This window comes from Emydura macquarii, unplaced genomic scaffold (assembly GCF_026122565.2).
Source record: "Emydura macquarii macquarii isolate MOO-44397 ecotype Brisbane River unplaced genomic scaffold, CSIRO-AGI_Emac_v2 contig_1483, whole genome shotgun sequence".
NCBI lineage: Eukaryota > Metazoa > Chordata > Testudines > Chelidae > Emydura > Emydura macquarii.
The window spans coordinates 13,613,816-13,826,560 of NW_027131620.1; the positions used below are offsets into that span (position 1 = coordinate 13,613,816).

The following is a 212,745-nucleotide window of genomic DNA, read 5'->3' on the forward strand; positions in this document are numbered from 1 at the left end:
ATTTACACCCCTGAAGTGTATACTACAGACCATGGAGACATGCCCTTAAAGTCAGAAAACAAAATTCTCTAGGCTCTTGGCCAGTGTCCTAGTTCTTGTGGAGGGCCTGCAACTTGTAGCCATCTGTGTGATTTCTGGTCCACCCCTTGCCTATTGCACACACCCCATTTCCTGGCTCAACTTCCTTTTCCTGTTTATATACCAAGGGCAGGGCAGGGAGCTTCTGGATTGTGCCCAGACTGTCTTGACTGTAAACTCTAGACTGATTTTTAAAGGCATGAAACTCACCACCTCATGGAGCAAGTGTAGGGATCAGAACACCAGGGTGAATACCAAATGTTACAGATGAGAATGGGAAAGCTATTGCAGGGAAAACTCCTAAGACAATCTGCACTAGTGACAACAAGCACCACAGGCAGAATGAATTTTGTTTAGAAAGAAAAAATTTCCGTCCATGCTTTAGGAAAAACATGTATGTGCTTTTTCTCTTTGCTAACAGGGATAATGAAGCAAAGAAGTAGATCTAATGTATTAATTGAACACATGCATATATATAAAATGCAAGTGCAACTGGATGCATAATTTGCAGATGTTGTTATAGTATAACAATTGCTTTTATTGCAATTATTCGCTCAACTCTGAGGCTGATCACGCCTGTAACAGCCACCAGGCTGAGTATCAGCGGTCTTTTATACTAATTCACTTTTCTAACCATAAACCTATTTGAACTGCAAAGATAATTCTGTAAAGTCTCATAGGATGCAAAGTCTGTCTAATCTATCTAACTAATTTAAGCAATTATAACACACCCACCATTGCAGTATCCTGAATCCATAAGCAACCCATGGAACCTACCTTGTTAATTAAAGATGGTATTTTCAAAAGCTTTCAGTGCTGGCCTAAATGCTCTCATCGAATTCTGTCTCCACTGAAGTCCCAGGTTTACTATTGACTCCAATGAGAGTAAACTTAGACCTCTGATGACAGCTTATAAAATCCCACCTTAAAAGGGTAATAGCTCTTCTTTTACACATCCCATGATGTTGGAATTTTATTAAAGTACTTCACCAAGAGAAAGTGGATAATTTCAAGGGTAGCTTTCCACTCCAGCACTAAGAGAGTCTGTATTTTGAGAAAGGGAAAGGGGATAGATATTCTATGATATGGATTAAGCTGTACAATTTTGAAATGAAAGCAGTAGGATGGAAGTCACAATTTGTGATGTGGCTTACAAAATCCAGCGTGACTTTGCTAATTTGGACATATACAGAGGAGGAATGAAGAGGGCCTGGTGAAGGCAGCATGGCAGGAGAGGGTAGTAGGAAAGTGACCCCGAGGAAAGCTTAGGAAGCGATGGCTGCATTGCATCAAAAAAAGATGGCAAGCAGATGGATGTTAGTGCCACCTTAGACAGGTGAAGATGGCGGATGTTTGCATTGCACATTGACCAATCCCAGGTGATATCAGCCGGGGGAGGAGGAGGAGGAGTAGGACAAGAAGAGGCATGTGGAGTAGTCTCACATTGAGAGATGTGACTGAGATATTTAAAATTGGGCTGGACAGAGGACTGGAGAAGTCTCTGTAGGGCGCCATCTTTGGCTGATTGGATAGGCCCTTTCCATCTCTTGCTTTTATGATTCTACAGACTTAGCTCTGGCTTGATTCTAGGCTTAATTAGATATTTTAATTTTAAGGGAGTTTGTTAAGGCATAAAAATAGTATCACTGTTGGCTTGAAATCTTATATTGAAATAGCCAACATCCAGAAATATGCAAATACTCATAATCTAAAACATTGAAAAGGGTATAAGCTAAATTTACACCATTTTCCCTTTCTTATTAGATTCATATGACATATGATTTTGACACAGAGCTATTTTTCTCTTCTTCACTGCAGTCTTTGGCAAGAGAATGAAATATTAGAATTGCAAATGCTTTACAACAAAAATAGAGAGAACCAAGAGGTCAGAGCAGCACCGTCACATGGATAGATTTCAATCACATGAAAAACACTGTAAAGAGAACATAAATGAATCCACCTGATGATAAAGGATCTTGGAAATGATGCAAACAGAATCCATTCTTCTTCTTGGTCTCAGGACTGGAATGTAATGCACTCTCTTCTCTTGCTGTACAGACAAGAAGAACAGCACACAAATGTGTGACTAGAATTACTGACTGCATAATAAAGGATATAATACAGCTGCACTGGAAGTCACCAACTACTTATCTCTGTTTCCAGTGGAATCATTGCAAAATCCCATCACCTGACCCCAGCATGCAGTATGAGTCATATTACCTGTTCAAGTTCTAAGAGCTGTTCCAGAATGACACTTATAAACATGCTTCTCTGAAGTGCCATCACCTTAGTATATGAGCACCACACAGGAACTGATGAATTTATCTTTAAAACATAATAGGTAAAGAAGATTAAGTGACTTGCCCAAGGTCACACAGGAAGTCTGTGACAGGGCTCAAGAGAACCCAGATCTCTTTGGTCTCAGTCTATTTCCTTAACCACAGAACCATCCTTTCTTTATGCAACTGTGCCTTACTTGCAGAGGGAAGCTATGGAAATAATTTCCCCCTCTTAATTTTCTGTTCTGTGGCTCTAAATATACATTGTCATTTTTCCTGGTCCTCTGGGGGATATTAACAGGAGTGTTGTGTGTAAGATACTGGAGATGACTGTCCCACTTTACTTGGCACTGGTCAGGCCTCAGCTAGCATAGTATCACATTTTAGGAAAGATGTGGACAAGTTGGAGCGAGGAAGGCAACAAAAATGATAAAAGGTTTAGGAAACTTGATCTATGAGAAAAGGTTAACAAATCTGGGCATGTTTAGTGTTGAGAAAAGAAAACTGAAGGGGGAACTGATAACAGTCTTCAAATATTTTAAGGGCTGTATATAATGAGGACAATGATCAGTTGTGCCCCATGTCTACAGAAGGTAGGACAAGAAGTAAGGGCTTAATCTGCAGCAAGGGAGATTTAGGTTACATATTAGGAAAAGTTTCTAACTATAAGGGTATATAAGATCTGGAATAGGCTCCAAGGGAGGTTGTGGTATCCCCATAACTGGAGGTTTTTAAAAATAGGTTGAACAAACATCTGTCAGGGATGGTCTAAGTTTATTGGTCTTGCCTCAGTGCAGGGGACTGGACTTGATGACTTCTTGAGGTCACTTAGGTCACTTCCTGCCCATTACTATGATATTTATTTCCCACCAGAAAGATCTCAAAGCTGCAGTCTGAGGTAAACAGTATGGCCTGATATATTTAACTAGTGCTAATGAAAAACACAGAAGGTTTATACCACAAACCTCAGAGTATACAGAACTTTTCTGTGGTTTGCATTAGCACTTGCTAAATATGTTCCAAATTCTACCACTCTCACTCACATTGGGCATTACTTTACTCGGATGGTGGTTCCACTGACTTCAGTGGGATTGTTCAACCAGCCAGATCATCCCCACATGGTGGGAAATGGAGAATGAAATCTATGCCCACATCATCCCACTGAAAGGTGAGGGGGGAACCAAATGGGAATAATCTTGGTCAACATGAGAAAGGCCCTAAATCAGGCCTTGCTTTTTATCTCTGTCCACAGATTCAAGGCTTTTGTGTGGCTTCCCCTCCCCTAAAGACCTCATTAACTATGGCAGTTTAGCTACGTTCATGACTGTGCTGAGTCTGTCATAGTTACTGCATTAAAATATATCTACCAAGCCTTACTCAGGCAAAACTCCCATTGTGTCAGGGAGGAGTTAGGATTGCGGGATTGTGCCCTGCAAACTCCATTGTGCTTGAAAGCCCACACAGCCGTGGAACTGAGAGCATGAATCTGCATTCTCCATTTTTGTTTTGTATACTTCAATAAGTCCATGTTTCTGAAGCGGTAAAAAATGGAATTGCACTTGGTACCTTTGTTGTCAAAATGACCACCTGCACACAGGCCCACCGAGAGGAATTCCAGCCCTCAGGGCAGAACAGTCACGCCCCTCTTCCACCCGCAGCCCGGCCCACAGTCCGCCCCAGGCCCTGTCCCCACTCAGCCCACTCGCCGCCACGTCCCCCGGACCCCCAACGCTCAGTCCCCGTCCTCTCTTCCGCACTCTGCCTTTCCCCTGGCGGTGAGCAACAGCCGGGGGAGCTGAGCAGGGAAAGGGGAGGAGGGATGCAGCAAGCAACGGCGGGAGGCGAGCAGGGGAGGAGAGGACAATGCATGCGGTGAGCGACTGCTGGGGGTGCTGAGCAGGGAGGGGGGCGCAGCTGCCGGGAGCCAAGCAGGGAAAGGGGAGTGTGGAAGAGAGGAAGGAGTCCAAGCGGGGAGGTAGGCTAGTGGGCAGGGATGCTTCGGTGAGTGGGCCAAGTGGGGCGGGGCCTGGGGCAGAGCAGGGGTGGACTATGGGCAGGGGTCATGGGCAGATGAGGCGGGAGAGGGAGCAAGCCTCCCCAAGGGGAAGTTTTCACCCTGCTACCCATGGCCCAGGCCCCTTTTAAAGTCACCAGACCCCTGGGCAACTGCCCCCTTTGGCCGCTGCATCCGGTCAGCATGCCTGCCTGCACACAACGGTCTCTTTGCAATACATGTTAGCTACTTATTCTAAACAATCTGTTCCACCCTGTGTTTAACTATGACCCTCCAAGTATGTTTCCCAGACCTAAAGAGGAGCTCTGTGTCAGCTCAAAAGTTTGTCTCTCTCACCAACAGAAGTTGGATCAATAAAAGCTATTATCTCACCTACCTTGTCTCTCTAATATCCTGGATCTCACACTGCTACAACAACACTGCATATAACACAATCTTAGCAGGTACATTTTCTTTCCTGCAATTTACTCACTGGGGTTTGTGAATGAAAGGATGATGGCATTGCATTATCCTCCTGGCTCACCATGGCACTAGATGACCCTGTTGCCTGTCCCATCTTGTCCTCCAACTCGACCTCCTCATCCATGACTTCATCCTCGGGATTGAGTCCACTGTCCACTATCTCTTGGCGGTAAAGATGGGGTCCCTGCCGAGGATGGCATCCAGTTCCTTATAGAAGCGGCAAATCTTCGGCACAGCACCAGAGTGACGGTTTCATCCCTTGCCTTCTGGTATGCCTGCCTCAGCTCCTTTATCTTCACATAGCACTGATGCATGTCCCCGTTTGTCGCCCTTCTCCAACATGCCACGAGAAATCTGAACATAGGTATTGAAGTTCCTATGGCTGGAGTGGAGCGGGGACTGCACTGCCTCCTCTCCCCGTATACTCAGCAGATTCAACAGCCTTGGTGTGCTTCAAGCGGGAGACCATTTGCTGTGTGAAGCTGCCATGGTCAGCTGGGAATATGTGATGTGAGCGCCCCATGCCAAGCAAACAGGAAGTGGAATTTCAAAAATTCCCAGGCCTTTAAGTGGTTGCCTGGTTACTTGGGTGCAGGGCAGCGGAGTTCAAACTGCTGGCCAGAGCAGTCAGGATGGGCAGTGTGGAAGACCTACTGGAGGCCACTTATGGTGACATAACCAAGTGCAGTATCTACACGGAGACTTAGTCAATATAATTTAGCCGCAAAAAGCTCTTCGCCTCTCGTTGAAATAGTTTTGTCAGCAAAGCAAGAGAGTTTTGTTGGTGGAAGGAGCATTTTGGTGTGTACACCTCCACTATTTTGTCAATGAAAGCTGACTTTTGTCGACAAAACTCTGTAGTGTAGACAAGTCTCTTCTCATTCAAAGGGAGCATTTCTCAGATGATCTTATATAAATGTGACCTGCTTAGGTCAAACCATTTGCCTTCTCCCACAGTAAACAGCTGCCATATTTCATTAATATTAAGTGATCACAGAAGAGCAAAAGATGGATGCTTTCAGTTTCACATATGTAATCTTTGATTTAAATATTTCCATTAATGTTTAGATTCAAAATTTAAAAATAATATAAGCCCAAGGTTCAGTCCTTGATTCGGTTACAGGTAATTTATTTATTTCGGTCTAAGAACCTTGAATGCCACAATGAGTGATGAAATTCAGAATTATATTATATGATAAAACTAAAGCAAGCATACACAAAAGAATTAGAGCATAACAACCTAAAGCTATATTTATATTCACATTCCTAAAATGAAATAACACCAACAGGTGATCAGTTCCTACATGAAGAAATGGGTGTAGGGTCTGTTCCTTTAAGCTGTGTATCACTGAGTATAGAGTGCCTCATAATTTGGGAGCTCTCCTATTTATAATAAATTATAATAAAGCTAACTAACATTAAATACACCTTTTCATCACATTTATTCTTTCATTGCTATATTTAATCTTCCATACCCCAAAGCCCAAATATCTTCTATTTCTTTATTGGCTATTAATATCAGACACCATTCTAATTATCATTTGCATCAATGCAAATCCTTCAGTTTCCAATATTCCAAAACATCCAAAAATTCCCCAAACACATGAGCTAAAACCACTTAAAACAAAAGCATGTTTACTACATGACCCAAGGTTATGTCTTGAGTTACTTCTATGAATAACTCTTATTCACCCATGCTAACAACTTAACTTTAGCTAATATGCAGCCTAAATTTTAGGCCTAAAGGCCTGCTCCCTACTTGCATTTCAACACACTTTTAATTAGCATTAAGCAAACATTACCTTCATAGTCTACAATGGGAAGGAATGCTTGAGCTGAGTATATACCTAATCCAGCATCAGGCTAACCTCACTATAGGTCTGATCTCATATTCCTTCAAATCAACAAGAACCTTTCCATTTACTTCCATGGGCAGTGGGTTGGGTCCCATGGATTCAAGCCTACAAGCCAAGAACTCCTGGAAACCTTATTGACTTCAATGCTCTTCCAAGTCTGGGCAGGATAAAACTATTCTCAGGGCTCACAACTTTCTGTACATTGTGATGTGTTTGCTATAGATGCTGTCAAGCTGAATTAGAATAGTCAGAGCTGTGTAATAACTACACTTTTATAAGTGAATAGCCATCTGTTAGGAATATGAATTTTAATAGAATATTCTAAAGATTTATTGTCACTTCACAGAACGCTCTGAAACACTTTTCATTTAGAACTAATTCTTTCTCAATATCATATAGTACTGCATTGCCCTGCCTTCATTCTTTCTTGCTAAGGACATTTGTACAAAACTGAATCTTTATTCTATGGCTGCACTGTAAGTGTTACGGTGGCATAGCTGCAGCATTGCATTTGCTCCACTGTAGAAGAGACACTTGCTACAGCAACAGAAGATGTTTTTCCACTGCTGTAATAAATCCACTCCACCCCCCGGCCCCATTGAGAGGTGGTAGCTAGGTTGGTGGAATAATTCTTCTGTTGACTTAGTGATGTCTATACCAGGGCACAGATTGGCTTAAATACGGGCAGGTCTACACAAGAAGCGCTAGATCAGCACAGCTGCACTGATGCAGCTGTACCGCTGTAGCGCATCTTGTGAAGACGCTGTATGCCGACGGGAAAGTGCTCCCCCGTCGGCATAATTACTCCACCTCCATGAAAGGCAGAAGCTATGTTGGTGGGAGAGTGTCTCCTGCTGATATAGCACCAGTGTGAACAGCGCTTAGGTCACTGTAACTTGCGTCGCTCAGGGGAGTGTCTTTTTCATGCCCCTGAGTGATGTAAGTTAGATCGACTTAAGTGGTAGTGTAGACCTGCCCTAAGTTTCTCAGAGATGTGAATATTTCACACCCCCTGAGCAACATAGTTAGATAGACCTAAGTTGTAGCATAGACCAGGCCTGCTGTGGAGTTTAGGGCTCCTGTTGCTTGTTCCCCACCTCCCCACAGTCACAATTCCAGCCAGGCATAAGATGAGGCATATTACATTTTATAGGGATCTGTTTCTTATGAAGAAGGTGTTCTGAAAATCAGGCTTATAACAGATTCAGCGGCCTTAACTATGGAACAACCACCACTACTGCTCCATAATATTTTACACAGACCTACTGTTACAGTGCCACATCTTCTCAGAGTTGTTCAAAGTCCTTATACAGCCTGTGAGACAGGCAATTACATCATTTTTTCAAGTGGAGAAACTGGATCAAGCATATGTCAAGTGACTTCCCCATACCAAATTCCCCTCTTGAACCTCTTGAGCAGACTGCATAGGTTATCTGAACCCAGCTAGCAACTTTATGAAAGCATTGCTGCACCCTCACTACTCTACAGGCTCTCAGATTTCTCAGTTCTGTTTAAAAGTTATTGAAATAGTTAGTCATACAGACATTTATAAACCAGGTGTCACCAATGAAGTTCTAGCTGAGTCTGTAATGACTCAACTTTTCATAAAATACGCAGCGATAAGCAAGCCTATCGTCTTTAGTGACAAAATGATTCAGTTTCAGGAACAAAAGGCCCAGTCAACTAAGATAAGATTTAAGCAGTTTCATACATGCAGTTTAAGCAGTTTCATGATAGTCTGTTGTTGCAAGTAGCACATATAGGTGACATCTTTTTCATTTCTGTAGTCAGTGACATCTGGAATCCAATTACCACTGTTTTGCTTTGGTGTAACTGCAAGGAGTCACTTCTGATTTATACCCCAGTAAGTGAGAGGTGAGTCAGGCTCTCTACCTCCAGTGTAATGTGAATGTTCAATTATAGCATTAATAGGGAGGGTATCCAAAGCTTGGAAAAGTAGGCATCCATTAACATGACTGTCTGAACAGATGTAAAGATTTAAAAGAATATTGTCAAATGATTGTCATTAAATGTGTATGTAATAATAATGTGCTAAAAATAATGACCAACTCTCCTCTTAATGACATTTTGGAAACTTGAAAATGAAATCAGTATTCCTATTCTTTCCCCCTTGCTTCATTGCATATGCAAAGTGGCTTGTTACTCTGGTGTTTCCTCGGAATGCTGGGGAAGCACACTGTTTTATTGCAGTTTCTTGAGAATTCTGGGCAGTACGTGCTGAAGTATTGTTATAAGGTTACTTGTGAATTCTGTTTGTTTGCTACTGTAGAGTTTTTCCTGAGTACCAATCTCAGCACAGAGGACTATCATTTTGGGGTTGCATGTGATATTGGGAGTCACAAACTATCTCGTTACTGTGGGATTGCTCATGAGTTTTGGGTTGTGATACTGGTCTGTAGGGTTGCTTACATAGACTGGGCTGCTGCTGTTTGTGTGTGTGTGTGTGTGTATTATTATTGTTATTTTGTTTTGGGAGGGAATGCCATCCATGTAGGGGTTTTTTGGATTTAAAAAATATGGTATGATGGTTACAATAAATATTTTAGTTCCAGGTTTACAGAAGAGAGGAACACAAAATGAAAATCTCTTTGCATTGGATAGAAATGCAAATGGATAGAAAACTGTCTTAATCAGGGCTGAAAATCTTGAACTCTCAGTAGCTCACTAGATAAATATTTCCTTGTTCTCCATTTCTGAGAAGCAGACCACCACTCAAGTAGGAGAACTGTAATTTTTAAGTTACTATTCCCTTAATGCTTTAAAAAACTGCAATACAAAATCTTGATTATTTTTAAACACACAAAATTAGTGCTGATCTAACACAATTAAAGCTGAAAACAATCCTCTCGTGTTTAGAATCTGCCTGTAGTGTTGCGCTGCAGAATTAAAACTTAAGATTTCGAAAGGTAAATTTGTGCCAGTAATTCCAATGAACCTTTCTTTATAAGGTTTTCTAACTTGACTGCAAAATCTCCTGAGAGATGAAGTTTAGCACACAAAGTCTCAGGTTAAGTATCTAAAACAAATGTAGTGCTTTTTGAAACTGGTGGTTTTAATACTTTCTTGGAATGTTGCATCTCATGTCAAACTGCAGCAATTGTGTTTTGTTTCTGTCAAAACATTTTTGAAAAAATGTGACCAGAACTATTTTTTTTTAAACAAGGAACCAAATTAATTGAATCCCTTGCTGAACTCTGATAGATTGCAATCTCTATAAGAGAATGGTTTATTAACCTACAGTGCCACCTAGCAAAAACATCCATTTTTTGCTGATGTGCTTTTTAAAAGGGCAGCCTACAATAGTTTGCTACATAAAAAGTGAAAATGAAAATATTGCAAGCGAGTATTTTAAGCATCCAGTGCCAGATTTATTTTTTAAAGGCAACTTTGATCAGATATTACATTGATGAATAGAATAAAGCAGCTCTCAGATTAGCGATTCTGTAATTCTAGCATTCACATTTTGAAAGCACCAAATTCTGCAGACTTATATGCAGCATAACATCATTCAATTCAATTAAATTGTATTGTATGGATATAAGCCAGGGTAGAATTTACCCATTATAGTTATTTCATGTTATAAACCCCAAAACCAAGGAAATTCCTAATTGATTAAACCTAAAATATCAAGGCACAATAGCATTAACATCTTACCTGAGGACAAGCAAAAGGCATCTTTGATTTGCATTGGCACTAAAATACTTAATACACTTGTTTTGTCTTTGCAAGATAGGAGTTTTACTTCTAGGCCCATGTGTGATTTGGGAAGCTCAGCATTCCATGGATCTTCATGTGGTGAACATTCAGATGTAATGATCAAGAGGATGCCACAGTCAAACTTAATAGTGGATGCTGTTATAATTACCCTGTTACACAGGCAATCACCTGGATAATTCACATAAATCCTGTTCCTGTATGGAGAATTTGCAGGAGCACCTTAAGTAACTATAGTTGAAAATTTGACATTTGCAGCATATTTTCTTCTATTGTTTGTTAGCTACAATTCCATAGATCCTTGCCTGGTTTACTTGGCAATATTGCTTAGTACTCTGACTCTAACTACAACAAAGGTCTGGTTTTGCTTATATCAAATCTGTTCTCAGATTACTGGAAAATATTGTAAAGTTCAAACAGGCACATGAAACGAGAGTGAGTGCCATTCACTTTTTGGAAACTGAAAATGTATTTGTGTTATCCTAAGTATTCACTTAGGCCCTGATTCAGAAAACCAAGTATAGGTGTAATTTTAAGCATATACGTAGTCTCATTGAATTCAGCTGGGACTATCCATGTGCTTGAAGATACACGCATGTTTAAATGCTTTGTTTAATCAGGTCTTGGTTGGCAGTCTAGAAAATATCAGCATTCTAATAGTCAATAAAGTGCATTAAAGAAAGCTCACACTATGCCTGGTGTAAAATTTGGATTGTACACTCATCAGAGCAGGGACTGTATCTTGTTTGTGTGTCTAAAGTGCCTAACACACTTTCAGACTCTGTATAAATAACAATTCCACAGTTTCTTAAACCTCAGACTCTTTCTGGAAGCAACCAACACGTATTGTATTAGCAATACCAACATTCAAGTGGGTGATTTTTTTGTATGCAACTGTCAAATCCCAATAATGCAAAAATAATTAGGGAAATTACTACAGGGCACTAAGGTATTCAAGGGAGCAGAGGGACTGGACCCTGTGTCTCCCATCTCCAAGGCAGGTACTCTAACCACCAGGCTACAGAGTCATTCTCACTCTCTCGGCTAATGATTCTTTCAGCATTTATCCAAAGTGGAACAGCTTCAACAAGAGAGACTGACAGAGCCCCAAATCACAGTATCCCATAGCCCAGTGGTTAGAGTACTCTCCTGAGAGGTAGGAGACCCCTATTCAAATCCTCTCTCTCTATCAGGCAGAGGGGGAATTGACCCTGGTCTCCCACATGCAAACCAAATCCTTTAACCACTGGGCAAAAAGTTGTAAGGTGGGTGGCACCATCACAATCTCCTCCAGCCTCTGAGCACATATACTGAATAGGGCCACACACACGAGATAAGTGGGTCAACACCTATCTTCCCCTAATTTGTGAATCACTCTGGGGCTTGGGTGTGAGATAAACATCCAGACGCTCAGAGTGAGGTAGTAGTACACATACCCACAGGCAGAAACGTAAGTGCCTAGGAAACTTTTATCCTGAAAATGTAGGTGGTGCCTAGAGGGTTAGGAGTTTTGTGGATTGCAGTGGATCTTATAATTGGGATTTAGTCACCTAAGTACCTTTGTGCATCTGGGCCTAAATCTCAAGCTGCCTGAGCATCTGCTCCCTTACTCTCAAGAACACAGAGTCAAAGGGGCAGAGTGTGGATAATAGCTGTGTGAGAGAAGACATGGATTTAAGTATCACCTTCGACATGCCTAATGAGGTGCTTATCTACACCTTCCTCTGTTCAGCTCCCTGCCTGATCATCACTTACACACACACAAACATCCTGTGTAGTGCAAGATCAAGCTCCACAGAAGTTGGAAAATAACCTTTTTTTTTTTTTAAACTCTATTTTAAAAACATGACTTCAGGACTCATGAAAGGTACAGGCCTGACAGCCTTTAAGACTAAAGTCCTCTTTTTATCCATAGGCCAAGTATGGTACAGAAAGCATCAGTGAAAGCACATCACACTGCCCTGCCTCAATCCTGCCTTGGAAGCGTAGATGACGCTTATTCTGTCCTAGCCTTCTTTGCTAAAACTGTTAGTAAGCGTAGTTTTTGTTTTATTTCTTTACATGTTCTAATCAGCTGGAAGAATATAATTAATTAAGGCATACCAAAAATTAATGAAAAGACTTATTGGGAAGGATGACTGTTAGCAGAATATAACTTGCTTTTGTAACATTGAGGTTTTACTGTTTCAACCCCAACTACCTGGATATTGCCCATAAGTAATAAGAGTTGCAAAACCACTCCCATTAAAGGAAAACTTCAATGTAACAGAAATGATATTATGAACTCATGACAAATAGATATAAGTTATGTCTTGCTTAGCAAGTTTAAGTTTCAATGTGCTATTTCCAACTTATTAATATGAAAAAATCCAATACAATTTTATTTTTAAAAGATGGTTAATCATTTAATTACAAATAATAGTAAATCATTAAATCAACTGTCTGAAATACAATCAAAAAGCACAATCAACCATCACACAGGCAGCTGTCTCCTATTCATTCCCTGTGCCAACTTCTAATGAGCTATTTCAAAAAGGAACTAACTAAATGAACAATCCTCCCTCCTTTCCTCGCCCCCTTGCCCAATGTCATTTCTCCCTGTGTCATATTATATCCAAACAAGATTATAAGCTTCTTGGGGCAGGATGCATCATCATTCTCTACATGTCATGTACATCTATAATGATATACATATAAAAATGTTAAACAATCATTATAAGCCAGCACCTTGCCTGTACCATGAGATCAATGTTTTGTTCCTTCCCTTAGTCTTCAAAATGAATTTCTACTATTCCTTAATAGTTGTGGAAGGACACAAACAACTGCTTGTCTCATCAAGAGAAAGTGAAAGCAGGAAGTCAAAGCAGAAGGTAAGTTTGCAGCTGCAGCAGCAGTTTTAGCTTTGTGATACCGCTTGGCGCACTTCAACTTTGCCATCAACACAGGGAGAGTTCAGCACTTCCTGAATGCTGTATTTATAGGAATCTAAATTAAGACATGCATATATTTTAATCACTAATCCATTAAGTAAAATAAGATTAAAACCTTCTATGGGCTACTATGAGGACTACGTTGTAGCTCCATGGTGAATTCCAGGACATAAGCAGCGAGAAAAGATAAGAACAAGGCCCCAAACATTGTAAAAATGGGAACTCTTCCAAACCAACCTTTCATCACACACTCTGGGATTCCATCCTGATCTAAGATGTGTACGTGCATATTTTCACACTCCCAGGAAAAATCAGTTTTTGTCATTAGGCATGTAAGACAACAAATTTTTTCCAAGCCATCTAAATAATGCATATCCCTTAGGGCTGAGCCAACAGTCCTTGTGTGAACAGTAACTTGTATGATCCAGTAGCAAATTCACATTCAACATACAATTGTGTTGTTTGACAAAATTTATCTGTTAGAAATAACCAAACAGGTTGTCCCGGGAGTGGATTGGGGAGATGGAACCCTTTATTGCCTGCTCGTTCCACCTCAACGCTACAAGTGAGCAACGAAGGGGTTACTTTACAATTCTTTTCCATAACAGTATGTAAATGTATACATTTTCAGCAACTCCCCAAAGACCCTTATTTCGTTACATTGACACCTATAAAATGAATATTAACAACTACATAATGAATATAATTATACCCACCCGTTTGTTGTTTACAGGATTACATACAGAGGTCAGACACATCACCTTAAAACCTATACATTTTACACTAACATTCTTTGAAGTAAAGGTATGCTGGGGAGAAGGAAGATAATGCTTTCTTCCCACCAAGGCCTTACTCAGGAGTGGTGATAAGTGATTTTATTAGCCTCATTCCCAGCACAGATGGCCAGGAAGGGAGGAAAAGAAGAAAAAGCTAACAGACTCTAAAATTCACACCAATTAACAGAAACTAGGTTTGCTTTTGCCTTGACCCTGTTCCCTGTAGCTTAGGCCTGACCACTTGTAGGAGAGTAAAGAGTTAAAAGCTGGACATTATCTACCTCTGATCAGCAGCAGAAGAGATGGAGCATTGTGGAAGAGTGCCTGAGGAGAAAGCGTCTTTAACGGAAACTATACAATACAGAACCATGACTGGAAAGCAACAACAGAGACCATATAACAGTTCAATATACATCTGAAAGGGTAAAAATAAAGAAATATATGTCAGATGCTGTATTTCATGGAGAAATTCGGGGGCTCAGATCCTGAAAATTGGCAATCTTCCAAATCTCTGCTCCCAAAAGCCTATTTAATGAAAGAGATCTTAGAGACTGTTTCTTGCAGCATAGAAGTGATGTCTGTAACAATAAGTTTTCAGATCAGCTTTAGCAGTTATTTCTTTAATCACTACTGCCTGACTAAAGTTGAAGAGTCACACATCACACTTAAGAGGATGAAATATCAGATTGCATTCATCCAAGAGCGGAATACTGAATTCAGATGATCACAAAAAAAACTGGAGGTCAGTGGGCTGATACGATAGATTGATTTGGCTTCCAAGAGATATGGAGTATGTCTCTGCCCCATTAATAAAGGAAAAAGCTAAATGGAGTAGGGTACAACACAACCTTGAAGGTTTGAAGCCTTTGTATAATCAGAGATCACTTGCTAATCTACACACTTATTTTTTGGACAAGCACATCACCATTTCTCTAGATGTGGAATAAAGGATTCTTTTGATTCAAGGTTCTTCAGTTAGAGTTGCACAAAATCAAGGGGAAATTCAGGGCTCCTTGAATGAATCTCTGGGAGCAAAGATTCCCACTTTTCATGATGTATCTTACAATATTTCCCATAAGGCTGAGTTGATGCATTAAGTTTTTGGATAATTCCAGTATTTTTTGGTTGGTTCTTACCCATCTGAAGCCTTGCTTTTTCACATGGAGCCCTCCAGGCCTTGGCACACAAGTAGAATATCGTTTGCTGTGAAGCAGAATGAATGTTTACATTTTGGTTTCCTGATTTGATGGAAAGACTGGTTACAGAAATCTCTTGTATCAAATTGGCTAGACGTTATTTGGTTGATTTCTCCTTGTATTTCTTTCAGTTTATGTATAATTTCTGCTAGCAATGACATATTGAGGTGAAAAGGTTAAAAAGAAAAAAAAAGCTTTACAATGGTGATTCCTGTTCACATGCACTGGAATTAATATACCACTAGGTTTAGGATCAGAAAGGAATTTTCCACCACAGAATAGCAGTAAGAACCTTGGGAGCGGTGGATTTTTGTTGCCTTTGGATTACTGAAGAGAAATTGTTTGCTCACATCAAGCAGGCATCCAGTCACACAATCGTTTGTTATACAGAGGTACCCTGAGTACTGAAGAAGCTCTATCCTTCTCATCTTCTTCTACATTTGTGTTTGGATTATGCTTTCCTTCTTGCTATTACAGTAGCTGGAGAAACATCTAGATCAAGATTTTTCAAAGGTGACTAATGATTTGGGGTTTCTCTGTTTTCAGATTCCCAACAACGGACACCCCACAGGGACCTGATTTTTCAGGAATCCCACCAGCCTCTGAAAAATCAAACACCATTAATATATCTCATGGTGAAAACTCAAAAATCACTAATTCCTATTGAGAAATCTTGGTTTTAGATGTTTTCATTGCACTCTAAATTGAAAGGTATTTGGGCCTATATTTATACATTCATTAAACCATTTCCTTCACAAAAGATTATACAGATTTGTACTGCTAGGACGTAGGTCATGTTATAATAAAGTAGGTAGTGTATGGGTGTACTCCAATTTGTGCTATTAAATTATGCCTTTTCAACTATTATATTGAATCATAGGGCTGGAAGGGACCTCAAGAGGTCATCTAGTCCAGTCCCCTGCACTCATGACAGGACTAAGTAAAATCTAGACCATCCATGGCAGGTGTTTGTCTAATCTGCTCTTAAAAATCTCCATTGATGGAGATTCCACAGCCTCCTTAGGCAATTTATTCCAGTGATTAACCACCCTGACAGGAAGATTTTCCTAATGTCCAACCTAAACCTCCCTTGCTGCAGCTTAAGCCAATTGCTTCTTGTCCTGTCCTCAGAGGTTAAGAACAATTTTTCTCCCTCCTCCTTGTAACAACCTTTTATATACTTGAAAGCTGTTATCATGTCCCCTCTCAGTCTTCTCTATGCTAAACAAACCCAGTTCTTTCAGTCTTGCCTCATAGGTCATGTTTTCTAGACCTTTAATCATTTTTGTTGCTACTATTGGTACTACTCTTTTTTTCCTCCTGTGCAGTGTAAAGATTAGTCATGATAGGTAGACTTTTTTTCTCCTCAGAATGTACAGAAAATCCACACCTTAATTAAAATCTTTTAAAAATAATTACTATGTGCAAGTGAAGAGGGTTCAGACTGCTTCACTATTAGAGTTGGTTATTTCTTTCTCTCTGTTAGGCAGAAACAGCTATTTAGACACACACATTTTTGTCCATGTCAATTAAAGTTCTTCAGCACTCTAGGGAACATACAATCTACTGCTACCGCTGACAGATTATTGAGATTTTCAGTGTTAATAAATGAGTTCCTAGACTTGGAAAGGGTGTTTCATGTCCTATCCCCTCTTTATCCTGCACTATCAATTTGTGAAAGTGCTTTCCAGCTTTCACTAGAGTGCTTTCCTTACATCTTCTACCAAGCTCTTTGTTGGGCACCATTTCTGGACTAGAGTTTGTGTCTTTTTAATGCTTACCCTTCATTATACTCCATTCTTCTTCCCTGGCCAGAGATATAAGCCCAGTGCTGCCCATGGGAGTTTCAAGGTATACCCCCAATGGCAAATACAAATAGATGCAATAACAGCCATCATCAAATTTATTAATGAAATCTGAATACAGTAAAGAACGCCATATAAACTAAATTGAGCAAACCCTCCGATATATAGGACTTCTCTAGTGCTTAATATTTTTAAATCAGTGTACAAGCCTTTTTATATTTGTACACATCCTTTACCCAAATTTTGAAAAACCACACACACTTACCACAACTGCCACTCAAGTCAAATAATCATGCATATATGTGACTGATTCTGGTCAACTGTGTGTAATTTTTTTTTTTAAAGAATATTGTATTCTATTATTCAATTTAATTGCCTTATTTTGTTTTTTTAAAAGCTGCTTCCAAAATAGTCTACAAAGGATCATACATAGTTGGTACTATAGAAATATCATGAGACCTACAGTTTAGCTTTATATATGGCTGCATTTCAGCTACAGATTCTGAACAAGGAAGTGATCCTCTGTGGTTTTGTTACTGTAATAGTGGTAGCTCTACTGTCTCTGTCCTGGTATAGTGGTCATCTGTCTTTCATAAAACTCAACACTGATATCACACTTTTCATTTTCAGACAGCAGTAGAAACGGCAGCAAGTGAGAGGCAATATTATGAATGTGAAAAAGTAAAAAAAAAAAAAAAAAAATTAAGTTACTTGTCTAAAGTGGCCTACAACAGTGAAACTTTCCATAGAACCATAGAAATGTAGCGCTAGAAGGGACATCAAGAGGTCATCTAGCATATCCCACCCTACACGGAAGCAGGATTAAGTATACTTAGACCATTCCTGACAGGTGTTTTGGCTAACCTGTTCTCCAAAACTTCCAAGGACAGGGATTCCACAGCCTCCCAAGGTAACCTGTTCCAGTGCTTAACTATCCTTATAGAAAGCTTTTCTTAACATCCAACCTAAACCCGCCTTGTTGCAAATTAAACCAATTATTTCTTATTCTATCTCAAGTGGACACTAAGCACCATCCTCTTTATAACAATCTTTTACATATTTGAAGACTTATGTTCCCCCTCAGCCTTCTCTTCTCTCTAGACTAAATATTCCCAGTTCTTTCAACCTTGCCTCATATGTAATGTTTTCTAAACATCTTATTTTTGTTGCTCTCCTCTGGACTCTCTCCAATGTGTCCAGCATTCTTAAAAGTTTAAAACCCAAACTGGACATCATACTCTAGCCGAGGCCTCACCATCAAAGGCTATGTCTACACTGCAGCACTAATTCAAATTACCTTAATTCAAATTACAGAAAGCGATTTATAGAAAGCGCTGCAGACTGTCCACACTACAGTGTTTGTGCTGGTTTCTTGCGTCCACACTGGCCAGCCTTAATTCGAATTAGAAAGCAGTGCAATGCGGGAAGCTATCCCACAGTGCAACTAACCATAGAGGCTGTTGTGACGAGTGTCATCATCCCAGGATGCAGCGCTGCTTCCCCCACCCTCTTCCCCCACCCCCAAACAAACAGGAAAGGATTTTCATGCTGTTTTTTTACTCCCCCGATCGCCATTGCTGCAGGCACATGGAGCCAGCTGAACTATGCTCTCATTTTGACCATGACAAATACATCACAGCTTATCCTGGATTACTTTAGAACTGTATGCTGTTTGCCTTTTATGCTCCCCCCACCAACCCCTGTATATTGCTTGCCTTTGATTTTTCCCTTCATCAAACGAACCCCCGCACCTGTATGCCTTTTATGCTCCCCCTACCACGCCCTGTATATTGCTTGCCTTTGGTTTTGATTCTACAGGTGTCTGTAGAATGTAAGATAAATAACAACAGAGTCAGTTAGTATATTAATACAGTGATACAAATGTTTCCATTTCACTGATGGAAAGCATGATATAATGTATCCACATGTAGCACTGTGAATAAACTCTTAAGAAAGTATCAATTTCCATGATTGGCCACTGAAACAATGTAGCAAAGAATTTCCTCTCATTGCTGGCATTTAAAAGCATTCACCAGGAGGGCGGTGAAATCTTTCAAACCCTTAAAGAGACAAACTGCAAAGGGCTTGTTGTGTGTGGGGTGGGGGGGAAGGTGATCGCAGCTTGGATTTTAAACCCATTCACCACAGGAAATGAAGTCTTCCCGGGGCTGCTTTGGGAGAGGGTACTGAAATGGGGCATCATGGGACACAGTCTGGAGGCCAATTAATTCGAATTAAGTCCCATTGCGTCCACACTCACACTAATGCGAATTAACTGATGCACTTCAGGCGCTAATCCACTTGCAGAGGTGGTTTTATTAATTCGATTTTAAAGGCTCCTTAATTCGAATTAACAATGCGCAAGTGTAGACGCGGGAGTAATTAATTCAAATTAAGGGACTTTAATTCTAATTAAGCCACCAGTGTAGACCAGGCCAAAGAGTACAGCAGAACAGTTACCTCCCATGTCTACATATGAGACATTCCTGTTAATACACCCTAGAATGACATTTGCATTTTTTGCAAAAGCATCACACTATTGACTCATTCAATTTGTGCTCCACTATAACCGCACATATGTTTCTGCAATCTAGGCAGTTATTTCTTCTTTTGTATGGATACATTTGATTTTTCCTTCTGAAGTGTAGTACTTTGAACTTGTCTTTATTGAATTTCATCTTGTTGATTTCAGATCAATTCTCCAATATATCAAGATCATTTTGAATTCTAATTCTGTTCTCTGACATGCTTGCAACCCCTTCCTGCTTGGTATCATCCCACTGATCTAACACTGATGCACACCCTGGATGTTATCAATGGTGGACGTGCTAGTGCAATTATTACCACTGCACTCTTAAAGCTTTCACTATTGTTAGTATCAAGGGAGCTGAAACATTGCTAGACCAACAATAGATGAATTGGTAAAGATTTTCAATGTAAGTGCAACAAGTGAGTCACTGTCAAGACCAGAATTGTAACTCAGGAGTTCTTAGTTCCCACATCCATGTTCAAGTCACTAGACCAAACTTCCACTATTTAAAAACCAAAAAAAAAGTGTATTATTTCTCTTATACAAAAACTTTGGATGTTAACAAAGAGAAATGAATTTCAAACATATACAGAATGTATAGAAGTTAACATGGAAAGCACTTAATTTATAACTATGTGGTATCATCTCCTCATTTTGTGCATGCACCATAGTAGTTATTCAACAGAGCAGATATGACTGTAGACCACTTAGCTGCATACTTTTATGATCATTTCTATTCTGATATTTAGAATGTTAGTACTGGGGAAACAATGGATCAATTTTGTTAGCCCAAGCCATAAGCCCCCCCTGATATCCTTAGTCAATATAGAGCCAAGTTCTTTGTCAGGTAACTCCTGTAAAACTCGCACAGCCTTCTGGGAGTCATTTCCTAGTTTGCAAACAACATACACTGGGAAAGCTGTTTTGCCATTAGTTCTTTGCTTTTCTTCACATATTCTCTTTCCTAAAAATTTCAAACATTCTTCATTTTTTTCTTCTAGTTTACTTAAAGGAATATGGATAGAGTGTACAAGGTAACAAATGTCCACTTCTACCTGTGGACGAACATCTATCAGTATATGAGGGACTTGCTCATCCAATAGTTTTTTGTATTCCTCTACAGATATCCTTTCTTCACTTGGCAGTAGGCATAAAGTTCTACACTTGTCTGTTGCTGATGAACCACAAAATGCTTCATAATCCTGTAGGCTGGTCATAGCTGGATTGTCACCACAAATGGCACAGTCTGGTTTCTTGGGTCTTAACCTGATGTTGCGAAATTTGCCTTCGAGGGCATCGAACATCAGCATGAACTGGCTGAAGGTAGAACCTATACCTGACGCTATCTTCAGCACTTCCAACGCCTGGATGCACCCCATGATACCTGGCACGATGCCCAGGACTCCTCCATCTGCACAGTTGGTCACCGTCTCTGGTGAAGGAGGCTTTGGGAAGAGACAGCGGTAGCAGGGTCCCCCTTGGTAGTTGTACACAACCAGTTGCCCCTCCAGCCGGAGAGCACTGGCTGACACAAGCGGCTTCCCAGCCAGGACGCATGCATCGCTGACCAGATACCTGGTGGGGACGTTGTCTGAGCAGTCGGCCACCACGTCGTACTGCTGGACGAGCTCCAGGGCAGTACCGGGGCTCAGGACCATGTGGTAGGGCACGTATTGCACTGTGGAGTTCAGCTCCCGCAGGGCGGCGGCTGCAGACAGGACCTTGGGCAGCCCTTCCCCAGCCTCCCCGTGCAGCACCTGCCGGTGCAGGTTACTCATCTCCACCAAGTCGTGATCCAGCAGCCCCAAGCGGCCGATGCCGGCGGCCGCCAAATACTGAGCCAGGGGGCAGCCCAGCCCGCCGCAGCCCACCACCAGCACGGCGCAGCCGGAGAGGCGCAGCTGCCCTCGCACCCCCAGCTCGGGAAGCACCAGCTGCCGACTGTAGCGCAGGATCTCCGCCGGGCTGAGAGAGGCCCTGGCCTGCAAGGGCGGCAGCTCCGGCTCCGGCCCCGCCCCCGGCTCCTCAGCGCCCTCGGCCTCTCTCGCCAGGACGCCGGCCAACTGCCCCCGCAGGGCGCGCAGCTCCTGCTCTCTCCGGCCGATCTCGGCCCGCAGCCGGGCCGCCTCGCTCAGAGCCATGGCGGGGGAGAGAGCGTGCAAGTCAGAACAGCCGGCGCGAGGTAGGGGTAGGGGTAGGGGTAGGGGCCGTCTCCATTCCGCTTCCGGCCCCACACCCTAACAGGTCCGGCGAGAGCCAACCCATGCCGCCTACGTCGGTGCCACGCGCCGGGGGAGGTGGTGCTCATTGGCTGCCTTATCCCCCCGAGTGTAGTAACCGCTCCCTTAGTTCCGGGTGGGTTTCTGACCCTGCCATGGCCGCGACCAGCCGCAGCCGGGCCCGGGATAAGTACTCGGTGCTGCTACCCACTTACAACGAGCGCGAGAACCTACCGCTCATCGTCTGGCTGCTGGTGCGGAGCTTCCAAGAGAGGTACCAGGGGGCCCCCGCTTCCTCCGCCCGCCTGTGCCTGGCTCTTCTGGGCCCCGTCCGGGGCTGGGCTGGGCTGGGGAGTGGGCGCTGCCCAGCGTCGGGGTCCCGGCCTCAGGGAGCTCGCCGGGTGTAATGCCAAAACCTGAGACCGGACAGATTTTGTGATTCAGGCTGCACTGATCATGCACACAGGAACTGAGCGTGCTCAGTAACGTTTGCTGCGGCCGCTGCCCTTACTCGGAGTCAGACTCCGTTGCCCGCTCTTTAGAGGGGCTAAAAGGGGGCAAATTGGAGGCAGGGATGGGCAGGCTCTGATCAGGGGACAGCATTTTACTGGCGGGGGGGAGTAGGAGAGGGGCTGAGGAGCAAAGTCAGGGGGAGGGGGGTATGACATCGGGCATCCTCTGCGCCAGAAACAGAGACGAGACAGAAACTATGTGTGTGTGGGGGGGGGGGGGGTCACAGATTTCGACACGGGGCATCTTCTGTGCCAGAAACAGACAGGTCACAAACTCTGCCGGACAGACTTTTTGGCACTACATCCCTGTACAGCTGAACTGCGGAGCCCCGGTTCGCCGCGCGTCGGCTGCCGTTGCAGCTCCCCACAAGCTCTGGCCGTCAGGAGTGTCACTGCTGCAGTGTGAGCGGAACCTCCCTGGACACTGGCACTCCCATCGCTTTAATAACCCCTCCAGCCAGACTTCATCCCGCTTGGGTGTGGTGTGGTAGTGACTCTTCGCGGACCAGGCCCCCATTGTGTTAGGCAACAAAACTACGGTGCCTGTCCCAAGAAGCTTACAATCAAGCGTTAAACTCTTGAACCTGATTTTGTGAGCTCTTTGGTTTTTGCACAGTTATTCTCCCCTGCAGATTTTTTAAAATCTGACCATAAATATGCATATGACTAGTTGGGCCATGTCCGTAAGAATTTATAAAGTACTAGCAACAGCCTAGAGGGATAATAAAGTCATCCATGGTGTGAAAATGTCTAAAATCTTTCTGTTAGCAGAGGAAAGTACAGTAGCTAATCTGCCTCTCCTCTAACAGTGAAGAGTGCTATTTTTCACTGTGATTATTTAGGGAAACAAAATTACTGTAAACAGAGTACTAGTCTGGCATTTGTAATCACTCCTGCACGTCTGTAAGGAAAAAATACTAAACTAAGAGACCAATGACCAATATCCAGAGTCTCAGTCTTGGAACTAGAAATTAATCTAGTAGTAAAATGATGAACAGGCTGGTACTGTTGCAATTTGCTGTGAAGCAACAGTAGATTAAAATGTGAGTGAAACAGGAGTACATTAAAACATGTCTCTAAAAACTGCAACTTTTTGTATTTCTGTTAATGGACCACTCTGCATTTTGTTCTCCTGTTTCAAGCCTTTTAAAACAACACGGCTACTGAAACTGGCTTCTTACATGTTCGTTTCAAAATAATTGTTGTTTCAGTGGAAACCACTTTGAAATTATAGTCATAGATGATGGAAGCCCAGATGGGACACGGGAAGTTGCTGAACAGCTGGAAAAGATATATGGTTCAGATAAAATTGTGAGTGGTATGACTTTTTTTCTTTGTTTTTATTTTTAGTTGGATAGGGAAGTAGCTAGAATGAGGGGACTAGAGTTGGGGCATCTGGGTGCAAGACTGGGCTTTCTTGACATGCCTGGGCAAGCTGTTTAACTTTTGTGCCCCAGTTTACCCTACAAAATGACAGAAGTGTAAGACTGATAGAAATAATAATGATAAAATCCTGATGATAGTAATAATAGCAGCCTCACAGGGAATATTGTGAGGCCCCATGAATTAATGTTTACAAAATGTTTTTAGTACTTTGTGCACATACCTCATTCCAGTCAAAGAGATGATGATGATTGTGCTTGGTCTGTGGATATTTAAAAGGAAAGATGAGGAGTAGATAAAGCTGAATTTCACTTTCTTTGGCTGTAGGTGTGAGCAACTAGGCAAATGTATGTTAGTCTAATCTCCATAATTCATATTAATTAATATATTTGCTTAGAAGAACCCCCTTCTAGCAGGATTGTTAATGCTTTCTCTTATCTGTATTAATATAGAACAACAGCTTGAAATACAATATTATGTCAAGTATATATGGTGAGGTATAAATATCATTTTAATTCATTCAGACTTTGCTTATTTTTAAAGATGCTTTATTTCAGTGATAAAAGCACTGAAAGGTCTGAGAACTAGAAGTTCAGTTTCATTGTTTTCTGAGCAAAAAACAATGTAGTATGTTTTATCTCCCACTTTCCCCCACCTCCTGGGTCCATTAATTGGCAGTTTTAAGTTTCATTTTCTGGGACTGAAGTTTAAGATTGTATTTGTGAGTTAAAATAACCTTTTTGAAGATTGTGTAAGGAGAAGTGTATATATTGCAATATTTTGTTAAATTTTCTATTGCTACTTTGTATAAGACATGTAAGTCTCTACTTGTCTCTAAAGCCCCAGATCCTGCAGTTGGATCCATGTGAGCTGATCCTTGCAACAGTGTAGAACCCCATGTAATTCAGTGGAACTCTATGCAGGCAACAGCATCTGCTTATCCTGATCTAACTTCAAGGAAAATAAGAGAGCATCAGTACAAATGTGGCTCCAAAGACCATATTTGGTTGACCCTTTTCAATGAGCACTCACCAACTCTTGTTAATGTCAGTGGGAATTTTGAGTGCCCAGCATTCTTGAAAATCAGACAAGAATCTAAATATTGACTTGAGTGTCTAACATTAGACTCCTTTTTTTAAAATCTTGGCCTTGGAACATAGGCCTAGGAACCTAGACCTGAGGTGCTGAGCTCCCTGTGACTTCTATGGGAGCTGAGAATGTTCAGTGGTGAATCAAGAGTGTAGGTAATCCAAATAAAATCTTATTGATGAACTTCAGTAATGTAATTGACTATTCAGCTGAATTACATGTGTGTAAAAGTGTATATTCAGTACTGACTATCTTAAGTCACTCCAAGAATCTGCTCAGATACTACCTCTTAATGTTTGTCATCCAACGAAATTGGTAGAGAGAAAATTATGTGTTCAGCTTTGTAAAAGGGTATTTCCAACAGTGGGTACTGGGGGAGGGAAGGCTTGAAAAACTGGAATGACTTCCTTACATAGCAGTTCTTCAGTAAAATTTAAAATAGGTTGGCTTTTAATCTAGTTTATATATCCAGTTAATATGTTTCTGTTAAACCTGTCTTTCTTTAGATGAATTTGATTCTCTGTAATATCTAGATTTTTAAAGAAAAAGGATGGCTCCTTCAATATTGGTTCAGTATCTTGAGCTATGTAATAGTGGGATGCCACTGAAAGTGAGAGAAACTGTAGTCCCAACTAATATAACTTTACTAATATATGGCCTAATTTTTCCCTCAATATCTTGTAGCTTCTAAGGCCCAGAGCAAAAAAGCTGGGATTGGGTAAGTACTCAATAAACTGCTGGTTTAGAGTAAAACTTCCAGCTATCTGTTTTGTTTGGTTTTTAGTTTTAACATTCCATAGGACTCATAGTGGAACCCTCAGACAGAAATATATGTTTTCATCAAGTTATTATAAGCAAATAAATGCGCAGTGATTAAAAAGCCACACACATTATCTGTAGTGAACTTACAACTAGTTCCCCACAACCTCAAACCTGCAAATCATAGACAGTCAACATAGTAGCAAAAAACACGGTTACTATGCTCATCCTTCATCCCATGATCCACCTACTTGTTACACAGTCGGGGTGAAAATTTAGACAAGATGCCACTTGTACATAGGCAGACTCCTGTGCTTACATGGTACCCCACTGACTCAGTGAAGTTATTAGGACTCTGCACAAGTGTAACAGTCTACCCATGTGCAGCAAATTGCAGGATTGGGGCCTTAATTTGTTAAGGTCTTCAGAACAGGGACTTTTTCCTACTATGTGTTTGTACAGTGCTCAATATGGCTGGGTTCAGTTTATTAGGGCGTCTTGATACAGCTGTCATTCAAATCATACCTTTCCCTGAAGGGTCCAGTCCTGCACGATGTTGAGCACCATCCTCCCCTATTAACTTCAGTGTGAGTTGGAAGACTTTTAAGCGTGTTACAACAGTTGCTTATCACATACCAGGATGTAACCCTAATTTTAATGCCAGTCCTGAACCACTGTAATCAATTCAAGATTGCTGTGGATTTAAATGGTGCAAGATTGGACCTTCTGTAGCTCCACTGTTGACTCACTACTACTACGCAAGGAATATGCAGACCATGTCTGTTTTTCATTGTTACTTTTTAAAAAAGCAAAAACAAAGAGTTTGTTGATAAATGTTTACACTTGGAATAAGAAAATTATCACAAAACATACTGGGGGAAGGTTAGTCTATTAGGATTTATGCCTCATGACAGACTTCTTCACCTCCAATAATTGAAATGGAAAAAGCAATGGAACACAGCTTACCTGCTTGACTTATTGAAAATCAGTATTTGCCTCTTACTGAATCACTTGATACCTCCCACAAGCTGATAAAGTATTTCAGGTGTCCTGTTTATTGAATATTGTGCAGTTAATCCACTCATCCCACAGGAAATGTTTAACTATGGTATGCGCCAGCACCTAAAAGGAAAACAAAGTTCTAAGTCTGATACTGAATTGTCTGTATTTAGATTCACCTTTATATATCAGATTGCATTTCTCATTTAGATACTTAGGCTTCTTAGGGCCTCATATCTTTTTATTTTCTACCTAATTTTTATCCTGATCTTGGCTGTGATCCTCTGTTCCATGTTTCATAGAACAAAGTCCTATATTTGTTCAAATTGGTTTGGCTTTGGCTCAAGGTTTTTAATGCACCATGTCTATTCTGTAATAACTTTATTTACTAATTATATACACTGCATGGATCAGTAACATTCCTGGCTTGTAATTTTGCAAACATCATGGGAACGAGACAAGAGATAAGCTGTTCATTAACTAGAAGTTGAATTCCCTGTGTAAATGCTTGATATGAATAACAAGGCCCACATCTGGATGCATGCTTTTTAAAAAATGACATCTAAGTTTTGGAAAATTTCTAGGAGGACAGCAAAGTTAAATTGAGGTAATGAAGAGCATGTGATAGATTTTGATTTCAATTATGCCATTGTAGTTTTACTGGAAATACTGTAGACTTAAAACAGCATAACTGAGATCAGAAGTGGCCTTTTTGAGGAAAAACTTTATAGATAAGAACCGATACATGTAATGTGTTAAATGAAACAAATTTAAATTGAAGGAAAGATCTTTAGATTAGGCATCAGATGGGGCATTTTCATAAATGTTGATTGATGGAACAAAGTAGAAATTAATAAGAAATACCTTAAGGATCAGTGAGTTAGGTGCTTAAGTCTATTTTTGAGTATTTTACATTTTACCTGCATTGGCTATCCATTTACCAAGTCATGTTTTTCTGGTCATTTCTACTGCAGTAGAATTTGTCTTGCAAAGTTTTATGCTTTTGGAATCTAGTACTGAAATTATTGGAGCAACATCAATCTTCTAACATTAAGATGATTTTTTTTATCTTTTTAAAAACCTCAGGAACATTTACTTAATCCACTTTTGTAATATAATTTTGAGACTTTATAGAAAGATTGAATCTGGTTAGAGTCCTGTGTACATGTTAAGAAAGTGAGGCAATTACTTCTATGATGTCTTCATCAGGCACTGCTTATATTCATGGAATGCAGCATGCCACAGGGAATTTCATTATTATTATGGATGCTGACCTCTCGCATCATGTAAGTTTATATCTTGTGTGGTGTCTTTTTTCTTTTCTTTTCTTTTTTTTAAGTGTTTTAATTAACTTTTACTGACTTTCTTTTTCTTCTTTTCCCTCTGCCTGTTTTCAGCCAAAATTTATTCCTGAGTTCATCAGGTGGGTGCCATTTTTCTGTTTGGAGTATAACTTTTAAGCTGTTGAAGTTGCATGTTAACATTTGAATATCTTCCACTACTGTATGGCTACCTCACTGCAGTAAAAAAGCTGTTTCCAGGCTTAGCACCAACTGTCACAAGAAGCATAGTCAGGGCAAGGATTTGGGTGGATCTACTAAAGCCCAAATATTTCTAAAGTACCAATACTGCAGACACTGATCCTTAACTCCAGCAAAACTCCCATTGGCTTCAGTGGAAGTTTTGTTTGGTTAAGGACTAAAAGAATGTGTTCTTAAAGGAAGAAAAAATGTGTGACTACGCACTTATCTTTCTCCTTTAACTGGTTCTACTTTAAAAAGTATCTAAGTAAAAATGGTATCTTCTTACTCCACAGTTCTGCTTCATGTGTGCAGTTAGCATTAGAGATGCTGAGTTGAATGACTGAAGTTTTTTACTGCTTTTGATTCCTGTTTTTCCTGCAGGAGATAGGATAGTGAAGAGACAGAGTTGGATTCTATTCCTGCTAGTGCATCATCAGCAAATGTATAAGTTACACCTTTGCAAACTAGTGAAAGGCAATGGGGTTGCATAGGTGTAATCGAGATAGAATTTTGTTTCCAAGTGATGATGTACAAGAAGGAGAGATCCTAGGTTGATTTTTACAGAGCTTCTAGTTAGAAAAAACATCTTTTACTTGCAAACTGAGGATATTTGATATGGAGTCACTGATAAACAGTAACCATGAAACTCTACAATGCAGTTATTAATCACTTTTCAGAGTAGAACTAGACTTTGTTTTGTGAGATAGCTAGATATTTTTTATTTTGAGGGTAGAGGATATATGTATAGTTAATTGATCAGTCAAAAATTTAAAGATTAAAACTAGATTTTATTTTACAAGAATAGTCCCTGAACAAAAGTTTTGTTTTGCTTTCCAGAGTGAGTCAATGATCTCTCTTAAAAGTTGAAGTACCCAGTTACAAAATAGATACTATCACTAATTATGAAGGATTTTTTCTTAACCTTTAAGGTTGTATAAAAATAATCAAGAACAAGTACCTTCAAAGTTAAGGTTGGCACTCTTGTCTATTTCCTCTTTCTGGTATGTAATGCAGAGGATCTCAAATAATGGATTTTATATAATATTTTGCAGTAGAGCTAGACACAGTGTGAAGGGCAAAGGATAGCATCAGACTTATCTTTTAATTTCCTTGTTGTCAGTCTGTGTTATTATTTTAATGTATATATTTTTAAAATTCTTCATTTACATTGAAGCCTAATTTTTCTTTTGCCTTTTTAAAATAAGTAGGTCTAGATAAGTTATTCATGAAGCAGTCTTTGAAGTTCTATGAAATAGATGGTAAAAAGCATCACAAGATGCTCTGAAATAGTCCTGCTTTATAAGAATGTGACGAGAGTAGTTTTAAAAGGTATATAAATGTATAGTGCTTATAACCAACATAATCATCGTCTTCATGCCAACTTCTATCCCACTTTGAAGGTCTGTAAAATGTAAACTTGCTTTAAACTAATGACTTTTCATGTTTGAAATAAATTGTATTTCTGAAGAAAGCAAAAAGAAGGCAACTTTGACATTGTGTCTGGAACGCGGTATAAAGGAAATGGAGGTGTGTACGGCTGGGATTTGAAAAGAAAAATAATCAGGTTAGTAGTTTTACCTGTATATTTGCAGGTAAGAAAATTGCTGCTCAAATATTTTCAAGAATTTCAAAGAAAAGCACCCTTAATAAATAAATCATCATGCCTTTCATCTCTGGCACTCCCCCTCAGAGTCCAAATTGCAGTTCTGTGGGACCTGGACTAGATCTCAAATGAGTAGGAAGGAATATACAGCTCCACTACAGACTTTATATGTGACCTTGGGCAAGTTACTTAAGCCTCTCTGTTCCCCATTTGTGAAATGAGGATAATAGCACTTCCCCACCACACAAAGATGATATGAGAATAAAGATTGTGTGGCAGTTAGATAAAACAGTGATGAAAGGACGTATAAATACTTTAGACAGACAGTACATCCCATCACAAAATCATATATAATAATAGAGTAGAAACTTGTATGCCTTGAAATTTTCTGGCTAAGGAAACATCAAGAAAGAGCTTAACCAAGTGATCTTTTTGGGGAAATTGGACTATTTAGGTCAGAGTTGGAACAGGTACTGTAGGTAAATCTGCACTGTATGATATTGGGACAGTTTTTGGCCTTGCCATAAATAGGGCACTAGCTTCTATTGCTGCATTTCTTCCAAATTCATAGAAATGTTCCTTTACATTTAAAGCCTGTGCTGGCCTTTCCCACAGACCACTCGCTCCCTTTTTGGTTATTATATTGTCTGTCATTTATTAAGCATTTATCTAGCATAAACTTTCATGTTAGAAATAAATAACAACCTAAATAAGCCATTCCTTAGATCTTGCCAGAAAGTCTAATACAATTCTAACCAGCTAGAGATATTTTTTCTGTAAAGAGAAGACAAAATAAAAATGCTATAAAGTCACATATGAATATGGAGATCAGCCTCTCAACTCTGTGGTGAACTTGTAGTTACTGAGGGCTGAATCAGCAGGGGTAGATTTTTTCTTTCCATATAAAATCTTGCTCTTCTCACATTTGTCCAAGGTCTGTTCACTGAAAACAAGTCTGACTCGCCTGGTCCTCAAATTGGGACCAGAAGCCCTGGTGTCATTTTGAAAAGGAGTTGGCACCAGACCTATTATGTTGAGTGTGTTGGGGTTTTGGGTTTTGTTTTTTTTTAATGGCTGGAATAACTACCCTTTTTATGAGACACAAAGTGGGTGAGGTAATCTCTCTTATTGGACCAACTTCTGTTGGTGAAAGTGACACATTTTTGAGCTTACGCATAACTCATGTAAGCTTCAGCTGATGTTTTTTCCCCTTGGATTTAAGTCAGACCCCACAGGAACTGATTTAATTTTCTATCTCCTTCTTGGACTGGAAACTTAGAGTTTAGAGTGATGTAATATTGTAGCCATGTTAAATCTGAAGAGAAGAGCTGCATTCTTTGAGAGGGACTACTTGCTAGCCACTGGGATAAGGTGAAAACTAAATGGGAACCCCAAACCAAGAGTTAGATATTTCAGAATAAATGGAGATGCTTTCTCATATAATTCAAACAATTCACATCAATTTCTTATTTTATTAATAAGTTTCTGATAACTCATCCTGCCATTTCTGATATTTTATTTATCTTAATTGTCCTGCCAACCCAACCAGATGGACTAGAGCAGTGTTTCTCAACCTTTTAAGTAGCAAGTATCCCCTAACTTCTGCAAATTTTAATAAATATCCCAACACTCAATTTTCCATGGGATTTTATATTTACAGACTAATGTGAGCCATATGTTTGAAGAAGGGCTGAGTATATAAGGCCGTGATATGACAGATGTCAGATCTAGTGTGGGTAGGATTACCACCTTTACTTCAGAGGTGCGCAACTCAAGTATGTACCTGGGCCAGAGGTGATGTTGGCCAAAGCTAGGAAGCTTTGAGCGGCATGCCAATGCTGGGAAATGTAAAGTGCCACGCCAAATTTTTTGCCATAGATTTGAGAGGAGGAAGAGGTGAGAGAGAGAGAGAGACAGGGAAGAAGGGCAAGAGAGAGACAGGAAAAGAGGGTAACTGGTGAAATCTGGAGCTATCATAGTTGTCAATTTCACTGCTCAGCTAGAGCAGTGAAATTGACAAGTTTTCTGGGAACTAGGCTTTGAGCCAGGGAGGGGGGCTGCCGCCTGGCTGCCAACTCGGGAGGTGGGTGACTCCTACCCAATCCCAGCTGAGGCAGAGGAGGCTTCCACGCCGGTTGGGACCCAGGGATGTGGGCTGTTGGCTGCTGCTGCCCATCTTCAAGCCAAGGTGCTAGAGGCTGTCCCTCCACTCGAAGCCAGGGCATGGGTAGCTGCTACCCAGCTGTGAGCCCAGCTCACAAGATGCAGGAGGCTGCCACTGGGCACCCAGCTGGGAGCTGGGACCTGGCAGGAAGTGGGGAGCTACTGCCCGCCTCCCTCAGAAGCTGGGGGCTGCCGCCTGCCTCCCAGCTCGGAGCTGGGACCTGGTGGGAAGCAGGTGGCTGCTGCCCACCTCTCACAAGAGCTGGGAGCTGTGACCAGGCAGAAAGCGGGCGGCTGCCGCGCACCTTCCCCAAAAGCCGGTGACTGCCGCCTGTCTCCCAGCTGGGACTGGGCAGGAAGTGGGTGGCTGCAGCCTGGCTTCCCGGGACTGTGGCGGCTGCCGCCAGCCTTCCCTAGAAGCTGGGGGCTGCCTCTTGCTTCCCAGCTGGGACTTGTGACAGGGTGGGAAGTGGGCTGCTGCTACCCACCTCCCCTTCACTCTGTTTTTCCCCGGGTACCCCCTGCCTGTGTCTCATGTACCCCCAGGGGTATGCGTACCACAGGTTAAGAAGCTATGGACTAGAGCAAAAGCCTGGAAGAAGTGGGAATGTATTGATACCATTCATATATAGGATATATATTATATTGTCTAGTGTCTAAAGTGTGCTTAGAGCTGCAGAGTTATATATGAAGACATGCGCTGTGTTTTGCAGAATTCTAGTTGGTTTCACAGACTGTTTTTAGTCTTATCTCCTTCTGACTCACATATTCTTACTTGCTAACCTGCCTTAGAAATGCCCTATTTCTCACCTCCCATCACTCTGCCTTTTTTCTTCCCTTGTAGACATCATCTTTCTTCCAGAGACCCTGTCCTCATCATGCTCCATGATGTGAGGGAGTTATAGTATCTATGTGCTTGTATGGCCCTCATGAACATACTGTCTAAGTCTGTAACAATCATTTAATGAATTTTTATCCTCGCAACAACTCTGTGTGCCAGGGAAGTATTATCCCCGTTTTACAGTTGTGAGACTTGAGGAATGACATGCCTGCAGTCACACAGGAAATCTTCCTGAGCCAAAAGTTGAACCCAGATCTTCTACATCTAAGTTCAATGTCCTGTCTGCTAGGGCATTGTTCTCCTCCTCTTACAGAGGAACATTAGCCAAGCAGAAAACTAATCTATCTAAAATTATAATGCAAAATATTTTGTATTGCAGTTTGCTTTGCAGTGCAGTATAATGTGTGGTTGTATGTGATGATTCTGCTACAAAGACATAAAAGAATTGTAAATCCGGCTTTTTAAAACAGCGTTGTTTTTTAAAGAACAGTTATCTGTATATTTGTTTCCAGTTGAAAAGCAAAATGTAAATTTACTGATCTAAATGTTTTCACTTCAAATTCCACATTTATTAATCCAGTCTAGTGCAGTGAAAACCTATTTAGCTATATAACTCCCCATGTAAAGCAATAAAAGCCTGCCTTTTTTTCCCCTTGTGTTATAATGGTAAATTCTTTTGTGGAAACCCTGTGTGTACTTTCTAAACTTTATATTTTGTGTGGTTACTGACATGCATATCCTCTTTGACAGTCGTGGTGCCAACTTTGTAACTCAGGTATTGTTGAGACCAGGTGCATCTGACTTAACCGGAAGTTTCAGGTACGTGGTTCATTTGTTCTGGGGCTTTTTTATAACTATGAAGTTATATTAAAATTTTCTCAATTGCTAGCCAATAAGATGTAGTGGGACTATGATGTCTACTAGAGTACAAGAAAGATGGATTTGAGTTTTAAGAGCCATCACTCCTAGTGACTTTCTAGTGACTATTTTTAAACATTAGTAACATGAGTAGGCTATTAGTACAATGCCTGTACATGTTATCATTGTATCTGAAATCCAAAGTTTCGCCACAGGTTTCAATATCATTTCAATTTGCAGGTTATACAGAAAGGAGGTGTTGCAGAAACTAATGGAAAAATGTGTTTCTAAAGGATACGTCTTCCAGATGGAGATGATTGTTCGAGCTAGACAATTAGGATACACTATTGGAGAGGTACAGTAAAAGCATAGAAAATCACATTTTAATTTTATTCTGTAAATGTGGATATGGGCTATTAGAAGCAAAGAAAGTGCCGAGCAAGAACTCCTAGGAAGTGTCATTGCAGCTAGAGGGCTGGGATTCTCAAATGAGCCTAAGGGGGTTATGCATGCAACTCTACTTCTCCAACGTAATTAAATCCCACACGTGCAATCCTACCTGATTTTTTTTGCCACCTTTGACTCATTCTTCAGACCTTCCTCTCCTGTCTCCACTTGTCTCTGTGCAGGATCTTGCATATTTCTTCCAAGAAAAAATTGACAAAATATGATGTGACCTTCCTGTCCCTTTGGCTTGCCTTTCCTTCCTCCCCTGTAACTCTCTCTCCTCCTTTTCTGTCAGGTGCAGAAGTTTCTCTTCTGCTTTCCTCTGCTAACCCCTCCACTTGTCGCAGTGGCCCAACCATCTCAACTCTTGATCTTCCTTGCACTTACTCCTAGCTTCCATTGTCCACTTTACAAAAATATTTGAAAATTTAGTGTTTCTCACATGAATGGGAGGAGTTCTCTGAAAACATCCACAAAGTTACCTCGTTATCCTTCAAAACCTCTTTAAAACTCTCCTTTGCCAAGATGCATACAAAATATTTGCCAACAGTTATGCTGCTGGTGCACTGATATAACTGCCAATCTTACTGACCAACAGTGTCTCATTTTTTTGTATTTCCCCCATCTGTCTGCCTGCCTCCTGTCTTATACTTCAATTGGGGCAGTGACAGTTTTATGTTCTGAGTTTGTATAGGGTCTAGCACTGTTGGTCCATGGCTGAGGCTCCTAGGCACTATGGTAATACAATAATTAATTATAATCAATCCTCTAGCTCTAGGCGCTCATGACACATTTTAAAATGTGTACTTATAAATCATATATATTAGAACCATACAAATATTTGTTGTTTCTGATAAGTTCTTCCTAGAAATGCTTATCTAATTACAGTTCTTTAAGGCCCTGATTTTCAGAAAAATTGGGGGACATAGATGTGCATGCAGATTGGGTAATTGCACACGCCAAAGTCTAATTAGGCACATTTTTGTGTGTGTGTGTGTGTGTGTTGCAGAATCTACACACAAAGATTAGGATTTCTGTTCTGTGCATATTTTAAAATTCAATAGTAGTCAGAGTTTAATATGACATAACTTGGCCTTGAAAAAAAAAGGATAGTTGAGATCTACCAACCCAAAAAAGAACAGTTGTGTAATTGAAGCAGAGTTGGCACATGCCATCTCCTATACTTCTCTCGTTTTATTTTGCTGCTCTTTTATACTATATGTGAAATTCACTTCAGTGCATAGAATGCACACTCTGGTGGTATAAGGGTTACAGCCTTTGCATTATGTAAATCCTCACTATTAGAAATATGACACACCCTTGAACAAGAAGGTGTAGTCCAGCAACAGTTTAGGAGATAATGGTCTCTCTTCGCTATTCATGGAATGCCACGCCACTTTAAGCATCCTGCACTCTCCAGCATGGAGTTACTGATTTACCCTCCTTCTGCCCCCCCAGCCCATATATAAATATAACTGTTGAGGTGCTTGTCAATGTTGTCAAAGGGATCTTAGTGAAAATACATGGGGAGTTTGCTGGATGTCTTAGTTTATGTTCTTCAACTAACTGTTCTTATGGTGAGAGGCAGAACTGTATCTGCCAGACGATTGTGGTGCCCTCTCTTCTGGCATAGACAGCTGTGCCTAGAGATGAGACATACTCTGTTCTGGCACAATAACAAGGGGGTGGTGTGTGTTTTGTTACATATGCCAGTTGATTTCTGATTGAAACTGGCAGTTGAGTGCAGATCCAGATTTTTATTTTATTTGCTTCTGGAGAGATAATTTTGTTGAATGTGGGCCCTACAGTATTCTTATTTAACACAAGCTTTTATGTTAGAATATTAAGAGTTCTTACAGAATTGTAGACCTGGAAGGAACCTCAATAGGTCATCTAGTCCAGTCACCTAAACTGAGGCAGGACTACGTATTATCTAGACCATCTCTGACAGATGTTTGTCTAACCTGTTCTTAAAAACCTCCAGTGATGGAGATTCCACAACTTCCCTAGGTAATTTGTTCCAGTGCTTAACTACCCTTTAGGAAGTTTTTCCTAATGTCTAACCTAAATCTCCCTTGTTGCAATATAAGCCCATTACTTCTTGTCCTGTCTTCAGTGGATAAGGAAAACTATTTATCACCTTTCTCTTTACAACAAACTTTTACATAGTTGAAGACTGTTATCGTGTGTCGTAATAGACATCCACCCTAAGCAGCATGTAGCCTTCTGGTCACAGGGATCAGAAAGGGATTTAAAAAAAAAAAAAAAGACAAATGCACACAAAAGGAAAAAAAATAGAAGACAAAAAAACAGGAGAGACCAGACATAACTATACCAGGCACATCATTTGGGGACATCAGAAGATGGAATTCATCCACAAATCAGTTGCTCGGAGAGGCTTCAACAACAAAAATTAGAAACCACCAATGCAGATTCTACCCTTCTTTGGAGACTACAGGTGTTGTTGCTAAGTCTCTACCAACCTGAGGAACTAATCTATATTCTGGTCACTGTGTGGAAAAGCACAGTAGCTGTGCTAACACAATTAGCACACTACATATTTAAATCTGTAATAGTTTCAATTTTTTAATGATGATATGCTGTGTTCTGAGCCTATACATGGTGCTAAATTTAATATAAAATGCATAATAGTAGATTTAAAGCTGTGTTTTCTTTATATAACTGAATGAAATTAAATTCCTAAATTAATTAGAATAACTTGTTTTTGTGGGGGGGTTTTTTTCAACAGGTTCCTATATCATTTGTGGACCGTGTCTATGGAGAATCTAAACTTGGAGGCAATGAAATAGTGTCCTTCTTAAAAGGACTGTTAACTTTGTTTGCAACTACATAAGAGCTTAGCCTAAATTAATTTTAATTTAAAATGCAACATTCTCATGAGTTAAATGTAATTTTTAAAATAAATACAATAATAGAAGCTTGCTGATTTGCCTACTGGCCAGGAAACCCATTGCATATTTGTGATTAAGTGAACTAACAATAATAAAGCAAATATATTGTATCACAGAATATTTTTTTCAAATTAAATGAAGTAGTGTATTTATGAACGATGTATAATAATGAAAAATCATGCAATATGTTTTTGTACGAATAATGAAGTGTTAATAAATGAGACCACATTTGGGTTCTGTGCTATACCTTTTTGTTGAAAAGTGTCATGAGACCTCTTTCTCTTACGTGTATGAAAATTATAAAGTGTGCAGATTAGCAAGATTCTACTGTATACAGAAAGATGTAGTTTATATAAATTATATTTGTTTGGCAAAATATTTTTTAGATTTTATTCCAGAGTAATACTGAAAATTTCAGTCAGACAGGATTTGACTTAGCCATCTGCCTTGTAATATCTTGTCTGTTTATACATCATATTTCTTAACAAATGATGTCCATATTTATATACTTTTATTTGATGCGCACTCTAAGGCCCTGATCCTGCAATGCACACAAAGGTAGGCAAGCCCAATAAATTCTGCAATGACTAGGGTCCACCTCTGGACATCTCATTTGCAGAATTGAGGCCTAAAACATAAAATGTTTGTAACTACTTTTATATTCGGTTATAGGTCTTTTTACCTTACACTCCAAAAATATTACATGTCACCGTAAAGCTTTAAAATAAGCTAAAAGGTATAATGTGAGTGCATGTTTTTTTCTCTAGATAGTTTTGGTGATGAAGGTCTGCATTCTGTCCTGAAGATCCGTATTGTCAGTTATTTGTGATCCAACTGCAAGACAATGGGGCCTAGATTTCCAGATGGTTATGCAATTGAATGTTCAAAAATGTGTGCACCTGACTTGTGCACACAGTTATTGCAGTTTGCTTGTGAAAATGAGCAGAAAGGTGTCTGTCTGTTCATTTGTTTGTCCAGTTGCATATGCAAGTGTAGTGACTGTGTTTGCAAATTAGGCTCACAGGTACCTGCACCTTTTTTATTTGCAGTGAGATCTGAAAATTTGGAACAAAATCTCTAATACTGGTATATAAGCAACATTTATCTATATAGAAAACTTCTCTTACTTTGTAAATTAACTTTTCTTACTCTTTATGAAGAATGGTATTGAATATCATGAACAAATAGAAAACCTCAAAGGAAAAACTAAAATACTTGCCCCACGGTATCAGTATATGGGTGGGCAGATAGTGATCTCTTTTTTTTAAATGACAATAGAACTTCACCCATGTGAAATTCACCCCTGGGTATCTCTCAATGAGGGTGTGGGGGCTCTCTGCACCATCCCTGTGCTAGAAAGGTGGATTCTCTGTTGAATGTGAACAGGCCACTGTAAAATGGAGTGTTTGGAGGGGCCAATAGTGGCCAGGAACCCTGGATCAAGGTGTAGTGGTCTCCATTTACGTCGGGCGGAAATAGTGGCTGCAGCTATGCACCCTGTCCTCAAGTTGGGAAGTGAATTCCTTCCATTCCCAACCATGATTGAGTACCCTGTACAAAGCCTGTTCCCTCTTTTTTAAAAAAAAAATGTTGAGTGAATGTCACCCACTGTTGGCCAGAAGACCCAAGGCAGATCTGCAAACAGATAACTTTTTATTTAAAAGGGGAGGGAGGAAAAAGCAAATTGCATCATCCTATTTACACTGTATGTTGACAGAACATTAGTTCTTTGAAGTATTATACATAGTAGTAATTTTAAGTAGTACACTTGGACAAAGTAATAAAATCTTAGAAATAGGTGGATTCCTTTCAGTGCCCTGCTACTAAATTTTTGAGAAGTGAGGAGAGACCGCCAGTTCGTGTAAGACAGAGCCCAGCTGCTTAGAAGCAACATGCAAAGGAATGAAAAAATTGGTTGGACCTTTTTTTGTTTCTTCATGACTTATAACAAAGGCCTGAACACTATTAAAAATACATATTTTGAAGTGTTTTTACACTAGCAATATCAATTTTTGTCTAGTATAAAAGTCACTGATATTTGAAGAACTAGTCAAATGATCTGAGAATCAAGAGTGAAAGTGGAGCAACTGCGGGAAAGTCACTTCAAAATACTGGGGTGCTGGTTGTGTATGTTAACACATTTATATAAAACGTCTGTGAATAACAATTTGGAAAGAGAATTTTTGTTTAAAGTTTTGATACCTTTTCTCCTCTAAAAGTGTTACAGCTCACAATGTATATCTTTGAAGCTATCCCATATGTCCTCCAGCAAAACCAGGAACAACCATTGTTGATATTTCTAAGATTAAAAGAAAACAAGCAGGAGGAGGAAAAATTAGGCCTCAAGCTCTTAAATTTTTTTCAGGTCTTCTTTATCCTAGTCTTAAACATCTGCACTTCTGAAGAAGCAGCTCATGTTTGTTCTTGGAGTCTCTCTCTCTGGAAGTGTCTACTGTGAAACCTCGGTTGTCCAAATCCATGTCCTAAAACTGGCCTAAAAGAGCTGTCACCCTTTCCCTTTTTGTTGGACTGTGGAGCACTTTTTCTCCACTCGGGCTTCTTTAGTTTAGTAGAAGCTAGAGTAGCTCTAGTAGCTAGAGTAGCCACCATGATTTTAGCATACCCCCTGTGCATGGGACTGGAAGACTTGCACAACAATGGATCCTCTGATCTTGCCCCCCCCCTTAGCTCCCAAATACTGTACTGTGCAGCGTAGGAAGCCCCCATGAATGTGAGCTCTGCAACCAACCCCAAATTCATCCCTTCATGCAGTGAAATGATAATAGTTGCACTGCTCAGGGAGAGGGACAGAAGTGCCACAGATGTGCATGCTAAAGCCAATGTATCAATAATAAATTGTGCAGTGTTGTCATCAGCTGGTCAGAACTTTAATGGACATGTTTTTTTAAATTAAAGCTAATATTTTTCAACTTTAGTGCCATAAGTAGTCTTCATTAAGGACTCTAATAATGTTTCAAATTTCTCCTGTTTTTGAGGTAGACTGGCCAAGATGATAAAGTAATTTCTTCTATAATGGGAAAAGTGTTTTTCCCCCCTACCTTACATAAGTCATACACTCAAAGGTTTTGTCCTTGAACTTTAAAAAAAAAAAAATTCACTTGTGTGGAAACCAGTAATTGAAAATTTCAGACAAAAAGGAGTTTTGAAAAACTACATACATGTGAGGGGCTTATAAAGTGAACTGTTTAACAGTCTTAGAGTGTTTATTCCTGCAAAGATTATGATTTTCAGCAGGGTTTACTGTTGAAAATCTTGAGATGGGTAAAATTTAGTAAAACCTATTGGAAGGGTTGATATAAATGCCTGTTTTATCATATATTTAATATATTTTAGCTTTTCCAATGAGACTTATTACAGTGTCTATTTATATACTACAAAGTCATGAATATTATGTGAGAGTAGATGTACTGTCCTGCTCTCATTATGGAATCCGTGTGCCATGCAAGGATAGCAGGCCACGCTCAGTCCTGGTGTAAATTCATTGAAGTCAGGGATGTCACAGTAGGGATGAATTTGGCTCCGGGTGCTTAATGGTAAGAGGGAAAGGAAGTGCCTTGTACTTTGTATCAGTGACACTCCCCTCCCCCAAACAGCTGATTGGCTAGCTCCAGTAACAGGAAAGCTGCAGTCAGTTCTCATGGACTGGAAGCTGATAGGTATAATGCAGGGCCTCTAGATCTGTGCAACTGCAGAGTGGAGACGTATTTGAGCATGGGTGGAGAAAATAAATGGATTCTCCTTAGGGCTTTCACAGAGGGCTCAATCCTGCAAATCCACTGAACTACTTAAGCATGTGCTTAAATTCAAGCATGTGAGTAGTTCTAATGAAGTTACAGAAATACTTGTATTTAAAGTTAACATGTGCTTAAGTATGTTGCTGGATTGGGGCTGGGTGCTCAGCACCTTCCTACAATGAGCCCAGTGAGACCCTGGAGTTGAAGTATTTAGCTAAAATAAGTAAAGTTACATATTTGTGGTGGACTAATTAGGGGTTTGAAGGGGAGGGAGTCCACTTCCTGCAACTCAAAATTCCCTAAATTTTGGTGGGAAACTTAGATCAATCACTAGCCCTTATTATACTTCCCCTGTCCTAAAACAAATCACTTCACTCCATTACACAGCTCCATGGTTTGTTTTTTAATCAATGTAACAAAGCTGGTGATTCTTCAACTCTCCAGTACATAAGGAATTCAGTACATAAGTAATTAGAAATTTATTTGTACATGATTCCAAGAAGTAATAGCTTACCAATTATGTTTACATATATAAATAAAGCATATTTAATTATATAAAATCATGGTGACAAAATTATGGCATAACTATCCAGACCAATTTTTTTCTTAGAATATTTGTGACCTATAGTAGCATTTGAAAGGAACACAGAGGCAGGTCAACGTTTGGACCTAAACACTAAGTTGTATTTATTTTGTTGATATGGAAAATCCTGTGAATTACAAGGTCCTGATTTTTATTTTTTTATTTTTTTTTTAATATGCTGGGCACACAATTACACTCACAAATTGGCTAAGGTCATTTGCACATGCAGATTTGCATGCCTGACTGCATGGGAAATTAGGATATAATTGTGTTTTAAAATCAGACCCTAAATCCTTTTTATTTTTAAGAAAATACGGTACAAATTCTACTGCTTCTAGACTCTGCAAAAATAAAATGGTCTTTATTCCCTCTGCTGTCCCTGCAAGTCCTTAAGTTGTGCTGACAATTGCTGATGCCATTTTAACTTTAAAGTTGTTTTTTTAAAGTCTTGTTAACTTTACTCCTATTCAAAACACACAAGATATACATCTGCTTAACAAAAAATAAAATTGTTTATTTCAATTCTTCAAATTCCTATAAAAGTTATATTCTTAGCATTATTGTCTTGCTGTAGCATGCTTCCATAGACACTTCCCTTTTAATGGACAGTGTACAGAGCCCTAATTAATTCCCTTTCTATTTTGGTTTCCTTTGCATAAATCTCAAATGTTGACCTTTGTGCATTTTACTCCTGCACCAATAGTATAACCAATATTAGTAAAAACAGGTGTTTCACAATAGCTTTAATCTTTGTCTAAAATGCACAAACTCTTCAGACCATATCTAATTGCCAATATACAGACATCGACTCATCCAATGAACTATTTAGAAAATCCAATGCAAGGTTTTACCAATTTTTAAATAATAACAAATTAGTCATGCCTGGTCAATAATGTAGTAATTGAGGATCTATTATCAAAGCTCCTGCTAGAAACAGAGTGAAATACTGGTCCAATTGAAGTCAATGGTAAACTCCACCTCCATTTTTTGAATGGCACCTAAGTCCCCTTGTGATTCCAACTTGAAAACTGAAGCATGTTGTTTTAGTTAATTTCAATGTTTCCAAAAATTTGTGTGCTTTTTTTTCCTGATCAAAAAAATTGGCAAGAAAGGTTTCAATGGATCTGATTCTGCATTTTTTGGTGAAAAACAGTTTTGGCCAAAGAAATTTCACCCACCTCTACCTAATAGCTGCTCCCATCATCTTCACCAAAGCCTGACATTGGTCATGGCTCACCTGCATTATCACATTTATTTTTACTTGGACAAAACCATGTATCTTCAATGGGAAGCCAGTGTAAAGAGTGGAGGATAGGTTCCTAAGGATCTAGTTCCTAAGCTGATTTACTTTAGCAAAGTGAGAGAAACTGGGGACATGTTTATATATACCCAGGGCAGGAAGGGACTTAGATAGGCCTGAAAATGTTCTGTGGCCATCTGGCCTAATAACACAATTTCCACTATGGGACTGATGGCATATTCATGAAGGCAAGAACCCAGTTTACCTTACTAGTCAGTGTATTCCATTCCCTGATTGAAAGAGAGAACTCTCCTTTGCAATCCAGCTTCCTCTTCTGTGCAGGGAAGGCATAATCCTGTGCTTGTGGAATGGCTGTTCCTGTCAAAATAATTACATTACAAAATTGATATTATGGCTTCAGTGCAGGATTCGGATGACAAGAGAAAGAGAATCCATTTATGAGGGGAAAAAATGATAAATTATGAAATCACTGAAGTTAGGATTTAAAAGATACTTTTTAAATTCAAGTTTCTCACTAAGTAAATTCAGTGTTTATGAAAGGTGATGGATTGACAACAGGGAAAACGTCAATTGTATCCACAGAAGTATATCTCAGTTAAAGGCTGTACAAGCTTCCCTACTGATATGCCTTACCTCTAGATCAGAGATACCTATTTCTAGGAGGGTACTTAGATTTCTTTGCCCATTTAACCCATGGTTCTTGTCCTGAGACTATTAATTGTGATGTCTATTAGGAAAAGGATGAAGACTGAGGTCACCAAACAGCCTTTAAAAGATTTTACTACTATTTTACGATGAAGTCATCTAGAAATGACTCATTATTCCATTACCAATCCCATGACTCATCCAGTCTCTGAGGTAGAAAGGGTAAAATTATCAAGAGCACCTAAGTGATTTAGGAGCTTATGTCCCATTTTCAAAAGTGATGTAGGCACTTAGGCATCTAAGTCTCCCTGAAAGTCAAATTTTAACCAAAGTTCTATATTGTCAAAATTATTTGAGCTGGCACATGACATACTAATTCTTCATCTACGAATAATTATTTCCCATTGGTTTAAAGGGCATAAAAGTACTGAAGTTTGCCATTTTGGACTTTCAAGTGTACTTTTTATGAGGGCTGAGACCTGGCCTCTCTTTTTGTTGGTCTACATGGAGCTACACCTTAAAACCAGTCAGAGACAGAAACTGGTTCAGAATGCATCAGCTCACTTATTGAGTGAAGCAACGTATTGGAAATATATGACACTTGTGCTCACCGGTCTGCATTGAATACCCCTTGGTCTGTGGGTAGAATTTAAGATGTTGGTTATGATCTATAAAGCCCTGAATGGCCTGGGACCAATCTACCTGTTATGATCCTTCCTAAGGGATCACAAAAGACAATTACCTGTTTAGCTTTTTGGAGATGCCTGAATATGCTTCATAGATGATGAAGGAGGGTAGGTGGCTGGCTGAGTTCCTGTGGAACTGATAATTAATGCTGAAGAGATTTAATGTAATTGTATTTATTGTGTAATTAATTATTTTGGGTACCTAGAGCCTTGGATATGCATCCTTATTATTTTAAGTCTAAATAAATATTAAAATATTGCACCAATGTTGTTAAACTGGTACAACTTTGTATGTGGACACTCTTACATTGGTTTAACTTGCCCCAGCCAATTTTAGACTAAATCAGTACAACAACATACCTTCAGTTAAACCTATGTATCTTTTATGTGTAGGCAAGTCATGACTAAGCATCCTGTTCCCTCTCAATTGCTCAACTTTGTCTCTCATTTTTTGGGATGCCATAATTTCACTAGTTCTCCATGTACCACAGGCTTTCATGATAGAAAAAAAGTCTGTATACCTGATGTAAAAAGCAAACAGGAGATTTTTTTAAAATAAATTTTCCTGCAGTTTTGTACACATCACAAAGAAACAAAAATAGGCATGAATATTTTTTCCCACTTTGCAGGTCACTTTTAACACCATTATTCATCCTGGCATCCAAGCATACAACCAATGTCCTCATTGACTCCTCTTTCCTTCTGCTCTCCTGCCCTGCAAACTGTTTGACCCAGTGTTAGACCATTGAAGCCAATAGTCAAAACTCTCATTGAATTAAACAGGAGCAAGATCAGGCCCCTTATGCTGCTGTTGCTTCCTATACAGTATTGCTAAAATCCATCCTTTCGTCTCTATCTCTACCACCAAAACTTTAGCCCAAGAAAGGTCATCTCTCCCATTTACCCTGCATTATTCTACACAAAATGCAGCTGCTAAGTTCATCCGCTTCTCCTGTTGTTTAGACTATGTGTTCCCTACCTTCACAAATCTCTGCATGAGTTTTCCCATCTAGTGCACGGACGGTGAGCTTCATCTTGCTCTGCTCTGCCCATATTTAACCTGATTTCCTCACACCTAATCCCCTTTCCTAAACTCTTCCCAAGATTTTCTTTATACTGCTCCCTTTGACCCTAATTCTAGTTTGTGAGTCAGCAGCATGAAGGGACTCGGAAAGCAGTTTCCAACTGGGAATTTCATTGCATAGGTGCCTGTTGAGGACAGGAAGGATATGGTCAGGGCACTCTGCACTCCAGCTGTTCTGGGCTAGCAGAGTGGCCTGTGAATGCCTGTGGGAAGCCACCAAAACTTAGAGCAGGCTCAGAGGCTGCTCTGATGCTGGTAGCCAAGCACAGAACTCAGGTAATGCAAAGGTGGCTTTAATCCCTATCACTCCCTCTGCTGGGTTATAACTCCAAAGAATTAGCACAGAATTGAGGCTGTTTCATTTACACACTCACATTTTCATTTCACCTTTTATGTGCATGTTTGTCAAATCTTACCTCCCCTTGAAATTGCTTCATCTCTTGTTCCATAATGTCTAGCTCCTCTAATGTCTACATACCACTCTGTGTGTGCTTTTCTGCAACAAGTGTTCATGCCTTCAGACTGGGGACCAGGGAATTTCTTTTTCTTTTTTATTATATATTCGCTGTAAAAGCTGTCAATTGACAGTGCTACACAAATAATAATACTGATTTCTAAGAGACTTTCTGAGTATTAAAATTCACAGTACTACCTTTCTTTTGTGCTATCATAGTGTCAACCTTTTTACAGTTTGTTTTTTCAAATGGTAAGAATACCACTCAAAATCCCTGGAAAAAGAAATTGTAGTATTTGGACTTAAGCACTGACTTAAACTGACAAATATAAAAACAGAATTTTCTATGCTACACATCATAAACTCCTTCCATATTTCCTCAGTATAGTGGCAAATAGTTAAGCAATCACTTTACTAATATACCCCTCCTTGCCTTCCACAGCTTCTAAGTACGCATAAATACCCTTCAGGACTGCCTTGCTGCCACAAATCTAAATTAATTCTTGGTGACTCCAATTTCACTTATCTGTAACTACTATTCATTTTCCTCAGTTAAGTCTGCAGAGTTTAAAGCATCTCAGTTATTTCTGAGTTTCAGCCCAGAATAACTAGCTGTAATATAGTGTGTAGGGTACTCATTTCCTCTATCAGTGGGCTTCCCTCTTTTAAACTCACCTGTCAGTGTTTTTCCCTCTCTGGATCATCTTAGATTGTCCTGTTTTTAAGCAAAAAGGTTGTGACTAGCAATACTCTATTAAATGTGTTGCAAATGGTAATTCACTACTCATATCGTAATTGAATTTAAAAGAAAAACCAAAATTCTGACCAGATAGAGCCAAGTTTGGAAAATAATAGCATCTGTTATACTTCAATATTAATAAGCAATAGCTAAAAAGAGATTGAGTGGGAAAAAATATCAAATCTAGCAAATTTAAAGGTCATAAGCCTTGTTTGGGGGTGTTTTTGTTTTCATATACAGCCATCACATTGATTTAATTGGATGTGAAGTACATGTTAGTGTATTTCATTATATGGTTCAGTCAATTTAGCAGTCTCTCAGAAAAGAATGTCTTTCGCCATGGTCTCTGTAGGGATGTAAGCATTATAGAATGTTTCTTTTAACTGGTTAGCTTCAGAATATTAACCATTTAACTATGCTTCACAAATGCTTTCCAGCATTTTTTCCTAAATTGCACTCTAAAATGAAAATATCTACCCTGGTAAAGCAACTGAAAGGTATATAAGAACTTAAAATAGCTTTTTGCTTTGCTCAAAATTGCACATATATAGACAGGTTTTCTAGAAGGCATATAATTAAAGAACAATTAGGTATCACCTTTCTAGAAGTTCCTCTTATGGTAAATAGCACTGGCTAATTTGTTTTTTGTTTGTAGGATTCAATCAGTTTTGTGTATTTCAATTAAGTTGTAAATGAAGATTTGTTTTCATGGCTTACTGTTTCTTATGACCACTAACGTGAATTTACTGTGAAAATGAATATTGTAGTTGAATGGTTTGCACAAACAATGACAATCAAAGAATGAATTCTAAAATCTGAGGAACAAGTAGAAGTCTTAAACAAGAGAAAAAATAGAAAATTCTACAAAGTATCAAAATTCTACAAAAAAAACAGGGTTGCAGATTAGAACCATTTTAAAATCTGGGATTTAACTTCTGTGATGTTTAAATAATTTATTACAAGTTTTTCTGGCTCTGAAACTCAGGCCATGGTTTGTAAAACTTATTAAACTTTTGTTTGTATAGTTCTAATGACCTAACTGTTATATACATCATCCTGAATCAGGAAGTTTTGGAACACAGAACTGAATGAATTGAGCTACACTGTATCCATAAAATGTCCCCGTATTTTGATGTAATAAAAGTTCCCATCCCATCTCATTTAAAGATACTTTGTGCACTATTATTGAATTAGACCTCCATCCTGCAAAAGGATCTTAAATATGCTTAGCTTTGTATGCATCATCAGTACCCCAAATGGGGCCTTAGTTAGTGAGATGACACTTGTTTTAATAAATTATGGTTATCAAATATTAACCTAAAAATTGTTAAGGTAAAATTTATTTACTTTTTTGTGTGTAAAAGCTGCTAAGTAATAAACAATATATAATACTAATCTAGTTTCAGAGAACCCTTTGGTTTCTGTATGTTAGATCAAAACCTGCCAAATCTTAATTATTTTTAGAAAGTGGTGTCCAAAAAAAAAGGAGAGAAATACCACAGTCTCTCCCCTCTCATTTGTGATTAAGTTTAAAGCAATGTTTAAAATAGACAATATATTTTAGAGTGAAAAATATTGCAATATATGTAGTTAATGACATATACAATGTCCTTAATTTAATTTTAAATCTTCCTTCCAGTTGTCCCAGTTTGAACCAACTTTATGCTTAGCCTTAAGTCATAGGCTGAGTCAACCCCGGGTTTTTTCCATCAGGGACAATTTTAAGTAGGGAGATTTATTATCCAAATCTAAAGTGTGATCCACTCCTAGAAGTCCAAACTGTGTCAAAGGAAGTTCTATCAAGGCAAATTAATAGTTTGCAAGAAGATGTTGTTGCTATTTTCCAAAGCCAGATAAACTATGGATAACTGTTGCAATACAGTAAAAGAAAAAGAAAAACTAACCACCCAACTGTCCCAAAAGGTTTTAGCTACTTATCCTTCTCCATTCTGTACACTTTAAAGCCAAAGGGTGTTGGTTACTATTGCTCTGTGCACAATGCGTGAACAATGCACCAACTATTGCGCTGTCCATGGTGTGATTGCTACTGCTGTGCATGGTCAGGTCACCATTGCTCAACTGTGATAACTACTGCTCTGTGTACTGTCCTATGCATGCTCTACAACCTGGTCCCTAGTGCTGCTGCTCAGCGCAATCACTACTTCAGAATGATGTGCTTCAGAGCACTATGATGTGCCAGAAATACAAACAGGAGGCCCATCTCCCTATACCCAAAGGCCACCTCTGGCCTCCCTTGCCTCTGTTTTTGTGGAGCCAAGCCCGATGCCTGATGATCCCACTCCTGGACATAGGGAGAGCTCCCTGGTGCAAGGTGAGCACACCATCACTACGGCACGAGGTGGTGTGCTCACTATTATGAGGTCACGTGATGTAGTCACTTCTGTGTCACGTGGACATGTGCTCACGATGCTCGTGCCCCCGCTCCAGACACGGCGCAGAGGCAGAGGTCCCTCTCCGGGCAGGATGTAGTGCCGGTTGGGGGTGGCGGAAGGATAAGCGGGCGGTGCCAAACCCCGCTGAGGCCCCATCCGCAGGGCGCGGCGCCTCCTAGCGGGCCCGGGGTAGATCCCGCCGCCGACTCCCCCCTCTCGCGAGAGCCCCCCCCATCGGCGGGGTTATATAACCTACTCCCCCTTTCCCTCTTCCCTTAAAGGGCCCGCACCCCGGATGGGATGGGGTCCAGGCCAATAAGACCCCATCAGGTATCAAGCCCCCTCCCCCCCGGGGCGCGGCCCCCTCCCCTCCCGCTGGACAATGAGTCCCATATGCTAATGAGAGTCTCGCGTCACTTCCGCTCTTTCTCGGCCGCCATCTTGGCCAGGGCAGGTTCTGGGCAGGAGGGACCCGGCTGTATTGTCTGCAGGGCGCCCAGGGAGCCCCCCCCCCCGGCCCGGAGCCTGACACCCCCCCTCCGGGGACCGAGCGCAGTGGAGCTGCTGCCGCCCCCTCCCCCCGGGACTTGCTCACCATAGGCCACCCCCACACACACTCACCCCCCTCCATCCAGCCCCCTTTGTCTCCCCCGCGCCGCCGCCGGCTCCGCTCCGCCCGCCCAGGGATCCGGGCGGCGCCAAGGAGGCAGCTCCGCGCACCCCCACCCCCAGCCAGAGGTGCCGGGGGAGCGCCCGCCCTCCTCTGCTGAGGAGAGCCCCAGGCAGGTAGGTGAGTGCGTGAGTCCGCGGGTCCGAGCCGGGAGGGGGCAGCCCCCACCCCCCGCGCCGTGCAGCGGTGCAGTTGCCTTCCTCCCGTAAGCACCGGGGCAGAGCCCCGTACAGCCCGCTGCTCAGCCGCCGGGCAGGAGCCCTGTCCCATGCCGTTCCCGCACAGTGCAGCACCCAGCGCGATGCCCGCTGCAGGCAGGGGCTGCGGAGTTTGCGAGCAGCTCCCACCCCTCTCCGCCCGCAGCTGCACACATGTCGAAAAGACTCGCATGCACTCAAGAGGCCAGTTTTCTCTCTGTGCTCCGGCCTGCTCATCCGCCTGAACCGGCTGCCGGGATCGCTACCGGCTTCCCCTCTCCCTGCCCAGGGCCCGCACAGCAGATGCAGCCCCAGCCTCCTCCCTCAGTCCCTCCCCACTCCCGCCGGCGGAGGCTGCACATGGATATGCCTCGAGGGTGGCTTTCATTGCACGGTTTGCACTGGCGGCTGCGATGGATCAGTGAATGGATGGATCCATCACTTCCAGCAGCTCAGAGCCGTCTTTAACATGCCGCCTGCCTGGCGAAGGTTCCAGTGGCAGAGTTGGCGCTGAAGAGAGGCCGGAAAGCAGTGCTGGCTGCGGTACAATGAATGGAGACTGGAGCAGCCTCCCCACTAGCCGGGGTGTCTGTCTGCTGGAAAAGGCGCGAGCGCGATTCATGACTGGTCCCCTGACTGAGCAGAACAGCGGCTGCAGGCTGGAGTAACGTTCACCCAGCCACCTCCGCTTCCTCTCTCCATCCCGGGCCATAGCTACTGTAACCCATTTCTCAGACAAAGGCAGGAGAAATAAAGCCCTAAAATGTTGCTTTCTGCCGCTCGAAGGTTGCACCCTCCTCATCCACCCATTGTGTTTGCAGTCTAAGTGAATTTTGAACAACAACAAAAAAGCTCCAAAATGAGTGTGACTCCTTTTTGTGTGTGTGTTGGGGTTTCATTAAATCTGTATTGCATCTGGTTTATGGCCATGGAAGAAAAATACCGGCCCCCACCCAAAATGCACCGCAGCCTATTCGGTGGAAAGGAGAGTTGAGTGTTCAAGTCAGTAGGGGGCGCATTCTCTACACTGGGTAAGGTTGTTGCAGAGAGGGGGAAGGGCCCCAGATACATAGAGAGGAGCTGCCACACAGCGCCTTCTACAGACCTGGGAAAATGGGCCTATCACTAAGTGCTCAGTTGCTCTTATGAGCCGACAGCAGCATAGTAAAGGATTTCATGAATAGAGCAGTGATTTAGAGAAAAATCTGATTACTTCAATATGTTGTTTGCAAGTACAGTGACTAAATTGTGTTCTTAGCATCAAATACTTAGTGCCATTCCCAATACTACTCACTTACTTTGCACTTTCATTCAGTTCCTAGGGTTTTATCAAATCTGTGCCACTATAATAATCTGAGATCACTTTTGAAGTTGACAGAATACTTGTGTTCAGAGATTACACTGATTAAATGGAAAAATGAAAGAACTAGAGCACGTGGATGACTTCTGTCTCTTTTTCAAGGCTGTACATGGACCTCCATGGAGAATGTAGTAATTGTATGAAAACTTGATTGTGGCTTGTGGTACCATCAGCTTTATTAACTTGCATGGCTTTTTCACACATTCTGAATGCATGGCAGTAGTGATGTAGAAACTTTAATGATATGGTGCATTACTAAAGCATTGAGTGCTTTATCTGTAGACTATGTAGGCTATGCTTTGTTTGGACAACTGGGATTCCTCCATAATTGTAACTCAGGATCTTGGTTTTAATTAAAATATTTGACAGGCTTAAAAGCTTTGGAACCTTTTAGAAAAATATGATAGAATTTTCCTTAGTTTATGCCATGATGTTTCTGTTAACTTTATTTATTCATATTTGAATATTGTTCAAATATAGGGGAGAAGAGGATGTGTTTAGATAAAGGAGAAGCATTGTCACTACTTGTGCAGCATAGTGCATAAATACATTGAGATTGAATTGTCTGACTCCTTGGTAGCAGCAGTGCCATTCAGGTAACTTGGGTCTAGATCGAACCATCTGGAAAAACTGAACTCTCACTTGGGGAGAATGGTAACTGTAGCGACTATGAAGATTACCAAGACTTCATATCACAGTTACCATCCTTCCAGATGAGGAAAGTGGAGCATCCCCTTAAAACAAGTTGCTTTTAAAACAAAACCAAAATACAGATCAATTAATGCCTTGTACTATTTGTAATACGTATTTATAGACATTGGGTAGAGATTTGGTATCAACCAAATCCAACCAATATCTTCCTTACAATATGTAGTGAAGTTGGAGTATTGTACAGAAATGAAAAGAAACATACTCTGTTGCTTCTAAAAAATTGCCACTTGAGGCTGATTCATTGTAACATCATTGTTAAATCTTTGCTGAAGATGCTTTCAGTATACACTAAGATAAACCTTAGTCAGAACTGAAAAGATGTCTTTTTGACACACAGTTGATAACATGTCCCTACATAGAAATACTTAAATATTGAAGCAGAATATTAAGCTTGTTTATACCTGTGACTTTATTAAGCTTTATACAGGTTTTAACTGCTCTTTGCTAAAAGTGATTTGACTTGTCCACAGTAACTTTTATTTATTGTATGCTTGGCTTTTCAGCATTTAACAGTGATAGACATGTTTAACTTGTTCAAAGTGTAGAGTCAGCTTTAAGAAGCTATTGCAATCTTGCCTTCATGTCTAAAACAGTATTTGAAACACTGGATACTAAACACAACTAACTCACATTTATAACTCCAAGTCTTGATGACATGAGAATGGACTGTAGAATAAACAGCTTCACTTTTTTTTTTTTTTTTTTTTTTTGGGGGGGGGGGGGGGGGCATAATGCATAAATTTACCTATAGTGCCCAAATGTGTATTGGGTGAAGCTACTAGTTTGTTTGTTTTTTAAATCAGTGTAAGAGCATTTGTTTTAAATGTTGGGAGATAGTGTTTTGAATATGTGAGAGAAAATACAAGGTGGCTTGTATTTGCTGTAAGAAAAAAGGGCATATAGGTGAAGAACAGAATGTGGTACTCAATATATTTGAGGCTGAGAGCCCTACTTTAGAAGACCACCTGGATTGCTTTTGAAAAGCATGCTTTGCAGCATTAAATTAAGCAGATCATGAGCACACAAACAAAATGGCAAAAGTTACTATATGTGATATCCAGGGCGAGACAAATAATGGAAATTTTTTTTCATTGTATGTAGGATAGAAGGTATCAATAAGATGCAAACTCTGAAATACTATTTTGCAGTAACTTAAAGTGGTGCCTTAAAACAGCATTTTAATTGAGCATGGAAGTAATTCAGTGATCTGATACTATACTAGCCTCTCCAGTTTATTAAACTGACTCCTAAAGTAGAAAGGGAATACCAAATAGATTTCTAAATCAGTGCAAATACGAGCCTTCTCTGTGCAAGGTAAGTTGTGTTTCCAACATATACCAGCGTGAATAACGGATGACTATTCCCCCATTCCCCCATCGTTAGTACCGCAGAGTAACTGCAAACATTGAAACTGACTATTAAAAATGTTATAAAGCAGCACTTCTGACACGCATAGCTGTATCTCAGCAACACATGGATTGTCAGAATTCAGACAATGTGTACACAGCCTAAACCGTAAAATTTATATGACTATTGTTTTTTAATGGGGAAGGTGGCTCTGGCTTGTTTGGTGTAAAGGAAGAAATTGGAATAAATATTGGATGGGAGAAAAGACACAAGAACTAAAGACTCTTTTAACATACTTAGTTTGGAGAGGCTCTAAATGAACAAGCTTTAGTAGTGAGATTAGCAATTTATATGTATTAATAAAATAGACTTGGTCTCTTAATTTTATTTCTTTAAAAAAAAAAAAAACTTCACTTTAGTATATGCACAAAGGTTGAGAGAGAGAACACATTTAACATTAAGGGTGAACAAATCAAGATTAGAATATGATTATTCTCATCAGGATCTGAAGTTTTTAGGACTTATGACTTTAAATCAAGTCCCAAAAAAAGAAATGTACTGAATAGTTATTTAATTGAAATTGTTCACCTAATATGTGGTCTACCCAGAGATGTCCTTTGGCAGTCACTTGCCCCTTAGGATACTTGTGTCCTGTTTTGTTAGCTCAGTCAAATTGGCATTTCTATTGTGTTAAACCCTCTTAATGCTCATTAAGATGCAGGGTAATATGTTTGAAGGCATGTTAGCTGGCCTTTCAGCTTTCAAACATGTTAGCCTACATTTTAACAAGCATTAGGAGGGCCTTTCAATCATACTAAACTAAGGCCTGGTCTATGTATAGATTTTGTATTAGTATAATTATTGGGTGTGTTGGTTTTTTTCAACTGATGTACCAATACAACCCCTAGCGTGGACACAATTATAGTGATATATATGTATTTATATTGGTGTAGCTTTTTATTGTTCAGGGAGAGTTATAAGCTATATAAATATAAGCACATTTATTTAGGTATATGGCTATGTCTACACTACAGGTACACTACAGGTGCCATTGATGTAGGTATGCCACTATGATTCCATCGTTTAGATGCAGGCTACAGTAACCTAAAGGATTTTTATGTTCCTGTAGAAACGCCACCTCCCTGAGTGATGTAGTAGGTAGGTTCATGGAAGCATTTCTCTGCTGACCTCACTGTGTCTACACTTAGGCTTAGGTTGGCATAAGTACGTTGATTGGGGAGTGGATGGCTATACATATGTCAACCTCAGCTTTGTGTGGACCAGAACTATGGCATGGTCAACACTTTTGTTATCTCAGCACAGCTATGTTGGTTAGGGGTATGAGAGAACCATACCTCCTGATCAACATAGTTATGCTTACAAAATCCCCAGCGTAGACACAGGTGTGTCAGTGGAGTGCTTCTATTGATGTAGCTGATGTTTTGGGAGGTGGTGTTCCTACACTAACAAAAAAACTCCTGTCAGTGTATACTGTGTCTGCCCTAAGGGACTATGCCAAAACAGGCTTCACAGTGTAGACTTAGCCTAATTGTCCACAGTAGCTCACAGGTTGTACCACTTTATCTATACTCGTATAGGTGGTACAACTTTTGTGTTTAGACAAGGCCTAATTTGACTGGGCTAACATGATTTAAAAAACACACCTTTTTTGTCAGTCAGGGTAGCCAGATTGAGTTCACTCTGGACTTTCAAGAGAATCTTTGGCTTGACATAAAATATCTGAAGATGTACTCGAGATCAGATTAAGGAAACCAGTTTGTTTTATTTACCTGCCCAAATGCTAGATGTTTTAAGAAAAGAAAGTATACTATTGACATCTTCATTGCGGTTGAGATTGAAAGCCAAATGTGAGGCCCACATTTGGAGTGCATCACTTTAACCTCACATACACTGGTATTTTTTTTTGAATGTGTGTGACATTTTATGGTTTTAAATAAGAGTGGAACAAATGCCATATTCTTCTGCAGTGAGTCACTGTCAGTTACACCATTTATATCCTTAGTTTTAAAAAACTTGGCATTAGAAATGATTTGGAAGAAAACTGATTTTGGCTGTTGGGTTCTAAACTTGTGTAATTGTGTCCCTTTGCACACATCAGACCTATATGGACCTGGTCAGTCATGTATTTTTAAGATAAAATTCCACTAAGGTAATGTTTAAACTTTTTTTTTAAAATTACCCAACCACCTTAGCCATCGAAAGTTTATGCTTTGGGTGGGTGGTTTTGCCTCATTTAGCCAATCATTTAAATGGGTGGGCATGCTTTTAGCCATAGTCTTTTGGTTCTGTCTCAGCTATTCTCCTCTCCTTCAGTCCCCTGACTTCCAGCTGTTCTCTTGCCTTTTCCCAATCTTACCTGTTCTGTTAAGCTGCCTGGTTACTGACATGATTCCAGAGCTAACAGTTCTTTGCTGCTGCTATGGGACCGAATAACATTCTCTGGTATTGATGTGGATCAGTGGCAGCAAGAAAGACAAAAAGCTCCTTAAAACAAGTCTCTTACTATTTAGAGCATAGTTTAAAATACTTTTCTCTAAATAGCTAAAAACTGTGTTGTATGTTTTTTGATTCCCACTGCTCCAACCATGAAGCCTTGTGAATATCAAAGATCCATGAGCCAGCCCAAAGACAGCAGCTGAAGTGGATTAGTGCTGGAATCTAGTCAGGGAGTTGGAGTGCTTGGGGATTGTCTGGGCAAAAAGAGGAAGGAAGGTAGAAATATGTTGAGAGAGAGAGAGAAAAGTCCATATATAAGGTCTTGTCTGACCCCACAGACTAGTAACATTTTTGCTTGGGATACATGGGGGGGTGGGGGGAAGAAACAGCTAAATCAGTTTTCTTATTTAACTAGTTAAAATGTAAAAATAGCCTGTTAGCTAAGATCTAGCCAACTGGCTAGTGTCTTATCAATTTAATATCTAATACATCCACTCTCTGAGGAGTATATCACACATTGGCTGGGGTACTGGCTAGATCAGCAGTTCTCAAACTGGGAGGTAGGCCCCCCTAAGGAGGCACGAAATGGATTGTGGGGGGCACCATGGGCGGAGTTTGGGGAATACGGGGGGGGCAATACCCCAAATTTAAGATGATGGTGCCATCTCCCCCTGCTGGGTGAGGGGTGCTGGGCTGAGATGGGGACGTTGGCGCCTCATACGGGCAGCCCTGGACAGGTGGTGGTGGTGGGGGACCCTTAGGAGGGAAGTGGAGGTGAGGGGAAACTGCTGTGGGTGGCGGGCCCAATACTTCTGGTGGAGTGGGGGACAGAGCCAGTCCAGATCCGCGCTTTGCGCAGCTGCTTCTGTTTCCAGTCCAGTCGGAGTGCTGCTCCCGGCAGCTGCTGCGTGCCTCCCACAGCAGCAGCAGCCCGCCCCCCGCCTCCCCCCGCTCTGCAGGCTCCCAGAGGCAGCGGCTGCATCTGTACTGCTGCCTGAGGATGTGATTCCCCGCGGTCACTGCCATTTTCTCTCGTGGGCCACATTGGGCTCCGGAGCTGCCTAGGAAGCTGCTGCTGCCCCTTGCCCCCCCCAAATTAAGCAGCCAAACTGCCTATGATATGTAGGCCCTGGTTTTGGTTTTTTTTCCTGGAAGTGGGGGAGGTTCAGGGGTAGAGGGAGGCGCAATTGTTGCACAAAAGTCCACGGGGGAGGTTCCATTTAAAAGGTTTGAGAACCGCTGGACTAGATTGTAAAATGTTCCAGAGTGCATGTCAGTATATGCACACTTGTGTGGTGCTTTCTCATTCACCAGCACACCCAAGCAATTTGTATTACTGGTTTGGGCACATCAAATCACCTGTATGAGTCTTACATGTTTTGTTTCTGTATTTTAAATTTAGAAAGACTTCTGTGCCACTTTGTGCAATAATAAATGTCTCTTTGTAAGCTCTTTAGAGTCTTACCAAGTGTCAGAATAGTTCTTGGAATGCTCCAAACAGCAAGTTAGAGCACTTCAGAATTCCACATGATTAAGCTTCAAACAATATATTTCACTCTGGAATTTTTTTATATTTAGTTTCATTCCAGTGGAGAATTATTTTTGAAAGCTTGATGAATAATCATTTAGCCTTTCTTTCCACTCATCGAACTGTCTATCATGGTATAAGAAAATCATGACCTCTTCTGAGAAGTGCAGGCTTTATTACATTCAGCACAAGTCTTTAAGAAATAGCTATGGACAAATAAGAATGGCATACTGAGCATGTGCAGTACAAATTGATTTCACTGCAGCTATTGGGTGTGTGTGTATGTGTATTCATCCTTGAATATTTCAAATGCTTATGTAAAGGAGGAGGCTTAAGGGGCTATTAGGTGTGGTGGCCTACCTTCTGGGCTATTGGTGCCTCTCATTTCAAACTTTCTGTACATTTAATTATATTATGCCATACAGAATGGACAAAATGAAATTAGTTTCCATGGCACATCAGAAAGGTTGATTCCTACTTTGCATATTTAAATGGTCAAATAAATAGATTAGCAATTTATTTATTTTTAAATCCCAAACCTAAATTAATGTGACATTTTAGTTCAGATTTTAAACACGTCAGGAAGTTCAAAGTTATGTTTCCCAAAGAAATGAAAATTTGGTCCATGTTGCACAGTAAATTAAAACATTAACATTATATATGTATATGCAACCCTTTCTTACTGCTTAGTAGCAGTTGGTAAGGAAATAGTTAATTCCTGTTCAGCAGTGCAGTTAGTATACACACCCACTAGGTGGAGCGTCTGGCACCAGTGGAAAATTCCAGAAATCAAGAAAGAATGAAAAGTGTGAGTTAGAAGATCCCTGTCTGATGGGCTGCAGAAGAGACTCAGAGATTTTTAACCTAAAAAGGGGAATGGAGAGGAAGAAATCTCAGCTGCACTGTTGATACTTTTGTCACTCAAACCTTGGCTGTCTCTCATGAGAATTCTTCCTGTATTGATGGGAAGCTGGAGACTTATGCAAAAGCTGCCAACTTGAAGCAAGACTGTAAGCCCAAAGAGATCAGAGACAAATAAGGAACTTCTCAAGCATTTACTGATTATTGCTGTTTCTGTGGTCTTAGGCAGGGAAATGTAATATACATAAGAATTTCCTGCACAGGGATTTTATAGGTGTGCTGTAAAACCATGCTGTGTAGACTAACTCTCCATTCTCCCCTTCCAATGGAATATATACTTGGTTATATAAACAGTTAAAATGGGAAACTGAAGAACTCTTCACATTGGTCAGGGAAGCAGTGCTAACAGTTATTTTGTTTAGAGAGCCAGACAACTTGAATTTTTGTAATTAGCTAATTTAAAAAAATCCAGATTCTGATACAGCATTTCTTAAATAGTATGTTCTGAATTTTAAAAATCTATTTTTGGGGGACAAACTTTCCAGTAATGGAGAAACTGACTTGGGTGGGTGGGAGGGGGGCAGGACTTAACTATACATAATGAATTAAACTGAACAAATAGAGAAATAATTGTTGCTTACTTTGTTCAGTTATAGTGATACTTGGTATTGAAACTGTAGCACATACAACATTTTCAGAAGGCATGTGATTTTCTTTTCAAGTTTACGTCCCTTAAAAGCTGCTAGCTTAGTCTCAGTCCTGCTGTGGACACAGCCTATGAGCACAGAGTATGTCTGCATTGCATTTGGGTTCCATGACTGCTGCATAGGTAGACATACCTTGCTCGCTTTACACTAGCTAGGACAGGTGCCACAGCAGTGAAGCCATGGCAGCAGGGGATTCAGTGAGGACTAGCTGCCCAGGTACAAGTCTGGATATACACTCGGGTGTCTAGCCCAAATTGAAGTCTGTTCTGTCTATTCACAGTTATTGGTATCAGAACTAGCTAGATTAAAGATAGCTCAAGTATGTCTGAATGCGCTGCAATTACGTCTCTGATTGCAATGTAGACATACATGTAGTTAAGACCATCAGACTAATCTTAGGGCTTCACTAGTGTTAACTAAAGGTACAATTCAAGTTACTCTCAACTTGACTCTCATCCACACACACACACCTCTAGTTTTAGTTAAGTTGTGCTTTCCTTGAGCTAGCTAACCCATCAGTGCATATGGGTTGACACTCAAGTGCTGCTGCTGATTGAGCTAGTAAGGCAGTGAGGATGTGGCTACAGCTGGAGTTAGTATAATTCATTAACTGCCAATCCCCTCACTCTGCAACTCGAGTTTGAGTGTGAAGTGGTTCACAATGTGTCCACTCTTTGAGGTAGGTTAGCTTGAGTAAAGTAACTCCAGTTAACTGTAACGGTGAAGGCAAGCCCTTATTCAAGAATAGATCTACCATGACTGAAGTCTTACCCACTGACGAGCTGAGTACAGTGTCTGTTTGTGACAGAGTTGGGTGAAATAGATGTTTTTTTTTGTAGGGGCTTTATATTGAAAACCATTTGTGACAGAGTTGGGTGAAATAGATGTTTTTGTTGTCCATAAAAAAGTTGAGTGTAGTGGGCTTTATATTGAAAACCATTTTCCTTCATAGGCTTATAACTCTTACTGGCGAAGTGAAACGTTAGCTGTGACCTGTTGGGGATGGTGTCCACCAGTAAATGACACTGGCTTCACTGGGGGTTGTGGGTGCTCTGCACCTTTGAAAGTCAGCCAGAGATGTTTTAGTTCCATGTGAGGATTAGTCTGACAGAGGAAAAATGAAGTATTTAATATAAACAAATGGTGGCTGTGTCCAGATTCGAACCTTTTATTCCTATCAGTGCAGGGAACAAGGCTATCCGGAAGCCTCACTTACTTTTTCAGGGAGGTTTCTGTGTCAGCTTTTCTTTCTCTGCCATTTCTCTTCTCTCTGGCTTTTACCATTCTGGTCTTTTCTCTGTGATGTCCCTAACCCTGCTGGCTTTTTCCCCGATTTTAATCTTGGCTCTCTCTCCGTGCTGTCTCCCGAGCTCCTGCTGCTGTCACTGCCTGGTCCTCAGAGCCTCTTGGCTCAACTGCTATGGAACCTTCGGGGGCCAGTGTTCCAGCCCCCTCCTGGTAAACAGGTATCCCCCATCATTCACCGTGTGGTGTGCACAGCAGAATAGGATACACTCTTAAACAGTCCATAGGCACAAGGAGGTTGCATTTCTCTTACTGTGGGAGCCATAATTTAATATTTTCAGAATGTGTTCAAAAATCTCAACCATAATGTTGTATTAACATAGTCTTTTATGCATTCTACTTTCATGGCTGGCTTCTTATGCTACTTAGCATAATTAACTGAGTGGGTCTTTGGAAATGGACCATATTTAAAATGAACATGGACTAGTGAAGCCAAAGAAAAAAGTGGAGTCTCATAGGAAACTAACATTTTTACTGCACTAAGAAGCATGGAGCTGCGGCCAGTTCTGATACATGCTGCCGTGGTGTATTTTTTATATCTTAATCAGTCATTCCTTTTAACTTGTAATATAATGTCAGTAAAATGAGACTCTGCTATCGGAGAAAACTTTATTCTGGATTTTTAAAAGTCAGAAAAATACCAGAGATTTTGTACCATGAGGTAACTAACTAGTTTCAGTCTTTGGGGCTCGATTTGTTTGACCCTGGTACAGGTTGAAGTGCCTTGCTTTGCTCTGTGGTCACATCTTTGTAGTAATTTTCACTGATGTGCTCCAAAGAGGCCTCAGCTAGAAGGGTGGTTTCTAAAAGTGGTCTTCAGCTGGGAGAGAGGAATAAGAGGTGATCTGGGCTTGACAGAGAAGCAAAGAACTGACTATTCATTCTGTCCCATCCCCTGGCAGAAAATAATCCAGTATGGCAGGGAAATACAATGTATTGTTCATAGTGAAAATATTTTACAAATAAAATAACTCAGTTGCCCCAATCCTAGGCAGTAGCCCAGTTTACCAGTATGTAATGTAAAGTTTCTTCAGAATGTAAATTTTGAAGTTTTTAAAACAGTAGTTAAATCTTAAGTCTTCTCTTTAAACTTATGTATATAATACACAATATTGTTGCATCATATCAGCCTATTAAAGCTTTTTTCCCCATAATAAGCTTAGTCCACAAATTTCCAGAAATTTAGTTCAGTATCATATAGTGGTGCCAGCTGTGGATGCTGTCAGAAAGTTTTGAAGTCCATGAGACCATCAGCTGACTCAAACAATTCATAGAGGAAAATCTGATAAACTTTTTCTCTTCTGTTTGAAAAATTCTAATAAATAAATTAATGGCCAACCAAAAGATATTTTGGAAGCTTTGATGGATTTGTTCACTCCTGGTTCCTTACACAGAAATTACCTGCCTTGTTCTGCTTCAAAACCTGCCTAAAATAGAAGTACCTTGATTCTTTTATTAACATGAAGGAGTGAGATAAATTAAAGATGCAGCAAATGGATTATAGAACATAGCCTAATGCATTCCAACACCCAGCATAATCTACTTCCCACAGTACCAGCAGCTACAAACCTGAATGAGACTTCTTATCTGAATCTTGCCCCGCAGGATGTATTTCCTTATGGTTGTGGTTGACAGCCATATTACCTTGCACTGTATGATCTCCTGAAATCTTAGATTGCAGGATGGTTTTGTATTTTGATCGGAACCCTCCAAGGAGAAAACAGGAACAGTAGAAAGCAGTGTTGGTGACTCAGTAGGTGACACTTCACCTGTTCATCAGGAATGAATCGTGGCTGTAGGGGACACTGTCATGCTGAAGGTGCTGTATTTCAGTTGAGATAAAACTGAAGCCATAACTGCTTGTGATATCAAAAGATCCCATGGCATGTGATAGAAGTGTTAGTTCTGGTATCCTAGTGGAATTCACGTTTGGGTAATTAAGTTCTGAATATCAAAATATTCTGCTGTAGTGTTAACTGGAAAAATTTTTGTTTAAAATTAAAACCTGCTAAAATGTGTTGTAACATTACCAATGAAGAAAGGTTGCTGGGTTAAACTCCAGCAGTAGCTCTAATTCAATAGTGATACCTATATGTATGGTTTGTAATGGGCATTAGCATCCATTGTGAAACATAATTTTTAAATGTAAGATTTACCCTTATTACATACTTACCTCTTGTCTTTAACACTTTGTTTTGTACAGCAGGATATGAGCCTTCTCCTATGTCCGGGCTTTGGCCTCACACAGTAGGTGTAATATAATCGCTGAGGTGGGCGTTCTGCAAGGAGAATTATTTTTGGAGGCTTTTGCATGAAACTTGCCCAATGAGTCTGAGACACCCAAGCACCATTAATTTTGGAGGTAAATGCCTCATATGTACTAAATAGAAATGGGAAGAGTTTGAAGTATGGGCAAAAATTGAGGGGATGGGTCTGAATGTCTAGAATTTGGCAATTTTACACTTAAAGGAACACCAGCTTGAAATCTAGATACATTTTTTAAAAAAAAGTAAATTTTCAGGTACTACACCTGTGTTTGAGTCACCCTGACTGTTTTCTTGGTTTTACAGTTAGTTTACTGACTCTTTAAAAATGTTTTCCTTTCTTCTGGTGTATATAAAAACCCACACAGAATGGGAAACTGATACAGGAAAATGGTCAAACTGAGTACGTCAAAGTACTGTCATGCACAAAGTAAAAAAACTGGAAGAAATACATTAATCTCAATTGTATAGTAAATTTAGCTGTCACTTGTAATGTGTAAGTGTAAAATAATCCTGAGAAAAATGTGATTAAGTTGAGTGTCCCTTTAAGTGAATTTATTCCTTATTTTACAAGGTATATACATGTTACTTTTAAATCACAACTTAATTGTTTATAACTTCTTGAAAGCTTGAAAATATTTTAAAACATTTCATTTACAATCGTTTGCACATAAATTAGTTTGAAAAGTGAGCGGAGTAGCTGGGCTATGTATAATGAGTTGAAGGCAGGGGGAAGAAAGAGGGTCACTTACCTTTTAAAAAAAAAAAAAAAAAAAAACAGCAACAAAAAAGATATTTCCAAAAGGATAGAAGGGTAAAAATCAAATTAAAAATCTACCAACTTTTCTAGCACCCTTATATTTCGTCCATTAAATAATTCAGTTTTGTGTAATATTTAGATTAATCAAAGGCAGTGGTTCTCAGTTCACTGGCTGCTTGCGACCCAATCAGCACAGAACTATGACCCATGTAATATTTTCACTGCCATACGGGTAGTATATATATTGTGTGAATGTGGCCCATATAACACAAAGAGAGCTGTATATATGGCCCACAGTGGTAAATAGGTTGAGAACCACTGATCCAAGGTTCTTCATAATATCTATTGTTGAAATAAAATCAAAGTACTGGTGAAATGCTAAAATAATATATACTGAAAATTTTATTCAATAAATAAAGTTTGGATTAGTAAACAACAATAATGAAGTGCTGGTTTACAGCCAGTGGAGAAATTAAATCTGTTTTAAAGATTTGCAGTTTAAGAATTGCACTGAAGCTTGTCCTATATGCTGATTGAATCCTGGTTGTGCTCTTAAATATTTCTTGAGAAATAACTACCTAGTAGTGAAACTACTAAAAGAGGAGGGTGTTGCAGAGTGAAATTTAGCACAATCACTTAAGAGAAAAATACACATAATTTAGTAAACCGATTACTTCTCTCCACCTCTTGGTTTGAGTGAGGTTGAAGTTGTTATAGATGTCAATAACAAACCAGCTTTTATGTAGATCATCAAGACAGACATCCTGCAAATACTGTAGGCTCTAGATAGATAATTTATTGACTATTCCATTTATATTATGCTTGGCTTGTTATGCTAAAGCACCTTTGTGACTGGCATTTTTGCTTAACTCCCACCAACTCTGGATTAGTACGTGTCTGCTGTTGTGGAGATGACAGAAAAACACAACATAATGTGAAATAACAGAATATACGAGTAGTAGGCTTTTTAAAATTCACTATAAAATCTGGAGGTCTTTCTCCTTTAACATAGATCAGTTAGGGCATATAACCTTTTGAATGTTTGCACTGCAGTGGTATAGTTTGCTTTGTACTTAGACATAGCCGAACCCATTTTTAAACTGCATGAGTTGCATCTAGTTTTGGGCCTTAACTTGAGGCATCCAAGGTTGAACTTAGTAATTCACCTGCTAGAATGTCTTCACTAATATTTAGACCACAGCTGGATTTTGGAGTTGAAGAGTCAACTAAAAAAGCAAAATTGAGACTTTTTTCAGAATGTGTAAAGATTTAGAGTAAGGTCCTTTTAGTATAGCAGTAGTGTTGTACATTCTCTCTGGTCTTTTTGCTGTTCTGACCTTTTGAAATGCAGGTGTTAAAATATTTGAAAATATGTTAGCTGTGAAGCTGGAAGACAAGTTTCCAAATAAAAATCCATCTGTTTAGAAAGTTTGGTTATAGTGGTGCCTCTTACTCTCAAAAACAGCTTGATGTCTGCAGTGCATCCCAGTGAAAAATGTCAGATGTGTTTTTCCTTTGTATCTGTATATTGTAACAGTAACTTTCTTAGAGAGACATGTTTTCTTAGGTAAATAAGTTGGGATTTATTCCAACTCTGACTAGTCTTCTTTACATTAATAGGGTGTATAAAATGGATTGTTTGAGTTCAGGTGCATACAGATTACGCTTTGTATTCCCAAAAATCACACTTGGACAAAGTAGAATATTGCGGCATACAGGTGCTATCAAACTTGCCCATCTCTTCTGTGCACACAGATCTGATACTTTCTTGTTCAGTTCATCACACTATTCCAAGTCACTGAAATGCTCAAAATGTCTAAATTTCCATACTTACATGAGTAAAATAGTCCCAGCATAGAGAGGAATGATTAAACAAATACGTTCATGGAAAGAGTCAAATGTGTGTCTGTGTATATTTGTAATGTCACCCAGAAGCATAATTACTGGTTTTCCATGTTGCAGCCTCAATTTCTGGGAGGGAAAATAGCATTTTAGAGAAGTTGTCCTTACAAAAATTAGTGTAATGTTTACCATTGTACACTTTTTAAAAATAATTATCAAAGGGTCAGTATTTTTAAATGGTGAGTATAACAAATGCTGCAGTGTCTCATAAAACATCGATTTAATTGGTGGAAATAAATAGCAATGCATGAAGCAAGAAATTGCTTCCCTCCTGTTTAAAATCACATTTTTAAAGTCTCACATGATTTTTTTTCTATCAAGTATTACAAAAATGACTTGCAATGTTCATAAAATTCCAACTGTGTTCTTGTGAACTGGCAAAGGAATTGAGCTTGTTAAGAATCTGGCCCTCCGGAATGCTCAGTCCAATACTCATCAGTTTAAATTCTCTGCTGTTTCAAAATATAGGGCCCTTTGATAAAGGGAAGGTAACCTGTGAGTTTGATGTTTATTTGCTTTCCTCTTTACAGCTGGGTATGTTGCTGTGTTTATTCTTGGAGGACTGGTGGGCTTCTGTTTTATCAGAAGACACTTTTCAGGGGGGCTCAGGTTTAACCTATCATCCATGGAACAGTGTTCCTTCTGAACTGATAGTAACTAGTAACACAGCTGTGATAGTCTGGAAAGACAGGAAGTAAGAAATCGATTAAATTCCATCTCATTATCTTCCAGGTTTTGGTCTTCACAGTAATTGACTTAGGGCTGAAGATTTAGGCTCAGATATTCAGAGCCACCTATGGGGTCTTGACATAAATTTCCAGTTAAAATTAATGGTAGATAGGCATCCAAATCATCTAGGCAGCTTTGAAAACCTCAGCTACAGTGTCTGAATTAGTGATTGTCCTGGATGTATTTGTGCTTTAATGTTAGAGATTAACTCAAAAGTAGGTAAGTGACCTAGTATTAGTGCTGTTAAGTTGCATTGGTGCGTTTTTCCTTAAATATGATGTCTGGTTTTAAACTTATACAGAACATTTTATTACAGCATTAGATATTTCCAGATAAACAAGCTAAGGAGTTAGAAGGCTTTTTTTTTTTTTTTTTGGAGAGGCATGGGATAGGGTAAGGAAAGGTGCTTGCTGTGACAGCTGACTTAAAAATACTTGTTTCTCTAAGCAATTGTCAGGATTCTGCCCTAACACTTTACTTGTCCCTGACACCTTGCCAACACCCGCCTCTGAAGGCTTTCCCTGCACAACAAATGTACAGCTCTGGGAGCCATCTACCAGGAAAACACAGTACCACTATGAATTAACAAATGTACTCAAGCTACATTTTCATGCATTTGCTTTCCATTCTGTTGCTTCCCTTTTTTCTCTCTCTTTCCTTCCAAATTTTGGTTTCTTATGGCAGAATAGCACTTCCTTGTTACCTTCCTCTTCTTGAAATACTTTTTTCAAGCCAATTTATTTTGTGCTCCATGGGCTGCTGTGTAGTGAAACTTAGAATTATGGTACATAGAAATCACAAAGGAAGTGAGTGAGGCAGCCAAGGAGAGCTACACAAGAAAGGAATGAAAACTTATCTGTGGTGTTGACTTCACATGTTCTTTAAAAACAAAAAAGCATATTTGGTTCCCTACTGGGCAAATACTTCAGTGTCCATTTTAAAATGTAGTGGGATATCTAACCTTCAGTACTTCAAAGTGTGATATTCCTAAATAGAAATAAAATATTCTTAGATTCAATATTTGTATAGTGCTTTGAAAGAGTTTGTGTTTTGGAAAAGTGCACTTTCACAAAGGAGCACCTTGCAAACGAAGTTCTGGGTATGCAGCTTTCTCTTTCCTCTTCTTCTTTATGTGAGAAACACAAGCAGGTTACTACCATCTGTGGTGACTTGGAGTATATTCCCTGGGCACATACATTCCTCTGAGTTCTTTCCTTTGTGGCTGTAAATATTGGCTATTTTTAGAGCCTCATTAAATTCTTTTTATTTATATATATATATATACACACACACACATACACACACCTTTATTATTTGGGAATTTTTTATTCACATAGGAGGTTGGATCCTGCCCCCTTTTGGGGTAGGAGTCTGGTCCTGTCCACCAGGGGATGTGGAAAGCCCTAGGAGGGGAGAGTGCTGCTCCCCCTCCCTCCCAAGAAGGACTGTTAAGGAATGAACCTGACCCACACTCACTCCACAGCAGCAGCTCTGGCTGTTGCAGTCTGACTCATGGATCACAGCACAGCTCAGGTTTGGCTCAGCTGTCCCTCTGTCATGATGATACACCAGGTTGCAATGCCACTCATTTAAATTTTGTCTGACACCCCGTCATGATAGAGAGGGCCAAACCTGAGTAGTGCTGTAACCACGTGCACCAGGTTGCCATCATGAAGAGGGAAGCTGGACAAAGCCCCAGGGGACAAGAGCCATAGGAGCTGCCGCTGATGGATGAGTTTTTCATTTTTAGTTTTTTGGTTTTTTTTTTTTTATTTTGAATTTGTGAAAAATGAGGCTCTTGGTACTAAGCAAGGGACTCTTCCCTTCCAAGGGATCATCTGGATTAAGGAAATGGATACTGTTAGTGTTTTCTAACTAACACTGTGTAAAACACTGACTGTTCAGTCCTTGTCTAAGCTGAATTTTACATATTGTTAGTTAACACTTTCTAATATGTATTTTTCCTAGTCTTGCAAAAACCCTCTTTTTTTTTCTCATTACTTTGCAGTGATTATCTGGGTTGCTGACTGTGACTTGGTAGCTGATTTGCTAGGGAATTGGATTGCATGGCTACCTTAGTTTGGAGATGTGAAATTCACAGTTTTATACCACACAGTGAAGGTGGTTGTTTTTGTTAAAGGCTAAGATATGGTTTAAAAGTTACCAGGCAAAGAAAACTAAATGAATTTAATAGAGGATGTTCAAACTGCAACAGTTTAGATTGTTTTAAAATGGCCACTTGACGTCTGCAGCTGCCTCTTCATCTGGAAGAGGAGCTGTCGGTCACTTGGGGTCTGTTTGTTTGTCAAAGAGTTAATAGATTTAAATGCTGGACTATTTAAATGATGAATTTGAGCCACCAGTATCCTGAAGGAGTACGGGACTGTTTTAAAATTCCTCTTCTGGGCAAACTCAATTTGTGTACTAGGATCTCTTGTCTTCTTTTTTGCTTGTCTTGTGTCCATCAAAGTGGAGTAATATTGTGGTCTCCTGCATCTCGGGAATTCACATTGTTAATCTCTCTGTCAGCTACGCAAAATTCTTACACCATTTTTTTATTCTATTTTTGTTCAGAACACTATTGTTCATACCTTCCAGTGATCCAGGAAGTGTTTAAAGGTATTATGCAATATTTTCCACACCATTTCAATAACTTTTCAGATGCAATTTGGTTTACAAGCTTATAAAACAGTAAGAGAAGATAGTTAGGAATTGTATCCCAAATGTTGCATTAAGTGTGAACTGCAGTTTATGTTTAAGATCACTTCGCAGTGAAGCAACAGTAATCCTCCATTGAGGTCTGTTTAGGCTTACGACAGGTCTGGTCTAAAGCCCCGTGCAGGCAGTGGAAAGGCTCCCATTAAGGACAACAGACTTTGTATTAGCCCCAATACCAGCTAATCTTATTTCCACCATTAGCGAAGTAGTCAGTAGTTTTGGGTGCTACCTTGAAAAGCAGTGATAACTAATTTATAGCTAAACAATTCAGCTTGTATCATAACTTGGCCCAATTCCCCTTGCTGGGCAGACACCAGTTTGTTGCAAATGGACTGAGCCACTGGATCCCATGTGCTTCTAAGTCCCCAGAGTCACTGTTTTTATCTCTGGGTCTCTTATGGCATTCTTCCAGGTTCAGACCCTGTGTCTGCATCCCTTCCTTTGGATGTGGGGTTCTCCAGCCTGGCTGCCTTAACCTCCAAAACCTGCACCGCCACTTATACATGCTTCCTCAGAGTTCCATTTTGCTGTAGGCATTCTCAGCTTCTTGATTAACTCCTGCAGAGACAATGTGGCAGGTAAGCAAGGAATACAGTCTTAGCAAAGGAATTTCTTAGCCACAGTCACTCTTAAAGTACTAAAGAGTAAGAGATTGTTGCAAAATACCAACCAGCCTTGAGATGCTCTTCTGCTCCTCCCCCCCCCAAAATAAACAACAAAAAAAAACTCAACCCCCCACCCGATCTAACTCTTTGAGTCCATTGTCTGATCAGTCTTTCTGGCTACGCAGATCCTTCTGCCTCCTCTTCTCTCTCCAGCCTGGTCTTCCAGCATGTGGTGTTGGATGGCTCCCTTGCTCAGAGAGAGCCTCCCACCCCCAGTATTCTTTGCCCGTTTTTGCCCATGTGCGCCACCTGGGAAATTTCAGCCCCTCCAGGATATGTCTTTTCTACTCTTAAACTACTACAGCAGCACAGTTGCAGCATTCCTGCTGCACTGCTGTAGTGCTTCAGTGTAGATACTACCTACACCTACAGGAGGGGTTTTGCTGTCAGTGTAGGTAGTCCACCTCTTTGAGAGGTGGTAGGTAGGTCGACAGAAGAATTCTTCCATCAGCCTAACACTGTCTACACCAGAGGTTAGGTCAACATAGCTACATCTCTCAGTGGCATGGCTTTCTCACACCCCTCAGAGACATAGTTATGCTGATGTAAGTTCCCAGTGTAGACCAAATCCCAGTCAGGCTTCTGTGTAGAGAGTTCATTGTCATATAGTCTCTCAACTAACAGTTCATTACTATCAAAGTTGATGGTCCTAGATTGTCCTATGATGACTTCTCAGCCATTGTCCCTAATACAAAATGCACGTTCTAATCCAAAATGGAGAGTACACTATTAAATGAAGGTCACAATAAAGGTTGCCATAAAAATGGAGTTTTGATAGATACATCCCACTCTGTTACAGCTTGTCTTTCCCAATCATACTGTGTTTTGACCATTGAAGAGTAATGTGAAAGTTGTAGTAGCATAACTGAATAGTAGATGATCTGTGACTGGTGTACTCACGATGTGTGTATGAAACACAATGCAGATCAATGAGAGTTTGTCACCAAACTACTTAGTTTCATTAATTTTCAGGATTTCGTAGCAAGAGGGTTGTCAGGGTCTTTTGGGGTATAATATAGGTGTTACCAAGAGATATTAGTAAAGGTACTACCAGAAGGAAAGTAAAATCATACTTGCTGTGTAAGCAACCATTTTTTCAGTCTGGAGTGTTCTGCGCAGCCTTTAAATGTGGATTTTAGTATAACTTGGTTCCTTCAGGGCAAATTTAGTGGAACTGGAATTCATCAGCATGGGTTTCTAATGTGCTTGTGGGTAGGACACAAATCTAGACCAGAAAGAAAAAAAGGAAATGCAGGAGCAGGCACAAATTGCAAATTGAATCATGAATATAAACTTAAATAGGTTGGCTTATGGGCAGGTTTAACTGTTGTGATTGATGTCTAGGGATGTAAGAAATAAATGTTTGGGGAATCTTTCTGTAGAATTATTTCAGCAGAATTTTACCAACTCTCCTTGACCCTACACATTTGTATGTGTGCATTAGGGATACGTGGTATTTCAATACAAAGAGAATCACTTAATTAAATATTTACTTACCACATTGTGAATTATTGTGTATGTATAACTAAGATCAGTGTGAAAATATGTAGGAAACTGGCAAAATATTTTCTGTGCCCTGGTGGCCACTAAAATAGGATAAAATGGAGAAGCAGTGTGGTCCATCACATAGGGCATTGGACTGGAGTTCTGTTCACAGCTGTTCTGGGACCTTGGGTGAGTAACTTCACCTCTCTGTACTTAAACGGAAGGAGTAATGTTACTTACCTTTCTGAATCACGGAGTTCTATAGATGAGAAGTTCAATATACAAGCCTATTATTAAACAATTTTTTCCTTCTTTACCAGTATGGATTGGCAGACAATGAGTACGTAAAGTCTGGGCTACATCTGTCCAGTTATCACTTCTCCTTCTTATTTGTCGCTTCGGTTCTCCTCCTTTGCTGAAGAACAAAGCAGCAAATGCAATCGCTCTCATTTTTGGCTTCTCAGTGCAGTCTTTTAATGCTCTTTTTCCTCCAGTTCTTCTAACTTTTATTTTGTAGAATGATAAGGAGGGGGATGTTGCCCAAGTGCAGCAGCTTTTGTGACACCCACAATGAAAGCTCATATTGTATCTTCTGCTCTTGCTGGGATAAGAGCCCAGAATGTCAGATACTGTGCTGGCTTCTGGTGACAGATCGAAGTACTAGGCTGCTTCACCTTTACCAGCCAATGCAGCCTACAAAAGAGCTTCCTGGTTTAAAAAAAAAAATCATTCAGATCTAGGCTCTACAAGGGAAATAGAGGACAGTTACCACCATCACAGTCCAGAAGCAAACACTTTCCAGAACCTTTTTATCTCCAGCAGTTTTAGGTTGGGCAAGGAGTACCCAGCTCCAGGAGTAATTTCATGCTTAAACAGATATTTGGTAAGATTCATTCTGAACCTTCACCATTTATGCCTTCTCTATCTCAAGGCTGTGCAAGAAGAGCATGGAGTAATGCAGTGATGTAGTCACTGAAGCCGCTGAGTAAGTTTTCTCAGCAATCGTGGGCCTTAACATCATGAAGTTCCTTGTAGATCTCTACTAATGTTAGTGATTCAGAGGTCACAAGTTAATGTCCTTTCATTTAGACCAGGGCTAGGAGATTTTTCAAACAAAATGAAATGTAGTGGCCATCCATTTTTAAGGAGGATTTTTTAGGCTCAGGTGGATTCAGCTCTACAAGGCAATTCACAGAGCAGGGCAGGCTTTCCGGCAGAAAAGTTTCTATATCCTTTTCCAAGAATGGGGCAGCCTTTTCCAGGCAAATATGATTATTACAAATTTTGGGTTTTCAGGGACTAGAGGGTGGACTTCCCTGTTTTGGGCACACTTGAACTTCCTTGTAAAAGGAAGTCAGTTCAGATCTGAGGCCTGGTCTACACTGCCATCAACGTACTTATGTTGATGTACCGCGGCGTCTTCACGGTGCTGCTTCGACGGGAGATGCCCTGCCATTGACGCAGCCTTACTACTTTTGGGGGGCTGGATTACCGGCGTCAACTGGAGAGGCCATCTGGGATCAATCACTGCGGAGCCTGCAGTGTAGACTTACCAAGAGACCTGAGGAGATGTTTGTATTCTTGGGATAAGTGGTAGTATTCTGAGAGAACAATTTTTCGTATCCTTGGACTTCATTAGTAACCTTGAAAGAGGGTGCAAAGTAGTATGATGATCTCTTAAATTATTTCTCCCGTCATAACTAGTACCAGTTTTCTTTACTTTGTGGTGTTGGAGCAGGATATACTTTCTGTTAAGTGGCCTTGGCAAACTAATTCGCTGTATCTGATCTTCTTAGAAATGAAGCAGTTAACTATGCTTGGTATTTAAATGATTGTAATTAAGCTTCAAAATATATGCCCTATTAACAAATAAAATTTACCCCTTTTTGCTGTTTGTGTTGCTGCCTGACAGCAGACTCTACAATAGTTGTTGATTTACATTGTGAAATAATTTCTTTGCAGTCAGGACTAAATGCTCTTTAAATGAAATCTTAGATACTAGAGAATATAACAAAATTTGCTTGAAGTGTAAATGCATGGGGTTTTCATGCTCTCAAGTGTCTGCTGTCCTTACAGATATAACTCAGATACTCACTGATCTTGTTGGCATCATGGGGTAAAGTTACTATTAAGATTTCATCTGTCTGGATCTGAAATTCATTGTCAGTTGTGGTCAGCCAATTCCTGCCCATGTCCTACTGTATGCTACTTCATTTATTTGGTGTGTATGATGCAGACATCCAACTGTATGAAGAAGCTGCTGGAAAGTAGATATGTGCACCATATCTTGTGACTTTATGTTAAGAGCAGTGTTGCTTTATTTCCATTTTATTCTTTTTATGGGTAAAGCTGTTGGAGCCATGTGTAATTTCTTGATTAAATTCACAGACTGCTTTTTCATCATTTTTGTCTTAACCAGTGCAGTTAATGAGAACTCTGGGTACAGAAAACAATTTCTTCAGTTTAAGCAAAGGATAAGATTGCTTTGCTTTGGAAGTATATGTGTATTATAAGAACAATAACTTGTTCTCATCCTTGTATGAAATAATATGTCTGGTCTTCTTTTTTTTTATTGCAGAATATTAGTATTGAAAATCATGCTTTAGGAGGGGAGAGAAAAGGACTTTGGGCTTTGTAGGTTCCATGTTTTTTTAGTGCATTCCTGTCCCGAAGTGAAGTATAGCTTCTCTTCTCTGCCCCCATCTAATTTGAGTTTCTCAAAACTTTAGTGGTAAACTCTCTAGCCATATTTCATTTCTGAAAATTAAAATGAAATGGCCTCTTGCATTCCAGCTAATGATATTTCTTTAATATTGCAAATGTAAGGTCCATTACGAGCCAGGTCATGTTTTGAAAAAAAAAAAGGTGTTTCCCAGCAACTCTGCCAAGAGAATGCATTGCAAATCAGAGTTCCCATTTCTTTTAGGAATGTTAAGGTTCACTTATTCCTTCCCTCAACCAAAGACTAAAAATAAGGGGGGAAAATGTAGGTAATTGAAAATTAGAAACAAAACATGATCCTACTAATCATTAGCTTTAGTCAGTCAACTACTTAATCTGGTTCAGTAGTTTTCAGTCTGTGGTCTGCAGACCCCTAGTGGTCCACAGACGATGTCTAAGATTTCCAAAGGGGTCTGCACCTCCAATCAAAATATTTTAGGGGTCCGCAAATGAAACAAGGTTGAAAACCACTGATCTAGTTGAAATTATTGGGTAACAGCTTATTTTTTCCACTTGGAAAAATTCCCATCAATCTTCATCTCCGTTGAAAACAATTACAGTAGAACTTTGCTAATTCTTGCACTTTACATTTCTAATATAACTGGCTCAAAACTGAGCCATATGAGGAATTTTGCTTCAACAATAATATAATAAATATAGTTGTTGTCACATTACATATCTTAAACATCTAGGTGATTTTAGTTATGATATTACTTCTGCTTCATCTGTGGAAGTAACTACATGTAATGTTACTTTTATTATTAAATATATTGCATGAGTTCTCAAATGTATATTCTATTACTATTTTTTATTCACAGAGTTCTACCGATAGGGCCAATATCCATTTCCATTATAAAATATTCCTCACAATTCTTTTTATGGATTTATATCTTTGCCTAAGCTGCATTATCTTACAGTAACCAAAAGTGTGCTAAGCTTTCCACAATACAAATAAGAGGACACAGTCTCTGCCTAGAAGAGTTTAAAAACTGGACATGATACTACAAAATGGGGGCAACCCATATGTTTGGGGGGTTGAGGGAGGCAGAGATGGGAAAATATCAAAAGATTGTGGTTATGCAGCAAAGCCTAATGAACAGCATGATGGTGCAAAATACTTTCTTTTTTTAAATAGCTGAATGTTATGGTTAACTTACTACTTGTAGGTATCTCTGTAGAAATGGGTCTTAAGGAGAGACTTGGAAGAGGAAAGGGCCTTGTGGACCAACTTGGAAGTTACTTGAACAAGTAATAAATGAATCAGTGGTTTGAATGCAAACTTCTGTACAATAACTAATTAGTATGAATTAGCCTTGTAAAATAGTAATGAACATTACCAACCAAGGCACAAAACTACTTTCCTTACCTTTACCATGATTTAAAAATAAAAAAATTGTAAATGGGTGAATAGAGTTCCCAAAGGCTGGCTTTATTTATCTGAGCAATTCATTTTTGAATGGTCAGATTTCCCCTTAAGTGATAGTTACACTCTGCTGATTTAAAGATTTTTTTTTTAAATTATAAGTAAATTCATTGCTCGTGAAAGATGCTGGATTCACAACAGTGGACAACTGAAATCTCCTGTTCAGAACAGGTACAGTACAGGCAAGGTCAAGAGTCTTTCCCGGGCTCCCTCCACCCCCGCACCAGTGTGGCTCAGCCCTCTTGTGGAACGACTAAGGAATAGAATAGGTCAGGGTCCACTCAGTCCTTGGCTTCTCTGAGATTTCCAACAAAGAAACTAATAGCAAAGCAGTTTTTTTGGTCTGCACCTTGTTCTGTGAGGAATGAAACTGGGTAATTATAATGGAAAAGGTTTTGATTTTAATGGGAGGCAATATTTGCCTAATTATAAGAAGTTAGGGCACCTGTGTGACATTCCCAACTTGGTAAATGAATTGTTGAAACCATCGATACTACTTCGCTTAACCTTTGAGTCTCTATTTTACTCAGTTGTAAAAAAGGTATACTTCAGGATGCTGACACTAAATGTTCATAAAGGGTTTTGAGATCTTAGAATTGAAGTGCTACATAAGGGCAAAGTATTAGTGTCTTTCTTAAAAATAAACATTGTACCTTCTGAAAAGTAGCTGTGTGTGCTTAAGTACTGAAACAATTTCACTATATCTCATTCATATTCAAATCTTTTGAAGATACAATTTCTCTAATCTTAACTTGTATAGCATTCAGTTAATGCAATTGAAATTACATAGAGCTACATCAAACAAGTAATGATGTTTGTGTTATTACGATTACTAGGGTTTTCTTTAAAGGTGTTACTTGGAGGAAATTAAATACAAAAGTCCTTTAAAATCTTTGAATTTCCTTGTTTGTGTTTTGAAAATAGACAATAAGTATTAAGTTTGCATTCTGTCCTTGTCATTCCATTGTTGCTAATACTGTTTACAACTGAGTTAACTCTGACATCTCTGAAACATTTAAACAGTAGTAATATTTGTAGATGGGAGGACATCTTTACTCTGAATTTCCTTTGTGGTATTTTACCTTTTAATGTAGTGGGTTATTTATATTACTTTTTGGATGAAAATGTTTCCACTTTCTGTGGTTTAGACACTTTTTTTTGAAAATTTTACCATAGAGGTTTCTGTCAATGAGGTCTGGTCCCTACATAATCTGTAAATCATAGTATTATATGAATCTTCCATAGAGTGATAACCCACAGCTTTTTCTTGGGAGCCATTTTTTAATTCATTAAGAATGAGAAAGTTATTGATTAATAGCACTTGCTGCCAGTAATGTTTGCAGCTTGTGAAATTTATTTCAATGGCCTGTTCTAGCACTTATATTTAGAAATCTTGTCTATTCTAGATTTATTTTCTGAAAAATTTCCCACCATTGCTAATGTCAAATTCAGCTCCAACAGTGTTGTTAACAGAGGGAGCCCTACTGTAGGCAAGACGCTAGAGACTGTCTGGACTCTGGTCTAACAGCTGGTGCACCAGTGTAAATACCAGGAAACTTTTCTGAAAAGCCCAGTATGTAGACAGCTAAAAGAGGCAAACTTTGAAAAGAGTGTGTGTGGTGAGGGTTGGGGAGGAGGGGTGTTGTCAGATATCTAACTATAGTTCTGTAATAACAATCCACACCCATTTGTACTTTAGGAAAATTTAATTGTATAGTAATTGCTACTGTTCTTATGATACAATTAAAAGAGGACCTATTTTTATGTGTTTTTACAAACCACAATAGTGTTTTTGCAGATGTCTTACTAATCATCTCAAATTCCAGAGACCTCACTTAAGTAAAAATTATCAAGGGTTAAAACTGTATCTACAAATGTATCAGAAGCCAAGTGACATGGTGAAAAAGAGCAGAAATATGTATTATTCAAACAAAATAAGATTGTATTGAATTCTTTTTCATTTTTAATCATGCAGCATATCTAGATAATGGCTACCAACAGTGCAACCTGCTATCCCTCTAAAATATTATTCCAATCACAACAAACATTACCATTACAGTTCACTGAAACAGGCTCTTTACCTCTCATAATTCCTTGGTCCTTAAGAAAAATGAAATTCCCTTTCCTTGAAAAGAAAAGAGGTTGGGGGGAGGGGCTGGGCTGGGCTTCCTTTAATTCATAATGCCCAGAAAAGGTAACTATAATGTGTGAAGAGACATTTTTAAATTTTTATCACCTGTACAGTCACTACCATACTCCAGTACAAATGCCCCATTGTTGTACTTCAAGATATAGCTTAATGGCTGTGCAATCTATTGCTATTACAATGGTAGCAACAACACAAACTGTGTTGTTTATCCAGTATCCACAAAGCTGCCAGGGTTGTGGATCTAACTGTTGCCTTTGTGAGTTGGATGAGATCTTAATTCTGGTTGTTAGGGAATTCAGGAATCCATGTAGCTTCAAAAGTCCTGAATTTAGCCTTTCCTTTACAATGGAACTGAAAATTAGTTGTTAAACTTCTCCAGTTAGTAACAGACAATGAAGTTAGAATTAATTTACAAATAGTTTCTCCCTTATTTACCTGTGAAGACCTCAGTGCAGGCTCCATCTCCCCCATTATTCTAGGTGTTTAGTGATCTCATATCAGTTGTTGAAAAAGAAGCATAGAACCCTGAAATGGGCTCTGGCCAAGTAGTCTTCAGTTCACATTTTAATCAGTAAATAAGTGTGCTGACTACAGTCTATACTAACATCTTTAGTTGATTGTCAGCCACTCAATCAAATCAAAAATATGGAGTAGCATTGATCCCAAATGTGCTCTTGAACAGAGCTCTTTTGAGAATCCTATTTCAATATTCTGCACCAGAAACTTCTCTGTGAGAATAGAGGTTCTTTCCCTGACACTCTATTGCAGTCTGGTGATGATGTGATGGACTTAACATTTTAAAAATAATCCTATCTAAGAGTGGGCTACCCAAAATCTTGAGTGAACTGTCATTGAACAATTAACCAGTTCATTTCTCTGCTGTTGGATATACAGCTAAGAAAACAGCTATATGTTGTTTTAAAAGAAGTCTCAAAAGCAAACAAAAATCCTTGGACCCCTAATTTATCAACTTCCAGATGAACTAGAATCCATATGCACAAAAGAATGGACTGATTAGTAAGCGCTTTGACACAGTAGATAAATTTTCATTTAAATGGAAATACATTTTTTAGTTGTTCCCAGGTGCTGCTTGATTAGACTTTTTTCTTTTCAGTAGTCATTGCATCAACTCTTCTGTTGTGTTCACTTTAAAGTTTGACAACATCTAGTTTTTACATTTTAAGAACAAACCAGACAGAAAATGTACTAGTTTTTCTTAAGAAATGGTGACAGCTCTTTATGTACAGTGATGTGGGTGAAGTAAGAATATGTATTACTGAGAATTAAAAGTGTAGCTCTTCATAAGACAAAACATATTTTGACTTAAACTTCTTTTCACCTTAACTACTTTCTTTTTCAATAGAAACTATGTTCCAGCTTCCTGTCAACAACCTTGGCAGTTTAAGAAAAGCCCGGAAAACTGTGAAAAAAATACTTAGTGACATTGGTTTGGAATACTGTAAAGAACATATAGAAGTAAGTATGGCTTTCTGGTTGGAACTGAGGCGCTTTGAATTTGAATCGATCTTCTGCTGATATGGTATTTCTTATTGAGATTTTGTAAAAACGTATTTGCTACCTTTACATCAAACTTTTCTGGGGTCCCTATGTTCATTTCTAGACCTTTAAGGACTTTCTACTTTAACCCTTCACTTTACTTTGAGAGTTGTGACCTCCAGAGGAGAATGAGTTGGATGGGGTTCTATTAAAGAATTACTGCCATCTAGAAAAATTGTTCTTAAATGGTTACTAGGAATTGCTGCTGAAGCAAGTCACACGCTTTTAAACCTCATCTAAACTGAGATTTAAAGGTATAGTGTTAGCTAATGTGCTTATGAACATGTTTTAAAAAGAAGGTGCACTGCCTAGGCTTTAATTTGACTGATTTGACAAGTGTTGAAAACAGTGGGCTTTGTCTGTGCTAGACTTTTAAAATGTGTTAGTTAGAAGGTGCTAGCTGTTATAATAAAATGACACCTTTAGATCCTAATCTAGATAAGGCTTTAGAGCCTGCTGTCCTAAGGACCAAGAGGTGAACTGAAATTTTTTCCAGGTATTTCAGTGCAGAAAAATAGGTTTCCACATTAAGGACTGCCTTCTATAACTGCAAAATTTGATATCTAAGACATAGTCTGTGCTACTAGTATTACTGACCAACTTTAAGATATTACTTCTCAAAAACCGCTTTTCCTGAAGCGAGTCAATTGCTTTTAATAAGTGTGGATTGAATAATGTGCTTAAGGGTAAAATTTCCAAAGGAGTCTAAAACCCAATTTCAAAAGTGATTTAGGCATTGAGGAGCCAGAGTCAGTCTTTGGGCTTCAGAGTATTTTAGGTGCTTTTAAAAGTGGTATTTAGGGTGCTTTTAAGAACTTCACCTAAACCCTCATGCCAAAATTTTAAAAAATAGAAGCTTATGGATGTCCTTATTGAAACACACAATTTTTAAAAATGTTGAATACTCAACATTGATCTCAGTGGGAGCTGTCAGGTACTGAACACTTTTTAGAATCAGGCAGGTGATTTAATATAGACTTGGACTGACTTTAGGATTTTATTTTTGAAAATCTTGACCCTGGGTTACTTAGTGTATTTGAGCCTATATGTTTTGGTATTACTTAATTGGAATTGCTAATTCCTTGGGAACCAGCCTTTTTTTGTCAAGGGAAATTTCAGTTGAAATAAAATGTGCAAGATGCATTTTTACTATTTTCAGGAAGGGAAATGAGTCCCTTGGGTTAATGATCTCTTGTAGTATCTGTGGGTAGTTATTGGTGGACAAAGGGCTGGCTGGGTGTCTTCATGAGTAACTAATGGGGAGCAATCAGTTTTTGTGTTTGATGTTTCTCTCTTCCCTTCCACCCTTTCCCAGGATTTTAAGCAGTTTGAACCTAATGACTTTTATTTGAAAAACACTACATGGGAAGATGTAGGATTGTGGGATCCATCGCTTACAAAAAATCAGGTTAGTAATGGTTCCACATAATCTCACCTCAGATCCTGAAGGCAGTTACTTTCAAATGGTGTATTGCACAATTATACCCATCTCTTTTGTTGTATTTGACCAACTTTAATGGTGGTTTTTGTAAACTTCTACTTAAAGGATTATTAGAAGGGTGCTTTTGTTTTACAGGTAATAATCCTGGTTTTGATTGGGTTAAACAGTAGCTGAGGGCCAAGAGAAACTGTATTGTTGAGAAACTAAGTATCTATCCTATTTTTGCTCTTTAAGTGTCAAACATAGTTTAAAAAAAAAGTTTCCACCCTTGTTTTCCAGCTCAGCACAAACTTGCCATCCCTCTAGTTAAAAACATAACTATTTCTACAAGATTTGCTTCACCTCTTCCTAATTCAGTTCCACCATCTGTTTTCATGATGAATTCAGAAAAATATTAAGCGGAATAAATCCAACTGCTTCTTTCTCCACTGTTGTAGCTTTCAGCTGTCTGATACATCTCTGAGGACTCAGTGATAACCCATCTGTGTCTGAGCTTGTTCAGTTTAGGCACACGCAGTTAAATACAGCATAATGGAACGGCAGTGTTGTTGGAAATCTCATTTATTCTTTTCTAGATGTTTCTGAATTGACTGCAAAGCTAAGGAGGTTTGAACTGAGCTAGGAGAAATGGAGGAAGAGGATATAACTGTGATAGTGACTTCAGTTTAACAGAAGCCCTTCACTTTGATTCTGTGCTAGCCTCCACTTTTAATAGAATATATAATAAAATAAGCAGTGAAACAGTGACAAGGTGAAAATTCCACCTATGAAACCAGATGGATTAAGTATCAGGTATTGCTCACCCCTGGAAATGGGATACTTATATTTGATGGCTCACTGGTCTGGTATTTGTAAAAACCAAAATTCCTTTATTGCTATGCCCCTGACATTGCATCTGTATGTTCTTTCTGCTTCTAATATATTCAAGAACAAGATTTGTCATATCAGTGCAGACAACTCTTAATTCTGTGGCCTGTTTCCAGCAATTGCTAATAGCTGAGGCTTCAGAAGATGGCCAGAAATACACATAATTCACCTATTCTGTTGTACAGAGGGAGAGTAATTCATTCATTCCACTTGCACCTTGAAGCAAAAGGCCTCCTTCACTTGCATTGCTATGAAAGTTGTTGTTCACAGTTATCTCAATTTGTCATATTTTATATTTAATGTTAAATTATTTTGAAATGCCAGGCTAATTCAGAGACATGAATCATGTACTGTTTAATTTCAGTTTGAATTGTAACAGTTGACACTGCATCAGCAACCCTTTCAAAGCTGCTACAATTTAGAGGGAGCAAGGGGACTATGAAAAGCACTATAAAAAAACTAGCTAGAATTCTGTAAAAGAGCAGAATTTTTCAAACGCCTTTTTCCTGATCCGTGGTGAGTTTTGAAAAACTTACAACTTTGCTTTGGTCAGTAGAAAAAATTGGTTGCTTGAAGCTCTACTTCTCAGGTATCGCTGACGATCTATAATCTATCCTATCTAAATTAAATATTACAATTAAATAAGACCCTTTGGGGTTTGATTTATGTTTCATGAAGAGAATTCCTTTGACTTCATGCCAAATTAGCAAAATAACTGCTGGATCAAAGTTTGCATGTGCATCCCCCACCTCCTATGTTACATTGTTTTAATTGTGTCCTGATTAATGTTACTTTAATCTGTCTGGGAGGACACCACTGTGAAGCTAAACTGCTCAGTTCTGCTCCCTTTTCAAAAGTGTGTAAGATACTGTAATACAAAGAGAAGCACTAGTTTTGTGTGGCCATAACACTGGAAGATGCAGTTAAAAAGAAAAATACTAATGTCAAAATACTGCACAAATTTAGAAAGCTTTTAAGGACAATAATAAAGGAAAATTGTTAATTGTTGCTAATGACTGGATTAAAGTGCATACCTAAAAATATCATTTTGTGAAATACTTAGATCTGAAGTGATCATCTTCTGGCCTGAAAGCCTCATTCTGTGAGCTTGACAAGTAATAGTACATTATAATTCTAACAAGCCAAGCCCACCTCTTTTCGAAAAAGATGCAGCCTGACAGGGAAAATTGTTTCTATTCCCTTACTATAAAACAGTGACCTTTTTATGAATTAACCATAAACATGACACTGGGCTGCGCTTCGGAGTGACCTCTAAATTGGCACCTTTGATGTTACATGTGCAATCTGGTAATTAAACTTCTAATTACCTGATTTACAGCCCAAAAAATGTGAAAGCCAAATTAATGGAAGAGTTGAAGCTGGTCTGGCCTATTGTGATGGTCTCTGAGACGAGCCGAAATTCCACATTATCCATGTTGCTTAGTGCAAATGTCTTGTTTAAAAAAAAACAAAAAAAAAACTTTTTTGATATCCAGTTTTTGTTTTTTCTTTGTTTTAAGGACTATCGGACAAAACCCTTTTGCTGCAGTGCATGTCCATTTTCGTCGAAGTTCTTTTCAGCCTATAAAAGTCATTTCCGGAATGTTCATAGTGAAGACTTTGAAAATAGGATTCTTCTTAATTGTCCCTACTGTACTTTCAATGCGGACAAAAAGACTTTGGAAACGCACATAAAAATATTTCATGCTCCAAATGCCAATACACCGAGTGGAGGCATCAGCACTTTTAAAGATAAAAACAAACATGATAGCCTTAAACCTAAGCAGGCTGACAGTGTAGAACAAGCTGTTTATTACTGTAAGAAGTGCACTTACCGAGATCCTCTTTATGAAATAGTTAGAAAGCACATTTACAGGGAACATTTTCAGCATGTTGCTGCACCTTATGTAGCAAAGGCAGGTGAAAAATCACTCAATGGTGCAGTCCCCTTAAGTTCCAGTACCCGAGAGGAGGGTAGTATTCACTGCAAACGATGCCTTTTTATGCCGAAGTCGTATGAAGCTTTAGTACAGCATGTTATTGAAGACCATGAACGTATAGGATATCAGGTTACAGCAATGATAGGGCACACTAATGTGGTGGTTCCAAGATCCAAACCTTTGATGCTAATAGCTCCAAAACCACAGGATAAAAAGTCTATGGGACTTTCTCAAAGGATGGGTCCCCTTTCCGCTGGAAATGTCCGGTCTCTTCCATCACAGCAGATGATGAATCGACTCACTATACCAAAGCCTACATTAAATTCTGCAGGAGTGAATATGATGTCAAATGTTCACCTACAACAGAACAATTATGGAGTCAAATCAGTACCACCGAGTTATGTTGGACAGCCAGGGGGGAGGCTAAACTTAAGTGGTAATGCACCAGTTTCTATTCCACAACAGTCTCAAACAATGAAACAGTTTTCACCGAGTGGAAATGGAAGGCCTTATGCCCTTGGAGGGGAGCACAGATCACAGGCTCCAGCAAGGTACTCTCTTCAGTCTGCCAATTCATCTGCTCTTTCATCAGCTCAGTTGAAACAAACGTCATTATCTCAGTCTCAGGCAGCATCAAGAGTATTAGGTCAGTCTGGCTCAAAGCCTCCTGTGGCTGCTACAGGCCCTTCTGCTGTCAATACTTCTTCAACACAAAAGTGGAAAATTTGTACAATCTGTAATGAGCTGTTTCCTGAAAATGTGTACAGTGTTCACTTTGAAAAGGAGCACAAGGCTGAAAAGGTGCCTGCAGTGGCTAACTATATAATGAAAATACACAATTTCACTAGCAAATGTTTATACTGTAATCGCTATTTACCCACTGATACGTTGCTTAATCATATGTTAATCCATGGACTGTCTTGTCCATACTGCCGTTCAACTTTCAATGATGTTGAAAAGATGGCTGCTCATATGCGAATGGTTCATGTTGATGAAGAAATGGGACCTAAAACTGATTCCACTTTAACCTTTGATTTGACATTGCAGCAGGGTAGTCACACTAATATACATCTACTTGTAACTACCTACAATCTGAGAGATGCCCCTGCTGAATCTGTGGCTTATCATGCTCAGAATACTCCTCCTGTTCCTCCAAAACCACAGCCTAAAATCCAGGAGAAGGCAGATATACCTGTAAAAAGTTCTCCTCAAGCAGCCGTCCCCTATAAAAAAGATGTGGGTAAAACACTCTGTCCTCTGTGCTTTTCAATCCTAAAAGGACCCATATCTGATGCACTCGCACATCACTTAAGGGAGAGGCATCAAGTTATTCAAACAGTTCATCCAGTTGAGAAAAAGCTAACATACAAATGCATTCATTGTCTTGGTGTGTATACCAGTAATATGACTGCCTCAACTATAACGCTACACCTTGTTCACTGCAGAGGTGTTGGGAAGACCCAAAATGGCCAAGACAAAGCTAATGTGCCATCTCGGCTAAATCAATCTCCAGCTGTAGCACCTGTGAAACGTACTTATGAACATATGGAATTCTGTCTGATGAAGAAAAGAAAAATGGATGATGATGACTCGCCATCTGCCTTTGAAGAGAAACCTGAAGAACCTGTAGTTCTAGCTTTAGATCCTAAAGGTCATGAAGATGATTCTTATGAAGCCAGAAAAACATTTCTTACAAAATATTTCAATAAGCAACCGTATCCCAGCAGGAGAGAAATTGAAAAGTTGGCTGCCAGTTTATGGCTATGGAAATCAGATATTGCTTCACATTTTAGCAACAAAAGAAAGAAATGTGTTAGAGATTGTGAGAAGTACAAGCCTGGTGTGCTGCTTGGTTTTAACATGAAAGAATTAAACAAAGTTAAACATGAAATGGATTTTGATGCTGAATGGCTGTTTGAAAATCATGATGAAAAAAATTCCAGAGTCAATGCTAGTAAAACTATTGATAAAAAAATAAACCTAGAAAAAGATGATGAAAGTTCTTCAGACAGTTATGAAAATATAGAAGAAGAATCTAACGAAAGCAATAGTCCATTTGGTCAACCAATTTCAGATGTTGGTCATAAAACCTCTATCGATAGCATAATAGAGAATCCAGAAGACAGCATATCCAAGGAAACTGCTGAGGAAAATACCTTACAGTCTCCAGAGAAATCAGACCAAAAACAGGAGGAAGACTCAAAATATGAAGAGATTCACTCTGCAAAGGAACCAGTTAAACTAGTAGGTGATGCCTCAGACAGTGATGGTGATCAAGAAGATCAGGATGATGCTGCTGAATGGAAAGATGGAGCTTCGCAGTCTGAAAGTGGACCTGGCTCTCAGCAAGTTTCTGATTTTGAAGACAATACATCGGAGGTGAAACCAGAAGCTTGGACAGATGAATCATCCCAGAGTGAAGATGCTGGTAGTAGTAAACCAGCTGCAGAAATAAAAGGGGTTGCATCTGAAAGTGATGAAGAGCAGTCAAAATGGAAGAATAGTTCCTATGGAAAAGTAGAAGAATTTTGGTCTAAGGACCAGTCACAATGGAAAAATACATCAGAAATTGAGGAGAGCTTGTCAAATCAGCAAATGGAATGGCAGAATAGCACAATTGACAGCGAAGATGGAGATCAGTTTGACAACGTGACTGATGGTGTAACAGAACCAATGCATAGCAGTTTAACTGGTGTAGAGCTGAGTAGCCAGCAAGCATAAGCTGCCCAATTCAGAAGCATCAGTAAAACGCTCCAATCTAAACACTTTCATTTCAATATGACTGCTAAGCTTGATTCTAAACTGGTACTGCCTTTTGAGTGCTAGGTCATCTGACTAGTGGTTGATGTGGCCACTATTATTCCAGTGGTTATTCCTAAGTATGCTGTTGGCCAATTTTTGCTTGAGAATACCTGCTGTGATGAGCACAGTAACTTAATGTGAAAACAGATAAGCTGGTGGCTCCAGAATGCACACGAAGAAAAGCAGAGGTTTATTTTATCTGCATTTTCAACATTTATTTCACTCTTGGATATGTTCAGTTGTATGTCTTTTTAAACATTACCCTTTTTCACATGGTAGTATAGGGCCAACATGAGCTACCAGTTCAATGTGTATAGTAGACTATGGGGAAATTGATTTTTTTCATGTATCATTCTGAATAGTTGAAATGTATATTTGTACAGTCTTTTAGACCTATTCAAGTGAAGCTTATGAAATTGTTCTTGTGTACCCATCATAGATTTGTTTCTCTTTTTTAGTGTTGCCCTGCTGTGTAATAAATGCTGTATCTAGTTTACCTAGCAAAAGCTTGAAACTGCTATAGTATGAATTTTGACAAACTTAGTTTTTGCACATAACCTTGTACAATCTCAAAACTGAGGCCAGCAACATAAAAAATTATATCTGGACTCTATTGTATTATAGAATTTTCTTCTGAATATCCTTGACATTACGACTGATAAACGTATTTCAGAGCCATTTTCTGAAATCTTTTAAGCTAAAAAAGAAAAATCACATGCAAGAAACAAGTTTGCAGCTACTAATTTTGACACCTTTTAGATCTGTATAAAAGTGTATTGTGTTGAAGCAGCATACAGAAATAAAAATGCTGCATTTTGGATATTTAGTTTTATCTTTAGTTAACACCAACAAGGTGTTGTATTCATTTATACCATTTAATATATGACACACTGTTGTAGTATGTATAATTTTGTGATCTTTATTTCCCTTTGTATTCTTCATTTAAGCATCTAAATAAATTGCTGTATTGTGCTTAATGTAAACATTTGCTTTATTACTAGTGCCATATTTCTGTTTGTTAAATTGTTTCATTACATTGACCCCCGTAGAAAGAAGCTCTGGGGATTTGCTATGGCAAGTTTGTGTGATGCTGTCGTTCCAGATCTACAGATTGCTTATGGGTAAACTTAAAACATTTTCTATTTAAGATCAACTTAACCAGTAAGTTAATAGCTGTCACCTTTCTCCACTACTTATTACTAGGAACAGCAGCAGCATGTAAATAGGCTTGCGTTGCTTCAGTAGTTCCATAAGCTGCAGTATTTAAAGGCACCGCCACATTCATGATTTTTCATTCCTTGTCCTTAGTAATCAATTAAGTTAAAGTTCAAGCTTACTGGCAGAAATTTTTTCTACAAAGAATCTTTCGTGTCTTTTTCTGAGGCATCAGGTATCATGTTAATCTTTTCTGGAAGGGTGGATGGGGGGAAGGTGCTGACTACTTAAAATAGATATTTCTGTCATATGGAACAGTATTTTGGAAAAATGCAACTGTTCTTTAGTTTTGCAGAAACAGAATAAATCCCATATACAAGCGGCACAATTTGGTAGTTAATGTTAGTTATTTTGATTGGAGAGAGTCAAACCAGTCTTCCTATAGTGTGGCAAGAATGTAACAAGGATATGCCTCTTGTCCTGGGACCTCATTCATGTAAATCAATCTATCCTTGGACGAAAAATCCAGATATGCTGAGCAAGACTTTCAAGTATAAGAGCAAATGAAAGCTTGATTTGCTGAAAGTGTATGTTATAAAATATTATTGACTTGAATTTTTTGTAACTCTTTAGAATTTTATATGTTCACCTAATTTGCTGTTAAACCAAAGGCATATGGTCAGGATATATTGGCAGACATTTACAGCCAGTGATAGATAGCAGATGAAAGTTGGTTAGGATGTGATAAGATGAGGGTCAGCTGACCCAGGTTCAGGCTGCAGGGCTATCAAATTGCAGTGTACATGGTTGGGCTTGGAGCCTGGGCTCTGGGGTCCAGATGTCTGCACTGCAATTTTGTAGCCCTGCACCCCAAGCACCACAATCCTGAATCAGCCGTGGGTATTTTTATTGCAGTGTAGACATCCCCTTAGATTTTCAGAGTGAGTTTTCACATGGATGACGGGTTGATCAATAGAAGCGGAAGTGATGACTCTTTCAAAGCAAATACTTTTGATTGGACAATGGGTGGCTTAGATTTTTTAATATTTTCTCATTTTCTCTTTCCCTTTCAAGGAACATTACGCACAAGCAGGTATGTTTGTTCCCACCAGGAACAAAAAAGCAGGATAGGTATTTTTAAAGACAATTAGTACACTAGATATTTTGTTTGAAACAAAAAACAGGCTGACGGTGCCTCTTTTCAGTTTCATGTTTTCTTGAGTTGGTTTTAGACAGGTTCTGTGATGTTAGTGCAACTCCCTGGCACTAGTAGTGGAAACCTGTACCGTACCATAAACAGTGTTCTCCAAACAAGTGGGTGTCTTCACCACACTTAGTGATGCAGTCACTTTAATTGATGTGTGATTTTAAGATGATGTCCATTTAAATAAGAATGTATAGCTAACGGCTTGAAGATTGAGACAGCCTCCGAGTTGCCATTTCTAGCCATCAAAGGTTGAGTATATATATATATATATATGAAATATTTAGTATTGCTCTATTTGCAGGAAGCTCTCTGTAAAATAGTTAACTTTTTGTAGTGATTAAATTAAATGCCTTTATTCAAAATCATATGACTTGCTTTTCCAAAAGGAATAATAATGATTTGTTAGCTTTAGCAGAGGGAGGGACTTTAAGATACTTATCCCTTAATGACTGTCATTCCAGTTCTCTGTAATCAAATTGTATTTGTTTGAGTGGTGGTAGGAGAACCCTCAATGGTCCTTTTAAGACATTGGGAGACAGTTGAAGCTGATCTCAAGATTTGTTTATTCTTTACAAGGATTTACTCATCTTTGGAAAATGTGGAGGCAGAGGGAAATGGACCAATAACATTAATATTAGAGAGCAATGTTCAAAATGGAGTTAATTCTACTAGAGCTAGCTTAAACTATAGTTTAAAAAGTACATTATGTCACAATCTGGCAGAATGTTATTTACTAACATTATAGCTTTACATGCATCGCAGCCAGACACATGAAACTGAACTCTGCCTACTAGGATCGAGGAAGAGACAGCTCCATGACTATCTCAGTACTACTTCAGTCTGTCCATGAAGCTGCCCTAAGGTCAACTTAATCATTGTTACTTTTGATTCTTAAACAGGATAAGTTTTTTTTCCCTTAAAACCATTCAGTGTTTAGGGTATGTCTACACTGACGACAGCAAAGTCGCCACCGTCAGATCGACCTATCTGGATCAATTGAGTGGTCAGTGAAGACCCGCTCAATCGATCCAGAAGTTGACGCTGTTAATCCACCCCGCGTGGCATAGTGCTGTGTCGATGGGAACACGGTTCCTGTCAGCGCAGTGCAGTGAAGATGGCGCACAAAAGGGAAGCACAGCAGTCGATGGGAGTTACGCAAGCTACTCTGCGTAACTGCTGCCGAATCGCCAGGTAAGTGTAGACCAGGCTTTAGATACAATTTAAGAAATGTCTGCTCTCATGTAGTATGCTGATGACTGCAAACAGTAAATGTCTGATACAAGGCTGAGTAACTTGGAATCTAGCAAGAGCAGGTACATCTCTTAAATTTACTTTTGACCAGTACTTGTCCTTTTTGTGGTGAAATCTGGGGCACTGATCTACATTGAGCCCACATTAAAAATGCATTGAAGAGGTGCTGTAAAAAGTTAGTTTGTAACTCCCGCTCCCTGAAGTGTAGTTTGGATGAAATTTTATTGGCCTTAACTGAACAGTTTTTTCCAGCTGGGAAGTGTGGGCTACACTTGTCTTCCATTCATGCCACGCTTGCCTATCTCAGGGCATTCTTTTCTTGAGGACACTGCATTAATCCTTTAAGTATCTCTCTAGTTTCACAAGTGTAAACCCAACATTTTTTCATATGCTGTTTCAGAAATATATGCATTTCAGTTTTACTTCTCCAATAGGCAATTAACACCACTGAAAGCTTACACAAGTTTTCATGTTCACATTCATTGTGATTTTTGGCTTTTCACTTGGTCATAGATGCATGCAGTCTCTGATTTAGACTTTTGTATTCAGAGATTTAAGACTCCATTGAGCTAATTAATTTTGAGGAATTGTTATAATATACATAATAGCTTCCTGGCAGTGTGATGTAGCATAACACCCACCCATTCACCCCAATATTTGCTTTTTCATGCTGCAAACTATGCTGACTTGCTGCTGGTGTAGATAGGGGGATAGCATTCTCATGGCTGAAGCGCAACTGCAGAAGGAGTTGAACTTCAGAATATTTCCATTCACAGAAACCCCATGGCTGTTCAAAGTGCAGCAGATTGCAGAAGTCTCTGGAAAGTTATTTTAAATTCCAAGTAATATTTTACCTTCTGTTTTCTTGTAACACCCAAGTCTTCTCACAAAGATTAGAGAGAAATCTCTCCCATTGATTTAGTGTACACTTGAATAATTTAAACTCACTAAAATGCTATCTGGACATGATAAATAGTGACTCAGTTTTCCTAGTTCATACAGGTCTTGCATACCCAGCAGGGACAGAAGTGGTTTTTTTTTATTTTTTAAACAAAAAGCACTAGGACAATGACTTTTAAAAAGAAAAAATTGGCAAACTTAAGTGCACATACAGTACTTGAAACTACTAACTGATGTTTGGTAAGTGGTTAAGTTGATTGTGTCCCATTAAGTTAGTAGAAAGCTTGTCTTTGATTGGAGAGTAGGAGACAAGGATTTGGCCTGATAAAGAGAGGACTAGAACAGCCTTAATAAGCCATTACTTGACAGGAGAACTACATAAAGGTGCAGTTACTACAGGGTGGGGAGGTGAGCAATAATTACTTCTCTTGAGATTTAAGGCTTGTCTACAAGAGAAGTTAGTGCAGAATAAACAAGGGTGTGAATTTAAAATGCAATAAATATTCTGTACTAACTCCCTGTATGGACAGGCACTTATTCCCCACTAAGAGGGCCTTTTGTGCTGTGTAGCTTAATTCACAAATCATACAAAGGCCCTCTTAATGGGGAGTGTCCGTCCACACAAGAAGTTAGTATGGAATAGTTTAAATTCAAAATCTAGTGTATTCTGCACTGTCAATGTAGAGAAGCCCTTATGCTTGGTGACGACATTTCTTGCATGAGGTCTTATGACCTGCTAACAACATTTTACTAACAAGTGAGTGTTAAAAGGGAAAACAGAACTTTGTGAAAGCTTGCAGTCCCCCTGGCTTCTCTCCACACAAAAGATGTTATCTAGCATGGCCTATAACCTAGACCAAACTCTAGCAATCAGGTATTTTATTTCAAGTCAAGCTTTTTGCCTTTGCAATGGTGAATATAGCTATGATTGGCATTTGGAACACAGTTTTATATATTGTGGCTTCATTATTACTGATGTTTCTTTGAATTAAAAATTGCTTTACCCTTTAACACATACCTTTAAAGAAGAACATATATAGCTGAACATCATCTTGTAGCAAGCATCTAAAACACTACTTGTCATCAAATTTAATAGGCAATATGTTTAGGGTAAATTGGATTTTTTTGGCCCAGATGTTTTTATACCCAGACCAGGGTTTTAATATTTAGTATGTCAAAGGCTACAGCATGCATTTTATAATGCTAAGAATTAGACCAAACTTAGTCAAAGCTGAAATCTCAGTTTAAAAAAATTACAGTAGAGGGATGTTTGGCAGTTTTTATCCAAACACCAGCCTTTAGTTACGAATATGGCACTCTGCTTCTTGATAGTACCAGCATACGAACCTGATACATCCTTGACAACATGCTTACAGAGGGGATCGACTGATTGCATAACACTCAATCTTTAATATGTCCTGCTGTACTGTGAAGTTGCTACAGCCAGATTCCTATATTTCATTGTTTCCTCACACGTATGCCTTAGAGATACGTACCTTTTTCAGTTGCAAATTATCAGAACTGACAAAGCTGATTTGATTTTTTTTCCTTCCCTCCCTCTTTCTGCAACAGTGGAACTGTCCACATCACTGGCTTCCTAGCCTAAATTTCTGACTACCTCTTCTAGCAGTCACAAATACTCTTCCCAGCCAACTGCTTATATTTTGTTCTGGAGAGATGAAGAAAAAAAATTGTGGGAAGATGGCAAACTTTTTGGCCCAGGCTAAGCAGGAGCTTCATTACAAAATTTCACATCAAAGGGTCCATAGCAGCTTTGCAGAAATTTATTTACCCCATTCAAGTTATATTACACAATAGCTTTGGAAGCTTATCCTATTTTCAATGAAAGTCTCAGCCATGTGTAACTTACTGAATTTCCAAAATTGTGCCACATTGATTTTAGCGGTTTAAGATTTGCCTTGTAAATTTAAAACAGTTGGAAGGTTATTGGTATGAAATATCACCTAAAGACTAGTTGCTTAACAGCTATAATGCAACATCAAATATGGAAGGAAAATCACAAAACATGAAATAGTTTTAACATGCTATACATACTGCACTCTGCAACCTTAAGATCTTTGAGTATATAAAGCTGGTTTCTATAATGTTACGGTAAACAAAATGAACTTTTATATATTTGTCAGTGATAACATAAAACACCTCCCTACTTCAAAGTATTCTGAACTATATTTACATTTCTTCCCCATGCACACTGTTGAAAAGGATTAGGCTCCCCTTTAAAATAAAGAAGCTAACTGCATATATAGTAAACATATAGGCCCTTCACCCTCACTGCAATGTATTCATATACATTTAGCGCTTAAAAACTTGAGAATTCTGCTATTAGTCAGGACAAAACATGAATCATGAAAACAATTCTGAGCAGCATTTTCCTTAAAAAGTTGCTTGTGTAAGGTGAAGTCAGATACTAATGGCTTTGATACTTTGTACCTACATAGTTCATAGGAAAATAATCTTCAGTTCTGTACAAGGTAGGCAGTTCGTACACACGCTGTGCTGCTGGTGTGTGCTTCTGAAATGAGAACATGGGAGAAAAATTAACATTGTTGAAAAGAATTCCATTTGTAATATGTTTAGTTGGGCATAGTAGGATGAAATATTTTAAATCCATAGGTGGGATTTTGCAATTTGTCAATATTATCTTACACATACACATCAGAGTGCATATTATGCACCAAACAGTAGCAGAACATTTCCCCTCCCACACACAATGGCTGAGGAAAGACTAGAGCTTAAGTAGTTTCCAGGAGCATCTGTCCCTCTATCAGGAAAAAATGGGGAAGAGTGAGAAGGTATGGCCTCAGCTGGTACAGCTCCCAATGAAGTTGTTCAGCTGGCTTTGTCTACATGGTGATAAACAACTCACACCACCAAGTCTCAGAGGATGAGTCAGCTGACTTGGGGTTACAGGGCTATAAAATCACAGTGTAGACTCTTCTGGGCTAGGGCTGGAGCCTGGTCTTTCAGACTATGTGCAGCAGGAAGGTCTCAGAGCCCACGCTCCAGCCTGAGCCTCAACATCTACACTGCAATTTTATAGTCCCACAAGCCCGTCAACTGACCCAGACCACCTATGACCATTGCAGTGTAGCTGTACCCCTTGAAACCACATTTGAGTTTGATCCTACATCTTCTCGTTTCCACTGGTATTGAAACAAAAAATGCAGCAGCATATAGGTCATTTTCCATCACCACATTTCCCCACCAGAACTCTTTAAATCCCAATACTTCCGTTCTCAAAACTTAGCAGCAGAGCTTAAAAGGGCTGTCCAGGAATTCTCAGTTCACGCTCCATGGGGGACAGTGCTTCCCAGCACAAGAAAGTTCTGAAGAGTCTTAGGAAATGGAGACCTTTTTCTTGTACTTTGGGCAAAGTATCAGTGTGGTTTTTGGTCAAATTTCATAGCCTTCATGTCTCATTAAGGGTTCATGTGCCATTAATGCAATTTATTTCACATAGCATCTTTTGGTCTTAAAATGTGCATGCAGGGTTCCTTATCTTCCCCAAATAGCCACTATTAATGAATTTGCTCCTTTACTCAAAGCCATTCTCTTTCAGTGACTTGCATTTTCATTATTCCTCTTTTAATTGTTCTACCAAACAGGCCATTCAAAAACAGTCAAAAGCATCTGGAAATAATATGCAGCAATAGTTCATTTCCACAGTTCTCTAGTGCTTCTTATCTTGACCATTTAAATTCCCTCTCTTGCTCTCTCCTGCAATCCAGACTCATTTCCAGGGTTTCAAAAAGCTGTGAGCAGACCACAGACTGACAATTTCTAGATAGCTAGACCTTATCACCCCCACTACATGTTCCTTATCTACCACCAAATTGAAGTACCAACCAAACCCCTCCTCCACTCATACAGCAGGCTTCCTCATAGGTCTGTTCTTGTAACTGCTCTAATAATCCCACTTCAATCTAGAACATTTTCCCCTTCTCTCCAAAACCCCCCTACCTGGAGTTCCCTGTTCTCAAAAACTTTTTCTCATAGCACCCTAGATTATGCTGAACAGCAGAAAACAGTGAGGTGTGGTGGAAGGTTAACAGAAATTAATTGCAAACTGAGGTAGTAGCATTGCAGAAAATGCCCCAATAGAAAAGAAACTGTCAGGCTAAAAAAGGAATGTAATACACACAACATAAGAATAAGCTAAGCTACCCATTCTGCAAGGAAACAGCTGGGAGACCACACTTGCTTCTCTGCCACAGTGAACACCTTCATCCCTCCTAGAAATAAGGGTAGGTCTATAATGAGTTGAAACCCAGGTCTGTGGGACAAAGGCTTGTAGATTCAATGTTTCCAAGCCTATGCTTGAGCATCCACACTGCATTGTAAACCTGGCTTGACAATTGCTGAGCCCAGGTCTCTCAGCCTAACTACCCATGCTGCACTACAGCAAACTTCTGAGTCGGGTCTATGGCTTGCACTATGTCCACATTGCAAAATGACAGGGCCTGGACCTGAGTCATAGTGGGACTCGGCCTGTGACTCCCCTTCCCCCACTAGGGTCGCAGGACTGGGTCATGAAATGATGACCTGAATCAAACTGATGTACATGGGGATGAAAAGGGATCTTGGGTTCTAATTTGACTCAGAGCTGGGCTTAATCTGTAATGTAGACATACGCAAAGGGAAATTAAGTAACTATCCTCCATGGGGCTGAGTGCCCTCAGCACCTCACCAAGTCAAGCCCTCAATTCAAAGTACTTCAAGGATAGACACTAGTGGCTAGATAAGATCATAGCACAACCAGCATCCTCTTGATTAATTGATTTACTTAGTTAATTGCAGTGGCTATTTAATACATGCCAAAGGCAGCTGTGTGCTGCTTTAGCAATGTGGAGTATGGGGAATTTACTACATAATTCCTCAGAGTACCCTGGTTCTATGCCTTCTGGAGGTAATTCAGAATGTTGCTATTGATTTATACAGCCCTCTATGGTCTAAGTACCAGCTTCCCAAAATGCCCATCCGCCCTCTTCACCACAGCAAACGAGGAGCTGTGGCCATCCTGCTGACACTCCCTTGGGTTTGCACATCTGGGGTAAGTGGCAGCATGTTCTCAGTGAGCTGCCCTCTAAACCACTAATCTACACAGGCTGGAGGAGAGAGGTTATAGGAATAAACCTGCAGCAGTAAGCCATTCACATTAACAATCATGTTGTTTTAGAGTGTATAGACAGACCTGGGAGGGATAGGCACCTTTAACCCACAACAAAAAGTTGCAAAAAAATATAATATAAAAGTAACAATATTCTATGAAAAAAATAAATGGTGACAGCAAAAGCAGATAGTCATCCCAGTCCCAGCACTGAGCAAGGCCAGGCAGATACTAAACCAGGTAGCCCATGGACTTTGCCATTGAAAAGGTGCAATAACACAGGAGACAGAAGTGAAAACAACAGTAGTAAACTGCAGTTGAAGTGAAAAGTTGAGAGAGTGTTGGTGGTTTTACAGAGAACGTGGGTAAAGACAAAAGGAGAAAGAAAACACTAGCTTTTCAAAGTAAAACGATCTGCCCTTCACACCACAGAAATCACTGCCAGTGGTTGATAACACAGAAAAACAAATTAAAAGCAGCAATGCTACCATGAATGACAGCAGTGAAACTTAAGCATGAGTGACAAGTCAATTTACCATAAAAACAAGTCACGGTAATGAAACTGACAAAGGACCTGAACAGAGGATCTGCCATAACAGATCAGATCATTGGCCAGCTTAGTTCAGTATCCAGCATCTGACGATGGCCAATACTAGATACTTCAAAGAATGATTAGAAATAATAATCTATGATGCAGCAAGTTAGTTGTGCAATACGGTACACTAAGGTGAGAAAAGAATTCCTTCCTAACCACTGCAGTGATCAACTGATGCCCTGAGGCATAAGTTCTGTATGTACCTGTCTTTTCCTTACCATGCTAAACTACAACTACATGAAGTTATCCCATCCTCATCAAACCCCTATTACTGTATGTTTCTTATGACCACCTGATGCAGTGAATTCCTCTGGCTGACTACATGTGTAATTGTGCTGTGAATAATTGTAAAAGTGGTTCAGTCTGTTTTAAATCTATCTGCAATTAACTTTCATCAAGGCACCTTCTAGCTCTCAGATAATGTTAAAAAAGATTGCTCCAATCTGTTCAGAATCTTCTGGTGCAGCTGCTGAATCAATGCCAACTACTGAGACAAAGATAACCATCCAGAAGGCTGGACAGTGCTTCAGGAGGAGCTGTTCACAGGAAAGAATTCTTGGACAACTGTACAAATAAGATATGGGGGTAAGAGACAAACCCGGATATAAGGAATCTTTATTCTATGCATATCACACATTCAAGGGATGAAATGGCTCTTCTGTGGTCAAGCTATAGTGAAACCCAAAGGAAAAGCAATAGCTCCATGCCAAGAAAAAAACCTGGGAGAATCTGAATATCCAAGACTACAAGAGAAATCAAAAGGGAAAGACTCAAGTAATGGGATACAGAACCTTTTGCCTAGATCACTTGGTTCATGTCTGGCGTAGATTAGTAAGGACCAGAGGATGTTGCTGTATCATGGCTGTTTGATGTCTTTCAAAGTAGATGCCTTCAGTCCAGTTCCCAGCGTGATGGCATCCATACCACAAAAGATACCACAAGTGGTTCTGGCCCTGTCAGTGTGTATTAGCAGCTAGCCAAAGACCAATTCAACCAAAAGAATAAACTCTGTTTATAGCTAATCTAGACTATAAAATCCTCAAGGCACAGACATGTCATTTTATTGGTCTCTACAGTTCTATGCACACCTACAGCACTGTATAAATAACTCTGTCATGTCTATAGTGCTTCCCCCATCAGGACTTGGGCAGGGCATGGGGTAGGACAGCAGCTTGCACCGTTTCTACCTGTACTGTTTGAGAAGTACCGAGAACACTTAAAACAAAACCCTCCACACCAAATCTCAGGCTCTGTAAAGTACTATAAGGCAAAGTAGGTGGCTTACCAGAGCAGTGATGGCTGTCTAGGAATGCTAGCAGCATTATTCAGACACATTAAAAGCCCTTCAGACAATACTCAGCATGACAGTAATACAGGCCCAAAGTATGCAGGCAGACTCCAGGCATATTTGTCCCGAGTCTCGTCATCATGTGTGTGAAAAAATGAGGGGGGGAGAGAGAGAGAAAGATGCTCTGGAGTTTCTGAAGGGGAACACTGCAAGTGGAGAAACTACTAGAACCACCTGTAGGCAAAACTGAAGGGGGATCAACCCCCAACCCTGCTCCCAATTTAGAGAACAATTTATTAACTTACACCTTTCAGATGAAAGATTCAACAAACAATGATTCGCTGAGAAAGTGAAGGATGAAAATGTTATAGGGAAACAACATTCTATAGCAGGAAATGGGCCCTGATGAAACTAGATGGGTATTTATGGTTTGAAACAAAAATATTAGCATTTTAGACGACCTTTTGCAACGTGAAGCACATACAGCATTCTGTACTTACAGGAAAATTCAAAGGAATGGCATGTAGAATCATGCCTGCAAGATTAAAACCTCTGGTGGCAGCTTTACTGACTTCAGTGAATTAAACCTTATCTGGAGGCCGAGTTATCTAGAGAGAGGAGCTCTGTGGCTTTGTTTTAGAAGCACTGGGGCCTCTACTTGAGAAATGTACCCCAAAGACTATCTTAGATAGTTAAAGGCCAAACCACCAGCTGAAAAAGCAAAACACTTGAAAGCAACAACAGTGCGTTGCCACAGATGTGAATACAGTAGCATTATTCTTGACAACTGCAACTCAGCATTAGAACAACATAAGTCACAAGGTAAGCACTTGTAAAATGTACGTTCTGCCCAGGAAACTATCCCCTCGGGGCAGCTTAATCCACAATCACTAAGATTTTACTTTTCATCAAATAGGGGGTGGGGGAGGGGTGCGTGCATGTTCCAAAGCCACTCTACACTTAGTAAACTTAATCCAGCCTGTATTAGTTGCTGCATAGCAACATCACATTTATGGTGAGTACTATAGAAAATGGCTTGCAATATTGGTGTGGAGGAGAAAAGTTATCTTCCTTCCACCCAAGAGCCCCTCTGTCCCCAGGCACAGGCCAGGGAGCTGCATTTACTGCTGTTGTTATAAGGGCTTCCTGCCCAATTCCAAACTATTTGTTTTTATAAGTAACTTGAAGTATGGCTTTTTATCAGTAATACATCATTATGAGCTACTTCCAAAGGCTGGAAGAACAGGTAGGCTGTCTGAGCAAAGAGGAAAGAACAACACACTTCATGCAGAGAATGAAAATTAACCGTATAAGCCTCTTCCCCACTGGAAACTGCTTTTCTCAGTACGCAAGTGAAACTCAAACCAAAGTCTTGCAGCCACCAACAGTTTTCTGTCTCTGAGCCAATCATCACTCCAGCAGTAGTGGGCATGAGATTCCCACGTTCTCCCTACTCTAGTGATCCAATGGTGGGGAGAAGGGGGACTATTCCATCATGTGAATGAAAAGAGGGTGTACATTTAAAAACACAAATGACATCACATCAAGTGAGAGCTTCCTCTCTGAACACACCTTTGCTACACACATTTCTATCGCAGATTTTTAGAGTGCCACTCACACTACCATCTTAGGTGCTTAATAGGGTTAGTTGAGAATTTTCCACTCAAAGTGTTTAAAAGAAAATTGGGGTTTTGAAAAATTTTTTCATTAAGAAGTGTCTGCTTCCTACTGATATTTTTGATATTTCATTGAAATTCAAAGCACAAATATTCTGGCCAAAACCCAAAATATTTTGATTAAAACTGGCACCACAATGTCTCACGGGAATTATAGTATGGGTGCCTTATGTTCCCATTCTCCCCCATGAGCTGGGCTTTCTGGGCAGACTACCTCCCATGATTCAATATAGCCAAAGACTCCTATGACATATCCACCCCCCTCGCCTCCCCAGTTCTCAAGGGGGAAGAAAGTGTTGCATTCAAAATAGCACTGCAGAGCCTCTTGGGAGATCTAGTTTGAGTGCCTAATGTTCCCAATCTCCTCTCTAGGCTAGGCTTCCTGACAGAACTACATCTTCACTTTTTCCCTTCCTGGTGAGAAGGTATGCATCATTGGCGTCCCCGACCATGATACATCATGGGAACTACAACTCCGAGGAGGCACCAAGTTACCATTCTGAATCAAAATAGTTGTTTTCCACCAAAATATCTGCTAAAAAGTCAAAATTTTCTGCAGTTAAAAAAAATCCCACCAGCTGTATGCTATGCAAATACAAACTCTCTCTCTCCCTGTTGTGGGAGAACATTCATCTGGATAATTCTTTCATGCCACTAAGCCTTTTAGCCAGGTGACTCCCGAGGGACAGTCCTTGAACCACAAATAGCTGCTTTGAGGATTCTACACAATTTATATGGTTAATAAGAACATCCACATTTACAACAGAGGGAATAAAATTGTCGGGGTTATAAACCCTTGAGCAGTGTGTTTTGCTAGGAATACATGACACCAGTGCTGTCTGCACTGGCTGGCTATTAGTTTGGGTCGGATTTAAGGCATTGGTGTTGACCTATAAAAGCCCTAAATGGCGTAGAATCTGCTCAGTTGAAAGGATGTCTTTGTCCCGATGCCAACTTGAGAGGAGGGGCTCAAGTTAAAAAAGCAGCAGCAGTGGTAGAGTGCTCTTTGTGAGAGCCTGCTTCCCATCTTGGTCTGAAATAATCTGAGTGTATTGACCAATGGGGCATGCTGCAAGACATCTTTTTGAGGGAGCTTTTGGAGAGGGGTGCTTAGCGGGTGAAGCATTTATTTAACATCTAAGCCTTTATTCTATTTAATGACTGTTAGCGCTTTTCTGTTTATACTGATGGTGTTTTTCAATAATTGTCAGGGGCACCTAGTGTGAGATAGGTGTTCTAGTTCCTGGAATCTAAAGGAATAAACCAACCAACCACTGACAGGGATTAGGAATACAATTTCCTTACGGGCAGGTTTTGTAATTATCCACTATAGGTCTGTTTGCACCATCCCCTGGAGCAGCTGGTTCTGGTCACTGGATTGAGTACTGGATACTCAACTAGTGGTTGGATGATGACAGGCTTTGTTATAGCAGGTCAGAGTCTGAGGGGACCTTGAGACATCCAGTCCAACTGCCTTCAAGTAACAAGGACTCTATGGTATGAATCTTCAACACATCTAAATTTGTCTTCAACACACCTGATTTTTTTTTAAACTAGGGGAATATTTCTGTTGCCCCCGATTTCCATTGTCTCACTCATTCTCTCTCTCACACACACACACACACACACACACACACACACACACACACACACACCCTTCACCACTGACAGGTTCTGGATACAGGAGTTCTCATGAACTTCCACCCTGCCTGAAATAATTTCATTTTTCTCTCATCTGTCCCCTTTACCCACAACACATTATTCTCAACATCAAACACACCAATATCAAGATTCTGCAAACTCCCTAGGACAGTCTCACACTTAAAAAAAAAAAAAAAAAAAAAAATCTTTACCACATATGGAACCCTGAGATACTGAGTCTTGCTGTCTGCAGCCCTTTTAAAGTGTTACGACCTACCATCTTTCAGACAAACTGCTAGTTAATGCCAAGGAATTCAGTTAATATGGCTCCTTTTATATGTGTACAAAAGGATCCTAAATGCTGCAGCACCATGTCTAGAAACACTTTTCCTTAACTTTGCTCTGACAGTAATTCTCATGTCATATTTATGGAGTTGGTTCCTCAGCAATGCCCAGTGCCTTTACCCCTACTAGATGCTAGAGGCACCATGGGGGGAATGCTCCAGCTCCTCCCTCCCCCAAAGACATGCCCCGGAATGTCTCCTATGCATATGGGAGAGATACAGCACAAGCCTGTGCTGGGGAATCTTCAGCTGCCTAATTAAGTCAACTTTACTCCCCTTTGCTTCTGAAGCTGCACAAAAGGGATTTAACCAGGGACCAGGATCAGTCTTTTCATGAGTTAATATCTGCAAAGCACTTTGAAGTTTAATCCCACCACCACCACCTCTGCAACGTAGGTAAATATTACGCCCCCATTTCACAGCTGAGGAAACCGAGGCAGAAGGGTTAAGTGGCTTGTCCCAGACACAAGGCAAATCAATGGCAGAGCCAGGATTAGAATCAGAACTCATGCCTCTTTCAAATAATTTTTATATGGTACTACAGGCACAACCAGCACTTTGCAGGTATATGTAAAGAAGAGGCACTTACAATTAGATTAAAGAAATAATGAAAGAATAACTCAGAAAGAACAAAGTCAAATAAAAGGAAGGGGATACGTCCCTTGCAAGGCGAAGAGAAAGAGGGAAGGTATCTTCTTAAATTTCTGTAGTGAAATGAAGTTTCAGAGGAAGAATATAGGTTAATAGGCACAGCAGGAAAAGTGAGTTCAAAGCTCTGAATGAGAAGCCAGACACGATCACCTCTATGGGGCAAACTACAAAGACCATAATGAGGAATTCCAGAGGGGAATGAGGAATGAAGAGATGCTTCAGCAGGAGCACGGCCCGAGTAGGGTGCATGAAGGATGGTCTGAGCATTGAGGCACAGGCAGAGAAGAGATGTGTATGGTGAGGATAAGCTTGAATGTGATGGGTAGCCAGCCAAGAGATTTGAAATGGGGTGGGACAACAGTTGGCTTTGTCTACTGCCATAGAAAGTCAGAGATTAGCACCTGTCAATTCCGACTGTCCCTGGATTATGTGGTAAAATGGGGTTGTGTTTGCATTTTTGATTTTGGCATAATGAACACTTCATGGATGGGTTAGCAGAACTGTAACCAGAGACTACGCACCTCTTACCTCCACTGGAGTCTGTATCGTTTACACCAACAGAACATACTTTTTTGCTATATACATATACACAGAAGACATGGGGGATGAAAAAGCAAAGCAACCTTTATTCTGCTAATAACCTTGCTAGAGTTACAGATGCATAGCTTTGCATTTGAAAGAAGCAGAAGGCCCAACTACCTGAGAGTTAGGCAGAAGATGACAACTGGTTTACATACTCACTCAGGGCCATATGTCCACACAGATACCTTGAGACAAGGAACAGCCAACCACATTTCTCCTTTAGTGGGAGCAAGGAAGCCAGATGATTGAGCATTTGATCTGAAGTAATAGATTCTAGTATAGTCTCACTTTCAAGGCTGTGCATAACTCTGCCGCTTGTACATCTCTCTAGAAGGCCACCTGATGCATTGTGAAAGCTCTTTGCTTCCCACATTCAGGAACTGGACTCAAAGTCAGGTAATCTGAGTTCTTGTCACAGCTCTGCCACTGAATTACTTACTGTGTGAATGTGGACAAGTCATTTTCCCGTGCCTCAATTTCCCCACATGTAAAATATAGACAATGATGCTGATCCTCTTTTGCTAAGTGCTTTGGGAACTATGGTTAAAAAGTAGAATAAAAATGAGTTATAGATTACAATTATGCTTGAAAAAACTTCCCAATGGATGTTTTCTAAGGAATCTCCCTCTCCTTCGCAAAAAATAAAGATGATCCAAACTTTGGAAGCATTCAAGCTATAAGGTATGCATTCTCCTTTGTGAACACAGGAATTGCAGACTGGATCAGACCTAAAATCACTCTAGTCCAGTATCCTGTCCTAACTGTGGCCAGAACACAGGAATGTGTAAGAATCCCACACATCAAGCAGACATGAAATAATCTGCCTCTCCCACGCCCTCCAATATAGGTCTTATCCTGGTCTCTTATAAAGATTAGTGTAAACTCTGAAGCACAAGGTTTAATACCCCTTCCAAACACAGTGCGAATGCATTGCTTCGTAGCATTATTTATACACTGCCTGAAAATGTGACAGGTGTTTTACACATAAACAAGACAGCTTATAAACTCTTTAAGACAGGGACCTAAGTAAATGACACCCAGAGGAAAGGATGTAATTCTTAGGGTTTTTTTTTTTTAATTTCCCCTCCTACTTTCCTCTTATCGTCATCCTGCTTTGTAACCCTCAAGACACATGCTTTACTCTCCTCAGTGACATCAAAATCGTATTGTGTGCACGCCTCCACAACTATCCCTATGTTGCTGTCTCTTCTTCTTCTACATTTTCATTGTAAGCTCTTCAGAGCAAGAACACTGTCATTCCAACTTTATATAAAGCAACATCCACAACTATGATGCTAAATCGGTCAGTAGCAATCCTTCTCTACTGTTCCGATTTGTGCTTGTACATTGGGTAAACTACACTGAAACACTGTGTAACAGCAACTGTATGTTTTTCTGGGCAGGGCTTTCTGCTCTGGCTCATTTTTACCCATCATAGAGTACCATGTAAAATATGGCACAGTGCATAAAAAATAAGCATCTATTTTTACTCCACCAGCAATGGGTGAACAATTAGCTGTGTTTAGAGTGCTGCTGCAAAGATCATTTTCTTAGTCTGCCACTGTGACCATGTCACCTCCTCTTTCTGCATCCTTACACTAGCTGCCCCTTCTCTATCACATCAAACATTAGTTGCTTGTATTCACTTTCAAGGCCCTTCACAGCCAATCTTCGCCCTAACTATCATCTGTTATTTGCTATCAAGCTGCAATGTTCACCTTGGATCAGGCCAAGATGCCAGCATCCCCTGCTTACGTGTTAAATTTTCAAACAAGTACCTTTGTGCTTTCCCCATGCTGACCCACATGTTTGGGAGATGCTCTCTGTAAACAACCAAACAACAAACACAAAACTCTCCTTTGCCATGATGCCTACAAACACCTTGACAACAGTTCGGCTGTTGGGGTGGTTGGTCCGTTTGATCATGTTGACTAATACAGCCTCATTTCCCTGTCTATCTCCATCTGGTGTCTCGTCATATTTAGATTGTAAGCTTGAGACAGGGACCCTCTTTTTGTTCTGTATTTGTATAGAGCCTAGCACAATGGAGTCCTGGCCCATGGCTCGTAGGTACTACATAATACAGATACTGAACAATAAGAGAGTTATTTTTCAACCTGTCTTGTTCCCTTTTCTGTAATGCTTTACCACATAACCAAAAGGGCCAGTGTCCATTGGTTTGTTAAGAAATGTTACAATTATGGTCATTATGGAAGGCAGTAATCCTCTTGCTGGGTTTCTCAATGCAAGTGGGGTCATGGCAAAATGGGGCTTATTGGCTATTTAGCGGGAAGAGGGAGAACATGGGGATGGTATGGTCAGCCTAATCTACATCACAGAGCATGGAAGAGAGCAGTTAAGCCATTGCCTCTGAGATCCTCATAACAAAGTGCCGGCTCTATCAGTGCAGAGGATTCAGTACACAGGCACTTATCCATTCTTTTCTTTTCTTCTAAGCTATGGAACCTAGTTTCTCACTAATAGTCATTTTCTGTTAACAATGTTGCCAAGAGGAGCATGTCCTTCAAAATGAGGGTCTGGGTTTGTTTTCTAGTTGCTATTTGTGACTGGTTGGACAGTGTGTGTCTCTGAGGTCTCCTGGGCTTTGTGATAGGGCAAGTTTGCTCTGGCTCCAGCTCATTCAGTCTCTAAATTTGGCTCTGAACAAACAGCACAAACATACTTGGGGCTACTTCTGTGTTAATCCTGAGAAAAGCCATGTGGGAACTGGAGCCAAATAGAATGAGTCAAACTAATAATAATTAATAATAATAATACTTAGCACCTTCCATCTGCAGGGCAGCCACAGGCCATCTCCTTCCCTTCTATGACACCTGGATGCCCTTGCTGATAGCAGTGGAGCTGCATGTGTGTAACTGGAGGTAGAATTTGATCCATTAACTAACTGATATTCACAGCACGCTCTGAGTTGGGTCAGTGTTCTTCCCATTTTACAGATGGGAAAACAGGCACACAGAGGTTACGTGACCTGCCCGTGGCCACAAGAGGAGTCCAGGTTAGAGCTGGGCTTGGAACTCAGGAGTCCCAGACCCCTAGTTCAGTCCCCAAATTACTGAGGATTCCCCATGCGGTGTTAGGATTAGGTATGTTTTCTAGCTTCTTGTACAATTTAAATTCTACGTTAAAGAAATGCAATGGTTGCATTCACCTCCTCCAAGAGTCCTACAGCTAATCTAATGGACACAAAAGCTGAGACAGCTGTCTGTGCATTCACTATGTCCAACACTGAAAAGCAGCTGTTTTGTTTACCTGTTAGTACATTGCTTTCTGAATTCTACATGTGTCATGAATGGTGAGTTTCAATCCAGCTCCTAGTGGACAGGTGTCCACCATCACAAAATCACCATAGCAACTGGTGCTCAACAGCATCCTCCACATCCTAGGGATGCCAAGGGCTGAATGGTTATGGAGACTGAATTATCCTCTTGCCTTAAAGGTTGTCCCCTCCAGCAACTGACTGACACACACTGGCTGGGCTTGCACTGCACCTCTTCTGTGGACAAGGAGGCAGAATCCAGAGCTGTCAGATCTACACCTTTTATTAGCACTAAATTCCCTAAACTACTTTAAAAAAGAAAAATGCAGCGTCTGCATGAGGCACACACAGTACCAGAGTAGCAAGAGGATCCAATTATAGTGTCCTTTGCAAGCCATTTCACTCAACTACATTTTCTTGTTTACATTTAAATATTTGGAGTCTCTCGCATATGAAACAGTTGCTGAGGTCTCATGGGAGCCACCTCAGCCTGTTCCTCCTTATTCTTTCTGGAGAGTGTCACAATCAAAAGCTAAACAAAATAATAAAACCCATGTGAAATGTGAAGCAGTATTACTCAGGAAAGACTCGCATTGACTTAACGGGAATTGGATCAGCTCCCTAATAAGTAAGTGTGGCTCAGTGGACAGGACACAGCACAAGTCAGGACTTCTGGGTTCTACTTCTGGCTCTGCCAGTGATTCACTTTATGACCTTGAGCAAGATCCTTCACTTCTCTGTGCCTGAAGTTCGCATCTGTAAAATGGGGACAGTGAGGCTCACTCACCTTCATAAAGCACTTTGGAAAAGCCTTCTATATAAAATGCTATGATTTTACTATTAAAGTGGAGGGAGTTCCTGTGACATTGCAAAGAATATGGATTGTGCCCTGCCTGGCAATTTACCATCTACACTTTCTAACAGCCATCTGTGCAGAATGCGTGACACACGTGCGCACGCAGCATCCTCATGACTAGTATTTTGGTATATTTAAGAAGATATGTAGAGTATTCAAACAGCGGAGTAAATTATGTCATGCTTATCTATAACCTAATTTTTCTCTTGATAAAATCTAAGAAAGGAGGAATTGTGCAAAGTGTATTTTTAGTAATGTTATATTAAGACATGCTACAGTACAAGGCCACGTGTGTGTAGTACAACTTAAAAACTAGTTTAAAAACATACTTCAAAAAAAATTATCTATAGGTTGAATCTGGATTTGGTTCAAGTTCCAGGGACATGCCAGAATTTGTATTAAAAAAAAAAAATAAAAAATCAGGATTTCTTAGGAATATTTTTTTGTTTTCATATGAATTTCAGATGATGTTCAAGGTTCTAAAAATATTAATAATTATGCTAAACTAGGAGAGATTGCAAAAAAACAGCATGGGCTAAGAAATAACATAAAGGGACATGGAGCACAGTGCAGGGCAATGCCCTCAATTCCCACTGAAGGCAATGGGAGCTGTGGGCACTCATGCTCCTTGCAGGATAAGAGATTAGAAACACAGGTAAAGATGAGAAAAATAAGACTTAGCAAGGGAAAATGTTCAATAATACTCTGAACACTGATGGTCAATGGGAGGGAAGTGCAGGAATAGCAGTTCTCGCTCTCTCAGAGAGAGAGAGAGAGAGAGAGAGAGAGAGAGAGAGAATCCCAAGGCAAGAGCAGATAAACTGTATGAAATTCTGGTACAACATGGCAGCAAATAAGGTAAATTGAGATTTGGCATGTGATGTGACCTTCGAGTCAATGGCTGTGACCTGTCCCATGGTAGCATGAGGGGTGATGTGGCAGGTTTTGAGCACCTGGATCTCTGGCCCTGCTGGAAGCAGCTGGCATAAAGATGAAAGCTCTCTTCCACACCCCTCCACTGGCAGGGAGCAATTTAGAGGTAGCTCTTTGTGACAGTAACAGGCTATCGGAGCCAGTTCTTACCATTCATCCTCCAGTCAGGTCCTCCATTCCCCATCCATTCGGGAATGTGGCCTGTTAACTCTGAAGTAAAGACCCAGATGCAGTGTTCAGGTACTCACTCCTGCCCAGCTGCAATGAGTCCCATCACAGAGACATTGCTACAAAAAGAAATATAGGTCTTGCTTGGTAAAAATTGATACCAAACAGTCATTAATGTGGTCTGAAAATCACCGTGATCAAAAAACCCAAACGCACGCATATGCTTACAGGATGGACGGTGCTCTCTGGCAATGAAAGAGTTAAAACGAAATTTGGAGAGGAGGGCGGTATTAATTAGACTTTTTTGGAATATTCAATATTAGTGAATAGGGCCTGAAAGTTCCTATTCAATATGGCAAAGTACCGCCTGCTAATGAAGGATAAAAATAGTCTGTGTATGACTATGTGAAAGAAAACACACCACACACACACACACCCTGGAACTAGCACTGCAGTATGGCTGGGGGATGGGCAGCTAGAAGAGAAGCTGCAGTAATCACGGCGACTCCTGCAGGCTGAGCTCTACTGGGTAAACTACACTGAAATGCTATGTAACTGCAACTACCAGACACAGCAACTGCAATCAGCTAAACCAGAGAGAAAGGACTAGAATTTTCCAGGCAGGCCAGGAAAAATCCTTTATTTCTATTGGCTAGGGGAGTGGGCGCACACACACATACACGCTCTCTCTTTCTCTTTTTCTGGAGACTATCTTGATTTTTGTTGTTGTTGGAAAACCAGATTGTTTTAGAAGCAGTTTTAGAAAGCTACTGCGAGTTAGGGTGAATCTGAGCAGGAGCAATGTGGCGAATAGGAATTAAGAGCCACCCAAGATGAGCTTGCAGCATTACTGCTATTACAGATATACAGTTACTTCAACAATAACTTCCCTTCCCTCTAAGTGTACCAGCTATGTTTCCTAGACCATTTAGATGTATAATTGAATTAAAAAACCAAAGGTGAATAAATTATTTTCATGCATTTTCAAACCACATTGACACTGACTCTGTGGCAAAATGAGTATTATTTTAAAAAATTGTATCTGCACTGAATATAAGCATATTAAGAAATGGCTTTTAAAACTCTGCCCTACAGAGAGCTTTCTGATTGGCTTCCAATGATGTCAGACATCCATAATGCCCAGTAAAAGGAATGGGGTAACTAGTCTAATTTCCACGTAATAAGAATATCCATGACACTCCAGGAAACACATTGCAGGTTAATTATAGCGCTTCTCAGGTAATTAAAGTAATTTGACCTCAGGCCTTAACACCATGCAAGCTTTCTATTGTCACCCAGAAATGCACTGTCTTATTGCATAATTATTTGCTATTTATTTCTATTGAGTGAAGCCTTATTTAAGGATATGGTAAATCACTGTCAATGTTAAGTTATGAAAGATATACACAGGCACATCTTAAGCAATTTAGCTTTGTCTTGTCTGGCATCTATGCAGCTGTACAAAGTCAATGATGAGCTAGTGTACCTCTTGGAATGGAAAACAGATTCTGTGCATTTATTTTCACTTCTTACTGAATAAAGGTATTATTAAACTGAGCAATACTTTTATTTTTTTTAAAAGCCCCAACAAAAGACAAACTTACACTTTCAGAAGCCTACCATAGGAAGGGCTTGTGCTACAGCCATCAATTAAATCCTTTTAAAAACATTTTTTTTTTGTCCCAAGTGGTCAAATAATAGTGAACGGCATTAACCCTTTCACTGTTATGAGGGTTACCGGCTGTCAGCCATGGAATGCTTAGGAGGACTGTATGTGATTGCAGTGTCAGTAGTTTTGACAGACTGCATATTCCAAGTAGAGAGACAAGGTGGGTGAGGTAATATGGGTGAGAGCGACAAGCTTTTGAGCCACAAAGAATTATTTTTCAGGTCTCTCTAATATCCTTGGATTGACACGGCTACAACTAAACTGCATATTCCAAGTGCAAACACATTTGCATGGTTATTGCATAACTGGAGAATTCTATGTAAAATATTAATCACACGGTTTGCACCATAACTCGCAGCCAGTCCTCTTTCTACATTACATGACTCTCAACTTCCAAATATAAACAGATTTTTTTTTTGTTTCCCAACATGAGTTTCCTTTGCTGCCAAATGAAAGTTAACTTATAGAATCTTATTTAATCTTATTTAGTATTTTGCATTCATATTTCCCATACAAACAAATAGGCTACCCAGAAACACGCTATGTTGCCCAATTTGCTACACAAAATTACTTTTGTTCTTCAAACCTCTGCCTAAGGCTTATGGACATCCAATGCAAATAAAACAAACTCTGTAGCACAGAATGGGGTTGCAATGATTCATGGTATCACTTCCAGGTTCACAGCAGCATCACTGAGGTAAGAGAAAAGCAGTGTATTGTTACCTGACACTGCTCATTCTGATTCTCTTTTCAGCACCATATTAACAGTGAAAATGTTAAAAACCATCAAAGAAAAAAAAAAAAGTTTACCCATAACCACAGTGCCTAGAAACACAACACATTCCTCGATTACTCCTAAAGGATCCCTTTACTGCTCAACCTCAGCACATACCATCAAATATTTCAAGTGGAACAAATTCATTAACTTGTAAACACTACTTAACTAACTGAAAGGCAGTGACAGAAACCTTAAAGCATTGCTAAATCAACTTCTAGCAGATACTGAATTGTGTGTTAACATTTGCCATCTGCTCATGTTGTATCTTTACCACAAGAAAAAATGAATGTTCAGGAAAGGCACTTAAAAAACCCCCAAGCAAACTTGGCCTCTCATCTATAAGCTGTAGGGTGTGTTTGTTTGTTTATTTATTTTACACAAACTGTCTTTTCAGCTATTGCTGCTTTATAATAACAACACAGGAAAATTCAAAAAAGGAGAAGGAAAAAGGAAAGCACCCGTGCATGCTTCATATTCCAGCTAGCAAGAAATTTGCCTCAGGCAGAGCACTGTGAAAAGGAGTGGGGGAAGGGCAACTTGCTGGGGGAGAGAGAGACTAAGTGAGGGCGTTGGAGGCGGGGGAAAGAATTGCTAGGCATTACGACTCCTACAGGCTGAAGCATAGCAAGCACCTTTCCTGCAACAACATTACATCATAGGCAAAACTGCTTGCAGACCACAGAAAATGGCCAGAATACCCAGCCAAGAACGGATACCAGCAGACACAACATTCCCCCTCTCTGAGATCCTGGAGACTTAAAATAATTTTTCAATTCCTATAATGGGAAACTTTTTTTTTTTTTTAAAAAGAAAATATATCATTCAAACTTCTTGTCCCTATGAAACATCAAGGTGCTTCGGTACCTTCCTCTCTATAGCCTGGGCAAGGATGTGGAAGGTATTAGGGCAACAGTGAATCTTGTTTTAATCTCAACTAACAAAAAATGTCCACTGGCACTTGGCGTACAAAACCTGAATGGAGTGTAGTATCCAATACTCTGCAAGGCTGATCTCCTTATAAAACACTTAGGCCAGGGGTTCCCAACCTGTGGCCCACAGGGGCTTTCAAAGTGGTCCGCGACTCCCCTCCCGCTGGCTGCCGAAGGGAGCCACTGCCGAAGGACCCAGGCAGAGCACGTTTCCACAGGGCTAAAAGACCGGTGCAGGGTCCTTGATGCAGCCAAGGGGACAGGAGATCAGTGCTCCCCTCCCTCTGGATATAGCAGGGAGCATGGCAAAGCACTCTGCCTGGCTCTCTAGGTGCTGGGGTCCCTGCTGGAGCCAGACGGAGGGGAGCACTGATCTCTTGCCCCCCTGGCTGCAGAAGGGAACAGCTGTCTTGGGACCCAGGTGGAGCATACGGGGCTACAGGACGTGTGCGGTTTCCCTGCTGCAGCCATGGAGAGGGGAGATTAGCGAGGAGGCAGCCTCCACGCTGAACTCCTTCTGTCTGGCTGCAGTGGGGTGGAGGGCCTGTTGGCGGAGACTGGTGGCCCTTCAGGGTTGTAAAAATTATATCTGTGGCCCTCAAGCCAAAAAGGTTGGGAACCACTGACTTAGGCTGTTAGGTATCTCGGTGATGGGTGCTATAGAAAAATGATAGAGCTTATCAAGGAGTAATCATTCCTAAAGTTAACTGCCACAAATTGAGATTCTCATAATGTTACCAGCAACAAAATCCTCTGAAACATTCTTACTCCTTCTAAAAACTGTGCATATTAAACAGGAGCTCACTAAAGTTCTGGATAGACAGTTCTGGAATCTGAAGTTCTTCATCGGCAGGCCAGGTGAATGATGAGCAGCGGCCGGGTTAACTTCCCCTTATCAATGGGCCATAACCCTGACCAGAAGAGACCGTCTCTAAAACATGCCTCTCTGTGGCTGCTGCCAGTGAAGACAACTAGTACAATATGCAGCGGTAGTTTGGGTGCTATGGACACTCGTCCACTGGAAACTGGATTAAGCTCCTTTCATTCAGGTCACCGAATGGCCAATGGACACCAACCCTGGCTCCCACACACTCCCCTGGCTGGCAATTGATAGACAGGGCAGCTTCCTGCAAAATCTATGGGAGAGTATGAATGGTTTATGTATCACTGTGGGCAGGGATGATATGAAACTCTGAAAATAGAAGGGGCTGATTAAGGCAAGTCACTCCGGTTATAACACTTCCAGAGAAGTAACATCTCCTGGGAGGCTCCCATGTTCTGGGTCAAAACAGATTCTCCAGAGCCCAAAAGACAGAGAAAGGATTTTTGGATAAATAATCCAACCTTAAACTGACTGGGGGCCTTCGTTCTGGTTCCTAATGTAAAAGACTGATATAGGTTTGTAAACACAGGGAAACCCCAACTATGGGGTTTGAAGGACTGACACTTACCAGAGTCCTAGGTTGGAGTTGAGGGAAACCACTGGTAAGCTTTTTAGCATGCATGTAGCTCCTTTTGTTTTTATATTCTCTCTCTGTAATAATGCTTTTGCCTTACGGAAAAAATGTGCTTGCTTACAAAGAGCTGTGTAGTAAATTGTAACTGCTGACAAAACGCTGGTCATAGCCTTTGGGGAGAGAGCAAAGCGCAGGGACTGGCCTTTTAGGCAGACTGGCTTGCTGGGGTTATCACAGTGTAGATCAAGAAGCTGTGCAGCCTTAAAACCCCAGTCACAAGGGAGCAAGCCGGGGGTCTTCACCCAGGAGAGGTGAGGGCTGGGAGCCAGGAACCTTTAAATGGGTGCCATCAAGAGACCACAGAGGGGGAAATACAGGTGCAATTGCCCTGAAACTGTGACAGTAGTAAAAAAGTCCCTGCAGGAAATCTGAACCCATGACTGAAAAGCTCTAAATCCCATTACCCAGCCCCAGGACCCTCCCAGTCTCCGTAAGACTGCAAAGTAATTTCATTTCTATGGTGTTCCATAAGCATGATCATTCCCAATAGTATCCACCACAAAACGAGATGTTGATAAAATGTCATTAATCTGTGACCTTACTCTGAACCACAGAGAAAGTTAATCAAAACAACATCTTGCAAACCAAACACAGTAGTCACCAAAATAAGGAACCAAAAGCCAGTCTGTGATCATGACTAAAAAGAGAAGAGGACAATTTCAGAACATTCATGCTACGATTGCTAAAATATAAGGACATATTGGGAGTAGAAGAGGCTCTCTCAAAAACATCTTCCTACTTCTACACCAGATCTCTCAAGAAACATTCTTCTCCACAAATAAATTTAGATGTCCCTTGAACTCATTTAGAGTTTTCACCACTTCAGTCGCTCTCAGTGTTAGTGGATTCCAGATGTTTATCATCTTGTGTGAGAAGTCATCCCATCTCAGTCCCCTCTTTTCTTAAAAAAAAAATTTCTTAATTTTTAAATTGGCATAGTTTTCTGAACCCATAGGCCAGTATTGGGGGAAAAGTGTCCCATTGATTTTGTTACCACGTGCATAATTTTGAAAATTTACTATGAAAATTGATTGTGCAAGCAGGGGACAATTTTGATTCTAGGAGAAATGAAAAAACAAGAAAAGCCAATCAGGACATATTTTGTATTACACCATTTAGAGAGAAAAGTCCTATTTTCAGAACTACAAGGAGACAAATTCGTCCTGTGTATAACTCTACCAATATTAAAGGAGTTACATCATGGATGATTTTGGCCCAGGTTGTATGGTAAACTAAACCATTCAGTTGCCTATAATCTTTCTTCTTTGTTGTAGAGTCATTTCATGTTTCATTCTTAACCAGGCTGTACTCTTTACCAGGCAAACTGACTCAAAGAAACAATCTCTATGGAACACCAGGTGGAAAGCCACCATTAAGATCTAAATTAAAACAAACACATACCAATTACCGAAAAAACCAACATTCAAGTAGGATGTGTGTGTGTGTTGAATGGGGAGAGGGTTGGTAGGCTTTTTTTTTTTTTTAAACTTCTTCACGAAAGTTCCACCACCACTGATTCTCCACTTTAGAAGGCAGACACCACAATACAGTAGAATCACATTTTTAAATGGATTACCTGTTTGTTTACCTATGCACATTTGTATCTTTGTCCTTTAATATGAATATTTATTTTTATTGATATATATATATATATATATATATATATATATATATATATATATATATATATATAAAATATATAAAAAAAATATATAAAAAATCTTATGTTCACGCACAAGAACACAATCATTTTCCAAATCTGGGTCCTGAACAAAAATTACAAGTGACAGAGGCATGAACACATACTTGAATGATTTCTCCTGGTTTTCTGTAATTGAGCAACAGAGGAGATGACTGGACCTGAAACAGAGTCTGTCTGTACACCAGAGCCTCCCACTGAGAGCCAATGACATTAGAAATAAACTGACAAAATGCCTTTAGAAGGTGGTGTGTGCCCAAGACAAGTCAGAATGTCTAAGTGGCCGCACTAAGCCACTGGGAAATGGAGGAAATAGTGCGGGGGGAGTTAATTGGACATCTGTGTGAAGAAGGGGGAGGGGAGACAGGAAGGCTGTAATAAACTCCATAAACCAGACCATGCCGCAGGGGTAAAGTAAGAGCTCAGCTTTAGTAGGAGCAGAGCAATAGAATCCACATTCTCCAGAACATACCTGTGTTGAGATTATATTATCCTTCTATTGCCATAGCTGCCCTCCTTATCCTAAAGTACAAGAAACTTTGGAGGTGTCTGAACTCTTTATGTTGTCTGTGTTATGTTATATCCTATCACTGTTTGCCTTTTTGGCCTTGTCTGTTATGTCCTTTTCTGAGAGTGTATGCTTTATAAATCTGATAGTCTTTTTGGGGGGTAACATTATTAGCAAACTTAAGATGATAATCATACTGCCTTAATAATGGATCTAAAGTTACATTCTTTGTAGGGACCAGGCTAAAAATAATTTGTAAAATATTTAATTACAACTTGCCCTCTTACTTATAAGTGATGTCTTATGTTTATAATATTTTATTATAAAAACAATCCAGATCTATTACTGCTGTGAGAGCTCAGATTTAGACCCTGATCCTGCAAATAATAGGACCTTGTGTGTAGCTTCACTGTCCCAGTTACACACATGCTCAAAATTACTTTCATTTGAAAGTGTTTATGCAGGATCAGAGTCTTATTTTCTCAGGCTTCCCTAACATTTGAGTCTTCCTAACAAAACAAAAACCACACTTCCCGCAAGTGGCCATGGAAAAAAAAACTGATTTACAAAAGAAGGCACTTCTATTTGCAAATCACTTTAGAAAGATATTACAGGCATTGGAGTAGTTTGGGGGAAACAGGGGACATTGCCTCCCCAAATGGCAAGCCTCGGGCAGGTGTGGAATTTGTCCCCCACGTGTGGCTCCCTTGGCCTGACTGGAGCTGCCCCCAAATACAGAAGTCAAACTACGCCTATAGGACAGTGTCAAATAAAACTGGATGTTCCATTTCAACATTACTTCAATGCATCATGCCAAGTCTGAATATAGAAATTATTGTAAATGGAATATTGGGAGTTAGGATTCCCCAATTTTAATCTCAGTTTTGCTACTAACTCAGTGTTTTCTTGAGCTTAATCTCAGTTCTCCCATTTATAAAATAGGAAGAACGTTCACCTATTTCACTAAGCTCCTGTATTTAGCTTGTTCTTTGTTTGTAAAATGTAAGAGATCCTCAGATGAAAAAGTGCAACATATTGGGCCAGGCACACAACAAGCCTTATGGATTGAGAATCTTGACACTAAAGCCCTAGATTGAGATTTAGGACAAATAGATTTAATTCCAGGCTCTGCTGTAGATTTTTGGGTGACTTTGGGGAAACTGCTTTATCTTTCTGTGCCTCAATTCCTCAACTGCAAAATGGTGGATAACAATACTTCTCTTCTCTCATCTTTTGTCTCTCTGGTCTATTTACATTGTATGCTCTTTGGGGCAGAAACTATCCCTTACTGTATTAATACAGTGTCTAGCAGAATAGGACCCTAATCTTGGTTGGGATCTTTAGGTCCTAGAGTATTAATAAAATAAAATAAATAATAATAATCTAGAAATATCTAAAGTCATCTAATCAGCTCAAAAATGAAAAATTTGTACCCATTCAGAGTTATGCAAACACATCAATTGGGCAAACTGAAAATTATGCCTTTGTAAGGTAGAGAACACAGTTTCTATGCATAGTTCTCTGAGGAAACTCCATTATAAAATGTAACAGGAAATGGAGGAGTATTCCATGCTGGGAAGAAAATAACCCACAGAAACATGGTAAAGCAAAGTTTCCATGAGTTCACCACTAGCAAGAACACAGTTCTCTCAGGGGACTATAACACAATATGTTGGGGTGAAAAATCTCAGGTGTGATTTGCAGCAAGTTTCTGCATATCATCAAGCTTTGACAAGGATGCAGTTGGCTCCAGGGGAAAGAGTGGAAATTAATGAAAGAAAATGAAACAACCCGAGAGACCTAGAAATAGTGGATATATACATCCCATTTCTAGAACACTAAAAATAGCCATAATTATTTCTGGAAAATACTAAGATGGGATTTTGTTGATTACTGCTAGAGGTATAAAATATGTACATACTACAGTTTACACTGGTATGTTATGTTGTCCTGGGGTGTGAATAAGCAACCCCTCTAAGCGAAATAAGTTACACCGACCTAAATGCTGGTGTAGACAGTGCTATGTCAGCAGGAGAGCTTCCCAACATAGCTACCACCACTGACGGGGGCTGGAATAATTAAGTCCACAGGAGAGCAATCTCCCGTTTTCTTAAAGCATCTGCACCAATGCAGCTGCACTACTGTAAACTCTGTAGCGTAGCCATAGCGTAACTTAACAGCATCTCTTCACAATATGCTGTTCTCCTGCCCTGAGGGCATTCAAACTGAAGACATGGCAGTCTGGTTTTGCTTTTTTTTAAAAAAAATAAGTAGGGTGGCACACGTTTCATGAGTCAGGGACTGAACCATTAGAGAAGCAAGGGCTATGAGAGTATTTCATATATGGAGTTTTTGAATGCAGAGTGCATCTAGCCTATTTAACAATGGAAATAAGGGTATATCCCCAGATGAAGAGAGGAAATGCAACTGCTTGGAGAAGAGGAATCAGATACAATTCAAGCCACCACCTCCTATTTCCCCCAGAAGGCATGCACGTGCACATCTGAAATGTATAACATGCAGATGCTAAGTCAATAGTGCAGTAGTAGCTCCCGCTTGCTACATTCCCCACAACTGAAGCCAACAGAGATTCAAGGAAAGGGGGAATATCCACCTCTTACTTTACCCAGAACCAGCTATGTCTCTTCTCTGCAGCTGCAGCTAATTCCCTTTAATTCTGCACAGAGCAACATTTTAAGTGGAATTTATAAGTCCACAAAAATTAGCATCAAAGCCTAGTAAATCACTCTCTGTGAAGCTTATTTAAAGCTCAACAATACACACCAATAGATTAACTGATAGGGAGCTCCTCCAGAACTTAATAAATGCAGAGGTGAGGTTTCCACCTTTTGACAAAGATCATACTTGCTGATTTGTTTTAATCAGCCTGATAAATAGGTAGCCAGAAGTTCAAGCCTTTCTTGGCTTGGGTAAGACACAAATACAGAGGAGAGCAGGGTGCTAACTTGGGCAGCATTCACCCACAGACTAAGAATCTGTCTACCAGTTTTTATTTATTCATTCATTATATTTCAGTGCCTGCATTTTGCTACAGTAGCTGTCCAGACCTTTTAAGTTAAGATTTTCAAAACTAGGAGCCTAAAGTAATATTTCTAAATCCATATTTAGACTTGATTTTCAAAAGTGCTGGGCACCCAACACCTCCATGGATTCAATAAGAGCTGATGGGTACTCAGCATTTTTGCAAGTCAGGCAGGTGCCTATATGGACACAGTAACTTAAATTTAGGGTCCCAGTTTTTAAAATCTTGGCTTTACTTTCTCTCTCTCTTTCTCTGTGCCCTTTTCCCCTCTGGTATTTCATACAAATGAAGGGAAAAGATTCATAAATACTTAGTCCCTCCACTCAAGAAACACACAGCACTTTATAGACATTAAATAATTATGCCTTGCAACATCCCGTGAAATCAGGATCATTATCCTCATCTTCAAAAATTAAAAGGCACAAGAGGTGAAGTGTCTTGCCCAAGAACACGCAGAGAGTCAGTGGCAACGGCAGAGGTAGAACACAAGTCTCTTGACTCCCAGTCTTAACTTATACCATGTTTCCTGTGAGTCTTTAGTATGAAGGGGAGAGAACATTGGAAATGTGATCCTGACATATATTAAACACACACCATCCAGTTACATTTCAAAGGTGATCAATCTGCAAAGATTATGACATGACAAGTGTAAAAGAGGTGAAATGTGAGCAACTGAGGGGAAGGGGTTCTTATTCAGGCAGTTTATAACCTATGTTTGTGTTCATATCAATTTCCAGGAAATCAAACAACTGCAGGGAAGCTCTCTGTTAAAGAGAACCTCAACCCTGACATGGGGAAGAAAGTTTCCTAGGCTGACAGAAGAGCTCAATCTCCTGGTCCATTTGAGCCATGGCCTCTCTGTTCAAAGGAGTAAATTACTGCCACTGGTAACTACCTTTGTGGACAACTCCCAGCCAGAATCTGGATTGAGCCCACCAACCCATTTTGCATAGGCAACCACAAAAAGAATTGTACTTCTGGGGTCTCTATCTTAGACACTTAAATCAATGCAATGGCAATGACTCCTAGGCACTAGCAAGATGGGCGGGAGTTGAACTGATAAGGTAGCACAAAGTAAGCTTCATCTCCCATTATCAAACCCATGAACCAATTTTCCAAGAGTGGCATTTAGAAAACCATTCTCTCCCTTAGGAGTCAGAAAAAAGTTGGTCAGCTCATCAGCTGAAGCAGCTGGATGAAGACTGAGTTAATCAGCTGCTGCTCCTGCTCTAGAGATAACAATACAGTTTTAGTGGAAAGGAAACTGCCTATTTTACCCTACCCAGCCTAATGAAAAATTATGGAAGTTCACAGAAAGAGCATCATCAATAGTTATCATGCTCCTGACAATTGGTATAAATATACCTTTAATATTAATTTTAAAATTGTTATTACGAAGAAAATGAAAGGGCATTACATCCTGTAAGGGACATGCACTCATGGCTTGAAAGTGCAATGCAAAGCTAAATACTAATGATGCTGTGGGCATGGAGTTATGAGTAAGTGAGAAGAAAGCAAGGAAAAATGGAAATGTTCCTCTATATATTTTAAAAGGGACACTATCAGCTAAAATCATGTAAACATGTTTGTTTACAATGTTATTAACATAATTGCATATTATGAAAGGTGACCTGTAAAGGGCTTTCTTTTTTTTTTTTTTTTAAAGGACTTCTGCCTATTTTGCTTCTTTATGATGGATAATCAAATCCTGAAAGGGGAGTTTTTAATTTTTTTTTTTAACCTTAGAAATATCATGAATGCCAGCTCTGATCTTCCCAGGTATTAACACAAGGCCTCTAGGATGTTTATGGAGAGCTCTTACAACCCTAACTGAAGGGCTGGTGGCTTCAGACCTTTAACAAGAGCTTCATCTATCTAAAATGCTAAACATTGGAGTTTAATATGTCTTAACAAAACACACAATTCTATTGAAAGATTTTTAAAATCCAACTTTTTACTATCTTATGCTCTTTTACCCCTTTCTGCATTTCTCTCAGCTTTGACTATGTATATTGATCAAGTTAATTTCACTCTTTTCTTAAAAAAAGATAAAGATAGTTGGCTTCACTTTCTTATTCCCAATGTTACAATATCTGGACTGCAAAACCCACAAGGGAGCATTTATTGTTTGTTTGTTTGTTTGTTTTTTTAAAAGCAACAGTTTCCATGGAATTTAATAAAAAGTCTCAGAAACATTTCTATTGGTTTCAGATCTTGTAGACAATAGGGGATATTGTGAAGGCCAAAAGTATAACTCAGTTAAAAAATATTAGATAAGTTCATGGAGGATAGACTCATCAATGGCTATTAGGCAAGATGGTTAGGGATGTAGCCCCATGCTCTGGGTGTCCCTAACCTTCTGAATGCTAGAAGCTGGGACTAGATGCCAGAGGATGGATCACCCAATAAATTGCCATGTTTTGTTCATTGCCTCTGAACATCAAGCACTGGCTACTACTGGAAGACAGGATACTAGGTTAGATGGACCACTGGTCTGACCCAATATAACCATTCTTATGTTCTTCATTGTTTCACAAAGCAAACATTTTGTGCTGAATCTGAACTGAAACTTCCCTTAAAAAGGTTTGTTTAGGTTTTTTTAAAGTATGTATGATAGGGAATTGCATCAAATGCAAATGTTGTAGCTAATGGCTTTTCCTTTCCTTCTATATATTTTGAAAACCACTTCTCTATCCTTGTTTCCACATGCTGAATGAGGTTTTGGCTGTGAGAGAAAGAGGAGTATATTTTGTACCAAAGTTCTAGCAGCTGTAGAGTGGTTTTGAATTCCCACAGTATTGCTCTGGCAGGCCAGATAGTAATGGAACCACACGCTGGAGAGGGTTTTCATTATTGCCAACCCCAAACATTAAAAAATAATGAGTCAGGTCCCCCGAAATCATAATGGCTTAAAATCGTGAGATTTTTAAAAATAGTAAGTGTTGGGTTCTTTATATTCGCTTACTGGGGCTTGAGGCCTCTATGGTAACAATTTCATGCCTTTCTCTACAACCATGAAGTCTCAAAGCTTACAACTTTCATTAAAAAAAAATTGTCACATGATTTCAGGAGCAAAGGCTTCTAGAAAGACATCAAATATCATGAGATCCTTGATAAAATTGTGAGAGTTGGCAATACTGGGTTTTGATCCACTAGAAGAAAGAGATGGTATGGATTCTTTACCACTAGAACTCTGATATTTTTAAAAATACAATTCTCCTGTCTCCTCTGGATGGTGGAAGAGCCCCATTCAGCCTAGGGCACAGGTGAAATCTTTGGATAAAAGGTATGAAATGTAACAGAAACCAGCCAGCTTCTCCTTTATAGAGCCCAAACTCTGCTTTTCTTCTGCACAGTGTATGAACTTCACAAGAGAAGGCATTTCTTCTGCTCTGTAATTTCCGAGTGAACTCTTTCAGGGTGATATAATATTTTATAACCTGTCAGTTTTGTACAGCAATATATATTTATAATTTATATTTGGTGCAAAATTGTTTACACAAGATATGTTCTATAAATTACTAAATGGAGAACTATTGAAAATTATAAAAGTAATGGACAATTTAAAAAAGTGGGGGAAAAGAAGGAATGGGAAACACAAAGAACTAAGAGTACTGCTCAAATAAGAGTGCTGGAAATTTTGGGAGTGTTTCAACACTTTCTGAAATCACTAGTAAAATTATTTCCTACACTGTGTGTGAGAAAGAGAGATATTGCACATATGCATCCAGAGAATATGGTAGAAGAAGAAAGAAAATGGAGCAAGTTTAACTGCATTTTTGAAAACAGCCATGGGAGATACTATACTGCAATTAACTCAGAAGAACCTGCACATACAGGACTGAAATTTAGAGTAATAAAAATCTCTGAAGCTACAGAAGCCTGCAAGACTCTGATCTCTGCTTTAACAATTCTGAAAATTCAATGGGATTCCAATAGTTCATACAAGTACTAGTGTCACAGATAAATTGCTTCTGATTGTTTTTCTGAAGGCTCATAAAGCAAAAGTAAAGAAGCAGATTCTATATTCATCCTTCTTAGAAGGAAGGATTATAATAAATCCTGTAAAACAGTAACAAAAATTAGTATGCAGTCAAACACCTACTGCTCCTAACCGTATGACCAGAACTCTGTCCTTGTCGAGCTTCTCAGCTTATGACAATAGAGATGCTTAACAGTTCAACAGGGCCAGAGCAACAAACCTGCAGAATTCTTCAATAACGTTATGGGCAAGAACTCAGATTGCTCATTCTTGCCACCTATAAAGACCTTGGGTACAAATTCTTATCTCCCAGCTATTACTTTCATCCTCTAGCTCCAACCCAGACACAGATCCCTTGCTCCTGGAAAAGGATAATCTTATGCTTATTGCACTAGACTGGAACTCCAGAAACCTGGGTTCAATTTCCAGCTCTGCCTGTGTACCTTTGAGAAAGTCACTTAACCTCTCTATGCATCAGTTCCTAGCCTGTGAAACAGGGAAAGTGAGACTTCTCTATTCAACTGAGAGGGTTAGTTCATTAATATTTGTGAAGGGCTCAACTAATATGGTGATGGCGACCATAAAATCCCTATAAAAAGAGAGGAATCTCCCTCCCGCGCCTTCCCCCTCATAACAGCTCTGTTCTAGCACATCTAATATCATCACCCCCGGCAAGTCCCAGCAGTGCAAGTTACCTTGCAAGCTGCTAACAATAGCATGCATGAAATTAAGATGTTCTCTCACATTTCTGGAGGTGGCAGAATACATTAGCAAGTCTCCACCCATTTCCTGCCTGGCCATGCCCCACTTCTTCTCCAACAAGTCCTTACGTGTTCCTAACATGAGGAGAGAATTGTATCTGTGCCCATTTCTTCCACAGATTTTACACTTTTCTCAACATGGCCCTGAACTATGAAACTATGAGCTAGGAAACTAACCATCTAATGCCCAAAATGCAAAACCACAGGTGCAAAAGGCAAACATCTTAACAAGTTGTCATGCCACAAATGGTACCAAAGTCTTAACAGTATGCATAGACACTACTACTGCAGCTGCACCTTGGGATACAGTAGCAAAGAGTGAGAATGAGATTTTCCTTACACTTAGTGTGTATATTTAATTTTAAAAGGAGGGAACAATAGGTAGACTACACAGACTATTCCAACCCAGAGAAAGAGGAAAAGCCTGATTTTACTTCAGAGAAACTCAGTCAGTGCAACCCCCCCTCTATTCCTTCCTGGGTCAGAGTGAGTCTGGGCAGCTTGTCATTTCAGAACCAGCCAAACATGTTAAACCTGCCTGTGACACCCACCCATGCTGCAGGATCCCAGAAATAGATCCTGGCTTCCACCTTCCTTATTACTCTTGAAAGTTTCACGCAGGATGCTCCCTGTTGTGCCTTGGCTGCTGTAAGATTCAAGTCTCACTCAGAGGGTTGGGGGGAGGTGGCAATCCCAGATCATGCACGTTTGTCATTCAGTGGCAACTGGCCCCCAACAAAGAGAAAAGATAGTTATTCACCTTGTAACTGTTGTTCTTCGAGAGGTGTTGCTCATGTCCATTCCATTGTAGGTGCGTGCGAGCAACACCTCTCAAAGAACAACAGTTACAAGGTGAGTAACCATCTTTTCTTCTTCAAGTGCTTGCTCATGTTGATTCTATTGTAGACGACTCGCAAGTACTATCTTAGAGACAGGTTCAGAGTTTATAAGTTGGTTGACCGCAACACCGCCCTGCCAAAACTGGCGTCATCCCTTACCTGCTGAACGATGGCACAATGGGACACAAAGGTGTCCCTGACGGCCATGTAGCGGCTTTGCATATGTCCTGAATAGGCTCTTGCGCTAAGATCTCTGCAGAAGAAGCCTGTGCTCTAGTTGAGTGAGCTGTGACGTTGCCCGGGAGGGGAACCTTTGCCTGCTCATAGCAAAAGTATATGCAGGAGGTTATCCAGGAAGAGATCCACTGTGACGAGACAGGTAAGCCCTTCATCCTATCAGCCATCGCAACGAACAGCTGCATGGACTTACGAAACGGTTTTGTCCTTTCTATGTAAAAGGCCAGGGCTCTGCATACATCCAATGTATGCCACCTCCGTTCCTCTTCTGAAGCATATGGCTTTGGAAAGAATACCAGCAGGAAGATGTCCCGGCTGGTATGGAATTGCGACACCACCTTGGGCAGGAAGGCCGAATAGGGCTTCAGCTGGACCTTGTCCTTATAAAAAAATTGTGTAAGACGGCTCCAAGGTAAGTACCCTGATCTCAGATACTCTCCTAGCTGAGGTGATGGCCATTAGAAAGGCCACCTTCCACAATAATAGCAGAAGGGGGCAGGTAGCCAAAGGCTCAAACAGTGCTCCTGTGAACCTAGAGAGGACTAAATTTAGATCCCAGGGGGGTAACAGATCTCTGACATGGGGGTTTTCTATACCCTTCAGGAACCTAGCCATCATGGAGCAAGAAAAAACTGACCTCCTATGATTCGGGGGGTGGAAGGCTGAGATGACGGCCAGATGCACCTTCAATGATGCAGTAGCTAGGCCCTGAAGCTTAAGGTGCAGCAGGTAATACAAAACCACCTAGATTGGTGCTTGGTGGGGCATGGTCGCCTGCGCTGAGGCCCAGCAAGTGAATCTCTTCCACTTGGCCTAATATGATGACCTTGTAGAAGGCTTCCTGCTACCCATTAGTATGGCCTGCACCTGTGACGAGCAAGCTCGTTCCTCCAAGTCTAGCCATTCAGCCTCCACGCTGTCAGGTGTAGGGACTCTAGGTCTGGGTGCAGGAGGCGCCCCTGATCCTGAGAAAGCAGGTCGTGCCACCACGACAACTCCTGAGAAAGCAGGGTGGGGCAACTGACAGTTCCAGGAGCGTTGTGAACCAGTGTTGCCTGGTCCACACGGGCATTATGAGAATGACCCTTGCTTTGTCTCTCTTGATTTTTAACAGGACCCTGTGAATCAACGGAATGGGAAGGAAGGCATACAGAAGTCTCCCTGACCAAGAAAGTAGGAAGGCATCGGACAATGCTCCCTCATCTAGCCCCCAAAGGAAGCAAAACTGGCTGCACTTCTTGTTGACCTTGGAGGTGAAGAGATCCACTTGGGGAAACCCCCACCATGATGGCTACCAACGGGTGGAGAGACCACTCATGGGAAGGTAAGAAGGTCCTGCTGAGACAGTCTGCTGTGGCGTTCTTGATACCAGGAAGATATGAAGCTATCAGGTGAATATCGTGGTCTATCACCAGGTTCCACAGACTCACCGCCTCCTGAAAGAGGGCTGGGAAGTGGGCCCCACCCTACCTGTTGGTATAGTACATTGCGGCAGCGTTGTCCATCAGAACCTGAACTACCTTGCCTCTCAGGAAGGGAAGAAACACTCCACATGCCAAACGGATCGCCCTGAGCTCCCTGATGTTTATGTGCAGTTCCTGATCCTCACTCAATCAGATTCTTTGGGTGCTGTGGCCGGAGCTGATATGTGTCCCTCACCGCAAGTCCAAAGCGTCCAAAACCAGAGTCATCAAGTGCCCCCGGTCTGCAAAGGGTATTCCCTCCAATACCGCCCGGGGGTCCAACCATCAGACACATTCACATACATCAGACACATTCACTTTGTATTTTGAAAGTCTTCTTTGCAGCCATAAGAGCTAGGGACTTTTCATTTAATGTATGCTTTCATTATTTTAAAATGTGCCCAGAAAAAAAGAACAAGTTCGCCATGACCCAGCCCAGTGTGACCTCTTGATGCAGAAAGAGAGAACCTCAATATTCTGTTAAGTATCCCAGATATGTATATTTTGCCGAAAGTTCATGTTTCCCCACCACTAATATCATTATTATAGGAAGATCTAGTAGTGTCACCTACAGTTAAGGTTGACCAACACTTCCCATTACAAGAACCTGTTGCAAGTTGCTTATAACTTTACCAAAATCTAACCATTTGGGCTGAAATTTTCCAACCTGGTTATCTGCATCAGGCTGAAGGTTTTTTGTTTTTTTTTGGAAAACAGCAGCAAAAATGGTTCAGCAAATGAAATCAGGACAAAAGATGTTGCTTTGCCCATGTTCAAAAAAGGTTAGAACCATTCTGTTGAGAAGCTCTTGTGCCGCAATGCTTTGGAGGAGGGATTTTAAATTTGGCAGGGGGTCGTGCTGGTGTCAGGGATGTGCCTGTTGTTGTTCCTGTGACAATCCTCTGAAAAATCACAGTTCACACATGCTCAGCAGAGACTCAGAGTTTTGCAGCGATTTTTTCTGATGATTCCATCTACAGTCAGCACACTCTGTCCCCTGAGAGCTCCTATCTGCTGACTGGACTGCGCACATGCCATTCCCACAGCATGATTGGGCATGCTCCATCCCAGGGTGGCAGGGGCTAAGCAGGACTTTCCCTGAAACTGCAGGTGCCAGGGGCTGCTGTGGCACTGAGCACAGAAACTGAAAGCAGGTAGGCTATTCCTCCTGTGCTCAGAGCTGCCTTGGCTGACAAACAAGCAGCATACAGGAGGAAGAGGAAGCAGCCTTCCAGCTGGAAACACAAACTGGACCAGGAGGAAGGGTAAATAGAGCAGACTGGGACAAGGAGCCTGATGGAGGAGGACTGGGAGGACAGGGGATACTGGGACCGACTGAGCGAGGAGACTGGGGGGAGGGAACTAGGACAGGGAGGGAATAAGAACCGTAGGGGATGAGAGGACAGGTCAGATGAGGAGCCAGGGAGGATGGAGATGGAAACTGGGAGCAAGCAAGTAGCTGAGCAAGGATACTATGCAGAGCCAGGGGAAGGAGATGGAGCCAGAGTGGCCGGAAGAGTGGGGGCTGGATAATGAACTGGGGGTGGAGGATGAAGACTGGGACCGGGGAGGGGAGGAGATTGGGATGATGAGCTGAAGGAGGAAAGGAAAATTGAGGAGCGAGGCAGCTCTGGCACAGGGACAAGCTAGGAGGGAAGAGGAACAGAAGGGGTCAGGTGAGGGGGGAAGAGAGTCTGTGCCCACTACAGCACAATTCCTTCCAGAGCCTGGAAAGGAAATGAAGATGCCTGCATCTCAACATTCCTCTGTTGTCAGTAAATATCACTGAACCCCACTGGCAAAGAGCATGTGCCTCATCCCCCTTTAGTGCTGATCCACAGAGGATGACAAGTCTATCGAGAGGATGTAATTTCAACACAAGCAGACATAAAACTGAAATGTGAAGATGAAATAATAAACAGTAAAGAACAACTTAGGCTTACACAGCATCTTTTATCCCAAGATGATGTACAGATTCTATAAACTATATACATGTATGCGTGCGCACACACAGAGAGGAATAGTTCCTTTCACTCGCCACCAAACGTGGACATCTCTGGGATTTAACAAAAAGGCTATTTAACCCATAGCAATACCCCACAACAGCTTAGGAAAGGATTTGTTAGCTACTAAATTTTACTGCAAAAATAAAAAATAATAATAATAGTTCTTCTATTGCATTGGTTAGATACAATCCATTATATAATGTAATATTTACAACACTCCCCACAAATATCAAACCTATTGTCTAGGCCATGCTTGTGGTGGGAGGGTGGAAGGAAGAGTATTTTTGACACCACTTTCCCCACATGCTATAAACAGCTTTTGAACACTCACATTTCTAAAAGAAGCTGCAGACTGAAGTAGTTTGCGAACAGCATGAGGGACAGTGCTGTGGTCCCTCTCCGCTTGAAGCACTTGTTCTTCTAGGAAAGAGACATGATGTCCAACCATTTTAACGAATGCCTGTGGGAGGGGATGGGGAAAAAAAATCTAATGAGAATTACTAGCATCTGCACACTAGTTTTCAATACTATCCTGGCTACTGATCCAGAGTCAATTAAATAAATTACTTTAGCAAGATACCAGAATGCACTATTATTAATAGGCATATCAAAAGGGATGCATTTTCAAACACAGACTCTAATTTTCCCCGAGCCAGTAAGACAAACAATTAGTCAAATGATTTAGGGCCAATTTTTTTAATGCACTTCAAATGCACAATTTTGCTCCTCATTTGCACGCAGACTAGATGAGCACTTGCACACTGGCTGAAAATCTGACCCTAGACATCTAACTACACTATCTGCTTGCATCTGCCAACTGGGTGGTTAGAAGACTAAGCTCATTTGCACTTATAATTGGTTGTGGACAGAAAACTGCAAGAGCAAAATTATTAATTAAAATTATTAGTCTTCAAGACTAGACAGAGGCCTCTGAACATCTGGCCTATGAAGTCCTCTGATGTCTTGTTGAATCCTGTTGTAAGAAGCACTGGCACAGGAGTGTTCTAGCTGAATGATCATTACATCCAGATCTACAGAAGAGTAAAACTCCAAATCAATCACATGCAGAGAAACAAAGTCTTCATCTAGCAGGGACAGCATGAGGCCTACTAGACATCCTACAATGCCAAAGCAGGGCAGTCAAGATAAAAATAGCTCCCATCAACTATAACATTTCTTTACCTGCAGTTGAGTGACACTCAAAGGTACAAAATTATTTTCTACCTTTGTAAACATCAAAGAAAATAATACATCACTTCCCTTCTGATCCTTTCAGCTGAATGTCCCCACTGGTCAGCACAAGCTTCAGACAAACACTGAAACTGGCTTTTGGAAAAAAACTGATCCATGTATCCAAATGACCATGACAGAGTGATCACTAAAACCCATATTACACTGTAACACTCTCCCACATACACACAAATTGCTACAAGGCAGAGTTAATAGGACTGTCTTCATTATAAGCTCTCTGGAGCAGGCACTCTTTTATTTGATATTTGTACAGAACCCAGCACAACAGGGTCCCAAGCTCGAATGGGGACTATAAGCACTATTGGTATACAAGCAGCAACAACAACTTAATCGGCTAACATAACCAAAGACAATCCTAGGCCTTGTCTACACTAGAACTTATGCCAGCAAAACGTTTGTCGCTAGGGTTGTAGAAAAACACCCCCTCGAGCAACATAGGTTTTGCCAGCATAAGCACTTGCGTGGACAGCACTATGTCGGCGGGAGATGCTCTCATGCCAGCATAGCCACCGCCACTCCTTTAGGTGGTTTTATTATGTCAGCGGGAGAGCTCTCTCCCGTTGACATAACGCAGTTACACAAGCGCTCTTACAGCGATACAGCTGTGCCACTGTAAATTTTAAGTGTAGACTAGCCCTTAGAAGAGGGATTAACTATCCCCCTCAATATCCATGTGCAACTGTGTGTGGTAAGGTAGAACATACCCTAAAATATGCATCTCTCCAACTTCAGCAAAAGTTAGGGATAGAAGACATGCAAAAACTGAGCTAATCTCCTAGCTCAGGATACATTATCCCCTGTACTCAAATAGCTGATACTTCTATAGAATGTTTCAGTGAGGACTTCAAAGCTCTTTACAAACAATTAAGCTTTACAATCCTCTTTTGAATCATGTAAATATTATGCCATTTTAGAGATGGGAAAGGTGAGGCAAAGAGGTTAAATTAATTTGCCAAGGTCACAAAATATACCAGTGGGAGAGCCAGGATTGGAACCCAAATGTCCATCTCCTGCTTTCACGCTTAGGCAACAGCCCTTCCCTTTTCTTGGGAGTCCAAGTTAATTTCTTTTTCTGGAAGTTTCCAGGGATGATTGACTTTAAACTTAAATTGTAGTTAAAACATTAAGTACTACTGAAATTGCCAATTTAATCTTATACTCTCGTATTATGCCATTATTGCGGATTCTATTTGGCAGCAGACTGGTATTTAATCATTTCAAGGCATTAGCCTGCTTTGATATGCCAAAAAAGTCCTCCCAGCAAATTCATAGCATTACTGAAGGGAAACTTGTATCTCTGTAGCATAGGCCAAAGCTTTGCTCATGTTCCAAATCTTTGCAACAAGTTAAAAAAAATAAAAGGATTGAGCAGTAACTAAAACTATTTACTTTCTTATAGAATGGAGGACTATTTTATACAGAGTGCCAATTATGCTCAATATCTTAGGCCCATTCACCAAAGCATGTACGCGCATGTTGAACTTGAAGCGCACAAAGTAGTTCAGAAGCAGTCACACAGACTTCACAGGTACTTTGAGTTAAGCAAATACTTCAGCACTTTGCTGAATCAAGGCTCTGAAGAGTAGCTCTACTCCAGTGGTTCTCAACCTGTGGCCCAGTAGTCACTTGTGGCCCAGTCAGCACATAGCTGTGGCCCATTTGACATCCGCAGGGCCGTAACTAGGGCTGGGCAGGAGGAGCACCTGCCCCAGGCACAGAGTGTATGAAAAAGTGGGGCGGCATAGGATTAGGCCCAGCATCAGCCACTTGGCAGGATTGGGCCCAGCAGCATAGGCAGGAGGCCAGCATGCTCAGCGCTACCTTGCCTCCCCAATCCTGCAGGATCACAGGTCCAGTGACCCCAGCTGGAGCAGGCTCTCCGGCACTAAGACCACAGAAGCAGGCAGGCAGGGTAGGCTGCACAGACCAGCAGGTGCAGGGAGGGTGGTGCAGGGGCTGGGGTGAGAGGGGCACAGGGAGAGGCTGCAAGGGCCTGGGGAGAGAGGGTGCAGCCGATGCATGGGGACAGACTCTAGGTGGGGGGACTAGTGCTGGGGGCAGTCCCTGGATGTGGGGGAGCTGGGTGCTGGAGGGGACAGTCCCGAGGTGGGGGGCTGGATGCTGGAAGAGGCAGTCTCTGTAGGGCAGGCATGTGTGCTAGTCTATGTTAGAGGGGTCTGGAAGCGAGGTTGCCGTCTGGCTTGGGGGGCTGAGTGCATGAGGGGCAGTCCCTGGCTGGGAGGGCGCCACGCACCAGACAGAGCTCCCCATCTTTGCAGACAGGCTCCACAGTTGTGCTCTCCAGTTGCTCAGCCCGGCCGCACCACCAGCAGCAGTGCGGAAGCGAGGGTGGCAATACAGCATGCCATGCCACCCTGACAGTAAATTAATACATTTTAACAGGCAATGTTTTGACTTATTTTGCTCATTTAAAATGCTCTTGGTAGATATTTGCCAGTGTTGAAATGAAAGGTACTATATCGACTTGAATCGTATTGCTATCATCTAACAAATACTAAACCTTTTCTTTTTCGCGGTAAATGTACAGGTAGTATATATATTGTGTGGATGCAGCCCACATAATGCATAGAGAGCTGCATATGCAGCCCACAATGGTAAATAGGCTGAGAACCACTACTCCAGTCTGAAAATAAATTGTGTACAAATGACACCCTCTTATTCAACAGATCTGTATCCTGTGTGTATTCTGAGTTGGATCTGCTCACTTTAGCGGCAAAAATAAAGGTTATTCTAGTTTTTATTCTAGTTAGCCTTGAAGAGCTACAGGAGAAAGAGATGGAGTCTATTCCCTGCTTGTGTATAACCACAGAATTGTCAATTCAGTTTCAATTTCCAGGTACAGAATGTGATCCTGCTGCACTTGTGCAAATCCCAGACGGCAAAGTTGTTGCACAGGTATCATTGAGGGCAGAATTTGGCCTGCAAAATCTTTAGTATTCGTTATAACACATGAGCCAGAAAGACCCTGAATTCATGTGATGAAATGGAGATATTGTTTTATCCTTATTCAGTAGGATCAAATAAAATAAAGGGCAGCTCAGGTATCAACTGGGTGTAAAATTACTGTCCATCTTGAGAGTAACAGCATCAAATACTGCATCTGGCTTGAAAAGCGTTTTCTAGGACCCAGCTAGTCAAGAAACAAATCTCAGTTTGTGGCCTTTGGTAAAAAATTAGAAGTGGTAATCCAAGTTTGTTTTTTAAATAATTTTCAATCAAATTACACACCCAAGTAGTAACTATCAATAAATAGCAGGTGAAAGAGGGTTCTCTCACTGTTAGAGAAGGGAGTGGGAGTCAGGCGCTCTACCATTTACTTGCTTATAATTTTAGGCAAGTCACTAGAGCCAAGATTTGCTCAAACAGAAGCCCAAGTAAGCATAGGGTGGAATTTTCAGAAGTGCCTAAAGGAATTAGGCATCAAATTCCAACAGACAGTCCGTTTGAGCACCTAACTCTATTAGGCACTTTTGAAAATCATACCCTAAATCAATATTCAGACACTTCTCTAATTCTCAAATCGCTCCTACTGGAGTTGGGATACACAACACTTTTGAAAATCAGGGAGCTACCTAATTGTCTTAGGACCCTAGCATTAGACTCCTACTTCTGAAAATTTTGCCCTGAAGCGCTCTATGCCTCAGTTTGCCCATCTATAAAACAGAAATGATAGCTACCAGCTTCACAGTGCTGCAGCTGGATATAAAACACCGCAGGGCCCTCAGATGAAAGGCGGCATAAAAGGGCAAAGTGTAGTGTTATAAACTACAAGAATTTTGCTTTGGAAAATACAATGTTTTAAATACAATTAAATCAATTGCTATTCCAGCCCACAACATTAAACCTTGTCTGGGAGGAAGTTATTCTACTTTGTACAGGGGCTGAGCTAGAAGCTTGAGAACTGCCCATTTGGAATTGATGCCACAAACATTTAGCTTCTTTCACTTCTCTGAGTCAGTTAAAAGTGATATTAAACATTATGTGATTTATCTTGTCATGTTTTAATTATATTCATCCCAGAGGCAACCTTGCCCTGAGCTGACACTGTAATTTTAATATACTGCTTACTAAATATGGTGAGGACATCATCTTAGTGAGTCATACTGGCTTCCTTCATTCAGGATACAGCAAGCACTAAAACACTGCAGAAGAGGGGAGCACAGAGATATCTTTTACACAATTACACAAGACTATTATCACCAAGCTGAAACTGATATACCCAGTGATGGACATGAGACATGATCACATTTTTTTTAAACAGTAAACACTATGACATAAATGCCCCTACAAAGTCACAAAACCTAATCATTATGGATGCCTTAAATCTAATACTAGGAGTTGGTGAATCAGAAAATAAATTATTCTTTAAGGCCCCGATCCTGCAAACACTTACAACATGCTGTATTTTAGGCAAGAATCCCACTGATTTAAAAAAAAATAAACAAAAAACATACAGGCTAAGAGAACAAAATTAGTTGCAAACTTGTGAGCACGCCACACAAATCCAGAAGAAGGGCAACCTCGAAAGCACATTTTTTCCCCCAAGAATGCAAATCTCAATGTAACAAACCTCTAACTTATCAACCTTGGCATAGATGTTGTTCATTTCTACCACCTTGGCTTTAATGAGTGGAATGGTCTCGTCCAGAATCTGGGACGTATCGCTTCTAATCTGCACAGAAAACAAAGTATCTCAGAGCAGAAAGCATCATCAGATTAATACATAGCACCTCAACAGCAACTTTCACCTGGCCATTTCTAAGCACAAAAATTAGATAAGATGTAATGGGCTTAATCTGTTGCAAGGGAGGTTTAGGTTTGATATTAGGAAAAACTTGCTAACTCTAAGGGTAGTTAAATTCTGGAATAGGCTTTCAAGGCAGGTTTTGGAATCCCCATCATTGAACGTTTTTAAGAATAGATTGGACAGACACCTGTCAGGGATAGTCTAGGTTTACTTGCTCCTGCCTCAGCACAGGGGGCTGGTCTTGATGATCTCTTGAAGCTCCTTCCAACCCTACATTTCTAGGAGTCTATGATTAATTAGACAAATTACAAAGCACCCTACTGAAACAACTATTGTTCTACCCAGGATACAAATGAGGAAACAGAGACAGGGAAGTTATGACTTTCCCAAGTCACTCAGGGAACCAGTGGAAGAACTGGAAGTAAAACCCATGAGCCTGAGTGCGAGTACAAGCCCTAGCCCCCTCCCAATCTAACCACTAGACCAGAATTGCTTCCACACAAATCTCCTCCCAAGGGAGTTTCTCATTTTCTATTCAGCACCTCTACTATCAATACAGCTAACTATGATTAAAATTGCATTTTGTTTCCCTTCCATCCACCTCACTTTCATTTTATCAAAGAGGAGTTGGATTCATATTGGATGGAACACAATTTCAAATCGCTTTAGGTTAGGATAGCCTGTAAGGTTAGCATACAGCTATCAGCCCTGCTGTACTATGAACAAAAACACGTTGATTCTTACGGCTTATCTACACTTAAAACTCTACAGTGGCACAGCTAGGCCACAGTAGTGCTTCATTGTAGACAATACCTATATCGACAGGAGGGATTCGCCAACTGGCTGAGAGGCGGTCTCCAGAAGATGTAGGTCTACAGAAGAATTCTTCCATTGACCTAGCATTATCTACACAAGGAATTTGGTCAGCTTAACTATGCCGCTCAAGGGGTGTGGATTTTTCACACCCCTAACAACGTAGTTAAACTGACCTAATTTTCTAGTGTCAGAAATTGAAAATGCAGAGTGTAAAAGCAGAGACTGTTTACACTTAACTAACATTGTTCAATTTGTGGTGTAGACAGGCACTAGGCACAGAAATGTAGGAACTGTCATCCTGGATCAGACCTGTGGTCCCTCTAGTACAGTATACTGTCTAGAACAGTGGGCACTATTAGATGCTTTAAAGGAGCAAGAATCTTCATCATGCACAATTATGGCATAATCTGCACAGAGGGAGTTTCTTCCTAACTCCTATCAGTAAGTAGTAGTTTGTGCCCTGAATCCAGGAGGATTTACATCCCTTACATACATATTTATCTTGTATACTGGAACTGTAGGTGTTCATATTCATATTATTATTTGTATTACCGTAGGGTCTAGGAGGCACAGCCAGGGACCAGGACCCCATTGTGCTAGCTGCTGTTCAAACACAGAACAAAAGATGGACCCTGATTCAAAGACCTTACACTAGAAGTATAAAAAATAAGAGACGACAACTGAATACGGACAGATGGGGGAATACAAGAAAACGAGACAGTATTGACCAGCATGATCAGCAATGATATCAGCACACTAGCAGCCTAACAATTTTCAAGTTTTTTGGAGGCATCATCTATATAAATGTCTGATCCTTATTTGGAGCTCTGCTAAGCATGAAGTTAGCGAAAATTAACCTATTTGGTATATAAAAAACGTTCAGTGATTATCTTACTGAGAACCAGGCAGATACCATACCTATCCACCAATTTTGGGACCGCAAGCAGAACAGAGAATACAAAATAAAGTGATGGATAAGGCAGAAATTGAGAAACAGCTATTCCTCCAGTTCTTCATTTCTAAGGTGTAATGTACCAATGGCTTCTAACTAGTATATTAGAAAATGAATCTACAAAATTGTACACTGCACCAATTAGTATGCAGATTAGGGACCTGACTCTGCAGTCCTTACTCAGGCAGTGTCCCTGCTACCCCAAACTGTCATCAATGGGAATTTTGCCTGAGTAAGGACTGTTGGATTGGGTCAGTAGAGCATGGAGGTTTTAATAGGCAGCAGCATATTCTTAGAAGTATGATGGCTGTTTCATTTTAAACTATCAGAGCCAGCTTGCCCCTCTCTGTGTGCTAACTTGGGTTCTGCCATAAAAAGGATTGGGAGCCTTTCCAGAAAAGACGTAGCAGTTAAGAGGCTGTAATTAGTGCTGCTCTGCTTCTGCTGACTTCTCCCCTCCTAAACTATTAACAATGGAGGCTGCAGAAGTAATAGCAAAGGAATCAAAAAATGAAGGACCCAACACAACAAGCAACACCTCCAAAGAACTGCTGCAAAGTCATTCATTCAAAAGGAAACAGAGTGTTGTGGAAGAGGATTCTGTTGGGACCTTCTCCAAGTAGCTGTAACTTCTGTCCAGTGGAGAAGTGGCTTGTTTTAAGTGAATAGGAGCATTAAAGAGATTCTAGTTAACGTCAAGCCTTAATTTGAAAACAAAACAAAACAGCAAATCACCCAAGCAGACAATGTGATTAGACAAACGGAGCACAGTAGCAACACATGAACCAAAGGAACAAAGAGGGTGACTGGGCTTATTTATATAAGGAATCTTGTTGGGCCTAATTGGGATGGAGCAGAGAAGAGTTTACATAACCTGTGGGCTGTCATGGCTCTGCCTAGAATTATAATTGCCTCACTTTGGGAGTTCAGGGAGGCATTCCCCAGAGGCATTTTCTAGCAGAGGTTTTGTCCCAGGGGCTGAAGCCTGGGGGATTTTTTTCTCCCCCAGGCCATTTTCAGACCACTGGCAAACAAAGTTTTATTGGAATTGACTAGAGTGGAATTGCGGTCTTTTCAGCTGAGGTGATAAGAGAATGAAGCTGGGCTGGCTGATCTTGCAGAGATTTGCTGTGTGTTTTGAGATTCCACCTTTTCCTTGAGAACCCAGATTAACCATGCCTGCAGTAAAGGAACTTACACAGTGCTTTCTGAGGCGTGATGGATACTGGAAAAACTTTGAAGTTTAACTATTTTGGTGAAGGGTGTGATTTAACAAAATAGTTATACTGGCACAACCTTCTAGCGTGGACACCTTAAAATCAAGATTTTTCCTTGCATGGATAAACATTTCTGCATGTCTTACCATTTGGTCTGGCATGACAGTATGCATCCATGCACACACACATATTCTCACACTTGGGTAAGAACAACATGTTGTGCACATTATATCTGACAGAAAACCAGCTCAGATAGTGAGATCCCCTCAAAAGGGAACCACATTCTCTCATTTCTTTTTTTAAAAGAAAGGTATTTCTATTAAACCAAAATACAGAACAGAGGCAGTTAATACAGAGGAGCCAGGGGATCATTTGGTTAGTGCCCTTTAGGTCTGGGGCAGACATAACAGTCTGCTACACAATATTTACAAAGAACTGATTGGTGACAAGTTTGGGGTAAGTCATTTAATTTGAGTAAGATTGAAAATTGAACCTCATGTTCTCCAAGATAAGGCAGCAAACCATGTTTTCCAGAGTTGGTTAAAAAAGGGCTAGGGAGAAAGCCACTTAGGAAGCTAACCGCAGATAACTACAATATGTACAAACACAATTTGTGGATGTAGCCAAAACAAAGAAAAAGTTATTCAGACCATGTACCATGAGGGCAAAAATTATCACCAAAGCAAGGTTAAAGCAGCCATGGAAAAAAATCTAAATTGTCTTTGGGGGCAAAAACAAACCACTAGTACAAGATGCAGGAGAGCAGATTTTCCAGCAAAGGAAATGAAAGGAAATGATATGCAAATATGATTCAAGAAGAGTCATTCTGCAGCAGTCTGCAGAACCACAGCGACAGAAGAGTTCAAGAGGAGTCAGCCTATGACAAAGAAGGGAAGTATTTCTCTTGGTACAGTAACCTTTTTCCAGACAGAGAAAGCATGACTGGTCTGGAAATTCCACATGATAAAACAAGATTAATTTCCCCTTCATGCAATTTATTTTACTTTACCTTATTGAAGATTAAACTGAGTGCTTAGCACAAGCACCAAAGCACAGCGGTCCATGGGAAAAATCTGCATTCCCGTTACTGAGCTTTGCTATGTTAACTTGGAAGATAAAAACATTTTGAGCTTTATTTAACAACTATCGAGTTAGCAAGTCTAATCTCAGGGAGGGAACAGGCTGAGAGCAAAAGCTTAACATGGAGAGAGAGTAAATCGAGTAATAATGGAGAACTAAAACATAAGCCAGGAGTGGCATGCAAGCTCCAAGTAGGACAGATGTCCAGACACAGCAAAACCTAATGCTGTGCATAAAATGGCATTCTTGAACTGAGTAGCTTTCTGCACCAAGGTCAAAATCTTAGAACCAAAACATGCAGCAGAGTTCTAGTGGCATCAGTTAAATAAGAACCTGTGCCAAGGTCAGAACGTTAGAACCAAAGCACACACTGGAGTTTAAGTGGTGCCAGTTAAACATGGACCAGATTTTTGATAACTATAATTTTTTAAAAATTAATGTAATAAATGAAATCACTGTCAACACAACAGAATCAATATGGGGCTGGAACAATAAATGAAAGTCAAACATTATGTCCAAATTCTGGTAGTTCCAGAGATTTATTTATTTGAAATTAGAAAATATACCTATAGGTTCCCATCCTCTGCTCTGGGCACCCAACCCATGGGTTAAAAGACACAAAACAACATAAAAGGGACTATCCATATATATAGCCATCCTAGCCCTCAGTTTACTTCCTCCCCAGTTGCTGGAGAAAAGAGAGAGCAAAGGTGGGCTTGGATGTGCCTGGAAGGTTAGCAGATATTGTCCCTCCTCCTCCCCCCCCAATAAACAAACATACAAAGAATGGATTTATTTTCTTTTATATCAAGGACATTCCAGTATGACAGCCTCAGCAAATTTCAAACGTGGCAGTAAGTCTTGGGGAAAAAGGGGATCTGTCACATAACCAGGTCCCAAATCATCTAGGGTGTTATAGGTTGAAAACCAACACCTGCCTAGCAAGATTCTAGGTGGAATTCAAGCCTACCTCAAATTCATGGCTAGAGTCTCAGAATCACACATCTAATTTGCATGCAGAGTTACCACTGTTGTGCTGCTAAACCAGGTAACTGTGTGCAGCTATGCACAATTAGCCAATTGCACATGATCTCACAAAATTTGTGGGTAACAACATGTGCACACTAGACACATATTATGAGTGCACAATAGTGCACCTAATATGTTTATTAAGAACAAATTAATGACAATTCAATAATAAAACAATTGAAATGGCCAAATAAAATTTCTGTCTTATCCATCTTTAGCTATAAAATTTTAGCACATGCTTTATTGGAGGTGTCATTTATTGAAAAATGGAGGCAAAGATCCTCAGAGATTACACACAATAAACAAAAGACCTTATCTCAACTGGGAACATGTTATAGAACTCTGAAAGGTGCTTCTTGATATTAGCTAGATGGATCTGGTATACAGTTAGACCAACACTCCTAAAGAAAATATTTGATGTGGATTGTAAGGCAATATTGAACCAATGCACATAATAAGAAAGACAAAGGAATTGCTGACGGGAGTCTACATCCTTAGAAATGGGCAGGGTGGAGAACAGAAAAAGCCAAATGAAATCTGAACAAAATGCAAAGCTGTCTGCAAGAAGAGCACCTGTGAGGAACTCAGGATTTGCACCCAATACGGGACAAAACTGCCCTCAGTAGCACATAAGCTAAGACAGCATTAAAATCTTCTCTAAGCCTAAGCCTGATCCAAAAATCTTTATGTGCATCATGCCATTCAAGACATGCACTTTTTTTTTTTTTTTTTAATGTAACACTTTATGTGGCCATTGTCATGTATGAAGGGTTAAACACAGGCAGCACAGAGTTCTGTCTAAAGCAGTGATACTCAGACCGCAGTGGTTCAGGAGTCAAATTAGCGATCAACATTACTCAGAAGAGCCAGTCGTGTGAATTCATTGTTTCATTTACTATATATATATATATTCTCACAGTAAAATGACTGACCAAGTATTCTACAATTGGTTAATAACTTAATAAAAGCATCTTGAATGGTTAATAATTAAATGACACTGTTTTAACATCATGTGCTGCAAAGAGCCACAGGAGACATTAAAGAGACTCTTGCAGCGCCTGAGCCTCAGTCTGAGCATCACTGGTTTAAAGAGATGAGTGGGTACAATAAAATAGAGGAAAGATACAGTTCTAACATCCTACATCCCTTTTGAGGATTCTGCTTTTAAAGCCTTCCATGTGATGACATATCAATGCCCGTACTTTATTGCTAGGACAGATTATCCAGCTTTGGAGGACCATAATAGATATTCTACTTGATGGGAAATATCCCATTACAGGAGGTTAAACCCGCAGAGATTTCCAGGTGTCCATGCATTCCCTTCAAGGATTAGAAATCAGAGCAAAATTGTGAATTTTCACATCTGACTAAGACAGTAGGCTGTGGGTGGGGAGGGGGGTTTGTTGGTTTGTTTTTAGGAGAAGAGAAGGGCAGAGGTTATATCTACAAGGCACCAACATGCCACGGAAGGAAACGAGGAGAGCAGAATTAGATTGGTTATAGAACATCAACACTTCACTCACAGGTCACTAATTCAAACCTGGGCCAGCTCTGTAATATGATCAAAACTTTTAATTATATTTGGCTGGCAATGAAATTAGGGGCTTTTGTGAAACTAATTTATTGGGTCTGAGTCCATGTCTTACAGGACAGTTGTGCATCTAAAAAAAAACAGCTTCACAAGTTGCACTCATGCTGACAGTCTCAGAGGGAGATCAAAGACTGTCTAACCCTTCACCCCAATGTGTTCAAGGAGATTTGAGGCACACTGAAGTGTGCATAGCGTGTTTGTACCTCTGCCCATGTTACCTGCTCTACAAATAAATAGAAAGTTCCATTTTCTCAGTTAAATTACTGTGCCTCCCACGATACACCATCTATGGTTCTAAGATGGAAGCTTTGATACACTACATCTTCCTGTGGCTGGACGCAGGCCTCTTACTACTTTACCATTAGACCATTAGTCTTACCAGTGAAGTCAAGCAGCATGCTCAAAGGAGGAAAAAAATTACCCTTATGTAAATGCTTTACAGAACACGATTGAAACACACACAAAATTCCCCCTTGCCTTTTGTTGGCATGTCAAAAGGCCAAATTATTGTTAAATACAAAAGTTGGAGTCAATCCAAAGATTACATGATAGTTATCAGATTCTCAGACACCATTTAATGTGCTGTTGCAAGGAACCTGCCACTGCAGGTACTGTATTGCAAGGCACAAAATCAGCACTCTAAGCGCAGCTCTTTGATGTTCCCAGATAAGGTCAATAATCTGTATACAAGCTAATTATTCATAGCCTGCAGGTTGTGGAAAAACATTTTCATGAGTAAAGCAAAGATGAAACATGGAAACTAGGTTAGCATTTGTTGTAGAGGAGGTTGGAAAGAGAGCAAGTCTCCTGGGAGCTATGAAAGCTCACTGGCGGCCCCTCATCTGAGCAAGCCCCTCATCTGAGCAAGCTATGATTTCCTATAGGACACAGCCTGTGTGCTCCTGACCAATAGGCAGGACTCAATGCTCACAGAAGCCTTAACGAAAATCCCACACAGGACAAATCCAGATGAGTGATGGACTATTTCTTTGGTTGTCCTTTATTTCATCTGATATAAAACCACCAGCAGTGCAGTCACCAATTCTAATCGCTCAGCTTGAGCAGCTCCTGGCACAGAACTGAAACTCTCATCTTACAAGAGAGACCTAAACAGGCTTTTTTGCCATGGAACCTGAGCAACCTCTCTCAATGGTCAGAACATATCACGTTTTGGACAGACTCTATATGCCATATCAGAGCATCTTTAAGCTTATACGTATGTGCCAAGATGTGTCAAAAATAGACTCAGACCTCTGAGTTTCATATGCTCCTTTACAGATATTTTTGTCAAAAGCTGAATGGAAACAGAACTGCATGAATGCCCATTAATGCTGAACTGTATTTCCAAGATGTTTCTCCTCTGAACTCTGGAAGGCCTCTCTCTGTTTAACAACATGTTAAGACAATTCTTCTGAAACTAATGATACTTCCTCTCCATGAGTGACAAATGGTGATGCCCCTGACAGAGCTATACTCAGCGTTGAGTGAGAGCAGGAAAAGGAGAGACAACTGGATACAATGCTCCAGTATCCAGTTTGCAAGAAGCTTCTGAAAATTCTCAGTACTGAAGTTTTGAGGTGGGCATTCTCGTTAAGAAGCCTGCCGCCACAAGTGGTCATCCCACTGTGGAGGCAAAGGACCAAATGGCTTGGAGACAGGATTACCGCTTGTCCTGTAGGGAATGTCATTTCTGAGGGTAACACAGGCTCTTGGGAAGGGCAGCATAAGGAATTTCACACACCTGCCTGTTGGTATCTGTTCAGTGGATAGCAGCGGACTCACTCTGCAGGGCTGTAAGTCAGACCTTACACTTGCACTTTAAGAAAATATAAAATGGGGAATATCTGTTTTGCAACTGCCCAAAGAACCTTGACCTTGACCCCACTCTCCCGTAGCCTGTATGTGATTCTTGGGAATAATGCAGCATAAATGGAAAGGGACAGGAAAAAATCTTTACCATCAAAGATCTCCTGTGATCTCATTATCTATTAAAGGTACATTCAACACTTTCCCAATATTGCTTTCCCATGTAAACAACTGATGTATTTGCCACAGGGGTGTATGCAGCACTGAAAGTTGGTGGGGAAGAGGAATGTGTGTGGCTGTTAGAAGAGGAGGGGGGTCTGCACATCAGTGAATAGGAAGGGAGACAATCCCTCTATTCGGACACGGCCCATACTATGAAAATGTAAGAGAACCCCTGAAATAATGTCCTGCCCTCTAATGTGTAAGGAAGATGCACACTACAGCACTGGATTACCCTGGCCAGTTTGACCTCTTCCACATTAGAGGGACGAGGAAGACTTAAAGTGGTCTGGAAAATGACATTGTTTTCTTTTTTGTGAACACTACATCCATGCAGCTGGATCTCTCTGTGCAAGAGACAACAGTGCAGAAAAGCAATATCCTTCCTTGGTCCAACTGTATCTCATCCACCCTCCTGCTGTTCTCAAGTTCATCACAAATCATTAGGCAATGACAAAGACTGGGGAGCTGGTACAGTATAACCGCTGCTTATCACACAGTCATAATCATCCCTTTCTTACATTGTGTTACCCTATCTCTCTGTTTTACCCATCCCTGTTATCTCTCATCTTACACGTGAACTGCAAGCTCTTTGGACAGGGATTGTTATTATGTCTGTACAACACCTAGCACAAAGAGGTCCTAATTCCTGACCAGGGCCTCTAGCTGCTACTACCACAATGCAAACAGTAAATAACAATATTAAATAAATGACGCCATTGCCCCCACGTCACTTAGCCTGGTACCTCCTGGAAGTGATCCAAATATCGAGACACTAAAGCGTGGAATCTTCAAAGAATGTTTTGTAAAATTCCTCTTAAAGGGAAGCTTCCCAAGAGAAACAATTTTTCTGAAAAACTCCATTCAATTCTATCTCCAGAATGTCATTAGGGTTTATTTGACTTAGCAAACTCGGAGAGAAAATATAGCATGACACTAACCAAGCTGGGGCAAGGGAAAAAGCAAAAAGTAAAAGTTGTGCGTGTTGCACTTTCACATGCACAAATAGTAGCAGCTAGAAGCACATCAAGAGATCTCCTAGATGCCTGTACAGAGAACTGTATGGAGCTTATGAAAGTTAAATATAGTGCTCCATTCTAGGGCCTTAAATACTAGTGCACGAGACTGCCACCTTGTGGCTCAACCATCACTGCTCTGTGTAATAAAACCATCTCAGGGGAGGGAAGAGTTATCAAGATGGCTGCCTCAGGAAATATTTGTGTGTGTTTTTTCCCCTCCCCACTGCTGGCTGCTGCCCTGTTTGAGCTGTATGGTTTCTAAATCACTACCAACATGGCCTCCTCAGAAACCTACTGGAGAGAGCTGATGTGACAGTCAGGGTGAATTAGTTATAAGCTAAGTACATACCATATCAGTCATGCCACAGAACTCATCCAGCCTTATTAATATCTCTTCTATGGTTTCTTCTACTTCTTTTACCTGAAAATGAAATAAATATATATATCTATATATATTATATGCATGAATTTATTTATTTAGTTGCTTCTGTGAATTAAAGGAAGCGCAGCCTTGTCAGAATGAACATTAGTGTGAGCCAAATCCTGTTTTGATCAAAAGTATGTTTATTTATCAAAAGCTAAGTCTGGGAATGGAAAAATGTTTTAATTTCAGGTTATTCATAAGATATGGTGCATTGTTCTTTCCCACTCAGAAATACAGAATCTAGGTCAACTCAAGTAATTTTCATGCAACAACAGTATAGCCAACTCCAAGAATTCAAAAACCATGAGTTGAATGCCCAAAATTCATGGAATTGTTTTAAAAATCATGAGATTTTAAACATTTTATGTTCTTTTTTATTTGCTTTTTGAGCTTTTGGGTTTCATGTTTTCAAAGTTACTTCCTCAGTCAGGAAGGCTAGAAACTTACCTTAAGCTTTCATTTTAAAAAAAAGTAAGATCTCTCATATAACAAGATCCCAGGAACTGGGGCTTCATGAAAAGGTCCAAAAATCACAATACTTGACATAGTGACATAAGATCTGGCAGTAGTGCAAAACCAGTTAGATTCCCTTCCAAGCCTGGTATCTTCTGGTTATACCACTATCTAAGATGACTCTGTTGCACATGTATAGGTGTTTTAAGGTCCTGAACCTGCAATAAATTCTTTGCAAATAGACCCGTGATGCCCCACTGACTTTAATGGCAGTTCAACCAGAGATGGCTCATTGCAAGAACAGCACCTTACTGTTTAAAAGCTCAGCCTGTGTTTCAAAGACAGAATAAATCTCTCCATTTCAAATCCATCACTAACTCTTGGATATAAATACCAAAGTGTGATTTAAAACTCAAACACCAGTCATAAGCCCATGTTATTTTTACTGACAATTTTTTTTTTATCCATTAAAAGAACTACATGGCATGCCTAAGAAAAAAAACCACTGTGAATATATTAATGCAGAAGAACACACTGGAAGGAAAGCCAAACATTCTTGGAATAGATTTTACAGGAGGGTCGCTTTACTGTTTTCCCATAAATTTATCAAGGATGAAGCAAAAATTGAGAAATACTGCAGATCTCAACAGAAATGTTGCACGTGTGGCTGCCTAAAGCCAAGACACTCAGCATACCCTCTGTTTGCAGAGAGACAGGAAACCTGCTGAATTGTTGCTATTTATATGAAATCTGGCAGTAAAAAGCTGTGATCCGAGAAGATCTTAGTAAAGTGGTGTGACCTGTAAGGAGGACAGAATTATTCATTGCCTTTCATTCTGGACATATATTTAAAAACAACATAAATAATCAGGATATTAAAAATGCGGAGACTGTAAACAGAAAAAGTGTATTTACAGTATAATTTGTTCCTCAAATTGAATCAGTTTTTGAATCCTGGATCCAATCTTCTGCCTCTGTGTTGGGACCCACAGTGAACAGGTGATTTCTAACTCGGCCTCAGTTCTCCCACACACAACCCACAGCATGAAAATACTGCAACTGAATAAAGTTTTACAGATCAAAGATAATTATCCCATTTGTTATGGTTAGTTTGCTTAAATGTTTATTGAGAAAGCCAATTAAAGAGAGAAACAAGAATAAAGATGTCTAAGCAAGTACTTTATCATCCCAACTCACACTAACAATGATTTATTCAGTTTTTATCCTAAATTTACTAATATTTTGCCTGGCTAAAAGAAGATTAATCTAAGTTGCCAACTTGAACTTCAAATTGAGCAGTTATCAATACAGCACTTGGCTCATTTTAGTTTTTCTTACAGCACTCAACAGCATGCCAGCTGCCTGACAATACAGATAAGAAAATCCCTGTTCCACAGAGTTTACACACTAACATCAGAAATTACATAATAAAGGAAAGGTACAAGATGGAAGTGGGGGGTGGAGGAGGAAGAATGAGGTAATAAGAATGACATTTCTTAGTGAGGGCTAGCACACAGCATGGTAGAGTACAAACTTTGTTTTTATTAACAGAATAAAATACGGTGGCTTGAACTTGAAACGGTGGAGGAGCAGGTGCCAACGGAAGGGGGTGATGTGGTCAGGGAAACAGGCAAGGAAGATGATCTTGGAGGCTGTGTTTTAAAGGGACTGAAGGTGGGTTCCATGCCATGCAATTCATATAGGAACTGGATTCTATCGCCTCCTAAACCCCCAGATCTAGGAGGGAAGGCGGTATCTACATTTCACCCCTAGTGAACAAAGAAGATTACCATTTCCCATGGTTTAAAATGCTTGTGAATGAATAGTCTGAGTGATATCCAGACACAGGTATCCAGACCTGCTTCTTAAGATGATACTTAGGCAGCACCAACTCGGTCACTACACATGTGGATAAGCAAACAGAGAAAAGATCAGAATAACTGTATATATAAACTTAGCAGGAGCAAAAACTGTAACACACTCTGGATCATAGGTGCTGGGGGTATTCCCGCCCTCCCTTGCCTGAAGTGGATTCCATTCTATATAGTGTTTACAGTTTGGTTCAATGGCTCTCAGCACCCCCATTATAAAAACTGTTCCAGCACCCCTGCTCTGGATTAAAGATTTTGACCCCATTCACACTGAAGACTAAAAGCATGTAAGGTAAATTCATTCCCCGTGGCTGAGGCTCCTAGGCACGACCACAACAGACATAATTACTAAAGCAAACAAATACCATTACAGTAGTTCTCAACCTATTCTTTATCAGGACCCCTCCCTTTTAGCAATATGGGAAGGACAGGGTGTCTTGACACCCCCCAACCGAGAACCCATGAACTAATGAGATATCTTTACGCAGCTAGAGCAAGATTACTAAGAGCAGCAGGAGCAGATCAGTGGCTTTCAGTGGTGAAGGGAAGAGAAGGCAGTCTGGATGGAATGCAAGGGCAGCAGCCGCTAAGGAGGAGTAGGAGGGGAAAAGTTCAGGAGAGCAACGCTCAGGGGCCAGGAAGGGAAAACCATAAAATCACAAAATGGATGGAGGGGAGGAGCAGACAAGGCACCAGGCACATGGAGGCAGGAAATAAATCTGGCATCTGCTTTCACAAAAGCAGCACCACCACAATAAGCTGCACAAATGGAATAAGATCAATTCAACCTGCAAACAGATGTATTATAAATGTGAATATTTTGCACCTCAGTGACATTTCACTCTTTGCAAACATTAAGGTATTAAGCTTCAAACCCCACCTCCATTTTACAGATGGTTAAACTGAGCTACAAAGCATCGGAGTAACTTGCCTTAGATCACACAGTGAGTCACAGGTACTAAGCTAGCAGGAGACATCTGAGGCAGCTGCTCAAGTTTATGGAAGGAATCTAAAACCCACACACCTGCCCAGCTGGTCAGACAAAAGCTTCGGCAAAAGAACTCAGCCATGGCAATATTATGAGAGGAGGGACTGGATGTAATATGTGTTTGCATGTGAAATGTATGTGTGTCATTTATTGAGTGGTGTGGATTCCTGGTCAGATATTGCATATGAAGTTCTACCAAAAACTAATTAGTTTTATTTCACTGACCTATGAGGAAAGGTTAAAAAAACTGAGCATGTTTAGTCTTGAGAAAAGGCAATTGACAGGGGACCTGATAGCCATCATATTAATGTGTTACAGGCTGTTATAAAGAAGACTGTGATCAGTGGACATGTAGAACAATTGAAGGTAGGACAAAAATTAAGGGGCTTAATCGGAAGCAAGGAAAATTTAGGTTAGATATTAGGAAAAACTTTCTAATGGTAAGGGTAGTTAAGTTCTGGAACAGGCTTCCAAGGGAGGTTATGGAATCCTCAACACTGGAGGTTTTTAAGAACACATGGGACAAACACGTCCACAATGGTCTATGTTTATTTGATCCAGCCTCAGCACCTGATGACTTGTCAAGGTCTCTTCCAGCCCAACATTTCCATGATTCTATGTAATAAGTGTATTGTTCATACAACACAATGGATAGGGCATGGCAAAGGAGAGACAGAATCCTTACCTTAGCTTACTTTGTAAGGGCCCTAATTCCCCTCCCATTGACATGAGTGGAAGTTTTGCCATGGACTTTAATGGGGAGACCAGACTCCATAACATTACATGACAATAGAAGACAAGCACTTGGCAGGTAAGGGGGGAAAATAGCAGCCAAGCAGGACATGTGCTACTACTAAGATGATCACATGCTTCTTTTGTTAGCTGCATCTTGGAGGTTGCATAATTGCTTTATTTCTAAGCTGTTATTGCTTTGAAGGGAAGGCTAAAGTTTAAAAGCCACAATAAATGAGATGCAGTCTGGTCACAAATATCCCCATATTTTGTAGATCTTTGATATGGTTAGCCTGTAACATGGCCTTAGAGTTTCCACCTCCTCCATAGCTCAATAACAGGAAGGAAGAATGGAAGGAAATTTGGCTATCTTTAAAAAGCCTGAACAACAGTTAGAAAAGTGACTGTACAAAAGGAACAAGTAGCCAGCTGGCTAATGACATCTACAGGCAGTTGGAGAGATATAATATTTACTTATATATATATATATATATAAAAAGCAAATGTAGACATAAACCAGTATGTTTGATTGTATCCCTCCTCTCACCCTTTGTATGTTGCTTGCCTTTTTAGAAGGCAAGCTCCTTGGGGCCTGAAACCATGTCATCTTCTGCAGTTGTACAGCTCCTAGGACAAAGGGGTCCTGATTCTGACCTCTAGATATTACTGAAATATGAACATACAATAAATAAAGCAACAACAGCATCTTGAATGCTGTAAGCCACTTTTCCCTTACCAATTTATTTAATGACCAGATTTGCTCAGTTTATAAGTCAGGGCAGAAATTTTCTAAGGCTACGTTTACACTGACAGTGGCAAAATCGCCGCCAACAGATCGATCTTTCAGGATCGATTGAGCAGTCAGTGAGATCCACTCAATTGATCAGGAAGTCGACTAAGTAAGTCCACCCCCTCGTAGCACTGAGTGAAGGGGAACAGCTCAGCGCAGTGTGAACAGCGCGCAGAAGGGAAGCTGAGCAGTCGACGTCAGTTACGCAAACTACCCGTTGACTGCCGCTGAATCACGCGGTCAGTGTGAACCAGCCCTGAGTCTCAGCACCTGCAGGCTGGTATCTGAAAATTAAGCTGTTTTCTTTCCATTTGGGAAACTGCCACCAGTAATAAAGATTATGGAAACCAAATTTAGTAGGGAATTTTGAGGAAGCTACACAAGATTACAGAATGGAGTTTTACCCTTACACAACCTTGCAGCACTGCCAGCAGCAAAAGCTTGCTCTTCTTCTAGCTAATAACTTGACTGATGAGAGAGGCACCCTGCATTTTCAAAGCACAGCAGGAAAGATTTAAGTGCACAACTCCCATTAACAACATCTCATGGCCCAATCTACATGCACATATATATATATAAGCAGAAGGTTTCAGAAGTGCACTTGCAGATTTGTATACTTTATTTCCTAATGTGATTTGCATGGTTGTGGATAATAATTGTACATGTAAATAGATAAATCATCTGTTTGAGCAGTTAACCAGTTTATGCTTATAGCAATTACTGTATGTGTAAATCTGTGACATAGTCACATAGCATCCAAGTTGTTATTTAAGTATAGCCACACATCAAGGCCTAGATTTTTAGAACTGTATGTAAAGTCTCTGTGGGGGCATAAGACACCACACTATTTGCACATACAAGTTTTGCCCACAGAATTTTAAAAATCTGGCCCTAAAATCTAAATGGTAGCAGTCTCAATCAGAAGGATCCTCTACCCAGCTGCAGATAAAGAGAGATTAAAAAGTATTTATACACTACAGCCTCTGTCTCCTTCCCTTTTGGATAGGAAGACTCTCTCTAAGAGAAGTCCCAGCCTGAGGACTCTTTGAGTAAGCATGGTAAAGATTCCAACTAACAAGACATCAGTATGCAGTGTAGAACTGAAGAAGAGCTCTGTGTGGCTCAAAAGCTTGTCACTCTCACCAATAGAAGCTGGTCCAATAAAGATATTACTTCACACCCACCTTGCCGCTCTAAAATTTATCAGCACAGATTTTCAGCTGCTGTAAACTGGCAGGGGAGCTATGTCAATTTACACTTGCTGATCATCTGGCCCATCCTGTCCATCAGAGGGTAAGGATTTTTGCAGGGCAGCTCCCTAGCATACTTATGTCTTTTACCACAATGAGGTGGAACCTGCGTACCTACTTTCTAATCCAGAAGAGAGGGGATAAGTATTCTTCTAGTCTCCTTGCACCTCTCTTTGGCAGGCTGTATACATGATAGCACTGCAGGCCACTGCTGGAAAAAAAACCCAACATGTTCTCTTCAAATAAAGACTATAACTGACACCCATGAGCTCACACTACTAAAGGACACTTTTAGCATGTGTGCATGCATTTAATTCCTGAGAATTTTATTTCTTGTACTGATGCCCTGTAAGGGACTCAAAATAGTTACACTTGATTATTTTTCCCAGCATGTATCCAGTTACAGCTTACCAGGAATGATGGGGCCGCACAATTTCCAGCCTTTTTTGCAAAATGTACATTTTATAGCATAAGCAGTAGAGGTGCACACTAGCAGGTGAGACACAAGGAAAGCAACGTGTCATTCCACCAACTTCAGTAGAAGCTGCATCCATTTACAGAAGCTGCATTTGACCCCCTGGCTCCTGTCCGGCTTTGACTAAGTCTACCAGGCACACCACGAGAGGACATTTGTCGACATCACTAACCATCCCATGATTGTCAGTCTTTGGTCACAAGGACTGGAATAGAAAGGGATGCAGGACAAGAGTGGTGTTTATTGACAGTGATGTTCATGTTCATTAAAAAATAGCTTAAGCCAATTCCAGCCAGACTGACATTATTTAATGTTTTACTGTTAGAAGCATTACTTACCATAGTGCACTGCATTTGAGGGCATAACAAAAAAAGAGATACAAACCCTAAGTAATTACATGACACCATCTCTTTAAAACACTCCATTGGATGGCAAAGTAGGCTTAGATAAAGCCAACATCCTGTTTTTAGACTGGACTCAGCTGCATGTGTTCAACTGTTTCACAGCAATTGTGAAAACAGGAAAAGTAGACTGAGACCCTAATTATGTATTTACTGCACTTTCTGTAATGACTCAGATGGGCCTATAACAATCTGCAGCATAAATCACACTCATTTTCAACCACCTGTAATTAAGCACTTACTGAGCAGACCTTAACAAGCTCCTTCCGGTGATTATGGAAATTACCACACATTTATGTGATAGACATACCTGAAGCACCTCAGCGTTAAGGGTCTGAGAAAAAACCAACTGAGCACATTTGAAAGGTATGACAACAACAAAGGTGGCATTTGATCCTTAACTAAAGTACAAGAGCACCAGTTCAGGTTGGCACATTAGACCACCATTGTCCCCTTTCAGGATTGCAGTCATATTTAACTTGAAGTGTTTAACATGTAAAGGCCTCTGAAGTTCTCAATGCTTTTTGTCGTAAAGAAATAAAAGAAGGGAAATGAAAACAATCATCATTTCACTTCTCACCCTAAGATTGGGGGGAGGGAGGAAGAATATGGTAAGGTCTAGCCTTCAGAAGAGTTTTCCTTTCTGCTTCTTCTTTCATGCAAAACCACTGACCAAACCACATGGCCTGACACATTTTCTGCAACCTGGTTCTCTCTTCTCTGCCCTGCTCCCACCTATTTAAAGTCACTTTCCTCTCTTGCCACTCCCCTTTGAACCCCTTCACTGGCTTCCTGTTTCTCACCACATCTAGTTCAAATTCCTCCTCTTCCCCCCCTTCAAGGACCTCCATAATCTCAGCCCTGCCTACATCCCATTCATCTTCTCCCAGTTTCAGCATTAATTCCTGATCATCCCTGAACCATTTTCTAGTTCTTGTGCTTCAAGCTCTCTCTCTCTCTCTGTCTCTTCTTTAAAACATACTTCTTCCAAGAAGCCTGCTTTCCTTGCTCTCCACACCAGTAACCACTCCCTCCTTTACACAAACAGCTGTCTGGGTCTGGTGTATCTTAGCCTGTAAGCACTTCAAGTCAGGGAATGTTTGTAAAGTGCCATGTTTATTTACAGCAGGGATTATTAATATTAATTTACAACAGGGAATATTAAAAACAATATCACGTTTCTTCTACAACGTTTTCCACAAAGCTCTCATCTCCACTCAAAAGTTAAAACTCGTTTGTCAGTAGCTGAAGAGCTCACCGGGAAGTTAATGGAGTCCACATGAAAGAGATGACCCTTCAAAGTAACTGAACTGAAGAACTACACATCTCTAAAAAAAAATACTGCAAGTGCACATTTCTGGAAATTAACTCGTTCTTCAGTATGATGCCCTCCAATGTCAGGTTCAGGAAATTGCAAGAAAACAGTACAGAGAGGGAAAAAACAGAACAGGAAACAAGAGCACAGAATTACATAAATGAGACAAGTGGATTTTGTTAGATCAAAACCAAAAATAAATCAGTTTCTTGCAACTCTATTTAGAGGATACATTTGGACCAGATAAAGTGATTTACTCCCATGCAGCATAAGCCTAGCAGTCATACCTTAGAGCCTGATGGTGACTTTGGGTTTGTTAAATGCTCTTATGGACTCCACAATGCTTTTGTCATGCTTCTAATAGGTTCATTCTGCATCCAGCATCAAATGTTTCAATTATCAGGACCAGTCAATGAACATAATTTAAAGTTCTCTTCTTCATGAAGACAATTGCATACACTGTACATTAACTTTTCCTTCTAATTATTTTAGTAAGTAATAGCATAAGTATTAGATGGTTGCTGGTGTTTACTGGGTGTTTTGAATTAAAATTCAGTTCTTGCAGCTGCTTGTGATAGAGCATATAACTGAGCTTGCAAGAGTAAGCCCCCAGAATGAAACATTTAAGAATATCCCACAAATTCCACAGTTAATTTGTAAATATATTGATTCTTCTGTCATATCATCTATATTGAACAGGATACAAGGGTTTGCAAGTTCAAATAGAGAACAATGCTAAAATAAGTGGTTAATTTCAATTGGAGAGGCATAACAGAAAGTGACTTACAAGTAACAAAGATCAACCGGCTGTTGGGACTCATTAGGAAAGGGATAGATAAGGAGACAGAAAATATCATCTTGCTTTTATATTCTCAGAGGACCAAACAGGCTGGGTGCTCAGCTGCAACAGGAAAGATGCAGCCCATTTCAATGTATAATAGTACATATTCTAGTCTTATTTATTATTAGGATTTTAGTAGTATTACTTATGGTGCTTTGCACAACAGATAAAGATGGAGTCCCTGCTCCAAAGAGTTTACACTTTAAGTAACACTCTGATCAAACTTATTTCTGAAATGAATGGCTCTAAGCCTGAGACTGATAGCACAAAACTCCAAAAGTGGATAGCCAGTCAAGTTTCCTTTTGCATTTTAGGAAAAATTCCCTCCACAGTTGTTTATGGGTTGTATCACTATATGCTTGACTCTGACCCATGTAAACAGCTTTCAAGAATTCAGCTAATCAAACTCTGGATCTGATAACCTCAGTGGTACAAGAGTGGAAATTCTCTGCGGATCAGAGTGGCAGAGAAACTGCATGGATTTATCTACTTGAATAGTGTAGAATAGAAGCCAGGCAAAGATCTCAAAGCTGCGGACTCACTACTAGCCTGGTTAAATGCACAATATATAGAGAAAAACACGTGGGGACTGGGAGATGAAAGGGGAGGGAATCACGCGGAGGGGAAGGCGGGGGGGGGACGGACGAAACACAAACAGGGGAGGCAAAGGGGGAGAAAACTTTCTGGTTTTTTAAAATTTAGAGCAGGGAAAATAATTCCGTGGCTCCTAGATAATACATAAGCAAGCAGTAAATAAACTGTGCTGCCAACGGGGGAGGGGACGGAGAAGGAGAGCGGGCATGAGAGCACTGATCCAGGGTCGGGTCTTCCTAGGTCAGGGGGCAAGTTTAACCATCTTGCCTGGGGAGAACGTCCGGCCGCAAGGCCCAGAAAAGAGTCACACGCACCCCCACCCCCTCCATCCACGCCCGCCAGCGGAGGGCTAACTACAGGCCGGAGGGGCTGGGGAAGCCGCCCTCCGTTCCTCCCACGCCTGCCGTACAGCGAGCCATTCCCCTCTCCCCGCTGAAAGTGGGGGGCAAAGAGGAGACAGGGACGTGCCCTCAGCGTCCTCCCCGAGCACCTGGGGAGTCGGGACCCCTCCGTGAGCCTCCCGCCCATGTTGCCCAGCTCCCTAGTGCCCCGGCACTGAGAGCCGGGGACGCCCCCAATCACCTCAGGGCCCCTGCAACCTAACACCCCACTGCCGGCCCCGCCCCCGCTGAGACCCCCCCCCCCCCCCCCCCCCCCCCCCCCCCCCCCCCGGCCCGCGCCTACCTCCTCCCCGGGCTCGGGGGGCAGGCAGAGGGCGAAGCGCTGAGTCCTGCTCTCCGCCGCTTGGGGCTCCGGCGGCTGCTCCCCGAGCAGCTGCAGCGTCGCGGCGGCGGCAGCGGCGGCCCCCTCCTCTCGGCCCGCGTTCATAGCCGTCCCCGGCTCTTCCCCGCCCAGGCCCGGCGGCTGCACAGCGAACGCCGCCCTGGGGCTTCCCCACAGCCAGGCTGCCCGGACGCGCCCAGCCGCTGCCTCAGAGCTACCGGAGCAGCCCCTAGCCGCTGCGGCTCCGACCGGCGCCCAGCAACCGAGCTTGAGGCGCCACCTAGCGGGGCGAGCTGGGAACTGCGGCCGCTCTCTGCTCCTGAGCTCCCGGCTGCGATGCCCTGAGGGCAGGAGCTCGCTACCCGCAAGCGCGCGAGGCTGGAGCCGCCCGCGCGCCCTCGCCACGGTGACCGGAGCGGGCGGCCTTCTCCCTCTGCCTCACACAGGCCGCTGGGGGCGCTTCCCGTCCCGCGCGGGGTTCGGTGGGAGGGGGACCCTCCAGTGTGGGCCCGCTCCGCTAGGGAGGGTGAGTGGGCAACAAAATGGCAGATGAAATTCAGTGTGGCTTGATGCACATTGGCAAACATCATCCCCACTGTACCTATCAAATGATGGGGTCTAAGTGAGCTGTGACCAGGCAAGGAAGAGATCCGGCAGTCATGGTGGATAGTTCTCTGCAAACACCCACTCCATGCGCAGCAGCCAACGGGCTGTTGGGACTCATTAGGAAAGGGATAGATAAGGAGACAGAAAATATCATCTTGCCTCGTTATAAATCTTTGGTACGCCTACATCTTGAGTACTCATCACACAAGAAATTAAACTGGACATCATACAGAAAACCTAATTCCTGATAGGAATTAAAACTGCTTTCTTCAAAGTAATTTGATTCTTAAGGCTAAAGAAGTTGCCACATAATTTTGTTGCAGAGTTTCTTTATAGGAATATGGATAAGAACGATCACCTATGTTTATTGCATGGTATTTCTTGTGTTTGTGCCTTGCGCTAACACACCATTTCTTTGCTACTGTTTTTTTAAAAATGTAATCCTAGTCTTCTAATAGCATCTCTCCTTTTTAATAGTGTAGTGCAGTCTGGAGTACTGAGGAGTTATTATATTCCACATTCTAATCCCTGCTCCACCACTGTCTCTGCATGCCCTTAAGCAAGACATTTTCAAACGCAGCCCTTAACCTCTGTTTCAGTTTCCTCACCTGAGAAATGGGGATATTGTCTACCACAGAGGAATGCTATCAGTGTTCAGTTAATATTTGAACAATACTTTGTGAGGTGTTACATTGTAATTATCATTAAAATGCCAACATAAGGCTACTAATTCCATTACCCTCTATAAATATACTGTTTATTTGATCAAATTTAACATGCACACATGATATAAACTGTCTTAAAGCAATATAACATAAAACTAAATATAACAGTAACACACACATCTATAGTATGATCTCTTCCAGGATTTCAAAAGATTGTGCAGACAGTGTACGCAGATGGTCCGCCTAATAACCTTCACCAAAGTAGAGCAATATTAAACTAAATATACAGATAGGGAAACTGAGGCACTGCACAGTTAAGTGAGTTGGTCACAAAGTCAGTGATAGAGACAAAACTAGAACCCATATCTCCTGAGTCTCAAACCTGTGTTTTAAATCACAAGACACTCTTTCCTCCCTCTTACCAGAACAGTGAGGGCAAATATAAGAGAATTTCTTTGGAAGTTTGCTATTAACTTGAATTGTTACAAAATAAATCAAAACAAAATCAAAAACCCAAAGTGCACACACTCACTACCTTCTAGGCCTCCTGGATGCTCCCATTGCTAAAAAGAACAGTTATTTGTTCAGCTTTAAAGGTGAAGGCAGTTTTGCTCACTCTGGCATCAGACTCCTTTGAGGTGCAGTCTTCAAGCTGAGCTAGCATTTCAGGTCAAGGCAGAAAAGAAACCACTTACGGGTTGAGCCTGTCCTGCCGTTTTCTCCAATGACATTCTCTGTGCTGTGTGATGAAAGGAGCACTGTCCATCTGACAACTCAATATCAGCCAAGCCAGTGGTTAGGGACTAGGAGTGCTCTGTACTGGCAATAGCCATGGTCAGTTTCAGGTGGTAAGCAGTGTTCTGGCGGAGTTCCAAGTACAGCCCTCAAATTTGATACAATGTGGTGCCCTGTCAGTTGAAAAAGGGCTCAGGAAAGGGAGGCATGCAATGTTTCACCAAGCTGTAGGGTTAAATACTATCCACGCTAGTGCTGTGCACAGGGGTAGTCTACTCAACCTAGCACAGGTAACAACAGCCATAAAGGCAACCTTAGTTGGGGCATCTAAGTGTTACTGTAATATAAATAGTTCTTTGTCCCATTTTACAGATGTTTCACTTCTAAGGTACAGTTGCTAATACATGTTTACTTGGAGGTACTATTCAGCTGTTCGTGTGTTAGTCTTGTATATTATGCTGCTGTCTAGAATGCAGATGAAAGTAGCTTGAAATTAATTTGTAGCACCCTTGTGTTTGCCATCTTTTCAAGATAAGAAAAGATCCCTTTTATAAAGGCAGCAGCTCTGTGAAATAAGGAAACCAGGTGTAGCAGTTACTTGTATATGTACTTGTCCAAGACTGATTCCGTCAATGAAAGTTGTAGCCCTATTAAAACTTTGGCTGAGACTTGGAACTGTTATTTGGGAAGCTTAAAAGAAACCTAAAACACCTAGGGAAATTTCCCTGCTGCATCCCACAGATTCAGCTCCTATGTAGCTTTCTGTCATAACAGCAGCATATATAAGATAGGCAGAGGTAGTATTTAGAGGGGTACAACTAGGAAAAACAGAAAGAAAATTAAAAGAAAAAAGATAGACTGAATAAAAGAAAAAGCTTATTAACAGTGACATCTACTAGATTGTGGAGTAGTCTCCCAGAGAAATTGAATCCTCACTGCTTTAATTATTTAAAGCTATACTGAACAAATGCATTTGACAGTCAACTGTAGGGAAAATTCATGCATTGATAGGTAAACTGATTAGATGATCCTAAACAGATCTTCATATATAACTTCCAGGAACTTTACTTTTAATTAAGGAAGATAACACCCATCTGGCCTAGGTTTAAGTTTAGTTTTATGTATATCATAAGCAATATTGACTGGGTTAACACACTAACCAACCATTCTGGCCACCTGGGATCACTAATTTAGATTTAGAAGCATATGATAAGTGACCATCCACATTGCTGTGTGTTTTTTCAATATTTAAAAATCCAGATGCCAAACTTAGTATCAAGGAGAGAACACCTCCCAGCCCCAGAATCCATCTCTACATCACACTTTAAGTTTACCATAAGGCTATCATTCTGGATCAGTTTCTACTCCTTGCTGATAAAGAGGCTTATGATGTTTGTTTAGGCATCTGCACTATGTGACCTCAGACAACACCACATTCTGCCTTTCTGCCCACCCTAGTCACAATCCATCATAATAACCTCAGTGCTATTTTAACAGATCTACATGTCATTCACATCAAGTCCATTTCTCTGGACTAATTACTTCCTGCAGGCCATCATCTTTCTGTCAGCATCTTAAGCATTATGATTACATGAATGACAGACAGTTGCTTGTGGGAGTAACTCAGTCCTGCCTTTTTATTATTCTCTAGTGACAGAGCATGAGCTTGTTGTTGAAGCACAGGACTGGGAGTCAGGAGAGCTGAGTTCTGTTCCCATGTCTGTTACTGATTGACTTTAAGACTTTGGGCAAGTCACAACCTCCAGGTGTCTCAATTTCCCCATCTGTAAAACTGGGATATACTTCTACTCTCACTATCATGAGAAATATTTTATTTATGTCTGTAAAGCACAATCAAATCCTAGGATGGAGAACCCTATGCAGCAGAAGTGCAAAGTGTCATTTTAGTTCAGTGACTGACAGCCTAATTTTATTTTGCATATAGATGTTTATTGTTTTCTATCATACATTGGTCTCATGCAATGACAACCTGAAAAGTTGTTAGTTTCTTTTGAAAAGATGGCGGAAGCTAAAGAGTACAACTGGAATAGATTTTTTCCCATTACAGAATAAGCCCAAATTAGTCTTTAATAGTTTTAGCACTAGACTTTTAGAAACTAAATTACATGTAAGTATGCAAAAGCTTACCTGCTTGCATTCTTTGCATTTTTACCTTATGTCATGAAAGAGAAGGAAGGAATGTGGTCTAATGGTTAGAAAAGGGGACAAGGAATTAGAACTTCTTGGTTCTATTCCCAGTTCTCCCACTTACTGTGCGATTTTGGGCAACTCAGATCAGTCTACCTATCTGTGCAATGATTAGTACCTAAATTGCAGGAATATAGTAAGGTTGGCTAGTCAAGTGCTTTGTGATTCCCAGATGAAGGAAAGGATATAAGTGCACCGGTTTTATTGGGACAAGAAGGGTCAAGAATAGATGTGGTAGTTTCTCATTGTTAGCCCTAGTGGGTCTATTGTGTCCTCTATTATCATCCCCTTCCACTATTTTGCTTTCCTCTCACTTCCTTTACTGTTCCACATTTACCTTCTGTTAGTTTAGTTTCTCTCATGCCCCCACAACTGGCCTACTCTCTGTGGAGATCTGAAAGGACATGACTGCAGAATTAGCTTAGTTTAGAATTTCTGCCTGTTGGGTACACAGGATTTGCCTGCTAGGTAAAAACATTTGATTGATGTAGCTGTAGGTTTACCGTGAGGCAATGGTCCTCTATTTGCTGGTGCCTTGGCCCTCTCTTTTCTCTCCATTCTCATCACCTACCGTCCTCAGTTTCTTCCCACACACCCTATTCCTAGAGAGACTGGAGAGGAAAGAAAGAGAGAAATTTCAGTTGTTTGCGTAGGAGTCATTAGAAGTTTGTGACTATGTAAATGAAGCAAAACAGTTTTCATAGCAGGCAGGTGTTCAAAAGAAAATGTGATGAACAAGTCTTTGCACAGTAGGAAGGAAAGGACAGAAAAGTATTTTCAGGTGGAAAACAAACATTTGTGCAAGATATACACTTTGTGTTATGTAAGCTTTATAGTTAAGGTTATGTAGAATCTGTTCCAGGTCTTAGTCACTATCCAAGCCACTGCATGCCATTTCTTTATACTTTCAGGCATTGAGGTAACTCCTTGAATAGAAAGGAATGTCACCTCAATAGGATCTGGAGTTTCTATTGTATTAGTAAAGTTTCTAATGTAGTATATTAGGATTATATTGGGCTGATGAGATAATATACCACTTTTCTAAATCTCAGCACTTCACATTTCCAAAGTATTGTACAATCACTGCTCCACTTCATCCCTTGTATGACACATTTTATCTTCCATTTCACAGATGGGGAACCAAAATAAATTACTTGCCCAAGACTGCATAATAAAGGATTAGAGTTCTGAAGACTTGGCTAGCATCTCATCCTCTAAGCACTGAACTATGCTACCTCATATCATCATCATCGATCACTCGCGAACAAGTAAGATTATCTTTTATGGATCTCAGCAGTGGGTCTGCAGGTGGCTCCATAACCCAATCCTAAATGCACGTCTTGTCACAGTAAGGACAGGTGTTTCCAGGAGGGATAAGCACAGTGATGCTGTGTTGAATGTTCTGATGTTCTTTCCGCCTGTTCCTCTTTTCCTCTTCTACTTGTCAATGAGCTGTTTCAAAGTGTTGAGATCCTGCCGACAGAGCTTTCTTCCATTTTGGACAGTCCTGAGTGAGGGTCTCCCAAGTATTGATATTAATGTTGCACCTCTTCATGTTTGCCTTTAAGGTGTCTCTGCACACAGGGGGAACATAGCAAGACACTGGAAGACAATTAGCACCCCAGTGATTTAGTCTGCATCCTCACTGCAAAGCAGGCAGGATACCAGCCCAAGTGAAAGCAGAACTGAACTCTAACCCATGTCCCCAGCCAGGCCAGCTCTCACCACTAAGCCCAGATGAGAGGCCATGCGGAAGGGAAGGTGGCTGGTTACGGGCAATATCTGGTTAAGAGTCCAAGCTAACTGCAGTGAATATATCTCCTATATGTAATGCAATGTTTTAATAAGGTACCTGAATAGATGAACATATCTTTGCTCCAACTTAATGTTTTAATTTAGTGCAAACACATTTTGGTATAATTAGATATATTAAAATCTTACCTTTCTCTTCTTTGGACAATTGCTGCTTTGGGCATATGGATTTTTGTAGTGACAACACTTTCAAGAGAGAATATAATTTCAATAGGTTAGAAATCCTTATGCAGTTAGGTTAAAATTACCAGTGTATCAAGCAGGTTTATAGTAAAGAAATCAATAAATGGACTTTCAAATTATTTCAGAATATCAGCGGACTAAGTACTTTTCTTTCCATTTTAATCATCTCTCCTCTGACTTGCTCCCTTCCTTCCACACAAACTAAACAATCACGTACACGTGGTTTTATTGATCTTACTGCTGTATCACAAACATCATAGGCACTTAGACTGCAAGGTTGGACCTTTGCTTTATGCTCTAAAGTTTATGATGATCCACTGTTTCTCTTTGGCATGGGGATATTAAATACACCATGTTTTATTCAGCTTGCTAACTTCCACATAAAGATTAAGCATCTGACTAAATCCAGATTGTGGAATTGACATGAAAGCCACGTTTCACAATACAAGTACTTGCTTTGGCAGGACGTACAATCAAGTTCTTACAGGGCCTGAATCCACTGGATTCAATGGAAACAAGATAGAGACCCTAGTGATTGTAAGAGGCAGCATTTTTTAAAGCTAAGTATTTCCAGATCTCCTTCTATATACATTCTTAGATTCCAAGGCCAGAAGGGACCATCATTGTGTTAATAGTCTGACTAACTATATAACACAGGCCAGGGAAATTCCCCAATATAATTCCTTGATCAAATTTTAGAAAAACATCTAATCTTGATTTTAAAAATTGTCAGAGATGGAGAATCCACCTTAACACTTGTAAGTCGATCCAATGGTTAATTACCCTCACTGTTAAAAAATTACAACTGTTCCAGTCTGAATTTATCTAGCTTCAACTTCCATTGTGTTATACTCTTCTCTGTTGGATTGAAGAACCCATTATCAAATTAGTTGTTTCCCATGTAGGCACTTATGGAGTGTAATCACGTCATTCCTTCAACTTTTCTTTGTAAAGCTAAATAGATCGAGCTTTTTGATTATCACTATACGGCATGTTTTCTAATCCTCTAATCATTTTCATGGGTCTTCTCTGAACTCTCTCCAATATATCAACCTCCTTCTTGAATTGTGGATGCCAGAAGTGGACACAGTATTCCAGCAGTGGTCACACCAGCACCAAATACAGAGATAAAATGAGCTCTACTCCTACTTGATATTCCACTGCTTACGCATCCATGGATTGAGTGTATTAGCCCTTTCGGCCAGTGTCACATTGGGAGCTTATGTTAGGCTGATTATCCACACTGACCCCAAGTCTCCTGCAGAGTCACTGAAAAAGGATGTGCCATCCTGTAAATATATTTTGTTCCTAGATGCATACATTTACATTTGGCTGTATTAAAACACACTGTTTGCTTGTGCCCACTTCACCAAGTGATCCAGATCGCTCTGTATCAGTGACGTCTGCTTCGTTATTTAGCTCCCCCAATTTGAGTCATCTGCAAACTTTATCACTGATGATTTCATGTTTGTTTTTTTCATGTGATTGATAAAAACATTAAACATACGGTCAAGAATTGATCCCTGCAGGACCCCACTAAAAACACACCTGCTTGATGATTCCCCATTTACAATTACATTGAGATCTGTCAGTTAGCCAGTTTAATCCATTTAATGTGTGCTATATTAATTATGTATCATTCTAGTTTTTTCAGTCAAAATGCCATGCAAGTCAAACACCATAGAAAAGTCTAAGTATATTTAACCAACACTGTTACCTTTATCAACCAACTTGTAATGTCATAAAAAGATAGTTTGATAGGATCTATTTTCCATAAACCCATGGTGATTGGCATTAATTATATTACCCTCCTTTAAGTCCTGTATCAGCCACTCCATTATCTTGCATGCAATCAGTCTCAGACTGACAGTTCTATAACTACCTGGGTTATTCCATTTCTCTTTTTAAAAAATATTGGCATGTTAACTTTCCTTCAGTCTTCTGGAACTTCCCCAGAATTCTAAAACTTATTGAAAAATAATAATAAAGGTCCAGCAGGCTTCTCAGCCAGGTCTTTCAAAGTTGTAAGCTATCTGGACCTGCTGATTTAAGAATGCCCAACTTTAGTACATGCTGTTTAACATCTTCCTGCGATACTAATGGAATGGAAAGTGTTATATAATAGATTATTTCTGTTGTGCATTTGGGGTGAAAAACAGATGAAGTATTTATTTATGTAGGCAGAGTACAGCGAAGGAATTTGCATGCCCTCACTGCTTAGCTGAAGACAGAGGCTTCAACTCTTGCTTCTTTGGAGGTTTTCAAGCAACCAGAACTTAAGTAGAAAGAAGAGGCAATCAACTAATCAATAACAAACGGCAGCATATTAAGACCTACACAAGGCCCTCAGCAGCCCACAGCCACAAGATAGAGCTGTGTAACTGCCCCGAAAAAAAGGACCATATCTCTCTCTCCAAAAAAACAATTCTGATGGACAACATTCTGATGTTGCCATAGGCACTTAAAATGCACCTTAGTTCTGAAAGTTACATTGTGGAGTTACTATTTGTGTCTCAATTTACAAATGTTTATTTCAGCTTATAAATATAAAAAGCAACATTGCTCTTGGAAACAAAGGGGGGTTTCCACAGGCAAGTCCCATGCCAGGTAAGGAAATGCATTTTCCAATTACCAGGTCTATAAACTTGAATTGGAATCCAAGAGTTAAACTCGGTTGCTTCCAGCCTGTACATCAATCAGAAGAGATACCATTGGCCAAATTTCACTATCAGTTATGCTTGTGACATCTCATTGTCTTCATGTTAAAGAACTGTATAAGTGTGAAGGGAGTATCTGACATTGCAATTTAAACAGTCATGTTGATGCATAAGGAGAAATAGGATTCAGATCACATTGTTGGCTTTGCAGGCTAACAGGAAAAAAACCCAACCCCCCTCCCCACCCCAAATGCACCAAAACATATGTCTCAAACAAGCAGATATGACTCAATACAGACATGGAGCAGATCTCTATTAATAGGCTGCAATTTTTTTACACAATAACTTTAGAAAAATAGAACTAACGTTAGTCCTGCCTAAAACTTTGGAACTGGGCAACATCAGAAGTGGACCAGTGCTAAGACTTCAAAAGGAATTTTGCAACTTAGATACTGAATGTTGCCAACATACGGCTAGTGCTCACATTCAGCAGAAGCCCTCACACAACCACCACATGACCATGATGGTCAAGCCTGGCTAAAAGCCTGCTCCCCTTCGCTGCCTGAACTGCTTGGGTCTGATGGCTCTAGATTACCATGAGCAGCACCACCACATCTGTTGGCAGTATTCCAGGTGCTACATACATGTTTGATGTAATTAGTATAATTAGAAGGGCCTGGACATGTCATGCACACTCAGATCAAAGTCGTGGCTGAATGAAGAATGTAACCTTCATCCCTATTTATAAAGAATATTAAGAGCTCTTGTGTGTTTCCCTATAGGATATAAATGCTGCCCAGGTGAGGGAGCACGTGAAGGTGGACATCTTCCTGCACCTTGGCCAGTTTTCTCCACCCTAATAGGGCTATAAAGGTAGATGATACTCTGGTGGTAAAGAAAAGCATGTACATACATAGTAAGAGTCCTTTGAGAACTGCTCTGAAACGTATCCATCTGTTTTCACATTTTAGAACAAACAATGCAAATTCTCTTTATTCTCTTTGACTTGCCAAAGAAATTAAAAACAATTATATATTTCTATAGTCATTTATTATTCCAGTCTGTAAAAATATAAGACTAATATACAGCTAAAGCTAGTTTGATTTGGTAAAATCAAAATTCGTTTAGTGAGATACCAATGTACATTATACATTAAAGTTGTAAGAAAAATACTGATATTTGCCATTTTAAACAATTTTTCATTTGTGTAAATATCGAGTTGTAAGTATAAATTTAATTAGAAAATACATAATATTCACAAAAGTACATGTTGCAGCCAGCTCATGAGGACATTGTCCTAAATTTACTGAAGCTGTGGAAGAACATATGATTCACAGTTAAGCTTGACTTTCACTGATACCATAACAGATCCAAAAGTGAATGCATCTTAATTCCATCAAGATTTGCTATCTTTTCTAATAAGGTGCACTTAAAGGCTAATCTATTTTCAGACTGCCAGCAGAGAAGAGGGACAGATTGCTTTTATTGTGCATGTACACATTTATATAACACTAGCCAAAGGAATTTTGGTATTCCAATGCATTTTGAAATAATTTGGATATAAATTAGTTTATAAAATCTGGATTAAAATACAATTTATATGCATTAGAATACTGAATATATAAAGAATGGCATTGACAGCAGCTTGATATTTTCAATCATGCATAATTTTAGATTTTACTATTAAAATCAGTACAAAAGAGTGAAGCCTTGAATCTGCCCCAAACCCCAGGAGAAATTTTGAAAGATGTTAACAGTTAAAATAAAACTAACTGTAAGAGGTAGTGTATGAAAGGCTAATATATGTATAATCTTTAAAAATGTTATACTGAACCCCAGTACCGTTTTATATATAAAGTTAAATTTAACCATTTATTTCAACTGTTGATTATCCTGGAATAGTGATTTTTAAAATATTTAATAATTGTAGAGTGGTATGATGCAGATAGAAGAAATGTAGAAATTTTCTATTATGGTAACTGCAGTGTTATGCAATTACATATTGTGCAGTCTGTCATTTTAATTACAAAAACTTGCTAATCCTTCATGATGGAAATTCATGAACAGTTACACACTATATAACCTTATTTAAATTTCTTTAAGTTCTTAATACCAGTATATAGACCCAAATGTTCATGCATATGTTATGAATAAAAAACATCAAAATTAGGTAATGGACAACAAGTTAGCAGCATAATTTGTTGAAGTATGTGTGTTTAAGCAATAAATTAACATTGTGTAACATCAGTGTTTTCAGGTGCTAGCCTCATGTGTAAGTTAATAGCTTATCTTACATCCAAGCCGCAACATAACTAATGTACCATATTACATCCATAAAACAATTCCACTGAAAGAGTTACACCTCTACATAAAGTATGTACTAGTTCATCTGCATCTGTAACTGGGAACTCAGTCTCTTCTCTTAATCTAAGTGCATTTTCCCCTTTTGATTACTCAATACAGTCAAGTAAATAAAAAGGCATGTGAGTGCACATTAACATGATAGCGGAAAGCAGTCCTTGCCTGAGAAAAGAAAGGAGCTCCACTGCTGAAGGAAAACCAAACCCAGGTTTAAAGTAAGACACTTGCCCTAAATAAAAAGGAGCAGCATGGATACAAATATTTAATTTTAAATCAGTTTTTAAAAGTACATGTTTACTCCTGGGGGGACTTCTGCGCCATTGCACAGGCGCAGAAATAATGTCCCGCGCAGATTCTGACAGGGAGGTAAAGGGAAGCTGTAATTACACCTTTCGCCCACTAGGTGGTACCAGAAGACAGAGCAGCAGGCTCACAGAGTGGAGCAGCCAACGACGGAGAAGGAGGCTGCCTTCCTCACAGCCCCGTTGGCAGGACCAGGTGACGAGGCACAGGATATGGGGGGAAATGGACAGAACGGGACACATGGGGCTTCTGGGGGATTACTCAGACTGGGATTCAGAATGACTAGTAGGGTGACAGCATTGAGCCAGGGGTGGAGTGGGGCTGCAGGGTTACGTGGGGTCCTGGGAGTGGCTGAGTGGGGTTGCAGGACCACATAGACGGGGCAACTATGCTTGGCTGAATGAGGGTGCAGGGACACACGGGGCAAGGGGCAGATGTGCCTGACTGAATGGGAGAGGATAGAGGTCAGTCAGGATTTGCATGGGGGAGGCTCCCCAACTCCCTAACAATCCCACCCCCACCAAACCTTCCAGGTTCATTCCCAGGCTCCTTCCCAGCAATTACGCCCCTCTCAGCATATCCTTGTCTCCCCCCTGCAGCCTTTGCACTGCTTTGAGGGATGTGGGAAATAAGTTTCTGTAGTTTTTTTGTAATTCAAATGAATTATTACTCAAAGCTCTGTAGTAATGTACCCAGTAATGTCAGAAAACATTTCTTGAATCTTTTTTTGTTGTCTGTTTTGTTATAGACATATTTGCCAGCAGGTTACTTTGAAATAAATTACCAAAATAATTGAAACTGGCATGATTCTTTGTGTTATTTTGATAAATAAAATATGCAGAATTATTTTAAAATATTGTGCACAGGATTTTTAATTTTTGGCACAGAATTCCCCTAGGGTACATTGTGCTAGTTCTTACTTTTCTTCCCATTTAAAGTCAAATTGTTAAGTGGATGTTTTGTACTGGTTTCTTTTGAAATCATAAAAATTAGGGCTGGAAAGGACCTCAAGAGCTCAGTTTCATAATTGTAGAATTCCAAATTTTACATAGAAATTTGTTCTGCTAAGAAGCTTCATACGTCATATCCTTACTGTGATGATAAATACAAAATTGATTAGCAAATAGCCCAGGCTACATTTACAAACATCACTTTCCCTTAGACTTAATTTCCACAAGTCAAGAAGCCTGAAGTATCATGATTATCAACTTCAAACAACTTTTCTCCCATTAGTAAGAATATTTGTATCTTTTAACATGACCATTTTTGGAACATGAAACAAGTATCAGGTAAAATGTTATTTTCATCCTATTAATTTTGTATTTGACTTCTTTAGATATTTACATAATGTAATTTACTACAATTAGTGACTAAACCCAGCATAAAAGACAGTTTACAATATTTTGTAAGGTTAAGAGAAGAGAACTGGTCCTCAAGGTACAAAAAGAGTTGTAAGATTTTCACATCAGAATTTTAAGATTCACTGTTAATTGTATCATTAAGGAGTAAACTCATGACCATAAATTCAGATTAGACAAGCAGCTTCACCATCTTATCCACCTCACATTGTAATGGAAATTTACTCTTTAAAACCAGCAGTATAAGTACCTCTAGAAGTAAACATGCACACCTCTCAACCATCCTTCATTTTACCAGGGTCATCTACCTTCTATCCTTATGAAATATTTATATGGACTTACATAATTATAAAACTGACATTAATCAACTCACATAAGTTTAAGATTCCTGTATTCACTGTTTTTCCTTACATTTGTTTGCAGGTTTTAAGGATTGGTAGATTGAGAGGTATAAATTGCATTACACAACAAGCCAAATTAAAGGTTGTATGGCATCTTCAATTAATGTAAAATACACCACTGAGGAAGTTTCATAATGTTATAATTGTCCCATCTTCTAAGGACTTTTTGTCTGGATCATGTATTTCATACTCCATGTTAACGCTGCCTGCTGAATGACATAAGTTTACTTCACGGGAGGGAATGAAACCATTTTGTGTTGACTCATGAATGAGTTCAATTTGTGTTAATGACTCCAGACTCTCACTGGAAGGGACCGCTTTTGGAATCTGCTGTGGCTCACCACTATCTTCAATAATAATGTCATCTTCATCACTGTCTTCGTCTTCTGGATGGAAATTCTGGACCGTGTGTGATGTGTACCCTGGAAGGCTAGTATCAGTAGACTGACCAGAGCTCCCAGAAGTCCTACTGTTCCTAACAATATTATTTCTCTGATTTGCTGGTCTGACTGTAATGATTAGGTTACGGCTATTTGCAATCATCATGTCTGTAACTTGATCAAGGCTCTTCCCTGAGACTTCTATGCCATTTACCTCCAGTACTTCATCATTAACGGCCAGTAAGCCTGTGCTTTGAGCAAGCCCTCCGGGAACAAGCCTGGATATGAATATCCCCGGTACTTTCTCCAATCCATGTGGTGTTACTCTGACACTAGAACCATCCCGTATATAGAATCCAAGTGGTTTGTCAGTTCCGTATTTGTAGAGTCGCACCCTGCGATGGGTTTCTGGGAGAATGTCCACATCTATAATAGACGACACCGGTCTGAAGTCTCGTGGCATGCTAATGACAATATGTGGTTTCTTTCGGTAATCTGGACGCAACACATTTGCTAAGACATTTTTCTTCCTTGTCATCGTATCTGCACCGAAGGCACTGTAGTCTGCATCTTCTGTAAGAAAACAGATTGCATATGTTGGTAATTAATATAGTATGAACTACACTGTTTGTTCTGCATAACATGGCCATCAGTAATCAAAGAGTTTTAGGCTGACAAGGTGCAAAGTGTCTAGTAAAAAGTTCTCAGCATGCTATACCAGTAACAATTTTCTCTGTCAGTGAGGTAATTACTCTACCATTAACAAAATAAACTACTTTGATTTACAGTCACTTCAGTTTACAATCACCAAAGAAAAGTTATTGTAAGTATTTTTTTAAAAAATAAGCAAAATTAACAGTATATTGGAGAGGTAAGAATGATACTTCAGCTGTTTTAAAACAAGATATTTTGCAAAAATAGTGCACTTTATACACACATACACCCCCTAAAAAAATTATTCAGAAAGCGATTCCATTTATTAAAATTTATCCCTGCCCTCAAGTTTCAGTTCACTGGAACAGAAAGAATGAAAAAGTTTCACTGGCTGCTTTCCCTATTTAAAGTATCTGAATGCTAGCCAAGTGACCTGGATTCAATCTCCAGAAAGTTTATTTCACTCCATACAATCTACACTGTGTAGGTAAAATGGCTGGTAATAAATTGAAAACAGACTCTGCACACCAGATAATACTTAATGCAAGTGATTTAACCAATAGCCAATACTATAACTTCCATAATTTGATGTGACCAAAAGTGTCTGAATAGCTTATATTTGCTCAATTTTTTTTAAAAAGCCCATAAACCATAAGATGCACTAAATGTTTTTTATGGAAAAGAAAATTAGCTAGCTATAGTACAATCTGTATTCCTGAACTAACCAGTACTTTTAAATGCAGTGTTGTAGCTGTGTAGGTCCCAGGATATTAGAGACGCAAGGTAAGTGAGGTAAAATATATTACCTTAACCACCTTGTCTCTCCTTTACAGAAAAACTGATGTGTCTACATTGCTTTTCCACTTAGGACATGAAGGACTAACTAGTCCTTTGACCCAGGGAGCTGGAATTTCTTTGCTGTTGGTGCCTTAACTATCAATTACGCCACAGAGAAGGGTCTCAAAGGCCATCTTAATCCAAATGGTACATAACTGAAATTATGGAAATGCTATTTTCAATTGTAAAATTTGAGCAGACTTTATGAAGTTTCTACATGGGGCTTTCAAAGTAAACTGGATGAACTCCAGAAAAATGTAGTGTAATGCAATGTTCCATGGATGGGATTCATAAGATACACATACCAGAAAAACATGTCAGAGTAAATTAGCAAACATCTTCCTCACCCCCTTAAAAACTGAACTGTACTGACTATGTTTACAGAACATTAATAGCTGCAAAGGAACCACAATAGTGCAAGAAACTACAATGTGCTTTGAAAGTTAAATACCAAGTTCAGTAACCAAGAACAAAGATGACAACTCCAAATAGTTAACCTAACAACTCATTTCTTTCAAACTTAAGTACTAAAAATGTAAACATTAAGGTGGCTGTTTGAAAGCAGGAAATACAAAATGTAATAATGTTGGTCTGAAATAGAAGTTCTGGGAAGTAACAGTCTGAAAATACTGAGTGCCCTAGACAAAAATATCAAAGCCATGGATGAACCTTCAATGTACCAAGCACAGTGGTTTACGTCACAAGCTTTCTACTTTCAAACATTATTCACAAAATATCTTTAAATTAAGCGACACACAAGACCTGAAATACTCTGGTCACCAAGAGGATACAAATACTATGTGTTCCATTTGAAGTAGTTCACTATTGCAGACCTATTGGAGACACAATAAATCTGTACAGTTACTCTACAGTTTTGTGAAATAAGGCAATGAAATTTGTTAGGATGTGTTTCGACAAGGTAAAAATATGTATAAATCTTACCAGTTGATAATCTGACATGGCTTCAAGTAGCAGAGTCAAGTTAATACAAATAATAAATATTTAACAATAACTGTAAGGTTGAGAATTTAAGTGAACAGAAGAGGCAGGAAATTTAAAATTAGCTCCTATAGTACCTAATATAGCCCTTTAAACATGGACTATTTTATACTACACAAACAAAAGTAATTTTCATTAAGGCTGCTCAAGAGCATTTTCCATAAATGGAGATACTAAAAATCTAAGGAAGTCACTAGTTAAGTCAATACTTTCATAATACATCCAACCTCACCTTCTTGCTTTTATCTTGACTCCTGCATGACTCCCAATGGGAAGACAATGGTGTCTCCACAAAAACATCCACTCACCCCTCATATCACCACTGACTCGCCCTTCCCAATGCAGTCTCTTCAGCCCCCATTGTATTGCTGCCTGAAGTGCTGAGGGTGCTATGATAGCACCACCATGGATAGTCCTATATTTGCCACTACTTCAGTGCAAAGAAAACATTTCCATAGTGCTGCTGCTCGGTATGCCAAGAATTTAAATCAGCAATGCTTTGGGGAGTCTCCTTCCATACCATGGGGAAGGAACTAGAAGAACGTGACGATTTCACCGGCTACATACATTGCAGGGAGTTTTTAGTCAGGTTATAAACAACAACAGGATTCACTTTGTTTTATTTAAAAATTTGAAAAGCAGACTGAAAGAGAAGTTTGGAGCTCTTATGGTTCTTTATCTAGAGAACTAAAAAAAGCAAAAATTGGGGCAAAATTTTTTAAAAATTCAGCTCGAAATATCAATAAGGCTCATTTTTAAGTGTTCCCTGTGCCAAATCTTTGTTGTAACCTTTGACAAAAAAGTTACAAAAAATCCACTGAAGAGTTAGCATGAAATTTGGTGACTAAATTCATTCGTTCAAGTGTGAAATAGATGGTTTTTAGTTCACTGAAAAAACAAACCTCAAAGCAACACTAACTATGATGTCACTTCCAATGCTTGTAATTACTGTGTTAAATGTGCACATTTAATAATAAATATGCAATATGGCAAAGATCAGACTGCTGTGGATACTTGGTTTCTTTTGATCAGAGTAAAAAAATTAGACAAAATGTATACAAAAAATTGATGCAAAGTTAGGAGAACTGAAAGAAGCATGCTATACATTTGAATGTGTAATTCAGAGACAGAACATTCAAAATCCACAACCATATTTTTAAGCTCAAGGTCCAAGGTGCAAAGCATGTAACTTTAAACTGAATGTGTAAGCCAATGATTACATATTTAACAGGGACAGAGAGTGGATGGGAAGGTGCATAGAGATCAAAGTTAAGATAGGCTTGACAGCTCCAGTCCAATTTGTCCACCCTCTGTATCAGACATCCATGAGAATCCATTTGGTACTGCAGAGTCCCAGGAATCAAGAATTCTAAGTTTTCATCAAATAAACGATTATAAACTCATTTGCAGTGTTGTTGTAGCTGTATCGGTCCCAGGATATGAGAGACAAGGTGGGTGAGGTAATATCTTTTATTGGACTAACTTCCACTGGGGAAAGAGACAAGCTTTTGAGCTACACAAAGATCTTCAGGTCTTATAAAATCAAACAGCTGTAGCATAAAAATCAACAATCTTCATTAGGAAGATGAGCATGTGCTAGCTGAAAAATCAGTAATGGATAAGGTGCAGAATTTATTTTTAATCTATTGGGGGGAGGGGGAGAATCATGGTTCAGATTTTTAGGCTTTGGGCTCTCAAAACCATGAATTTACATACCTGAACAGGTATCCTTGCATACAGACAGCCCCCCAACCTGAAGTAAATACTCACCAGCAACCGTACACCATACAAGAAGAACACTAACCCAAGAACCTAACCCTGCAACAAATCCCGTTGCCAGCTCTGCCCACACATTGACTCTAGTGACACCATCACAGGTCCTAACCACATCAGCCACACCATAAGGAGCTCATTCACCTGCACATCTACTAATGTAACATATGCCATCATGTGCCAGCAATGCCCCTCTGCCATGTACATTGGCCAAACCGAACTGTCACTACGCAAAATAATAAATGGACACAAATCAGACATAAAAAATGGTAACATCCATAAACCAGTCGGAGAGCACTTCAATCTCCCAGGACACTCTGTAGCTGACTTGAAAGTTGCCATACTTCTAAAAAAAACTTCAAAAACAGACTTCAAAGAGAAACTGCAGAGCTGGAACTCATCTGCAAACTTGACACAATCAAACTGGGTCTAAATAGGGATTTGGAATGGTTATGTCATTACAAGTAATTGTCACTGTTCACACATTCTCACCTCCTAATCAATGCTTGTGAATAGGCCTCAACTACTCTAACTGAATGGACTTTGCTTATACATACCTTCCCCATTGTTGTTCCTTACCCTTGGTGGTGGGGTGGGGTGGGGTGTGTGTGCGCGCGCGCGCATGCATGCCTCCTATCTGATTTCTATTCCTTACATCTGACTAAGTAGGTTACATGCAGCCCACGAAAGCTTATGCCCGCAAAATTAAATTTGTTAGTCTTTAAAGTGCTACAGGACTCTCGTTGTTTATACCTGAACAATTAACTAAAAGTGGCCATTTGCACATAATTACAGTAATTGTGGTTCTAAAGTTTTTGAAAATTCTGGCCTTAGGCAATCATTATGAATGTGTTATCAAAAACATCAATAATCAGTTTCACTTATCCTTTTGAACAATGATCACTCAGGAGCATGAACCTTGATCATCATCTAGAAAAACTGGCAAGCTCTGAGTTATCCAACTATTACAAACTAGGTGCTCCCAATCCTTATTTAGAGCCACAGGTTGCCAGTTTTCTTGAACAAAAAGGTCCTTATTAAATTAAGAGGCCAGCCCACATCACACGAAACTGACAGGACTCTGGGGAGGAGACTGGGAATGTTCTAAATAGCACTGTATCTTGGTGAAAATTAAATAGTGAGAAAGGACACAGCAACAAATTTGGCCTCTTTCCTGAACCAGATAACATCCACTAGACTGACTACCTTCCAGTACAGTAAAGGCAAGAACTTCCATAGGAGGCCTCCAAGATGGGAAATGTGTGCTGCCACCTAAATTTATTATTTTATTTTTAGTAGGAAGCACAGAATAGCATATAGTCTAGAGAACTTTAATTATATGATTGGTGCCAAAGACTCTAAATGATTCAAGTCACCAAGTGGAAAGTCTCAATTTAAATCGGTTTTAATAAACTGTTCCATTTCTACTTCAGTTATTTTCTAAAAAAAGTGCACTCATTGGTTGATATAACCATTAACACATGTTGACTTACACTAAATTTGGTAAATCTTTTTGGCATGCTATAACTACACACGTTTATTTAAGCAATTTTATAGCTTAATGTTTTCAGATTCTTCTTAATTGTATACTTTTAGTATTTTAGAAAATGGTTAATATATTACTTATTTACTAGATAATTAGCTTTTGCTCATGATTGTCAAGCTGCATTAGGATGGAATTTAATTAAACACACAATATAGAAATAAATGTTTTTATTAAACAAGATAACCTTAAATATTTTGGATTCTTAAACTCCTCTTATCAAATCATGTCTCACATTTACAACAAAATGATTTATTATAAAGAAGATTAACCATAGTCAGTGAATTAAACTGACTTCAGGTCAGCCAGGGAAAACTTTCAAATATGCCTGAGTGAAAGTGACTGGAGTTTAAGTTTCTATTCATCTAAATCTCTGGAAAATGAGAGCCTCCTAAGGACTTCATCTACGCTACAAAGCTAGGTTGACTTAACAACAACGCTCGGGGCCATGAAAAATTGCATGCCCTGTGCGACACAGTTAAGCCAACCTGAAGCCCATTGACTACACATTGGGAAGACTTCTTCTGTCGACCTAGCTACCACTTCTAAGGGCTGGTTTACACTTACCTCGCGATTCGGCGGCAGTCGACAGGAGTTACGCAAACTACTCTGTGTAGTTTGCATAACTCACATCGATTGCTCTGCTTCCCTTCTGCGCACTGTTCACACTGCTACGCTTCTTAAAGGGGTGGATTTACTCAGTCGACTTCCTGATCAATTGAGCGGGTCTAAGCTGACCGCTCAACCGATCCAGAAAGATCGATCTGGCAGCAGCGAATTTGCCACCGTCAGTATAAACACAGCCTAAGAATGCCTTCCCTATTGCTGTAGTGTTTCTAGTTTAGACATACCCTAAGGCAAGTTACTTTGGTTGACCTATCATGCAATATTTACAAAGCTGGACCTCAAAAGTTAGAATCATCTTTCTTTATATAAAAAAGCAGCCTTTAACTCACTTAAAAGTTTTGATAGGGACTTATGGATTCAGCATATTTGTTTTTATTTAAATATTTTAAGATATTTCAAGTAGTTTAGGCCTTAAATTGTGTATTAAATTCAATTTAATCTTAAAACAGGTTTATTTTTAAAAAGAAAAAATCATCATTTAAACAAAAATTTTTAAAAAAATCAGTTTTAAAAAAATCAATTTTTATCCACCCTGCACATTTGGTAAACCAGAAATTTGTAAACATTTAAATTCACTATGTACTTTTATCTGAATCTTTGACATCAATTAAGACCATTCAAAATTACATGCCTAGAAAGAGTACCTGGAAAAGTGTTGGATTTGTTTCTAATCCAAACAAGAGCATTACAAAGCACTATAAGAATTCACTACAGTACTAAAGGCACTGTAAGCTGAATGTGAAATTTAAACTACTGAAAGAAACACAAACTTGGAAAAGCTCTCAAAACAGTTCAGAGAATTTTTAACCCCTGTAGTTAAGGATCTGTCATTATAAATGCCATTTTTCTGCAGTTTAACTTTATGCTGAAAATTCACATGCTGATTTTCAGCTGATGAGCAGCAATTCTCTCTTAAAAAAGTTATGATTAAAGAATGATCATCAGAGAAAAGAATTAAGTAATTTTTTACAATCATGATATATCAAAACAGCTTCAAGTTTAAGACAAAATGTTAGCAAGGTGTTAATCATGCTGAGAGTGTTCCTGCATTTGGACAAGTTATAATGGCTGAGCTATTTAATCTGGAAATCTGACTGCATATTTGCAAAGTTCTTCCAGCCGTACAGACCAGGTATCAGAGGAGTCTGATTTTATACATGTACTTTTCATACAAGAAAAAGTGATTTACGTGATAGCAACACAGTTACTGTAGGTAAAGTGAGAAACTATTGTAGGTATAAACAATAGGCTTTGGACATTAGAACCTGTTTATTAAGAAAGAATGTTAGCTGGGGCAAGGGTTATTTTGTTTTAGTCACGGGATCTTTAACTTCTGCCTCTCACTCTGGTTGTTTAGGTAGAAAAGGCCTTGTAAATGATGTAGAAATATTTACCAGGATTACTGTTACATAGAAATAGAAATTTAAAAATTGTATAAATACCTGAGATTTTAGAAGTCTAGTTTTAAGACTGCAGAACCTAAGGCCAAATTCAGAAAGCTGGCAAAAGGCAGTATGTCTCCCCCCACAAATTCCTCTGCCACTTTGGAGGTACACCCTTGCAGAAGAGAGGCAGTCACCAACCTTCATGAGTTTATTGCTGGGTATGCAAGACACTGTGTAAGCAGGTTTAACTCACTGTTGCTCCAGACTCTAGAGGTCAATCAGTGGGGGATTTTCTGAAAAGCCACTGAATGCATTGTATAAATCTGTCAAGATTTAGACTGTTTGAATGGCCCCTCCTCTCCTAAACCTAAACTCAGGCTTTAGTTTTCATAATATTTATTCCATTTTCTGTAGGGTAGACCCATTTTAAAGCTGCTTTTAAACAAGCAACAGAGGTAAGTTGCACATGCACTCTAATAAGAAATCAAGCTAAAATACAATGATAAAATTTGGATTGCTGATGACGGCAACACAGATATATATCTTAGAGTGCTCATTTTATGTAGTTCCTACTCCAATGCTCATGTTTTCCTTTAAAGTACTCTGGTAACTTTTACCGTGAATGTAGTTGTAACTTGGCATTTTAACAGAAAGAGTGTGGACAAAAAAATCACATTTATTATAGCATTGGTCAGAAATATGGTTGCGAGTAAAACTATTTCAGTTACAACTCTGTTTCCAGGTGCTCATCACTTTCCAAAGGAAATCTCTTAAACTATTTCAGCCCCTTACTTTGTCTCAGGAGAATCTGAGCCATTTATGATGAGCTGTTTTGAAGTTAAAACTAGAGAAATAATGAACTTTGTTCTTGAGACTTAAGAAAATTAACTTTAAAAGGCTTCACCTGTGAAAACTGCACGAAGCTATCAGACAGAGTGTGTGGCCTGAGTATTAACAAACATCGACAAACCTTTGGCTTACCAGTGCCCATTAGGTGCGAAAATAGACAGGTTGAGAATTTTATTGCTTAGCCTTTACTTATTGGTTGATTGTGGACTTTGGGTTTTAGTTTTTTTCCCCCATTAAAAATGGAGGGGTAGATTAAACCTATGAAGCAAGTATTGCAACATTTAGAATCTACAATTTAAGTTAAACAGAAAATGCAAAACTTAAGACCTACAGTAATATAGTTCAGCTGTAGTATGCTCTCTTCTGTTCATTCTTTCCTTGTTAAATGTAAACCATACACCACCAAGCTTGAAGAACCAAGTTAACATTAACTTTTGCATTTCCTAATTTTACATTTAAACTGCAACTTGCATGCAAATTGTATATATGCAACATTGTTTTAAGATCTGTAATACCTTGGCATAATGGGGTGTGCAAACAGTGTTTAGTAGAACTAATATCCCGCCCCCCCACACACACCCCCATTTAAGTCAGACTTTTGAAGTCAACATAGGAATCAATACTCCAGTTACAAAAGCAGGTTTTTTAAACTCCAGATGCAAAAATGAGTTTAAGGAATACCACAAAAGATACCTCCATTTGAACATATCCCTGAAAATGCAAGGCTGGGTTTTATATGTGAAAATTAAGATCTTGGAAACTGCCGCTGTTAGAAAAGATCTGAACTTCAAGACTTCCCTATCCTACAAAACCAAACCAATCTGTTCCCCCACTTCCCCATTCCCCAAAACACAGCATATGCAACTATTGCAGAGATCTCTATTACTGAACTGGAGCTTTATCTTTTAAAAATCCATTTCACCAAGCTCAATAATGCACTATGAAAAGACACAGTATTCCTAAATTTCAAAGTCCAGATCTACACACTATACAAACGAATAGGGCTTTTTGGATAGTAATTAACTTCGGATGTAGTCTAAAGATTCTTAACTAGCACAAAATTTAAGGTAGAAAATTTATAAAGTTACATAATTGGGGGAAAAGTAGGGAAAGCTTGAAGGAAACTAATCTCCATAACTCTGCCAGGCAGCATGACTGTTTAAACCTCTCTTCCATCCCTGAGCAAATTTTTCTAAAGCAATATCCTTGAGTACAAAGATACCCTTGTTCTGACATCTAGCTAATCAGTTTATACTTACAGTGAAAAATATTTTGGCATAATGCCAAAGGACAAAGGTGTTAATAACCAAGATGTAAAGGTGAATGTCCACATGGTATAAAACTTCCTGTTTTAATGGTCTCAAACTCTAATTGTGTGTGTGAGATGTATCGTTTAACAAAATAAATTTACAACTGTTGAAACTTATAGTTTCAACCCAACATTCTTCAACACCTGGAATTGCACAATTTGTTGACAGTCCCTCTGATATACTTCCAAAGGAATTCACTTATTGGTAAAGTTATCCTTCAAGCATGAAGCTTCCAAAGATAAACAGAACAATCTGAAGACATTTTGAAAGAGTATCATAATATTGGAATAAACCTGTAATTTAATAAGATTTTTTTTTTTTAAAAGTCAGTCACAATGAACCTAATGTTAGTATTTAACATTTATGAACTGACATTGAGAAAAGAATAGAGACCTGAATATTGATTAAGCATTTCAAAACTAAACTGGGAAAACGTTTACAGGTGTTACAATAATTATGCTGCATTCAGTGTTTCTCACCAGGATTTTAAGAAAAGGTAAGGTATTGAAACACTGAAAGCATGAGAAAACATCTAGCGACATTCCTCAAAAAAAGGGAAGAGTTTAAAACCCAACTCTTCTTTCACTCCACCAGTTATTAAGCAGGACCAAAATTAATTGCATAGTGGACTAGTGGGATACCAGAGACAATTTGATAGCTTTTCTTCAAACTCTAGTGACTAAACAATTCTCAATTAACCAGTGGTGAGCATTAGGACTGTTATTGCTTTTGTCTACCCTCAGCATCTCTCTCTGCAAGCCTGCATCTACCTCTGCAGGGAAGCATTAAGTTGAAGCAAAGAAGCATTAGTTGCAGCAGATTACATAATGGAAGTGATTAGAATCATACAGTGCTGCTTTGTTGTAAGGTAATTTGTTCATGACATTAGCTGCCTATTAGTCTATGTCCTGAAGCATGAAGATTGATTACACTTGTAAACTTATATCCAGTGTAACTACAGACTACATTATTATGCTATGGAAAAGTCATCCACAGGGGGAAAAAAAGGAAGCCCCATACTGTAGGAAACAAATGCCAGAAAAAGTGCTGTGGTGAAAAAGGTTGCATTAACGGGGAAGGATTAAGTGATTCTGTAAGTTTCTCTCCACATTTAGATGTCTAAAACTTACACTTTGCTACTTTAATATTCTGAGACAGTGAGTTCTACAGGTTAATTTTAAAGTGATATAAAAATCCTAGTATTTCCCTATATCTTTTGTTTTACTGAGTACCCAGTGTTCTTGTATTTGTGGAAGAGGGCAAAAAGATATGCCCAGCTGGCCTTCACATTTGTTTCACAAACAGTTTTATCCTAGGTCAGGTTTCTCTTGCAGACAGAAACTCCCTTATATCTTGACTAAATTAAAGCCACATCAGTTCAGCCTTTTTACCTCTTCCAGGACACCAATACCACCTGTAAATACCGGAAAGGAACTTCAGAATGCAGATAGGAGTGAGCTACTGTTTCTTAACCTAAGTGATATTGTTATATTTAACCTATACAATATTCATATGTGGGGAAATTCAGCTTTTATTTTAGCACTGCCACAGGTATCTAAAGAGTTCTATTATACTAACAATTAGAAAGAACTAAAAATAATTAACACAACTCATCCTGCTAGTGTGTCCACACTATCTCATTAGCTAACATAATAAAATCTTAGTGGAGACAAGGCAGTTTCTAGTTTTCACCTGTTCACAGGTTGAGGTAAACACTAGCAGGAGCACAGGGTTTACCTTGACCTGCTAATGTGTGTGAAAACTAGAAATTGCCTTACCTTCACTTGAACTTGAACATGTTTGCTAACATGTGGCCAGGAAACCTATTTTCCTAGTGAAGGCAAGGCTTTTGACATTTTATTATGGAGATCTGGATACATCACAGGTATTAACTATAACACTCAGGTTTCTAACATGTTCTGTTCTACTTAGGCCTCCTCTACACTAGCACTTATGCTGGCAACATTTATGTTGCTTAGGAGTATGTTTTATTCACACCGCTGAGCGACAAAAGTTTTGCCAGCATAAGTGCTGGTCTAGACAAGGCCTAACATGTATCTTAGGTTTTGCTGTGGGTGTGTTCCTCCCTCCCTTGGATTCTAGCTTCTCATTTAAAATTAATATCAATTTCTAAATAAGTAAAGTGCTCAGATTAGACACCATTTTCAGGTCTAATAAGAAACACCTACTTTTCCTCTCATACTGTGGCGGTCTACTGCTAAGGGTCTTATCCTTCCCCACTATCTCTGCTTAAGTTATATTGGGTATAAACCTCCCCACTAGAAAAATCTACAGGTTGCTTCTGTTATTCAAACAATGTAACAAAAAGATATGAAAAAGTCTCCAAAAGAGGTGGCAGTACAGAAATGTAATTTGTATCATCTGTCCCCTTAACAAATTCTAGTTTCAGAAGTGACAAATTGAAACAGCCTGGTCAATAGTGAGTATTTCTTCAGCCATATCTTATTTTCACTTCCACTGAAGTGCAGACAAAAGTTATGCAATCAAACAGGAGATAAGAGTATAATTACATCTAATTGAGCAATAAAACAAATGAGAAGCTATACTGCATGAATTTATGAGTAGTTTTCAGCATCATGAAACTAGGCCTGAGTTATCAACAAACTTTTTTTTATAATGGACTGCCTTTGAAGAACTAAAACAGGATCAGATTATTTCAATTTGAACAATGTTTTACACAAAACACACTGGGAAGGAAATTAGTTAACTGTGAGGTTTCACACTTCCAAACCCTAATTTCTCTTTTTATTGTCATTTTAGGTTTATATCACCCTTCAGTACAATCTTTTTCAAAATAATCACCCTGGTACAATGTAAATATAAGTACTGGCTGTCAGACTGACTTTGAGACCCCAGTTTGGGAACAACTTTGAACTCTATTTCTTAGTCTTCTGCAGCTCAGACCTGGAGTCACAGAGCAATAAGACTGGTATCAAAGGGGAGTGGAAAAGAGGAGGAAAGGCAACTGTTGCTTGCTAAAGTGTTTCCTGCTGTCCACTTATGGGAGTGACTTTAAAAACTGAAACTGGTCACTGCCTAGAACTGAGAATCTTTATCCCAGACTATAATAAAATAATCTATACATCAATCATGCTTTCTTAAGAATTAATTTTAACATGTGTACAAGGAGTTACATGTACAACTGTAGTAACAAAACATATGGTGTTAAAATGCAACTTTAATAATCCCAATCTGACAAAGTGGTTTATCTGCTCTTGTCATATGACTACTGAAGGAGCTTAAATAGACTAATAGAATCTAGAGATGGAAAAGAACTATTAGGTTATCTATTCCAATTCCCTGCCATTTCAGGATTGAAACAGTCTTTATCTCTTCAATGAACACTAAAATACAGCAAATACAAGGCAATACAGCAAATGACAGTTTTAAGACAGGCAGGTAAAACATTTTTCTAATGAGTTTTTTCCTTTGGAAGAAGATTCTGACAAAAAATGATCTTTTAACAAAAATTATTAAGAAATTATGAATACTCTTCTATTTAAATTTCAACCATACAGGCAACTTGACTGGTGTGATAACAGAGCTTTATTTTGTGCAAGACCAAAGAAATCCTGTGTTAGATGTGCTCCTGCTATTGAAGGAGCTTTACAGAAATGATCATGACACTGTTTGTGAATCCAGAGAAACTAACTAGAATCACAGGAGTAGCCTTTTTCAGTTTCCTACTGTTAACAGTAAACAACATGCTACTGGACAAGAACAAATCTGATATCATAATATTCAATTTTCCTCCATAGAAACAGCACTCAAGAGATGGAGTCAGGAGTGGATTTTTGGTGGAGGGCAATGGGGATAAATCAACATTATTACAGACATTCACATGTAAAAAGAAAAGAGAAGTAGTTTAGTAGCAGAACTGTAAGACAGAGGGAAATCTCAAGTCCAACAGCAATGGTGCAGAACATGTTTTCCAAAGAGCCTGATGCAAAGGACAGTTGGGATTCCCATTAAAGATCAATACCTGTCAATGTGGATAAACAGGATGTCTAATTGCAATTTAAAAAAAAAATTAGATTGGGACAAAATGTGTAACTCTGTGCATTGACAGTGCTTTGTACAAAGTGCTTTGTACACTGTAGACACTAACAGCATGCAAAATTAGTGAACTTACCTTTTCTTTGAATGAAAATCCTAAGAAGAGGATTGGCTGTGGAAACCGCTTTATGATAATTGTCATCATTGTTGATAGGCAGCAGATCTCCATGAATGTCCGTGTACCCAACTAAAACTTCAACATTGGGTATCTTGTGCACATGCTGCAATAATCCATAGAACTCCTCAAATTTTCCAGGTTTGGATCTTTCCAGAGAAAACCGTCGAAATTCAGCTCCAAACTACAATAAATACATCTGATTTTAGTAAGATAGAAATGACAACTTACATCAAGACAACAGGATAACTTGAATGTTACATTAAGTGTTCACCATGTTGAAAATTTAATTTATAAAAATATGATAAACTTAATGCATAGCCAAAAGACTCTAAAGATTTAAGTGAAAAGGTAACCTTTCAGATGTACTAATGTCAGAGGCCATCCTGCACAGTTCAAAATATGTATGCTATTATTTCTGTCTTGAAGTAATCTACTCCAATATGAAGTTTTGATTAAAATGTGTTTACTTTTGATTCTGTGCAAAGATTTTTGTTTTAACTGTTATATTTAAGTCAGAGCCCAAATATCCACATATAATGGAGTTCTACATTAAGGTCTGGTCTCCACCTAAAAATTAGATCAATCTAGCTAGATTGCTGTGAAAAATTCTGCACCCTGTGCAATGTAGCAGTTGACAGAAGAATTCTTCCATCTACCTAGCTACCACCTCTAAGAGGTGAGTTACCTATAATTGACAGAAAACCCTCTTCTCTTGATATAGGAAGCATCCATGCTACGGCTACAGTACCACAGCTGTGCCACTGTAGTGTAGACATATCCTGCGATGATACTAAACAAACAAAGACTGACTAGCCACTAAACAAGAATAGCTAAGATGAGCAAATGAAAGCATCAGTCATTTAGGATCAGAATATGACATCTGATTTTATTTATGCATCAGAATCTCAGTAACAAAAAATGTTAGATACTGCCAACTCATGTTTCTTAAATGTATGTACTTGAAGGCAAAACTTAAATTTCAAAGCCATCACATGTGGTGTGAAAAAAATCACACTATTTACTTGTCTATTGTGTTGAAACAAGTTTTGTCCCATCTTAATCTACGCTTAAAATTTTTGCTGGTATCAAAATTTTTTGCTATCATCAGGACCCAATACAATCACATAAAAGTTAGACTTAAACTGGTAATGTGTGGCTAAGCTATAACTTTAAAAAAACTGCATTTCATCCTCATGGCTGAGAAGAAACTCAATGTATGAAGAAATGTGACTATGCAGTGATTGTGCCCAAGTCTGCCGCAACCCTGAAACAAATCTCAGGAGGTATGAATTTCCCCCATTCATCTCAAAAGGGTAACACTAAAGTCAGAGCTAAGGATACCAATATATCAACATTAACTATATGATTATTAAAACAGAACCATCAAGTTAATGATTGTGGTTTTGGATGCAGTGGCAGATATTGGGGTGGGGTGCCAGGATGCAGCTAGTTAGTTTCAAGGGTTGTTGGGATATAAAAATGAATTCATATATCCTCCTTTTTAGGTAAGAGTAGAATTGGCTTAAATAGGGAGGGAGAAGCAAAGAGGGGATACAACCCCATTCCTCAACAACTGCAAAAGCCTATTTACACTAGCAAGATTCAGATTTTTATTTCATCACCAGTTCAGCTCCACTGCTAGTGGAAATGTTGGTACAGACAACTCAGAGAGACAGCTTGTCTACATGAACATATAGTTTGTGGCAAGCTGGGAAGTGAATCTACCTTGTGCTAGCCTGCTGCACTCTATCTTTCTGTGTGAACCCTACTGATGCACTTTAACAGTTCACTGATGGATTTTGCTCTAGTCCTGTTTCAAATCAAACTTTCCCGTACTCAGTACCCCAAACTTCAAGCACTCTCTCCCTCCTATATTATATTATTTGTATTACAACAGTACCTAGAGACCAAAACCAGCAATGTGCCCCATTATGCTAAGCACTGTTCAGACATGGTGAGAGAATGTAAGTTTTTGGGTGCAGAGACTATCTAAAGTCTTCAATAGGAAAAAGATATGTTTTAAAAATAAGATAGCTATGTGTTTCAATCTTTTTCATGAAAGAAGCAACGCAAGTAGGTTTGGGAGTTGCAGGGGAGAATAAGCTAGCAATAAAACTAGCCTGTTTTTGCATAGTCTGGTGAGGTATACAATTTGTAGGTGTAAAAAGTCATCAACAGCAGCCATCAAATTGGCAGTTGATTGTCAGCCGTATTTTGGTATATTCTGTTGATGATCTGTAATGAACATGAGGTAGAAGTGGATTTTTCAAAATCAAAATGGGGGAGTCCAAACTGACTACTATATTCCAAATCAATAGAAAGCTGTCAAATAGATCAAAATAAATATCCTTTAAAATAGACATCAGAATGAGATGGCACCCAAAAGTTTCCAGACTTCCACAATGCAGTCACTTCGCAAAGCAAGAATTGGAAAATTTAACATTTGGGGTAGCGCAAATTTAATGATAAAAAAATGCACAAAACACAATATCACTGACTGAGTGGATCAGAAAAGGTTTAGAAGAGGCAGCAGCACATATTTCTTAAGCTCACGTTGCACAGGTTAGATCTAGTGTACCACACAGGAAATTGAGCCTTTGCTATTGTCACGTACTACTCAGTTTCTCTCACATTTCCAAAGTAATATACTCAAAAGTTTTATTTACATTCACTTGGGGTCTGTGAAAACCCAGTGGAGACACAGACTATTGTTTACTCACTAGTATCATAAGTCAAACAATTAGCACAACAAATTGAGAATTCTATACCTTCTGAATTCCAACACTCCTCCCTCCCTAAAGATTTTTAAATAAAGGAATTCACTGCATATATCCCTGTTCTATAGATACTCTAACTACACTAACATTAGCTAACAATAAAGTAGAATGAATGACTCTCAGTCTGATTTCAGTCACACCTGTGTATAACAAAGTAAACAAAACCTGCAGGAGGAACTCCCTTTAGTCAAGAGCAGTGTGCTTCATTATGACATCAGTATAAGAACCTCTCCTTTGTTCCCATTAACTGTTTCGCCTAGAATTTGAAATATGCAACATCCAGGGAATTTCCCACATATTATGTATATTGCAACTGTTTGTATATTACTTATAATTAATTTTTCTATAGTGCTATAGTTTAATATGACAGGCATTAAATAAGATTTATCATGAGCTAAGAAGAACTGCATATTTGAAATTACAATATTGTAGAAGACAAAGGGCCAGCTTTTCATAAATAACTGCATATTTTCACTACATGCATATTTATTGTGACTGCATGCTTGTGCAATTACTGCAATCATGCAAGTGACAGTCTCAAAATGTGGCCCATATTTTTCCATTGTAGTTATCAAAGTGCTTGCTGTTTCCATTTCAAAATAAATTCTAATTTCATTGTAGTTTATGTTCTTTCCCAAAACAATATAATTTTTGCAATTGTACATCACATTTAAATGACACTTTACTCTTTTAAAGAGACAAGTTGCACTATGCAAAACACAGGACAGGAAGGTTATGGTGCATTATTCAAAAGGGAGATATTGCTTGAAGAGATGGATTTCAGAGGGGAGGAAAGTATTTTTATCCAAGAACTGAAGCACTTCAAAAACACAAACAAACAAATGTAAAAGGTAAAGTATCACTATTTCATAAACGATAAGTGCAGCACAAATTCCTTCTCTATGCTAGGAAATTATCAAATCTACACTGGTAGTTAACACTGTTTTGAGAAAAGACCATACTGATTTTCAGCATGCATTGTTATGGAGGACATACTAATACTGACTGGTCTTGCGCTGTAGCATCCTGCCCCTTGTTACTTGATAACTTCTTGCAGCAATGATCTGAAATAATGCAGACATACATGCCCACACGTCTAGGACACGAACTAGTTTCACACAGAATTTGTCTTACCAGATTGGACCAGTGGTCCCTGCCTCTAGAGAGGAATTTCATTGATCTGGTTGTTTGCAATGCTATATTAAAGGAGAAAATGTCCCCATGCCCTATGCAGCAATTAATTTACATCCCAAAGAATGATATTTAGTTACCCTTAATTCAACATATACAACTGCAAATATTCTTGGTGATAAAATTATGCAGTCTTTTTTAAAAAAACCCAACCATCTACAACATTTGTTGCAGAGAAATTCCAGAGCATGGTGTGAAGCAGTAAAGCTTTACCTTAAGTATCTTTCCCTGACCCCAGCCAGGGAAGATGATCATTAAGATGTGCTGAATCTGCAGTAGCACCAAGAAGCCTCAATCATTGTCCAGGAACCACCCCACTATGCCAGCCTGTACAAACACTTTACAAAAAAAGACTGTCCTTCTCACTAAGTACTTATAGCCTCTTCTACACAGATATCACAAGGCCATGAACATAAAAATATCTGGTTCCAAGATATACTTTCAGCCTGTTTTCAAACACCACATTTGTCTGGGAACTTTTAAGATCTAGAAGTCTGAGCTGAAATAGAATTTGTTTTGAAATATACACTCCAATGTCTTGTTTTGGCTATTTTCAATTTAAAAAAAGGTAGTTGGAATAAAATGTCAGCGTCACTATAGTTACATTCACACTTAACTTAGCACTTGGAATCATGGTCACCAGGTGTCATCACCCTTTAGCTTCTGTCTACACAAATCTTCTGAAATTTTCCCACGGTTGCTCACTAATACAACCTACAGCAGAAGACGCTGGTATATTTTACCACCATGACACATAACCCTTAAAAATGCATATGCCCTGTCCACACTACAGCTACCAGTATCACAGTTACTGTAAACAAAGATGGAACCTGTAGAATAGTCAGGACACAGGGTTTAAGGATTATGCTTCACACTGGTAAAAATGTTTATACCCAGTCTGCACTAAAACTTCCAGCAGTGGAGAAACACACATTTCCCCAGTGTATGTGCATTCTTAGGTCTTGCCTACACAGGGAATGTGCTTTTTAGATCAAAGTGAATTAAACTAAACCAAATTAAGGCCACATTAATTCTGAACAACAGCATCCACACAGGTATTTAATGTAGTTTAACTAATCTACTTCATATTCACATATTTAGTTAATTTGGATTAATTTTTCCAGCTGTCCCTGTGTAGACAAGCCCCAAATTACCTAATTCAATTTATGCATACAGTGTTGTTGTTGTCATGTTGGTCCCTAGATATTAGAGAGGCAAGGTGGGTGAGGCAATATCTTTTACTGGGCCAACTTCTGTTGAAGAAGAGCAGAAGAGCTCTGTGGAAACTTGAGCTTATCTCTATCACCACCAACAGAAGCTGATCTAATAAAAGATATTACCTCACCCACCTTGCCTCTCCAATTCAATTTAGTTAACTTGACATGAAACACTCCTTAACACCCAGGTTAGACTTAGTTCAACACCTTCACAACCGTGGGTTACAGGAGGAGCTAACAAGATTGCAGAGTTGTTGTACTGCATCTAAATCAGGGTCTTGTCCAGACTAGGATAAAAGGTGTTTTGGGGGGTTTTGGGGGGGTTTTTTTTAAGCGTGTTAGCAGGGCAAGTTATATTTTTGTTGTCCACACTAGAGCTTTAAATCATGTTAAAACATGTTAGCTGGCATATTTAAAAAAAACCATATTTATTCTAGTCTAGTCAAAGCATAATATATATGGGGTGTTTCAAGTCATGCCACCTAAACAGATTTTTTGAAAAGCACCATTTTTCCTAGTCATTCTCCTATATATTCTACATTTGTTTTCCTATATATTTTGCTAGTCTATATTCAGTTTCAAGGGGAAACCTTCTCAGTCTTGTTTTACACTTCAGTGAAGTAATTTGAGGGAAAGCCATGTGCCCAAGCAGTAAACTCATGCTGTAACTTTTATTAAAGAATATCAAGTTTCACAGTGGATAATCATCCATAAGACTATTGGGAATAGCGAAAAAAATATGACAAAGTGTGATCTGACAAGGGGGCTAGTGCTGAGGGGGGCATCAGGCTAAAGGGTCAATGCCCAGCATTAATTAGTACTAGTCTGAAGCCCATAGCGATTGATAGCTGTTTGAGTAATACCACAAGGCTGTGACACACGGTGACACAATTCACTGTCACCTTGCTCCTAGGCCCCGTACAGGGACCAAGGAAGAGGGAACAGCCCTAGGTTACCTGAAAACACGGAGAACCCACTTCCCTCAGGCAACCTGGATCTTCCTTGCGGACACTCTCCCCACACCCGAGGACTCCCCTCCCGGTCACTCCTCACCCCAGAACCAGCCCCAGCCCCTTGCCGACAACCCTCAGGCGGCCCACGGGATTCCCCCAGCCGCCCCCCGTCCCTCATTTCTCTCCTCACGGATCGACCCCCCTGCGCCCGCCCCTCCCCCTCCCTCCACCAGGGCGCGCCCGCCCCACCAATCTCTCCCCACCCCACTGCCCCAGTCGGCCAAGGGGTTCGCCCCTCCCCCTGAAACCCCTCACGGATCGTCGCCCCGGGCCCGCTACCCACCTTGCTCTTCACCTCCATGGTGCCGAGGCCGCGGCTGCCCCCGGCGCTGCGGTGTGTCCGGTTCATGCCGCCAGAGGGTCGGGATCGTCTCGGCCCCGTGTGTCCCCCGACCGCGCTGTGGGGGGAGGGAGGAAACTGGGCAGCTCCGAGCCCAGCCTCCCAGCCACAACCTCCTCCTCCTCCTCCTTCTCCTGCAACTGCCGCCGCAGTGCCTCCTCCGCACACCGACTCCCAGTCCCGGAGCGGGGTGGGGGGGAGGATAGAAGCCGCCGCCCCCACAGCGCCTAGCTGCGCCTAGCACCTGCCGCTCCCGGACCCGAACGGAGAGGCGCAGGTAGCGCATGCGCGCCAGGCACTCATCGCTCCGAGAAGGGCGGGAGGGGGAGTCTCGGTGCACCTGCGGCGAGCGCGCATGCGTGCGTTCATGTCGCCTGGCGAGGGAGAAGGAAAGCACGCCTAGGCGCACCTGCAGCGAGTGCGCATGCGTCCAACGTGAGCACCTGCCACATTTCAGCGTGGAGGGCGCAAGCGCGACTGTGTGTGAGGCCTGGTGGTGTCAGTTCCCCTGCGCTGGGGCTGGGATTGTTGTGGGTAAATGCCTACTCTCGGTCAGAACTCGGATTGTGGAGGACAGGACACCCCCAGTACTGGGATTGCAGGGACATAGTAACCCCCTGTGCTGTGATTGAAGTAGACGCAGTAAACTCCAGTGGTGGGATTGTGAGAGCCACAGTGCATCACCCTTGGTGGAATTAGGGGGGCTAAAGTACACCCTTGATGGGATCATGTGGATAGGGACAGAATACATTTCCTCTTGGTGCTGTGAGACTGTGTTCCAGGGAATAAAGGTGACTAGTATCCCACCAAAGAACAGAACTGGTTTTAATTACAAACAAAGGGTTTCTTGTCCATAGTTTTGTAGAGTTTAAGACCAGAAAGGACCATTAGATCATCTAGTCTGATCTGCTAATCACAAACCATCAAATTTCACTCATAAGCCCTATGTTGGGCCCAATGACTTCAGTTAAACTAAAGCATTTTAGTCCTCAGAAAAATAGACTTGTGCACCACAGGCAGAGAACAGAATGCTGCCAATGCCTGAGTCCTCTGCAATGCAGGGAATTGATTGGGTGAGACATGCAATTGCACGGATGATCCTAGGAGGTGATCAATGGTCCATTCTGAAGAGGAAGGGAAAAACTCTCAAGGTCCCTTCCAATCTGTCCTGTGGGTAAATTCCTTTCCTCCCAACCCCAAATCTGAGGATCACTTAGACCCTGAGCGTGTGAGCAAGACACAGCAGCCAGGCATCTAAAACAATTCCTGATACCATCTCAGATCACTGGTCCACTCAAACCAGTATCCTGCCCCTAGTTATAGCCAAACTCTAAATTTTCCTCCCCAGATTATGATTGTATATTGGGAAGAAAAAAATCCTTTTTATCCTTTGCAGGCAACCCCCTGAAGCATGCGATTAGATTATAGTTATAGAACAGAGCTACATACTTGGCATTTATTGGCCAACCCACTCTTCTCTGTCAGCTGCAGCAAAACCAGAAAAGGAGGCAACTCATAGATTGATCACAATTTTAAAGTACATAAAAGGTTGTTACAAGGAGGAGGGCGGTGAATTGTTCTCTTTAACCTCTGGGGATAGGACAAGAAGCAGTGGCCTTAAATTGGAGCAAGGGCGGCTTAGGTTGGACATTAGGAAAAACTTCCTAATTGTCAGGTAGTTAAGCACTGGAACAAGTTGCCTAGGGAGGCTCTGGAATTTCTGTCATTGGAGATGTTAAAGAGCAAGTTAGACAAACATCTGTCAGGGATGATCTGGATAAGATTTATTTCTGCCATGAGTACAGGGGACTGGACTAAATGACCTCTCAAGGTCCCTTGAGTCCTATGATTCTGTGATCCATCTGTCAGACATATCAGAGTCATGCAAATTTTAAAGCCTTGTATACTCGCAGAAGTTGCACCAGTTTGATTTAAATCAGTGTAAAATTATTTAGTTAAACCGATGCAACATACTGGGCACACTTACAAAGTTCACTTACAAAGAAACTGCAGCTCTCACTCTGGTTCAACTCAGCCAGACAAGTGTTGATAAGTACAGAGGATATTGTTCAATGTTGAGTTGAGTATTTGCCTGCAAATCAATAGGCATCCATTTCAAGTCTTATGCTCTGTCTCTTCTTTGTTTTCTTTGCACTGGCAAAAGGGAATGCTTAGATGACATGCTAGTTCTTACCCCTGTCTAGAGCCTGATTCTTCTCTCACACTGATGTAAATAGAAGTCAGTGGAAATACCATAGTGTGAGCCAGGGTGGCACCAAGTCTCTAATTCTATCATTTTCCAAGGCAGCAGCTCAACCTGTTTTTCTCTTTCCATGCCTGCTATCTTCTGCAAGCAACTTGCTCAGCTCTGCCAGACCATGGGAAGGTGCAGAAGAGAGTGGAAGTGACAGAGGAGAACAGCCTTTGCAAGGATTTGTGGAGCAATTGAATTGACCTTCTTCTGATGTGAAATGGCCTCCAGGAAGCTCCCAGCACTTGAAACCACCATGCATGTGATGTTATTGCTACACATTTTATTAGGTTTCTTTTAAGAACTTTTTTTCTTCTTCTCTTGCATTCCTGGAGTTGTTGAAGTTCCACACAGTGGGGTGTGCCTTCATGCTTTCTGAGACAGACAGGGTGATTTAATCTCAAGTCACTCACTGGAACCAACCTCATAAAAAAGTATTAATCACTATCTAGCTTGCATCACAATGAGCTGATGTTGTGCAAGGAAGGAATGTGACGAACAGTTTGATTTCAGATAAAGGTGAGAGAGGGGCAGGACTTCCATGCCAGGCATAACACAAGATTACAGAGCTATTTTAGTCACAAATTCCATAAAACCTGTGATTCAGACTTACTCAAACTATTCACTGCCCCCAAAGAAAGGAATGTTCAGTTTCCACCAACCTTACAGCTAGAAGAAAGGATTGATTTCTTCTTGGCTTTTTTTTCAGTGTGGAAATTAACTCCCTCTCACCTACATACAGGCTATGTCTACACTAGAAAGTTTTGTCAACAGTAGTTATATTGGTGATAAAAAAGCGCTAAGCGCTCGCCTCAACCACACAGCACTCATTTTATCGCAAAAAAACTTCCACGCTTGGCGCTGGAGTATTGGCAGTGAGAGCAGTGCATTGTGGGCAGCTATCGCACCGTGCATCTCGGCAGCTTCTGCCGCTAGAAATTCTGGGATGGGGGAGAGAAGCACAGAGCACCTTGGGTGCTGGCTCAGTGTCCCATGGTGCAATGCATTTCTGTGCCGTCATTCATTGCATTGCTTGTAGTGACTCAAGCCTTTTTTCAACGGCTCCTCACCATTTCCTGTGCACCCGCCATCTGAATCTGAAAAGATGGATCCTGCACTACTCTCCACTGTTGCTTTCAGTGTTCTTAACACATCACAGCTAGTTGCACAGTATATCAGGAGCTCCGAATCGGAACAGGAATCCAAGGAGCCTGACCTGCTGAGTGACATGCAGACAAACAGCGCCGCATTACTGTTGTCATTTGTGGAGCATCTGCACTCAGTGAACCGCCGCTTCTGGGTGCATGAGACAAGTGCTGAGTGGTGGGATCGCATCGTTACGCAGGTCTGGGATGATGACCAGTGACTACAGAACTTTCGAATGCACAAAGCCACCTTCATGGAACTCTGTGCAGAACTGGCCCTTGCTCTGTGGTGCAAGGACACCAGAATGAGAGCTACCCTGTCGGTGGAGAAGCGCGTGGCAATTGCCGTGTGGAAGCTGGCAACTCCAGACTGTGACTGGTCAGTTGCTAATCAGTTTAGAGTCGGCAAGTCCACCACTGGGGCTGCATTATCGCAAGTGTGCAGGGCCATTAATTGAATTCTGCTGTGAAGGACTGTGACTCTGGGCAATGTGCGTAAAATAGTGGAAGGATTCGCAGCAATGGGATTCCCTAGCTGTGGTGGGGCAATAGATAGGACACACACCCCAATTTTGGCTCCGGAACATCTTGCGACTGAGTGCATCAATAGGAAGGGATATTCTCTATGGTACTGCAGGCGCTCGTGGATCATCGGGAGCGTTTCACTGATATCAGCGCTGGTTGGTTGGGAAAGGTGCATGATGCTTGTATCTTCAGGAACACAGGCCTGTACCAGAAGCTATAAGCAAAGATCTTTTTCCCAGATGAAAACATTGCAATAGGGGATGTTGAGATGCCCATAGTGATCCTGGGAGACTCAGCCTACCCACTAATGCAGGAAGGAGCGCTTCAATAACAGGCTGAGTAGGTGCCGAATGACTGTTGAATGTGCATTTGGCAGGTTAAAGGTGTGTTGGAGATGCCTTTATGGCAGGCTGAACTTAAATGAGGACAATATTCCTGTGGTTATAGCCACCTGTTGTGTGCTACATATTTTGTGTGAAGCTAAGGGCGAGAAGTTTGTCCCTGGGTGGACCGCTGAGGCGGATCGTCTTGCATCTGCATATGAACAGCCAGATGCCAGGGGCTTTAGGGGAGTGCAACGGGGAGCCATATGGATAAGGGAGGCACTGAGGGCCCGTTTTGACAATGTGAACCCATAATTTTTTTTAAACTTCACTGTGACATTATACTGCTATACAGCTATAGATGTGCATAGGCGGAGGTGCAAATCTCATGTGAACACAGAAATAAACAGTGCTTATTGTTCTGAGAATTCACTTTTATTATTAAACACCAAACTGCGCACAACACAAACAAATCCTGGAGAGGAGAGAGTGGGGTGTGTGGGTCAGTGATAACTATGATAGCTGCATGTAAGTCCAGCTGTCATTCCCATAGCTGTCTGAAGGTGTAGAATGAAGAGGGTAGCGGGACAGTCTGTGACTTTGGTAGGAATGCATTGGGGGAGTTGGTGGAATGCAGAGAAAGAAGTTCTGTTGCAGCTGCAGGGGGGGGCCAAGCTTGTATGAACTGTGTCTTCAATGACACTGTTGTCTTTAGAAGCTCTGTCTGCTCCTCCATGGCCTTGATCATGCACTCGTGGACAGTGAAAATTCTCTGCTGGTTTTCCTTCCATTCCTGTCTGTCCATCTTCTACGATTCTGACACTGATTATCACCCTTTTCTCTCTTTTGGATGCCTCAGAGGATTGGAGGAGTTCCTGGAACATCTCCTTGGTTCTCTGGGATTGCTGGAGGCGGTCCGCCAGCATAGGGGTCTTGGCTGCGAAGGTCACATCTGTGTAAGAACAAGAAACAATGAACAGAACCATTATTGTCAGTGCCCTAACAGTTCACTTGACTCACAGTGAAACACACCTCATTCTCATTGTTCCCCTGCACAGAGCACAGCTCCTTGATCAGCCTGGGAATGGTGAGTTTGGGAGCAGGGCAAGATCATGCACGCAGGTCGAGGTTCTGGGTGGGTGCTTGCTTGGGGCATACGTGCAGGTGCACTGGGAAAACAAATTTCAAATTGTGGCACCATTCTCCACAGTCAGGAGCCATAGAAGCTGATATCTTGCTACTTAAGAGTCAGCAAGGATGCTAGGATGCATCTCTTCCAGGCGAGCAGCTTCAAATGCTGCATGACTGTGTGCTGCTTTGGTCCCCGCTCATGTGATTTCCAATTGGTGTGGGAAAGTATCCCACAATGGGGGAAGAAACACAGCTGCTCTGCCGAGGAATCTGAGGCAGAGAATCAGGGAGTACCTCCAAGAAAGTTTCCTTGAGGTCACACCAGAGGATACCCGCAAAGTCTCAGCGTGCATTAACGTGCTTCTCAGCCGTACTGCCTAGATGCTCAAGGGAATGGGAAAGCACATGCAAACACACTACTCCTGTACGTTTCTATCTCTTCAAATACCTGTATGTTTTAGGCAAGCTGAGGACCCTCATGCCTCCTGTACAAAAGCAGCATCAGCTTCCAAACACTTACCAGTGCTCTCCTCTCCTGCATCCTGAGTGCCTGAGCTGAAGGGCTGGGACTGGCTGTATGCTTCTGGGGTGGAGAGCAGCTCCTGACTCCCAACCTCAGCAACTGAGCTGCTTCCTAGCTCTGGATCATCTTCCAGCTCCACTTCCTCATTGATTACCTCTTCGTCGGGGTTTAGTCTGGTATCCGGTGGCCCTAGGGCCACGAAGGTGTCTATAGGCATCTTGGGTGTGGATGTGGGGTCCCCGCTAAGGATGGCTTCCAGCTCTTTGTAGAATTGGCATCTCATTGGCTCTGCACCAGAGCAACAGTTTGCCTCTCTGGCCTTATGGTAGTTCTGCTGCAGGTCTTTGATTTTAGCTGAGCGCTGCAGCATGTCTCATTCATAGCCCTTCTCTGCCATAGCACGAGAAATCTGGCTGTAGGTATCAAAGTTCCTTTGGCTAGAGCAGAGCTGGCTGATTCTCTCTAAATGCTGATCAGGTCCAGCAGCTCTGGTGTGCTCCAAACGGGAGAGCGTTTGCTGCGTGGAGCCGCCATGGTCACCTGGGAAGATGAGATGCAAGCTCTTTATGCTGACTAAGCAGGAAGTGGAACAAAAATTTCAAAACTTCCTGCGACTGTAAAGAGGGAGGGGCGGGTGGCTGCAGAGCAGTGGAGTGCAAACAGATGTCCAGAGTGGTCAGGATTGGTATTGTGGGACATTTCCAGAGGCCGTTTAATGCAACATAGACAGTAGTGTCTACACTGACACTAATGACAGAAATTTGGCAAAAAAGGCTCTATGCCTCTTGTCTTGGTGGTTTTATTTTGTCGACAAAACAGGGCTGTTTTGTTGACAAAACAGTCATTGTAGTGTGTACACTAGGACTGTTTTGTCGACAAAAGCTGACTTTTGTCGACAAAACTTCCTAGTGTAGACAAGGCCTTCAATATCAAGGTCAGAACTCCAGTGCCATCAGGTATTCCCCCATGATGTGTCTTTCTCATCCCAGGAGTTCCTACTTTTTAAATAGCATGTTATTCCACACACCCAATAGCTGAAAGGTTGTATTGAGGGATAAAAAAAATTCAGACAGAAGGGGCAGCAGGAGGAAGGTTTGGCTCGTACACTCAGTGCTGATTATGGTGATTGGCACTATATAAATACCATATATCAGCGGTTCTCAACTGGTGGTACGCGGAAGACGGCTTGATAGTACGCGAGGCAAACCTCGCCGCCAATTCTGCCGCCGAATCCCCCCCCCCGCCGCCGCCGAGAAAGCTCGCCGCCGCCGAATCCCCCCCCTGCCACCGCCGAGAAACCCTGCCGCCGCCGAATCCCCCCCCTGCTGCCACCGAGAAAGCCCACTGCCGCCGAAAGTCCCACCCACCCTGCCGCCGAAAACGGTCAAACGGCAGCAGGGTTTCGGTGGCAGGCATTGATCCCTCCACGCAACCCCGCCGCCACCAAAAGTGTTCCCCCCGCTTATTTACCGAGTTCCACTCAGGCCAGGTACAGTCAGGTGAAGCGGTACTTGACCTGACTGTACCTGACCCGAGTGGTACTTGGGAAAAAAAGGTTGAGAACCGCTGCCATATATAGATCTTGATTCCGATCACACTTATAGGCCAGCTCTACACTAGAAAAGTTGTGCTGATATGGCTATATATTGGTATAGTTGTAGTACTGGCAAATATTTCTTATGTAACTACATAGTTTATACCAGAAAACATTGCTTTTGCTGGTATAGTTTATACTGATTCCCCAAGTGAACTAAGCTATACCAGCAAAAACACTTGTATGCTGGTAAAACTGCATCTACACTAGGGCTTTTGCTGGAATAGAAGTCATAAAATAATCATAATCAATAATCCTTAACTGACATACATTACAGTAACAACGAACGTTGATAGTATAGACCTGGCCTATTTAGCAATATTTATTTAGCTAATGTTGACAACAAAATGTTGTAGTAAAGATCAGGACTGGCATTGTTGTTACGTTTCATTTACTGTGTCAGATCAGAATGGGGCCCAGTAGAATAAATAGTGTTCGTTTAATCATGCATCCATTGAAACCAATGGGAATTTTGTTCAATATTAGCAGGTAAGTGGAGAAAGGTATAAGCATAGAGAGTTGTATAGAAAAAAGAAAGATGGTTGTAGGAAAGTCATAACATAGATTGTTAACTTTCTTTTCGAAAAAGGATCTGAAGTTTGCAAACCATCATGTTTGGTGTTCATGACAGCTCTTACTTGACACGTGACCCATTCATCCTCCTTAGCTTTTACTTGACACGTGACCCATTCACCCTCCTTCTTACTGGTGCTTCTCCCTTCCAAAAATGCAATGTAGTTATTCACTATGTGACCAGATTGTTCCCTCTTGCACACATAGTACAGTGGTTATACAGATAACTAGTACATTTTCTTTGACATTTAATGTTCATGAATGTGAAAAATGTATAGCACCAGCTAAGGGTCTACACATAGTCCTGCATTTACAGGACTTTACAGGACTTACACGCACTTCATTCCTTTCTTAACACTCCTGATGCTGTCCATGATAGGGCTGCCATTATATGTACATCTATATGCAGCATCTTAGATTGAAAATTCTTTAGAGCAAGGATCTTGTTTTATTTTATACCTGTAAAGTATCAGGCACACCTATGATAATATATAAATAATAATGTGCCAGCACTGGGTTTGTCCTGAGCAAAGCCTACCAATTAACTGCAATTACCTGATGGGTTGGTTTATGTACTAATCATAAAAATATTACAGTAAATAGCAAGGGTAGTTATTTGCTATGGAATAGGCCTAAATCAGATCCAAACAGTTTTCCATCAAAGCTAAAAGTTAAAGTTCCGATCATGCAGTCCCAACTGCTGTGGAAGGCTTTTCCTTCATCAGAACTGCAAAATCTGCAAGACCAGGCTAGTCTACATGGCTTTTATATTGATTATTTCGGTTAGGGAATGTGATTTTTTTTAACCAAAATAATTATACCAGTACAATTCATAGTGGGGATTCAGTTATAGGGGTATGAAAATATCTACTATTTGCCCTTCCTGTACAGAAATAAGCATCTTTATAGCAGTATAATTCTGTCCACACTTGAGGGTTGTACAGATATAACTATGTCTCTATGCTGAAAGCAGTACAATTTCTGTGTATAGCATAGCCCTAAATGACCCTTCTCCACCAACTCAGGATCACTAGTTCTCTGCAAATTTGTTTTTTACAGTGTTTTTCTATAGGTAACTGGGAAGGCTTAATAAATGTATTTCCATATCTGTAAAAGTCTTGAAAAGGGAATTTACCAGCTTGTTTGAAAAATCTACCGATACTATGTATGGGTCCAAAGAAGATGTATTTCAAATTATAGTTTGGTTCAGTACCCAGGTATTGCACATTATCTATCTTGTCTACTTTTCTTAAGAACTCCTATTACCTCACATGTGGAAAGGTGGCATAGTTTGGAGGGGTGACCAGAGGATTGGGACACAAGAATACTTATCCTGCCTCTGCTACTAACTCACTGTATGGTCCCCAGCAAATCATTTATCCTCTCTGCTTTGGCTATCCTCACTATAACATGAGGCTAACCAATATTTATCTACCTACTTGGGATGTTGTGAGGATTAATTGATCAGTTATTGTTTTTTCAGTGATTTATAGTGTTTTATATATGTGTTATTTTCTGCAAGAAAATATCATGCTAATTTGCCAGTGAGGTGATTTTTTTTTTTCTTTTTTGTAATTTATTGATTTTGTCCAGGTTTTTTTAAGTGAAAAGTTGTCTTTTTATAATGCCAGTGAGTGGATAAATAGCTGCTTATGATGCTTTATGAATTATTAACCTGATTTTGCAAATATTTGCACACATGCTTAAATGTAATCAGATGAGCAGTCACACTGAATTAAAGTTAAACACATGCAGAATTGTTTGCAGGATTGGGGCCCAAGTCAAAATCTAGCACATATGTATCTGTCAGAAAACCCAGCAGAGAGAACTGAGAACAGCTGTTCTGTGGTAGGGCTAGGGGACAGATGTGATGCACATGTTTATGTTGAATGGCCCAGCAGTGGTGGGTTTGAAACATGCTTCTGTGATTATTCCTGGGTATGAGCTGCTGTTGGCTAGAATACAGACTTTTGCATGTATGTGTGCTTGTTACTGGACACATCTTCATTTTGAGCCTAAAACTGGGCCATGGCCCAGATTTATTGATTTGTACTCTTGGGGGGTATTGCAACTAAATAATCCAATCTGGCCTTTTAAAAACGATTTTTCTCCTGTGAACCTTGGACTCCCCCTTGCATTAAACAGCTCTAGATTTCTTTAAAAGGAAAGTAATTAACTGAACAAAGAGTGTATTGCAATGCTTTTCCAGCTATGTTTACAGCTTAATGATTTATTATCTCTTTATTTCTAAATTGGCTTGAAGAAAACAGCAGATTACATTTAACCCTTTCCATCTTCAGAGTACTTTACAAACGTTAATTACTTAATCCTCATATATGGTGTGCACTATTATTCTAATTTTACAGGTGGAAAGATTGGGACATAGAAAGATTAAGGTTCTGTCAGTACAAGGCCTTGTCTACTTTAGCCCTTATGCCGGCAAAACTTTTGTCACTCAGGGGTGTGAAAAAACACACCCCTGAGCGACACAGGTTTTGCCGGCATAAGTGCTAGTGTAGACAAGGTCCAAGACTTAACATTTCCCATTGCTGCAGCTCCATCAATAGTAGTGCTAGTATAGTCTGGTCGTTGGTCAGAACTTCAGTTTTGTCTCATTCCTAAAGACAGAAATTTAGACTGAAAACTCCATTTAGATAGTAAGGTTTTTGAGAACTTTATTTTTATACCTATCTGGAATGCACCTTGGTCATTGTTAGCTCTATATACATAATAATAATATTCACTCCAGGATTGCCTTGTTTATCTGTTCTGGAATATAGAACAGCATTAATCCAGAGGAAAAACTATTAGCTACTGACTCAGCAAAACTTCTTGCAACTTTCAGGCTATGTCTACACTGCAACCGAGGGTGTAATTTACAGCTTGTGTAGATCTAACTGCACTAGCTTTGATCTAGTTAGTTTGCTGAAAATAGCAATGGGGATGCAGCACTATGAGCTGTAAATGCCCACCTGACTCCCTGGTATGTACTCATGGCTGCTGCATCCTCACTCTTATTTTAATGAGTTAGATATTAAAACTAGCATGGGTATGTCTCCAGGAGCTGCAAATTTCACCCCCATTGGCAGTGTAGGTGTAACCTCAGTTATTCATTGGAGAACTATCCAAATACTGCCCCAACACAGCATGTGTATTCTAATAGTATCACACCACAAGGTGACATGGCTGCTGCCAAAGTACGTACAAGGTATATGCAAGCTCCCATAGACACTGTCCTCAGTACTGGTTCCAAGGGTACAGAGCATGTTGTCAATGAAATATGGATTCACGGCTCCACTATTCAGTCAGAAGGAAATATCGTGGCTTATTGTGTCAATCTGCAAGTTCTTTATACACTTCCACTGACATTTTTTGGCCCCAAGGATCCATTAATATACATATTAAGAAAAATAATGTTCCATTAAATTTCCATCACATTGAAGAAGTTGCGCATCTCAAATGTCATTGGCGCTTTTCAAGTAAACATTAAAGGGGCAAGGCTGAGAGATCCAAAGTTTAACTTTCCCTAAAAATATCATATCAAGACAGATAAATCAACTGCCCTTCAATCAAAAGTTACTGCACTGTTAAAATGTCAGCTCCTTTGCTTCTTTGCTAAGTGACCCACCAACAAATCCAGTGTGTTTGCTGGTAACTGCAGGTGTATGCAAGCCAAAACAAAGCTGGGGGATCTAGCTTTTAGCCTACTAGTTCTGACAGAATCTCTGTAAAGAAGAAGAAGAAGAAGAAGGAGGGGGAGGAGGAGAAGAAAGAAAGAAAATCATAAGGAAAAACTTTCATAAACATCCATGGTGAAAGGGTATAATCCTGAAGTCTTTTTGCAGACAAAACTCCCTATTAAATCAAGATCCACACAAGTATTTAGCCTCCTAATTTCCATTGAAATCAATGGAAGTTACAAGCCTAAATACCCCTGTGAATTTGGTCCCTAGTGACCAAGTGAAATTGTCCTAAGTGACTTAGGAGCCTAAGTTTCATTTAAAAAATAATGTAGGCATCAAGTTTTAGGTGTTGTGCTGCTCAGCTTTGTAAAACCGAAGTGACTGAGATGGTTAAGTCCCATTTTCAAAAGTGATGTAGGAGCCTAAATCCCACTGAAAGTCATAGGACTTGGGCTCCTAAATCATGTGGATACTTTTGAAAAAATTGCCTTAGAGCACTGTGGGTGCTTTAGAAATAATTATAAAAATGAGAACATTCTGCCTCCATACGTTTTGCCTGCTGTATCAAGACAAAAAGGATTAAATGTGATGGGCTACATTCTGATGTCAGTTACAGTGAGAGTAACTCTGCTGAAGTCAAAAGTGAGTTATTAAGATAATAAGGCCAGGATATGTACTTATTAGAATTACTCTGGATTTGCACCAGCGTAACTGAGTTCAGAATCTGGCCCTGTATCCTTAACACAATCTTATATGCATAGGGTATTACAGTGCATATGTGATATATGAGCTTTCACACAAGATTAAGGATGGAATGTAATGTTTCATATGAACTATAGGTCTGACATTTGTAATGTCTCACTGCAAACACAAAGAAAAATCCTTCTCCATAAGAGGGATATACTTTTAAACTCCCTTTAAATTAATACAAAACAAAGAAGTCTCCCTTCAGATTAAATTTGGCACGTCTGTTTAACATTACTTTAACATTGTCCCTTTTAGCCTCCAATAATGTAGTACATTAAATTGTACAGGGAATTAAAAAAGTATCCAGTAGAGGGCAATATGCACTTTACTTGTGCATCTGGTATTTTAAAATAGATTTGCTAGGATGAAATTATACAAGTAATATATTCAGAATGAATGTTAAACATATTTGGATTATGTGGGTAGTTATTATGACTGAAGTTAAATATAATGTTACTTGGTAATGATAGCATTAGCCTATGTCTATACAAAACAATTGTTTCATAGTACAGTAACTAATCTTACAATTAAGCTTGTTTAATTATTGATACTCTTGCTATTTAAATCATAAGGTAAGGAAGCTAATAATTTTAAAAGACTACATAAAAGCATAGATTATAAATTTTCAGTTCAGATTTGTGAAGATTTTATTTCTCAGTGTATTTTATAAATATATATCAACAGGTTAGACCCATTTTGAAACAAGTGAATTTAAATGTGGAAATACACATTTTTACACTGAAATAATAGAAATTTTGATATTTACTAACCACTTTATAACCACAATAAACTCTCTCTTTCTCTCCATATATATCTATATCTATCTCATACAAGACCAAGAGTAAGAAAATCCCAATTTTCCCTGTAAGTCACTTTTAAGACACATTGGGTTTATGGGAGTTCAGCTATTGTCACGGCTCCCTAACCCTAACCTTCCTTTTGCTCCAACTCATCCATTTCCAGTTAACTAATTAATTCATATTTGTAAAGTGCTTTGTGATCCTTGGAGGAAAATTACTAACATTTATTTGATATCGCATTAGCAAACACATTCTGATATATGTCAGCATTTAAATACTTTTCTTTTCTCACTATAAATATCATACAAGTGCCAGAGATGAAGTATTTGCTTTTTTTCATGTGCATGAGAAAAATAAACATATGTTGCTTTTTAAAGTGAATTCCAAAAGGCTGCAAAATCAGCCAGCAACAATAAATTGTAGGCTTGCATCCATTGTTTTCCAGAGTATGTAAATTGTTTCATTTTAGAATTCACTTTGAACCAAGCTTGCTAATTAGCTGCTCCAAACGTCAGTGTTCAATTTGGAAAATCTGTAGCCGAACATTTTTTTAAGAGTTTGTGGAACAGCAAAACATGAACAAAACCATACAACAAATAGTCCAGAATTCAGCTAAAAATAATGAAAACCAATAACTCACACAAACATACGAAAGGAAGACACAGCAAATGAAGACGATCATAAAAAAATGAATTAAAATGAGAACACACCAGACCAGATCTGCAGTTGAAGTGAACAGGCACGTGGGTATTGAAAGAAATGGAGCTGTGGCCATTTACATTAGCTGATAGTCTGGTCTATGAAGTTAATATCAACAAGTCCCATGTTTAGGAGGAAATTACAGTCTTTCATAAAAACAGTGATTGTATAGGGTTGATGTGCGGAGATTTATATACAGAAACTTCTGGAAGGGCCAGATTCTGTCCTTGTTTGCAGAGGATAGTGGGGAAATACTGCGAGCACATCCCAAAGCAGCATTTTGGGCAATTGCATGCATATAGTTGAAAGCAGAGTTTGGCATTAAGGGTGGTTATTATGTTTTATTATTTTGAGGTGAGTGTGTCTGATTATTAAAGCCAGCACACTGGGGTAATCAGGAGGGCAACTGTTAACAGAATATTCAATTTTCACCAATCCCTATTCTCCCATGTATTGGTATTTCTCTTGCTGGAAATGCTAATGAATACTAGTTATTATCTAGTACTAGTTATTTTGTTTCATACTGTCTTTATGTTTAAGGTTTGGTACCATCTCCCTTTCTGCCTACATCTCAGCAAAATATCTTCCTACTTTCCATAATCCCTCAGCTCTTTGCTCAATCAGAACCTCTGGCCTTTCTGCTTTGTCTCCTCATACTCTCATTTCCATGGCTTCCCTCATGCAGCTCCCTGTGCCAGAAATGCCCTCCATACCCAACCTCATAAGAAGCATCCCCGCACCCTTTTTTCAATTCCTTCCGCAAAACACACATCTCTGCCATGAAAACTGAGGGCGTTAATCTGTTCCCCAGGGGAGCTTGTAAGAAAACAAATAACTCTGCCACACTAGGTTCTTTTTACTGGGCCTGTCCTCACCAGGTGTTTTGAGAGTCTTCCTTGGTGTGTGTGTTTTTGGTTTTTTTAGATTTTAAATTCCAGGGGACAGAATGGAACATCTCCTGTTTGTTCTGAATGGTGCTGAGCCTGGGAACAGGGCTGAACAAATTGAGCAGGCCCAAACGTGGCAGGTGCTGAGCACCCACAGCTCCCTTTGAAGGCAATTCAGTCACCTCACAGGATGGGGCCCAAACACCTGTGGTGACAGTGAGAGATGTGTTGCTTAGCTTCATTGTGAAAACGGTGCAGAAAACCAAGGTGAAAGCAAAATTGGGACTCTAAAGCCTAGGTTCATGTTGGGAGGTGACCTGCAAAGAGAGATATTGGTTTGTGTTGGGATCTGATGTTTATAGAAGGCCTGAAAGGGTTTTAATTAAAAAGAAGATGGGTGTATGTGTGTGGGTGCTATGAGAGGGATAGGGATGGGAGGGGCACTGCTTGTTTTGTAGGTTATAAATGCAGATCTTTCACCCTGGAAGTCTCTGAGCACTCTGAAAGTGTGACATGACAAGAGAATGAAAACTGAGCAACTGGTCTGTCTGCAGAAGGATAGATGCCTGTTACTGACAATGGGTATAGGCAGTGGGTGCAGCTGAACCTGGCCAAACATGGGTTAACTGCAAGGGTAGCCCAGGGCAAACCAGTTCAGCACCCTTTCAGAAGGGGAGATTAAAATCTAGGGAAAGGAATGGGGTGAGCGAGGGGGAAGTGGAGAGGAGACAGGGAACAGTGTGAGCCTAGGGAAAGGGGAGAAGGAGATGGGAGAGGTAGTAGCTAAGGATCAGGGACGGTGAAAGGGGAAGAAAATTTGGGAGAAGAAGGAAAAGAGTGAAGAGAAAAGGGCAGTGAGAGGAAGGGGCCAGGGGAGTAGGTCAAAGGCGAAGAACCATGCGAATAAGAGAAGGGGCAGTGGAGGTGGTGGTGGGGGGCAGTGGGAGAGGGGGAAGGACAGGGGGGCAGGCGGGCAAGGAGCGGGGAGTCCGCCGCTGCACAGCCTGTTTGCCATTAGCCTGCAGCACTGCGGGGATTGGAGTAAACAGAGAGCGCCTGGGATGCTTCCTGATTAATAGCAGAGGGTCCGGGCCATGACCGCAGGCTCGGCATGTGCTGGAGCCTCGCCGCACTTTCCCAGCCCCCCTGCCAGGATGGGATGGGGGGGAGAAACGGGGGCGGGAGAGAGGCAGCGAGCGGGACAGGACGATCAGCATCCAGCGGCGCAACCAGCAGCCCGGAGCCGCGGCTTCCTGGAAGCCGAGCCCGGGGAGGCGGGCGGGAGACGGGCAGCCGCGATAAGGCGGCGGCTATCCGGGCGCCAGCTGCTGAGCTGGGCAGGAGTCGCTCGCGTCGCACACGCCCGGCGGAAGGTGCGGATCCGAGTCCCGCCCGGCTCCCGCCCCGGCCGCGCTGAAGGCAGGTAGGAGACAGGGTCCGCGCTGCGGGGAGGAAAGGGACAGGACGCAGCCCGCAGGCCGGGTCGCCAGGGGCCGCTGGGGGGCAGGCGGGGGGCGGTACCTCTCGCCGGCGGGGCGCCCGCCCCTGGGGGAAGGGAGCAGGGAGTCGGGGCTACCAGAAGAAAAAGATGCTTCTGTGGGCCGGGGGGGGGGGGGAGGGGAGGAACTTGTGGGTCCTGAGGGGGTGGGTGCATCTGCAGGGGGCGCGCATGCTGCCAGAACAGGTGTGCGGACCCCCGGGGGGTGCACAGTCACCAGCCAGGCGTATGCATCTCCGGGAGGGGCACAGGCTCCCAAGGCTGCAGATGTACCTCTAGGATCTCCGGCAAGGAAGAGAGATAGATACCTGGAGACGGGTGTAAATGCACATACAGGAGAGACCGGAGAACGGGAGGAGGTGGCTGGCTGGCTGGCTGGCTGCCTGCGGCAGGTGGAAAAGCAAATGCACAGGACACCGCTGTGCCCCCATGCAGGGGATGGGTTTTGGATGTGTCATTGCTTGGGCTGGTGACATCAGAGCGACTCTTGCAGACTTCATGGGGAGATTGTTTTATTTGCTCTGATAGTTTTCAGTTTTGGGTCACAGCCCAGTTACATTTTGCTTCTGACAATGTTTAGATTCTCTGCAAAAAGATATTTCAGATAAGTTGGGCCACCTGGAAACTGAATCAGTCATCAGCTAAGGAAGCTCAGTGTTACTGGGGAAAATAAAGTTTTGGATTTTGCGTTGGAGAGAATATGGTATGATGGTCAGAGATGGGACAGGTATTCAGCACTCCTGGAGTCCATTCTTGCCTCACTGTAAACAAGTTTTAATCTCTCTGTGCCTCACTTTTCCTGTCTGTGAAATGGGGATAATTATCAAACCTATTAATGAGAATTAATTTTTTGTAATGCATTAAGGAAGGCTTTATGGGAATGAAAGGAGGATTATATAGAAGGATAACAAATTACGTAAAGTTCACCTTGAGAGATATTTCGTATTGAACATAGTGACACGTGTCCTAAAAGCAGCTATTTGACAGTGATGGCTAATGGAACGTGAATCTGAGAATGCCTTACACACCAGCCTAGCCTTGGTGTTGCCATTCATCTTCTTCATGCTAAGTTGCCTCTGCTCTTCACTTCACTTTGCAGAGTGAGTAATACATGTACTGCATGCGGAGTAGAGAAGAGGCTGCACAATACAAACCAGGACAGGGTGGACCCAATGTTATTGAATGGCAGGTCAAATCCCACATGTTTGCCTACGGGATGGGGAAGTGAGTCACTAAACACACACACACCATGCACGTGATATGACATTGCACAACTGGCCTGGTATATAAGGTGGGGTCTTGTGAAGGATGAAGTACCCAGGCAGGATACTGGATTAGAAGGACTAGTTGACTGTCCTGGGATGGCAGCTCCAGTATCCCTATTCTGTGTTCTGCCTTGGAATCAGTTTGTAGCAGAAGCAAAACATTAATATCTCTACGTGGATGACACAGGGCCAAGATCTGGGAATCATGGGCCAAACAGTGGGATGTGCTCTGGGCTTCTCTATGGGGGAGCATAGGGAGGAGAGGATTCCTTTCCAGCAGGCTAGAGCCCTCTGTATTTCCTAAAAACTCCCTCTACATGGGCCAATGGCTAGTGGATCAAGGTAGTTGCAGTTCTACCACTCCATTTCCCCCCTGAAATTCATCCCATTGCAAATGCAGGATCTAGTTTCCCAAAAGATAACCTGGTAGGTGTTGTAGGTGCTTTACAGTTAAAAAAAAAAAAGACAGTTTACTTAGAGGGGAGAAGTGGAAATGTATGTCCTATAGAGAGAGGTGCTTGAAGAGTGAGTGGGTAAAGATACGGAGCAAAAGGGCAGGATGGGGGTTCCAGACATAGAGGGTTGTGTGGAATAAGGCAAGAAGTTAACTGTGGAAAAGGACCTAAAGAGAGTTGTTAATTATGCAGTTTGAGTGGAGCAAAGGAGGGGGGATTGGAAGAAGAGGGGATATTTTATATATATAAATGTCAATAAAAAGATATGTAATATTAGTTTAATATTCACACTTTCTTAACTAAAAGGCCAGGAGGAAATGAGTAAGCAGAATGTAATTATCCAAACAGTAGTTTGCCCAGTACTATATTTTGGATAACGACTGGCTGATGACAACCCGAAGTTGCACAGAGAGCAACTCTTGCAAAAAGCATCAGCAGACCTTTACTGAACACATGCTCAGGATCCTGAGTTAATTTTGATCTGAAGACGGCACCTCCAACAGCACAACAGGGACATACAGGACCAGTTCTGGAATACCAATTTTATGCTCTTTTTTTATCTTTTCCATTTCTGTTGCCAGTTTGTTCTCCCCAAACACCAATATGTAAACCAATGTGTCTTCAAAGACAGAAGGCCTATAGCCATGATTTCTATGACTACAAGGGAAAAATTGATATTCATCCAGTCATTGAGTTTATTCATTAGTGATGGAGGGAACTCTGTGATCATTTTGTTTTCTTCATCACTGATACTGGAAATGCTATAATCATAGTGTACAGATCCAATTTATATTTTAATTGAATAAGAAGTAGGTTCAACTGTTTCAAGTTAGATAATAAAATCTGTTTCACGGGGAACTTAAAGTGCTATTATGGTCACTAATGTTTCACTATTCCATGCTGAGCCAATGAGTTAAGAGAAAGAGAAATGGATTCTGTTCTGGCCCTTGCATTATGAACTAAGTTCCAGCTCCATTAATTTTTACCTTAAGATGTCAATCTCAATTGCATCTTAAGTATGTCAGTAATAGGCCTCATTGAGTCATAGTCACTGGTGATAATGTATTAGCCTGAAAGAACCTAGCTTGCCTTTCAAAACCCAAGCTGAATTTGAAGGGCTGGCCCTTAGAAAACATCTACACCCTCCTCCATCTCTTTACCTGTTCACTGAGCATATTTGATCTCAAAGCATTGGGAGACAGTAGTTTGACCAAGAGTTATTGGAATGCAATTGTTAGTGACATTTCAGAGCTTAAGTATAACAAGTATAACAAGAACGAGAGTTCTGTGGCACTTTAAAGACAAACAAATTTAATATTTGTAGACATGAGCTTTCAAGAGACTTCAGCTCTCTTCTTCAGATGCAGTAATACAGAAAATAGGTAACACAGAGGTATCTTATAGAATCCAGGAGCATTGAGAACAATAGGGGAGGTGGAGTCCGGTACTTAAGACCTAATGGGTGAGCAAAGTAATTTACCTTCGGTATAGCCGTTCCAAGTCTCTGTTTAACTCTTAAATGGCTATCTCACTACCGAAGGTAAATTACTTTGCTCACCCATTCTCACCTCCTACTCAATGGTCGTCATTAGGTCTTAAGTACCGGACTCCACCTCCCCCATTGTTCTCAATGCGCCTGGATTCTATAAGATACCTCTGTGTTACCTATTTTCTGTATTACTGCATCTCGTTGTTTTTGCTGTATACAGACTAACACGGCTACCGCTCTGGAAGTATAACAAGCAATAGAAAAAGAAGATGGGAAAAGATCAGACTAAATATCTCTGCCAAGGAAATTTAGCCTTTGTGGTTAAAGTATATGAGTGGGATTCAGAGCTACTGGGATCTGCTCCTGGTTCTGGTCTTTCTGTGTAACTTGGAAAAAATTGCTCAGGCTACAACTTTCAAAAGTGTTCATGAATTTTCAGTGCCTCAATTTGAGATACACAAGAAATTATTTTTAGTGTTGCTCAATACCCACAACTCCAGCTAAAGTCAGTGGGATCTGTGGATCCTCAGCACCTCAGAAAATCATGCCCTGTAGGTGTCAAGATAAGCAACCAAAAATAGAGACACCAAAAATTAATGGGCACTTTTGAAAATTTTGGCCCAAGCTTTGTGCCTCAGGTTTCTCATCTGTGAAATGGTGATAATACTGCAGTGTAGTGAGGGTTAGTCCATGTTTAGACAACCCTTGGAAGATGATAAGGACTAAGTATAGTTAGTTTCTCCGTTGTCCAGGAGGACTTCTATCAGTGGTCAGGAAAAGATCTTTGTTTCGCTCAACTGTGAAATAACATAAGCATTTCTCACACACTAAGCAGAAATGGTGATAACTAAACATTCTTCATTTTGTTTAAAAATAAAGTCCCAAAGGTTTTTTGGGTCTTTTTGGAAAGATCACAGAAACACTTTCAGGCTTGTAGTTTATAGTTAAGCATGCGAATCAATAGCAAATATTCTATGTCATTGTAGAGGCATAAGGGGGTATGTGATCATGTGTCTGCAGAGCTATCTGTGCTTCACATTCTTGCAGACAACAAACAACAACAACAACATAGCTCACTTCTTCCAAGACAGTTTACATTCTGACCCAGTACCAGATGTGTTGCCACAGAAACAATTTAAAGGGAGAGGGACTTTCAAGTGAATAGTCTTTATAGTGGTAAATATAAAAGTTGTATTCATATTTCAGAGCCTGTAGTTGTTTTTTGTATGTGTGTATATATGAGACAGAGATAGTAGGGAGGGAATTTTACTTTTCCTTTCCTACATCTGTTAGCATTTTAAAATTCTCCATGCAGGACTGGAAATTGAAGAATACTCTATTAGGGACATGATTTATGCACCTCAGAGACATTTTTATTAAATCCTGACTGGATTTTATAAACTTTTTTCCTTGAAAAGATGTGCATTTTGCTAGCTGATTTATTCAACCCCACTTGCAACGTGCTTTGGAAGCAATTTCAAATAACAGTTGTTTCTTTGAAAGTAAGGAAGCGTATCTGACTACATAGAACTAGACCAGATTTGGATGCTGACAATTACTAGCACATTCTAAACTACAACCGTTGACATGTTGATGAAAAGAGGGGATCTAGTTGGGAAATAACTTTGTTTTATCTCACATGGGAAGGCTTGGAATTGATGTAACTGAGGTCCCTGTGCAGACAATCGTAGCATGGGAAGAATCAGGAGTATGAAGATGGTGTTGGAGGTGGCATGTGCAGAGAGGAAAGGCAGATGTGTGCCAGGATCTCTAGTGCCACAGGTAACATGCTGTCCTCTCTACTGCCACAAATGCATGTTGCAAAATGAGACGTGAGTTACTTAACTCCTTCTGCATGGCTTTTACATGCCACAAAGGGGGCATAATGTTCCAGGAGCAGCACACACTGCCTGGGGGTAACACTTCAAGGAAAATAGCCGGGAAGGCCAAGTTTACACTAAACCCAAATCCCAAAACCCTCGCTGGGATTATTTAGCTGAGGTTAGTCCTGCTCTGAGCAGGGGGTTGGACTAGATGACCTCCTGAGGTCCCTTCCAACTCTATGATTCTATGAAAAGGTTTGCTGAGATAGCCGTGTCAGCAAGCCATCCAAGTGTAGATACAGCTTATATTGGGAAGGTCGGGGGGGGGGGGGGGGAGTGTTGTGGAATGCTTCTGCAGGTATAGTTTATATATAGTATAGCTTATATTGGTGGTTTTCTGAGTGAAATAACCTATATCAGCAAAAGCACCTATATGTCAGTATAACTGCATTTGCTGGTATAGAAACTTTGTTAAAAAACAAAACAAAACAAAAAAAACCCAAAACACCACACTCCTAACTGACATTCCTGTACTGGCAAATGTTTCTAGACCTCTAGTCTTGGCCAAAGAGTCTGGGAAGAATGTAAAACAAGCCAAGCTCCAAGCTTCAAAATGGCTCTTTTGTTTTCACATTTCTCTGTCATTTTGCCTTTGAAAGGCCTTGCTTCCTGCCATCTTTGCAAACCTATTAATCCAGCACTGCAGAAGTCAGCATCAGTGATTTCTCCGCTCCTGAAACCATGGGTGAAATCCTTGGCTCATCGATGTTAATGGCAAAACTCCCATTGACTTCAGTAGGGCCAGAATTTCACCATCTGTGTATTCGGGGATAGGACCTTTCCTTGTGTGTTTGGAAGATATTTGACTAAAAGCCTTAAGCTGAGAATGGTTTATTAACAGTTAACTTTGTTTTTTTCCATCCATTAAATTTAAAACCTTACTTTTATTTTATTACTATAACATAACCATGTCCCTTATACATCACTACACCCCTTAAATATCAGATATTTTAGTCCTCAAGTTACTTGGATTGAACACAAATTTGGTGTCCCCTCACTTTCATTGATGAAAATTGTTTATATAAAAATTAGGAATCAGGAAGCTGAACATATAATCAGAGTTATTTATACTTGTGGACAGAATCCTGCATCATTTTAAGTTTCCTGCATGAATAATTTTTTTGGAATCTCATTTTTGGGACTGTCACATATTGTATCACACATTTAGGCCTAGACAAGTTGAGAGATCTGTACATCACCATGAAAGATTGGCCATAAAGATAAGAAACTGGTCACTACCCTTAATTTCTTATTCAGATAAAAATTCCATTGACTTCAGGGGGAGTTTTAGGTGTGCAAAGAATTCAGATTTGGGCAGTTAGTGTCTGAAAGGTTAGAAATGAGTATGGGGTGCAAAAGTTGGGTGTGGATCTAGGTCTACACTTCTGCATAAGACCAGAGATGTTGGGATCTTGGATTTTGATTCAGCAGCAGCTTGGGACAGAGACAGTCATGACATTTGCAAACAGATCCAAACTTCCCACTAGCTTGTTCTTATCCCCTTTGTTTGGGCCCTTACATAGATGGGAGATAGGTCTTTGTGTATGTGTAGAGCATCCCTTGTCAGACACAATAATTAAATCTTTCTATTGAAAATTTCTATTTCAGATGCTTATAATTTTCTCAAAAATTGTCCTTTGGGTTTGAAATTTCACGTGCTTGTTTTCAACCTAAAGTTGAATGAGTTTGAAAAATTTGAACAATGTCAGCTCAGCTACTTTTGAGTTATTCAAGTGCATTTAAAAATTTTTTTTTCTCCATTTTACTTTTGTGGCATATTTTTCTTTGCACTCACCTACCTTCTTGTTTTATTATTTAAACTGTAAACACACTTGATTACTCCACCCTCCCAATGCTTACCGATTCATTCCCCAATACTCGGACTGGACAGATAAACCAAAGAAGGGAGCAACTGAAGAGCTAAGTATGCTGAAGGATTTTCATTTAGTGTTCTGGTGATAGCATGAATAGGTTTACATTTCCATTGATACAGGTGAAATTTAATTTAAATAATCTTTAGCTACGTGTGCCCTAAATTTCTGCAACAATTACATTCTATAATTTAAATAATACAAAAAAGTTCAAAGGGTCACTCCAAATTATAGGAAAGGATTTGTTTTATGAAATCTGTAGAGTTAAAAGGAGAGGCCAGTATTGCTGAAAGATTTAGCACACAATGGTGTGGAAAATGCACATAGTCCTTTATGAGCAATTACCACTGTCATATGAACAAACTGGGTAATTGTGTGTGCAAATGTGATTAAGACCTGGTCTACATACAAAGTTTCACTGGTTTAAGTAAAGGTGTAACATTAAACTGATTTAGTTAAACCGAGGCACCTTTGAGTCGGGACACTTATATTGGTTTAAACTTCATTGGTTTAGCTTGTATCTTTTCTTTATTATAAGGGAAAGGCAAAGCAATATACATTCAGTTTAAACTGATGCAAGAGTGTCCGCACACACAGCGGCACCAGATTAATTGTTAGTTTAACATCAGACCTGAGGCCTGATATAGACCAAAAAATGAGATTGATATAGCTGTATCACTGAGGGCAGTGAAAAATTTTGCACTCTTTACAATGTAGTGAGGTTGATCTAGCCCCCACTGTAGACCCAGGTAGGTCAATGGAAGAATTCTCTTGACCTAGCTATCACCTCTTAGAGAGGTGGATGTACGATCGCAACAGAAGAACTGCTCCCATTGCTTTAGTAAGTGTCTACACTACAGTGCTACAGCTGCAGCATTTCTAACGTAGACATGCCCTAAGCTCTATGGGTATAGGCACTTTTATACCAGTATAACATTGGGGGCAGGAGTTGTAATCTGCAGGGATCTGACACTTTTCAAAACTACACTAGTATTGTTAAGGCAACAAAACTTTCTATTGTAGACAAGGTCTAAGAATAGATTCTATAAAGCCGAACAATGAACAGATGCCCATACTGTGAATAACTGTTGGCTGTAGTGAGAATTTTGAGTGCTAAAGGAGTTAAGAATTGGGTTCATGGTTTTTGGAGGGCTTTGGGACAAAGGTGCTATTGCCTGTATGCACATTTAAGGCCATTTTGAAATACATTCCCCTAATGAGTATAAGCTTTCACTATAATATTTCAAGGTACATTAAAAATTAGTTTCAGCTTTTTAAATAAATGTTTTAGGTGGCTCCATTGCTGAAAACACTGTATCCATTTCCCAGCGACTTGTATTCTGCATTTCCAGTTACGTTCCTTCCTTCCTTCTCCATAACTGACTCTCTTGGACTCTTTTTAAAGGGAGTATTGGGTGATTTATACTGATAAAATATTTAGAAGAGTCTGACACCTCTGTGAACTTACTATCTCTGATAGTCGCCTTGCTACTGTTAGTCATTGATAAGCAAAAGAGTATGTACTGGCTGATGAGGCGCTGTACTATCAATTCCTTGCTTCCAGTCCAGTTTCCTGTCACAGTGGTTCATCAACCCAAGAAAGACAATTCTTCCTCCAGCTTATTAGGATTTTTTTTTTAAATGATAGTTTATGAGTTCAGTTACCATTTCTTTGCTTCTTAGAGGGAATCTGGGGTGGAAATTGTGCTCTATATTGCTTCTCTGTGATATATAAAGAAGGTTTTTTTAAATAAAGTTTTATTTTCATCTTGTTTTATAGCCTTGAAAGTATCAGGCACATCAAATTTTGTCTTTCTTTTTTTTATTAGAGGATTCCTTGTAGGACCAGAGAACTAGCCTGGGGAACTTTCTCAGCCCTTAACTGAATATGCAAAGGGTGATGAATCTTTCACAAAGAGATCTTGTCTCCCAACTGTGTATCCAATGTTTGAGTGAATTAGATATTAACAAAACAACCCTGCAAAGATTATATAGAGCATGACTCCTCACAACTGCTCAGATTTTACTCTTTTGGAGTCTCTGATGACCTTCCAGAAATAACAGGGTGGACAAAACTTGAATTTCTAGTTAAAAATAAAAAGCAGAATAAAAATATATTAAACACATTTTTCAAGTCTCTTTACTTAAAAAGAAAGAAAGAGGGCACATTTTCTATATAACTTTTTACCTGACTATTCCCC

The 212,745-nt window shown here is 40.3% G+C and overlaps 5 protein-coding genes and 1 long non-coding RNA gene across 8 annotated transcripts; 2 read left to right on the plus strand and 4 right to left on the minus strand.

Annotated features, from left to right (window-relative positions):
• Positions 1–20,166: 20,166 nt before the first annotated feature.
• MOCS3 (molybdenum cofactor synthesis 3) lies at positions 20,167–21,850 on the minus strand. Its single transcript, XM_067554234.1, is given in 2 exon segments — positions 20,167–20,470; positions 20,473–21,850. Coding segments are annotated over 2 exon segments (1,386 nt in total). The 5' UTR covers positions 21,803–21,850; the 3' UTR covers positions 20,167–20,414.
• A 146-nt stretch (positions 21,851–21,996) lies between these two features.
• DPM1 (dolichyl-phosphate mannosyltransferase subunit 1, catalytic) lies at positions 21,997–37,215 on the plus strand. Its single transcript, XM_067554235.1, has 9 exons — positions 21,997–22,154; positions 23,604–23,703; positions 25,549–25,582; positions 27,832–27,908; positions 28,020–28,045; positions 29,614–29,709; positions 33,503–33,571; positions 33,851–33,965; positions 36,807–37,215. The coding sequence occupies exons 1-9, from the start codon at positions 22,036–22,038 to the stop codon at positions 36,909–36,911; spliced, it is 741 nt and encodes a 246-aa protein (XP_067410336.1). The 5' UTR covers positions 21,997–22,035; the 3' UTR covers positions 36,912–37,215.
• An 11,991-nt stretch (positions 37,216–49,206) lies between these two features.
• Positions 49,207–86,118, plus strand: ADNP (activity dependent neuroprotector homeobox). Its single transcript, XM_067554236.1, has 5 exons — positions 49,207–49,355; positions 61,916–62,074; positions 77,892–78,004; positions 79,401–79,493; positions 81,914–86,118. Exons 2-5 carry the CDS (start codon positions 62,038–62,040, stop codon positions 85,052–85,054), a joined length of 3,384 nt encoding a protein of 1,127 aa, XP_067410337.1. The 5' UTR covers positions 49,207–49,355; positions 61,916–62,037; the 3' UTR covers positions 85,055–86,118.
• Positions 60,199–62,152, minus strand: LOC137157092 (uncharacterized). The gene is made up of 3 exons (XR_010920997.1): positions 61,886–62,152; positions 61,282–61,419; positions 60,199–60,526 (listed from the first exon to the last, which is right to left on the minus strand). It is a non-coding gene; the product is annotated as an uncharacterized lncRNA (long non-coding RNA).
• Positions 86,119–91,418: 5,300 nt separating the features above from the next.
• BCAS4 (breast carcinoma amplified sequence 4) lies at positions 91,419–153,376 on the minus strand. 3 transcript variants are annotated; one of them, XM_067554237.1, is made up of 5 exons: positions 152,785–153,376; positions 142,316–142,387; positions 132,061–132,162; positions 126,550–126,678; positions 91,419–92,181 (listed from the first exon to the last, which is right to left on the minus strand). In XM_067554237.1, the coding sequence occupies exons 1-5, from the start codon at positions 152,926–152,928 to the stop codon at positions 92,077–92,079; spliced, it is 552 nt and encodes a 183-aa protein (XP_067410338.1). In that variant the 5' UTR covers positions 152,929–153,376; the 3' UTR covers positions 91,419–92,076. The 3 variants fall into 3 exon arrangements, with proteins under 3 accessions (XP_067410338.1, XP_067410340.1, XP_067410341.1); XM_067554240.1 differs by lacking the exon at positions 91,419–92,181 and adding an exon at positions 108,932–109,148; XM_067554239.1 differs by lacking the exon at positions 132,061–132,162 and having other exon boundaries at positions 152,785–153,374.
• A 9,369-nt stretch (positions 153,377–162,745) lies between these two features.
• Positions 162,746–187,324, minus strand: PARD6B (par-6 family cell polarity regulator beta). The gene is made up of 3 exons (XM_067554241.1): positions 187,146–187,324; positions 180,623–180,845; positions 162,746–167,065 (listed from the first exon to the last, which is right to left on the minus strand). The coding sequence occupies exons 1-3, from the start codon at positions 187,209–187,211 to the stop codon at positions 166,242–166,244; spliced, it is 1,113 nt and encodes a 370-aa protein (XP_067410342.1). The 5' UTR covers positions 187,212–187,324; the 3' UTR covers positions 162,746–166,241.
• Positions 187,325–212,745: the final 25,421 nt, after the last annotated feature.

Coding starts and splice junctions, on each gene's coding strand:
- DPM1 (XM_067554235.1), top strand. CDS start 22,036: ATGGCCGCGACCAGCCGCAGCCGGGCCCGGGATAAGTACTCGGTGCTG. Junction 22,155..23,603: donor GTGCGGAGCTTCCAAGAGAG/GTACCAGGGGGC, acceptor TTGTTGTTTCAG/TGGAAACCACTTTGAAATTA. Junction 29,710..33,502: donor TTGAAAAGAAAAATAATCAG/GTTAGTAGTTTT, acceptor CCTCTTTGACAG/TCGTGGTGCCAACTTTGTAA.
- ADNP (XM_067554236.1), top strand. CDS start 62,038: ATGAGTCTGAGACACCCAAGCACCATTAATTTTGGAG. Junction 62,075..77,891: donor AAGCACCATTAATTTTGGAG/GTAAATGCCTCA, acceptor CTTTTTCAATAG/AAACTATGTTCCAGCTTCCT. Junction 79,494..81,913: donor CATCGCTTACAAAAAATCAG/GTTAGTAATGGT, acceptor CTTTGTTTTAAG/GACTATCGGACAAAACCCTT.
- BCAS4 (XM_067554237.1), bottom strand. CDS start 152,928: ATGAACGCGGGCCGAGAGGAGGGGGCCGCCGCTGCCGCCGCCGCGACG. Junction 126,679..132,060: donor CCAAGGTTGATAAGTTAGAG/GTTTGTTACATT, acceptor CCCCTCCCACAG/GCATTCGTTAAAATGGTTGG. Junction 92,182..126,549: donor CTGCAGCTTCTTTTAGAAAT/GTGAGTGTTCAA, acceptor TTCTCATTTCAG/AAGCACACACCAGCAGCACA.
- PARD6B (XM_067554241.1), bottom strand. CDS start 187,211: ATGAACCGGACACACCGCAGCGCCGGGGGCAGCCGCGGCCTCGGCACC. Junction 180,846..187,145: donor CCATGGAGGTGAAGAGCAAG/GTGGGTAGCGGG, acceptor TATTTATTGTAG/TTTGGAGCTGAATTTCGACG. Junction 167,066..180,622: donor GATTTTCATTCAAAGAAAAG/GTAAGTTCACTA, acceptor GTTTTCTTACAG/AAGATGCAGACTACAGTGCC.